Source organism: Mytilus californianus, unplaced genomic scaffold, assembly GCF_021869535.1.
Source record: "Mytilus californianus isolate M0D057914Y unplaced genomic scaffold, xbMytCali1.0.p SCAF_4, whole genome shotgun sequence".
Taxonomy (NCBI): domain Eukaryota; kingdom Metazoa; phylum Mollusca; class Bivalvia; order Mytilida; family Mytilidae; genus Mytilus; species Mytilus californianus.
The window spans coordinates 110,271,563-110,559,920 of NW_026262690.1; the positions used below are offsets into that span (position 1 = coordinate 110,271,563).

General features: G+C 32.4%; 8 protein-coding genes and 4 long non-coding RNA genes across 15 annotated transcripts; 8 read left to right on the forward strand and 4 right to left on the reverse strand.

The window, feature by feature from the left end:
- Positions 1-313: 313 nt before the first annotated feature.
- On the reverse strand, positions 314-7,359 carry LOC127739120 (uncharacterized). Of its 2 annotated transcripts, XM_052250705.1 has the most exons (7): positions 7,238-7,359; positions 6,087-6,245; positions 5,386-5,419; positions 5,146-5,230; positions 3,778-3,793; positions 2,818-2,989; positions 314-1,920 (listed from the first exon to the last, which is right to left on the reverse strand). In XM_052250705.1, exons 1-7 carry the CDS (start codon positions 7,319-7,321, stop codon positions 1,634-1,636), a joined length of 837 nt encoding a protein of 278 aa, XP_052106665.1. In that variant the 5' UTR covers positions 7,322-7,359; the 3' UTR covers positions 314-1,633. The 2 variants fall into 2 exon arrangements, with proteins under 2 accessions (XP_052106665.1, XP_052106666.1); XM_052250706.1 differs by lacking the exon at positions 5,386-5,419 and having other exon boundaries at positions 5,146-5,264.
- A 1,001-nt stretch (positions 7,360-8,360) lies between these two features.
- On the reverse strand, positions 8,361-18,734 carry LOC127739121 (uncharacterized). Its single transcript, XR_008000300.1, has 4 exons — positions 18,662-18,734; positions 11,679-11,912; positions 10,256-10,335; positions 8,361-8,470 (listed from the first exon to the last, which is right to left on the reverse strand). It is a non-coding gene; the product is annotated as an uncharacterized LOC127739121 (long non-coding RNA).
- A 44-nt stretch (positions 18,735-18,778) lies between these two features.
- On the reverse strand, positions 18,779-71,481 carry LOC127737183 (uncharacterized). Its single transcript, XM_052247715.1, has 15 exons — positions 71,383-71,481; positions 65,017-65,181; positions 64,048-64,177; positions 61,812-61,943; positions 25,436-25,614; positions 22,899-22,902; positions 21,979-21,990; positions 21,466-21,477; positions 21,067-21,078; positions 20,668-20,679; positions 20,269-20,280; positions 19,870-19,881; positions 19,471-19,482; positions 19,186-19,197; positions 18,779-18,798 (listed from the first exon to the last, which is right to left on the reverse strand). The coding sequence occupies exons 1-15, from the start codon at positions 71,470-71,472 to the stop codon at positions 18,779-18,781; spliced, it is 816 nt and encodes a 271-aa protein (XP_052103675.1). The 5' UTR covers positions 71,473-71,481.
- Positions 40,497-44,064, forward strand: LOC127739122 (uncharacterized). Its single transcript, XR_008000301.1, has 3 exons — positions 40,497-40,599; positions 42,506-42,599; positions 43,488-44,064. It is a non-coding gene; the product is annotated as an uncharacterized LOC127739122 (long non-coding RNA).
- On the forward strand, positions 44,078-47,672 carry LOC127739119 (uncharacterized). Its single transcript, XM_052250703.1, has one exon. It carries the CDS (start codon positions 44,593-44,595, stop codon positions 46,516-46,518), a length of 1,926 nt encoding a protein of 641 aa, XP_052106663.1. The 5' UTR covers positions 44,078-44,592; the 3' UTR covers positions 46,519-47,672.
- Positions 71,482-73,831: 2,350 nt separating the features above from the next.
- Positions 73,832-131,255, reverse strand: LOC127739123 (melanoma inhibitory activity protein 2-like). 2 transcript variants are annotated; one of them, XM_052250708.1, is made up of 27 exons: positions 131,073-131,255; positions 127,547-127,680; positions 120,381-120,470; positions 116,386-116,497; positions 114,367-114,395; positions 112,996-113,275; positions 109,787-112,476; positions 109,202-109,330; positions 106,856-106,889; positions 105,310-105,398; positions 103,999-104,076; positions 103,108-103,218; positions 101,451-101,522; positions 100,462-100,566; positions 99,535-99,566; positions 98,666-98,756; positions 97,685-97,804; positions 95,508-95,598; positions 94,601-94,739; positions 93,039-93,140; positions 89,580-89,640; positions 88,806-88,841; positions 88,132-88,199; positions 87,068-87,150; positions 86,290-86,368; positions 85,457-85,642; positions 73,832-80,708 (listed from the first exon to the last, which is right to left on the reverse strand). In XM_052250708.1, the coding sequence occupies exons 1-27, from the start codon at positions 131,197-131,199 to the stop codon at positions 80,636-80,638; spliced, it is 5,241 nt and encodes a 1,746-aa protein (XP_052106668.1). In that variant the 5' UTR covers positions 131,200-131,255; the 3' UTR covers positions 73,832-80,635. The 2 variants fall into 2 exon arrangements, with proteins under 2 accessions (XP_052106668.1, XP_052106667.1); XM_052250707.1 differs by having other exon boundaries at positions 85,323-85,642.
- Positions 131,256-142,055: 10,800 nt separating this feature from the next.
- On the forward strand, positions 142,056-165,756 carry LOC127739124 (serine/threonine-protein phosphatase 4 regulatory subunit 3A-like). Of its 2 annotated transcripts, none has more exons than XM_052250709.1 (17): positions 142,056-142,112; positions 142,244-142,508; positions 143,933-143,988; positions 144,233-144,331; positions 144,893-145,546; positions 145,886-146,035; positions 146,994-147,038; positions 148,760-148,876; positions 150,737-150,791; positions 151,492-151,595; positions 154,827-154,929; positions 155,804-155,962; positions 156,426-156,595; positions 157,821-157,963; positions 158,892-159,079; positions 160,382-160,587; positions 161,596-165,756. In XM_052250709.1, the coding sequence occupies exons 2-17, from the start codon at positions 142,358-142,360 to the stop codon at positions 161,695-161,697; spliced, it is 2,502 nt and encodes an 833-aa protein (XP_052106669.1). In that variant the 5' UTR covers positions 142,056-142,112; positions 142,244-142,357; the 3' UTR covers positions 161,698-165,756. The 2 variants fall into 2 exon arrangements, with proteins under 2 accessions (XP_052106669.1, XP_052106670.1); XM_052250710.1 differs by having other exon boundaries at positions 151,492-151,568.
- A 31,698-nt stretch (positions 165,757-197,454) lies between these two features.
- Positions 197,455-198,590, forward strand: LOC127737035 (uncharacterized). Its single transcript, XR_007999272.1, has 3 exons — positions 197,455-197,524; positions 197,832-197,895; positions 198,536-198,590. It is a non-coding gene; the product is annotated as an uncharacterized LOC127737035 (long non-coding RNA).
- Positions 198,591-200,495: 1,905 nt separating this feature from the next.
- Positions 200,496-203,900, forward strand: LOC127737036 (uncharacterized). Its single transcript, XR_007999273.1, has 3 exons — positions 200,496-200,535; positions 202,877-202,940; positions 203,833-203,900. It is a non-coding gene; the product is annotated as an uncharacterized LOC127737036 (long non-coding RNA).
- Positions 203,901-224,440: 20,540 nt separating this feature from the next.
- On the forward strand, positions 224,441-253,439 carry LOC127739127 (mitochondrial amidoxime-reducing component 1-like). Its single transcript, XM_052250713.1, has 7 exons — positions 224,441-224,698; positions 245,312-245,491; positions 245,926-246,097; positions 248,520-248,660; positions 249,555-249,616; positions 250,205-250,279; positions 251,371-253,439. Exons 1-7 carry the CDS (start codon positions 224,499-224,501, stop codon positions 251,483-251,485), a joined length of 945 nt encoding a protein of 314 aa, XP_052106673.1. The 5' UTR covers positions 224,441-224,498; the 3' UTR covers positions 251,486-253,439.
- LOC127739131 (uncharacterized) lies at positions 227,524-231,080 on the forward strand. The gene is made up of 2 exons (XM_052250718.1): positions 227,524-228,284; positions 229,899-231,080. The coding sequence occupies exons 1-2, from the start codon at positions 228,200-228,202 to the stop codon at positions 230,411-230,413; spliced, it is 600 nt and encodes a 199-aa protein (XP_052106678.1). The 5' UTR covers positions 227,524-228,199; the 3' UTR covers positions 230,414-231,080.
- A 17,677-nt stretch (positions 253,440-271,116) lies between the features above and the next one.
- On the forward strand, positions 271,117-273,889 carry LOC127739130 (transcription factor ces-2-like). The gene is made up of 2 exons (XM_052250717.1): positions 271,117-271,200; positions 271,479-273,889. The coding sequence occupies exon 2, from the start codon at positions 271,481-271,483 to the stop codon at positions 272,117-272,119; it is 639 nt and encodes a 212-aa protein (XP_052106677.1). The 5' UTR covers positions 271,117-271,200; positions 271,479-271,480; the 3' UTR covers positions 272,120-273,889.
- The last annotated feature ends 14,469 nt before the right edge of the window (positions 273,890-288,358 follow it).

Genomic DNA, 288,358 nt, shown 5'->3' on the forward strand with positions numbered 1-288,358 from the left:
GTCTTTCATCTTAATCCTCAGTGTGCTTAGTGGAGAAGCAGCAAATACCAATTCCGTAATCTTTGGTTTGAACCCACGACCCCTGACACACAAGAAGAGCACCCTACCACCAGGTCACCAAGGTGGTTAACTGAAAACAGACATCTGCCATACAATGGAAACGTAAACCTGATCTAGATAAATTGTAAATGAAGTCAACAGAAATCTGACCAAAATTTCAGTGTATTCTAACTTGTTTGAGATGGTAGGTCAACAATATTCTGACACATATGGGGAAAACTTGAAAAAGTAAAATAAAAAAGAGAAAATGGTGAACAGAATCATGAGTTGTAATTAAAAACTAACAAATAGTATGTTAGATAACATATTGCTTATCTCAAGATCAAAAATTTGTTTTCACTTTCCCATTAATATTACACATGACAATATTAACATATATGTAAGATAGTATAATCCAAAACTATGTTCAGGACCTTTTCTATTGTATAACCGTTTGGTTCATACAAATATCAAAAATTTGTTTGCGGTATTCAAAACCATTTATAAAGTGTGTATTACAGTTTGTTTCACAATACCCCGTTCAGGACCATTTCTGTGTATTATATAAAATAAGGAGATGTGGTATGATTGCCAATGAGATAGTTTGGTTCATATGGAATATCATAATTGATATGCTGTGTTAAAAATAGTATGGTTTGTACTGAATATCATAATTCATATGTGTTCAGGAATTTTTCTGTTGAACAACAGTTTGGTTGGTATGTAATAATAAACATTTATTTCCCGTGCCAGAAGGCGATATGAAGATTTGTTCACCCAAGAAAATTTATATTTCACATGGCAGTGCCCGAGGGAAATATGACTTTTCAAGAGTTAACAAATCTTCATATCTCCCTAAGCCAAGGAAAATGAATGTTTTATTCCACAGCCTATATTTTTTTTATATCCTGAACATAAGTTATTTAATTACCGTGATATTTTTTTTCTTATCCACTTGTTTTTATAACTAAACACGACATAATCAAATGGAGGAAGTCCCGACATTCAGAGGGGAATATGAAGTTCTGTTCAATATCACATGGGATAATCTCAACCAATCAAATCACTATCAATATCAACATGCAATGGAATAACATAATTCATATGCTGTGCTCAGGACCATTTCTGTTGAATCATTGATGAATTGATTGCTATTTGCTGTATGTCCAGTGGCAAATATGTCATGCATGTTCAGAACGAGAACCACAATTAATACAATATGTGAGTTCTGTAAGGTAGGGGTTGACCCAGATGAAGGGCAGGAAAATTCGGACTGCCTCTGGAACATGAGGGTATGTCACATAGGGACAGCAATTTTTCTCTTGCAACAGGCCACCAGCAGACCCTCAGAGAGGTGTTACAAGTGTTCTTTAATGATAGACAGTGTGGCACTCTCTATACATGATTCATTAAATTAAACTTCCCCATTTTGACCAGACAAAGCTGGGAATTTTTACATCCCACATAGAAAAAGGGATGTCCCACTTTTGCCAGGGTTTTACTACCGACTGGTTCCATTCATGTGGAATTTCACAATTTATATGTTATATTCAGAATAATTTCTGTTGAATAACAGTTTGGTTCATACAAAATATCATAATTTGTATGCTGTGTTCAGGACTATTTCTGTTGAATTACAGTTTGGTTTATAAGCATCGATGACAAGAAGAAATTTTTGTCCTCTACACTGTTTTGCTGACTGAATTATTTCCATGACTTCATAATTGTTCCGTGTTTGTTTAAACGTATGATTACTATAGTGTAATAATGTTGTTAAGTCTGTTGATGCTGTTCCACACATCCACATGGTTGGTATTAAGATTTTACTGTTTAATCCTGACCAATAAATCATAAAACATCCTTTACTTTCATCTGATTCTTCTGAAATATAAAATATAAAACATGCAGTGTTAAATCTAAGATTTCAGAGAATTAAGCATATCAGAAGGAGGGCTATAGGATTGTCATTTTTCCTACCAAAGGTCAGTGGTTCTCACTGGGCACTCAACTTCCTCCATCAATAAAAACTGAACGCCATGAACTAGCACAATAGTGCTGAAAGTGGCGTAAACACCAATCAATCAATACATTTCAGAAAACGGGCCTTACCATTATTTCATATTGGCTAAATAATGCAAAAATTATTTTTTAGATCATGAGTTCTAAGAAAATTAACAATCATTTGATTCTATAACAGCTAATCCAATGGCAAAGCCTGTGACTGAAATTCAGTTTTTTGAATCAATGGAGTCTTCATATGTATATTTTCAATATAATAAAAAAAAGAGTCTTTTTTAAATAATCTCTCTATATGTTTAAAGAACCTTCCATGAATAGAAAATGTATTAAATATAAACATATCACATTATCTATATTCTGCATGTGGACTAAATAACACATTAATTCACAAATGCAACATGCACAAAAGTTAATTATCAGTGTTGTTGGGTCACAAGCTGAATATTTTTCGATATTTGAAATCTTGGATTATTTCTTCTTTTTATTACATTGCCCGTGGACTTTTCGTGGAAACAAAGCCGAAAATGCAAAGAACTTTACCTCTTTTTTTTTACACATTCTCAATTCTTTTTGATGCAACCTCATCGACAATGTCTTGACAATACCCATTGTTGTATGATGTCAGAGTAGTGAAATATTGATTTTTATTTTACAGGGAAATCACATTATTTCATTGCAACCCCTGTAATAAATAAAATTTATCCAAATATAACAATTATTGTTACGTGCAAAAAATCTGTATTGTACATATAAATTTACCTAAATCTGATGAATCAACTGCTCTGTTAAAGACAGATGGGAACTGTAGCAGACTGCTTATTAAATCTCTGTCAAACTTGTAGGAGAAAGGTGGTATTATCACTGTAGAGGATATCTCTTGTTTAAAGTGATGATATAGATCCTCATTCACAATAACTTCCATTCTGCTGTCCTAAAATTCAAATAAAGTTTCATGATGATGGATGGCTGCTTAACGTCCAGCGGCAAATTAAATGTATATTCAGGACAAGAACATGCTAATGTTAAATGAATATTAACCATGCTTCGTACAAGACCGACACGCTGAACCTGATTTTTTAACATGCTAGTTCACAAGGTAACAGTCCACAGGAAGACATGTCTGACACCCTACCCGGACACATCTTTCGTACTAAGAGCCGACCATTCTTTGCTCTTACTCTTTAATACTATGTGCTTAGCGGAGAAGCAGCAAATACTTATTTTGAAGTCTTTGGTTTGACACGGCCAGGGTTCTAACCAAGGACTTCCCTCAATTGAGGCGAACATGCTACCTCAAAACCAATGATGTGGTTAAAAAAATAGAAGTTTGAACAGTGGTACAAAACTGAGGGTAGGAATGCTCTATACCGTCAGGCGTCAAACGGTCATTTTCAGCTATTGTTAACGTCAAATTGGTTAATATGTTATTGTGATTCCTCAAAATATCCTTATTGTGATTCATCAGAGGTCTCAAATAATTATCCGATATTGTTATTTTTGGAAAAAAATTAACGTGATTCGTCAAAATCAGGTTCTAGATCAGCACACTAAGTAAGATTTTTAGCAAGTAAGCTCAGAAGGTAACAATCTGCAAGAAGTTATGCCATTCTGCCACGAAAGATTATTCAGACATATTTTTTCTCCTTTGATTGTATGCCTTTTGTTGCTACTTTAAAGATTTAATAACTAATGGAGTTTGAATAAATAAAACAAACTTACCTCCTTCTTTTTTGTCCTGAAATATAAAAGATGGTTGAACACATTATTAATGTAAACAAAAGCCTGTTGTGTAGGTGTAATACCACCAAATCATAGTACTTCACAAACCATTTCATACGAAAAAGGGTAAAAAAAAAAATATTCCCTTGAATTTGACAGTTGTAGGAAGTTAACCCTGCATTTCATTGCAGAAAAAACAATTCTGAGTCATAAACATATAGCTTGGGTGCTTCACAGTACCATTAATTGTTTATTTGGTGTTTCTATAAAATATTTTGGAAACTTGAGGTTACATGGTTACTAAAGCTTGTACACAGGAAAAAAAGGGGTGAAAATCTGATTGGTCAACTTGCAGTGATGGTTATTATATTATATGCAATGAAATGTTATGCGAAATTTTGTCTGTAGTACTGGACAGGATAAAACTTTACTCATGCAAAGTATATCTCTATTGGAAACAAAGACAAATTCTGCACAATTTATTGAGTCATACCTGCCAACTTTTCAAAATCTCCATGGGGGATTTTAAGCGCAAGAGGATATATGCTCCTCTTATATTGTCACAAGTGTTTTTAACCTACTACTAAATACCCTTCCTACTCATTTAAATGCCTGTTTTGAGGTGTTCAGTTTATAAAATAAAGAATTTCAAAATTCAGGTCAACACCTCTCATGGGGGATATCCCCCATAAAGCGGGATAGTTGGCAGGTCTGAAAAGTGCCAATTTAACAGACTAATAGGGGGAAATCAATGGTGGTATTATTCCTGTAATAATCATTCATTAGATTTATATTCATATCAACTGACAGCAAAGGCAATATAAATATCAATTTTTTCAGCAATATCATGAATTCGAAATTTGGGGATTATTCTATTTAATCATTCCCCACTAGAATGTAATGAGTTGTATTGAAATCAATGGTGCTGAGACCTTGCAATTGTTTACACTGATTCTATGAGTTTTCAGATGGCAGGTACTTGCTAAACATTGATACTATAAGTATAAAATATCAAACATTCCATCTTGTTATCATTCAACATAATCACAACCTAATAGAATTAAAATGTCATTTTATCATGTACACTAACAAAATTAAAATTAATGAATTCTAGGGGTTTTTTTTATTACATGCATAACAATAAAAAAAATATGAAACAGAACATTCTTGTAGTAAAGGTGCTAAACTCCTTTTTGATGCAAAACTATATTTGTTTTTGTTGGTTAAATGGTAACCTGTAATTCAAAACCGAAATATTGTGTAAAAACCTTTCTAATTTGTTGTTCTACTGTTTATTATCAAACTACATGCATCAAAATTATGATATCTGTGAAGGGTAAATGTGCATTTGACAGCAATTCTACAAACCTGGATAAACTTTTAGTCTGATATTTTACAGCAATCATCTGACCTTGTATAAATAATCTTTTATGTTCCCTGTAACTCAGTTTACCTAATTCTAACCTCAATTCTTCACTTGTTGTTATCTGTAAATATAAATAATGTTTTAAGTTCCCTGTAACTCAGTTTACCCAGTTCTAACCTAAATTCTTCACTTGTTATCTATAAATATAAATAATCTTTTATGTTCCCTGTAACTCAGTTTACCCAATTCTAACCTCAATTCTTCACTTGTTGTTATCTATAAATATAAATAATCTTTTATGTTCGCTGTTAAAAACTCATCAAAAATACCAGGCTAATAATTTGGTACACCAGATGCCTATTTTATACTGCAACTAGTTGTGTTTATTTCCTAAATATAGTAACAAAGCTATATCTTGTGCAATGTCAATTTCATCAAGGAACACTTTTTCCACAACCAGGGGTTCGTTAAGGGATGAAAATAAGTTTGAAATTTGTGTTTCAATTTAAATAGCTATCAAAGTATTAATCTAAGTTGCAGTATAAAAACAATATTAAGTCAATATCAGAAAAAATAAACTTTTTTGTATTCAGCACAAAACTGGGGAAGGGCTCGGTACAACCTCGCCCTTCCCGTTTCTCAGCCTTATACAAAAAAGTTTATACTTTTCTGACATTGACCTAATATTGTATATTTGTCTATATATGACTCATCTGTGGCAAGACACAAAACATATAAAAGGCCGAATCAAATACAAAATTGAAGAGCATTTAAAACCAAAAATTCCAAAAAGTTGTGCAAAATAGTGAAATACAGCTCATTCAATCAAAACAAGTTAGAAAGATAAGTACTGCTGATCCACATATAAGTTACACAGTATTATTAAGTTTGAGCTTAATTTTTTTTTAGCACTTTGATCAGGTGAACTAAAATGAAAACTAACCTTTAAATCCTCAGAGTAGTTTTTCATATCAGCCAATGTAGTGGGTATGGGAGGATATGAATAATAGCCACCCATGGTATAATCCTCGTTGTATGACTGAGACCATGTCACAACATCATTAACATGTGAAAGTACACAATTACCAGTCACAATCTCAATCTGTTTAATAAAAAGATTAACTTCATCAAGTACAATGTAACTCTCAAAATTATTTATTTTTAAAATAAAATGTCTTAAATTAACAAAGGCAGAAGTATTGAGTTCACTGTCTGATGTGAGATTGAAAAATAAAATTGTCAAATCTTTGCAAGATGTCAAATCCTTATGGTTGCACTTTGAATCACAAATAAAAGCAAATGAGTCCCTGATTTTATGATTTATCAGTGATACATGGATTATGTTCATTGAAATCTAAAATGCCTTTTCATATACATTGTTTTTTTCGATTGCATTAATTTTATTTTATTTTTAATTATAACTGAAATACAGAAAACAAAGCATTTTTTGTGCTAAAGGTTAACATATCTCATCACTGACTTCGGAAATTTTAAGTAATTTTATTTGAAAATTGTTCATTTGTCAGTGACTTATTAGGCAACAATGGATTCACACTTAAAGAGACTTTTCAAATTTGAGTATATATAGAAAGTATTCACTAATATAAATTTCTATGTATGTCACTGGTGAATTTTTTACATATTTACAAAATTGTGTGCTTTGTATTTTTACAGAGGTCAAATAAAATAGAGGACAGCTTCCAGTCATTTACGAAAAAATTTATCAAAAAAGAAGAAAAAATTCAGTAAATATTTGATGTGAAAGTGATTATTATTGATTAATCTTTCTATATGAAATTTGCTATATTTTCCCTGAATGCAAAGTACATTTGATATCAAAACATCAACTAATAGGTCTTTTTCAATATACAAAATTGATGAAGGGAAGCTCACTTGCAAAGTTTTGCACCTAGAACCTAAGCAGTAGTCCCATCTCTGAAATAAATCTATATCTGCTACTAAATTGAGGACTTTTAGCTAACATAATTAGAAATGTCCTTAAATATACAAGTCTTATATTTTAGTTTTCCAAACACACCTTATGTCTACATAAAGCCAATCAGTGGAACTGGAATAAAAACAGTTGGAACTTACATAAGTGGAACCAGTAGATGTCAAATACATATTCCTGTCATCTTTAGATGCATGTATATAGCTTATATTACTGACAATTCTCATATGACGACATATTAAAACTGTGCCTGGTATAACATCCTTATAGATAGATATCTAAAATAGAGATATCAAACAATTATCATATGACGACATACTAAAACTGTGCTTGGCATAACATCCTTATAGATAGATATCTAAAATAGCAATATCAACAATTTACATATGACGACATACAATGTATTAAAACTGTGCCTGGCATAACATTGTTAAAAGACATCTATCTAAAATAGATAAATCAATAATTCTCATATGACGACATATTAAGACTGTGCCTGGCATAACATCATTATAGATATCTATCTAAACTGAAATATCAACAATTCTTATCTGCCGACATATTAAAATTGAGCCTGGCACAACATCATTATAGATATCTGTCTAAAATGAAATATCAACAATTCTTTTATGACAACATATCAAAACTGTGCCAGGAACAACATCGTTATAGATATCCATCTAAAATAGAAATATCAACAATTCTTATATGATGACATATTAAATCTGTGCCTGGTATAACATCCCTATAGAAAACAATCTAAAATAGAAATATTATCAATTCTCATATGACGACATATTAAAACTGTGCCTGACATAACATTGTTATATACATATCTGTCTAAAATAAAAATATCAACAATTCTTATATGAAGATGTATTAAAACTGTGCCTGGCATAACATCGTTATAGATATCTATCTAAAATAAAAATATAAACAATTCTTGTTGACGACATAATAAAACTGTACTTGGAATAACATCATTATAGATATCTATCTCAAATAGAAATATTAACAATTCTCATATGACGCCAAATTTAAAACTGTGCCTGGCGTAACATCGTTATAGACATCTATCTTAGATAGATATAACAACCATTCTCATATGACGACTTATTAAAACTGTGATGGAAGTAAGAAATAGTATAGACTCCTGTAAATTCAGAAATTAACGTGTTAACTTATTTTTGCAGATAGATACCTCAGCTGGTCTATCTATATATACTGACTTTAAAAGTCTTCTTTATTAGGATTACTATTGATAAATACCGCAGCTGGTCTGTATATAAGGACTTTAAAAGTTTTCTGACTGCTATGGTCTTTCAGTTCTAACCATCTACTGATCCAGAAGCCACCAGTGTCTAAATCAGTTTTACCTAAAAATAAAATATAAATACTAAAAACTTTAAATAAGGTAATAATAACATAGATATACAAAATATCAGCCATGAAGAGGTTTTTTTTGTAGGAAAGCTCATCATACTAGCAAGCAAAAACTGATTATATCATGCCCAGCCCCTGATCTATTACAATATAACAATTAGAAGATGTGGCATAATTGAGACAACTTTCCACAAGAGAGCAACTGAGGAAGAAGTTAGCAACTATCGGTCATCATACAACCTTCAACAATTAATAAAACTAATACCCCATAACAAGCTATGAAATGTCTATATGCTGAAAGCCTGATGATCTATTAACTGTCCATTTCAACTTTTACTCGTTACATAAGAAAAGTTGTTCAAGTCTGAACTTTGCTTTGATAAAATCTTGCTGGTCAGGAAATGTTATCATTAAGGCAAAACATAATGACCATATAACTGAGGTATAAAATTTGTGGAAGAGCTGAAAAGAAAAAATCTGCAAACATATGTCATAATAAAACCTGTGATATCACATACCAATCATCCTTTCTCTAAAGAATCGACCAACACATGTCACTAAACCTGTGTTGTTACTTACATGTCATCCTCTCTCTAAAGAATCAGTCAACATATGTCACTAAACCTGTGATATCACATACCTGTCATCCTCTCTTATGAATCGGCCAACATATGTCACTAAACCTGTGATGTCACATACCTGTCATTCTTCCTCTTAAGAACTGGCCAACATATGTCACTAAACCTGTGATGTCACATACCTGTCATCCTCTCTCTAAAGAATTAACCAACATATGTCACTAAACCTGTGATGTTACATATCTGTCATTCACTCTCTAATGAATCAGCCAACATATGTCACTAAACCTGTGATATCACATACCTGTCATCCTCTCTCTAAAGAATCTGCCATCATATGTCACTAAACCTGTGATGTCACACACCTGTCATCCTGTGTCTAAAGAATCAATCAACATATGTCACTAAACCTGTGATGTCAAATACCTGTCATCCTCTCTCTAAAGAATCAGTCAACATATGACACTAAACCTGTGATGTCACATACCAGTCATCCTCTCTCTAAAGAATCAGTCAACATATGTCACTAAACCTGTGATGTCACATACCTGTCATCCTCTCTCTAAAGAATCAGTCAACATATGTCACTAAACCTGTGATGTCACATACCTGTCATCCTCTCTCTAAAGAATCAGCCAACATATGACACTAAACCTGTGATATCACACACCTGTCATCCTCTCTCTAAAGAATCAGTCAACATATGTCACTAAACCTGTGATGTCACATACCTGTCCTCCTCTCTCTAAAGAATCAGTCAACATATGTCACTAAACCTGTGATATCACATACCTGTCATCCTCTCTTATGAATCGGCCAACATATGACACTTAACCTGTGATGTCACACACCTGTCATCCTCTGTCTAAAGAATCAGTCAACATATGTCACTAAACCTGTGATGTCACATACCTGTCATCCTCTCTCTAAAGAATCAGTCAACATATGACACTAAACCTGTGATGTCACATACCTGTCATCCTCTCTCTAAAGAATCGACCAACATATGTCACATACCTGTCATTCTCTCTCTAAAGAATCGGCCAACATATGTCACTAAACCTGTAATGTCACATACCTGTCATCCTCTCTCTAAAGAATCAGACAACATATGTCACTAAACCTGTGTTGTCACATACCTGTCATCCTTTCTCTAAAGAATTGTCTGACATATGTCACTAAACCTGTGATGTCACATACCTGTCATCCTCTCTCTAAAGAATCGGCCAACATATATCACTAAACCTGTGATGTCACATACATAATCACTGGGAAAGCATCTGCTCTTAAAATAATACAAAACATAAGAATTATACCTTTAGATAAAATAAAAACTTTAAATAAATAGAGATTTCAATATGATCCAGCAGTACCATCCTTTTGAGATACTTTACAAAATTTCACCTGAGGTTTTGTAAAGTAAAATATTGTCATCTCATTCATACAATCATATGGAGAGAGTTTCTAGTAATTATAATGTGAAAAAATTATTGAACCAATACATGCATATATACTAAACTAAGTCCTCTGTGCAGATATTTTACATGTATTACGAATCCATAACTTATTATCGACAAAAAATATTTCATTTAGTGATTGTTGATTGAAAACTTTGGCTGCTAATTAACTTCCTGGTTTAAGTACCAAAGTTTACCAACTGTGACCTTGATAAACAAAAAATTAATGGAGCATGTGTATATTAAGTGATTTGCTTAAGAGATTTTACTTGTTGTTTTTTATATTTTCCATGCGTTCCCATCAGTTGATAAAATTTGTCATACCATTTATTAAATGATTTGGTGTATTATATTTTTCTTTAAGAATCGGTTAATATTATCTTCTTTCCATGTTTGTTTACTTTTTTTCCATCATGGTATCACCCTTTGCACTTGAGCTTTGCAATAGATGAATTTCTAACAGGATTGTGCTTAAGGTTACTTCCTACCAAAACGTTTTGTTGAAATTAGAGTATGTAAAGACAATAATTCAATAGCAGTACATTTATGGAGATTTAGATGTAATAAAGGATTTATTTTGAAGAAAGTTTATGTACACATGTGAAATAGTAAAACTTAGCCATTCAAGTATATAAAACATATTCAACTTCTTGTTAAATTTGAAGAATCATATGACTTTAAGGACTAAGATGATGAAGGATGGCTATTTAATGTCCAGCGGCAAATATATGAAAATTCAGGATGAGAAAATGTTAATGTGATAAAATTATTAACCCTGCTTTGTACTAGGCTGACAAGCTGAGCCAGATTTTTAACGTGCTAGTTCACAAGGTAACAGTCAGCAGGAAGACATGTCACCCTACCCAGACACATTATTCTGACTCCGAGCCAACCAGTCTTTGCTCTTACTCCTTAATGCTTAGTGCTTAGCGGAGAAGCAGCAAATACCAATTTTAAAGTCTTTGGTTTGAACCAGCAGGGGTTCAAACCCATGATCTCCAGCACTCGAGACAAACAAGCAATCATGAGACAACCGATTTGTCAAATAGGAAGTCTCAAATGACTTTCAGGACTTAGAGGAAATAATTATCAATGACCAATACTACCAGTTGATAAACATTTGAAAACATTTTTGCTGTTAGTAAGATGTGATGAATTTAACTTACCCCAAATCTTTTCTCTGTATAATGTTGTATTGTTTTGCAGGCAGATTTAGACAGCTTGGTATTGTAACAAGTGAGATAACTCTTACTATTCCTACAGGATGGTGACTGTTAACATTAATATCTATATCGTACATGGTCAAGCCATCAGGCAATGGTGGTCTGTAGTGGTCAACATGATGAAAACTTTTCTTTACAGTATATTTCTGTATAAGTAGAACATGTCCTTCTTGTACCCTGTGTCGTAAAACATGAAATCTTAGAAAGATTATCAAAATAATTATCAGAATCATAAGCTCCCACAAATCTCCCTTTTTACGTTAGTCATCTATTTTGTTACCTTTGTAATATGTTCAGTATTATCTACTTAATCTCCCTCTCAATTGAACACAATTGTCAAAAAGATATATGCTTTGATAAAGTCACAAATTTGTCGATTAATAAATAAGGCAGTAACTGTACCATGATTTCAGTGTTTTCTTCTTTTTTGAGAACACATATAAAAAACGAGTTTAAAAGAGATCCCCATCAATTTTTCTTCTTTTTTTTTTTGAGATTTTAAATTGATAGGACCCCTTTGTCACTAATCCATGAAATAAGATTAAGGTCAGGTGAACCATGTCTGACCAATATGTACACCTTGCAAGAATCAAATTTACCATATACAATTATCCTATTACCAGGTACTCATAATAAGTTAAAAATTCACATGACAAAAAACCTAGCATTTTTAAGCAGTTGCTGAACCATGAAAATGAGGTCAAGGACAATGGACATATGACAAACCTGTCTATAGTTCAAGTCAGTTAATCTCTAGATGTCTTTTCAATATTTGTGTAACTGGGTTCATTTTGATATCTCTCACAAAAGGTCAATTTCCCAATGCAGAAGGATTGGCCTGTTAATTCAGAAATTATTGCGTGCATTTATTATTGCGATTTGAATATGACAGACCAAAATATGAGAGTTATTAATTGCGATTATAGAAAAAGGGGCAAACAAATATATGTGTCAAACCTCAGAATGCAAGTTCTTAATGTTGCGATACTCAACCAGTCGCATTATTCGCAATAACAAAAACCTGTCAAGAATTTATGAATTGACAGTAAGGCCAATTAAAATTAATTGATAGATTTTCATCCCCGCCCGGCCCTCTGAAATCGGCCCGCCCCAATTTTTGATTTATGAAAATTTACGATTTCCGGATTTTGTTTATTACTGGTAACTATCGATAGTTTAGTTTCATTAAAAACTTCCTTCTGTAAATTTCGGTTTTCGTATTTCTTAGTAATTTAACCAAAATAATTGAGTCGACATATTCTGCTGCTCTATGATGACAACAGTATCTTCTGAGAATAGAGATTGATTACGGGAAGAACATGAAATACTCGGGTTACGAGAAATAGGCGGTGTCCAAGAACGCAAATCGCGGTATCGCAAAAATTTCAGTGATTTGAAAACCGTGATTTCTTTATGTAAACAATGACTTTGTGCCAGGAAATTTGTACTGTGAATGACATCCAAACGCAAGAATCGTGGAACACATTGGTACAAAAAACATGACTGGAATGAAGAAATTGACATAAGCACGAACTTGTGCAATTTATAACTGTATATATTTTTGAGTACAAAAAGTCGGGCAACGTACAAAATTTATTAAAGCAAGGATTAGCTCTTAGATTTACCCCCATGCTGTCGTTATTTTGTTGACAAACATCAAACACTTTCTGTCCCTAGCCCCTCAACAGAGTCATCAAACAACTTCTTCCTTTTGGTTAAGTTCATGTTTTACATTGTAATTTAATAAAATAAAAACAATTTGCACTAAGCATTTCTCCTTGTTTTTGCTATTTACTTTAATGGGAAACTCCGCAAAAAAATGAAAAATTGATATTTTGTTCTTTAAGCATAAAAAACCACATTTTCATAAATAAAAAACTTTTATTCTCTATGAAAAGAGATCAAAATCGATTTTTGAAATTCACTATCAGTTCTCGACATATCGCCATCTTGTCGGCATGTTCGATCTAAAAAGTCACGTGATGTCTATAAACCACAAAGACCAAAATGAATCAGGGATTTACCGACCGTGCGTTAAAAACTCCCATCATCAATCGGGGATTACCGTAGATGATCACCCATTGTGAAAATGTCTTATCACGCGTACGGTTGTTCTGTTAGACAAGGTTATGACAAAAGTCTAAATAGTTTTCCCAAACCCACAAAAAAAGAAAATAGTTATGATCTATAGCAAGCACAAGTTGATGTGTGAAGACCATTTTGAACAATCTTGTTTCGAGGGAGATTTGATGGTAATTATACTTTTTTTTAATAACAAAATAACCTAGCAGTTCTGATAGCTATAGTTATCAAATCCTTATATGATAAGATCTCGTTGATTCAATAAAATATAGATTTGATGAGGAAGAAAAGTTTCAATTAAAAGAAAGACAAATGCAGTGTTTTTGTAACAATCACTGATTTACAAAAAGATTCATTAGTATGCCTCTTTTATATAAAGTGCATTGGTTTATATAAAGAATAGTTCCGTACTTAGTCAAGATAATTTTTTAAATTAATAAAGTTTTACGATAAATAACATTTTTAAATTATGATATTTAACGGATATTGACGGGGAGCAATGTTAGGAAGAGGTTTTAGCTAAGACAAAATATGTTGATATAGTATAATATTCCCAGGTTATAGAAATGTAAATATCGAAATATTGGACATCTCAATTTTTTATCAAAAAAGTTTTTTAACTAATCTTTTAACTATATCAAATTGATACGGGATCAATTCGGAACAGTCACTTATAAAGACACTTTACAGTTAAATGTGTGACCCTATCTGGTATGTTTGGAAAAAAATGTATATTTTTTTTTTTTCTTTTTAAATTTTATTTACCTTATCTTATTATATATATATATATATATTTTGGCTTCCTCCCGAATTGATAATAGGTATGTCAGAATTATTGATAGATGTCGTGTCAGAGCGACACATTCAGTTAGTTATCCCAAGGACGTATATTAGATACACATCCTTGGTTATTCCAGTGACATCCTGTCGACTAAAAATTCCTATTACACAATATATTATACAGGTTCATGCATGGCTTCTTAATTGAGGTACCCGACGTGCACAGGTAACATTAATTGAACCACATATATTTGTGTTCGACGTTATTTATCTTGTGCGTGTTTGAAATTATAATTCCACCTGTTAATGAATGATGTTCTGATAATAATATTATCCAATATTTTTGCTGATAATAAGTTTAAAAATTTTATAAATATGATCTTTAAAAAAATTTGTGAAATACATATACTGTTTTGTCATGATTCTGGACCCTTCTTTTGAAAAAAAAATTCTTCACGGAAATGCAAGCTTTTGACGATTGGCAAACATGCAGTATAAAGTAATGCAGCACTTATAGTTAGTATCAAATATTTATTTATTGACGATAAGAGAGCTCCTTCTATGTCTAATGTCCCTATCTTTATACGGATTAGAACGACAGGGGAAACAGACACTGTAAAGGAACGGAGATAGAGTGGCATAGTGAAAAAAAATAACCGATTAGAGAAAATTATACTACATAGAGAATGATCGACGAAAAGGGTAATAGTTATTGTAAAGGAAAAGAGATAAAGAGAGGCATAGTAAAAAAATATTTGCTAGACAAAGTTACTGCTCGCTTTGATATTTTTATACAAAATCACACATCGTGTTCCAAATTGGTATTCACGTGCCCTAACTTGATGTGTTAAGTTTCTGCATAGCATGGTTAAAAATAATTAAGTATCCCATTTGTTATATCGTAGTGTCACTGTGTTTCTTTGTTCAATGATTTATTTAGTTTGTTAATGATTATGTTAATAAGAATAAATCTGTATAAAACTTCATACCCGTTTAGTTATTGCCTGTAGGCGTTTCATTATTGTTACATTTAATATATATATAGAATCTTTCATACATCTTAAAGTAAAAGATGTGTGTCTGAGTCAAACGGCGACATGAGAAGCCTGTATACTAGTACGACTCGAGTATAGCAGGTAAAAATCCTACTCAATATGGTTGTATTGGAAATCTTTTCATACAGATAGATAACTCATAGTCCGACATTTCTGTAATATTTGCCACATGACGCTCATATTTCTTTCTACTATCATCATCTTATTCATTAAATATTGCTGTAAACATCGATGGTTCACACCCAAACCAAATGGGAGTAGTACCTTTAGAGCTTCTCCGTTGTATATATATACACTTGTCACAAATATATAGACTAAATTCGTTATTGAAGTGAATCTACATCTCACAAACACAATTTTTGAATTACGATTTTGAGTGAACACCCACCAAACCAATACAAAATGGCAAGATATAAGCATGCAGGAATTTAGTTTTCGTCAGACACAAGATAAATAATACGCTCATATTGCTTTCTACTATCATCATCTGCTTCATCAAATATTGCTGTTAACAACGATGGTCCACACAAAAAAAAGGAATAATATACAATCAGAGCTTCTCAGTGGTATACGCTTGTGAAATATATAGACGAAATTCGGTATTGAGAAATGAAATTACATCTCACAAACATTATCTTTGAATTACGATTTTGAGTGAACACACACCAAACCAATAAAAACGTATAGCAAGATACATAACCATGCAGGCATTAAGTTTTCGTCAGGTACAAGATAAATAATCGCTCTCATAAACGTACATGCATGCAGTTTATGATATCAAGAATAAGAGGTCGATGTCTGTAGATCATTGTTCAGTTCGTTTACTGACTGTTCAGAGTCAGACATGTCACTTATTCATTCTTGGAAGCATTCGTGTATCCATCCGACGATAGGAACTCTTTTCCGATAGTGTTGACAACTATGCTTGTATGGTGATCCTGTTTTTCTGGGCAAGTGGTTGGCCTCCCCTGACCCAACAAACAAACGGATGATACGCTATTAGTCTGCTTTGTCCTTTAGAAAGAACATCTGGAGCTCGTCTTCAACGGCGCTTATACCTCAGGAAAAATATACTGTAAATTCAGAAATTATTGCGATGTTTTTATTATTGCGAAAAATGCGACAGGGTTATAATCGCAATAATTTAAACTCGCATTTTGAAATTTTTTATATGAAATAAACAGGACTTTTCTCAATATCGCAAAAATTAAAATCGCATTTTAGTCTAAAATGACAAAATCGCAATAATAAATGCACGCAATAATTTCTGAATTTACAGTACTAGTACAGCTTGTTTCAAGGAGAAGAACTGTTCTACCCTGTAGAGTATTACACTAAATTATGATATAATATAAAAATGATTATATTTAATTTTCATATGTTCAAACCGTGAAAGACAATTAAAACACCTCATACAAAAAACAGATCAAAAGAAAAAAAAAGAAAATAAAAATTTCCAGACGGAATAAACAATTATTTAAATAGCTTAGATTTATAATGAATGAAATAAATGATAATTGGCATTCTTTTCACAAATAATTATTCTAAGAGATTGTTAGTTGAATTTATTATGTAGGAATGAAATTTTAAAAAGAAGATAAAAAATCATGCATGTTGTACTATTGTATTTTTTCAATAAAAACTTTTAAATTGCGATAGTTTTTCGATTGTTAGCATTTAAACATCGCCAGATTTAAATACAAGTTAAAGAATTCCGGTAAAGTAAATTAAACAGATGTGCAATTATTAATTGGGAAATGTTAAATTAATTTTCTTTTAACTTCATATTTTAATTTTATGCTAATTGCATAGAGCGTAATCGAAAATTGTTCCATTTCAAAATACACTTCCGGAATTAAAAAAATTGAATGTTTATTTTCAATTAATTTATACATTTTAATTATTGTTTCTCTATATTCATCGGGTATTTCAGCTTGGTGTATTAAACACGCTATACTCTTTCTGTTAATCCATTCAAAATGACAACATTCACACCTGTGTACGCTTGAATTCACACCTGTGTACGCCTGAGGCTAAATTGCTGCAAGGTAAAGTTCAAACGAATTCTCCATAAATCGATGAATAAACAATGAATTTACAAAATAATATACACACTCTGTTCACAAATATTTTGCCTTGAAATGGTTACCAAAGTTATAACGGTAAATAAAACGTAAAATATTTTCAGTTTAATATCAGTCAAAGTGTTCAACAGATATTTTATGAAAAAATCTCAACAATAATTTATGAAATTAATTCGAAAATATTTAAATTTAGATAACTTCATATAGAAAGTTTTATTCAATCAATACAAAACGGTACACACATATTCATTTTCTTTCATTCTTATATTGTGGTTATTAACTACGACCAACGGTCATCTGTGCGCTTTTAATTACGTAAAATTCTGATAAGCAATTAAGACTTTAACAGATTTTATTTTTTCCCATGATTCAACAAATCGGGTTAAAACGTCACAACCCAGTGACGTAGGTCAACCAAAAAAGTCACAAATACTTGATTTTCTCCGTTATTAGAAAGAATATAAATTTAAAACTTTGTGAATGTGTTTTTTATGTAAAGATGAACATATTTAGATGATAAGTTAAAAATCGCGGACTTTCCCTTTAAATAGGTTTCTAAAGCGGCAATTACATGCAGAACAATCGTTGCCAATCAGAAACATTCATTTAAGAATTTGAAAAATTATGTAGAATTCCTTACATAAACATGACATAAGCTTATTATTACCCTTGCTTATGAAGAACTTATTGTAAAGGAGTTTCGAGAAATAAAAAATTAAAAAATTAAATCCACCCACCCGCCCCATTATTAAAAAATTTGGATGAAAATCTACATATTAATTTTAATTAGCCTTATCTTTAAAAAAAAATTATACATTGTGAACAACTGTCCTCACTGCTGTTTATCATCTTCATGTAATTTTTTCTTTAGAAAGACAAAATAGAAATATATAAAAATTTTGCTAATGTAATATAAAACACTAACCTATGATAAAACTCTGGACACAAAGAGTTCCACAATACTAGTGTAGCACAACCTGATCTGTCACATACTGTCAAATGTGCCTGAAAACACAATACTAGTGTAGCACAACCTGATCTGTCACATACTGTCAAATGTGCCTGTAAACAGAATACTAGTGTAGCACAGCCTGATCTGTCACATACTGTCAAATGTGCCTGTAAACAGAATACTAGTGTAGCACAGCCTGATCTGTCACATACTGTCAAATGTGCCTGTAAACACAATACTAGTGTAGCACAACCTGATCTGTCACATACTGTCAAATGTGCCTGAAAACACAATACTAGTGTAGCACAACCTGATCTGTCACATACTGTCAAATGTGCCTGTAAACAGAATACTAGTGTAGCACAGCCTGATCTGTCACATACTGTCAAATGTGCCTGTAAACAGAATACTAGTGTAGCACAACCTGATCTGTCACATACTGTCAAATGTGCCTGAAAACAGAATACTAGTGTAGCACAACCTGATCTGTCACATACTGTCAAATGTGCCTGAAAACAGAATACTAGTGTAGCACAGCCTGATCTGTCACATACTGTCAAATGTGCCTGTAAACAGAATACTAGTGTAGCACAGCCTGATCTGTCACATACTGTCAAATGTGCCTGTAAACACAATACTAGTGTAGCACAGCCTGATCTGTCACATACTGTCAAATGTGCCTGAAAACACAATACTAGTGTAGCACAACCTGATCTGTCACATACTGTCAAATGTGCCTGTAAACAGAATACTAGTGTAGCACAACCTGATCTGTCACATACTGTCAAATGTGCCTGTAAACAGAATACTAGTGTAGCACAGCCTGATCTGTCACATACTGTCAAATGTGCCTGTAAACAGAATACTAGTGTAGCACAGCCTGATCTGTCACATACTGTCAAATGTGCCTGTAAACAGAATACTAGTGTAACACAGCCTGATCTGTCACATACTGTCAAATGTGCCTGAAAACACAATACTAGTGTAGCACAACCTGATCTGTCACATACTGTCAAATGTGCCTGAAAACACAATACTAGTGTAGCACAACCTGATCTGTCACATACTGTCAAATGTGCCTGTAAACAGAATACTAGTGTAACACAGCCTGATCTGTCACATACTGTCAAATGTGCCTGAAAACACAATACTAGTGTAGCACAGCCTGATCTGTCACATACTGTCAAATGTGCCTGTAAACAGAATACTAGTGTAGCACAGCCTGATCTGTCACATACTGTCAAATGTGCCTGTAAACAGAATACTAGTGTAACACAGCCTGATCTGTCACATACTGTCAAATGTGCCTGAAAACACAATACTAGTGTAGCACAGCCTGATCTGTCACATACTGTCAAATGTGCCTGTAAACAGAATACTAGTGTAACACAGCCTGATCTGTCACATACTGTCAAATGTGCCTGAAAACACAATACTAGTGTAGCACAGCCTGATCTGTCACATACTGTCAAATGTGCCTGTAAACAGAATACTAGTGTAACACAGCCTGATCTGTCACATACTGTCAAATGTGCCTGAAAACACAATACTAGTGTAGCACATCGTGATCTGTCACATACTGTCAAATGTGCCTGTAAACAGAATACTAGTGTAGCACAGCCTGATCTGTCACATACTGTCAAATGTGCCTGTAAACAGAATACTAGTGTAGCACAGCCTGATCTGTCACATACTGTCAAATGTGCCTGTAAACAGAATACTAGTGTAGCACAGCCTGATCTGTCACATACTGTCAAATGTGCCTGTAAACACAATACTAGTGTAGCACAGCCTGATCTGTCACATACTGTCAAATGTGCCTGAAAACACAATACTAGTGTAGCACAGCCTGATCTGTCACATACTGTCAAATGTGCCTGTAAACAGAATACTAGTGTAACACAACCTGATCTGTCACATACTGTCAAATGTGCCTGAAAACACAATACTAGTGTAGCACAACCTGATCTGTCACATACTGTCAAATGTGCCTGTAAACAGAATACTAGTGTAGCACAGCCTGATCTGTCACATACTGTCAAATGTGCCTGTAAACAGAATACTAGTGTAGCACAACCTGATCTGTCACATACTGTCAAATGTGCCTGAAAACACAATACTAGTGTAGCACAACCTGATCTGTCGCATACTGTCAAATGTGCCTGTAAACAGAATACTAGTGTAGCACATCGTGATCTGTCGCATACTGTCAAATGTGCCTGAAAACACAATACTAGTGTAGCACAACCTGATCTGTCACATACTGTCAAATGTGCCTGTAAACAGAATACTAGTGTAGCACAACCTGATCTGTCACATACTGTCAAACGTGCCTGAAAACAGAATACTAGTGTAGCACAACCTGATCTGTCACATACTGTCAAATGTGCCTGAAAACAGAATACTAGTGTAGCACAACCTGATCTGTCACATACTGTCAAATGTGCCTGAAAACACAATACTAGTGTAGCACAACCTGATCTGTCACATACTGTCAAATGTGCCTGAAAACACAATACTAGTGTAGCACAACCTGATCTGTCACATACTGTCAAATGTGCCTGTAAACAGAATACTAGTGTAGCACATCGTGATCTGTCGCATACTGTCAAATGTGCCTGAAAACACAATACTAGTGTAGCACAGCCTGATCTGTCACATACTGTCAAACGTGCCTGTAAACAGAATACTAGTGTAGCACAACCTGATCTGTCACATACTGTCAAACGTGCCTGAAAACAGAATACTAGTGTAGCACAACCTGATCTGTCACATACTGTCAAATGTGCCTGTAAACAGAATACTATTGTAGCACAACCTGATCTGTCACATACTGTCAAATGTGCCTGTAAACAGAATACTAGTGTAGCACAACCTGATCTGTCACATACTGTCAAATGTGCCTGTAAACAGAATACTAGTGTAGCACAACCTGATCTGTCACATACTGTCAAATGTGCCTGTAAACACAATACTAGTGTAGCACAGCCTGATCTGTCACATACTGTCAAACGTGCCTGAAAACAGAATACTAGTGTAGCACAACCTGATCTGTCACATACTGTCAAATGTGCCTGTAAACAGAATACTAGTGTAGCACAACCTGATCTGTCACATACTGTCAAATGTGCCTGTAAACAGAATACTAGTGTAGCACAACCTGATCTGTCACATACTGTCAAATGTGCCTGTAAACAGAATACTAGTGTAGCACAACCTGATCTGTCACATACTGTCAAATGTGCCTGTAAACACAATACTAGTGTAGCACAACCTGATCTGTCACATACTGTCAAATGTGCCTGTAAACAGAATACTAGTGTAGCACAGCCTGATCTGTCACATACTGTCAAACGTGCCTGTAAACAGAATACTAGTGTAGCACAACCTGATCTGTCACATACTGTCAAATGTGCCTGTAAACAGAATACTAGTGTAGCACAACCTGATCTGTCACATACTGTCAAATGTGCCTGTAAACACAATACTAGTGTAGCACAACCTGATCTGTCACATACTGTCAAATGTGCCTGTAAACAGAATACTAGTGTAGCACAACCTGATCTGTCACATACTGTCAAATGTGCCTGTAAACAGAATACTAGTGTAGCACAACCTGATCTGTCACATACTGTCAAATGTGCCTGTAAACAGAATACTAGTGTAGCACAGCCTGATCTGTCACATACTGTCAAACGTGCCTGTAAACAGAATACTAGTGTAGCACAGCCTGATCTGTCACATACTGTCAAATGTGCCTGAAAACAGAATACTAGTGTAGCACAACCTGATCTGTCACATACTGTCAAATGTGCCTGTAAACAGAATACTAGTGTAGCACAACCTGATCTGTCACATACTGTCAAATGTGCCTGAAAACACAATACTAGTGTAGCACAACCTGATCTGTCACATACTGTCAAATGTGCCTGTAAACAGAATACTTGTGCAGCACAACCTGATCTGTCACATACTGTCAAATGTGCCTGTAAACAGAATACTTGTGCAGCACAACCTGATCTGTCACATACTGTCAAATGTGCCTGAAAACACAATACTAGTGTAGCACAACCTGATCTGTCACATACTGTCAAATGTGCCTGTAAACAGAATACTTGTGCAGCACAACCTGATCTGTCACATACTGTCAAATGTGCCTGAAAACAGAATACTAGTGTAGCACAGCCTGATCTGTCACATACTGTCAAACGTGCCTGAAAACAGAATACTAGTGTAGCAGAACCTGATCTGTCACATACTGTCAAATGTGCCTGAAAAAATAACGCTTATATTATTGCAACCTGTTATATACTGTCTCCTCTTTTTTTTTCAACCTATTTTAGTCCCATAACTGCAATCCCAAAGGGACTATAGCTATGCACTCTGTCTGTAAGTCCATCAGTTATCCAACTCCTCTTTGCTTTTTTTTTTAATTCAAACTGGGTTTAAAGATAAAAAGGGAGCCTAGAATTTTGGGGGGAACCCTGCCAATTGGATTTTTGTTATATAGTTTTTGCTTCTTTAGTCCCATACCTTCAAAGTCATTGGGGACTATACCTCCATATGTATGACATTTAAATCTAGTCAATAAAGATTGAAAACATTTTATTTTTATTCTCTCTTTTCAGTTGTAAAATTCTGTTGACCCCAAAAAAACTTTAACCTTACTCAGTGTTCCAGCTTGAATCTCAGGGCAGAAGGGTGCTAGTTGTCTGAAAGGGCACTTTAGCGTTATAACCCAGATTTTAAGGGCACTGTTGGACAGTGTATAAAGTAACCTTGAATATTGCTAGGCTCAGCTGGAGAACATTAGTTGTATTTAAACCATATTCAGAAATTAACGAGTGCAACTATTATCTGTTACATTCAAACACTTAATAGGTAATAACATAAAAAAGTCGGTGATTTCCTGTCAATTTGATAAACAAATCAAATCCCGGAAATGAATCCGGAATTATTCGTACTTTAACTTTATTGCAAAATTCCGATTTTAACTTTTGTGAAATCGAAAACGTAAGGTAAGCAATGACTGAGGGATTTACCATTTTGAGTCATTAAAGTAATTTCAATTTTAAACTATTGCCTTCCCTAAACTGTTCTTCATGGTAATGGTAAGACATTTACTTAGTAAATGCAATGAAACAGCAATACAAGTTCGTTGATGCTATGAATCTAGTCAAGTTGACATCAACAATTTGGAAAGGGGCACCAACTTTTCAATCATCTCAAAATGACCGAAATTGTGTGGAAAAATTTCCAGATCCTTGCACCAAACTATAAATTACCTATAGTCAAAATATCTCCCAACTATACAGCAAGCTCTAAATCACCCATAGTCAAATTATCTCCCAACTATACAGCAAGCTCTAAATCAGCTATAGTAAAAATATCTCCCAACTATACAGCAAGCTCTAAATCAGCCATAGTCAAAATATCTCCCAACTATACACCAAACTCTAAATCAGCCATAGTCAAAATATCTCCCAACTATACACCAAACTCTAAATCACCGATAGTCAAAATATCTCCCAACTATACACCAAACTCTAAATCACCCATAGTCAAAATATCTCCCAACTATACACCAAACTCTAAATCACCCATAGTCAAAATATCTCCCAACTATACACCAAACTCTAAGTCAAAACATGTCCAAACCAAATGGGAAGCTCTTAATCACCCATAGTTAAAATAAGGCAAGATTTAAATCAGCCATAGTTAAAACATGACCAAACCTTATGGCAAGCTTTAAATCACCCATAGTTAACACATGTCTAAATGATAAAGAAAGCTCTAAATCACCCATAGTCAAAACATGGCTAGCTATGAATCACCCATAGTTAAACATGACCAAACCAAATAGGAAGCTCTAAATCACCCATTGTCAAAACATGGCAAGCTTTAAATCACCCATAGTCAAAACATGTCCTAACGATATAAAAAGCTCTAAATCACCCATAGTCAAAACATTGTCCAAACGATATAAAAAGCTCTAAATCATCCATAATCTAAATCTGTCCAAACCACATTACAAGCTCTAAATCACCAATAGTCTAAACATGTCCAAACGATATAAAAAGCTCTAAATCATCCATAATCTAAATCTGTCCAAACCACATTACAAGCTCTAAATCACCTATAGTCTAAACATGTCCAAACCATGTAAAAGCTCTAAATCACCCATAATCAAAATCTGTCCAAACCATATAAAAAGCTCTAAATCACACATGTCCAACTATATGGCAAGCTTTAAATCACTGATAGTCTAGCAAGTTGTAAATCACCCATAATCTAAATATGTCCAAACCCTAAAAAATAGTTCCATGTTACCCATAATAAAAAAAAAATGTATAAACCATAAAGCAAGTTCTAAATCGTCAACATTCTAACCCATTTAGCAAGCTCTAATTTATTGTTATTGTTATTCAGTCGTCAATCAATATTTGGTGTAATCAGGCATTATTACTGTCAAGTTATCTAACATATATCTTGATGTGCCCTCTAGTTGTCTTTAAGTCTTAATGTTTGTATTGTTTCTGTATTTTGCTGTGAGATTGTTGGGAAATTGATGATAGCATTTGCTTGAACTTGCAGCAAGGTGTTTGCTCAATGTTGTAGTTCTCCCCATAACTTTGAGATGAAGAACACCAATAAAAGCCCTATTCCTTTGTTTTTTTTTGCTATTTCAAGTGTATATAGTAATTTTTTGTCATGAAATTATGCACTATATAATTTTCTTTTAATTACCTGCAAGGGCCACTTGTCATTCTTAAATGGTTTGGCATAATGTAGAATTCTTTTTTTACTTAATACTTTGACGACAACAGGTGGTCCTTTGAGTACACGCCAGTTCTTAGATAATTCCTTGAGTGAGTATACATCTACAGGAGACACATCACCTAAACCATTCAATTTATCTATATTCCCTGAAATTGAAAGATAATACTCATTCTTTTGATGTAGTCATTTGTTATGGAAACAAGAGTGCACATGCTGAAATGTTTCGGCTGCTTTAGGGATCATGATTGATTTTATGTCTTTTAGACAAAAATCACATAAACTTATCATTACCATGATCCATGTAAATCAGGTCAAGGCATGTACAACTTAAAATCATTCTATACATCAAATATAATTGGCCTTTAATTGATTGATTCTGAGAAACAAACTTAATCAGGAAAACTTAACATTTGACCAATGAACCATGAAAATAACGTCAAGGTGAGATGAACCTTGCCAGACAGATGTGCTCACCATACAATCATTCCATACACAAAACATAGTTGCCCTATTGCATATAGTATCTGATATAAGGACCAAACTTAAAAAAAACTTAAGGTAGATGGGGGGGTCTAAATTACAATCCATAGAATTTTTTAATAATTTATCAAAATGTAGTTTATATCATGCATTTTCAAAAATACAGTAAAAAGTATGGGTCACTGGGCTTATTTTCATGCTACAGGTTGTGCAAAATTGTCAGATTTTGTATAGATTATTCATGGAAAACCAAATTTTGTGTGATAAAAAGAAAACTACACCATAGAATTTAAAGATAAAATATGAGAAGATAGCTGTAAAAATATGCTTTCAGATGAGAAAAAGAAAAAATGGGGTCACTGGACTCGTTTTCTTGCTACATAATATATAGGTAAATTCACAACACATTCTATTATAAAAGTTACTTTCTCTGAGTTACCTCCCCTTATATCTGAGTTATCTACCCTTATGTGGCAAAGTTGAAAAAAAATGAATCAAGCAAAACTATAGTTTTTTTGTAAAATACAGCCGTAAATATGATAAAACTCATAATTTTCTATATAAACATGAAAAGTCTTACACATGAATTACATACTACTCTCGAAATTTGCTCATTTCATTAAAGATCTAGACCAATTGTTATCTGCCATTTCAAAATACAAGATGGAGGAAGACACCCTAGCTACTTTAACCAACCGTGCGAGGGATGTACATCCAGTCAAGATCGTTAAACACTTCCAGTAAGTTAGCTACTTTAGCATTATCAATGGTGCTCCAGAAAGGTCTATACATGTTTAAGGAAAAGGAAAACTATCCGTTGCACTAGAAAGGTTTATACATGTTTTAAGAAAAGGGAAACTATCAGGTGCTCCATAAAGGTTTATACATGTTTTAAGAAAAGGGAAACTATCCAGTGCTCTAGAAAGGTCTATACATGTTTTAAGAAAAGGGAATCTAGCAGGTGCTCCATGAAGATCTATACATGTTTTAAGAAAAGAGAAACTATCCGGTGCTCTAGAAAGGTTTATACATGTTTTAGGAAAAAGGAAACTATCCAGAGCTCTAGAAAGGTTTATACATGTTTTAAGAAAAAGGAAACTATCTGGTGCTCCAGAAAGGTTTATACATGTTTTAAGAAAAGGGAAACTATCCAGTGCTCCAGAAAGGTTTATACATGTTTTAAGAAAAGGGAAACTATCCAGTGCTCCAGAAAGGTTTATACATGTTTTAAGAAAAGGGAAACTATCTGGTGCTCCATGAAGGTCTATACATGTTTTAGGAAAAAAGGAAACTATCAGGTGCTCCAGAAAGGTCTATACATGTTTTAGGAAAAGGGAAACTATCTGGTGCTCTAGAAAGGTTTATACATGTTTTAAGAAAAAGGAAACTATCTGGTACTCCATAAAGGTTTATACATGTTTTAAGAAAAGGGAAACTATCCAGTGCTCCATAAAGGTTTATACATGTTTTAAGAAAAGGGAAATTATCAAGTGCTCTAGAAAGGTTTATACATGTTTTAGGAAAAGGGAAACTATCCAGTGCTCTTGAAAGGTTTATACATGTTTTAAGAAAAGGGAAACTATCTGGTGCTCCAGAAAGGTCTATACATGTTTTAAGAAAAGGGAAACTATCCAGTGCTCTAGAAAGGTTTATACATGTTTTAGGAAAAAGGAAACTATCAGGTGCTCCATAAAGGTTTATACATGTTTTAAGAAAAGGGAAACTATCTGGTGCTCCAGAAAGGTCTATACATGTTTTAAGAAAAGGGAAAGTAGCAGGTGCTCTAGAAAGGTTTATACATGTTTTAAGAAAAGGGAAACTACCCAGTGCTCTAGAAAGGTTTATACATGTTTTAGGAAAAGGGAAACTATCCAGAGCTCTAGAAAGGTTTATACATAATTTAGGAAAAGGGAAACTACCCAGTGCTCTAGAAAGGTCTATACATAATTTAGGAAAAGGGAAACTATCTGGTGCTCTAGAAAGGTTTATACATGTTTTAAGAAAAGGGAAACTACCCAGTGCTCTAGAAAGGTCTATACATAATTTAGGAAAAGGGAAACTATCTGGTGCTCTAGAAAGGTTTATACATGTTTTACGAAAAAGGAAACTATCTGGTGCTCCAGAAAGGTCCATACATGTTTTATGAAAAGGGAAACTATCTGGTGCTGCAAAAAGGTCTATACATGTTTTAGGAAAAGGAAAACTATCCAGTGTCTCCATAAAGGTTTATACATTGTTTTAAGAAAAGGGAAACTATCCAGTGCTCCAGAAAGGTTTATACATGTTTTAAGAAAAGGGAAAGTAGCAGGTGCTCCAGAAAAGTCTATACATGTTTTAATAAAAGGGAAACTATCTGTGGCGCCAGAAAGGTCTATACATGTTTTAAGAAAAGGGAAACTATCTGGTGCTCCAGAAAGGTCTATACATGTTTTAAGAAAAGGGAAACTATCCAGTGCTCCAGAAAGGTTTATACATGTTTTAGGAAAAAGGAAATTATCCACAGCTCTAGAAAGGTTTATACATGTTTTAGGAAAAGAGAAACTATCTGGTGCTCTAGAAAGGTCTATACATGTTTTAAGAAAAGGGAAACTATCTAGTGCTCTAGAAAGGTTTATACATGATTTAGAAAAAAGGAAACTATCCAGAGATCTAGAAAGGTTTATACATGTTTTAGGAAAAAGGAAACTATCAGGTGCTCTATAAAGGTTTATACATGTTTTAAGAAAAGGGAAACTATCCGGTGCTCTAGAAAGGTTTATACATGTTTTAGGAAAGGGAAAACTAGCAGGTGCTCCAGAAAGGTTTGTACATGTTTAAGAAAAGGGAAACTAGCAGGTGCTCCAGAAAGGTTTATACATTTTTTAAGAAATGGGAAACTAGCAGGTGCTCCAGAAAGATCTATACATGTTTTAAGAAAAGGGAAACTATCAGGGGTTTCAGATAGGTCTATACATGTTTTAAGAAAAGGGAGCCTATCTGGTGCTCCAGAAAGTTCAGCATCTCATGCTCCCTTGATTTGCCTCTTCTCTAAATTTACAATTTTAGGAAAAACCTAAGAAAAGAGTAAATTTTATCAATTAAAGTGATTTGGTTTTATATTATTGTGTCTAGCATTCTTCAACAGTTTTTATAAAATAGTTAGGTCTCATATGATCAGTCTATCAAAAACTGAATTGCACTCTGACTGGCCAATATTATTGAATCGGCCATTGTTATAAAGGAAAAATACAGGGTATACTTAAAACAAGTGATTTAAATGATATTATCAGTGCTGAAAGTGAGGCTAGATTCTGTATTTTTCAATGTTTTCAATTTTCACTTTTAACTTTTAACAAGCTTTACTTGCCCGAGAATGACTTTCAAGTATGAGGTTTAGCTAGCTATAAAACCAGGTTTAATCCACCATTTTCTACATAAAGAAATGCTTGTACCAAGTCAGGAATATGACAATTGTTTTCCATTTGTTTGATGTGTTTGAGCTTTTAATTTTGCCATTTGATAAAGGACTTTCCGTTTTAGATTTTCCTTGGAGTTTGGTATTTTTGTTATTTTACTTTTCAGCTATAACTTAAATATCCAACCCTGATATGATATCCTTTTATTAACAAAGTAAGCAATATCAAATGAAACGAACTCAGGTGGATAGTTTTCTAATTGGCAATCATATAACATCTCCCTATTTTCAAATATAAATATGTCATGTACTAATGAACAATTAAACATTCAAAGAATACCCAAACCCTAAACTTTGAAAACCAGGGATGATAAATACACGTTAGTAGACAAAAGCAGACTGAAAAAGGAAAGCCAAATCAATCTAAGGTCAATTTTGTCTGAAGGAGTTGTAACCTAATAATTTCTAAATAATTTCTAAACTGAGAATTTAATAAAAGTATGTTATATTAAATCATGTCAAAACAGAAGCACCAACTATTGATATATATTGAAGATGTATTACTTAAACAAAACTATGTTCTTTTTCAGTTTCAGTAATGAGAAAACTTTTCCAAGATATTACTTCTGTTAGAGGAAATTTCCTCACGTAATTTGCCCTTAATGAAAAAGTTTGGAAAATCCATCTAAGTAGAACCTCTTTCACCTCGACAAAAGCATAAATTTCTTATAAAAAATTTCCTCATTTCAAATAGTTCTTAATATATCATTTTATTAAAAAAAAATTAAAATAATAAATCAAATATATTGAACAAGGAACAAAGGAAAGGAAATAATTCTTTAACTAGATTAAATTCATTACATGTGTTTTCTAGTCTATAATTGTTGAGTTATTTCCCTTACTATATATATATATGTACCACAAAACACTAAAAACTCTGCCAGATTCAGTAGATATGCTAATAAAAAAAAACAGACTGTGCCAACCCCATCAGAAAGCGCATCACAATGTTTAGCATGCTCATATAAAGATTTGTTCTAAATTTCAGAATTCTACAATTATAATTAGATTGGTTAATTAACAGTTGAATCATATACAAATATTTTGGGTTTCCCTCATTTTTATCATTTTTCACTGGAATTTCTGGAAAAAAAGCACTTTTTATTAAAATACGTCATTGATATTTTTAGAGAGTATGATAAGTGACTGCTTATCCCTGTTCTTAAAGTTTTTCTTGTTTTCTTATTTAGAATAAATTATCTGCAAAACTGCTCTCATTTTGAAAAATAAGTTATTCTCCCACCTTGACCTTTGATTTTGTTTCAACAAAAATTTCACCATGAATATCTGACGACCGGGCAAAAAAGATAGTACAGATGATATGCTTTCGAATGGTATATAATTGAGCTGTATGTTAGGTGGGTGCATTAAAAATGAACTTTTATGGTTAATGTCACTCTCCTATAAAGCCCTCAGGCTTGATAGTGTAGACTCAGGCTGATACCAGGCCCAGTATAGAATATGAAATGTCATAATAATATAGAGTCTGACAAACTCTTCCTCACTGTACTTCTATATAGATAAACAAATTAAAAACTAACAGTCAAATTTACAACTTCCTTAGGAAATGTTTCCTTGTAAATTTCATTCATTGAATTTCAATTTTTACTTTAGTTGCCTGACTTCTAAGAAAAGTATTACTAATACAAATATATGGTGGGATCAAATGATTATTACTACTTTTCTGAAACAACTTATATCAACAATGAAAAAGCTGAATGTACATTCTAATGGGGAATTATATAATTTGGTCCACATTAGCTCATTTCAGAGAATTTTGAAAATATTTCATTTTCAAATATCACCCAGACACTTTAAGCAATGCAATACTTCTTTTCCACACAGAATAATGGTCTCATGGTAGCATGTTCGCTAGGTGTGCGGGAGGTCATGGGTTCTAACCCCAGCCGGGTTAAACCAAAGACTTTAAAATTGGTATTTGCTGCTTCTCCGCTAAGCAAGTGCCATTAAGGAGTAAGAGCAAAGACTGGTCAGCTCAGAGTCAGAATAATGTGTCTGGGTAAGGTGACATGTATTCCTGAGGACTGTTTACCTTGTGAACTAGCACGTTAAAAATCCGCTCAGCATGTACAAGTACAAAGCAGGGTAAAAATTCATATTACAATAACATGTTCTAGTCCTGAATATGCATATTAATTTGCTCCTGGACGTTAAGCAGCCATCCATCATCATCATCAGATGACAATACGAATACTAAAATCCAGGCTAAAGTAAGGCGTATGTACCGTATTCAGTCGTGTATAGTTCACAATTGTGTATAGTACGCACCCCCTTTTCATCCCCCCCCAAAATCGTGAAAAAAGTCTTGTTAAAAAAAAGTTAAAAAGAAAAGATAAATAAAAACCTTTGATAGGGAACTATTAAACCATGTATTTTATCTTCATTCAATTCTATTGGAAGATAAATAAAATAAAGAAGATTGTTTGTTCAATCAAATCCTTTTTTTGTTTAATTAAATAATTTAAAGTCATAAACAATGAAATGGTAGAGCTTTTATCATGTAATTACATTTATTAATTTTATAAAAGTAAAGTTATTGATTAAAGATCCCTTTTAAAATCAACATTTGTCTAAGCTTGTCCAAGCTGATGCACTGTTCAAATATTATAAAAGAAATCATTGGAAAATTATGGAACAAAAGAAAATAGAGATCAAACAATCATCTTAATTGATTAGCAGTAATTAAAATTTTAAAACTCTTTAATCCTTAATTTTCTTTTCATTGATCATGTTGATTTGAAGCCCGAGGTTATTATATTGAACACCTGTCAAAAGTTGACATGATTATTTAATTGCTACACACCCATACTTAATCCTTAATTACCCCTTTAGATTACTCATGCAGGATGTCACACCTGTACTTTCAATAAAAAAGTAAAAAAGTTATTAAAAAAATAAAAATAAAAAACCGTCTCGAATATACAATAATGAAGAAAAAACAATATTTAAAAAAAATATTTTTTTTTAATAAAAATAGAAAACTGTCTACAGTTGTGTATAGTCCGCACCCCGTGTACCAACAATATATTTTGGGTAAAAAAGTGCCTACTATACAAGACCAAATACGGTACTTTAATTCAGTCACGGACCCGCTATATCGCGGGTGTTCTAGTTTCACTGAATATTACACGTTTAAATACAAATTGATGTCTGTTTCCTACAAATAAAGAAGATATTTAACTAAGAAGGAATACTAGTATGAACACTTGGGACTTGACAATTATATTTAATAATTCAAACTGACTACTTTATCTTTCATATGACTTTACAATAGGTACATACATGCATTACATATTATCTTACCTCCTATACATTTCTAAGAATATGATTGGTTAAAAGCAACTGCGTGGATATGACTTAAAAGTGAGAGGTTTAGCTATAAAACCAGGTTTAATCCACTATTTTCTACATAAAGAAATGCCTGTACCAAGTCAGGAATATGACAATTGTTTTCCATTTGTTTGATGTGTTTGAGCTTTTGATTTTGCCATTTGATAAAGGACTTTCGGTTTTAGATTTTCCTTGGAGTTTGGTATTTTTGTTATTTTACTTTTCAGCTATAACTTAAATGTCCAACCCTGATATGATATCCTTTTATTAACAAAGTAAGCAATATCAAATGAAACGAACTCAGGTGGATAGTTTTCTAATTGGCAATCATATAACATCTCCCTATTTTCAAATATAAATATTTCATGTACTAATCAGTCTAATGAACAATTAAACATTCAAAGAACACCCTAACCCTAAACTTTGAAAACCAGGGATGATAAATACACGCTAGTAGACAAAAGCAGACTGAAAAAGGGAAGACAAATCCATCTAAGGTCAATTTTGTCTGAAGGAGTTGTAACCTAATAATTTCTAAATAATTTCTAAAATGAGAATTTAATAAAAGTATGTTATATTAAATCATGTCTAAACAGAAGCACCAACTACTGATATATATTGAAAATGTGTTACTGAAACAAAACTATGTTCTTTTTCAGTTTCAGTAATGAGAAAACTTTTCCAAGATTGTACTTCTGTAAGAGGAAATTTCCTCACTCAATTTGCACTTAATGACAAAGTTTGGAAAATCCATCTAAGTAGAACCTCTTTCACCTCGACAAAAGCATAAATGTCTTATAAAAAGTTTCCTCATTTTAAATAATTCTAAATATATCATTTTATTAAAAAAAAAAAAAAAAATTAATAATTAATCAAATATATTGAACAAGGAACAAAAAGGAAAGGAAATAATTCTTTAACTAGATTAACTTCATTACATTTTGTTGTGAATTTCAGAAAGACACAATTTTAATTAGATTGGGTAATTAACAGTTGAATCATATACAAATATTTTGGTTTCACTCGTTTTTATCATTTTCACTGGAATTTCTGGAAAAAAGCACTTTTTGTTAAAAATACGTCATTGATATTTTAAAGAGCGTATGATAAGTGACTGCTTATCCCTGTTCTTAAAGTTTTTCTTGTTTTCTTATTTAGAATAAATTATCTGCAAAACTGCTCTCATTTTGAAAAATAAGTTATTCTCCCACCTTGACCTTTGATTTTGTTTCAGGCTTGAGAGGGGAGACTCAGGCTGACACCAGGACCTGCATGTGTAAGCTGATACCAGGGTCAGTATAGAATATGAAACGTCATAATAATATAGAGTCTGACAAACTCTACCTCACTGTAGTTCTATAAAGATAAACAAATTAAAAACTAACAGTCAAATTTACAACTTCCTTAAGAAATGTTTCCTTGTAAATTTCATTCATTGGATTTTTATTTTTATTTTTGTTGCCTGACTTCTAAGAAAAGTATTACTAACACAAATATATGGTGGGATTAAATAATTATTACAACATATATCATGTATATCAACAATGAAAAAGCTGAATGTACACTCTAATGGGGAATTATATAATTTGGACACTCATTTCAGAGAATTTTGAAAATATTTCATTTCATTTTTAAATATCACCCAGGCACTTAAAGCAATGCAATATTTCTTTTCCACAAAGTTCTTAAAGCGATGATAATTGAAAACAGGATTATTTAATAGGACCTTGATATTCTGTATACTGCAGACATCATGACTTATCAGACAAACATCAAGAAACTTTTGAAACACTAGTCTTCAGTAAATTTTTTGAAGGATTAATACAGGTGTTAACAGTTTATGCATGGGAATTTTACTTTCGTCAAAAAATAAGTTAAAAGTAACACACTTAATGTGGTAATGGAATACCCTGCATTATGATTAACTAAAAGTTTTTTTCTTAAACATAAAGTTGACAGTAAATTATCCAATTTTAGTCTACTTTAATGTCATTTTTCTTCACATTACTTAGTTCTCTTTCAATTAAATCTAAAATACTCTGTGAAAGGGAGTTAAGACAGTCAAATCTTTTTTTATATGAAAAGGGGGTGAAAGATATTAGATTATCTCCAGGGAAACTTATTAACAACAAATTGTAACTTCACATATATCTATACTACTAAAATAACGAGGTCCAATTAGTTAGCCGGCATGATGTAAAACGACAAATCAAAGAATTCAACTTTATATATAACTAATATAGGACAAGGGTGTTGATTAAAAATTACACCATTCCATGCCTTTTGTTTTCCACATAATTAATAATACCAATAATTAACAAGTTCCAGGTCAAATCAGATACCGATACCAATAGTATATGTCACATGTAATTTCCGGTTGTAGTAAGAAAACCAGGAAGGGTTCAAACAGAAAGATTTTGAAAGCAGAGAAAGCTGTGCACCTTATAATCAGCATGAATTTACCAGATGACAATATGAATACTAAAATCCAGGCTAAAAATATGGCGTGTATATATATATATATACACAAGTCTAAATTGAAAACAAGGTTCAAACCTATGATTGCGTTGGATAAAAACCGCAATTTTTATACGTGTGCATGCAAAACAAATTTCTTGGTAGAGGGGTCTAAATACAGCAGAAACAACATTTCCCAAAAGACCAAAAAAGTGAAAAAGTATATTTTAACAAAACGAATTTGACTAGCAGGTCAAACAACGGATGTTCTTAAACCCTGCTGATATATATATAAAGTGACTAGAAAATCAACCTAATAATGTTAGAGTAAATCTGATTCTTTACCTCCTCCCCGACCATATGTATAGGTACTTTAATTCAGTCACGGACCTGCGATGTCACGGGTGTGTTCTAGTTCCACTGAATATTACATGCTTAAATTCAAATTGATGTCTGTAAATAAAGAAGATATTTAACTAAGAAGGAATACCAGTCATGCCAGTAGTGTGAAAACTTGGGACTTGACAATTACTTTCAATAATTCAAACTGACTACTTTATCTTTCATATGACTTAACAATAGGTACATACATGCATTACATATTACACACGCTGTCAGTGACCTAATATGGTATATAAACGGTCAATAAATTTTATATGGAATGAGAGAATAGGTCACTGAAGGACTGCGTAATATTTATCCCCTATCAATTTTTCTATCTGATACTTGGAAAATTATTACTAATTTTTGAATATCTAACAGATGCCGTTTTATATATCAGGCTATGTAAATAACTCTTGTTCACACTGTGTATTAGATATACATGGTCAGCATGTGACATGGTACAACCAATTAAGTTCCCTAAAGTCTATTGAAGGTAGGATATAAAGAAATACACCTGTACAGTTGTATTGCTGAAGATGATGATAGATTGGTGTTTAATGTCCAGTGGCAACTATTAGATGCATATCAGGAAGATAACATGTTATGAATAGGAATCCTGCTTTGTACATGCTGAGCTGGATACTTAATCTGGCCTTTGTTAGTTTTGTATGTTTTTTAATTTTAGTTCACTTATATGTTTTGGAGTTTAGTGTGACGTTATTTTCATTGAACTAGTACACATTTTTGTTTAGGGGCCAGCTGAAGCCCGCCTCCGGGTGTGGGATTTTCTCGCTGTGTTGAAGACCCATTGGTGGCATTCTGCTGTTTTCTGCTCTTTGGTCGGGTTGTTGTCTCTTTGACACATTCCCCATTTCCATTCTCAATTTTATTTTATAGTTCATAAGATAACAGTCTGTAGGAAAACATGTCACCCTACCCGGACACATTATCTGAGCCAACCAGTATTTGTTCTTACTCCTAGATGTGGCATGCTTAGCAGAGAAGCAACAAAATGGTCCTTTGCAATAAATGGAGAATGTGTCCCCATGGACACATATGATGCCCCCGCTTGCTGTTGCATACAACATTATAAAGGGACATAACTCAAGAACATTAAAGGTGACGCTACCCAAATTTGTACTTGATCTGAGTTTTGTGGTAATAAGTATTGTGTAAAGGTGTAACACCACTAATTTGGCCTGGCCAGAAAGCACATACCAGAAAGTAGTACATATTTAACACAAAATAGTTCCTACGCATGAGTGTAACTTTCAAAATATGTAGAATATTTAGGTATTGTTGGTATCAAATGAAAGCTGAATGACTGGTGATCATTGTAGAACACTTTTTGACTTATAATTTTGAATGTTAAAAAAACTGCACCAAATTTTATAAAGAGGGTACTTTTTGCCTGTATGTCAGATCTGAAGTACCTGTTTTGGTACATTCGAAGTTCCGGGAACCAGTTCTTTCTTATATGCCATTAAAAGTATGTTGATTTTTCCAGTACAAGACACCATAAAGTGTTGCTTTGACATGCAATGATTGTCACTTTATTTGAACTTGAAACAAAAGAGCTGTGTCTGCTTGAAATTGAGGAATTTAACATAGAAAGCAATGGGGCCATGAATTAGTGGTGAACTTCCTATTACAGAGAATCATCAGAAATTCAATTTTTAGAAGTTGTACCTATTCCAATGAAAATAAGTCATATTTGATGTAAGTAAACATGTTTAATCATCTTTTTTGGATGAACAATTCTGTTTATGGGAAATTTCAGCTCTTAAATTGACATAATCAGGTATTTTAGCCTTTTATGGTCACACAACATGCATGCAGTTAAGACATGACTCCAAATTCTTATGTTTGCATTATTTGGGATTGCAATCAATAAAACATGTATATAATGACTTGTTTATGGTAAAAAAATAGCTCTTGGTCAAATAATCCTATGATTTTTCAAGTTTTATTGGTTTTCTTATGATAGCCTTTTACAATCTAGGCAATTGGTATATACTCATATAAGAATTCCAAAATCTCACTGTACATGCAATTTTGAACCAGTTTAGCAAGTTATCCAGCTGAAATATATATAAATTGCTCTTTATAATCTATGTTGTACCACAGAAGTATGGTTTATACCAAAAATGTCCCTTTTCCAATTTGAAGAAAAAAGGGGGGACAATTTTCTCAATTATGTCTTAGGTTTGGTCTAATATATTTTTATTAAATGAACAAACTCTGGTGAAATATGACTATTGGTAAGCACATTGATTTCCTAACAGAAATTATTAAATACAACAATGATATTGAGAATAAAATAAGTATATTGGCCATTTATAATATCCATATGCAGTTTTCTTTGAATAACCTATATGTTACTACCAGTCCAATTTGAGCTTAAAATTAGTAAAATAGTTTTTGGACTTAAGCTTTATGTGTTTTTTATTGCTTGAAATAGATCATAGAATTAAATAAAGTAATGCTGAAGTCAATATAGCAAGTTTGGTTCTGTTATATTACAGAGAATCATCAGAAATTCAATTTTTAGAAGTTGTACCTATTCCAATGAAAATAAGTCATATTTGATGTAAGTAAACATGTTTAATCATCTTTTTTGGATGAACAATTCTGTTTATGGGAAATTTCAGCTCTTAAATTGACATAATCAGGTATTTTAGCCTTTTATGGTCACACAACATGCATGCAGTTAAGACTTGACTCCAAATTCTTATGTTTGCATTATTTGGGATTGCAATCAATAAAACATGTATATAATGACTTGTTTATGGTAAAAAAATAGCTCTTGGTCAAATAATCCTATGATTTTCAAGTTTTATTGGTTTTCTTATGATAGCCTTTTACAATCTAGGCAATTGGTATATACTCATATAAGACTTCCAAAATCTCACTGTACATACAATTTTGAACCAGTTTAGCAAGTTATCCAGCTGAAATATATATAAATTGCTCTTTATAATCTATGTTGTACCACAGAAGTATGGTTTATACCAAAAATGTCCCTTTTCCAATTTGAAGAAAAAAGGGGGGACAACTTTCTCAATTATGTCTTAGGTTTGGTCTAATATATTTTTATTAAATGAACAAACTCTGGTGAAATATGACTATTGGTAAGCACATTGATTTCCTAACAGAAATTATTAAATACAACAATGATATTGAGAATAAAATAAGTATATTGGCCATTTATAATATCCATATGCAGTTTTCTTTGAATAACCTATATGTTACTACCAGTCCAATTTGAGCTTAAAATTAGTAAAATAGATTTTGGACTTAAGCTTTATGTGTTTTTTATTGCTTGAAATAGATCATAGAATTAAATAAAGTAATGCTGAAGTCAATATAGCAAGTTTGGTTCTGTTATAGGTGTAACACCACTAATTCGGCCCGGCCAGAAAGCACATACCAGAAAGTAGTATATATTTAACACAAAATAGTTCCTACGCATGAGTGTAACTTTCAAAATATGTAGAATATTTAGGTATTGTTGGTATCAAATGAAAGCTGAATGACTGGTGATCATTGTAGAACACTTTTTGACTTATAATTTTGAATATTAAAAAAACTGCACCAAATTTTATAAAGAGGGTACTTTTTGCCTGTATGTCAGATCTGAAGTACCTGTTTTGGTACATCCGAAGTTCCAGGAACCAGTTCTTTCTTATATGCCATTAAAGGTATGTTGATTTTTCCAGTACAAGACACCATAAAGTGTTGCTTTGACATGCAATGATTGTCACTTTATTTGAACTTGAAACAAAAGAGCTGTGTCTGCTTGAAATTGAGGAATTTAACATAGAAAGCAACGGGGTCATGAATTAGTGGTGTACCTCCTAAAGGTTTCATAATGTTTGGTAAGGGCAAACTTAAGTTAGAGAACGGAAACTAAAATTTTTGCAATTTTTCGATTTATAAAGGGGCATAACTCGATAATGATTAAAGTGACGCCACCAAAATTCAACTTGATCTGTGTTTTGTGGTAAAAAGCATTGTGTATAGTGTCATAACATTTGGTTGAAGCAAACTTAAGTTAGAGAATGGAAACTAAAAATTTTGCAATTTTTCCATTTATAAAGGGGCATAACTCTAGAACAGTTAGAGTGACGCTACCAAAATTCAAACTTGATCTGTATTTTGTTGTAATAAGCATTGTGTATAAGTTTCATAACATTTGGTTGAGGCAAACTCAAGTTAGAGAACGGAAACCAATTTTGGGACGTACGGACGTATGTAAGTATGTAGACGGACAAGGGTAAAACTTAATGCCCCCTACGCTACGGCGGGGGCATAAAAATAACAACTTTCAACACTTTGGTTTGACTGGACCAGGGATCAAACCTCAAGGAGAGCTTGCTTCCATAAGACAACTGTCAGATTATTAAATGCGAAAAAAGTGGAATTCAAATCTGAAAGGCTTGTTATTATGCTTTGTTTTTTTTTTTGACTTTGCTTTAACATTGATGACTTGACTGTGGTTCTTCTAAATCTAAAATTTGGTAAAATTTCTGACCAGGAGACCAGTTTGACTTGATTAAACAAATTGCAATTGAGTCAGATTTGTGAATAACTTTCAATTAGTGGAGAGAAATACAAATAGTAATTTTTTAAGCCCTCAGATCTAGGTTTTGCAAACAAAATTTTGCATTTTATAAGTATTTGATGTTTTAAATGATTTGTGAAGTGAAAGTTTTGATGGAAAGAAAACTAAGAATCCTTTTAATTTTATTAGTTTTTTTTTAATTATCTATCATCAATCTCAATGGGGATTTTGATATTATCTTTTCATCGATCTAACACTATACTTGGAAACTGAGTTTGTCTGCCTATATATAAGTAAGTTCTCATTTCACAAAGCACTTATATATATATATATACAAAGATTTCATCATTCAAGAATCATTTTCTATGTGAGACCTGGAAAGATCCTGAAAGTTTATGTACTTAGAAAAAAATGAGTAAATGCCTGCAGTTTAATTAGAAGGTAGGTAAAGTAAACATGTTATGAGTTATTTAGACAACAAATGAATTAAATGGCTCAAAGAAATACTAATAATTTTGGGCAGCTTTGATGTGGGCAAATGATAAAATTGGACCTTACTTGGTTTGTTTTTATAATGCTGATATCCCTTAAATTGAAAATGTCATGCCATTAGGCTCCAACCATTCATCTTTAATAAAAAAAAAAAAAAAGATCGATTTTTTTTTCCAATAAAATACAGGAAACAGAAATTTATTTTTGAAACCTTATAAATAAATGTTGTATTTATTTTTTTCCAAAATTTCAATGGAAACAAACCATTTTTTTCACTGCCCTTCTGAAACTCTTTTAAGAAAATCAGAATAAAAAAATTTCATCCCAAAAAACAACCATGCCCTTAAAAATAACTATGAATAGTCGGTTCTTAAGGGAATCAGTTTAAAGGAAAAAATCAAGAAAAAGTATGAAGCTACATGTACCAATGGGGCAATAAAAACTGTAAGTCACAGTTATAGTTTATATCAGATCGAGGTATACATTTTTCTGTATTGTATATGACAAGCAAGATTCCAGCTATCTTCAAATAAATTTGTATTGCATAACTGCGTAGATAGATGAATATTGAGCAGAAATAACCAGAACTGTATTTAATAACCACACCTATCAAAGTTGTATCTCTGCTGCTCACTATAGCAGTGGCTAAAGGTATATATTTACACATTTCTTCGATAAAGTCTCACAAATTATGTGATTTCTACAGGTTTTTACAAATCATGTGAATTCTATAGGTTTTTACAAATCATGTGATTTCTACAGGTTTTTACAAATCATGTGATTTCTACAGGTTTTTACAAAACATGTGATTTCTACAGGTTTTTACAAATCATATGATTTCTATAGGTTTTTACAAATCATGTGATTTCTATAGGTTTTTACAAGTTATGTGATTTCTACAGGTATTTACAAATTTAAATGAGCAGACACATAGACAACAAAAATATTTCAGCAGAAATTTGAAGTATATTGCTATACTTATAAAAATAAGATCTGGTATAATTGCCAATGAGACAACTCTCCACCAGAGACCAAATGACATAGAAGTTTACAACTATAGGTCACCATACGACCTTCAACAATGAGCTAAACCCATACTGCATAGTCAGCTATAAAATGCCCCAAAATGACAAATGTAAAACAATTCAAAGGAGAAAACTAACTACTACAAAATACTTTTGTCAGGGTTTGACATTAACATTTTTGGGTTTGACATAAACGTTAAACACAAACTTTTGTCTGATAGCCCATGACAAGTGAAAGTCATTCTTGAGCATGTAAAAGCTGCACTTTACCTGAAAAATGGGCAAGTAAAAATAAAAGTTTAAAAACTGGAACAATACCAAATCAAGCCTCAATTATTTCACTTTTTATCCATAAATCATCATATTAATTTCTCCCGACAATATTGACAATTTTTTTTTTGTAGACCACATATTTTCTTTTTCTTATTTTTTTGACAGGTGGAGGGGCAGATGGAAAGGGGGTGTAATCTTTGGGCTTTATTTACAATGCCAATATATAAACATTAATGGAACATTATTATAAACAGAATTTATGAATTTAAAAAAACGAGAAAAAATTTATCTCAGCAAATATAAAATGTTTTTCTACATTCAGTTTTCTAATACAAAGAAACAAATCACTATTACACAAAAATATTACATAGTATACTGTCTTGCATTTATTTATGTGAATATGTAATTCTGGACATTAACAAAGTAAACAATATGAAATGAAATGGTGAATAGTTTTCTCATTGGCATCACCTTATTTTCAAATATAATTTTTTCATATTTATAATGAACAATTCAATATATTTATGATGTGTTACTGAAACTGTGTTATCTTTCAGTTTCAGTAAAGAGAAACTTTTCCTAGTTCGTACTTCTGTTCGAGGAAATTCCATCACGTCATTTGTACTTAATGACAAAGAATGAAAAATCCCTGTAAGTAGAACCTCCCTCACTTCTACAAAATTATAAATGTTATAAAATATTTCCTCATTTCAAATAATTCTAAATATATATTATTCTATGAAAAAAAAACACATATACCAAAATTAATCAAATGATTCTACAACCAGATTTAATAAGTTCATTAAATAATTAATTCATTTATAAAGTCATTTCCCTTAATATATATATATATATATATGTACAACGAGTAGATGTGTTATCAATAAAAAAAGCTTTGCCAGCCCCAACATATATAAAAAATAAGGATGTTGTGGTATCATTACCAATGAGACAACTATCCACCAGAGACCAAATGCAGAGATGTATAAACTTTGGCACATCTCATTTCCATGGAGATTATTTGGCCCTGCCCCCTCAGTCATGGTCTATTGACTTTGAAACTTTTGCATTGATTACATGTTAAAAGTTTGTGATCAGTTAGTTTAGGGGGAACTGCTTATGATAAGTCAATGATTTTTGGTATGCAGTTGTATCAGCTTTGGTACATTTCATTTCCATGGAGATAATTTGGCCCAGCCCCCCAGTCATGGTCTATTGACTTAGAAACTTTTGCATAGTTTACATGTATAAGTCTGTGATCAGGTCAGTTTAAGGGGAACCATGTATGAAAATTAGTCAGTGGTATCTAGTATGCAGTTGTATTATCATTGGCATATCTTATATCTCAGATATCATTTGGCCCTGTTCCATTAGTCATGGTTCATTGACTTTTGAGTATTTTGCATAAATTACATGTTATAGTATTGCTATTTTTAATTTCAATATTTGCATTTTACTATAAAAATTATAAGCAGGCGAGACACATATCTGTGTTAACAGTTTACTTTTCAACAGACACTTCTATTGTTTATTTCACAGGAAAATCAAGAGAAAATCATCAATAAAAAAATACTATTTAGACAATAACAAAGTACCATCCACCAGAAACCATCACAAAGATAAAAGACTAGACAATATTACAGTATCATCCAGAAACCATTCCAAGGATAGAGAGAATATCTAGACAATAATACAGATTCATCAACCAGAAACAATTACAAGAGAGAAAGATCATCAAGACAATACAGTACCATAAACCAGAAAACATTATAAGGATGAAGAAGATCTACATATCTATACAGTAACATCAACCAGAACCCATAACTAGGAGAGAAAGAATACAGTACCATCCAGAAATCATAACGAGAATAAAAGACTATCTAGACAATAATATAGTACCATCCTGAAACCATAACAAGAATAAAAGACTATCTAGAAAATAATATAGTACCATCCTGAAACCATAACAAGAATAAAAGACTATCTAGAAAATAATATAGTACCATCCTGAAACCATAACAAGAATAAAAGACTATCTAGACAATAATATAGTACCATCCTGAAACCATAACAAGAATAAAAGAATATCTAGACAATAATATAGTACCATCCAGAAATCTTAACGAGAATAAAAGACTATCTAGACAATAATATAGTCCCATCCAGAAACCTTCCCAAGGATAAAAGAATATCTAGACAATAATATAGTACCATCCAGAAACCTTCCCAAGGATAAAAGAATATCTAGACAATAATATAGTACCATCCAGAAACCTTCCCAAGGATAAAAGAATATCTAGACAATAATATAGTACCATCCAGAAACCTTACCAGGGATAAAAGAATATCTAGACAATAATATAGTACCATCCAGAAACCTTACCAGGGATAAAAGAATATCTAGACAATAATATAGTACCATCCAGAAATCATAACGAGAATAAAAGACTATCTAGACAATAATATAGTACCATCCAGAAAACATAACAACGATAAAAGGCTATCTAGATAATAATACAGTACCTGATCTAGAAACCAGAGCAAGGATAAAAGACTATCTATATAGTAATACAGTGCTATCTACCAGAAACCAAATTCAGGAAAAAATAGAAAATATTTAGAATCTCTCCAAAATTAAAAAACTATGTGTCACAGTAAAACAGAATCCTTGCATTTTTATAAATATCTATGTCAGAAGATTGGATCGGTGGAAGTAGTAAGAGCTAGACGACTGTTATATATATATAGAGACTTGAAATCTGGCAGATTATGGCCTCCTTTTACTCAAATAACCAGTGGAAGTAAGGGAGAAGGACTACATCTAAAAGGTAGTGATCTTGATGTGATGTATGTTAATTATGCCTTTGTAGTATATGAATCTGAAAAAGATGCTGTTCAGGATTGTTCTTGGATTCCCCCAATTGTGTTAGTCATGGATAATGAGGACACACAGCCATGTTTTACACATCTACAAGTGTATACTGATTATGAAAATATACCATATTTTATTAAACAAATGCTACAACAACACAGAGGAGAGAACCTACTTTCAAGTCAGCTTTTCATGTTAAACAATTTAGGACTATCAAAAGGTCTTACTGATCCACGGATAAACAAAATTCATGGTCCATGCTTATCAGACAGTAATGATAATATTGATAATGCATACTGTTTAAAATGTGATCAGTGGGTATCTTTAGCACAACCATGGATCTCTAGATCACGTTTAATATGGCCTACCCCTGAGCTTATTTCTAAAATTACTTCATGCGGTGTTTTATTTGTACCAATCGGCTACAAGGGATCTATAAATGAGAATCTTCAGTGGCGAATATCATTTTCTGTAGCAGAAAAAGTACTGATATTTTCCTTTAATCATACCCAGTTACTATGCTATGCTTTGCTAAAAATTTCATTGAAAGAAATAGTAAATAGAAATGAAGATTTAAAAGGTTTATTGTGCTCATACTTTTTGAAGACTCTAATGTTTTGGATTTTAGAGGAAACCGAAACATCAGTCTGGAGACCATACAATATTATACCCTGTTTTATGGCCTGTTTACAAAAGTTATTATACTGTATAGAATATTCCACATTGTTACATTATTTCATTCCTGATAACAACTTGTTCTATCTAAGATTTAACAGTAAACAAAGAAACACATTAATCAACACCCTTAAGAATTCATATCAAATAGGAATTCATATTTTTTTATCATCTGAGACTTTGCAGGATTACAGGTTTCCATGTGAAATTACAAAATCAGTTTGTGACAATACCACATTGATGAAAACAATATTAGAGTATGATTTTATTCCATTTGAGGCAGTTTTTATAAACATCCCAAGTATGCACAAAACTTTGCTGTATCATTGTAAAACAGAATTATCTAAATGTTTATTAGCACTGTCAATTGCAAATACTTATCAAAGAATACCTCTTGCACTACCACATAAAAATAACCCAAACAATAAACAACAATACAAAAACTACAAACATGATCTCAGTCAGTTGTTAGTTGGTTTACAATCAGATGCAGTGTCAGGGTGGCTGAAATTGGCCTCTTTCTTCTATGTACATAAGAATTATTCAACATCAATAGACATAATAAATTACACTTTGTCCAAATGTACAGATGATTCAGCAGTTCCAAATATAACATTGAAACAGAGACAGAAAATGAAGCTTATATCACTGTTGAAGACATTACCAAATCCATGTGTCACATTTGAAAAACAATCATCAGTCATCCCTATGGAACTAAAGTTTGATGTCAGGAAATATCCTATTTTCTTAAAATCCACACAATGTGCACATTTCCTTCGTTTTCTGTGTTGTTACCATCTCCAGGACTTGAAATCATGTTGGTATAGTAAAAATCAGCTATTTAAAACAACTCATGAATACGCTTTAAAAGGAGAACTAGATGTTATTGGACTGGTTTCACTTGGAGTAGTTCTTCAGATGTTAGGTTACAGGTATAGAGCAAGAATTCTTTTTTATTTCGCTACACAGCTAGATGAGACTTACCGAACAAGTGCTGCATACAGACTGCAACAACTCAGCTGATGCCTGACTCAAGAAGAAAACACAGTAATTGTTAACACTAGTTGCCACATAGAATTGAGTAGAGCCACAATTTCAATTTGGATTTTTTAAAGGAAATAATTAAAGATCACATTGACATTGTCATACAAGCTTTTTTATATTATGCTTTATAATAAAATTCATTGGACAAATAACTTCACTAGAATAAAAGTTATCATATGGAAACTCTGAAATGACACAAAAGCCATTGCTGTTCACAAGAGACTCCTAGTACATGTAGTTAAAACCTCTAACCTGGTATTCCTAATAATGAAGCCATGAATTGTTCAAGTCAAATTAATCTTCAACTGATAAAATACTTATCAGGACAAGCTAGTTTACAGTAATTTTCTATGTGGTATTTGAATTTACCCATTTAATACTGCTGAGAAATAAACTTGCAGTGAAGTGAGAGTTTTTTATTTATTCATTTTTTTTTTGCTCCGTGTTGAAGGCCTCACTGTGACTTTGAGATGAAGAACACCAATAAAAGTGCTGTTCTTTGCTTTTTGTGTGTTTTTTGTTGTGCATGTACTGATTTTGAGTCACTGATTGATACCCCATATCCTTTGTTTTTCTATTGTAGCATACATGTATATGTTTTTGCATCCACTGCAGAACACCTAAATGCAGCAGATATTCCATTGGATACATATTCCATTGGATAAATAGTGATAATAAATGTATGGATTATTTAGTGAATTTACCATTAATAGACATTTGGTTAGATCTCCTTAGTTTCAAGTATATATTTTAATGCAACTGCATTGTTTCAATTTATTGATTTAAGTTTGCTTAAATTTGTAATTAAAAACAAAAAATGTAACAAAATAGTTTACAATTTTTAACTTTTAATTGATAGGATGATTTGTTTTCCTTTTTAATTTTGTTTCTTTATATATATGCAAATTTGCTAGATATTTAGTTGGTAGTTTCCGACAAGTGGAAACATTAAATTGTGTAACTATTAAAGACAATTTAGGACATAAAATGAGACAGCTACAATTGTTACTGTAATATGCCTGTAATAACATTTTTCACAATTTTTTGTTGTTTTACATCAAATTTTGTTATAATTGAAATAAGCATATACATTGTTATATACTTTTATAGAGTCAATAAATCATTGCACTTCACCATGTTCACAGCATTTTCACTTTGCCTATAAATATTGCAATATCTTAATCACTGAATGAGTAAGTTTTAGTGTGTGTGTGTTTAAGTAAAGCTTTAAGCATAAAATATTTATAGCAGAAAGGTTAACACAATTGATCACTAATTGTTTGTTTCCAAAATCATGTTATTGGATCCAAAAATTATGTGTCCTATGGATTTCGACTTGCCAAAGAATTAAAGGTATGCCTGGCAGTTAATGGTTGTTTTTTTTTGTCACAAGGTTGATGGCGTGAAAATAGGTCTGAGAAAGGAATGTCAAAATTTGCCTATGCATCACCAAAAAATCCTTAGTAAAAATAAATTCAACAGCAGTATCTCTTGCGACAAAATGAGACTACTATCCACTAGAGACCAAATGACTTAGACGTTCACTACTATAGGTCACCGTACGGCCTTCAACCATGAGCAAAACCTATACTGCATAGTCAGCTATAAAAGGCCTGAAATGACAAATGTAAAACAATTCAAAGAAGAAAACTTAAATGGCCCCATATATGTAAAAAAAAACAATGAACGAAAAACAAATATGATATACAGCAACAAACAACAACCACTGAATTACAGGCGCCTGACTTGGGAAAGGCACATACAAAATGTGGCGGGGTTAAACTAGTTTGTTGTCGCTAAATCCACCCCCCCCCCCTAACCTGGGACAGTGGTGTAAGAGTATATATATACAACATGAAACAAGCTATGAAAATCAGTTGAAAAGGGCTTAACTCATCAGATCCATACAAAGCAGAAAAACATCTAACAAAAACACAGACCGGACATGGCAGGATATTTATACACCCCAACAACAAAAAAGACACTAAGTACAGATCTAAGAGTACTCACAATTACTGACAGCTAGTTCAAAGCCAATAACAACTAATGAAAAAATCATGCATCAAAGACTAAAATATCAATCAGTACACATCCAACATCCAATGGATTTAGTGAAAAGGTGTCATTAACAGTCAGAGAATAAATGGGGAATGTGTCCATGTGACACAGATGATGCTCCCGCTTGAATATAATGTTATAAAGGGATATAACTCAAGAACAGTAAAAGTACTTGATCTGAGTTTTGTGGTAATAAGCATTGTGTATTGGAAACGAAAAATTCAGCAATTTTTCCATTGGTAAAGGGGCATAACTCTAGAACTGTAAAAGTGACACCACCAATATTCAAACTTGATCTGTGATTTGTGGTAATAAGCATTGTGTATAAGATTTATAACATTTGGTTCAGGCAAACTTAAGTAAGAGAATGGAAACAAAAATTCAGCAATTTTTCCATTTGTAAAGGGCATAACTCTAGAAAGGTAAAAGTGACGCCAACCAAATTCAAATCTGATCTGTGTTTTGTGGTAATAAGCATTGTGTATAAGTTTCATAACATTTGGTTGAGGCAGATGAAAGTTACAGAACGGAAACCAATTTTGGGACATACAGACGGATGTACAAACGGACAAGGATAAAACTTAATGCCCCCTCCATTACGGTGGGGGCATAAGTAACGGAGGGGGCATAAAAACATAACCTTGTGCAATGCCAAGATACAGGTATCGACAGATTGTAGATGGATCAATATCCCTAATGCGTCTCAAAGTGAGGTACACAACTATAAATAGAAATAAACAAGAGTGCACACGCTGAAATGTCTCGCCTTCTTTACTGACCATCGATTTTATGTTGATAGTCCTAAATATAAAGCTTTACTAAAAGTATCACATAAACTTAACATGATCCAAGAAAATGAGGTCAAGGTCAGATAAACCAAACCGGAAATACATTTTCACCTTACAATCATTCAATACACCAAATATAGTTGACCTATTGCCTATAGTTTCTAAGAAACAGACTTAAACAGGAAAACTAAACATTGACCAATGAACCATGAAAATAAGGTCAAGGTCAGATGAACTATGCCAGACAGACATGTACACCTTACAATCAATCTTTGCATTAAATATAGTTGACCTATTGCTTATAGTATCTAAAAAACAAACTTAACCATGAAAACTTAACATTGACCAATGAACCATGAAAATGAGGTCAACGTCAGATGATACCTGCCAGACAGACATATACACCTTACAATCATTCCATACAACAAATATAGTTGTCCTTTTGGTTATACTGTTATAGTTTAAGAAAAACCGACCAAAACACAAAAACTAAACACTGAGCAATTCAATGAACCGTGAAAATGAGGTCAAGGTCAAATAAAACCTGCCAGTCTGACATGTACATTGAATGTAAAATATTTCCATACACCAAATATAGTTGACCTATTGCATATAGTATTAGAAAAAAAAGACCAAAACACAAAACTTAACTTTAACCACTGAACCATGAAAATGAGGTCAAGGTCAGATGACACCTGCCAGTTGGACATGTACACCTTACAATCATTCCATACACCAAATATAGAAGACCTATTGCTTATAGTATCTGATATTTGAACTTGATCACGAAAACTTAACCTTGTTCCCTGATCCATGAAATGAGGTCGAGGTCAGATGAAAACTGTCTGACAGGCATGAGGACCTTGCAAGGTATGCACATCTTAAATATAGTTATCCTATTTATTACTCATAATAAGAGAGAATTTAACATTACAAAAAAATCTTCCCTTTTTTTTCAAGTAGTCACTGAACCATGAAAATGAGGTCAAAGACAATGGACATATGACAGACAGAAACTTCATAACATAAGGCATCTATATACAAAGTATGAAGCATCCAGGTCTTCCACCTTGGAAAATATAAACCTTTTAAGAAGTTAGCTAACGCCCCCGCCGGATCACTATCCCTATGTTGAGCTTTCTGCGACAAAAGTCGCAGGCTCGACAAAAACCTGTATGCAATGCTATTGGACATAATGTTATTTTCAGTAAATGACTGAGCTTAACCATTTGTGCTTTTTTGAAGAGCAGACAACTGTACAATAAAGATGTAAAAACTTTGGAGTTATTAAATGATTGTAAAGAACTGAATTTCAAGAGAATGTAACTGTGTGAAAATAGGGACTTTTCACTTGCTGAAGAGGCATCACATGGGCCTTTAGTTCACCAATTTGAGAAAAGTCTAATTTCACTTCGTAACCCAAAAATTTAACCACATCTGTGAAATGTCTCAGCTTAGAAACAAGCCATCATACATATCCAAGTTTAAGATATGGGCAGAGGAATTGAGGAAAAGGCTACCAATACCGCCTACCTGAAATAAATTGCACATCTTTACGCAGATAAGGTCAACTACTGTGAGATCTCATACAAATAAGCTTAAGATTTCCAGTCACTAGTGAGGCCTCTACAACCAAAACCATGAGAGGATAACCAATCTGAGAGATTGTGAGATCTCATACAAACAAGCTTAAGATTTCCAGTCACTAGTGAGGCCTCTATAACCAAAACCATGAGAGGATAACCAATCTGAGAGATTGTGAGATCTCATACAAACAAGCTTAAGATTTCCAGTCACTAGTGAGGCCTCTACAACCAAAACCATGAGAGGATAACCAATCTGAGAGATTGTGAGATCTCATACAAACAAGCTTAAGATTTCCAGTCACTAGTGAGGCCTCTACAACCAAAACCATGAGAGGATAACCAATCTGAGAGATTGTGAGATCTCATACAAACAAGCTTAAGATTTCCAGTCACTAGTGAGGCCTCTATAACCAAAACCATGATGGGATATCCTATCTGAGGGACTGTGAGGTCTCATACAAACTAAACATAAGATTTCCAGTCACTAGTGAGGCCTCAACAACCGAAACCATGAGAGGATATCCTATCTGAGGGACTGCGAGATCTCATACAAACAAGCTTAAGATTTTCAGTCACTAGTGAGGCTTCTACAACCAAAAACGTGAGAGGATATCCTATCTGAGGGACTGTGAGATCTCACACAAACAAGCTTAAGATTTCCAGTCACTAGTGAGGCCTCTGCAACCAAAACCATGAGAGGATATCCTATGTGAGATCTCATACATACAAGCTTAAGATTTTTAGTCTCTAGTGAGGCAGTCAAACAAAAACAAGACAGGAAATCATATCTGAGGGACTATGAGTTCTCATAAAACAAACTTAAGATTTCCAGTCACTAGTAAGGTCCATCCATCACCAAAAACATGAGATGAAATCCTATCAAAGGGGTTGTGAGATCTCATACCAAGAGCTTAACATTTCCAGTCACTTGTTACCCATGTCAAACCAAAAACATGACAAGGATATGTATTCTACTTGAGTGTCTGTCAGAGATAGGTCTGATTACTTTCAATGTAATTGATTAAAGTACAATTACTTTGTCAGTTGTACAATTAAATTAAATTAATGATTACACCATTTCTCAAAGTAACTTATCAAATTAATGATTACACCATTTCTCAAAGTAACTATTAAATTAATGATAACATTGGCAAGTAATCATGATTACATCTGATTACAATGAATTTCAAAATAACCAAGTTGAATGATGTTATTGGATAAAGGTTAAATAAATGGAGAATGTGTCTATAGGCCACAGATGCCCCCGCTTGTAAATATGCATGAGTCAACTTCCACATACAAATGCAGTATACACGTAATTAATACCCTTTAGTGATTATAAGCATTGTGTATAAGTTTCATAATATTTGGTTGAGGCAAACTAAAGTTAGAGAACGGAAACGACAGATTTAACAATTTTTCAATTTATAATAATAAAGGGGCATAACTCAAGAAAGGTAAAAGTGACACCACTGAATTTCAAACTTGATCTGTGTTTTGTGGTAATAAGCATTGTGTAAAAGTTTCATAACATTTGGTTGAGGCAAACTTAAGTTAGAGAACAGAAACGAAAAATTCAGCAATTTTTATGTTTATAATGGGCAGAACTCATGAACGGTAAAAGTGACGTCACCCAATTTCGAACTTGATCTGTGTTTTGTCGTAATTAGCATTGTGTGTAAGTTTTATAACATTTGGTTGAGGCAAATTAAAGTTAGAGAACGGAAACAAAAAATTCAGCAATTTTTATGTTGATAAAGGGGCATTACTCATGAACGGTAAAAGTGACGCCTCCCAATTTCGAACTTGATCTGTGTTTTGTGGTAATAAGCATTGTGTAAAAGTTTCATAACATTTGGTTGAGGCAAACTTAAGTTAGAGAACGGAAACGAAAATTTAGCAATTTTTATGTTAATAAAGGGGCATTACTCATGAACGGTAAAACGGACGCCTCCAAATTTCGAACTTGATCTGTGTTTTGTGGTAATAAGCATTGTGTATAAGTTTTATAACATTTGGTTGAAGCAAACTTAAGTTAGAGAATAGAAACCAATTTTGGGACGTACGTACGGGATGGACAGGACAAGGGTAACACTTAATGCCCCTTCCGCTACGGCAGGGGCATTAAAATCATTAAAATAACATTTTGTTGGTATCAAATTACATGTATATCCATATTGCACAATATCTTGACATGTTTAAAGTAAACAAAACTATTTTAATAAGTTATATATTTATCAAATATGAATAATAAAAATGTTCATTTAAGACATGATATATTGACCATAAACACAATTTAAGAATTTTTTTCATTTTAATAAGCATGTAATAAAAAAGTAATAAGAATTACAAGGTATTCTGAAAAGTAATTGATTAAATTAAATTACATGTGATTAGATTTTTGGCTGATTAATGATTACAATGATTACTTGAAAAATTGTAATCGATTACAGCTGATTAATGATTACAATTACAAGTACCCCAAGCCTGGTGATTGTGATATCTCATACAAACAAGCTTAATATTTTTAGTCTCATAACAGGAAATCTGAGGGTGTATTAGATTTTCAGGTCTTGCACACTAGCTGAAAGGTATATGATTCTTTTAATCATTCATTAAATGTTTTTACAGATTTGAATTTTTTTTTAAATGAATTCTATAGTTAACCATGGAGGATGAGTAAAAACTCATAAAATATACCAGGCTTATAATTCATTACCCTAGATGTGTGTTTCGTATATACATAAGACTCATTATCATCGGCCCTCGATTAATAACAAAAGTTGGAAGGCCAAATCAAACATAAAGTCGAAGAGCATTGCAAGCCATGTATTTCGAAAATTTGTGCCAAAACAGTTAAGTACATCAATGCCTGGAAAAAACCTTTAAGTTCAAAAATTTAAGACAGGAATACATGTGCTTATAACTATGAGCAGGCTGTGAAATATCATAGTTTTTTGGTTGTTGTTTGATTGCTGTCTCATTAATATATACATGTACCTTTTATTAAAATTATTATAATTGTTTTGAAGAGCAGCTTTTTATGTATATAAAAAAACCTGACTTTTGATAAAAATTTCTTTACTTTACTTTGCTTTACCCAACATCTTTATTTATGGAAAATTACAACAAGAGGCTCATGAGAGCCTGATATCGCTCACCTGCAATTTCAGTTTCAGGCATTTGACTTATTTGTAGATCTTACTTTGCTGAACAATTTTGTCATTTACACTTTCTCTCTTTCTATAATAATATTAAAGATAATGCATAACCCAAAACTGTAGAATTTCCTAAAAATTAACTATTTCTGGACAGTAACCCAACAATAAGTTGTCTTATTGGTCTGAAGATTACTTGACAGGTAGATCTAAACCTGTTGAACACTTTCACCTATGTCAGTTTTGCTCTTACTGCTTTAGTTTTTGAGATGAAAGCCAAAAACTTCATTTGACCCCTTTGTTCTATTTTTAGAAACTGCCGCCATGTTTTTGAATGGATCAAACCCAGAATACAATCTATAAACTAGATACCCTAAGGAACATTCAATTAAAGTTTTAAGAATTTGGCCAAGTAGTTTCAGAGAAGAAGATTTTTGAAAAAGTAATTAGACTTTCACAAAAAATGTTAAAAAAAAAAACGTTTTTTAAGGGCAATAACTCCTTAAGGGGTCAATTGACTATTTTGATCATGTTGACTTATTTGTAGATCTTACTTAGCTGAACATTTATTGCCATTTATACTTTCTCTCTATCTATTATAATATTAAAGAAAATAACCAAAAACAGTAAAATTTAATAAAAATAAACTATCTCCAACAGTAACCCAACAATGGGTTGTTGAACATGTCTGAAAATTTCATAACAGATAGATCAAGACTCATTTATCGCTTTAACTCCCGTTCACTTTTGCTCTAACTGCTGTATTTTTTTAGATTGATTGATTGTTGGTTGCTTAACGTCCAGTGGCAAATATTTCATGCATATTCAGGACGATATTTTTTGAGATATAAGCCAAAAACTGCTTTTGTCCCCTATGCCCTATTTTTAGCCATGGTGGCCATGTTTGTTGATGGATCAAAACTTCGGATACAATTTACAAACTAGATACCCTAAGGAACATTTAGTTAAAGTTTAGAAGTATTTGACTCAGTAGTTTCAGAGAAGAAGATTTTTGAAAAAGTAATAGACTTACACGAAAAAATGTAAAAAATAAATGTTTCAAGAGTAATAACTCCTTAAGGAGTCAATTGACTATTTTGATCATTTGACTTATTTGTAGATCCTACTTAGCTGAACATTTTTGCTATTTACACTTTCTCTCTATCCATTATAATATTAAAGATAATAACCAAAAACAGTAAAATTTCATAAAAATAAACTATTTCGGACAGTAACCCTACAATGGGTGGTCCAATTGGTCTGAAAATATCATAGCAGATAGATTTTGACTTATTCATCACTTTAACACTTGTTTCTTTTGCTCTAACTGCTCTAGTTTTTGAGATAAAAGCCAAAAACTGCATTTGACACCTATGTTATATTTTTAGCCATGGCAGCCATGTTTGTTAATGGATCAAAACTTCAGATACGATTTATAAACCAGTTACCCTAAGGAACATTCAGTTAAAGTTTAGAAGTATAAGGCCCAGTAGTTTCAGAGGAGAAGATTTTTAAATGTTAGCTAACATAATGAACAAATTGTGTAAAATTGTCTTTAAAGGGCAATAATTCCTTAAGGGGTCAATTGACAATTTTGGTCATATTAACTTTTTTGTAGATCTTACTTTGTTGAACATTTCTGCTGTTTACAGTTTATCTTTATCTTCAATAATATTCAAAATAACCAAAAACTGCAAAATTTCTTTAAAATTACCAATTTAGTCATGTTAGTAGCAGCAACCCAACAATGGGTTGTTCGGTTTGTCTGAAAATTTCAGGGCTGATTGATCTTGACCTAATGAACATGTTAACCCCTTACAGATTTGCTCTAAATGCTTTAGTTTTTGAGATATAAGGCAAAAACTGCATTTGATCCCTATGTTCTATTTTTAGCCAACGGTGGCCATGTTTGTTGATGGATCAAAACTTTGGATACAATTTTTTAAACAAGATACCGTAAGTAACATTCAGTTAAAGTTTGAAGGTATTTGGCCCAGTAGTTTCAGAGAAGATTCTTGAAATAGTTTATGACTACAACGACGATGACAACGACGGACGCCAAGTGATGGCATAAGCTCACATGTGGCCCTTCGAGCCCCGGTGAGCTAAAAAAGGCCATATTTGATCAACATCATCTGGAGTCATAGATTCTGTCTTTTTTCATTGACAATTTTTAATCTGGTCATTATCAATTTTGCCAGTATTTTGGTAAAACAAATTCCATTAACTAAAGACTCTAAAGAGCATGTGTTGCTCATCTAGGTCTATATACATCTTCAACAATGGACACTCTCCAACATTGTAGACTAGAATATAATTCATGACAAAAAACCTCTTTTTTTATTGATCTTGTATTGCTGATCATTTATTCTGTTTACAGTTTCTTTCTATCTTTTTTAGTGTTTGCCCAAAACACAAAAAGGATAAAAAAAAATCATCATTTAAGGGCAATAACTCCTATAAAGAATCTACTAACGATTTCTACAAAATTTGACTTATTCCTAAATCTTGTCTTGCTGATCATTTTAGCTATTTAAAGTGTCTTTTTGTCTTTTATAGTTTTTCAAGATAATAGGCAGAAATGGAGAAAAAAAATGGTACAAATCGTCATTAAAGAGCAACTACTCCAGCAAGGAGTCAACTGACAATTTCAGCCAACTGAGCCAAGAGGACTTCTTTGAAGATCTTGTCTTGCTGATCATTTTTGCTATTTAAAGTGTCTATCTATCTATTATAGTTTTCACGATGATAGGAAAAAACACAAAAAAATAATATAAACCAGCAAACAAGACCAATACTAGGTCTAGACCTGCGTAGCTGTATGCAATTGATTGACGTAACATGAATACCGGAGCATAACTGATCATTACCAGACCAAATTTTAAAATCATTCACTTCAATTGGAGCCAAGAAAAATTTGACGACAAATTTTCCTTGTACAGTATGTGTTGTAAAATTTCAAACTATCAGCAAACAGGAAGTGGTTACAAGGCAGATGATAAAACTGCTAACTCGCTACAACTCAAAATTATCAAGCTACAGACCAAATATTAAATTATTCTCTTTCATAGAAGTCGAGAAAACTTTGACAAAAATGTTCCTTGTATGATGAGTTTTATAAAGTTTCAAACTATCTGCAAACAGGAAGTGACTACAAGGCAGATGTAAAAACTGCTAACTCGCTACAACTCAACATTACCAAGCTACAGACCAAATATTAAATTATTCTCTTTCATAGAAGTCGAGAAAACTTTAACAAAAATGTTCCTTGTATGATGAGTTTTATAAAGTTTCAAACTATCTGCAAACAGGAAGTGGCTACAAGCAGATGTAAAAACTGCTAACTCGCTACAACTCAAAATTATCAAGCTACGGACCAAATATTAAATCATTCCCTTTCATAGAAACTGAGAAAACTTTGACAAAAATGTTCCTTGCATGGTGAGTGTTGTAAAGTTTCAAACTATCAGCATACAGGAAGTGGCTACACGGCAGGTGTAAAATTTGCTTACTCCTTACACCTCAACATTATAAAGCTGAAGACCAAATATTAAAATCATTCCCGAATATTGGGTGTTGTAAAATTTCAAACTATCAGCAAACAGGAAGTGGCTACCAGCAGGTGTAAAAATTGCTTACTTGCTACAACTAAACATTATAAAGCAGCAGACCAAAAATTAAATCATTCAATTTCATAGAAGCCAAGAAAACTTTCACTAAAGTTTTCTCTCAGACCGAAGGAAGGATGGACAGAGTAGAGAGGTTATTAGACCTGCTTCTGACTTCGGCGACAAAGGTAAAAATTTGTAAGGGATTCCGCGGAACCCTGTGTCTCACCTGCAATTGCTGCTGTCAGTGTAAGAGTAATGTTGACTTAAAAAGTGAGTCCATTTATCAGTAAAATACTTTTCTTTATGTGCTATTTCTTGGTCTTGAAGATTAGCTTCTGTCCAAGTTTCATAACAATCGATGAAGGTTTACAAATTTATCATGGGAACAAAATTAAATCCCGGAATGTCTGTAAATGTTAACTGTAAAAAAACTAAGTCTTTGATAAAAAAAATACTAAAAAATGAAAAATATATTTTTAAAGTTTGCTTCAGACCATTAAATAGCTTCTGCCAAAGTTTCATAGAAGGTTTGACAAAGTAATTGATGTGTAACAAACTTGTACCCCAGACTATATCTAATTGTTAACTGTAAAGTAAAACTAAGTTTATTTGTCAGTAAAATACGAAAAAAATGAAATAAATATTTTCAAAATTTTTCTCTGGATACTGTCTTTATGTCATAAACAAGCTTCAGTCGAAATTTCATTAAACTCCATGTAGGTTTTACAAAGTTTTTGATGTCTAAAAAACCTTTAACCACAGACTGAACCTAAATGTCTCGCTTTTGCCAAATAAGAAATAATAAATCCAATAAGGAGTGGACTGACGATTTCAGCCATTAGACTTATTTGTAGATCTTGTCTTGCTAATCATTTATACTGTTTAAAGTTTCTATTATAGTTATAAAGATATTATGCAAAAACTGTGAAAAAAAATGGTAAATTTGTCATTTCAAGGCAATCACTCCTATAAGAAGTTGCAGTTTTGATGTAAATAGGCAGGTAAATCTAAACATTTTGAACATTTTTGCCCCTGTCGGATTTTCTCTATTTACAGCAGCCTTCAAGATAATAGACACAACTCACATTTTATCCCTATGTTCTATTTTTAACCATGTCAGCCATGTTGGTTGGCAGGCAGGGTCATCGGACACTTTTATAAAACTAGATGCTCCAATGATGATTGTGACCAAGTTTGGTAAATTTGGCTCAATAGTTTCAGATGAGAAGATTCTTGTAATAGTTAACGGACAACGGATCCCAAATGATGTGAAATGCTTACTTGGCCATGGTGAACTAAAATTTATAGTTTTTTTTTTTAAAGTAGTCACTGAACCATGAAAATGAGGTCAAGGACATTGGTCATATGACAGACAAAAACTTCTTAACATAAAGCATCTATATACAAGGTATGAAACATCCAGGTCTCCTACCTTCTGAAATATAAAGCTTTATACAAATAGTTTATGCTGCCGCTGCCAGATTGTAATCCCTATGTTTCCCATACTGTGACTTATTCCCAGCAGAGACAAAAACATCAGTTATATGGCAGATTCCAAATAAGAAAGTTGAAAAATTCCCCAAATTATGTTTAACAAAATCAACACCAATGAAGTTCTGTTTTGGAATACATGTTATACTTATACAAGTAAAAACTTTTTGACAAAAAATAAATCTATTCACATTATATTTTTTAAATAAAGGACACCATAAAAATATGTTGCTATCATAAGAAAAATAACCGACTTTGATGGAAAATTCTTATGTTAGCAACACAAACAATCCTGATATCTTCAGTATTTTCAAGATTTGGATGCATATCTTGCTTAAATATGAAAGGCAAATTGGAATAAAATATTTCTTAACATCTGCACCAATAAAAAAGGAATTGTAATAACTTTAAAAAAGGATTATCTTGGAATTGCTAACATAAGATTTGACAGACATGAACAATGCTGCTAACATAAGATTTGACAGAAATGAAGTTGTAGCTAACATAAGAATTGACAGACTTTATTGTTGCTAACATAATATTTGACGGACTTTTTTGTTGCTAACATAAGATTTGACGGACATTATTGTTGCTAACATAAGATTTGACAGACTAAATAGTATTGCTAACATAAGATATTGACGGACTTGTTGTTAAAATAAGATTGTGCTAACATAAATAAATTTGACAGACAATATATATTTGAGATTTTTAACTAACATTGGAGATCTTATCCTAGATGAAAGTCATATTAAGAACTCCTGCAAAATAACGCAGCCTGACATTTAACAAGATGTCAACCCAGGACAGATAACTCTAATTTGTAGCACATCCAAATGTTGCTAACATAAGATGACAAGTTTGACAGAACTTATGTTAGCAACAGATTTGATCAAACTATTGATTAAATAAAGTAAATTGAAAGATCCAAAATGTGTTTGGTTAATGTACATTATGAAATACAATTTTAACAGGCTTATATAAGTACCTACAATGATGTGGCAAGATTTTATGAACATGTTGCTATCATAACATTTATTGACAGACGAGCATCTAATAAGCAAGGTATTTGAAATTGAAAAAAATATATATCACAGATGTTTTTAACAAAAGAAAAGCAAAAGATTTGGAAACAGGGATGTTTGAATAATTAGACTACACTAATAAAAACCATTATACCAGTGTCAACTTAAAGCATTGTAACACATAAACCTTGTGTCAAAAAATGGGAAGTAATTTCCGTCAAACATTTCACATTTTTCAACTTGTTTTTATCATTTCTACTTTTAATGGAAACAATCATATCCAATAATTGGTTTTCTTGCTTTATTTAACATTACTATTCAATAAAACATTCACATATTATCATTCAAATAACAGTTAGTATTATTTTTATTAATTTGTTCTTTTTGACGGAAATTTTCTTTTCTTTATGGAATCTGCCATTGTTATTTCTTGTAAAATGTTTTCAGTCTTATATGTACTGTTTGTATTTTTAGTTTTTTTCTTTGTGCTATTAACTTGTCTGCCCTTCTTGACCTATGACAATTTACCCCATCCTGAAAGGATGTAATCCTATATTTTTTTAAAATAAAATCAAAATCTTCTGACCATAATTCATAATACTTCTGGGTTTTTTTTGCCAATCAAGTTTCAAAAGGGTTTGGGAAATATCTTTTTCTTTTTTTTTTGTCATGTCATAACTGGAAAAAATACATACATTTGTTTACCTGAATATTTCAATCAGTTTTAATGTAAAAGTGAAACCCTGAAATAATTTTAGAAATGTTTAGCAGCATGTATCCTCCCCATGTGTATTGACTATATATACCTGTCTGGGACATTACTTAAATAAATAACGTTTTTTAAATTACCTATACAACATGTACAAGTTATGTTGACAATGAGGCTCTTTTGAATATGACTATTTTAAGTTACTTTTGTAAAAATCATTTACAGAGGTGTCCATTCATGCAGATTTTACTAGCTTAAATAAATTTTCTCGTATATATGGTTATTATCCCCATTAAGTCTACAAACTACTTCCCGTGAAACACTAGTCGCATTCCAGACACACTTTCATTTAATATTGACACTGATTGGTCTTTTGGGAATTCAAAATATCTTTTGCCTTCAAAATCTTGAAGATAGACTGCTATAAAAAGATGTTACATGAGATTTAGTTGAGACTTGAAGTTATTTATCATTTGTAACCCAAAATAATTAAATATTTTCCGTATCAAACATTTGTAACCCAAAATAATTAAATATGTTCCGTATCAAATTGTAATTATCAATTATTCTAAATATGTTTAAAATAACTTACAGAAGTAATATTTTTGTCCTTTTCAAAAGTAACGTTTAATCTGTATACTTCTCTCAATTTTAATTAATTAATTTTATATAATAAAATAATGTAAAAATTTATAAAAACTTCATGTAGTCCATGTTTCTATTGAAATTTGAAATAACTCTATTGAGTAGTTTTTTCTTCAAAATTACCTACATAGATAACTTTTTAATTACTTGTTTAAGTAACGCCCATCACTGTATGCCATGTCTAATTTATCCAATGCTTACCTTTCTTCCATACCTCTCCTTCTAATTCTACACTGGACCATGTGTTTATATAGTAACCTCTGGATGAGGTCAAGGGTGTAGCTGTTTTCTCTATCTCATCACAATCATCACACCAGGGTATAATAACAATATCTATAAACACATGAACAACATTCAATTAATGTGATATCAGTTATGTCTATCAACAAATTAACAATCATCACACCAGGGTATATCAATGATATCTACAAACAGGTATACTTGGTCAGGTTGTTATCTCTTTGACACATTCCCCGTTTCCATTCTCAATTTTATACTGTCATCACACCAGGGTATATTACTGATATATATTAACACATAAACAACATTCATATTATGGGATATCAGTGATATCAACAACAAACAATCATCCTACCAGGGTATATTATTGATAATTATTACCGATACCATCATGTCATATTTCTGATATTATCAAAGCTGAGTAGATACTCCTCAAGTGGTCAATACTCCTCAATCTGATGGATTAAAATTCCACTTTTACTTTTTGTGCATCTGTTTTTGTTAGATATATGTTTTATAATTTTATTATTTTTTCACCATGTCAAGGAATGTTTTTGTGCGAAATATTTACCATGTGAGAGTTAGATATTTTTGTGTGATATGGTTTATCATGTGGCAGTGTGATGATTTTGTGTGATATGTTTTACCATGTCAAACTGAATGTTGTTTTTGTGCGATATGTTTTACTTATAAGAAAGTGTTAAGTTAATCTGCAATATGTTTTACCAAGTGAGAGTGTTATGTTTTACCATATGAAAGTGTAATGTTTTGTGTGATATATTTTATCATGTGAAATTGTAATGTTTTGTGTGATATATTTTATCATGTGAAAGTGTAACTTTTTGTGTGATATATCTTATAATGTGAGAGTGTAATTTTTAAGGGTTATGTTTTACCATGTCAAAATACTGTTTTTATGGTATATGTATTACCATGTCAAAATGCTGTTTTTGTGGTATATGTATTACCATGTCAAAATACTGTTTTTATGGTATATGTATTACCATGTCAAAATACTGTTTTTATGGTATATGTATTACCATGTCAAAATACTGTTTTTGTGGTATATGTATTACCATGTCAAAATGCTGTTTTTGTGGTATATGTATTACCATGTCAAAATACTGTTTTTATGGTATATGTATTACCATGTCAAAATACTGTTTTTATGGTATATGTATTACCATGTCAAAATGCTGTTTTTGTGGTATATGTATTACCATGTCAAAATACTGTTTTTATGGTATATGTATTACCATGTCAAAATACTGTTTTTATGGTATATGTATTACCATGTCAAAATGCTGTTTTTGTGGTATATGTATTACCATGTCAAAATACTGTTTTTATGGTATATGTATTACCATGTCAAAATACTGTTTTTGTGGTATATGTATTACCATGTCAAAATACTGTTTTTGTGGTATATGTATTACCATGTCAAAATGCTGTTTTTGTGGTATATGTATTACCATGTCAAAATACTGTTTTTATGGTATATGTATTACCATGTCAAAATACTGTTTATGTGGTATATGTATTACCATGTCAAAATGCTGTTTTTGTGGTATATGTATTACCATGTCAAAATACTGTTTTTATGGTATATGTATTACCATGTCAAAATACTGTTTTTATAGTATATGTATTACCATGTCAAAATGCTGTTTTTGTGGTATATGTATTACCATGTCAAAATACTGTTTTTATGGTATATGTATTACCATGTCAAAATACTGTTTTTATAGTATATGTATTACCATGTCAAAATACTGTTTTTGTGGTATATGTATTACCATGTCAAAATACTGTTTTTATGGTATATGTATTACCATGTCAAAATACTGTTTTTATGGTATATGTTTTACCATGTCAAAATACTGTTTTTGTGGTATATGTTTTACCATGTCAAAATACTGTTTTTGTGGTAAATGTATTACCATGTCAAAATGTTATGCTTTTGTGTGATATGTTTAACCATGTGAGAGCATCATGTTTTTGTATGATATGTTTTACCATGTCAAGTGTTATGTTTTTGTGTTATGTTTTATCATGTGAGAGTGTCACATAGTGTCATATAGTTTACCATGTCAAATTTTTATGTTTCTGTGTGACATGTTTTCAAATGAGTGTGTGCTTTTAAGTGTTATGTTTTACCATGTCAGAATGTACTGTTTTTGTAATATATATGTTTTACCTGATAGTGCTATGTGTCTTTCAAATTCCACTGTCAATTGATGTACCACAAGGAAACTTCTCTGCTGTAAATCTGTTTCATCATACTTCACACTGCATTCTGTAAACTTTACACAACTACCTTCTGTAACCTATAAATAGAAGAATACCTCCCACTGCATTATGTAAACTTTATAAAACTACCATCTGTAACCTATAAGTAGAAACATACTTCACACTGCATTATGTAAACTTTTCACAACTACCTTCTGCAAGCTATAAATAGAATCATAGATCACACTGCATTCTGTAAATTTTCTACTACATTAAGAGATAACATATCAATGCAACCTCTTCTATAACTTTAACACAGTGTAAGCTTTATAGTACCGTACTTAATTTTTACACAGCTTATCACTGTAATAACATAAATGATACCAATTTTTATGCACCAGATGATGCTCGAGGCCAAAATATTTGAATATCCAAAATCTAATACAAATGTTAAGGAGCGGATCAACCAAAAAGGACCTAAACTTCTGTAAGATACAAATAGAAATAAATTTAACTTTGCACTCAATAAATTGTGTACACACAATCCTGTCATGGCTGTAAATGCTAAAAATAAAAACAAACTTCACATTAGTTTGTAACTTAAAAACAGCTATAACAATTTTCTTTTTGCAAAACTCCTTTCAAATATAAAATGCATTTAATTACAACTGATCATGTCACCTAAAATAAGTTTCATCTGCTTTTGAGTATCATGTTATTAAAATCTATTACAGCATATTTTTATTTAAAGTATACCACACCATATCATTTATTGGATTACAATAAATTCTGAATGAAAGCATATATATATATTAGGGGTCAAGGTCAAATAAACTAAAAAGAGAGTGAAAATAATTGCATTTGTTGTGAAACCATTTATTTCTAAGCATCAGTTATTGATTTTTTCATCATATTTATTAGGACATGGTTAACTTACTTGGCCACTTTGTATATATATGGATAAACTGGAATCTAACACAACTTTTCTTTTTGTAACTCTGTCTGTTACTAACAGCTCATAAACATCTACTGTAGCTGCACTCCCAAGGCCAAGTTGTGATAGGTGTAATGGGTCAGACAGATATCTATGTATGTGTAAAACCTGTTGGAAAAAAAGGTCATTATATAGTTCAACCATTAGTACATATATTTGTATTTGTACTCTCTAGCTATGGTTAGTGTAATATGTTGGTCAGTTATCAGTGTACATGTATGTGTAAACAAATTGTCAGAAAGATTCAAATGTGACACTGTTCTCAGTCTTCAGTAATCAAAGCTTTGAAATTTGTATGTAACATTTTGTAGTGTGTATTTAACATTAATAATTGGTTAACTGTCAATACACACGTATTTGTAGTCTTCTTTTCGTGTGAATACATGTACCACTGTCACTCTAATTTAATTATTGTCAGTTTATTGTCTCAATTGTTCTATACTGTATGCCATAACAATTTAATGTATATGTGTTTGTGCAAATAAATATTGTCTTTTGTATAAATGTATGTATAAATAATCAAATGTACATGTAACTACCAGACTACATGTATTCAGAGAAACCAAAAGCTGACACTCTTTTACTTAAAAAACGCAAAAAAGCTTGAAAAGATATTTCAATTGATAACAGATCATGTGTAGAACAGATTATCGTGAAAAGAAATTAACTGTAAATTCATTCTGATGAAAAAATTTGGAATATAATTTAAAATGTAGTTTTTTCTCACAAACACATAGACAGACAGAGTTGGGTGGTTATTCATGTTATAATTTAGACCTGCTTCCTAAAAATAATTTTTCAACAGACAAACAGATGGATGGACAGACAAAGGGATGGATAAGTGATTGCAAGGTTTAATAAAAATAATGTATTGCTGTATTACTACATTTACTTGTATTGTTCTTGTATGGTAGGGCCTTGGTGACCAAGTGGTCTAAGTAGTTTTACTACTGTAATCACCGGTAGGTCTTTTCACCACCGAACACCACGGCACACCGTCGAACACCACCGAACACATTAAAATACCATCTAACACACCTAAATATATTGTTTTCATCTTTATTTATATATTTGACTTACCTTCTGAACGAGGATGAATATGTTTATACATATATACTGTATACACAAATTAATAAGAAATGATAACAAGAGAACCAAAAAGAACAGTCTTGCAGGGCTGTTGTCAGCATGGTCAGAACAGTACACTTTCAAGTCTAACATTTTTTTAAATATAATTATTGTGATAATTTCACATTAAATAAAATGTTTTTTTTAAGCTTATTTGAACAATTTATTTCTAATAATTGAAAAGTAAAGACCATAAGATAATACACAATACAATGAAATACAGACAATGTAAATCTGGAAAAAATATTGCTGGAACCGGAAGCGATTCTCAACTTAAACATGTCTAATGCACATAAAAATGTGAAGAAACATGACAATAGGATTAAATTTTACGTAATTTAATTGATTTTATTGTTTTATTGTGTAAAATTATTGTTTGTCTTAAGGGTTGGTGGTCTTTTTGGGTGTTCGGTGGTGTGCGGTGGTGTTCGGTGGTGAAAAGACCGACCCCTGTAATCACTAGCCAGTCAACACTGAGGTTGTGAGTTCGAACCCCGCTCGTGCGGGTGCACTCAACTCCAATCTTAATTGACTGTGCGTACTGTTGTGCGTTTGTTTTTTCTACATTGGCTAGAGGTATAAGTGGAGGGTTGAGATCTCAAAAAACACATGTTTAACCCCGCCGCATTTTTGCGCCTGTCCCAAGTCAGGAGCCTCTGGCCTTTGTTAGTCTTGTATCATTTTTAATTTTAGTTTCCTGTGTATTATTTGGAGTTTAGTAAGACGTCCATTATCACTGAACTAGTATATACATATTTGTTTAGGGACCACCTCCGGGTGCGGGAGTTTCTCGCTGCATTGAAGACCTATTGGTGGTCTTCAGCTGTTGTCTGCTCTATGGTCAGGTTGTTGTCTCTTTGACTCATTCCCCATTTCCATTCTCAATTTTATTAGGATTGTCAGTTTTCCTATCGACGGTCAGTGGTTTTCTCCAGGTTTTCTCCGGCTTCCTCAACCTATAAAAACTGACCGCCACGAAATAGCCCAAATGTGGCGCTTAAAGTGGCGTTAAAACACCAACAATCAATCAATCAATCTTGTATGGTGTAAAAAAAATCCCATTTTATGATTTATAAATTATTTATCCTTCCCTTTTGACTTTTCATAATATGCCAGCTTTAGCTGGCACTTATGGTAGAAGCATCGAATTGGAATAAAGAACGATAACTCTCTCTACATGATCAATCTAAAAAGTTTCGTCACTCTCGTTAAATCTCGTACGATTTTTTTTTTTTAATTTCGAAGTTGATCAAGTCAAGTTATCTAACTCTAAAAAATATTTTTTTTCTTTTTTTTCCTTATATTTATTAAACAAATATTGTATTCTTGCTTGGCTCCAAATATAAAGTCAATTCTTTAAATAATGAAAACGAAATTAGCATTGGAATATCCGTCAGGACATGGTCAGGACATTAGTTTAACCCTTATATTTTTAATGGCTGCCAGATTCTCGTTTAATCGCGATCTTGAAAAAACGGGACAAAACGGAATACATTCGATGTTAAATACGACATGAATTTTTATTTGTTTACAAAAACAAGAATTTAGAAATTTTAGTAACTTGTGTAGTTTATTTAAATTTTGTTGTACCACGGAAATAACCGAAGTTTGGACAACATCTTACGCCATGTTTCGTCATCTGCTTCATCTTTCCATTATCAGTGACAAATAACCACAGGTACTTCATTTAAAAGTTACAATATCATAATTTATGATAACATTTGTAGTGTAAAAGTTCCGTCCAGCCATGGGAACACAGAAAAACCCTCTGCAAGCAATAAATTTCGGGAGAAATGTAGCCGGAGGTAGTAAAATCCGCTGCTCTGCCTCTGGTTGACCATGACTACTAGCTATTATAATTATCTGCTACAGAATTTCCCATATCAAGTTACAGTGATAATGAAGTTGGTTATACTGTTGAATGTGGTCACGGTTATTCCTGTAGCTCACAGACAAATGCAGGTGAAATTCAAAACTTAACAAAAGTTTTAAACAAAAAAAATATATTCAAATTCACTATTCAGACACTATCTGTAGACTGTACTTCCTTTGACAAACTCTCAACAGATCTTGTCATTAATTATGACACATATCTACCTTAAACAGTCCCAGGAGATGGAGACTGGTTTTTTTTCACTCTCTAAGTTTAATCATAAAACAGCTGTAAAAGGAGACTTGAGTCTGAGTGATACATTTATAATATAGGTACATATATATTGTATGCACCCATATTGTCAAAAATAGGATTTTATGGGAAGATGGATTATGATAATCCATGATAATACCATGACTTTTGATAGGTATAGAGCATGTTACTTGGAAGTATGTGGGCTACATCCTTTGAAATTCAAGCTGCCGACACATTATTTGGATGCAATATAAATAATTCCCTCCCGCAGTCGCCTGTATATTTTATGCGTCAGTTTAAACCTGATCAAAACATTTTCCCTCTACTGAATACTTTTATCAGGTGCACATTTCAACCTATTAAAGCAATAAACACAGTACACTTATGGCTATAACATCACAGTTCCCAAATTGCACCGAGTACCCAATTTGCACCTATTCAACAAAAATAACTGCAGAAATCTTACAAGTTTTCTTTGAGACTAAACAATTTGTATTATAATGATTTGACATTATACATGTCTTTCAACATCGGTTAATATATTTAAATATACACAAATCGTTCACAATGAGAATATATCAACAGATGAAGCATTCCCGGGAAAAAGTAAATCTACGAAAACGTCAGTGTTGTCACCATGCGAAGTTATCTAATTATCATCTTTTAAAAATGTAAGCAACTTCACAACTACAAGTTAATTTTCATGACCAAAATAAAATAAAGTACAAACAAAAAAGCAATAAAATGCTTCGCCAAGCACAGCCTAATACAACCACAGATGTACATTTAGCATATAAAAAAACACCAAAAATTTTATGGCAGTTGAAATCAAACATATTTTAATTTTGGACCCTTCAAACTTTAATATGGACTAATTTGAAAACAGATATCAGGTGAGCCCGAACATTTCTATTCAGCAGCAGTCTCCAACTACATATCTCCTTAATTTTATATGATAGTCCCACAAAAATGTTGAAAAATTATGTGTACATTTAATTTTTTTTTCTAGATTCTCTCATGTCATACATGTAAAAGCGGTACCTTTTTGGTCACTATTTATGTGTTGCATCTAAATATGAATTGTAACACTTTATAGTGACTGACCAGGTCAAACAAATACTTCTCAAGAAACATGCAGAGAAAGAAGACAACTTGGAACAGCACCAGCCATGCCAGACTATGTATGACTAAAAACTCAGATCGGAATAGCATGGACGATATGTTAGTTATATGTCCTTGTGAATAGTAAGGAAAGCTATCAATAATTCTGCAGATAACGCAATTTTATCATGTTTATCGTACATTTTCTGTTCAAATTTTCACACAATCAGTGAATCGTTCAAAAAGGCTAAACTAACTTTTTATTACTGAAAGTTTCAAACAATTACAATGTTTCATTCATGAAATAACTTGTGCGTTTCTGCGAAAAAAATCATGTGCAATTTTGTGAATTAAAGGGAAAGAAGATCCTTTTGCGGTGCACTCGCGCATGTCAATTGCGAACTGACCCAATATATTTTCTTTATCATGACCAGTTCACTGATACTGACGTCGACATTATCAAGAAGTACACATCAAAGGAAAAATGCACAAATTACCGATAAAATAATTTACACACCCTGTTACATATGTATCTCCTACCATATCAGTATTTGTTGCATTTATATATAAATGCGAAATAATCAATATAAAAATGGTAAATTTTTGGAGAAAAAACCCAAAAATTATGGAAAAAACAACCAAAAAAAGTTGTTTTTGACCACTGACTCCTAAACTGTTGGTACCATATGATAAGTTAACCCCCAAAATCAATTCTAACCTTCCTTTTGTGTATTGAAGTTGAACCTTCTGGTACAATTTCATAAATTGTCATAGAGATCCATTTACTTAAACTAAAGTTATTGTCCGGAAACCAAATGTGTCTTCGGACAACAGTGACATGATTGCATTACTCGAAAGCAAATTTTTGACATATTCCCCATTTCCATTCTGAATTTTATTTTGCCATCATATAAAAAATTGAAAAGTAAGCTTATAAAACAAAATGCAAAAATGACATAAAACTGACTCTGAATTAGTACATGAAATTGATGTAGAAACCCACAAACAGAAGATGATCAGGAATACATTTATACTGCTGAGCAGTGTTCTCCCCTCAAATTTTAAATAGCATCCTAGAAAATAGCAAAATCTTTAGATTATCAACTTAACAATCCTATTTATGGTTCCTTATGCTTAGATCAAAATGAAAAACCTGATAAAAACATTATTTTAAACAGGCTCACTGTAAATTCAAACTCTTCTTTTAACAATCAGAATGATCCTCTTGCTGATCACATATATATGAGATGCAGGAAACTGGGAATACAATATGAACATCCAGCTAATTTACAAAATAAAAATAATTCAACAAACAGAAAGCATTGTTTGCAATACTAAATAAAAAAAACAGCTTCAACTTTTAGATATTGATGAAAAAGATATTCCAATTTATTTTCAGCAGAAAACAATATGGACAATAAGGGTGCAACCATTTAGCTTCAAAAGGGTAGGGGGGAGGTATGGTTTTTTATTTGAGTTAGATAAATTTCATGCAAAGGGGTGCTATCAATCAAAATTATTTGGTCAAAAATTAACACTAGAAGGTATGGGGATAATCTGGATTCAGAATATTTTTTGTCCTCTGCTTGATTAGAATATTTTTTTTTCATCAATTTGGGAATCAGAATATTTTTGAAGAAAAAAAAACATACTCCATCCTGCCTTTTGAAGTTCAATGATCGTTCCCTTAACATTTTCCATCTGAACTTATTATTTTATTTTAGACAAAAACTATATGTAGAACATTCGTCCTGAACAGGCATGAAATATTTGCCACTGGACGTTAAGCAAACCAACAATCAATCAATATGTAGGACATAGTCTTGGTATTAAAGCTGGCATTCAAGGTAGCGCCTTCCTCATATTATTTAGAATTGCCATATTTTGTTCCTCATTAGGATTTACAACGTTGGAGCATGAAGTTGGTACTTCTGTTATTTTCATAATCTTACATAAGCAGTGAATTCTAAGAATTCTGTTCCTGTCAACTCGCAATGTTCAACAACGTTTTTTAGAGATTGCAAGTTTGTTTTTTCCGCCATTAACCTATATCTGGTACCTGGATGTAATATAAGTTATCTACGTTCATATCCGTAGATATGGATATTTTAACACCCTGAAGTATCCAAGTACACCCTGAGGCGAAGCCGAAGAGTGTACAGGGTACTGAAGGGTGTTAAAATATCCATATCTACGGATATGAACGTAGATAACGAATTTATCCCCGGTCTTAGTCCAAATCTTGCGATTTTTAGAGAAATTCAACCACAAAATGTAACGTGAAAGCAACGTTTTTTTTTCATTTTTAAAATCTTTTATTGAAATTTGAGAATTTGACATATTTTTAATGGGGTGTAGGGTACTACCTTTGGTAGAACCCTACAGGTAGTCAAATATAAGACGTTTTTAATCCAGATACAGAGAAACGGGAATGGGTCGAATTTGGCGCTCAATGTTGTGAGTGTTACATTATAGACGATGTGACGTCAACGTGGGTCATTTGCATAGCTAGGTCAGTAGTCCCATTCATTGACAATGTGGCAGCCAAGTAATGCATTTACTAAAATGAGTGCAAATGATCGACATAATAAGATAAAATCGTTAGTTGATTAAATATTTAATTACAGACATCATGGGTAATCTACAGAATTCGATATTTCACAAGGAACAACCATGGAATAAAGGAAAACGCGCGTGATGTTCCCCGTTATAATGGGTAGCAACGTCCGGGTATATGGGTTAGCAACACCCAGGGGCTATGGGTTTTGTAACGACGTCCGTTAACCAATCAAAATCCTAGAAATATACTAAGCCGGGGATAATTTCCTTTACTCCTTCACAATCATACACAGCTGAAGAACCAGTACCAATATGTTCTGGCCAGTTTGATTCTCATTAGAATCATTCTAGGTAAATCTAAAGTACCAAATTTAAGTTAAAACAACAACAAACAACATAACTTTGGAAAAAATTCCTTCAATGACATACCAATGAAAGGTGGAAAGATTTTACCTACTTCTTGAGTGCACACACACACTGGCTGAGTTATACACATTACCTGAGTTCAATATAGGTATTCTCTTTAGTTTCATTACATCACAATGCATCATTTGTCTTGTAATAAAGGTATATGGGTAAAAAAAAAATTAGGAGACAAGTGCCTGTGCATCACAAATATGAAATGACCAATCAGGTTACAGCATAAAATATTACAAAACATGATCAAACATTAGTCCCTAGGCCTATTTTGATAAGATATAACTTTGAATAGGAACCGCAAAAGGTTTGTTTATCATTTCATGGAAATTAAATATCTAAAGCTGAAATAAAGCCATATCCAATGCTCTTCTATGAAACTAGTAAATGTGAATAAATCTAATAATCATCCAATAGGGGTTTTCTGGGAACAATTTTTTTTCTATCTTTAATCAAAAACAAACTATATTTTTTTAAATAGCATACAGGTACAAAAATTTTTTTTTGAAACTCAAAGTTGAATTTATTTTTCACAAGGTTACAGTCTGCAGGAAGACATAACACCTTACCCTTACACATTATTCTGACTCCGAGCCAACCAGTCTTTGCTCTTACTCCTTAATGCCACATGCTTAGCAGAGAAGCAGCAAATACCATTTTTAAAGTCTTTGGTTTATATAGGTTTATATAGGTCTCATGTAATTAGTGTAAACATCCTTACCACATAAAAGTAGAGATTATTTGATTAGGTGTAAAATTTGATCTATGCATTCTATCCAAAATCTGAGACACCTTTTTTGTAGATAATGGCTCTAGGAACAACATATTATAAAATCAACCCTCTCTGGGTATCCATGGAGAAGCTAATTTCAATTGAAAGTGGAAATTTCTTGTAAAATTTTGTAGACACAGTTAAAATTATAACTAATTACATAATTGTTGTATAATACTAACATTGCATTAATTTGAAAGAGTAATCTGTTAGCTTTCCATAATTACCACTTTTATAAATTTTCAAGCATTATAAAGAAAGTTATAGCATTTTAAAACTGGGGAGTTGGAGGTATAAAATCTTTGTATTGTGCTACCTTAAGTATATGACCCTCAACACAAAACCACAAATGGAGAGTGGAAACTAAGAACAGTAGATGTTTGCAAATTATATACAGGATGATAAAATGTTTAGGAAATACCCTAGGAAGATTTGTCTCCCCTACATGGACAAATAATTTTGACTCCAGGCCATCTAGTCTTTGCTCTTACCTCTGAAAGCAAGGTGCTAGACAGAGAAGCAACAAGTCTTTGGTTTACCCAGACACCCATCTAACCCATGGCCTTCTACACTTTAGGAGAGCAGGCTACCATGAGACCACTGAGGCATTTAAATTCCCATGTCTGGACAAGGCATAAAAATATCAATGCAAATTCAAAAACACTAATTTATTTTCATTTTATTTGTATTTTCATCTTTGATGTCAAATGACAAATGTAATTCTCACATAATTCACATATAAATAAACATTCATTTACTTTTAATAATTTACATCTCATTTACATGTAATTCATTCACATTCTATTCAAACAAACAAAGTTAAACCACTAACAAATATTATTAAGACTAATTTCATTTCTCAGATATTCTTTTTTTTTTTTTTTTAGAATAAAACATGCCCCAAAAATAAAACAATCAGCAAAAAAGACTAAATAAATTTTTTTAAAAAGTCTGTACGGTGACCTATAGTTGTTAATTTGAATTTTGGTGGATAGTTGTCTCATTAGCAATCATACCACATCTCCTTATTTTCATAATGATTGATGCTGTGAAACTAATATATAATGAATAAATAAAAGAAGAATGTGTCTGAGGACATGAATGCCCCCTTTCAAGCTTCAAACAAACAAAGATGGGACGGACAAAAAGACTAATGGTCAAGAGTAGCATAAAAACAGCATCATAAAGTAACGCATTTATCTTATTCTAAAATTATCAAATGACCTTGACCTTAGACCTATGACTTTCATAAATAGGATCGTCTTGCAGAACTACTGAACCCATTTTGGTTGAAAATTTCAACGTGTTACAGACTGGATAATAACATCAGACATATAGCTTGATTAAATGGTATATTTATAGGTTTCTTCACGAGAGAGAACTATATAATGCTGGATATCAACTCCAGTCATTAATTTCAATATGAAAAAAATGAACAAGCATGTAGATAATGCTTGATATCAACTCCTGTTATTTAATTTCAATATTATAATAAACCAGCAGCTGAGCATTAGGCAAGTTTATTATTATTATTAAGATTGAAGAACGAGAGATGGTCACAACCATAAGAAAACCTTGACAAACTTCATTTTTTTTACAGTGAAATTAGATACATTTCATATTTCTGTAATATACAAAGATGTGTTTGCTTGCAAGAGAGTATTAAATCAATACTTATAGTTAGATTTTGATTTCAGAGAAAATACATCAATATTTGTTTGATTAATTATAGAACAATAGGATAAAATCAATACAATTAATTATCATGTAAAAGATACTATAAATTCAGTCAAAAAGTTTTTTTTAGTACAATTTTCTGATTTTTGACTTATTTTCATGTGGGCCCCTCACTCCTTACTGAAAGTCCTGGATTTCCCATTGAATGTATGTACATATTGTGTAAATCTTATTAATATATGTTTTGCACATAATATTCAACCATTTATAAAATTTTATTCAATGTCTTAATATATTGACCCTTTAGTAAAAATTTATGGCACAACATACAGGTAACAATGTTTTTGTCTGAGTATTACAACAGATTGTTTATCAAAATGAAAAAACTTACTTAATATCGTTATCAGGATTTCTATTTCAAATATAGCATACAACTAAAGATAAATAAGAAAAGACAATTTATTTTTTAATTATAATTTAATATATTACTTTAGATAAAATAATCATTAATAATTGTTTACTTTGATGTTTGATCTGCTATAATTACATTAAATTTTAGGTTGAAAAAAAAGTAACTGTTTTAAATATAATAGATAGGTTTCGATTGAAACAATTTGAGAAAGAGTTACTTCCCTTTTGTCATCATGTTAGAGATCTAGGTGCACAAATTCTTTCATAAGTCAGCCGAATTCAACTTGTGAAACTGACCGCTAGACTTTAGAAAAAGTTGTTTTCTGAACAATTTTAATTTCTTTGAGCCTTGCTAGATTCATCACTATGATCTAGTAAGTATGTTTTATCAGACTTGTTTGTATCGCATTTCAATTTGGTGAGTTTACTCCTCAAAAATGGAGCCAAGGGAAATAGCTCGAACTCAAATTGTGTCATATTGAAACCTATCTTTTGTAAACAAATTTAAAACATATATATTCAATCCTGCTTCCAATTTATCACTTCCAAACATCTAATTATTATTTCATTATTTTGAAACATTATTTCGTTATCTTAGATATGATAAATCATGCACTATTTCCAAAAACTGAAAAAACTAAGAAACGAAATAGTACTTGAAATAATGAAATAATAAAACATCGAAAAAACAGAATAGTTGTTAAAGAAATATTTCATTTTCTTACCTAATATAAAATAAATAACATTTCAAAATAATTAAAAAAGAATAATTTCCTCGGAAAAAATAAGCCAGGTTCCAGTAATATACTGACTGACCTTACTGCTGCTTAAAATAGTAAAGGTGTAATACCACCATTGATTTTCCCCTATTAGTCTTTGTTAAATTTGCACTTTTCAAAAAATTGTGCAGAATTTATCTTTGTTTCAAATAAAGAAATACTTGGCATGAGTAAAGTTTTATCCTGTCCAGTACTATAGAAAAAATTTCATATAACATTTCATTGCATATAAGAAAATAACCATCACTGGAAGTTAACCAATCAAATTTTCCCCCTTTTTTAACCTGTGTACAAGCTTTAGTAACCATGTAACCTCAAGTTTCCAAAATATTCTATAGAAACCCCAAATAAAGAAATAATGGTGCTTTGAAATACCCAAGATATATGTTTATGACTCAGAAATGTTTTACTGCAATGAAATGTAGGATCAATTACCTACAACTGTCAAATTCAAGGGAATATTTTTTTTCGACCTATTTTCGTATGCAACCGGATGTGACGTACTATGATTTGGTGGTATTACACCTAAAGAAGACTTTTTTGTTGAATAAACTGAATGTGACTTTTTTCCTTTGTAATACTGGTTATTTCAAGCATTCCTGTCAAGTTTTGTCATAATCAGTTCAATATTTTGAGAAAAATCTAGTATAATGTAAGACGACATCTACAGCGATTCGAGCAAAATTTCTTCGAAAAATTCAAACCAAGCCGCATCATGATAGAATATAGTGTGGACCAATAAATGATCAAATATTTATCTCATCTGCCTACAAACAGTTGAATATGATACAAAAGATGACTTTAGGATGATAAATACTACTAATGGACCTCTTATTCTTCCTTATAAAGTCTCTTTTGGTCCATTTATACCTCTCATTTCCTCAAAATTTCTACTTTTTAGGCCAATAAATAAAAATTTGGGGTAACTTTCACTCATTTATGATAGAAATGTTATTATAAATGATTAATTGAAGTATTCAAGCTGCTTGAACTATCCGTATAAAAGTTTACTGTCTCCAAGGAGGTTTCAATAAGTCCTTGCGTAAAACTTAAATTTACGCCGCGTTCCAGAGAGGGACATAAAAAACTTCTCTTTTGGTGAATAATTTGTTGTTACTGCTTTAAAATTAATTTCATTTACTTAAAACTATATATTTATTAAAGTATTTCTTAGGAAAAATTTTCTAGTATAGCAGAATATAAGAAATAAGGAGAAAAAGCTCCCCAAGACTCTAAGTATGGCTTGTTCTGTCAACTAATATTCATGGTAAAGTCCTATTTCAAGGAAATTTTCTCATAAAATGTATTTTGGAGACTCAATCCACTCAGAATATTTCATTATTTGTAATATTTCACTTAAATAGCAAGAAATTTTAACACATGAGAGTACTCACAAGGTCAAAGGTGCATGTACAGCTTCCCATATTAGGTGTAATACCACCATTGATTTTCCCCTATTAGTCTTTGTTAAATTTGCACTTTTCAAAAAATTGTGCAGAATTTATCTTTGTTTCAAATAAAGAAATACTTGGCATGAGTAATGTTTTATCCTGTCCAGTACTATAGAAAAAATTTCATATAACATTTCATTGCATATAAGAAAATAACCATCACTGGAAGTTAACCAATCAAATTTTCCCCCTTTTTTAACCTGTGTACAAGCTTTAGTAACCATGTAACCTCAAGTTTCCAAAATATTCTATAGAAACCCCAAATAAAGAAATAATGGTGCTTTGAAATACCCAAGATATATGTTTATGACTCAGAAATGTTTTACTGCAATGAAATGTAGGATCAATTACCTACAACTGTCAAATTCAAGGGAATATTTTTTTTCGACCTATTTTCGTATGCAACCGGATGTGACGTACTATGATTTGGTGGTATTACACCTAAACATAAAAATGCCACCAAAAAATGAACTGGTTCTGTCAGGAAAAAAAACCAGCGGATGCCTTTATTAATTGAGCACAAAAATACAAAACTCTAACCAATTATTAATAAATGTAAACAACTCTATTTAAAATCCCCTAACTCAGATGGAAAGCTTTATAGTCTAACAATAGGCTATAACATGACCTTGACAATTTCAAGGATAACTGTCATTTTTTTTTTTTAACAATTAATACAGTATTAATGTTGAAAGAATTGAATATTTTTCAGGAATTTTTACCCTTGATTATCATTAATATCAACATTAATATCAACTAAATGATAAAATCACTAGGTTATTTGAATCACATCTTAAAATTATTTTAAGAAGGCCATAATAAAGAATTACTCATATAAGACATTTAATAATTCAATCTTGATCAGCATCACAGGAGACAGTTTACTTTAGACACACCTCTTTTATTTTATTTATTACTACTCTCATTCTCTCAATTATCACACCACTCATACTTTGTACAAAGATCATTAAGCTAATCCAATAAACTACTGTGTATTCATTATAATTCATGGGATACCAATTTTCGTGGATTTCATGGGTCAAGGTGAACCACGAATATAAATGTTCAACGAACTACAAATTTTCTTTATTCTTGTATGCAGACTTTGACTTAACCACGAAATCAAATATACACAAAAATGTAAGTTTTCCTAAATCCACGAAAATCTGTACCCACAAAATGAATGAATCAACAGTAACTGTTATAATTCATCTTTAACAATCACTGAAATATTTTCAACATATTGTAGTGATAATATTTACACCATGAATACCAAAATATGACAGACACACAGAAAAGGTGGAAGAACTTTTACCCTTAACATTTCATTCTAACATTCAGGCATACTTGATTAAAAACTAAACAAAACAAAAGCTTTGAAGATAAAGACAATGGTAATAAAAACCACTGTGTGTCCCAAGGTGATGTTGAAAAGTAAGCACTTAGTACAGTTGATTCATTATTTTTCATAGGATATCAATTTTTGTGGATTTCAAGTATTTACGTGAACCACAAAATTAAATGTTTAACAAAGTTAAAATTTTCTATAAGCATTGTATGCAGACTTTGGCAAATCATGAAATCAAATATCCATAAAAATACAAATATTCCTTAATCCACAAAAATTGGTAACCACAAAAATAACTGAATCCACAGTATGTGGCTGATTGAAGTTTAGGAAAAAGGCATTCGTGCGTTGACATTATCTTTATTTTTGCTGACATCGTTTGTCTTTAAGAAGAAAACACCAAAATTACACGCAGAGAAAGAAAAAAAGTTTAAAAAATATTGGAGACAGTTTAAAACTATGTAAGTGGATAAATATTTACCACATAGGGAATATAATAGGTATGGCACAAAATTTTATCTCCTGTCTGATGTTAGCACAGAAATTTTAAAGTAAAAAATATTCAGATGGAATCTTGGGACACACAGTAAATAGTTGCCATAAAATACCACTAACTACTACCACAAAACAATCAGAAACATGATAATTAAATTGCACTATAGGAAAAAATTACAACTCTGTGACTCAATTTGCACTCAAATCTACCAATTAAAATTGATAATAAGTTATGCAGAAATGTTCACGACTTGATTTTTTGTGACATGAACCACAGACTGGTAAATTGCGTTGGTTCTGTATGTCCATGGATTAAAAGGATATAACAAGGTGAACAAAATGCAAAAACAATTTCATTTTATTGTTTTGTCACAATCTTCCCAAAACTAAAAAGTCTGCAATTCTACTTTAACTATACTTCTTATATTATCACCATGCACCCAATTGTAAAATATGAAGCAAGGTCACTTTAATAATATCTATCACAAACAAAGGTTGATTTTTGTGACATAACATAACATTCTAGAGACAGATATACACCTTATGAAATTTAAAATATTGAACTTATATGATTAATACATTAACTACTTCAATGCCATTGTGTTTCAGCATCAATTTCGACGAAATATGCTAATTTTGCCAGTACCAAGAAGTGTGGGCCACCAGTTGGTTAACTTTTACTAAGCAATTGTCCTACATTCAAATGCATATGATATATGTGTTAACTTTCTTTGATGTCTGGCACTACTCAGATAATCAATCTTGTTTGGATTGTTCTGTAAATCTCAGACCACATTATTTATTCTTTCCAACTGTGTATTTTTCAGTGAAAAGCTTCCTTGAATATCAATCTATATGTTCAGTCATCTTATAAAATGATTTACATTCATAAAGGCACGTTCATTTAAAAATTAACAGTATTATGATAAATGTAAATACAAATGTATCCAAATCACCTATGACCTATTAACTATACTGAAAAAAAAACATTATAATTATGATGGCATGAGTCAAAAGTTACAAACACTGTAATATATTACATTGTCAGAAGGTTATATCTATTCTGAAGAGATCAAATATAATTGAACAGAAGTATTTTGACTAGAAGTAAAATTATGGCCCAACTGAACTCCTGATAACTTTGGTTAATCCTGTTAGTAATACAATTTTATTGAGCTTCTTGTCCGCACCAACTATGATGTAAATGTAACATGATCAGATATGTAATATCACATGATCATATTTGTTAAATCACATGATCAGATTGTCTATGATGTCATATAATCACATGATTATCTATATCAGACTTGACTTGACTGTCTTTGGGTGTTGTCTTGATCTTGTTCTCTGTGTCGAGGTGTCCCCGCCCCTGAAAATACATTTCACAAAATAATTATCTCATTGTTTCTAATAAATAAAATGTTACATCTGTTTCAAACAGCTTCCTTACATAATTATTCCATTCTGGTGGTCATCTTGAATTTTAATTAGTTTTTCAAGGAGGTCTTTCATTTCTAGCTTAGCACCAACACCTTTAGAATTGTTCATTCAATATCATAAAATTTTAAATTGTTTTTTTTTTTAACTCAGCATTGTATGATAAGTATATTACATTTGCACTTGCATCAAATCTTTTGAAAACATTAGATATAAAGTATATTCCATGCAAAATAAAAAGAATTAATTTTCAGAATCACGAGATAGTACAAAAAAAGAAAATCTGTCTGATACAAGTATTTTAAATATACCATTCATAGTATAATCTAAGTAGAGTGTACTATTTGTCACTCATCTACCCTTGGTCTCTCATTTTCTAATTCAATAAGTTTCGAATGTCTGGACTTGTTTAACAGGTGATTCATGTGAAATCACACACCAGAGATTATTTGTCCAAAATATATGAACCAAGACAAGTTTGTTCAAATTAACCTTTAAAATGAATGGAGAAATGTACAACAACATGTGTTGATCTCTTATTCTATAAGAAATTTTCAATGAAGGTTTCAAACAGAGTGTAGTATGATAGTAGAAAAGCTGCATATAAACCCTGCATGATACAGAATTAAAAAATGACTTCTCCCTAAAAAATAATTCATGCATAAATTATAATTATATAAGGAGGAGGTATGATACAGGCAATTATATACTGAAATTACAAAATTACAAAATTCTTCAATCTTTTCCAAATAATGTAAATTGTATTGATTTATATATAGGATGCTATATTCTAGACACATTAGTGCAGAAATTTCAATGTCACTGTCAACAATATGTAAGAATTAACATATTAGTCATGAAATGGCCATTTTACACATAGTTTTCAGTAAAATTAGATATGCACCACTGCCTTACTAAAAATGAGGCTATTTTTGACAGTTTAGGCAGGTTTAACTTAAATGCAAGAAGTTTGAAGCCAGAAAGCAAATATACAATTACGCAAGACATAGTTCAAAATATAAATACTAAAATTCAAGGGGCCAACAAAATGACCTTATCATACCCTCTCCTTAGTTAAGAAAATTAAAGTCATAAAATATGTTACTACCATAACACTCTGTAAAACATTTAGCAATGATGATTTTAATTTCATTAAAACAATGATATCATATCAACTAAAAAGATTTAAATATTTTAGTTTACCACAATTGTTTCAAAGATCATAAACTGAGTTAACATTTACAAAATACCAGACTATCATGCAATTCCAGTTTCATATAAATATGTTTTATAAGACTTTTTTAGTTATTCCAGAGAAATAAACCTAAAATATAGTCATCGAAACTAGTGCAAAATATGTGAATTTTGACAGGGATGAAATTGGTCTCCAACAAAAAAAGTGGAAATGGCGTTCCCGGAAGTCAAAATACGGTAAAAAAGAAAATGAGGGAAAAATATGAACTCAAAAAGCGGAAATCTGCGGAAAACTTATATCACTGATTTTGATGTTCAAACCCAAAAAATAAACTAGAGGCTCTCAAGAGCCTGTGACGCTCACCTGTATTTACTGATGCTTTGGAAATCATGTAAAATAAGGTTAAAACCATAATTAATAGTATTAGATATTACATATTATAATGATATCTAAGATAATAACAAAAAGCTGCAAAATTTCTGTAAAATTACTAACTCAGGGGCAGCAACCCAACAACGGGATGTCGGATTCGTCTGAAAATTTCAGGGCAGATAAATCTAAATCTGATGAACATTTTTGCCACCTGTCAGATTTGCTCTAAATGCTTTAGTTTCAGAGATATAAACCAAAAACTGCATTTTACCCCTATGTTCTATTTTTAACCAAGTCGGCCATGATGCTTGGAAGGCGGGGTTATCGGACAAATTTTTTAAACTAGATACCCTGATAATGATTATGGCCAAGTATGGTTAAATTTGTCTCAGTAGTTTTAGAGAAGAAGATTTTTTTAAAAGATTACAAAAATTTACGAAAAATTGTTAAAAATTGACTATAAAGGGCAATAACTCCTAAAGGGGTCGACTGACAATTTTGGTCATGACAACTTATTTGTAGATCTTACTTTGCTGAACATTTTTGCTGTTTACAGTTATTCTCTATCTATAATAATATTCAAGATAATAACCAATAAAATGCTCCGCTGGGCACAGCTTGATACGCACGCAGAGGTCGAACCCTGAACAGTTGGGGCAAGTATGGACACAACATTCAAGCTTGATACAGCACTGAATTTGGATTGTGATTAAATAGTTGACACAGCATAGGTTTCTGACACAGAATGAATGTGGTCTAAGAACTCAAAAATTTTTAATTTACCTATTCAAACCATATCTTTATTATTTGCTTTTATATATAAATCAGAAATAACCAATTTAAAATGGAAAATTTTAAAGAAAAAAAAAGGAACAAAAATCCCCCCCCCCCAATTTTTTGAACCCCCTTATGATTCATCACCCCAAACTCAATCCCAGCCTTCCTTTTGTGGTATGGTACCTTGCAGTACAATTTCAGAGCGATCCATACACTTGAACACAAGTTATTGTCTGGAAATTAGAAAAATGCTTGTTTTTTGGCCCCTTTTTGGCCCCAAATTCCTAAACATTTAGGGCAATTACCCCCAAACTCAATTCCAGCTTTCCCTTTGTGATATGGTACCTTGTAGTACAATTTCATAAAGATCCATACACTTCCACATAAGTTATTGTCCTGAAACTAGAAAAATGCTTGTTTTTTGCCTTTTTTTGGCCCCTAATTCCTAAAATTTTGAGGCAATTACCCCCAAAATCAATCCCAGTCTTCCCTTTGTGATATGGAACCTTGTAGTACAATTTCAGAAAGATCCATACACTAACACACAAGTAATTGTCATGAAACTAGAAAAATGCTTGTTTTTTGCCCCTTTTTTGGCCCCTAATTCCTAAAACTTTGAGGCAATTACCCCGAAAATCAATCCAAGCATTTCCTTTGTGATATGCAACCTTGCATTTCAATTTCAGAGAGATCCATACACTTGAACACAAGTTATTGTCTGGAAACTAGAAAAATGCTTATTTTTTGGCCCCTTTTTGGCCCCTTATTCCTTAAAGTTTTGGGCAATTACCCCTAAACTCAATTCCAGCTTTCCCTTTGTGAAATGGAACCTTGTAGTTCAATTTCAGAAAGATCCATAGACTTACACACAAGTTATTGTCATGAAACTAGAAAAATGCTTGTTTTTTGCCTTTTTTTGGCCCCTAATTCCTAAAATTTTGAGGCAATTACCCCCAAAATCAATCCCAGTCTTCCCTTTGTGATATGGAACCTTGTAGTACAATTTCAGAAAGATCCATACACTAACACACAAGTAATTGTCATGAAACTAGAAAAATGCTTGTTTTTTGCCCCTTTTTTGGCCCCTAATTCCTAAAATTTTGAGGCAATTACCCCGAAAATCAATCCAAGCATTTCCTTTGTGATATGCAACCTTGCATTTCAATTTCAGAGAGATCCATACACTTGAACACAAGTTATTGTCTGGAAACTAGAAAAATGCTTATTTTTTGGCCCCTTTTTGGCCCCTTATTCCTTAAAGTTTTGGGCAATTACCCCTAAACTCAATTCCAGCTTTCCCTTTGTGAAATGGAACCTTGTAGTTCAATTTCAGAAAGATCCATAGACTTACACACAAGTTATTGTCATGAAACTAGAAAAATGCTTGTTTTTTGCCCCTTTTTTTGTCCCTAATTCATAAAATTTTTAGGCAAATACCCCTAAAATTAATCCAAGCATTTCCTTTGTGATATGGAACCTTGTGGTACAATGTCAGAGAGATCCATACACTAACACACAAGTTATGTCTGGAAGTTACAAAAATGCTTATCTTTGGCCCCTTTTTGGCCCCTAATTCCTTAACTGTTGGTACCATAACCCCCAAAATCAATCCCTGCCTTCCTTTTGTGGTATTGAACCTTAAATTTCATAGAGATCCATTCATTTAAACTAAAGTTAGAGTGTGAAAACCAATGTGTCTTCGGACGACACCAACGTCATACCAATATACGACCGCAAAATTTCCTTAACATTACCAATTCAGGGGCAGCAACCCAACAACAGGTTGTCAGATTTGTCTGTAAATTTCAGGGCAGATAGATCTTGACCTGATAATCAGTTTTACCCTATGTCAGATTTACTCTAAATGCTTTGGTTTCAGAGATATAAGCCAAAATCTACATTTTACCCCTATGTTCTATTTTAAGCCATGGCGGCCATCTTGGTTGGTTGGCGGGGTCAACTGACACATTTTTTTAAACTAGATACCCTAATGATGATTGTGGCCAAGTTTGGTTAAATTTGTCCTAGTGGTTTCAGAGGAGAAGATTTTTGTAAAAAGCTAACGACAACGGACGAGGACAACGATGACGAACGACGATCGCCAAGTGATGAGAAAAGCTCACCTGGCCCGAAAAAAAAAAATAAAGTGTAACAAGTTTATGGTAGTAACTTTTAACAAAAGACCTCTGCCACTCCTACTACCTGATGGATCTATTCTAGGGGGTGAGGAAGAACGAGGTGGTGGTGGCCCTCGTAAATGAGGAGGAAGCATATCATGAGGCGGAGGCATTCTATAACCAGGTGGCCCTCTTAATCTGTCGTAAGGTGGTGGTGACCTTCTGTCCATTGGAGGAGGTGGTCCTCTGCCAAATGGTGGCGGTGATCGAAGATCTGGAGGTGGCATTCTTGGTCCTCCATGCCTATCCAGAGGAGGAGATCGCAATTCTGGTGGTGGCATCCGTGGACCTCCACGTCGGTCGGGGGGAGGTAATCTAACTGGAGATCCTCTCATGTCTTCATCCCTGCAATAAATAACCTTAATTATAACTTAAATGTGACATACATCTGTCATATTTGGGGAAGCTATCTATTATCCTATATATCTTTAAATCCTTACTACTATTTACATCTTTTTTTTTAATTGATTTGTTCAATGTAAAAAAATAACATTGACTTACCTCATTCCTGGAGGTAGATGGAATGGTCCACTCCTTGATCCTGCCCTGATGGAGGACTTACCTCATTCCTGGAGTCGGAGGGAATGTCCCGCTTCTTGATCCTGGTCTGATGGAGGACTTACCTCAGTCCTGGAGGTGGAGGGAATGTCCCACTCCTTGATCCTGGTCTGATGTGGACTTACCTCATTCCTGGAGGTGGAGGGAATGGCCCACTACTTGATCCTGGTCAAATGGAAGGCTGTCTTGCGGTCATAAAAATTTGGAGCATGATTATTGTACTCAACCTCAGAATTCAGCCTACCAAAGTGCTGGATTTGATGTATCGAGGACAAATTGTGTTCTCAAAGTACTGAGAGAAGTTTAATGACCATAAGCGCTGGAGGTGGAGGGAATGGACAACTCCTTGATCCTGGTCTGATGGGGGACTTACCTCATTCCTATAGGTGGAAGGAATGGCCAGCTTCTTGATCCTGGTCGGATGGAGGACTTACCTCATTCCTGGAGGTGGAGGGAATGGCCCACTCCGTGATCCTGGTCTGTCTGATGGATGTAATGGTCCATTGATCATCCCTGTCAAAAGATGTATTGAAAATGATTTAACATTTAGAACAGATCTTATTTACCACTTTCAGATGAAAATAGATAAAAATAATGTGTTAGATTTAACTTTTTCTAAAACTCAGGCATTTATTAGATAATTGCCACACTGAAAAATGGGATGTGGTTTAGATTTTCACAAGATAACACAACAAAATAATGACTGTTGGGTTGTTGTTTCTAATGCTTTTTGTAACAGTAATTTTTAAATATTTATCTGTTATTTTCCACTTAAAATAGTTTTATCAATGGGTAGTTTGTTCACACAACTTCACACACATATGCAAAATACTGACAATATTTCATATTGAAGTACATAATATAACTATGCCATGTTTTAATGTATACTTGATATTATTCAATAATTCTTTAATTATGATAAATTATTGTTAGAAAGCTTTATTTTACATATCTAAGGGATTTAATTAAATCATCATGTGTCTTTATATTTTGTTTTGGTATTTTGGTAAAGATAAAATTTCATATCGAACAAATCTCATAAAAAGTATTGGAATTTATAAGTATTGTTCTAGTTTGTCCAGTACAATGTAAGGCTACCATATGGTCAGACTTGACCCAAATCATATAGACAGACCTATATAATCAGACCTGACTCATATGAACAGACCTATATAACCTGACTTTTGTGTTCTATAACTATTCATAATTTACCTGGAGGAGGCATGCCTCGTGTTGGTAGCGGTCGTATCAAACCACTGGGGCCCTGCATTAGTCTTCTCTCTAAATCTGTTAATCTATTCAATGATGAAAAATTAAGACTTATTAACAGAAGACAAAACTTTGATCAGAAATGCTAAAATAAAAAGTTGAATTTAAATATCATCTATTAAACTTTCTTCACAAAACTTAATTCCTTCTGAAAACAAAACAAAATTTGAACAAATAAATACAACACACTGATAACTTACTTGATTATCTAACTGATCTGTAAAAATACACCAAATTGTGGAAGTACGATCACTTGGGAAAACTATTTTTGGATTATTCAATCATATAAAATATTAGCTGTTGAGTAAATGTTGAAGAATAAAAAGGGAGCATAATGATGTTCAAGTATCTCTTCAGTCATTTATAAAGCAGATACTGGTATATATGGAAGTGAAAATAAATAGAGTTGTATAACTCCAAAAGGAGTCAGAGTCAATATGTAAACATCTCCTAGAGAGAGTGTCAAGGTCAGGAACACGACAAAGGCCAGAAATAATGTCAGATAGACATAGTGGACAACAACCCAACAACACAAGTTAACACAAATGACCAAATTGTCTTGGTTTCATTTTTAAGGGGTTTTTTTTCCTGTCAAATTTATTTCCCAGTTGTCTAGACTATGCCATATAGAGATTGTCCACTCTTATGTTAACCTATGTCTTTCTAGGTTTAAATAAGTTGATGGGTTTCTGTCTAAATGATGCTTACCACACAATTCCTTTATTCCGACCTAAACATTATCATACTGTGGATTCATATATTTTCGTGTGTATCAATTTTCGTTGATTTAGGGAAAAATCGTATTTTTGTGGATGCCTGATTTTGTGTTTTTTTCAAAAGTCACAAGCCTTTAGAAAATTTGTACTTTGTTGAACATTTAAATTTGGTTAATCTATAAAAATTGGTATCCCACGAATAATAATAAATTTCCCCAGGAAGTGAGAATCCCAATTAATGTAATGCTGACATTTTAATCTGTTTCAACATTAAATACTGATATAACTTACTTTTGTCTTAATACTGAACATTCATGTCGTGATTCTTTTAGTTCTCTCTCGGCTGCCCTCGCTGATAACTAATAAAACAATCAAAATAACAAATATTAATTTCATTAATAATTATCCTATTGCAATTAAAATGATAGAATGACAAATTCTATAATCCTTATTCAAATTAATCAAGTCAATATTATTAGTTGAATGGAGTGTTGTCAGATCCTTGTAAGAAGTCAAAATTCCAGACTTTTGAAATATTTGTTCTATTTTTAACTGTATTGAGAGATGCAACCAGAGGAAGTTATTACAGAGGCATATATTTATTGAAATAAAACTCCTTCAAATTTAAGTAATTTTTGGAAGTTGGAAATTTGCCTTTTTTCTATTTTTTTTTTTTTTTTTCCTTTTCGAACTTTAATTTTGATTTATACTTCATCTTAAATCTTCAAAACTTCCAAATGAATTTTATCAGGTTAAAAGAACATGCTTAAATGCTGTTATCACTACTAAACAGCTAACCTCTGAAACAATTGTAGCAAAGAAAACTATGATTTTGGGACAGAGTCTGTAATATGACAAACACCACACTTAGGGTTGTCTTTGTTTTAGTGATATAAGTTGGATCACCAAAAAGGTGCTAAAATGTGTTTTTTGGATCAAGAGGGAGGAGTGTAATTATAACCTACCCAGTTATCATGGGCTTTCTTTTCATTGGCTGCTATCTGTAAAATACAAATATATCATGAATTACAATATACCAAATCAATTTAATGTTTTACATGAAGATAATCTACTCTAGTGTACTTTTCTCTGAAAAAGAAATCAGAAGGTATCACTACATGTAACAGTCTTGTGTAGAGGGGTGTTCAATTTTCCATAATTCAATTTTTCAAATTGAACATCATTAAAATAGTTTAAATATTCCATTCCCAAAACAATTAAAGTTATCATGTGTCCATGAAAAAGAAATGTCACAAAAATAATGAGTACAAATCTCATTTCTATTTAATAAAAGGACTAAGTATTTTATATCTTTATTAGATCTAAACAAGTCTAAACTAAAGGTTGGCAGCTTAAATGATGCAGAAAAGATCAGTATTTGTTTGGTACAATGACCTTTACATCAAATGGTTACGCACATACATGTATATAATTATATTTTCAGATTATTCCTTCATAAATATTAGAGGCTTACATTGACAGAAAGTAACTGACTATAATGTACAGATGTACAGGTAGTATTGTACAGATATACTGTGAAATGTGTTATTATTGTACAGTGGAGCGACTACAATTAAAATTCTTTGACTAAAATGTGTGAAAGTAAATAAGTAGCAAAACTCAAAAATAAAGAAACAAGAAAATCTAAATGTTGTGAAATATAGAGAAAAATATATATAGATACCTGAAATATGGAAAATATTGGAAAACTTTTATCTATACAGTGTGTTAAACATTACCTGAGATCTGAAATCTCTTTCTGCAGATAAAATTTCTTTTTTCAGGTCGTCTGTTTGTGATCTGTTAATAAATGTTTTGTGTAAGTAGAAAAATGCAAAAACATCATCATACATTAAATAAATATAATATCAAACTTGTAAAAAGTAAATAACAAAAATACCGAACTCCAAGGGAAATTCAAAAAGGAAAGTCCTTTACAAAATGGCAAAACCAAAAGCTTAATCACACCTAACGAATGGAAAACAACTGTCATATTCCTGACTTGGAACTTTTGACTTGTTATTTTGCTTTTGGCAGTATTTTTTTTACTTCAGTATCTTGCTTGTGTTGATTCACTTCTATAACTAGTCAAATAAAATGCTCCGCTGGGCGCAGCTTGATACGACCGCAGAGGTCGAACCCTGAACAGTTGGGGCAAGTATGGACACAACATTCAAGTTTGATACAGCTCTGAATTTGGATTGTGATGAAATATTTGACACAGTATAGGTTTCTGACACAGAATGAATGTGGTCTAAGAACTTAAAATTTTTTTATTTACCTATTATAGTCCAATATCCAAAATCTAAATACATGGTTAGATTCAGCATATCAAAGAATCCAAAGAATTCAATTTTTGATGAAATCAAACAAAGTTTAATTTTGGACCCTTTTGACCTCAATGTGGACCAATTTGATAACGGGGCCCAAAAATCAAAATACATGGTTAGATTCAGCATATCAAAGAACCCAATATATTCAATTTTTGTTGAAATCAAACAAAGTTTAATTTTGGACCCCAACTTGGATCAACTTGAAAACTGGGCCCATAATCAAAAATCTAAACACATGTATAGATTCAGCATATCAAAGAACCCCAAGAATTCAATTTTTGTTAAAATCAAACTAAGTTTAATTTTGGATCCTTTGGACCTTAATGTAGACCAATTTAAAAAACGGGACCCAAAATTAAAAATCTAAATACATGGTTAGATTTGGCATATCAAAGAACCCCAATAATTCAATTTTTGATGAAATAAAACAAAGTTTAATTTTGGACCCTTTTGACCTCAATATGAACCAATTTGATAGCGGGGCCCACAAATAAAAAATCTAAATACATGGTTAGTTTCAGCATATCAAAGAACCCCATATATTCAATTTTTGTTGAAATCAAACAAAATTTAATTTTGGACCCAAATTTGGACCAACTTGAAAACTGGGCCCAAAATCAAAAATCTAAATACATGTTTAGATTAAGCATATCTAAGAACCCCATTTATTCATTTTTTTGTTAAAATCAAACTAAGTTTTATTTTGGACCCTTTGGACCTTAATGTAGACCAATTTGAAAACTGGACCCAAAATTGAAAATCTAAATACATGGTTAGATTTGGCATATCAAAGAACCCCAATAATTCAATTTTTGATGAAATAAAACAAAGTTTAATTTTGGACCCTTTTGACCTCAATATGAACCAATTTGATAGCGGGGCCCACAAATAAAAAATCTAAATACATGGTTAGATTCAGCATATCAAAGAACCCCATATATTCAATTTTTGTTGAAATCAAACAAAATTTAATTTTGGACCCAAATTTGGACCAACTTGAAAACTGGGCCCAAAATCAAAAATCTAAATACATGTTTAGATTAAGCATATCAAAGAACCCCATTTATTCATTTTTTGTTAAAATCAAACTAAGTTTTATTTTGGACCCTTTGGACCTTAATGTAGACCAATTTGAAAACTGGACCCAAAATTGAAAATCTAAATACATGGTTAGATTTGGCATATCAAAGAACCCCAATAATTCAATTTTTGATGAAATAAAACAAAGTTTAATTTTGGACCCTTTTGACCTCAATATGAACCAATTTGATAGCGGGGCCCACAAATAAAAAATCTAAATACATGGTTAGATTCAGCATATCAAAGAACCCCATATATTCAATTTTTGTTGAAATCAAACAAAGTTTAATTTTGGACCCCAATTTGGACCAACTTGAAAACTGGGCCCAAAATCAAAAATCTAAATACATGTTTAGATTAAGCATATCAAAGAAACCCATATATTCAATTTTTGTTAAAATCAAACTAAGTTTAATTTTGGACCCTTTGGACCTTAATGTAGACCAATTTGAAAACTGGACCCAAAATTAAAAATCTAAATACACGGTCAGATTTGGCATAACAAATAAATAAATGTGGTCAAAGATTTTACAAATCTAATGCGTCATACTGTGCAATTAAAGATTACTTCTTGAAATTTTTCAATATTTGAAATTTGAAAAAAAAATAATATTGGAAGAATAATTCTTTTTAATTTCTGAAATCTGAAATGAGAAAAAATTGACCCCCCACAATTTCTTTTTACCCCCCCCCCCCCCCCCCCCCCCCTTTTCCCCAAAAAAATTCTTTCCCTCAAGATATGGTCATAATCTCAATTCAAATTTCCAATGGAATTTGCAACCATAATTACCCATTTAAATTTACCATAGTGCTAACTTAATCTATTTTATAATAGAATTTAAAATATGGTGTCAAATCTTTCATATGGATTTTTTTGTAAAAAAAAAAAGATGCAACATTTGCAGATATTTTTACTGGTCTTCCTTTATAAATATGCATTTCTTTAAACATAATTTAAAAGCAGTGTAAGGGAAGTAATCAAAACGTTGTATGTGGATTACCTCCCTTACACTGTTTTAAATTGTCTTAATTGTTCATTAACCATTACTTTATACATACTTTAAAAGCAGTGTAAGGGAGGTAATTCAAATGATGTATTTGATTTATCTCCCTTACACTGCTTTAAATTATGTTTTGTACTAAAGTATTTGTTCATATAAAAATGCTTATTTCTTGCCCCTTTTTTGGCCCCTAATGCCTTAAATTTTGAGGCAATTACTCCCAAAATCAATCCCAGCATTCCCTTTGTGATATGGAACCTTGTGGTACAATGTCAGAGAGATCCATACACTAACACACAAGTTATGTCTGGAAGTTACAAAAATGCTTATTTTTGGCCCCTTTTGGCCCCTAATTCCTTAACTGTTGGTACCATAACCCCCAAAATCTATCCCAACCTTCCTTTTGTGGTATTGAACCTTATGGTAAAATTTCATAGAGATCCATTCACTTAAACTAAAGTTAGAGTGCGAAAACCAATGTGTCTTCGGACTACGACGACGACGAGGCCAACGTCATACCAATATACGATCGCAAAATTTTTTTGCAGTCGTATAAAAAGTTCTACTACTTCTAAAATCTATCAATTGTATTTTTCAAGTCTAACATCTTCATTGTGTTGGTTACTCAATATTTTGTTTTTGTTTTTTTGTTTTTGTTTACTAAAGCCCATACAGCTCAAACCATATCATAACTTTTGAGTTAATTCTTAGTTCTACTGTTAAAACAGATGAATTTTCATTTCAAATCCTCCTAGGATAAAATTGTGTTACTATGGTGACTTACTTGTAACTTTCTAATTCTTCTTTTACCATTTTGGCAGTTTCATCTGCATTTTCTAATCTATTTTTGTTTTGTTTCTTTAAAGCTTCTTGTTCACCTAGTTCTCTGAAAATTTTATATTAAATTCATCACTAGATTTATACAGCTAAAATCATACATTTGGAGAGAAAAACAAAATCAAAGTGCGTGTAATTACTGAAGGTTAAAGATTGCTTTAATTTATCTGTGGGAAGTAACATTAAACATTGCATTGTATAAAGCTTTGGTTGAATTTGATTCAACTAAAACTATGAACAAAGGAAGATAACTCCATTTTTAAAGATTACTTTAAAATGACATAATTGATATTTTTAGAACAGATTTTAGATTACTGCATGTAATTTTCTAGACAAGTATAACATCATTTTGTAACTTGAATATCTGATTATATATTTCATTGATAAATTTCTGGAAATGTTCATGGATGGGATGTATAGAATGATATGATCAATGCACTATATTTTGTGTATCTCAAAAGTAGTGATAAACCTTGGAAGATTTAGATATCAAGTCAGTACCATAGGGTTTTTATTGCATTTCATGCAATCTTTACCCAAAAATTGTTTCCAAACTGTCTGTTCAAAATTCAGATTAAGTTTGTAGTTCTTCAAATGCACATATTCATACTATAAGTATATGGTGTTCAATCATGTAGATAAGATATCTCATGAATATACAATGAACAGGACCTATATATTATATGAGCTGCGTCGGATAGAAATCGACCTTATGCAAATACATATCAATACATCTTCTTTTAACCTATTTCGGGTTAAAAAAAACTCTATGCAAAGTCTGTAGCTGTTTGAAATTTGAGTTGTTATAAGAACCCTACAAAACGGACCAACATTTGTCTTTTATTTTGTATTTGAATGTTCCAAAATCATTCAAAGTCTTATACATATACATGTATACGTGCGCTTGCATAAGGTCTATTTCTTTCCGACACAGCTCATCTGATTTGAGTAGCTAGGAAATTAATTTTTCAAATAGTGGTTGATGTTACTAAGACATTGTGTAAAATACTGTCCTTAAACTTCTATGAGTTCATAACAAGAATGGCACTTTTTTATTTAAAAATATACTGGACATCCTGTATGTAATTCTGTTAGAGGTCAACCAGAACAAAATTCAAACTCAATTTATAAGTCAAAATTTTATACTAATGTAATAACAAAAATCTGATCAGTTTCTGTAAGCATCATAAGTATGCAAGTGCAGACAACTGTTACAGAATGACAGAATGATTGACATGTGTAAAGGAATATGAGGGTCTGGACGGGGTTTACAGAATAGAGACTAATGGGCCAATACAACAGAAAATAGGCCAAAAAAAAAGAATAAAGTATAATGGGGTGCTAAAATATAAAGAATGGAGAATAATGGGCAAAATTTATAAAGAATAGAGAAAAATGGCTTAAAAAATTAAAAGAATACAGAATCAAAGGACCCCCATCCAGGCCACTTAATGTTGGGGGCATCAAATTGTCTATCATAGGAAAAGGAACTTGAACAAATAAAATTACCTTTGTAATTGAGCTTCTTTTTCTTTGAAATAATTAGTAAGAACATTTAATTTGGTTGTAGCTTCATTACTTTGTCTCTCTGCTTTCATTTTATCTGTTTTTAAACCCTCCATTTTTCTTTCTAATTCTGCTATTTGTTCTACAATTAGTAAACATAAAAATTAAATCATCAATGGATATCTAAGGATATGGAGAAACATAAAAAAATAGAGGTGGGTGTATTTAAATGAGAGAGTACTGAAAAAAGCAAGATATAAAAATAAAAGCCAACATAAGTTTTCAGCAATATACAAGTGTCTATATTAAACATATGCCTTTGGTTTCAACTAATAATGTTTTGACTTCATTCTTATATGTTCTATCTCATTTGGATTTTCCTTTAACAATTCATTTGACCTTTAACCCTACATTCCTTCTTTTTTAAATTTAACTTAGAAAAGAGTAAATGTATATGCATATTTTTTGAAAAATGATGAAAAGACAATTTAAGGGAATAATTCTTTTATAAATTATAGAAATTAATAGCTTTTTAATTGTTAATGACATCCATTTATTTTGGTCACATTTGTGACAAAGTTATCTGCCCCTTGCCAAGTCACAGATTCTTTTAATTCATGAATAAATCTAGAACTGTTCATGAATTTATCTTTAAGAATAAGACAAATTCTTTACCAGATAGAAATAAATTTTGTGGTTTTTCTCAATGGTTGAAAATTAAAAAACATATACATGAATTAACTTAAAATTCTTCTCATTTTTAATATATTTTTTTCGTACAGTTTAGCATTTTTTCTTTCTAATACATTTCTTATGAAGCTCAAAACCAAGCAATCAGATCTATTTTTAATTTTCCATAATTTTGATTATAGTGGGGCAAACGCTGTGTGTTATCAGGGTGGCATCATACCTTCCATATCTATTCTACTCTGAACTTCTATATCAATTCTATTCTGTACTATATTTCTTTCATCTTCTACTGTTTTTAACCTAGCATTAACCTGAAATCATAATAAACAAAATATTATTACCATCATAAAATGAGACATCTAGAATATAGATAAATTCAGAAATAATTGCCTGGTTTTTATTATTGCACATATGCGACTGGGAGAGTATTGCAATGATAAGAACACACATTCTTATATCTGTATGCAGATTTTTATGAACTAGCAATAACCACTCTTGCATTTTTGTCCATTCTTCGCAATAATAAATACATGCAATAATTTCTTAATTTACAGTGTACACATTATATTATTTATTTTTACCACGTGAATGTCTTTGCCAACTCCATGTTTACAAAGTTATTTTGAACAGGCATGTCCTTATAAAATCGTGAAAATAAATGTACTAACACTGAAAGGGAGCAAGACCTATAAGTAAAACTATTAGAAAATGTGAGAAAATAACTATCATAGCTAGGCATATACTGCATGTTAGATAAATACATTATATTATAAATTCTGTTCATAACAGGGCTTCCAAAATTATTTTTAGCCAGCCGGACATTTTATATATTATCCCGATTTTAATCCCTTAAGACTAAATAAACAAAAGGCAATTATGGTAATCAGTTGCCGAGTTGGCCATCCCAATGATTGACATAAAAAAAAACGATATTAAACTTTCTTTGATTCAAATTCGAAGTTCTGACGTAAACTGTTAAATTGGCAGTGCATCATTCGAAGTGTGCAACATCAGCGTACTTATATCTGCCTTAGACTCTTTATTTGTGCAAAATAACGTTGTCAAAAACTTTACTTTCGTTTTTATACCGGATGTTATCTTGACAATGGTAAAACATGGACCAGAGACGGATACATAAATTCCGTGTACGTTTGCAAAGCGTGAATGAGTGGAAGTAGCTCTTTCTACGTTATTTCTTCAAGAAAATATTCGAAATAAACGTGAGATAAAGGTATTAATGACAATTTAAGCATTTTTTGAAGAAATTAGGATGCATAATTAAATTTCACACCTGCGCACACGTGTACTAGTTCAAACAGAGACATGTCTCTAGGTTCAAAGAACGTGGTTATGACGATTTTTCATTTTCACCTTTTTAATTTTTTCATCAAATCATATTTGTAAACGTATTTCTGATAATTTAAACCTTTTTGACTAAATTAATTAGATGCAAACCGCTGAAATGTAAGAAAATAACTTTGAATAGACCGATCAATGTCCAGTTCAAAATAGTTACCTGTCACCTGAACAGGTAAATTTCAGCTGTTTGACAACTAATTAGCCTTGATTAAAATGAGAAGGTATTAAAGTAGGGGTTGTTTTGATAGTACTTAATGATCATGTCACTTTTATGACCGGAAATGTGTGGCTGTTAAAGGCAAAACGTTGGGTCAAAAAGATCGCGAATTATGTTAAAATGACCGTCTCTTAAAGCCTTGAAAACTAAAAAGTAGATGACCGTTTCATGCTTTGCCCAGCCGGACTTTTACCGGACATTATACAAATGTCTGGCATATATGACCGTTTTGGAAGCCTTGGTTCATAAGTTGATATTTATCATTTGACTATATTTCTTAATTTGTTGAATAAGTGCTACTATTCATTATTCATTATTATTTGTAAGATACCAATTTTTGTGTGGTTTAATGAAAACCAATTAAAATGTTCAATAAAGAATATATTTCTATAGGCATGTATGCAAACTTTGGTAAAATCATGAAATCAAATATCCACAAAAATACTTTTTCTTCAATCCACGAAAAATGGTACACATGAAAAATAAATGAATCCATAGGACACTATGGTTGCAAAACCCAAAAGGCAAAGTTGACGTAAGAACTTTTAACGGTTCTATTTTTAAAAGTCCTTCAGGTTTTTGGCACTCAATCTTTCAATTTTTTGTTTTTTCTTCAGCATACATGACAAAGGTTGTTCCAGAAACATGTGCTGAGCACAGGTTAATTACATCATGTGCTTTTTTAATGCTTTTGAATTTAATCAAAGAAAGTCACATGATACTCATGATATGGATTGAATTTAAAAACATACTTTATTGAGGTCGTCTGTTTGTGATCTGTTAATAAATGTTTTGTGTAATCATAATTCATTAACACTTACACCTGATACATCCATCATAGACTTTAATTTATCTTGTATACTTGTACTATCTGTTTCATCTTGGTCTTCAGAATCTTCACTCTCAAAAGCTTTCATTTGCAAGAAACAATCTCGTAAAACCTTAAAAACATAATCAGAATCTTCATTGTTAAATAGCTTCAGTTATAAGAAACATTTTTTTAAAACCTCAAATACAAACAGAATTTTCAATATTGTTGTTTTCTCTTTTTATACATGAACAACATCTTTTATTTCAAATCACCTGGAATACATAAACCCTAGAAATCCAGGGCAGCTGACAGAAGGGGTCTCTGGTTTTTTTACATATCGCATTCGCCAGGAAAATTACAAATTAGTGGAAAAAATACTCCCTGCATTTTATATATTACATAAAAACTTACTCTTATTTCAAATTAATATTCTACACACCTTGACCCTTGTGTTTTCTTATAATTTTACCCTTTTACATAAACATACATCAAGGTTTTTTTCTCTCTTTTCTTTTTAATTATTTCCTCTGTTTAAAGTTCAAATCTTATCTAATGTGAGCAAAAAAGACAATGTGCAGATTCTTTTGTTATTTATATGATGTTCCCTGTTAAATTAGATCGATACGACACATGCTCCAAACATACAATTTTCTTAGAAGGACTTAAAAGACTTTAATTCCTAGAACCAATGACACAAATCCTATTTAATAAGACAGACAAATCTTTAATTATTATTCATACTTTTGCTCAGATTTTCCAGCAAATCTTTAATTACTATTCTTAATTTTTCCTCAGATTTTCCAGCAAATCTTGAATAACTATTCTTACTTTTGCTCAGATTTTCCAGCAAATCTTTCATTATTATTCTTATGTTTGCTCAGATTTTCTAGCAGTTTTCAGACTTGGTCTTTCCCTTAAAAAGATCTTGTACATCCATTTAGATAGTTTGGTATTTTAAACTTAACTATCCAAACAGATATTGATATTATACCTCTAATTCATTTTCTTTGAAAGCCAAATCTTCCTGAACTTGGGTTTGACCTTTCTGTAATGTCTCATATCTCTCTGTTAAATCTTGAACTCTGAAAAACAACCTTATTTACAATTTCTGTGCTTGGTAAAATTCTACTTACAATGTTATGTTTATTCTAATCTGTTTTAGATAAAAGTTTTGTGGAAACAAAATTCATAGTGCTGGTGAACATCAAATCATACATCATAAAAATGTATTATTGGCCATCAAATGTTGTTTTGATCTTATTATGTGGTTGGGTTACTGTCTCACTGACATTTATCAACAAATCTACTTTTATTCATATTCAAAATTTTTCATATATTTTTCGGCATATTAACCATGTGCAAACAGTTAAATTTGTATGTTATAGGAAACTAAAACACATTTAAAAAAATACTGAAAACTTCTAATTTTTGCCTCGATTTTTCATCACTAAAATGTATTTTAAAAAAAAATTGTTATAAAAATCTTATTGTCAAAACCCCTACATTGATCCCATGGTGTTCTATGATCTGTTTCTTACCTATAATCTTTACTATTATTCAAAGCAAATATAGATGAGATGGATAACTTGTGATAAATTGGTTTTTGTTATGCAGTATGCAGCTCCATTTATTAAAAAGTCCTGGCCACTGAGGAGAGTGGATTCAACAACTGCATGATATGTACATATATGAATTCATGTCTTTTTTTTATTATTTTTGTGATGTATTATGTAATGTGTTATTTTGTTTTCATGTTTTCATTGGGGTATAATAGTGCATTATTTTCAATTAAACTATTATTCAAAGCAAATTAAATCTCCATTCCCTTGACAACCAAACAGTTTTACAATAGCAACTTACTTTTCATTCCAATCTTCTGCTTCTTGTAATAACTGGAAAAAAGAAAAATTTAACCTTTAAAATCTACATAACTCAATGCAATTACCTTTTCATTTGGAGTAGTGGCTTTAACAAAAATAGAACAGAAGCAAAAAAATGTCTACCTGTCCATCCCACTGAGGGTAACTTTACTGAAAACCTAGGGCCACTCAAAATTCACCATAATGTGTTTTTCAAACCAAAATTTGGAACCAGCATGCTCTTAAATGTAGAGGATATATTTAAGGTGCTTCCATACCTGTTGTTTACTAACTTCTAACCGTTCTATCTGTTTAGTCAATTTAAGATGAAACAATTCCATACCTGTTGTTTACTAACTTCTAACCGTTCTATCTGTTTAGTCAATTTAAGGTGAAACAATTCCATACCTGTTGTTTACTAACTTCTAACTGTTCTATCTCTTTAGTCAATTTAAGATGAAACAATTCCATACCTGTTGTGTACTAACTTCTAACCGTTCTATCTGTTTAGTCAATTTAAGATGAAACAATTCCATACCTGTTGTGAACTAACTTCTAACCGTTCTATCTCTTTAGTCAATTTAAGGTGAAACAATTCCATACCTGCTGTTTACTAACTTCTAACCGTTCTATCTCTTTAGTCAATTTAAGGTGAAACAATTCCATACCTGTTGTTTACTAACTTCTAACCGTTCTATCTGTTTAGTCAATTTAAGATGAAACAATTCCATACCTGTTGTGTACTAACTTCTAACCGTTCTATCTCTTTAGTCAATTTAAGGTGAAACAATTCCACACCTGATTTTTACTAACTTCTAACCGTTCTATCTGTTTAGTCAATTTAAGATGAAACCATTCCATACCTGTTGTTTACTAACTTCTAACCATTCTATCTGTTTAGTCAATTTAAGGTGAAACAATTCCATACCTGTTGTTTACTAACTTCTAACCGTTCTATCTGTTTAGTCAGAGAACTGTTCTGATTCTTCTCAGACTTCAGGTCAGTCCTTACACTATCTAATTCTTTATTAGCCTGAGGAAATAGTTACATGTATGAATGTCATTGTGCAACAAAGATCAGTATTTATTCAGTAAACATGTACACCAATACAATGCCTGGATGGGAAAACAGGTGACTAGTCTTAAGTCTTGTAGCTGTTCCCTTGTGACAATTGAATTGGATTGTCTTAGCAAATAAAATAAAAAAATACAAATTGATTATACATGTATTGGAATTACATATAAACTCCTCATGGTCAAAATAATAATAAGACAATTATATTGCCTGTATAAACATTTCAAATAAAGCATCAGAAAAAAAAATGCCTTGAATTGATACTTTTTCCTTTAGTTTCTGTATAAAATGATAGAAAGGATCAGGTGTGAATGTAAATGTGATAAAGATTTCTTTGAATACTATCAAATAATTTAAAATCCACTTAATTTTTATTTCCAGTAAGTGATTAAGATATTGACTATTTTCTTAAAATGAACACATAAAGATTTTTTAAGATTTCTTCTAGTTTTCAATCTTATACAAAGATGTACAATGCAGGAACCTTATAAATGGTTTTCTTTTACCATATCCTAATGTATCTATTAATTGGAGAATTTGGCATCAATAGCAAATCTTTCAGACAGTGTGTCTAATTATTCTCAATTTTTAGTAACCCTGGTAAATTTTTAGCTTGACATACCGTATAGAGTCATTTTTTTTTTTTAATATGGTATGTTGACTTTTTAAAGCCTTTTGACTGTTTATGTTGTAAGGTTGCTGTCACGCATCTGATATACAATCAGAATACATAAGAGAATTACTTTATCCCAAATCATAAGATTTTATTGATCGGCAGGTAGGGAATGGATCATACAATCCTTTTACTCTGAAATGACACTTATAACATTTTGTTTACTTACATTTTTCAGTTTCTCTGAAATTGATTCAACTGCTTGTTCTTTCTTCTTTAGCTGTTTCTGTGTTTCCTCAAACTAGAAAAAAAAATCATGTATTGAGTTGCATGTATCCTTGTTGTAAAAGACGGACTTGTTTTTCTATTTCTTGCACCAGTGAAAGAAAATTTATTGAACTTAAAATTAAACATTTGCATGATTTCCAATGAAGATAATGCTGTAAAATATTAACATTTAAATATAAAACCAAACAAACGTCCAAAACAAAACCTTTTTTTCCATGTTGCAATATATAGGCAACACCATCAAAACAAGCAACTCAAAGTTAAAGAAACATGGAGGGTGTGTAAGTTAAGTTGGAATCCAAATTTAATATAAATATAAAATTCAAACATAAAGAGTTTTAAAAAAAGTCATTTCGAAGAAAAAGTTGTAGTCTGTTCATATGCTTCAAAAAACAGCATTTGGAAACCAAAATTTTGCTTCCTCTTCAAAACTCAGTCTATTAACAACTGTTTGAACCTTTACTTTTTTATTCTAAATTAGATAGGTGTCTTCCCAACCATATGATAGCTTATTTACTAAAGTTTAGTACACATTGGGCATATTGATCAATTGATAACAAAAATGTAAAACCCAAAATATACCCATATTTCAGACTATCCATAGTTATTGTGACCTTTCCCTTTGACCTAATTACCCCAAAATCAATAGGGGACTTCCTCACCCAATGAGGCATTCTCAGACCAAATAAGTTGCAAGTTGGACATATGGTTCAAAGATAACATCCAGAAACATTCAAATTCAATCTATCAATAGCTATTGCAATCTATTGCAACCTTGAACTACTGACCCAATTTCAATAGGGGTCCATATTGGACTATTAAAGTACATTTTATACAGTAAGACATATGGTTCTAGTATAACATCTGAAAACAAATCTTTTGCCTAAATTTGAATAAATCAATATCTGCTGTGACATTGACTTTTTAACTTATGACCCAATTATCAATAAGCATTTTCCCATCCCAGGGGGCATTATCAAACCAAATTTGGTACAAGTTGAACATACGATTCAAAGGATAACATCAAGAAACCAAAATTATGTCTAAAGGAGGAGGTACCATTATCTAGCCCCTGAAATTACATAAGTAGTAAAATTAAGCTTATCTTATTGATAAATTAACAAGTTGATGTAAACTGGATATTACTTTGATGTCATAAAAATGTTGAAATTGAAATTTTATACCTAAATTTGACATTTAACTCACAATTTTTTTGATAAAATAGATATTCCCTGCAATCACTCACCCAGAAGTCTCTCATTAAGGCTCGTGGCTGATATTTTACAATATCAATGTGCAATAAACCTGATCATCCACACTTCTAAATTTCATTTAAGAATTGAATGCTTTTTTTTTGTAAATTTATTGGGGTGTAAAAGCGTTGAACGAAGTACAAGTTTTTCTTTTATTTACCTGTGCACTTAATTGCAGAAGCTCGTGTCATCATGAATGTTACATTTCATTTTGAAATGAAGGTTAATTTCAGAATGACGCGAGATTGCTGTTAGCCAATCAAAATAACATATTATAATGAAACATACATGTAATGTAATTATTGGTAAACAGAGACTGCATTTTTATATCTATATGTTACTTACTTTATGTGACTTGGTCTGTGTCTCTTTCTTTTTCTGTGACAATTCTGTATTTAATTTATCAATCTCATTTTGTTGGGATGACACTGAACTCTCATACTCTTTTATCAAGGTCTGTTCAAATATAAAACTGATTTAAATGATATAAACAGGATTGTCCAAAAAAAAAATATATAAACAGGACTGTCCAAGATTCAAATAATATAAACAGGATTGTCCAAAAAAAAAACATGAAACTTTTCCTTAAGAAATACGGCCTACCTAATCATTCTCACAATATTTTTTTTAGAAATCAATGATATTCTGAAAAATACATTGACTCATAATACATAACTATAAGTCACAAAAACTTATGGAAACATTTTATTTTCATTGTTAGTCCAATAACTTTAATAACAATATTTGCACTTGCATCAAAGAGTGAATGATAACTAAGGGAGACAATGGAAGGCTCATGACCTACATTTCATTTTCAGAGGTTGACAGTGTAGGACTAAGAAAACGGCATCAAAATGACAACTTGATTATAAATTGAGAAATGGATGCATGCTTTGATAAATGTTCGTTTCTATTGAGTAGTGAAAACACAAGATTTTATCAGTGCATTAAAAGAACTATTTAAGGGAAGAAACTGTATCAAAAGAAATTTTCATTAAACAAGACCTTGTGACACAATAGATAAATGTAATAGTAGAATAAATCAATATCTTACATTATAAAAAAAAAGGGAACAGACAAAAACTTTTGAAAGAAACAAATATCTGGTGTCAGTATATCAAACTTTTTGTCTTAAGCTGTTACTTTAAAATTTGACCAACTTTCTTTTCTTTTCTTTTCTTTTACACATTTTACCAATTTTATCAATGCTACTAAAGTTTTTGAGCATTTACTGACCTTGTACTTGTTGATTTCTGTTGCTACATCACCAGATGATAAAGTCAGCAATTTTGTTTCCTCTTCTAGCTCTTTAACCTATGAAATATAAATTGTAATTAAGGGTGAATTAAAACTGATCATGGTTGGGGGATGGGCAGCACTCAAATTTGAGTGGTTGCATTTTCCTTAAAATTATGAAAGAATTATAGAGTAATATGAAAATTGTATATATTGTTGTGATAAAAAACTAAGTTTAGCATTTTTCTTTGTGAAGCAAAAATATGCATGTTTTTTTTTTCAAACTTAAAATGTGCTTTAAATTTCCTTAACTGCTATGATATTCGCCAAAATCTGTCATTTCGGAAAATGTTATTGTCTCACAACAGGTATTATTGTTAAATACCCCTCCATTACATTATTGTCTGCAAATTGTGTTTACTTCAATTACTTTCCTTTGCAAAAAGCATGTGATTAAAACACAATTAATGCTCTATTCAGAAATTGTTCATATATTTATGCTTAAATAAATGGGGAATGTGTTCATGGGACACAGATGATGCCCCCACTTGCATATAACGTTATAAAGGGACATAACTCAAGAATGGTAAAAGTGACGCCACTCAAATTCAAACTTGATTACGTGGTAATATAAGCATTGTGTATATGTTTCATAACATTTGGTTGAGGCAAACTAAAGTTAGAGAACGGAAACCAATTTCGGGACGTTCAGACAGACAAGGTTAAAACTTAATGCCTCCTCCGCTACGGGGGCATAAAAAAAGATGTTGACTAGAGTATCACAAAGAATATCATTAGTGGAGCAGAAAATGTGGTGACCCTTTTGAAACACCTATTGTTTGGTGGGGTCTGTGTTACGCAACCTTTGATTTTCTGTGTAATTTTTTCTGTTCGTATCTTCTTCTTTTGGCAATGATGTTGTCCAATTTCTTGGACTTCAGGTTTTGTTATTGACCACTATATATCTTCTCCTCTGTTTTAAACTACACTACCCTTATTTTTCTCCAGAGAAGAAGAACACCATCTTCACATTATATACTAACATTGAATTCATTAAACTACAACTAAGACAAGTTTACTGATTCCTCTTTCCAGCGATTAAGTGAAAAAATATCTAAAAGGACGTAAGTTAACTAGATTTCCAATACATAACATCATGTACCTCCAGAAGGTGTTGATTCACTTGACTTATTTATAAATAGTTTTGGTTGATTGATGGGAACACCATTCAAACTAGAAACCTTATTGACTGTAGGACTAAAGATAAAAAAGTTAATATATCAAAATAGTTAAAAACAAATTAAAACTTACTCTTTTCTGTGATATTTCAAGTTCATCTTCAACATTTTCTCTTTCTTTTGTGGCTATGAATAACTTTTCTTCAAGACCTCTAACCACAACTGTAAAAAAATATATATATAAAGAACACCAATGTATATCTATTATTCATGCCTACTCAAGGTTGGGCGGTATTTACCGCCCCCGGTATTTACCAGTGGTATTTACCGGTATTTACCGCCCCGGACAATACTCCTCAAGTGGTCAATATTGGCAAATACTGGTCAATTGAAAATTTCATGCTTCTTTTGACTGACTTATCTATCAATACTAGTAAAAAATTGGTTGATGAGGTAAAACTTTATTCCTTTGGCATGATTCAGTCTTATAAAAATGAATGATGTTGGTATGTTATTAACTATTAAAACATTAAGAATTACTACTTTAGTTCTTAGGGGTAATGATATTGCATATACTTTTGGTATACATATGAAATTGCTATTTCAGTTACTTTGACATGTATAAATCAAGATATTTTTTTCTTGAAAAGGTTTGAATTTTACAGGTAAATAGAATTACAAGTGATTAGCAATATAGATTATCAGCTGAGTATTACCTATTATCATGATTATATGGCTAACAGGTGTCAAAAGTTTAATTACTATAACAACTGTCCCCTAATAAATGTTGACATAACAGGAAAAAGGTCATAAAAGTGATTTCTGAAGATTGTTTTAAACAATGAATTAATTCCTGACTATTCAACAGCATGATAAAAATCTTCTTAATTCAGGAAATGTTTATTTTTTCATTGCATCTTTCAAAATAACTGTTTAGAAAACCAGATGTTATATAGTCTCTTTTAAGTGACTGACTTCATGGTGTTAATGACTATATCTGTTGTATGATTAAATTAATATTTGATAAATCTTCTTTAAACCATGTTCATGAACTAATTAATTGTGACTTTTTGTCCTAGTACAATTAAGTAAATAAGTGACTTTCTGCCTTGTGACTATATATATCTATCTATCCATTTAACAAGTAATTAACCTGTGGTAGGGACTAGTTTTTATAGTAAAGTCCTATCAAAATTTCAATTGACCAGTATTTGCCAGTATTGACCAGTATTTGCCAGTATTTCCCGGTATTTACCGGTATTTACCACTGGCATGGTCAATACTAGTATTGACCGCTTTTTTGCCAACCTTGTGCCTACTTCCTGTTCTGTCACAAAATACTTTTCTTCTGTATAAATAAGGGGTAATTATATGTTAGATAACAAGATAACCTTAACAGATATCTAGAAGTCACAAGTGTGCATTTCATTGAAATTGTATAAAAAAATGAGTAATTTTTCTTTGAATTTCACTTGAAATAAGGTCATATCTGAAATACATTTTAATTTTATAATGAAAAATGTTGCATGTTATTTTTCATTGGAAGGTGATGTGTCAAGCAAAATTTAACAACATTTTATAATTTTTATTTGCTCATCTTCCCTGGCATTACAATGCCCTGCTCAATATTTGGCTTACAATTGAAAACATCTAAAATATTTGACCTTATATATACATACCTACTGGATCTGTTTTCTTTGGTTTCTTTTTTCCCTATAACAAATAAAATGGTGTAAGATATTATAATCACTGTATGTTTTACCTAATATATTTTCCTGTTTTCTAATATTTGTATCCTACTTTGTTATGTTTTTCACTGAAAACGTACCATTGAGGTGTTTTGTCTGGAATTTGCAGAGTGACGTTGAAATGCAATGCGATAACGTTACGGAAAGGCATGCAATAATACCCGGAAGCAGTTGATAAATTTTTCATATCAGCCCACTAAGCACCATTTCACAAAATATGGAATTCACGTAAATTTAATGCTATTATTATACTGTAAATATTGTAAGTTATTTACTCTAAGTATATGATACCAACCGTGATTTCCCACTAAAATAAAAACTGAGAAATAAATCTAATAATTCATTCTACTTACATACAATAATGGGTGTTGTCAATACCTATTTGATAACTTTCCATCAAAATCAATTGAGAATACATAAATGAAAAATAACTTTGCATTTCTTACTTAATTTCAAGTAAAGGTCAATGTAAAAATTCGAAAGGGTTCCGCGGAACCCAGTGTCTCGCCTACTTTTGCTGTTAATCGCAGGCTCAACAAAAATGAGGAAAAAAATTAATAAAAATATTCCTCTCTATACTATCTTTTAATTGTAAGTAGCTTCTGTCCAAGTTTGGTAAAAATCCAGGATAGTTTATGAATCTAATAAATGTTTTAAAAACTTAAACTGGAGACTGTATGTAATGTTAACTGGAAGAAAAACTAAGTCCATTTATAAGTAAAATACGGAAAAACAGGAACAAAATTTCCTTCTAGATACTAGCTTTTGATAATAAACAAGCTTCTGTCCAAGTTTGGTACAAATCCAGGATAGTTTAAGAAAGTTATTAAAATTTAAAAAAACTTTAACCACAGAGTGAATGTAATGTTTCCTAGCAGAAAAACTAAGTTCATTTATAAGTAAAATACGGAAAAAATGGAATTTTTTTTTTACAAAATTTACTTCTGGATACTGTCTTATGATCATAAACAAGCTTCTGTCCTAGTTAGGTAGAAATGCAGGATAGCTTAAGAAAGTTATTAAAATTTTAAAAAATTTAACCACAGAGTGAATGTTATGTTTCCTGGCAGAAAAACTAAGTCCATTTAGAGGTAAATTACGGAAAAAATGGAATTTTTTTAAAAAAAAATTAACTTTTGGATACTATCTTATGATCATAAACAAGCTCGTGTCCTAGTTTGGTAGAAATCCAGGTTAGTTTAAGAAAGCTATTAAAATTTTAAAAACTTTAACTACAGAGTGAATATTTGTGGACGCAGCCGACGATGAAGACGACGGAATGTAGGATCGCTATGTCTCGCTTTTTCGACAAAAGTCGAAGGCTCGACAATAAAATGAATCACTAATCAAAGAATTCAAATTTCCAAAGTTATTCAACTCGCGACAGAACAACACTGATAATTAACTCATATGCTACAACCTTGTTGAATATTTTCTTTATTATATACTTAGTAGTAACTAGTAAATACAGATAAATTGTTTGTGTAATACAATCATTGGCAAGCATGCTGTATCAGTCACCCGTGATGATATCGATATCAGCACGGGTGCAAAGGCTTTATCACACCTTTAATCTGTATGACGTCACGTCATCGATTGCAGTCACTGTTGCAAAGGCTTTATCAAACCCCTAATCTGTATGACGTCATGTCAAACCTATAATCTGTATGACGTCATGTCAAACCTATAATCTGTATGACGTCATTTCAAACCTCCTTATCTGAATGACGTCATGTCAAACCCCTAATCTGTATGACGTCATTTCAAACCTCCTTATCTGTATGACGTCATGTCACATAAAAAACATCTACGTGAGGTATATGTATATAATAAAGTGTATATGATATGGCTTTTTCAATATCACACACGGTATCAACCCTCAACCAATATAATCCTTCTAGCAGAGCTCTCATGATTATATTGGTGTCTCAGGTTGATACAGATGTGATATTGAAAAAGCCATATGATATTCTCTATATACTTGAATTCTTCCATTAGTTATTATATAAATATCTCTCATTGAGTGTGCCTGATCACCCAAGTGGTTTTTTGTTGGATACCAATTTTTCGTGGATTTCATGGATATATTAGGTTAACCTTGAATTTAGATATTCAACAAAGCACAAATTTTCTAAAGCCTTGTATGCATACTTTGGCAAATCCACGAAATAAAATATCCACCAAATTGCATTTTTTTATCAATCCACGAAAATTTGTATCCACGAAAAAATAGTTGAATCCATAGTATCTAAAATCCTCAAACTACTAAGTACTTACTCCACATAAACAGGACAGACAGGAAATGGTCATTAACATTGTAATTGTTACTATGACAACAAGGACTGTCATCTGTGGTGTCAGACCTAATGGTTCCTGTTCTAACAGAGACTGAATTGAGGGTGGAAGCTGAAAAAAAAACAAGAACAGATGCCTTTGTAACAAAGTTAGTCTTTTAGATGGCTGTAACATGTGTAATTAATCTTAGGTTGATCAAATTCTACAAAAAGGTAACAAAATGAAGGAACAGTATATGTTTAGCTAAGTTTTGATTATAACTAACACAAAGTTTATTGGCAATACCGCAGGTTCATTATTATTTGTGTGATACCAAACTCCATCTGTCCATTATCTAACCTTATAATCCATATAAACTATGTCTTAGACCCAAGTGATATTTAACCTTCTTTGACCATATTTAGCCTTTCAATCTGTAGACTGGCTGATAATATAAAGCCTTTTAATAAAAATTCTAAACTTAGCCTACAATCTCATATCCTAATGATATATACCCATTTACAGCCCAGTCTTGTCTTACCTTTCCTAGATTACAACTCTAGAGCATTATCTAAACAAACAGCTTACCTTTTCTACAACCAGTTTAAGTTTAGCTTCCAATCCTCTGAATCCAACCCTCCATGCTTGTTGTTCCTGGTATTCCTTATTCTCCTCTTCCTCAAGGGTGTCATCAGTAATCTTCCGAGTAAGGACCGTATCTTGTGGGTCAGGTGTCACATTTTGCTGTGATGGTGGCGGTGGTATCTCATCTTGTATAGGTGGTGGTGTTATCTCCTTTTGTGGTAAAGGTGTAATAGTCTGTGGTTTCTCTTCAGTTTTAATATCAGGTTGAACACTCTGTATCCCACCCACATTTGCATCCGTATTGTGTGATAATGGCTTCCTAGTCAAGAAGTCAGCAGTTTTATAAACATCATGTACTTGTGGCTCTGTATTGGCAGGTGGCACATTAGTGTCAGTGGCATTCGCTGTTCCGAACTTGATATCAGTATTATCCTGTAGAACCATTGTTGCCTGATGCTGCTGTTGTTTGGCTGGAATGTCCATGTTCATAGAAGACATAAGTTGTTCAGCTACTGACAGGGAACTTCTAATGTCATTCTGCAATACCTGGGGCTGGGTCTTACCACCTTCTGTTAATGGCTTTATCTCTTTAACATCAGCTGGTGATGGTGCTTGGGTACCAGTTTGCTGTTGCAAAGAACTATGCTGATGCTGTACTGGTTTATCACTCACCAATGGGGAAACAGTTTGTTGTTCTGGTGGTGGTGATGGTTGCTGGGGTAAAGAACCAGCTTGTTGTTGTGCTTGTGTTAAAGAGCCAGTTTGTTCTTGTTGTTTCAGTGGTGAATTCTGGTGAGCATCACCTTGTTGATCTGGTTTATCACTTATAACTGGGGAACCAGTCTGAACAGAACTGGATTGCTGTTCAACAGCAGGTTTTTCTTCATTTGATTCTTTCTTCTCCTCATCTAAAAAGTCTAAAAATTCAACATCAGGATGAGAGACATAAGCCTTTTTAACAGCCTCACTCAAAATGTTTTTGTCTTCTTTTGTTTTCTGATCTTGGATCTCCTGTTCCTTTGGCATTTGACCTGTCTGAAACTCCTTCTTATTTGGAATCTGATCTTCACTTAGCTGTTCAGTCTGAACTGACTGAGTTGGTTCAAATTTTTCTGGTTGCATTTTTTCCTGATCTGTTAGGCTTGCTGGTTCCTGTTGTCTCACTTGTTCAACTGTTTGCTCTTGCTGACCTTGTTGTTCTTGTGGTACCTGTTGACCTTGCTGTATTTGTTGACCTTGCTGTATTTGCTGACCTTGCTGTATTTGCTGACCTTGCTGCATTTGTTGACCTTGCTGTATTTGTTGACCTTGCTGTATTTGTTCACCTTGCTGTTTTTGTTGATGTTGCTGGTCAAATTCTCGAGTTATATCCTGATCCTGTCTCTGATTTGTCTGCCCAGTTACCTGAGGTGAAGTCAATTTCTGTTGGTCTTGACCTGTCTGTTGTGGTTGTTGTTGACCTTGTTCTGTTTGACCAGTTTGTGGAGGTTCTTGAGGGGAACTCTCTTTCTGTTGTGTTTGGATTTCTATTGATTTATCTTTTTGTCCTATTGGACCAGTTTCTTGAGGCACCTGAGGTGGACTCTCTTTCTGTTGAGTTTGACCCTGTAAACTTTCCACTGGTCTTTCTTGTCCTGTCTGACCTGACTGCTTGGTCACCTCCTGTTCTTGGGTCTGAGATTTCTGCTCAAATGTCTGCTTTTGTTCCATTTCTACAACATTTCTACCTTCTTCTACTGGTGTTTTTTGACTAGCAACAACATCTTGTGTAACAGTAGCCTGTATTACTGGTGTTGAACTTTCCACTTTAAGGGCTGTTTTCAATGGTTCAGAATCTTCAAACATATCTAAAGGGAAAGGTGTGCCATCAATGATTGTATATCCTTCCATTACTGATGGTTGTGAAGATTCCAATACATGTGTGGGCTTCACTTGATCAGCAGAGGTCTCCTTAAATTCTACAGGTATGTCAACAGCAGGAGTGGGCTTGACCTCCTCAGATGGGATCACTTCAACAGAAGGTGGGGTCATCTCTTTAGCAGGGACCTCTTCTACAGGTTTTTCTATGTTATGTGATTGTTGCGTTGCCTGGACCTCTTCTACAGGTTTTTCTATGTTAGGTGATTGTGTTGCCTGGACCTCTTCTACAGGCTTTTCTTTGTTAGGCAATTCTGGTTCCTGGGCCATTTCTAAAGGTTTTTCTATGTTAGGTGATTGTGTTGCCTGAACCTCTTCTACAGGCTTTTCTATGTTAAGTGATTCTGGTGTCTGGGTCTCTTTTAAAGGTTTTTCTGTATTAGGTGATGGTGTTGCCTCAACTAAGTCAGGTGAAGTTTTCCTGTCTTCAACAGCTTTTCTTTCCTCTTTCTCATCTACTTCAACTTTCCCCTCACTTTCATTTTCTTTGCTTTCACTTTCCTCCTCCTTTTTTTCATCCAATAGATTTTCATCACTTATTTGCAATCCTTCATCCGATTCAACAATCTGTAAATCAGGTTTCTCACCATCTGTTATTTTCTGTTCTTGACCCTTTAACAAGGGTTGACCTTTGACATCTGGAGTATCAGTACTTTTTTCCACTGGTTTTAGACTATCAGATTCATCTGCCTTTACATCTTTTATATCCTCTTTGTTATCATCTGTCTCCATTTCATCTCCCCCTACTTCTGTTTCATCTACCTCTGTACTATCATCTGAAATTGAACACAAGAATTTTAATTTTTTTCAACAATTTAAAATTTTAAATACATTCTGTAAAAATATATAATGATATGGTATAATAATCCATAAATGCATCTGACAATACATTGAACAAGTTTAAGCTAAAATATGTCCATGTGCAAGATATTGTTCAATGAACAAAAATCTTTAGGAATTACATTAAACTATATAATATTTTAACAGGTATCAAATTATTTATTCTAAGAAATTAAGAACTCATAGTGGGGAAATGGTTGTACATATTAGTTTAAATACCTAGCATATTTATGATTAAAACTCAGAATAAATTAAAATCAGGTTATACAGATAAAAATCTATTTATCAATAAGCTTTTTGGCTAAGGAAAAAATGTTGCCGTTTAAATCTCAAAACTGAAAACAATTAAATAAAAGATAAATTTGTGGGGGGTCAATTTTTTCTCATTTCAGATTTCAGAAATTAAAAAGAAAAAGGGGGGGTAAATTTTTTATTTTTTTTTGTTGGGAAAAAACCTTTAATCTCCTCTGGTTTGGTATCATCTCCTGTGGTCTTTTCTGTCTTTTCATCTCCATCTTGTTCCTCTGTTTCATCACTTCCAGTTTTATGTTGGTCTTGTTTTATCTTGTCATCCTTCCCTACATCTTGTTGGCCTTCACCTCTGACCTCATTCTGTTGTGCTTCATTTTTGACCTCATCTGGCTTTCCAATATCTTCCTGGACTTTGATCTCATTGTCTTCTGTTTCAATTTCTGTTCCATCATCGTCTGATAACTCTGTCCCATCTTTGTTATCCTTCCAATTAAAAAAAAACTTTACATTGTGAATCAATACGGAATAGATATTATACCTATGTTTTATTTTTCCTTGAAATCCTAGCACAAAAAGATGGGTTTTTCCAAAATTTGTGATTGGTTAACGAAAAATAAGTTTTTACCACAATCAGACCCCCTTCCCCCCCCTTTTCCAATTTTCACAGACAAAAAATCTGACACCAGGAATCAATTAGGAATTGCATATATTATACCATTATATCAGTTCTCATTGAAATCTGAACACAAAAAGATGTTTCTCTAAATTTGTGATTTATAACAACAAAAAAACTACAACAGACTCATCAGTGATGCTCGAATAAAAAAAGGCTAAATAAAGTACATAGGTGAAGAGCTCAATGGTCACAAGACCCTAAATTCCAAAAAGGTTTTGACACCTACAGCTAAGGTTATCTATTTTTGGGGTAAAAAATTCTTAGTATTTCACCAAAAAATTGTGCATTTCTAAATATAATGCACAACAACTGTGCAAAATTTCATCTGTATCCCAACCATACATTTTGAAGTTTTTGCATTTTCCAAAGCTATTTCTCAAAATTTGTGATTTATTAACAAAAACTAAGTATTTTCCAATATTTACTTACCAATTTTTGCAAAAAAATAATATGCACAACAATTGTGACTAATTTCATTGACCTCCTACCCTTACTTCTGGAGTTTTTACGCCTAAAAAAATTGTTGACAAAGTAAAAACTATAGAGTTCCTGCATCCTCGATGTGTGGCCCTAACTATACGACTACAATGTGCTGTAAGATGCTTAACTTTAAAAGGAAGAAATCTAATATCATTTTTGTGAAATGTAACATGTTTACTGGACAACTTATTTGATAGCTACAACACTGTATTAAGAGACTCCCTTCTAAATATATACAAACAAACTGATGAAGTTTTAGCAGCTACTATAATTTGAATCTAATTTTAATCCTGGTATCTATGATGAGTTAATTTATCTAAAGCCTGATATTTTGATATACTTGTACTATAAAATCATGATGGTAATAGAACTTACACCCCTAAGTTGCTGTAGTTTTATATTTAATGTTGTTGATTACCTTTTTTTCTGTTTCCTCTGGGTTCTCATCTACAATACAAATGAGAGTTGAGAAAAGTTATGCAAGAATTTCTAATCTGAGTTCAATAGTGCTTCTTAACTTTTAACGTCATTCAGTTCAGAAATACAAGATATAACATACTGCATCCTGATGGTAGCTGGACTATGCAGGATTTTTATTATGTAACCCAGTACTTATAAAGCTGATTTACAAATAATGTGTCCTCTTTTATTACCTTGTTCAAGTTAGTGGTCATCTGCTGGTAGCTGGACTGTGCTGATTTATAAATAATGTGTCCTCTCTATTACCTTGTTCAAGTTAGCCGTCATTCTGTTGGCAGCTGGACTTCCTTTTTTTATCGTGTGCTTTACTTATACATTTGTACAACATATGTTGATTGTTTTTATTTGTATGTGTTCTTTGAGGAGTCTTTTATTGATTGTCTTTGCTTGTATGTGTCCTCAGAGGAGTCAGTTGTTGATTGTAATTTCTCAAATGTGTCCTGAGAGGAGTCAGTTGTTGATTGTGTTTGTTTGTAGGTGTTCTTTGGGGAGTCTTTTATTGATTGTCTTTGCTTGTATGTGTCCTCAGAGGAGTCAGTTGTTGATTGTGATTGTTTGTATGTGTTCTCAGAGGAGTCAGTTGTTGATTGTCTTTGTTTGCATGTGTTCTCAGAGGAGTCAGTTGTTGATTGTCTTTGTTTGTATGTGTTCTCAGAGGAGCCAGTTGTTGATTGTCTTTGTTTGTATGTGTCCTCAGAGGAGTCAGTTGTTGATTGTCTTTGTTTGTATGTGTCCTCAGAGGAGTCAGTTATTGATTGTCTTTGTTTGTATGTGTCCTGAGAGGAGTCAGTTGTTGATTGTCTTTGTTTGTATGTGTCCTCAGAGGAGTCAGTTGTTGATTGTCTTTGTTTGTATGTGTCCTCAGAGGAGTCAGCTGTTGATGTTGATTGTCTTTGTTTGTATGTGTCCTCAGAGGAGTCAGCTGTTGATTGTCTTTGTTTGTATGTGTCCTCAGAGGAGTCAGTTGTTGATTGTCTTTGTTTGTATGTGTCCTCAGAGGAGTCAGTTGTTGATTGTCTTTGTTTGTATGTGTCCTCAGAGGAGTCAGTTGTTGATTGTCTTTGTTTGTATGTGTCCTCAGAGGAGTCAGCTGTTGATGTTGATTGTCTTTGTTTGTATGTGTCCTCAGAGGAGTCAGTTGTTGGTTGTCTTTGTTTGCATGTGTTCTCAGAGGAGTCAGTTGTTGATTGTCTTTGTTTGTATGTGTCCTCAGAGGAGTCAGTTGTTGATTGTCTTTGTTTGTATGTGTCCTCAGAGGAGTCAGCTGTTGATGTTGATTGTCTTTGTTTGTATGTGTCCTCAGAGGAGTCAGTTGTTGGTTGTCTTTGTTTGTATGTGTCCTCAGAGGAGTCAGTTGTTGATTGTCTTTGTTTGTATGTGTCCTCAGAGGAGTCAGTTGTTGATTGTCTTTGTTTGTATGTGTCCTCAGAGGAGTCAGTTGTTGGTTGTCTTTGTTTGTATGTGTCATCAGAGGAGTCAGTTATTGGTGGTTGATGTAGTCTGTTGGTAAATTTCTGTTATTATTTTTGTGTATCATTCGTTATAATAAAACAAAGAAATTTAAAACGATCAAGAATGATGTCAGATTTATGATCAGAAATAACCGTTTGCCACAAATTTCTTATTGGATATCTTTCAGTTGAATACTCAATTTATTGTTGGTATATAAAAAGCAACCTTGAGAACAAATTAATTTGTGTATCATGAAATGAGTTGTTCAAGAAGATCTGTGCCATTCATTAAAAAGTGGTTTGCACAGAGGAGAGTGGACACCAAACCTGCATATTAGGTATCATTACTTTTTTTACTACCAGTTTTAATATTTTATAATTTTTTGCAATGTGTATATCTTTGTATTGTCCATATGTCTTCAACCCCTAGGGGCATAAATGTGTATTTCTATAATAAATAAATATCATAAATAAATAAATAAATAAATAAATAAATAATAATTTACCACTTTGGTATCCTTCGTCATCTTCTTTAATATCAGTCTCATCGTCATCTTCAAGTTCCGTATCATCCTTTTCACCTTCTGATTGTGTCAATGGTGGCTTTGGTTCATTACCCTAAAAAATATAACAGCAAGATTAATAACCTTATTGGAAATGGAAACACATATTTTTTCTCATATTCAGCCATTTTATAACCATTAGTTTTCTTTTTTTACAAAAATCAAATCCATACCATACAGATAGTTTACAATAGTATTGTCACATAACCCTTATTATTACATCAAAATTTAACCATTTTAACCCTGTTCATGAAAAATTTAGTTATAATAACTTAAACATAGCCACATTCAACACAGCTATATCCAGTTTTCTCTAATTCTTCGTCAATTTATCCCTTTCTGCACCCATTGTATAAAAAAATTTAATCAACGTGTGGTTCGTTTGATCTCAGTTGTTCATTGGTTAAAATCCGATTATGACATCGAATTTTCTTGCTTTCCTCTGAATTTCCTATTGTGACGGCATGAAAAAAGGCAACCATGCCTGATGACGTCACAAAGAAAAAACACATCTTTTTGCAGATCATTGAAAAGAAGGAATAAGTTAGCCTGCGTATTGTTTGAAAATCATTAGAGAAACAGATTCCACCACCAAATCTCGTGTTATGCGATATTTATCCATTCTCGACAGTTAAATTTTAAATATCTAAAACTCTCGGCGAGCCTCGCGTTTTAAATTTGAAAATTTAACTGTCTCGAGTGTCTCGAGTGGATAAATATCGTATCACACTTGATGCAGTGGTAGAATCTATATGTCTCTATTTACTTTAAAAGGTCATTGTTACAAAGTCATAAATTAGTAGATTTTTTATCAAATTATCAGAGAGACTACTCCTAATTCACCATAAACACTCATATTCCATTCTTAATTCTAATATTCGTATTTTCATTACACATCTCAGTCAAATAACAGATATCAACAATACAACATAATCATGATTATTACTAAAAATATAACAATAATAATTGTTGAATGTTCAAGAACAGAAGAATGAGATTCAATCTACAAAAGGTTCATATCATAAATTCATTAACTTAATGTTGTTTTTTTTGTCAAGGTAAGATATTTGTTCTCAGATACATTTGTATTTTGCCCTTTTTATTTCAGATAAAGAATTCAGATATAAATTGTATGTCACCTTTCAACATAATCCAAATCAATCATGTACAGTATACTACAGATAGTTGTAGTACAGTTCACACTCATTGTCTCGAAATCGGTTGACTCAAATTTCAATTAAGTTGAAGTTTTCCTGTGGTCCCGATTTTATTTCATATAAATATATGTATTTCGACTCCAAATGAGTCAAAATTGGCTTAGTCGAAATTTCGGTTGACTCGAACCAAATTTATGGTCCCAAGATTAGCAAAAGCATTCAAATTGCATCATGTGCATTATTAATCTCGAACTAATACACACATGTCAAAACCTGACCTCAAGGATTTAAATGGTTCATCTGACAATAATTTTATTTTGGATATAACACGTCTTCTGATTGGCTGACGTTGTTTTGTTTATCAGCTCATAGACATAATTTTGTCATGTGACCGTGACATCATCAATGTTTTTTCATGGTTAACTCCGGTTTAAAATGGAATTTAGAATTAAATTATAAGAAATGACTGTAATATTTTTTCTGTCTATTAGAAATAACATAAAAAATGTGGTGCACACTTTAAAATAAACCGCTACGCGGGTTATTCAGTGTGCACCACATTTTTGATGTTATTTCTTCATAGACAGAAAAAATATTACAGTCATTCCTTAAATAAATGTGTAAATAAATTTCCGGTCACTGACCACTGTATTGATTAACATTCTTTTTCCATGAAAAATAATAAAAGACCATAACATACAGATATATCGATCGTAGAACAGAATATTGATCCCCTACCCATATTTGTCTGGATTTATTTTAGCCTTATCAAGCTAAGCAAGAGTTGTGTTCCTTGGTCTGTCAAACTTCAGGTAGTGTTCTCCCCAGGTCCTTTTAGCATCATGGTAATGTCATGCTATATTGCTTGAATGTGATGCTATCTGAATTGAGTTTTCTTATAGATTAAGTTATGGATGTGATGCTATAATTTCTAGAAACAAGATGGTATTTCAAATTTCCCTGTTTACAAGCTTAAGTATGCTTAATGAAATGTCTGGGGAGAACACTGTCAGGTTTTCGTTTGTGTTGAACTATGGGTATCTCGATATATTTCTCTGGTCCGACTGACTTGGAGATAATGTGAGTCTACTTTAAATTTTACATTTTTTAATTCTAATCCCTGATTTGATGGTTGAAGATTAACTTTACTAATGAAATATCTCTGTATTTGTTATTACCATCAAACATAGATTTACGACAGCAAAATGCGAAACTGTTATCTACATTCTAATACAACCGTAATATTTTTATTTTTTATCATAAAATCTGCATCTACCTTCTGCAGATAAATCCAAAAACATCAATTTGGGAAATTACATCACAAATCTAAAGATTGTCCCATCAGAATTATTATTACCGTCTTTTGGTATGTATAGTGCGCACATTTATACCCTGGGTCATGTTTCTTGTAAGAGGGGTGCGCGTTATACATGCCTACAGACATTTTCTTAGTCGTTTTACAGGTCCAAACTCCGACAAAGAAATTTCCAGGAGAAGTGAAGGGTACGGAATATTTTTACTTAAACCTCGATTGTTTTTATGTTTTACATGTTATATTTGTAATATGTATCTTATTGTTTTGATTTGTCATGTTTTATTCAAATAAAATACATTTTATATCTCTGTAGTTACGTTTATCGTGTAAATTTGTCCATCTGTTTGCAATCTGGAAATTTGCCATGTCTTAATAAAGACACAATAAAGCTTTTGTTGTCGGTTAAATTAGCCTCTGTGTTCCTTGTTGTCATAACTTACTGTTTTTGTATGTGTTCATCATGGAGAGTAGAAGAAAAGTGTATGAAAATTGAATAAACCACGCTCGTTTTGAAAAGATAAACCACCATTTTTTCTAATGTATCAGGTGATCGCCAGTCATGTGGGTCAGTCATGTGACTTGATATTGTAAAGTGACGATTTAGTCTATGAGAAGTTTATTTTTATAAATACGTTTCTACTTTGTAACATTTAAACAACTATTTAAAACTGTTCAAGAAGAAATCATGATTGAAATCATGATAATCTCATAATTGTAACCTGAACGAATTTAATTAGGAACAAGGTGAACCTGTCACTGATTTGTTTTGACATCGATTAGACCCGTTGTTTGAGGTGTGATAATCCAGATTAACAGCTAGAATCAACAAACAAAAAATAAAAATTATGAGATTTTAACAATTTATAACAGCACTAATGATGTTAATGATAATCATTTGACTGATTCGTAATTATGCTATTGTTTCAATCAGAACATTAATTTGGATATTTTATCTTGTCCATGATACTCAAACAATTTATTAAATTTGGTTTGAAAAAAACAAACTTAAATGTAGATTTATCTCAATCTAATAAAATTCTTATTCATTTGTCAGAATATTTTCAATTTCATATTAATAACGTATTCCGTACGGAATTCTCCGACATCGGTGTCCATTTAAAAAACTTCCTGTTTACCGATAGACTTCCTGTTTGCCGATTTTGGAGCTGTAACTTTTCCGAAAATGTCTATGAGTCTTATACGAACAATAAACTTTTTTTCTCACCTTTCTTGGACCATAAAGGGGGTGCGCACTATACACAAATGCGCACTATACATCCCAAAAGACGGTATAAATAAATTATCACTAACCAAAAAAACAACAGCTTGTATAGTAGTCAAAAGGTAGCTTTATTCTGCTATATTTTTGCATATGCAGTGACTTATTCTAATCAAATCATAGATGGTAACTTTCTAGCTAGGTTGGATGATTTCAAATTAATATTTCCTAACAATAATGCACTGACCTCTGTGGGAACAATCTTTCCTGGGTTGGGGATTTCCACTTTATATTCCCTCACAAATGATCTTGGAAAGTAACCTTTTCTATCTCCAATCTGAAAACCATAGTAAAGAATAAAGATTTATTATAGATTATGTATAGTACATTTACACTGAGAGAAAAGCATTAATTAAATATATATTGTTCATAGTAGCTACATGTGTCAATATCATTTTAACAGGGTTGTGATCTAAAAAAAAAATAGTTTAAAATCACCACATGATTATCATGATTATGTGCTTGTTCAAAGTCAGGCAAATCATTGTGTACATGGTCAGTACTTGTCTGCACTTGCCTCAAAAAGTGGTTGCCACAACAATCACCTGCATAAATTATTGTTCCCAGCCTCATGAAAATTGTACCAAGCACCTCCTTTTTAAAGACGAATGCTTTATATTTTGTTCTACCTTAGTTTAAAGTAAGTTCATGAATATATTAGATCAATAATAGATACAAGAGTGCACACGCTGAAATGTCTCGCCTGTTTTACTGACCATTGATTTTATGTTGAAAGTCTTAAAGGTAAAGGTTTTACTAAAAGCATTACAGAAACTTACCATTTTTTAAAATCTATGACAATGAGGTCAAGGTCAGATAAATTGTGTCAGACAGACATATACACCTTACAATTTTTGTATACACCAAATATACTTGACCTATTGAGTATGCCAATTGAAAAACAGACCTAAACACAAAAACTTATCATTGAAATGAACCATAAATATGAGGTCAAGGTCAGATGATACCTACCAGATATACATGTGCACCTTACAATTATTCCATACACCAAATATAGCTGATCTATTGCTATTAGTATTTGAAAAACATACCAAAACACAAAAGCTTAACATTGACCATTTAACCATAAAAATGAGGTCAAGGACAGATGATACCTTCCAGCGCCAGTTAGGATGAAACTACACAAGGGCATTAAGTCATTACTTAACTGCAATTGAATGTTACTTGCTTAATACTGATTTAGTCTAACACATGTACACAGTGATGTTTGTTTACAATGGAGAGCGAAGAGAGAGAGCGGGCTAAAACATAGCTAACAGTTCCGGACAATAGAGCCTATTATGGCGTTACCAGTTTTTCTTTTTTTTTCATTTTGAAAATTAAAGTTACTTATAAGACTCTGCTTACATGTTACAAGAACAAACATATTAATTGTTGGAAAAAAACACTTTCATAGGGTAGACTGCCCTCAAGTGATATCAGGGATTATTCTGCCCCATTTATACATAATAATAATCTAACAAATAATAGTTCTAATTTGCTATTACAACGCAAAATCTTTTGTGCTTATGGTCCACACTGGTTATATTAGTACACAATGTTTGTTTCTCTCACTTAAATAGAACATAATTGTCTTGAAGAAATTTAGGAGGATGGCGTTCCCGTGTGGATCGTCGAATTACATCGGTGTTTACTTGATCATCAGGTTCGTGTTGTAATTCATTTTCGCCTATTGGTAAGCTTAAGTCACTTGGTTCGTTTTCGAAACGTTCCGGATCAAACTCCTGTAAATGAGGAATGGATATTACATTTGGAATGTCAGGAGGTTTAGGCGGGCTATGTGTTTTCACTGTATTATCGTCCTCATCCGAAGATGTACAATTGTCGTGATTATAAGTATCCTGTTGGCTTAAAGTGTTCAATAGTGACGGAACTTTATAACAATCACTCCTTTTTACACGGTATGATGTATTGCGTAACTGAGAACCAACAAATTTTCTTATGTTGCACCAAGAATTGTCTGTAGAAACAACTAGATATCGGTCACGAGCACAAGTTTTGTTTCGGTCATTATATAAGTAAACTAGATCACCAACTTCTAAATGCGGAGATTCGGGTAGAGCTCTAGAGGGAGCTTTAGAAATTTCGCTGTAACTGTGGTTTGACTTTCATAACTCATGTTGACGCTGAATAAGATTATGGTCTGTCAATGGTATTTGGTTGTTTGAGAATTGATCACGTTGAGTCCACATTTCTCTTGCAGATAACCCGCGGTTTCGAATTCGAGAGTTTAAACGGGCAATAGATAACGTGAGTGACAGAGGTGATATACATCGTGTATTCAGGTCTTGTCGCAAAATTTCGTCTTCTAACTCTTGAATTGCCTTGTCGGCTACAGGGTTTTTGTTTTTGTTCTTGACACGACCAACTTCTATGGTCATTCTATGTCGACGCAAAAGTTCATCCTTGACAAGGGCTTGGAATCCTGGAGCAGGGTCGGTACCAACGACAGCAAATGGTCTATCGAGTGGACATAGTTCAACACAAAGGCACAATAAAGATTCACGTAAAGTTTCTTGGCGCTCGTCTGTGATCAAGCGAGCAGCTGTGTATGACGTAACATATTCGCGCATAACAAGGATAAGCTGTCGTTCACGCTTCATCACATCTGCAGCAAATGCAGACCCTATTGTCTCTGGTGGGTCACCTGTAGATTGTACATTTAACTTGTGAGGAATTTTTTGAAGAGCGGCACATTGATGACATCCATTACTGACAGTTTCAATTGCTTTATCCATATCCAGTGCGAAAAAGTAACGGTGTACGACAGATTTAAGTTGATAGGTTGAAGGATGGTCGAGTTTAATGTGTAAGGATGTAAGCAGTCCATCTAAAACCTGACGAGGAACAACAATACAATCGCGCGTAGGAGCCATTGGCTCGTTTCGCTTGACAACAAGTAAACCGTCTTTCGCAATACACACATTGTTCAGATAGCGTTTAATATCCTTTACATTAGTAAGTTTTTTTTATGGTCGGTTCCCTTGGCGCAAGTGAGCATGTGTTCGCCGTAAATCCGAGCATTCTGTTTGGATTGATATCCAGGCATTCCTGCTTGTAAACGGAAGTTTTTGAATCCCTTCAAGAATGTCTTTTGTAGAGATATGTCTAACAACTGAATTTTCAGTAAATTGCACAAATATACAGATTTGACAGGCTGAATCCTCACAGTCTGGTGCATTGGGACTTGCAAAATTGGACGGAAGTATAGTAGCTCCTGCTACATGTCTTACTGTTACTTGATATCTACAGGCTGTTGAAAGAAATGTCGAAACACGTGGGCTTGCTGAAAATTCTCCCCTACACAGCTTCTCGAATGCCTGAACACAGGGTTTACTATCGGTCAGTATGCAAGTGTTGTGTTTTGATTGTATGATATACGGACTAAAGTGCTTAATCGCTGAGGCAATAGACAGTGCTTCGATTTCACAAGGCAGCCACGTTAATTGGCGTTTTCGCAGTTTTGCACTAAAAAACCCAGCTACATGTATTTTATCATCACGTGTTATATAAAGGGTAGCACCTAAGCCATGTTTTTTTACAGAACCATCGGTAACGATCCATAGTTGATCATTTGGTTGAGGTAAAAATATTGAACGATTTGTTGAAAGAGCTTTCTGAGCCTGTGAAAATATATCAGTAAGTTCGTCTGACCATTGTATAGTTTCTTTAGATTCTAGACCGGCTACAACATCATCAAGTTTACCCAGTAATGAAGCACAATCTGGTATTACTCGTGCTAGTACTTTATACGCTCCAATAAAAGACCGCAAACCACATACTTTGGCTGGTGGTGGACAAACTGATAAGGTAGAAATACGATGTGGGTTAGCTCTGATAGTTCCTAATTGCCAAATCCATCCAAGAATAGTTGTACTTTTGGGTGCGATAATCGTTTTAGTAGCAGACAAATTTAGACTGCTCTTTTGCAGAGCCTGTAGAACCCTTGTCCAGTTTTGTAGTAATTCGTGTAGGGTATTTCCACCGCAATAAAAGATCATCGGCTATTTTAGCTACAACGCCTTCTTCTACAAGATCACCTAAAACACGGCACATAAGCTCCTCTAGTGCTGTTTCTGAGCCTGGCATGCCCATTGCAGAGCGCACATACACACGTACACCTTTAAAGGGGGTTACTACACCACAGTATTTCATAGAATCACTCGAAAGTGGAATTTGGTAGAACGATTTAGTAAGGTCAGTAGCTATTATGTATTTCCACTGTGCTATTTGACGTAAGGTTGAGTCAACATCTGGCATGAGTGACGGTTGGGGTTTACTATATCGACCTACGTCTGCAAAAGCGGTAACTAAACGGAAACTGCCATTTGGTTTCTTAACTAAAAAAGACGGGTTAATGTACTCTACAGATACACCAATATCTTCTGGGCGTTTGAAAACGCCAATTGCTTCAAGTTCATCAAATTTTTGTTGTAGTTCTACTAAACAAGGAATTATTTGAATCTGGAATAATTTTGAATTCTGGAAAATTGATTAGAAATGTATGATGAAAACTAACCCAACTAAATAGGGTTAGCCATGCGTGCATGGCTAAGGTTAATTTTACTTTCACTATCATTTCAGTATGAACTAACTAACCCACCTTAGCCATGCGCGCATGGCTAACCCTATTTAGTTGGGTTAGTTTTCATCATATATTTCTCATCAATTTTCCAGAATTCAAAATTATTCCAGATTCAAATAATTCCTTGTTTACTAGTTGATTACAGGAATATTGCGGAACACGGCCTTTGCGTTGCGGGGGTTGGACTGGTCCCATGTTTACTCTAGCTTGAAATGGACCGGCGGCGCCATTATATCCCTTAAATTATGGATCAAAAACATCATCATAGTCTTTTAATGTATCCCGGAATTTTATTTTTATCTCTTGAGATAACAAATTATCTGGGTCAATTTTGACTGATTCTGAATAATTTGTCAATCTTGGGTGACTAATTTTATCATTTTTTTCAGTAGATTCGAAAGCATCACTTTTACACTCTGGAATATATGTTGATCGTATTTGACAAAAGTGTTCGTTGCGTCTTAAACTATGGGGTTCCTGTGTCAAATTTGGGATACGAATTCTGCCAGCAACACTTGTAATCAAATTTGGCAGGGGCCACAGGTTAGAATCCTTTCCAACATGTATTGATGAAATATGCGACTCGAATCTTGGTTCAATGGCGAATGTATCATCAGTTAAGCAAATATCAGATGGTAATTGCATTTCAAGAAAATCGTCTGGCCAAATAGTTGTAAATTGAGATGGAGCGCGTAAAACGTGTGCCCGACGGACTGTATGATGTTCGGACGTGTTTTGAACAGAGCCATAAGTATAAACGGTATTGTTACCCAGTATTACTTGACGTTTAGCAGGACGGATAGAAATGTCATTTTTTTCCATAAAAGGAATACCAGCCAAGATGTCAACATCCAAAGTTTCGACGACTAAACCCTCAAAATGTAGTTCACGTCCATCACGTGTGAAATTAGTGTGTACTTCCCCAATGACTTTGAGGGGTGAAGATCCATCGGCCAGATGTGCAGATTGAGAGCTAGATTTTATTTCAATACCCATTCGTTTAGCTGCGGATGCACGTAACATATTGCCGGTCGCACCACTATCAATAGTTAAACGAGTGTTATAATGTGTATGGAACACGTCAAGATACGGAGACTGACGGACTTGGACTCGGTTTACTGAATGAGTAGGTTTAGAAACAGTGTCGACTTCTACGTCTGATGATTCGTCATCTGAATTATCAAATATTCCGGCAATTTGTCGGGCTTTTACCATGTATTTTCGATCGCTGTTCGGTAAGAATGAGCACTTGCTGAGGAAGTGGCGGTCGGGTCTGCCTGCAGCTTTACATAACGGACAGCTTTTAATAGAGCGTGGATAAGATAATTTTAGTTTTTCTTCATGAACAAACTTAGATTTTGTGGGAAAGTTAGAAGTAGCTGCTCGCATAACTTTTGCGTCCTCAGAATTCCGGAGTTCCTCAAGTAATGAATCTAGCGCTTGCGAAACTTCCGGTTTTATTGACGACAATGTTCTCGATCTTAATTCTGTTCCATATCTTTGTTTGACCAGTTTAGGTAGGTCTGTATGTATTAGTCTTAACCATGTTAGCACGACAAAGTTTTCAAGTGAAGGTGTCATTTCTTCATCTTCCTCGATTGCGCCCCCGTGATGCGTTATTTGGGTATCGCGTTGGAGCAGGTTGTCTTCAACAAAAGCCATTATTCGTTGATAAAGGTCTTCTGGGCGTTCGTTCGGTTCAAAATGTATTGCGGCAAAGTCTATAAAATGAGCACCCGTGGATTGGAATCCATAATGTAAACGGATGGTTTGCCATATATTTTCAATCGAAGTAGAATTTTTCACTATTGTGTTTCTAGAGATAACGGGGCAATAATTGGCTATTTGACCTAGCATTAATTCTAACATGCTGACTTTTTGTTCACGTGTATGCCTATTTGCCTCGGCTACATCTTCACCATCATGTAAAAAGCCACGATTGGGAGCATTCCTAGTTTTCTTTTCCCAATGTACGCCGTCTCCTAAGAATGGTGCAAAATGTGGGTCTAATGATAACGTGTATATTATGTTTTGTCTCCAGTTTTCAAATGAATTTACAGTTTCAATTTTAGTAAGGCACCACTGTTTAGGTGCTCTGTGTGTATTAGCCATTGTGTTAAATGTTCTTGGTTATTTGCAGTTTAAGTTTCACGGTAAATATTTATCTACGGATGACCTAGACAGGTTTTAGTCAGTCCCGATGTTTGTCTCAACAATGTGATGAATAATAACCTTTCTTGTAGGCGTAAATTCGAATCACGCTGCCACCACGCCAGTTAGGATGAAACTACACAAGGGCATTAAGTCATTACTTAACTGCAATTGAATGTTACTTGTTTAATACTGATTTAGTCTAACACATGTACACAGTGATGTTTGTTTACAATGGAGAGCGAAGAGAGAGAGCGGGCTAAAACATAGTTAACAGTTCCGGACAATAGAGCCTATTATGGCGCAGACAGACATGTACACCTTACAATCATTCCAATTGAAATATAAAGTACAGTGCAACCGCAACAGATAGAGACATTTTTTTTCTAATTGTTCATATATTATTGAAATCTGTTTAGATATCAAATACTGGTTGCAATTTGACGTTAAGCAACCAACAATCAATCAATCAATCAATCAAACACCAGTACCCGCTTACAAAATAACGGCAAATCCAGCATCACGCTTACACCCCAATGAGACTCACTTAATTATTAATTATCTTTTTCATTAATATTTTGTATTGATTTAATTACCTGTCCACCCCAAAGATCTGGTCTGTTTCCTGCAGATTTACTTAACACTTCTACAACTTCTCCCCGGCTGAATGTAAGGAAAATAGGGTCATTGTGATGATGTCTGGCTAATGTCTTAGCTAATGATAACATAGCTGAAAAATAAAACATACTGAACACCATGCTAACATGGAAATTTAGTCTTTTGTTTTGAAACATACATTTGTTCACTTCAAATATCCAAGACTAAATAAAGTTTATAAACTAGAGGCTCTAAAGAGCCTGTGTCTCTCACCTGGATCTATGTGTATGGGTATCCAAGGGAAACTCATTAAAAATATTTGATCGGCACTTATTATTGAAATTGTCTGAGACATTGCTGTTATATACCTTTTGATATGAATTTGATAAAAATCTGGCAAAAATTGTACATGCGAGAGCACTTACAATGCAATTTTCCATATAATCAATGTTTCCAAGGAGCATAACTCTTTTAAAACTAATTGATCAGCACTGATTTTCAAACTCCTTAAAAACATTGCTGATATAAACCTATGACATAAGTTTCATAAAAATCTGGCAAGAATTGTACACATGAGAGCACTAACAGTGCAATTTTCCAAATTATTAATGTTTCCAAAGGGCATTTCTTTTTTTAAAATAATTGATCAGCACTGATTTTTTAACTCTCACAGACATTGCTGATATAAACCTATGATATATGTTTCATAAAAATATGACAAGAATTGTACACATGAGAGCACTAACTGTACCATTACAATTTTCCAAATTATTAATGTTTCCAAGGGCATAACTCTTTTAAAAATAATTGATGGGCACTGATTTTCTAACTCGTCCAAGATATTGCTATTATTGACCTATGATATAAATGTTTCATAAAAATCTGGCAAGAATTGTACAAATGAGAGCGCTAACAATGCAATTTTCCATATAACTGATGTTTCCAAGAGGCATAACTCTTTTTAAAAAATAATTCGTCTGCACTGATTTTTGAACTCCTCAAAGACATTGCTGATATTAATCTATGATATAAGTTTCATGGAAATCTGGCAAGAATTGTACAGATGAAAGAGCTAACGATGCAATTTCCCATAAAATTAATGCTTTCAAGGGGCATTACTCTTTTAAACAATTGATCAGCACTGATTTTCCAAATCGCCCAAGACATTGCTGATATAAACCTATGATATGAGTTTCATAAAAATCTGGCCAGGTTTGTACATGTGTACACGTGAGAAAGCTAACAAGACCGGATGGACGGACAATCGGACGCCCGTTATTTCTATGTCCCCTGCAACATGTTGCGCAGGGGACAACAATGGTCCCTCTCAAACATTTAAGACTAGAATATAATTCATGACCAAGAACTCTTTTTTGTTGATATTGTATTGCTACATCATTTTTTGGTTCTCAGTTTCTATCTATCTACTAAGTTTTGTCCCCCCCCCCCTTTAAAAAAGGGCTTAAAATTGCTATCCAAGCGCAATAACTTTTATAAAGAGTGTACTTAAAATTTCAGCTTTGTTGACCTTTGAGTAGATCATGTTTTACTGATCATTTTTGCTGTTTACAGTTTCTCTTTATCTTAAACAATTTTTGCCCAAAAAAGGGTAAAAAATCATCATTCAACTGACAATTTCCACAATGATTACTCATTTGTAAATATTGTCCCACTAACCATTTTTTGTGATTTACAGTTTGTCATCTATAATAGTTAAATTTGGTATAAATCATCATGATCATCATGAATGGGCAAAACATGTTCCCAAATAGATTTATTTCAAAAGGCTTAATGCTTGGTAAAGCAAATCTCTTCATAATACATGTAGTACATTATAGGCTCTAAAGCATGTTTTGGAGACAGAAGCACTAACACAGTTGATGTTATTTGAGGCAGAATGGGATCTGGTGGAATGTACAAATGTTTTTCTTCTCTTATATCAACAAACCTAAAATGTGAAGGTACGGTCTGCAGTACAATTTTTTTGTTACATGTAACAAGGCAGAAAAAAGATAAGTTTGTGTCTGCATCAAATACCCTTTCATATATTATACGTTTTGGATTATAATCATTCAGTGAACAAACATTTATGACAATTACATGGCTTTAATCAATTCTGTTGTAATTTTTTTATAAAAAAATAAAGTCAGCAGTAACAACAACTGATATATATGTTTGGGAAAAGATTTAGAAGAAATCCTAATTACAAAACTAAAGGGACAGTCTTGAAACCATATCCACACACATTCTTTTTTAATCAAATTACAAGTTTCCCTGACAAAAAGGATCACCTTCAATGGAAAAATTACTGTTTTGACACAAACTTTACCAGACTGATGTCAGTGGAAAGACTTATCCTGCATTTATGTAAAGGTTATATATGGAATGGCACATCCAGGAAATACGTCTGAACAAAAAACCCTGGACATCTGAATGTGGTAAACTGATATATATATACACATTAAGTCATTGAGATATGACATGCTATACATGATATAAACGAAGCCCTTATATTGCTGGCATTTTTTACTTATTTCCATATTTCTCCCATTTACATATGTTTGGCTTCTATTAAAGATCTGTATTTTTTAATAAGAATATATTTTAAATAACTCTCGAATAATATTTAGAATTCTTATTAGGTATTCTTATTGTATGCTTGATCGCCATGCTTGATGCTAAGAGTTGTGAAAATAAGATCCATGTCCATTAAAAGTTACATTAAGATTACATTGTTTTTGTTTTATGTTTAAACTTGTAATTCTCGACTGTTTTGTTAATAGTTATATTCTGTGTTACATTGCGCTATATTTTGTGGTTTTTTTGCTTGAACCATATGGGTGGAATTTGCAAACAAAATTATTTAATTAAGACATAGCTTTGTTTAATTACATGTATGAACATGATGAAAGTTACAACTTTGTAAATTAAATTAGTACGCTTGGTATTATGATGAGTAAAATTTGTGATTGTGTGAATTGTAGAACAAAAATACTAAATCTTATTTCACTTCATTTTTACTTGGCTCCTTAATTAGATCTCATATCAAAGTGAAACCTAGGAGATTTCTGTAAGTTATAACAGATAATGTTTACTTACATGACAAACATCATTTAAAGAACAAAGGACAATTAATGATGTCCCGAAGTTTACATGTTTACATTTTCACATTATCCTTTCAATACATTTAATTTCAACAATTAATCATGAATATAGGCGAACAGACATGGGGAAAACAGGTTTTATTATATGGCCAGATCGAACTGTATTAGGCCTAGTACTAGTACTGGCAGTAGCAGAAACAATCATGATTCATATTTTAAACTGATATTTTGTTTTGATTTGAGATCTAATTAAGGAGCCAAAATGTGGGAAATTGGGAATAAATAACTCTGGAGGGAGGGAAATTGAAACAAACAGTATTTTGCGTAAAACTACCACCTTCGAATAATAACTGACTGTTAAATTACAAGTTGAAGGTAGTGCTGCCTTAAAAGGCCGCATGTTATGTTATTGTTGACTTACTTTTACAATCATCGTCTGCACAAAGTCGCAAATCTGAAATTTTTGACCCTGAACATTGAATGGTATAAAGCAATACAATAAACACTTTTGAAATCATCTGAAAACGACAAACAAGCCGTGGTTTCATTTCAATTTGTTTTCAATGGCTTGTACACGTAAGAAAATCAGCTGCAATATTTTGAACATCCGGTAGACTGTTTCTAGATATGTGTAATGTTGAATGTACTATGAAAAGAATACAGGGACCAGTTCATCTGGAACCAGACCAACTCGGACCAAAGAAAACTCGGAACAAGACAACTCCGACCAATTTTTAGACAAATCGGACCAACACGAAAGACAACTTCGACCAGCTTTAACAACTGGTCAGACCCAATTAAGGTCACCTTTACTTATCATGTTCAAAGGCAACTCAGACCACTCGAAAAGACGACTCTTAAAAATATGACAAATATATTTTTTTTTCAAATAAAGAATTTTTTTGTTATTCATTTATTTTACTTTTTATTTTACGTAGAGGGTGCATGTACGGAGCGGACCCCCATACCATTGACACAGTAATCGAATAACACGGGAAAATACTAATGTCACAGCAATCAAATAACACGGTTGAATGCTAATGTCACAGCAATCTGATTATGAATATCATGGGTAAATACTAATGTCACAGCAATCCAATAACACAGGTAAATGGTAATATCACATCAATCCAATATCACTGGTAAATGCTAATGTCACAGCAATAAATTCAATAACACGGGTAACTGCTATTGACAACAACTTCATTAACACAGTGAAACTACCACAGAACTGCACGAAACACAACAACTTGAAAAATAGGCAAAAACACACCAAAACAAAAAGTACCGAATTAAGTGTACTGGAAGCTATTAAAATAAAGTTTAAATCTAATTTCAACCAATGAATAAACCATGTTTTCCCAGTTTAAAATATGAATCACTGCACATCCCATGAATTTAACATTACATATTTATTTATATTTATACTGTTTCTTTATTTTTATTGGTCTTTGTATGTTTGATCTGTCTATACCAGTGCACGGGGGGGGGGGGGGGGGGTCTCTTCCTATATGAAGGTATATACATATGTGCCGCTGGAATGGGTCCCTTTTTTGATACGTCAAATATATCAATGGGGTGCAATTTTACTGAGGAAATATATCAATAGGTAGTAATTGACCAATTGTGATATATCAATGGGTCATAATTTTTCAGTTTGTTGTACAACGATCTTCACTGAATTTCCCAAACTCTTTGTCATTAAATTTTTTTAATATATAATAAGATTGTATATGCATATAGGTACTATTTGAGCTGATAAATATATGAATGGGTTATGATTTCGCTGTGAAATATATGTATAGGTAGGGATTTCACAATTATTCAATATATGAATGGTGGTGTTTTTTAAATCCCAGCTGCACAACTGTACCCAAAATCCCATGTTGAGACCCCCCCCCCCCCCCCCCGTGTACCCCACCATTTTTTTTGACGATCAATGCATTTGAATGGGGACATATAGTTGGAACCCCCCCCCCCCCCTTTATAAATGGCTGGATCCGCCCCTGTATACCTAGTTATCACATAAAGTACTATTTACGCTCAATACAACAAAATGGATTTTTAGAGTTGGAGAATTGACCTCATGATTCATTTTATAAATACGATAAGGAAAATATATAAAACGATTGCAATTCAGCCATCATATCACCCATTACCAATCTTTATACTCGGCCTAAGCTTGATCAGCTGTGTTTGTCATTGTTGTGAGTCATCATCAGTTGATTCGGCATCATCGATCGTATTCAATCGTTACGATCTTTTAAGGGGTGGTCAATTTAATCAACTGTATCATATATGGTTTTCGAGGGTCACGATCGTATTAATCGTATTCAATCGTTACGATCGTTTACGAATTGATCAATCCAAATAACTGTCTCTTCTCGGTTTCAAGGGTCACGATCATACCGATAATATTCAATCGTTACGACTGTTTAAGAGTTTATCAATTCCATCAACTCTCTCATCTGGATTTCAAAGGTCGCGATCGTACAAGTCATATTCAATCGTTACGATCATTTAAAAGTCGATCAATTCAATTCCTCTTCTAGATTCCCGATTATATCGATCTTCTCTAATCGTTCCGTTCAGTTAAGATTTGATTGATTTAATCAAGTGTCTCTTCTTATGTTCAAGGCACACGATCGTATCGATTGTATTCATTCGTTACGATCGTTTAAGAGTTAATCAATTCATCAACTGTCTCATGTGGTTTTCAAATGTCACGATCTTATCAATTGCATTCAATCGTTATGATCGTTAAAGAGTCGATAAATTCAGCAACGATCTCTTCTTGCGCTCAATATTCACGATTGTATCGATCGTATTCAATCGTTACGATCTTTTACCGGTTGAACAATTCAATCAGATGTCATATATATATATATATATATATAATATAAATATACAACTCGTCTAAACATCAGCCCAACAATGTTAGATCTGTAAATTTTGTTCTTCCCTCGCCGGGATTCGAACTCATGCTATATATATATATATATGGTTGTTTTCAAGACTCACGATCGTATCGATCGTATTTAAGCGTTACGAATGTAATCCAATCCAATCGACTGTCTCATGTGATTTTCAAGGGTCACTGTCGCATCAATCGTTACGATCATTAATGAGTTGATCAGTTAAACTGTATCATATGATGTTTTGAAGGGTCAAGATCTTATCAATTGTATTCAAGCGTTATGATCGTATTAGAGTTGATCAATTCAACTGTATCATATGATGTTTTGAAGGGTCACGATCTTATTAACCGTATTCAATCGTTATGATCGTTCAAGAGTTGATCAATGAAATCGTCAGGTTTTTCAGGGGTCATGATCGTATCAATCTTATTCAGTTGTTACTATCGTTTAAGAGTTGATCAATTTGATTTATTGTCTCGTCCTGCTTGAAATATTATAATAACACCTTTTCTTCAGACGGTTCTAACAAAGCCGGATGAGTTTTCAAATAAACTGAATAGGTTGAACTTATAACCTGTTAACTAATCGGTTATAAAATAATATGATAGCTGTCAAGATTCACAATCGTAAAAATCGTCATCCATCGTTAAAATCGTGTAAGAATTTATCAATCAATCAATTATTCCTTCTGGTGTTCAAGGGTCACGATTGTATCAACCTTTATCGATCGTTACGATCTTTCAATTGTTAATCGATTTAATCAACTGCCACTTCTGGTGTTCAAGGATAGACGATCGTATTCAACACTTACAACAGTATTAAAACATTTGACTTTTCTACACTTTACACAAGTATTCCCCATTCCAAACTAAAAGACAAATTGAAAGAGTTGGTATTACTTTGTTTCATTAAAAAGAATGGCGAACGTAGATACAAGTATCTTGTCCTGGGGAGGGATAAATCCTACTTTGTAAAGAATCATTCTGATTCAAACAAAAAAAATCTCTGAAACTGACATTATCAAGATGCTTGATTTCTTGATTGACAACATATTTGTTACGTTTGGAGGACGTGTTTTTCAACAGACTGTCGGAATTCCAATGGGAACCAATTGTGCCCCTCTTCTTGCCGACTTGTTTCTTTATTATTATGAGGCTGACTTCATACAGGAACTTGCTAGGAAGAAAGATAAGAAGTTAGCAATATCCTTTAACTTTACGTTCCGCTATATAGACGATGTTCTCTCACTAAATAATACAAAAATTGGTGACTATGTTGAACGAATCTATCCCATCGAACTAGAGATAAAGGATACTACAGATACAGTTAAGTCTGCCTCATACCTTGACTTACATCTAGAAAATGACAATGAGGGTCGGTTGAAAACAAAACTTTACGACAAAAGAGATGATTTCAGCTTCCCAATTGTGAACTTTCCATTTCTATGTAGCAACATTCCAGCAGCGCCTGCATACGGAGTATATATCTCCCAGTTGAAACGATATTCCCGGGCTTTTATTTCCTTTCATGATTTCCTTGATAGAGGATTGCTGCTCCGGCACAAGGAAGCTATTAAACCAAGAGTTCCAAATGGTGAAGTTGAAATCATCCCTTCGTAAAATTTACGGACGCCATCACGAGTTGGTTGACCGTTATGGAATAACCGTTTCACAGATGATATCGGATATGTTCCTTATGTCGTAACTACAATACTCTTCCCTTTTCACGAATGTGACCTACCGAATTAGACTATTTACCGGATTTGTAATAACATAAGCAACACGACGGGTGCCACATATGGAGCAGGATCTGCTTACCCTTCCAGAGCACCTGAGATCACCCCCATTTTTTGGTGGGGTTCGTGTTGCTTAGTCTTTAGTTTTCTATGTTGTGTCATCTGTACTATTATTTGTCTGTTTGTCTTTTTATTTTTGGCCATGGCGTTGTCAGTTTGTTTTCGATCTATGAATTTGACTGTCCCTCTGGTATCTTTCGTCCCTCTTTTACAATCGTTTAAGAGTTCATCGTGTTTGCAATTTTTATGGAGATGATTAAGTTGATATATGGTCATTAATCGAGATCAATCGTATCTATCGTAAGGTCGAGGGTTTGCAATTTTCATCGACATTCGATTGAATCGTCTTTTTACAGTCTTTAATATCTATTGTTCAATTAAATGCTGTTGTTGGATTTTCACTATCATAATAAATTCGCTTAAAGTTATATGATACGAGTTTCTCGGTATTTTAATGTTCAAGAAATAATTGAACCAATGCATGCATATATAATTACCAAACTAAGTCATCTAAGCACGTTTTTTGTTAAATCTATTCCGAATCTACAACGTATTATCGACAAACAATATTTCATTCAGTGATTGTTGATAACAAGCTAGTTAATTTTCAAGTTTGTTGCTGAAGTTTATCGGATCGTGACATTGATAAACAATCAACATAGAATCGTGGACCACGTGAAAAATAAGAGACTTGATAGAGCTATGTAAACTTTTTTATAAATACATTGTCCATGCGTTCCGATATGTTAATTAAACTTATCCATAACAGTTTTAAAAAGATTTTTTGTATACAATTTGTTTTTTAAGAACAAATTATTGCTATATACCTTCCAGTGAACGTTTGCTTTCATTCTTTCATGACTTTGCTATGCGGTGGCCAAATTTCTAACGAGAGGTCTCGTATTTAAGGTCACTGCATACAGAAAAATATCGTAAAATTAGAGTACGGGAAGACAATAATTCAGTAACAGTACATTTCTAAATATTTTGATGAGATAAAGGATTTTCTTTTCACAAGTTGTTTTATAGTAAAACTTAGCCATTCAAAATATATAAAACATATTCAACATTTTTCTAATTTAATGCATCATATGATTTTAATCTTTTCAGTCAATCCTTTATTCTTAAAGATGAGTAAGTTGCGATCGTTTAAGAATTTATCAATGCAATCGTCAGGTTTTCAGGGGTCACGATCGCATCAATCTTATTTAGTTTTTATGATCGTTTAAGAGTTGACCAATTCGAAAAACTGTCTCTTCTCGTTTTCAAGACTCACGAACATATCGATCGTATTTAATCAACTATCTTTTCGTTTTCAAAACTCACGATCGTATCGATCGTATTCAATAGTTACAATCATTTAAGAGTTGATCAATTCGATAAACTGTCTCTTCTCGTTTTCAAGAATCACGATCGTATCAATTGTATTTAATCAAATCTTTTATACGGTTTTCATGACTCCGGATTGTACCGATAGTATTCAATTGTTATTATCGTTCTTTTTACCACAGACAAAACATGCAGCGGATCTGATTTTACCATGGTATTGTCTGTTATTCTTCCACTTATGATCTTTGATTGTCCCTTAGATGCTTCGTTCCTCTTTTTTTATCAGCACAGAAAAAAAACCAGCGATAAACCATCTTATTATCATCTTTTAACTGTAAACCGGCAAATAGTATTTATGTTCTAAAACTTGTAATATACAATGTGCATGGGAAACGGAAACAAAATTTGACATAAGATATTAAACAATCATCGTATTATACAAAAGATAGTGTCCATTCTCCAAGCAGGACATTCCGTTTGAAAATAACTGCTTGTAAGATAGTCTGCAAAAACTTATATGATCAGCCCCCGATAATCATATTTTTTAAAGTTCATATGGGGGTGAATGAAATAATTATTTTCTCATATAGCACATTAAAAATCATCGGCCAAGTCAACGTGTCGGTCAAGTACAAAGCAGGTTATATTCTCCGGACATCGGCAAGTTATTTTCAAGTTATAGTCCATGATATCGCGGCAATCAAAAAGTATAAACTCCAAGTTACCAAGACAAACATGACATTACTAACAAACTAGCAAAATGCATATTATATAAGTAATTTTTGTACTCAGTTTATTTTCAAATTTGCAAAAGTATCATACTCGTTAAAAGTAAACAACAACACATATCGTTTTCTTGGTGATCTTTGTTCGTTAAATAATCAATAATTTTCTAAATATACTGCCGAAATTTACCAAAAGGAACACTTATTTTAAATAAATCAAATATAAACGGCAATAACTGTCCATTCCTAGATTTAGATATTTCAGTTTTACATAAGAAACTCTACAAAAAAATTTACGACAAAAGGGACGATTTTTCTTTCCCTATTGTTATTTTTTTCTTTTTGGATGGTGATGTTCTTTATGCACCATCTTACGGTGTTTATATATCACAACTCATTCGATATGCCCGTGTCTATTGTGACGTTTTGGATTTCAATGAACGTAATCTTCGTAATTACTGATACGTTATTAAGTCTGGGGTTTCGTTACAACCAATTACTTAAAATTTTTGCTAAATTTATCCATATAGATACAAAGATTTGGTTTGGAGGTTTGGCTGTACCTGTAGAAAACTTATTTCAAACAGAATGTCACATCCTTATTTTTACGGTGATGTTGTTTACCGAGCACGGAAATTTAGATACGATCCAGGTAAACATATCGATCCTTTAAATAAACCTATTCTAAAAGATTACCAATTCAGCACTGTAATTAGATCTTCGAATATTGTTTTATTGGTAAAAATATCAATTTTCTTATCAGTAAATTAAAACCAATCTAAATATCATTGTTGTATATATATGCACATTCACAATCTGTCGATACCCGTAATTTGACATTGCACAAGGTCATGTCTCTACACTTAATCTATTGGATAATGGACATCTTGGATGTGTACTGATTGATATTTTACTCTTAGATACATGATTTTTTGTATTAGTTGTTATTAGCTTTGGACTAGCTGTCAGTAACTGCGAGTACTCTCATACCTGTACTTGGTGTCTTTTTTTGTGTGTGGATGTATAAATACCCTGCCACGTCCGGTCTGTGTTTTTGTTATTTGTTTTCTGCTTTGTATCGATCTAATGAGTTATTAAATCCCTTTTCAACTGATTTTTATAGTTTGTTCATATGTTGTGCTGTTACACTACACTGTCCCAGGTTAGTGGAGGGTTGGGCGCGAGCATAAATGTTTAACCCTGTCATATTTTGTATGTGTCTGTCCCAAGTCGGGAGCCTTTAATTCAGTGGTTGTCGTTTCTTGCTGTATATCATATTTGTTTTTCGTTCATTGTTTTGTACATAGATAAGGCCATTAGTTTTCTCGTTTGATTTGTTTTACATTTGTCATTTCGGGACATGTATGGAATTGCTCATTGTTGAAGGCCGTACGGTGACCTATTGTTGTTAATTTCTATGCCATTTGGTCTCTGATGGAGTATTGTCTCATATATAGGCAATTATACCACATCTTCTTATTTTTATATAATTTAATTTTGATGTAACACGTCTTCTGATTGGCTGAAGGATTTTGTCTATCAGCTCATTGACATAATTTTGTCATATGACCGTTACGTCATCAACGTTTTTTTTTCATAATTTACTCCTTAAAAATTAAATTTAGAATTAAATTATAAGGAATGACTGTAATATTTTTTCTTTCTATTCGAAATAACATAAAAAAATGTGTTGCACACTTTTGAATAACCGCTATGCAGGTTTTTTCAGTGTGCACCACATTTTTTAGGTTATTTCTGCAGACAGAAAAAATATTATAGTCATTCCTTAAACAAATTATTTTTTCCCCTCATCGAACATTTTGTTGATAGATGGGACAATACACAAAAAAGTTTTTGCCTGTACGTTATTTCAAGAAATTTGACATTTTAAAGCAAAATGAATGATCTTCACCCCCTTTTATACAGAGGGAACATAATCTTTTTTTCAAGTGTTGGCCCGGTGTTTACTCTTTTCAATATTTAGATTACTATTAATTAATGTGTTTTTAAATTTTCTGTACGTTCTAATTATAAATAAGAAGGTGTGGTATGAGTGCCAATGAGACAACTCTCCATCCAAGTCAAAATGTGTAAAAGTAAACAATTATAGGTCAAAGTACGGCCTTCAACACGGAGCCTTGACTCGTGCACTGAACAGCAAGCTATAAAGGGCCCCATAATGACTAGTGTAAAACAATTCAAACAGGAAAACCAACGGTCTAATCTATATAAAATAAAATGCTTCGCTGAGCGCAGCTGTATACGACCGCAGAGGTCCAACCCTGAACAGTTGGGGCAAAAATGGACACAATATTCGCGCTTGATACCGGTCTGAATTTGGATTGTAATTAGATATTTGACACATAATAGGTTTCTGACACCGAATAACTGTAGTCAAAGAACTTAGAATTGGTTATATGATTTGAATTTATATTCATTTTTTTGCTTTTGTGCAATACACTATGCTGTTGCGAAATTGACCCCCCCCCCCAAAAAAAAGAAATAATATTTGAAGAAATTTTCTTTTTAATTTCTGAAATCTGAAATGAAAAAAAAATTGCCCCTATAATTTCTTTTTTACCCCCCCCCCCCCCCCCCCCCCTAAATTTTTTTTCACCTCCCCCCCTTTTCCAAAAAAAAATTCTTTCCCTCAAGATATGGATATGGTCATAATCTCAATTCAAATTTCCAATGGAGTTTGCAACCATAATTACCAATTTAAATACATCATAAAAGTTTTAAAATAGAAAAAAAAATCCACCCCAAATTTTTTGAACCCCCTTATGATCCATCACCTCCAAACTCAATCCCAGCCTTCCCTTTGTGGTATGGTACCTTGCAGTACAATTTCAGAGAGATCCATACACTTGAACACAAATTATTGTCTGGAAACTAGAAAAATGCTTGTTTTTGGCCCCAAATTCCTAAACGTTCAGGGCAATTACCCCCAAACTCAAATCCAGCTTTCCCTTTGTGATATGGAACCTTGTAGTACAATTTCATAAAGATCCATACACTTACACACAAGTTATTGTCCTGAAACTAGAAAAATGCTTGTTTTTTGCCCCTTTTTTGCCCCTAATTCCTAAAATTTTGAGGCAATTACCCCCAAAATCCATCACAGCCTTCCCTATGTAGGATGGTACCTTGCAGTACAATTTCAGAGAGATCCATACACTTGAACACAAGTTATTGTCTGGAAACTAGAAAAATGCTTATTTTTGGCCCCTTATTCCTAAACATTTTGGGGCAATTAACCCCAAACTCAATTCCAGCTTTCCCTTTGTGATATGGAACCTTGTAGTACAATTTAAGACAGATCCATACACTTACACAAAAGTTATTGTCATGAAACTAGAAAAATGCTTGTTTTTTGCCCCATTTTTGGCCCCTAATTCCTAAAATTTTGAGGCAATTACCCCAAAAATCAATCCCAGCATTTCCTTTGTGATATGGAACCTTGTGGTACAATGTCAGAGAGATCCATACACTAACACACAAGTTATTGTCTGGAAGTTACAAAAATGCTTATTTCTGGCCCCTTTTTGGACCCTAATTCCTTAACTGTTGGTACCATAACTCCCAAAATCAATCTCAACCTTCCTTTTGTGGTATTGAACCTTATCATGGGTAAAATTTCATAGAGATCCATTCACTTAAACTAAAGTTAGAGTGCGAAAACCAATGTGTCTTCGCCGGACGACGACGAGACGACGACGACGACGCCAACGTCATACCAATATACGACCGCAAAATTTGTTTGCGGTCGTATAAAAACGAGAAACGAGAAACACTTAAGAACCACATTCAACAAGCGACAACCACTGACACAGGTTCATGACTTAGGACAGGTGCAAGTCAATATAATTAAAATATAATTGAATTGGTTCTAAGTTTGTTTCCTATAGGGTTATTTGGTTATTAAAAAAGACTGTTTTCGAGAAATTTATATATCTTTCGGCTAATTTCTCTGCATAGATTTAATCATTTTGTTTTTTTGAAAATATTTTAATTTTCCCATACATGATTCAACCCTATTTTTCAAAGAGCATTTTTGTATTTTGCAGCAAAACCAATATGTAAATTCAAACTCATTTATAGGCATTTGAAGCATATTAACTTTCTCCTTTTGCATTATTCAAATATTTGCCGCTGGACATTGATCAACAATCAGTCAACTTATCAATTGCCATTTGTTCGATTGATCATTATTGTTTTTTCAACAATCTATCGCTTATTTATTGATTGGTTAGTTAATTGAATGATTGATTGATTGATTGATTTATATTCAACATACTGTAGAATAGAATAGAATAGAATAGGCTATTTTTTTTTTAAATGTTTTTTAGTTTACCATATCCCTTGAAGAGAATGAAAGCATTTTTGTTTCAATTTAAAAATGGGGTAAAATAATTAGCCGTTCAAATGAAAATATACTATATGGTATGGGTTTTTTAACATTGTTGAAAGCCATACGGTGATGTGTGGTTGTTTATATCTTTGTCCTTAGGTTTTTCGTGGATAGTTTTCAGTTATACAGAAATTCCGGTATATAAAACCGCATCCTATACCGATATTGAGTTTGAAAAAAATTACGAAAAACCGTGTAACAAATTTTGGAAACCCCAATTTGACTACCTAAACACATTCAAGATGGCGGACCAATTGATTGCTCGACATTATGTTTACCAAATGTAAATTTACAATATTAATGTTATTTTAAAATAATCACTTATTGGTATTTTGCGATAATAATTTTCCGGCAGTTCTTAATGAACTGTCGATCTTTGAAATGCAATACTAATTCGCTCATCGATAATTTCAGGTGATGTGAGTACGCGGTCCAGATTGCCTTCGTGTGGAATCGAATAGTACAAAGGATTTCAGCATAAATTAAACTATACTAATAAGTTTAATCGACAAGTAATAGTTTAAAGAAATGGCGGACACAACAAGCACACGTAGACGGGTGAAATTGTACATGTTAAACGAAGAACGTCAATGGGATGACCAAGGCACCGGGCATGTGTCGTCCATTTTTGTTGAAAGATTGAAAGGAATGTCACTTCAAGTCCGATCTGAAACGGATGGTTAGTTACTCATTCTTCATCATTAGATCACTGTAAACTTGTATTCATTGACATTTCTATACACTATATCGTTTATTCCAATTAAGCCACCTCAGGGGTCAATGACATTAAGATACAATCATCATGATCATAGTACAGTTTCATCAACATGCACAAATTTTAATCTATTTAACAAAATTAAAAATCAACATGTATGATATGACGCAGGTACTTGATAGTCCAAATAATTGTCAACTTCAAAGGCTGTTTTTTTTATTCTGGATTTGACACCTTCCTGTGTTACAGGGAAAAAAATATACCAAACTCCATTAAAACTGTCAATATCAACCAATGGAACAAATGGCAGGCATCTAGCAAAAAATAAAAAAAAAAACAATGTACAAGTCATATTATTTTGACTTTAAACTTTTATTATTTAGCCCCTGAGGGTTGATGATATTTGACAAAAGAATGTTTAGTGTTTGTTTTACTTACCATCATGAATTTCTAAAAACTTTTTTGGCAGATAAACCAATCTGTTAGAAATGGTATGCTCCTTTGTGATGTAAACAGATCCTTTTCATGTTTGGGAAGATCCTCATAAATTGGTATTATTCCCATTTAATATAGTATTATACCCCAAAACTGGTATCAATTTTCAGTGATAACAGTCTGCACCAAACTGCTAGTCTGAAGACCAATATTCCTTCATTTTTCTAATGTGTCCCAAAAAAGTTTTGAAAATACTTCACTGACTAGTCTGGATAAAATTGAGAAGTCTTGGGCATCTAACTAGTGGCTAACGGTGCAGACTGTGATATTGATAATAATAAAAACTTTTGATTTCAAGATATTTACTGTCATGTCACAAACGTTCAGGTAAATGCATGACAACATTTTGCATAAAGATGACTGAAAGTTATTAGCCTTGAAAAAGTTGGATTTTTGCATTGAAGGCCATAATAACCTTTGTATTCAGGTCTCATTTGAAGTATGGTCTTAATTTGAGAAAATGTTGCCATTTATATAAATATTTGCGCGATGACAGCCATTATGCTGAAATACAAAATTCGATTTTCTATCATTGTAAACTGATACCTGATTTTTGGTATAAAACCCATAAATCGAAAAGTACCCATTATATGAGGATCTTCCCCTACCTGTTTTTGTCAATAAGACTTCAGTTAAAATTGTTGATCTTGTGAAATTATGACGATTTTCACAAAGCCTGAATAATATGGATTAGTGTTTTAACTCCACTGTGTGGTGAAATTAGAAGGTTTATATATTTTACATCCCTATTTCATGAAATTTGTAAAAGTTTTTTCCATGTACCATCAATTGCAGACTCTTTATTTTAATAATCCTAAAGGGCTACTTTAGAGTATTACTAGCCCCAAGACTAAAATTTTCAGTAACAATGGAACTTGTTTTATTTATTACAGGAACTGTTCTTTTGGAGTCGAAGATTCAGCCTGATACCATGTACCAGAAACAACAGGTAATGTCACATTTTGTGACAGGTTGTTGTTGGAAAATTGCTATCACCTTCTTTCTTTCATCAAACATTAAAATAAAACAGAGAAGAGCTCATGCATGATGGTTATATAATATGCTGGTTTAAAGTGGCTAAGACCATAACATTTAATATATAAAATTTGAAATTTCTCAGTAGGATGTATAACTGACAGCATGTGAAGTTGTTGTTTTACACACCATGACTGACATATTTATATACATTTTAGGAAACCTTGATAGTATGGTCAGAAGCAGCTAATTATGACTTGGCTTTAAGTTTCCAGGAACAAGCTGGTTGCCTTGAGATTTGGAGGAAAATTTGTCAGGTAAATCATCTCTCATTTCAGTTTTAAATATGCAGTCTCTAAATGAGAGTTATATAGCTTGTTACATATATTTGGCTTAATACAAATTCTAACTAGTTAAGTTTACCTGTCTAAAAATCTCTGAACACTTTTGTAAATAACTTTTCTTTTCCTTCACAAGTTCAAAATAGTGCAAGTTAAGCAAACATTTTTATTCCATTGCCATAGGCAATGGGGGCATTAAGTGTTGCCCTTGACCTTCCATCCGTCTTTCCTTCCCATTTTTGTTTCTGCACTTTTAACAAGTTTTCCTCGTCCAAATTTTATGAAACTCAATGTTAAGAACCACAACACTCAGACTAAGTTCGGTCAGTGAGTCATTTACCGTTCTAGAGTTATGCCCCTTTTTAACTTGAAAAATTGTGAAGCTTAAGCAGAGGCATTCATCAAAATTCTAAAAAAAAACAACAGAAATATTACATGAAGTGTGAAAATTTCACAGTCACTAATTTTGTAGTAGAAACGAATTTTAATAAAGCAGCTCAAAGAAAGCTTTTATGGTGTTAATTATAAATTTTTCAGGTACAAGGAAAAGATCCATCAGTGGACATTACACAAGATTGTTTAATTGACCATGGTGAACATGATGAAGAATTTCAGGAAGATAGCACTATAGAAGATGCCCCAGACGCTGCTCAGGAGATTGAGTTACCTCCCTGTGAACTAAGCAAACTAGAGGAGATATGGAACATATTTACTGAGTCGTCGATTCAATCTGCACCCATACGCAAAGAAAAACTCTCAATGGCCATTGAAAACAGCGGCTATATCAAAAAATTATTGGATCTGTTTCACATGTGTGAAGATTTAGATAACATGGAAGGACTTCATCATTTGTATGAAATATTTAAGAATATATTTTTATTGAACAGAAATGAATTATTTGAGATCATGTTTTCAGAGGAAACAATATTCGATGTGATAGGAGTGTTAGAACATCAGCCATCATCACCACAGCCAGCACAACACAGAACATATTTAAAGGAGACGGCTAAATTTAAACAAGTTGTGCCGATGACAAACAAGGAACTTTTAAATAAGATCCACCAGACATATCGTGTACAGTACATACAAGATGTCATCTTACCGACACCCTCAGTGTTCGAGGAGAATCATTTATCTTCATTAACTTCATTTATATTCTTTAACAAAGTGGAGATTGTCAGTATGATACAGGTTAGTATTATTGCAAAATATTTTTAAGGAGGGGGCATATAAGCTTCATCTATGGAAATTCCTTTTATTATACACCTTAATCTTACCCCAACTCTAGGAGTTGAGACTATTGCATTCACCTTATCTGTCCGACAAATATTTTGATCATCTTTTCGTCAGAATCACCATATTTAGTGAGCAGCTTGACCGTGATGAGTTGTCATGTGTGACCATTTCTTGGATTTGTCAGACACTTTATTCATTTTTGCTGATATTTGGATTTTGAAGTGAAAGAGGTATAACAATTGTTATTTGTAGACTGATATGTGAAGTTTATTAAATTTTGTCTTGATTTTGCAGGAAGATGAGAAGTTTTTATCATCACTGTTTACACAATTGACAAATGACGACACAGAGGAAGCTGTCAGAAGAGATTTAGTGCTATTTTTGAAAGAATTTTGTACATTTTCACAAACACTGCAACAAGATAGCAGAGAATCATTTTTCAAGGTATAGCACCCACCATGTGATTCAGTTAAAAATCTCTCTTGTTGGACGGTGTTGAGCATGTTGAGTGAATCACTGTAAAAACTAATGCTTTGATTCTGATTTATAACCCTGTCATATAATATCTATTATTAAATCATATATTAAGAGGAGATTTTTAGAGTAATTGCCCACAATCACCAGCATAAAAAGTCCTAACTGAGAGTTTTTTTTTTCCGGCAAAATCAATCGCCTTCTGTGCTCTGAAGTTTCAATATTACAGATTCTGATTGATTGCACTTGTCTTCAAATGGATAACTTATTTTACCATTTTTATGTCCCTGTTAACTGAATTGATTAAAAGTCTTGACATTGAAAAAGGAAGAGTGCACTTAAATGATATTATTCCAGTTTCTAACGGATGTCAATGACACGGCAATATAACAACACGAAAAAAAACAGCAAAAAAGACTTCTATTTAATTCGTTACATTCACCCTTCTTGTACAGTAGATGGACTTGTTTTCCTATTTCTGGCACCAGTGATAGAAAATTTATCAAACATAAAATTAAACATTTGTATGATTTCCAATGAAGATAGAGCTGTTACAATGTAAATACCAACATATAAATATAAAATAAAACAAACGTATAAAGCAATTGTAAAAAGAATACCAATAAAACCATTCTCCTTTTTGATTGTGTAATTGTTGTACAAGTTTTTTTTTTAATGAAAGTTGCTTTGATAATACTTCATGGTAAGCTGCAAATATGGCTAAGAAAATAAGAAAAATCTCTGAGTAGGTTATTCATGTTTTACAAAAAAAGACGGTTGGATACATCCTGCTGAAAATGAAGTGAGAGTACTTCGTCGTTTTTCATTGAACCCCCATATATAATCAGGAACTTTAAATTATCTGACCATTGAAATATAAATACAAGAAGTTTATTTTTGTTTCATTTTCTGTTTCTTTTCATTTCAGACATTGTCATCTTTTGGTGTTTTATCTGCTATAGAAGTCATATTAGTAAGTATCTGACTATCCATGTGTATATACATTGTACCACACACACATTTTCATAAAAGGTTTCTCCTTTAATACATTATGTAATATACATCAAAATTTGTAGTAATTAATGATAGGTTTGTGAACACTTCAATATTTGAAAAATATCATGGTTTTACAATGTTCAGCATTTATGTAAAATAATTTAGTTCATAAATTCACTGTGAATGGCTGTAATGGACTTTCTAATGGTAGGTGCTCACCCGGAGCGCAGAAGTTCGTCACCCCAATCCCAGGCCTGATCAAGCCAAAGATTTAAAAATTAGTATTTGCTGTTTCTCCAGCAAGGTTGTTGCATTTTAGAGCATTGGAAATGTGTCTGGGCAGGGTAGACCATGGTGACATGTCTTTCTTTGGCCTGTTACCTTGTGAATAAGCATACTAAAAATCTGGCTTAGCATTGTCTGTCTAGCGCAAAGCAGATCTCATATTCATATCTAATTTACATGTTATAATCCTGTATGCAGGTTATATTTGTCACCGGACTTTAAACACCAATCTATCACCATCACACCATAAAATCACTGCACCATTATCATTAGTTGACCATGACCTCATTTTCATGGTTCAAAGATGAGGAGTTTTTGTTTTGGTCAGTTTTTCAGTTACTATAGAAAGTAATTATAGTATTAACACATATAGTCAGAGATATGTAATAAATTGTATATTTTTATAATTTTTATACGCTCGTTTACGGGACGTATTATGGTATACCGTTGTCCGTCTGTCCGTCCGTCATCAACATGTTGGACATTAACTCAAAAACGCTTTAACCAATTTGCATAAAACTTTAGTGAATTGTTTATATCTATTGATGTGAGCTCCCTTTCGTTTTTTATAAATTTTAGATTTTACGTTTCCGAGTTATGGGGTTTTATTCTTTAAAAATAGGGGGATTTTCCAGTTTTTGGACATAACTCAAGAATGCTTTCACCAACTTGCAAGAAATTGTGGTGAATTGTTTACATCTATTGACATGAGCTCTCTTTCGATTTTTATATATTTTAGAATTTACGTTTCCGAGTTACAGGGTTTTATTCATAAAAAAGGGGGATTTTCCAGTTTTCGGACAAAAAATAAAAAATGCTTTCAGCAGTTCATATAAAACTTTGGTGAATTGTTTATATCTATTGATGTAAGCTCCGTTTAGAATTTTATAAATTTTACATTTTACATTTCTGAGTTATGAGGTTTTATTCATTAAAAAAGGGGGGATTTTCCAGTTTTTTTACAATAACTCCAAAATGCTGTCAGCAATTCTCATTAAACTTTGGTGAATTGTTTATCCATTGATGTAAGCTCCCTTTACATTTTCATAAATTTCTAATATGACATTGAGAATTAATTGAACTTTAATTGCTTATAGTCTGACAACAGATTTACTAAGTATTGCGCAACAGCACAGTGTATTGCACAACAGCAAGAAATCTTTAATTGAATATAAATTCAATTCATATAACCATTTTCAAGTTCTTTGACTACATTTATTCAGAAACCTATAATATGTCAAATATATAATACAATCCAAATTCAGACCTGTATCAAGCTTGTATATTGGTTCCATTTTTGCCCCAACTGTTCAGGGTTGGACCTCTGTGGGCATATCCAGCTGCGCTCAGCGAAGCAGTTTATTAAGGACTTGATGAGATATGTAATAATGTGTAAATTTCTTTCAATTTTAGGGACTGGACGATCCACAAATTAAATCAGCTGCAATAGATATATTTTCATACATTGTGGAGTTCAGTCCATCCACTGTCAGAGAATTCATAATGAAGGAAGGCCAAAAACAGGATGATGTAAGTTTGAATGACATGCTTTCTTTATAAAGGGTCAATTAAGAACAGGACGATGCAAGTTGGAGTGACAGACTTCCTTTATCAAGGGTCACTTAAAAACAAGAAGATTTAGTTTGAGTGTCAGACTTCCTATATAAAGGGTCACTTATAAACAGGACAATTTAGTTTTAGTGACAGACTTCCTTTATAAAGGGTAAATTTAAAAACAGGACAATTTGAGTTTGAATGATAGGCTTCCTTTACACAGGGTCAAATTTGATAGGGATCACAAAAGCAAGACCATGAACATTTATTCCAAAATCATTTCCTCCCTTTGAATTAAAGTTGTGATTGTTTTCTGCCAGAATTGGACAAATTTTAGGTTGATCTGATCTTAGTCCAATGTATATGACAATGGTGAGTTCATAGTGACAAAGAATTAAAGTTGTAGAAAGTGTAAGTTGTCTTTTAAGGGAAAGTAAAAAAACAAAAGCTTTAGCCATTTATGAAGGGACAGTCTTCTATATTAGATAGAACTGTTAGGCACTCGTCAATCATGTAAAGGAACAGTCTTCAACATTAGATGGGACTGTTAGGTACTCATCAATCATGTAAAGGGACAGTCTTCAACATTAGATGGAACTGTTAGGTACTCGTCAGTCATGTAAAGGGACAGTCTTCAACATTAGATGGAACTGTTAGGTACTTGTCAGTCATGTAAAGGGACAGTATTCAACATTTAGGTAAAACTGTTAGGTCCTAACAATGCCATGTGGGGAGGGGATTTTGTAGTCAGCTTCAATAAAACAAGAATGAGGACCATTTTTGGTTCTTAAACCTTAGTGAGATGTAAGCTCTTACCTAAATTTAAACCTTAGTGAGATGTAAGCTCTTACCTAGATTTAAACCTTTGTGAGATGTAAGCTCTTACCTAAATTTAAACCTTTGTGAGATGTAAGTTCTTACCTGAATTTAAACCTTTGTGAGATGTAAGCTCTTACCTGAATTTAAACCTTTGTGAGATGTAAGCTCTTACCTAAATTTAAACCTTTGTGAGATGTAAGCTCTTACCTTAACCCTTTCGCCGATGAGTCCCGGTTTACCGGGATTCACGCTTCAGATAGCTGACGATGAGTCCCGTTTTACCGGGATCGGAATACCTCTTTTATATGTCCCGCTCAAAACAGTGCAAACACAAGTTATCTTTCTTTGTTGAATACCCGGATGAAAGTGTAAACATGGCGCTTCCGTTTGTTGAAAACCGTGTCAAAATCAGAGGAAATTTACGGAATTTACGAGAATTTGAAATGAGGGAACATTTTTTTTGAAAGAATATGGAAGAATTGAAGCCAAACTAGTATACTTTTTTGACATAAAATGTTGTTTTATGTACAAAACACTTGGAATGGACATCGTTCAGTGTAAGGAATTTGTACAGCCTCATTAAATTTTTCAAAATTTTGCCGTTTTGGGTTAAAAGATTACGATTTTGGGTCAAAGAGCAGAATTTTGAGAATTCACCTACATAATGCCGAAAATTTGAAAATTTGAATATTTTATGAAGAAAAAATTATCAAAACATGAACAAAACTGTGAACATGGTGTAAGTGAATGAAATAAAGACACAAATAACTACAGACAAGTTTTTATTGACATTTATTATGAAGATCTCCCACTTGAGTAATAGTAGCCAGGGAAGCCATCGTCTCAGAGTAGCTTCTGTCTGGGCAGCTATCGGTGAAAGGGTTAATTTAAACATTTGTGAGATGTAATCTCTTACCTGAATTTAAAACTTTGTGAGATGTAAGCTCTTACCTAAATTTAAACCTTTGTGAGATGTAAGCTCTTACTTAGATTAAATGATGTTGTTTTGTATTGTAGGATGATTTACTGGTTAATCTGGTGATCGATCAGATGATCAATGATCCGGATCCAGGTAAGTTGACGCCAAAAATCATTCATCATAACACATTGTCATTTTGGGCTATCTTAGTGCCCAGTTCTGTTTGTAAATATTTTAGCCAGTGAAATCAAAATTGTTTGTAACAACTTGACTGCACCACTAGATAATCTTCGTAAGGTTTTCTTGTGACCAAAAGCCAAATAGATCAAACATTTGGGAGGTAGTACAATTATATAATTTATAAATTTTGTTAATTTAATGTGATACTGTAATTAAAGGAAGAGTCTATGTTTCTTTAGAGAGAGTTCATATTTTCTTATCACACATCCCTTTTTATCCAAGATAATGTGATTTTATTTGTTGTAAATCTGAATTTCAAATTCTCAACAAATTCTAAATTTTCTGGGAAATCTCAAAAATCAAAGGTCTCTGTGATTTATCAAAACCATTACTGAAACTCACAATCCATTTCACCCAATATCATTGAAAGTTTCCCTACAATACAGGTTATTTATTTATATTTACATAAAATTATGTTGGTATAACTAATTAGAAGTTTAAAGAAGGGTGAAATGTAACAAAAATTATTTTCAAACTAGCTTTACCTGTCCAGTAATAAAGTAGACTTTTTACTTTCTGATCTTGAATTTCTTTTATGGAGAAGTTTTTCAGAGATTTTGTTTATTTCCAGAATTGTACTTGTTGTTTTAAATGCTAATGCTTTATGTTGTAGAACTGGGAGGTGCATTACAGTTGATGGGTGTTCTAAAACTACTGATAGACCCAGAAAACATGATAGCTACATCAAATGTAAGCCTAAATGCTTACTACTTCAATGTATGTTTGTCTTCATTCTAAGTCATTCTAGAATAACTGAACAAAGCTAGGTGAAAATTCTCTCTTTATCTACTTGAAGTAAAATATTCATGTAGGTAAGACTAAAGAGATATCACACAAAGCCGTATAAACTTCTTTTTATATTTTTTAATTGCCATAAATTTTGTTGCTATTGACAAAGATGAAATACCACAGTTACAAGGCTGATTTAATCATATCTGCTCCAGTTATAATTAAATGGCTACAATGTACATGTATAAAGTTTTGCCATTTTGGAGCCAGAAATTTGTTTATTAGCATAGTGTGGTTGTTTTAAATGTTTTTGATGAAAGTCTGATTCATTTTATAGCCTTTTCAACCCTACAAATGTCCAGAAAGGTGGATTATTTAACATTGAAAAGTTACATGAATTTCCAGACAAAATCCTTATTTAAGTAAATATTTTACAAGCAAGGCATCTGCTCAGTTATTCTAGAAAAATTCTTGTCACTAAAATATTTTGTGTAACATCATCAAAAAGTTCTTACAGTATCATGTCTTATCATCATAACATTCTTATATTGTTGATTTATTTAAATATGTGGAATACCTATAACTCGGAAGGGGGGTTACGTCTACCATTAATTATATACTGAAGGAAAGAAAAATTTTTATTTACTTTTTGTGGGAGGAAATGATAAAAGAAAATTAGAACCCTGGAAATCGCATCTCCCAACCAAAATGAATAATTAATGAAAATTAATTAATCCAGTTTTGTCATTTTCCGCAAAAAGAAAAAAATCTGATTTAAGAGGGGGCAAAGTTATTTCTCACTAATCTGAGTGAATTTGATAATTGCATTAATCATTACTTTAAGGGCTGTTTCATTAAAATTTACATGGTACCCAGGGAAGGCACTTTAAAAAATGGGGTAACCACCTATAGAGGTATATTAAAATTTCACTTACATTTCCATTATACAAAAAAAAACATAGATGACACCCACCCATAGTTGAGATTTGGAAGTGCCTTACCTGGGTCCCATGTATGTTTTTATGGAACAGCCCTTAATATTATCCACATATACTAAAATAAATTTCAACTCAACAAATAGAAGGGTTTATTTGTGTTGAAAGTAAAAAAATCTTGTTTTAACTGCTTTTAAAAATGTATCAACCAGTAGACCAAACTTTGAACCAATCATTCATACGGGTTTATCTGATAATTATGCTCGCCAACAAACATGGCTGTCAAAACTATTTAGAGAACAAACATGAACAATTTTATATGTGAACAATGTCAAATGGGAAATTTTACTTAATTGTACCTCTGACAGCTAATTCAAAACAGAATAATGAATTTTTTATTCAAGAGTCTGCAGTCAATACGTTTCTTTGTTGTATTTGTAAACTACCACATGTTTTTATCTCCAGTTTGTACATTTCCCTTTGATCTTACTGCCTAATATTTTTTATATCATGGACAGGACTTGATACTCGAAAAAGGCAATGACGTCATGTATCAGTGGAGCAACGTGCTCAAGTCCACCCGTGTCAATTTATCAATGAAATGCATGAGACTTCATTCATGCAATTGAACAACTATCCCAATGTTTTGTACACGTAAAAGTAGTTATCATACTAACTAGTTCATTTTCCTTCATATTCTCAACCAATAAAACATACAGTTAAGACAAATTGCTGATAAAAAGAATAATGTCATGTTATTTTTTGATAGTGACTTCATCAGCTCACATATCAGCTTCCCTTGCGGGCTTGCTTGATATTCTTGCTGATAAAGTCCGTATCAAAATAAAAAATGCCATTATTTTATATGTCTTGCATTGAAAGGGTTTATGATTATCTGAATGTTTGTTTTTGGTTGGGTTGCATGAAAAATTGCACACCTATTGAAGTGGTGCAAATTCCCATCATGGAATTATATAAATTTATCTATATTACCATATACTTTAAATTCAGAAATTATTGTGAGGTTTTTATCAATGCGAGTGGATGAAGATCACAATAATAAGAACTCGCATTCTGATATCTGCTACTTATATCTGTATGCAGATTTTCCTGAAATCGCAATGATTAATGTCGCATTTTAGTCCATTCTTCAAAAATAGCAATTATAAATGCACACAATAATTTCTGAATTTACAGTATTTATGAATTCATTATAGGCTATTTTCCATTGTTTAAGAACAATTATGTGCAACCCGGCCATTTGAATCTTTGGTCCATTTTTAAAAAGAAACATGAATTAAAGGAGTCATAAAGGGTGTGGGATATGCTGTGTTTTTATACGCCCGTTTACAGGACGTATTATGGTATTCCGTTGTCTGTCTGTCATCAACATGTTGGACAATAACTCAAAAACGCTTTAACCAATTTGCATGAAACTTTAGTGAATTGTTTATATCTATTGATGTGAGCTCCCTTTCGTTTTTTATAAATTTCAGATTTTAAGTTTCCGAGTTATGGGGTTTTATTCGTTAAAAAAGGAGTATTTTCCTGTTTTCGGACAACAACTCAAAATCACTTTCACCAATTTGTAAGAAACTTTGGTGAATTGTTTATATTGATTGAAATGAGCTCCCTTACGATTTTTATAAATTTTAGATTTTACTTTGCTGAGTTGTGGGGTTTTATTCATTAAAAAAAGGGGGATTTTCCAGTTTTCGGACAATAACTCAAAAATGCTTTCAGCAGTTTTCATGAAACGGTGGTGAATTGTTTATATCTATTGACGTAAGCTCCCTTTCGATTTTTATAAATTTTAGATTTTACGTTTCCGAGTTATGGGATTTTATTCATAAAAAAGGGGTGATTTTCCAGTTTACGTACAATATCTTTAAAGTGCTTTGAGCAGTTTTCATGAAACTTTGGTGACTGGTTTATATCTATTAAGACAAACCTCCCTTTAGTTTTTCATAAATTTCTGATATGACATTGAGAAGTTATTGAACTTTATTCTTTGAAAAAGCAACGGCGTATCATGCACTCATGGTGCAGCTGTTTATTGTAAAATTTTATGATCAACGCATTGCCACAAAAAAAGAAAAAAGAAAAAAAAGACTTCTACTCATTATCATATGGCTTTTCGACAATATACAAGTGTCAATACAATATGTCAAACTCTTATTTGCCAAGAGTTGATTGGTTGATATTTTTTTTTGTCTGTTACAAACATGCTTGTTACCTACAGAAGGACACAAAGAGATTTACTAGTGTTCTTCTTTATTTACAGAAAACCGAGAAGTCTGAATTCTTAGTGTTCTTCTACAAACACAGCATGCATGTGTTAACGGCACCATTGTATGCCAACACATCAGAGGGACGCTTAAGCAAAGGTATGTAAATTGTGTATGTGGTGATAAATCTCAGAACAATGCCAATTATATATATAAATTCCAACTAAAATAATTTTTCCATAATTGTAATGAATTTAGAATGTATTTTACTTCTTGTCTCAACAGTGCTTAAAATTTCCGATGCAGTTAGAAACATTGAACAGGCTAGTTCTTTACCTTAAAAAAAACAGAAACTGTTGTGTTTATATTTCTGTTTATTATGTGTTCAAAACTACATTTTTAGGAATAGATTGTTTTAAAAAAATCTTTGGCTGCTGGATGGGAAGTAAACAAGACTAAATCATTCAACAAACTTACATGTGACTTATTTAAAAGAAATTTGTTATGCCCCCGCCGTATCGGTGGGGGCATTAAGTTTTACCCTTGTCTGTCTGTACGTACGTACGTACGTCCAAAATTGGTTTCCGTTCTCTAACATGAATTGCCTCAACCAAATGTTATGAAACTTATACACAATGCTTATTACCACAAAACACAGATCAAGTTTGAATTTTGGTGGCGTCACTCTAACCGTTCTAGAGTTATGCTCCTTTTTAAATGGAAAAATTGCAAAATTTTTAGTTTCCGTTCTCTAACTTTAGTTAGCCTCAACCAAATGTTATGAGACTTACACACAATGCTTATTACCACAAAACTCAGATCAAGTTCAAATTTGGGTAGCGTCGCTTTACCGTTCTTTAGTTATGTCCCTTTATAACTAAATGATATGCAAGCGGGGGCATCATCTGTGTCCACATGTGGACACTATCCACATTTATTTTTGTATAATTTAAAAAGTGTTCGTTTTTTAATTGATTCTTTGCAGTTATTTCCATGGGCAAGATAAAAAACTATTAAAAATGTTGTTTTGTAGATGACTTCCAGTCAGCACAGCTACAATCTCTGATCTTAGAGCTGTTAACATTTTGTATAGAGCACCATACATTCCACATCAAAAACTACATTATAAGTAAAGATTTATTAAGAAGAGTTTTACTGTTGTTAAAGTCACGTCACAGGTTTCTGGCATTATGTAAGTAAATCATTTATAAAGAATAGTTTTTTCTGTTGTTCAAGTTGTAGCACAGGTTACTGGCATTATTAATTTAAAAATAGATTTATTAATTGATTTATTTATCTGATAATGGACTGGTTTTTGAAGGCATTGAATTAGACATGTGTTCACCCATATCAAATATTCTTTTATGCAATTGTAATATTTGTTTTAAACGCCACCTGTCATAGAAAAGTATTTGTTGAGGTACTTTTAGCTGGAACTGTGCTACATTTATAGATCATGGGTGTAGGAAATAGATTGCAATGAATTCATGAAAAAGATGTAGTAAAGAAAATGTAAACAAAATAATAAGTAATTAATTGCAAAATAAACTTTAAAAGCTAATTGGTACTTTAAAGGCATTCTGATCACTAATTAAAAGCTATTTTTCATAAACCTTTCAGAAAATATTATTGAAAGTGACAATGTTTATTTTCAGGTGCATTAAGATTTATGCGTAAAATTGTTGGTATTAAAGACGATTTTTACTACAGATATATCATCAAAGGAAGTTTATTTAAACCAATCGTAGAAGCTTTTCTAGATAATGGCACAAGATATAATCTCTTTAACTCTGCAATCATTGAATTATTTGAATTCATTAAAATGGTAAGACATTTTATTGATATATCGGTAAAGAAGTGATCATTTTATTGCATAAAATAATTTCATGGATTAACTTGAATTTTATGGACATGACTTTTTGCTTGATTTTACTAAGTGCAAAATCTTGCTAATAGTGTTATAAAGGCTGAATATTTTTCATTTCTGTGTGAATAATTAGTTTCAAACCGCACAGTCCAAATATTAAAGAACATGGAAGTACAAAATTTCAGAAATTTTCTATTAGAATTGAAATAATTCTATAATGCCATGCTTTATGTTTAGTCTAACATGGGTAGGCATTACTGTAAATTCAGAAATTATTGCAATTTCTGAAGAATGGACAAAAATGCAAGATTAATTATTGCCTTTTCAGGAAAATCTGCATATATATATGTATGAATCAGATATTAGAATGCAAGTTCTTATTATTGCGATAATCACCAAGTCGCATTATTTCCATAAATAATAAATAAAAACCTCGCAATAATTTCTGAATTTACAGTATATTTGTCAACATTTTACATATCACTAACTCTGTATACAGATATTGATAAATATAATGGAAACCTAGATGTTAAAATGAGCATAGAGCATGACATGATAGAATTATATCTTTATGATGAAAAAAAAGATATGGGCGAATTTACATGAATTCTGGTAAATCCATATAAATTGACCTGCTCTCCTTCATTTGGCAGTGAATAAAAGTGTCTTGAGAAGTAAAATCAGCAAGATGAAGATAATTCATGTTAAGATTATCTGGTATAAAGTCATTTCTAGTTTTCAGAGGGACCTCAGTGGCAGAGTGGTCTAAGTATTCGAACTTCTGTATCACTAGCCTGTCAACACCGAGGTTGTTAGTTCAAATCCTGCATGTGTCAGGTGCGCTCGACTCCAATCTTAATTAATTATCAGTTTCCTAACCAAAGGTCTTGGTTCTCTCCAGGCACTCCAGCTTCCTCCACCAATAAAAAATACCGCCACGAAATAGCACAACAGTGCCGAAAGTGGCGTTAAACACCAATCAATCAATCTAGTAGTCAGAATTACATGGTCCCTTATCTTAAAAAGAGCATGTAAACTATATTAATGATAGTATCTATACATTTGTTTGTTTTTTATAAGGATATCAAGTAATTTTATGTTCATAAAGTTTAATGGGTATGGTGTAATATTTAAGATATTAATTGATGATGTTAACTATACATATTTGTTTTTTTTTTTTCAGGAGGATATCAAGTCTCTCTGTGCTCACATAGTAGAAACACATATGAAAGAATTAGAGAGTGTTAATTATGTTAGCACATTTAATTCCCTCAAGATGAGATACGAACAACAACAAGATGGCCTCAAGGACAAATTATTTGATAGGTATGTTCACAAAGCACAGTATTCCAAAAGAGATTTTAAGGATGTACTTAGGTGAAATTAAAAAAATCTAGAATTTAAAATTGATACTATAAGTCAGAAGAGCACTAGTTAAGGAACAAAATAAACTAAAAATATTGATAGGTTATGGAGCTCCTTTTTGAGATATTTATTTTTTTTTTAAATGGCAGGAAAAGGCTGACTCAGACTTTTACCTTATTATTTGGGTCTCAAATCGAAAGAAAAGAAATCTAGAATATGCTTGAATTTTGGTAAATGACTTTTTATGAGCTATTGAAGTATTATATGAAAAGAAAAATTGGTGTTATGGGGCAAAATATTTTTCCCTGAATCGTAGGAAAAAAAACAAGGAGAGCGAACATCTGACAAAAATTCCTAATCCTGACCTAAGTACATCCTTAAAAAGAGCCTGTCATTTAATTGAAATAATTAAGGCTTGGGGAATAGGGCAAAGCAATAAGCCAGACTCTTTCCACAAAAATACATCAGAAGTCCGTGAAGAAGACCTTGAAAAAAATCTGGTTAGAAATAAGGAATTTGTCCAAAAATTCCCTAGAAGCCTTAGAATCATGATTTGAAATGAAAGATTTGTAATAATAAATGTTGTTGAGAAGGGTCATACAGAGTTCTAATGTAACCAACTTTAACTATCATTAACATGTATTATGGCTATGTATTTCTTTCATAAATCTATTGTTTTGAGCATTATATACATTCATAATATATAACAGAATCCTTGATTGGTGATTGGTTGATTGATATTCAGTGATAACTATTACATGTGTATTCTGCAAAGTCAAATTATCTATATTGCCAAATAAATTATCTGAAATTCCATTGTATTGCATTGGTATTATTGAATTGTGATTGTTGTACTAGCTCACTAAACATAATGTTTGTTAACCTTCAGTACATCAGTGTTACGGAATCATCGATATCGAAGAGATGCTAGGACACTAGAAGAGGAGGAAGAAATGTGGTTTGATGAAGACGATGAAACAGAGGACTTAGATTCCATGGTTCCTGTTTCTGATGTATTAAGATCTAGCTTAGATGCAGATTTTGACCAAATAAACAGATATATAGGCAATAGAAAAGGTAATGTCAGTATCACCTTTCAAAATAAACAGATATATAGGCAATAGAAAAGGTAATGTCAGTATCACCTTACCAAATAAACAGATATATAGGCAATAGAAAAGGTAATGTCAGTATCACCTTACCAAATAAACAGATATATAGGCAATAGAAAAGGTAATGTCAGTATCACCTTACCAAATAAACAGATATATAGGCAATAGAAAAGGTAATGTCAGTATCACCTTACCAAATAAACAGATATATAGGCAATAGAAAAGGTAATGTCAGTATCACCTTACCAAATAAACAGATATATAGGCAATAGAAAAGGTAATGTCAGTATCACCTTACCAAATAAACAGATATATAGGCAATAGAAAAGGTAATGTCAGTATCACCTTACCAAATAAACAGATATATAGGCAATAGAAAAGGTAATGTCAGTATCACCTTACAAAATAAACAGATATATAGGCAATAGAAAAGGTAATGTCAGTATCACCTTACCAAATAAACAGATATATAGGCGAACCGTTAAAAGTTCAGAACATATCCCTATAATGCTAATATAAAAAAAAATCTTAAATTAAATCAATTTACCTACCTACCTACCTACCTTACCCAACTTACCTAACTTACATAAATTGACAGTAAGGAAAATCTTATTCTAACGCCCATGTTCTTGAAACATGAAAACTGGAATGGAAGCTGTGATGTAGAAAAGTACATAATCTTCAATATGGAAGAGATCAACAAAATGTTCCACCCAACAATATGGCAGTAAATCAAAATTAAAAATGTATTCCGTTTGTACAATCTTTTCTATGTGATTTATATAAAAAAGAAATACACTAATCTATACAAATCACTATATTTAACAAAAAAAATATTTTGAGCTTCTTTCTCCTTTTACCATGAAATTAACTGATTTCCTATTTAAATTTGGAGGGAAAATGTTTGTTCAACCCTTTTAATGATAATTTTAATTGATCATAATGTTAATCTATACCAGCTGATTAAAATATAGATCCTGAGTCATCCTTTATAATGATCTGACAAATGACAACGCTCCATTCTACTTTCTTTTTTTAAAGACCTTTTGGGATCCTCTGGTTTTGTTGTAATGATCCACACCTTCAAAAATTTGCAGGCAGAAATTTCATTGGCTGATGTAATTATGACCAGATCAGAAAGTGTTAAAGCCTTGGCATTGGATCTGTATTTAAATAAGATTGGATGATATGAATATGTGGTTGTGCCAGTAGATATTTTACGGTCAATTAAGGCCTCTCAAGAGAATACATGTTAAATATTTTTCAGTTAATAAAGACCAGTCGAGAGAATCACCACCAAGGTTATTTAATAACAGATCAACATGTATAAACATTAACCTCAGAAACAACAGTCCAAACACGAGTCCAGTTGGTAGTCCTGCTACATCACCGACTGGTAGTCCTACGATACCATGTCCTACACCAAACACATCACCTATTACACCTTCAGAAAAGGCATTAGCTGCCAAAAGGGTGAGTTATGATCTAAGAAACAAATGCACATAAAAAAAGAGCATCAAATGACAAACGTGAAAAACAATTTAATAGCAGAAAAGGCACTAGTTGTGAATGGTTTGATTTAAAACTTCAATGAAACGTCAGAAAGAATGATAAGGAAAGAACATTGTTGAATCAAAATTATTCCAGGCAAAAATATATGTTAAAAACACATAATATAAAAATAGCTTTTATTGCTGTTCATCATCTGACAGTGAGCTAAAAGACCTGGACTTCTCAGCAAGTTCAACATACATTAAGACAATTACAGCACAGTGTCAATGTTGCAATATTACAGAGTTTAGCTTTGAATGTATATTCTTGGTATTTCACAAATCAAGATTAAAAGGGGTGGCTTGTGACATTTTGGTGTGTTTTTCTTAAGTCAGGAACCACATCAATAATTGTCTTTCATTATATCTTAAAATTAAATGTCCTGGAGGGATGGTAGGATTTTGATAGCCTCTTCTGAATTTAAGAAAACTTTGTGGATTTGTGGCATAGATATTTTGTCTATTGATGACAACTGTTTGAACTGTAGATTTCTTTTGTTTCTTTGTTGTTGTTTTGTAGCTGTCTTTTTTATGTAAACCCCTACATCTCTTTTAAAAAATTTTGGCACTCCGAATTAATAATGGGGGACAGAAATTTGTAAAAAAAAAAAACATGAATGCTGTTTGAAGAAGTATAACCATTAGGTATTTCTCTCATGAACAGCCCTTTATAATGCTAAAAAATGGCTGGATATAATACTTGCATATTTTGTATTAATGAAATTAAAATCTTGCTTGGATATTGTAGTATTTTATTGAAGAAGAGTTGCAGACTAATAAAAAATTAATAGTTAGATTGGATAAATGTACATGAAACAGTATCTCAAAGTGACTAAAGTTGTCAATGTTATTACTAATAAATGAAATTCTCTGAAGAGCTTAGTCACAAACTCATTGTCCTCAATTTAAATTATTTATTTTGTGTCAACAGGCAGGTTTAGTAGGACTAGTGGACTATCCTGATGAGGACTCTGATGAAGAAGAAGAGGATTCAGAAACTCCAACAGCTAAACGTCCACGACTGGCAACGTAGTGATATAACATAGTGATAGAAAGACTTCCACGACTTAGCTAGCCGAGACTGTGTCTCTGAGAATGGTGCTAGATTACCTGTGATTTAAGGGTCCAGAGAAAAGCCCCCGAATGATGGCTGTGCCAATAAAGGACTGCCTTTGAAGTGACGTCTGACCCTTGATGGGTAAACGGCTGGGATCATCATTTCATGTTTTATCAGAATGAAGTTTAATATCTGATCTCAATACTTTCATTATCATATTACTCTCCGGTAACTAGCTTATGAGGATGTTAACTCAATACGGCCCTCATAAGTAGTGGACCACTTCTTTTTCAGTTGTCAATGGAATAAGAATGAATTGGAAAGAATAGATTAAAAATCAAAAAATATCTTCCCCTTTATGGGTAAATTAAGATAAGTGATTAGTATGGCCTCTCGCTGTAATTATTTATGTATTTATTTATTATATCATTCAGTTGATATCCGTCCTATTTTAAGAGTTCTCTTATTTCACATTATGCCAAAATTGCTACCATGAATTAATTCTTCGTATCAAACTCAAAACTTATCATTGCATTTGTACAATTATTAGCATTTAAGTGTTTCTGTAAACCATGTTTCATTTATATGTACAAAGCACACATTAAGCAAAGTATTGTAAAGGTTGAGTAACACCCAATAGGAGAAATTTGACATGTACTTGCGTTCTGAAATGAGAGTAAGACCAAAAGTATTTAATTTATGTACCGTACATGAATAATTGTTTAAGTCCCCTTAAAGTAATTAATTACAATTGGGTTAATATTGTACTAAAATACTTAAAATGGCTCTGATCATATTTTTTTATGACTTCATTCTGAAATGGCATACTTGGACCATTGAAGGATATAATTTGTCAAACGTAGGAAAATCCCTTCATAGATCTGAAAAATTATCTACTTCTTTGTGCATGTTATATTTTTGAAGTTGTAAGAATTTTAAAGTATTTTTGTTTAAATGCTGATATCATTTTACAAATGTTCATGACAGTGTCACACTATTGCAAATATTCTGACCATAAAAGAAAGTATTATGTCATATTCTACATGCAAATTTTTTTTTAAAACATAACATATCCGTGTTGAAAACAGATTATTTTTATGCCACACCTACGATAGTAGTATGGCATTATGTTTTCTGGTCTGTGCATCCGTTCGTTCGTCCATCTGTCCGTTCGTCCGTCTGTCCCGCTTCAGGTTAAAGATTTTGGTCAAGGTAGTTTTTGATGAAGTTGAAGTCCAATCCACTTGAAACTTAGTACACATGTTCCCTATGATATGATCTAGACCCCAATTTCACGGTCCACTGAACATAGAAAATGATAGTGCGAGTGTTGAATCCGTGTACTATGGACTCCTTCTTGTTTTCCTATTATATAATGTTAAGTAAGGTCTCTGTAATTTAAAATTCTTTTTAGACTGAAATTTCCTAGACTAAATTTAGAGATAAAATAAAGAACAAAAATAATTCTAGCAAAACTCTACTAGTTACAACTTGTAGATATCAAGAGAGAAATGCAGAACTCTTCTTTAGGGAGATAATTGTAGCAATCTGAATGAAAACATGTGTTCAAACCTATAAATATGTACTGATATGTTTCATGATGATCTGTAGACAAACTTCAGTATATTGATTGCAGAGATAATACTGTTTGATTATCTGTGGATGTTTTGGGTGTGTTGTATTTCTTTCTATTGTCAGTATATGTTTCCATGTTTTATTAAAAAAGGTATTGCCAACTTTCCCTTTTTAAGCAGAGTCAATTTTGAGAAGTTAAAGCGATATTCCTGGAATTTTAGTATTGAAGAGTCTCTAAAATACACACAAAATACTTTAAAATATCTATATATGATCCTATTCAGCCCTATGCATTGGTGGTATAATTTTGATAGTAAAGATGTTAAAATTTTCATATGAATGTAAAATGTTTTGAAACCAAGAATCAATTTGTATCTGAAATACAATACAAAACTTTATATTTGATAGAATTTTGATTTAATTGAATGTCTTTCCTATTTATTTTTAGAAAGTAATGCATTTTAATCTCCTGGAAGCAGTTAGTCCAATAAAGAAATTAAAACTGAAATGTGAATTTTACTTTTAAGTTTCAAGAACTTTTATGGGAAAGCTCTGCTTGTGACGTGAATACATGGGAAATTGGTTCTATTATAGACCATCTAGTAGACTTTTCACTGTTAATTGGCAAATATTCAGATAAGCATGGAATATTCTGACACTATTTTGTCTATAAAATATTATTTTACAGTTAGAGAAAAGTTATTTTAATTTCATACTTGACTTTATAATGAAGGATAGTGAAATGAAGTAGCATAGATGTGCTTCAGTTTTATGTCAGGTTATTTTTCTATGAAAGTTGTTGCTGAGCTAGAAGGTATTAAAATCATGAAAATTTAAGAAATTTTTTTTGTAATTTGATTGTTGACTTAACTTTTATTAAGTGTTAAAAGAATGAATAAGCTACAGGGGAAAAAATTGAGATCACTAATACTCCTACAACACACTGAAAGGGTAACAGTATTAATGTTATAATTGTGGGACATTTTCTAGTGATAACTATTAACATCAATATTTTTACCAGTGGTTAATGTTTGAGTAAGGGTTGAATCTGGTTGTACAGTTATACCACTGCTTTATTGTAAACTAGTACTAGTTAAATGATTTGAAATTGCAGCTCTTTTCATAATGCTAGCAAGACAAAGGTTTGTTTGGTTTGCTTGCTTTGTTTGTATCAATGTTTGCTCAAGCATTGTAATTAAGATTGACATCTGAAAACAACATAAAAAGGCGGATTTAAACTTGTATACATTATATTTAAATTTGATTGGACATTATCAAATAATCAAATTTACCTATACACAGGTTTAACTCTGCCTACTTATATTGTTTTCAGATGTCAATCTTAATTACAATGCTTGAGCAAACATTGATACAAACAAAGCAAGCAAGTCAAACAAACCTTTGTCTTGCTAGCATTATGAAAAGAGCTGTAACATTTCTTAGTTAAGGTCGATTGGTAGCATGAGATATGAAAGGTTGTGAAATTCTCTTTACGCCATTTAGTAAATGATATACAAAAACAATTGACAATTTACAATTCAAGTCAAACATTTGAACAGAGAAGGTAAAATGTGGAATAAATTCAGATGCAATTTCATTTCAAAGTAAACCAGAAAACATTCCTGTATTGAAACTTCAAAAAAACAATGTTAATACTATTCAGCAGTTTACATTAACAACTGGCATCAGTGTTAATAATGAGTCTTCTTAAAGGTTAAACAAAACAGTTGTTAATTTGATGAAGAAACACCATAAAATTGTCAGTATCTAGTGCTGTATTCTGTCCATCTAATGTCAAGGTCAAACTAACTGGGATATTTCAAATAAGAAAGAATTGACTTTCAAAAGGAATTTTTCTATCCTAGACATTTCATCTACCCTATCTATAATGGTGTTTCAGTTTTACAGTTCTTAACACAAGTCACTGAATGATAGAAGAACTGAATTTGTTCATTATAGTAAACATATTCGATTTGAAGCCCTTAGTACTTACAAGTTTCAGTATTTGATTTGAATTAGTTCTGAACATCATGGGATTGTATTAACTCCCTCTCCCCCTAATTGGGATTATATCATCATTATTACTAAGTATTTAGTCTTTCTAAGTATAATAAGACAGTACTTAAACCCTCTGGCCAGTATTGAAATTTATTACACAAGATCTGAATACCGAGTATTTTTTAAAGAAAAAAAATGGCTACTGAACAAGTTTAATACTTGACTTTACTTAATTACAGATATCAATGGGAAGTATAAAGTATTTTAGTATTGAGAACACCATTGTAGAACTTCAGGCAGCATGAAAAGGAATTATTTTTGGCATGAAATGGTGCATGCTCTGTTTTATTGTACATAACCATACACATAAAGTCAGCATTTTATCAAATGAAATTTTTATTATAATGTAAAACATGTTGAATTATATGAAAAAACAAAAAAAATAAATGCAACATGAAACAGTTTTTGATTTATTTCTAGTTATTGCCTACAAAATATCATCGAGAGTTAGAAGAGAGATGTCATGAATTATTTCTTGTTACTGTAAATTCAGAAATTATTGCTATATGAAAATAAGATGTGGTATGATTGCATATGAGACAACTCTCTACCAGAGACCAATTGACATAAAAGTTAACTATAAGTCACTGTACAGCCTTTAACAATGATCAAAATCCATACCGTAAAGTCAGCTTTTAAAGGACCCGAAATGACAAATGTAAAACAATTCAAACAATAGAAAAACTAAGGATATAAGTACCCATCCATGACACGAAATCAGTACATGCACAGAAAAAAAAAACACAAAATTTTGATCAAGGATTTGCAATAATAAATGCACAACAATAATTTCTGATTTCCAGTATTGCTTTCAAAATATCATGGTGAATCCGGGAGATGTCATGATTTATTTTATGCCCATTGTAGAATATACAAGTTTTACAAAAGCAAAGAGAATGCTTTGATAAAATTTCATGAAATGTTAGATGTCACTCGTCTTTGTCTGCATTAAATAAATTCTGTCATAAGTTATCTAATAGGCCCATTTGATTATAAGACTAATGTGACCAAAAGGGAAAAAAAGGTACATTTCAATGAGAACAACATTACAATACACAGAAAAAAGGCATTGAATGATAGACCATGCATGTCTGTTCTTTTCATGAGGTTCCTCTTTTAGTCCTTAACCATATTGAATTTTTTTGCAGAGTTGCATCATAGTCAAATTATTGTATGATGAATGCTGTCGAGGTCTTAAACAGTATCTTGATGATGTCCCATAGGATAAAGATTCAATTTATTTTGAGAACACTGGGTCAAAGATCACACAACAATTATAAGACTAAAATTGGGACAGAAATGTCTTTTGAAGCAAGTCCAACATTCACTAAACTTGCTGTGAAAATGCCCCTTGGAAAGAACAAGACCCCTACTGATTTTGGGGTCTGTAGTTTAAGGGTCAAGTTCACCTATAAATCTGAAGTTTTGGGAAAGTTTTCAAAGAATATGTTCTGAGCCATGAATCGAAGATTTAGAAATCTGGTTGACCATGCGGATTGGTTTGGAAAAGATTCCTATTGATTTTTGGGTGAAAGTGCAGAAGAAATTGATAGACTGAAGTTTTGGCAAATACATAGTTTCCGGACGATGTCTCGAATGGTATGTACAACCTTCACCACACTTAGCTTGAAAATGACCTTTGGAAAGAACAAAACAACTTGATTCTCCGGTCAATTGTCATGGTCATTTTGATCATGAATAGAATGAAATTATGGCACAAGTTTCCTTTCTCGATGATATTTTTTGAGACATAAATCATGGTATGATGGAGAAAGACCAACTCGGCACACATACACACACACACACAAGAAGGAAAACAGTTCGGCTTTAGGGGTAATTCATAGCACAGTGTAAGGATTTCATATTAGATGTATAAGTTTAATATTTCCCGCTTCCACTCACCACTTTCCCACCTTACGAGCAATATACCAACTTCACCTGCATATGTGATATACATTTCCCAACTCATTCGGTATTCAAGAGATTGCAGCTGCTAATCAGACCTTATAAATCATCACCAGTGTCTGGGCAGAAAGTTGATGAACAAGGGTTATGTCAAAGAACGTCTCGTTCTTTTTCTTTAAAAGTTCATCAGGAGATACCAAGACCTTGTTGATAAATATTCCGTATCAACTTCTCTAAATATACATGATGGTCTTGAAGTATAGATTCTAGGTACTGAAATTGTTTATCATCTTAATTACGTGTTAAAGTGTTCTTTTTACTTGTCTTTGTATATTTTTAACCTTTACTGTTTAGTCCATTTTTATGCCCCCGCCGTAGCAGAGGGGCATTAAGTTTTACCCTTGTCCGTCTACGTCCGTCCGTACGTCCCAAAGTTTGTTTCCGTTCTCTAACTTTAGTTTGCCTCAACCAAATGTTATGAAACTTATACAAAATGCTTATTACCACTAAATAAAGATCAGGTTTGAATTTTGGTGGCATCACTTTTACCATTCTAGAGTTATTCTCCTTTACAAATGGAAATATTGCTAAACTTTTTGTTTCTGTTCTCTAACTTAAGTTTGCCTCAACCAAATGTTATGAAACTTATACACAATGCTTATTACCACAATATACAGATCAAGTTTTGAATTTTGGTGCCGTCACTTTTACTGTTCTAGAGTTGTGCCCTTTACAAATGGAAAAATTGTTAAATTTTTCTTTTTTTTTTCTATATATCAAGTCATTTTTATACGACCGCAAATTTTTTTGCGGTCGTATATTGGTATGGCGTCGTCGTCCGAAGACACATTAGTTTTCGCACTCTAACTTTAGTTTAAGTGGATTGATCTCTATGAAATTTTACCATAAGGTTCAATACCACAAAAGGAAGGTTGGGATTGATTTTGGGGGTTATGGTACCAACAGTTAAGGAATTAGGGGCCAAAAAGGGGCCAAAAATAAGCATTTTTATACGACCGCAAAAAAATTTTTGTGGTCGTATATTGGTATGACGGCGTCGTCGTCGTCGTCGTCGTCATCGTCGTCGTCTGGCGTCGTCCGACGTCGTCCGAAGACACATTGGTTTTCGCACTCTAACTTTAGTTTAAGTGCATGGATCTCTATGAAATTTTACCACAAGGTTCAATACCACAAAAGGAAGGTTGGGATTGATTTTGGGGGTTATGGTACCAACAGTAAAGGAATTAGGGGCCAAAAATAAGCATTTTTGTAACTTCCAGACATAACTTGTGTGTTAGTGTATGGATCTCTCTGACATTGTACCACAAGGTTCCATATCACAAAAGGAATGCTGGGATTGATTTTGGGGGTAATTGCCTCAAAATTTTAGGAATTAGGGGCCAAAAAAGGGGCAAAAAACAAGCATTTTTCTAGTTTCATGACAATAACTTGTGTGTAAGTGTATGGATCTTTCTGAAATTGTACTACAAGGTTCCATATCACAAAGGGAAAGCTGGAATTGAGTTTGGGGGTAATTGCCGAAACGTTTAGGAATTGGGGGCCAAAAAGGGGCCAAAAATAAGCATTTTTTTAGTTTCCAGACAATTACTTGTGTTCAAGTGTATGGATCTCTCTGAAATTGTACTGCAAGGTACCATACCACAAAGGGAAAGCTGGAATTGATGATGGGGGTAATTGCCAAAAATTTTAGGAATTAGGGGCCAAAAAGGGGCAAAAAACAAGTATTTTTCTAGTTTCAGGACAATAACTTGTGTGTAAGTGTATGGATCTCTCTGAAATTGTACTGCAAGGTACCATACCACAAAGGGAAGGCTGGGATTGATGATGGGGGTAATTGCCTCAATATTTTAGGAATTTGGGGCCAAAAAGGGGCCAAAAAACAACTTTTTTTAGTTTCCAGACAATAACTTGTGTTCAAGTGTATGGATCTCTCTGAAATTGTACTGCAAGGTACCATACCACAAAGGGAAGGCTTGGATTGAGTTTGGAGGTGATGAATCATAAGGGGGTTCAAAAAATTTGGGGGGGGGATTTTTTTTTTTTTCCTTTTTTTTTCTTTTTTTCCTTTTTTTTTCTTTTAAAATTTTCCATTTTAAGTTGGTTATTTCTGATTTATATTTAAAAGCAAATAATAATGATATGGTAGGAGATACACACCAAACAGGATGTGTAAATTATTATATAAAAAGTATTGTGCAATAGCAAGAAATTTTCAATTGCACAGTATTGCACAATAGCAAGAAATCTTCAATTGCACAGTATTGCGCAATAGCAAGAAATCTTCAATTGCACAGTATTGCGCAATAGCAAGAAATATCCAATAGCACAATATTGCGCAATCGCAAGAAATTGTCAATTGTACAGTATGGCGCAATAGCAAGAAATATTTAATTGCACAGTATTGTGCAAAAGAAGATACTTTGTATAAATTGCTTATTTCTTGACCAATTTCAATGGGGTTTTATTCTTGAATTCTTGGGGTTCTTTAATATGCTGAATCTAACCGTGTATTTAGTTTTTGGATTTTGGGCCCTGTTTTTAAATTGGTCCACATTGAGGTCCAAAGGGTCCAAAATTAAACTTTGTTTGATTTCATCAAAAATTGAATTATTAGGGTTCTTTGATATGCCGAATCTAACTGTGTATTTAGATTCTTAATTTTTGGTTCCGTTTTCAAATTGGTCTACATTAAGGTCCAAAGGGTCCAAAATTAAACTTAGTTTGATTTTAACAAAAATTGAATTCTAAGGGTTCTTTGATATGCTGAATCTAAACATGTATTTAGATTTTTGATTATGGGCCCAGTTTTCAAGTTGGTCCAAATCTGGGTCCAAAATTAAACTTTGTTTGATTTCAACAAAAATTAAATATATGGGGTTCTTTGATATGCTGAATCTAACCATGTATTTAGATTTTTGATTTTTGGGCCCCGTTATCAACTTTGTCCACATTGAGGTCAAAAGGGTCCAAAATTAAACTTTGTTTGATTTCATCAAAAATTGAATTCTTGGGGTTCTTTGATATGCTGAATCTAACCATGTATTTAGATTTTGGATATTGGACCATAATAGGTGAATGTCCAATTTAAAATTTTTAAGTTCTTAGACTACATTCATTCTGTGTCAGAAATTTATGCTGTGTCAAATATTTAATCACAATCCAAATGCAAAGCTGTATCAAGCTTGAATGTTGTGTCCATACTTGCCCCAACTGTTCAGGGTTCGACCTCTGCGGTCGTATCAAGCTGCGCCCTGCGGAGCATTTTATTGTAACTTCCAGACATAACTTGTGTGTAAGTGTATGGATCTCTCTGACATTGTACCACAAGGTTCCATATCACAAAGGGAATGCTGGGATTGATTTTGGGGGTAATTGCCTCCAAATTTTAGGAATTAGGGGCCAAAAAAGGGGCAAAAAACAAGCATTTTTCTAGTTTCATGACAATAGCTTGTGTGTAAGTGTATGGATCTTTCTGAAATTGTACTACAAGGTTCCATATCACAAAGGGAAAGCTGGAATTTAGTTTGGGTGTAATTGCCCAAAACATTTAGGAATAAGGGGCCAAAAATAAGCATTTTTGTCGAGCCTTCGACTTTTGTCGAAAAAGCGAGACATAGCGATCCTACATTCCGTCGGCGTCGTCGTTGTCGTCGGCGGCGTCCACAAATATTCACTCTGTGGTTAAAGTTTTTGAAATTTTAATAACTTTCTTAAACTATCCTGGATTTCTACCAAACTTGGACAGAAGCTTGTTTATGATCATAAGATAGTATCCAGAAGTAAATTTAAAAAAAAAAATAAATCCATTTTTTCCGTATTTTACTTATAAATGGACTTAGTTTTTCTGCCAGGAAACATTACATTCACTCTGTGGTAAAAGTTTTTGAAATTTTAATAACTTTCTTAAACTATCCTGGATTTCTACCAAACTTGGAAAGAAGCTTGTTTATGATCATAAGATAGTATCTAGAAGTAAATTTTGTGAAAAAAAAATTCCATTTTTTCCGTATTTTACTTATAAATGGACTTAGTTTTTCTGCCAGTTTACATTACATTCACTCTGAACTTTCTTAAACTATCTTGGATTTGTACCAAACTTAGACAGAAGCTTGTTTATGATTAAAAGCTAGTATCTAGAAGGAAAATTTGTTAAAATTTTGTTCCATTTTTTCCGTTTTTTACTTATAAATGGACTTTGTTTTTCTTCCAGTTAACATTACATACAGTCTGCAGTTTAAGTTTTTAAAACATTTATTAGATTCATAAACTATCCTGGATTTTTACCAAACTTGGACAGAAGCTACTTACAATCAAAAGATATTATAGAGAGGAATATTTTTATTAATTTTTTTCCTCATTTTTGTTGAGCCTGCGATTAACAGCAAAAGTAGGCGAGACACTGGGTTCCGCGGAACCCTTACAAATTTTTCTATTTTCCAGACAATAACTTGTGTTCAAGTGTATGGATCTCTCTGAAATTGTACTGCACGGTACCATACCACAAAGGGAAGGCTGGGATTGATTTTGGGGGTAATTGCCTCAAAATTTTAGGAATTAGGGGCAAAAAAGGGGCAAAAAAACAAGCATTTTTCTAGTTTCAGGACAATAACTTGTGTGTAAGTGTATGGATCTTTATGAAATTGTACTACAAGGTTCCATATCATAAAGGGAAAGCTAGGTTTGAGTTTGGGGGTAATTGCCCTAAACGTTTAGGAATTTGGGGGCAAAAAGGGGCCAAAAAACAAGCATTTATCTAGTTTCCAGACAATAACTTGTGTTCAAGTGTAGGGATCTCTCTGAAATTGTACTGCAAGGTACCATACCACAAAGGGAAGGCTGGGATTGAGTTTGGGGTGATGAATCATAAGGGGGTTCAAAAAATTTTGGGGGGGGATTTTTATTCCCTGTTTTTTCTTTAAAATTTTTCATTTTAAATTGGTTATTTCTGATTTATATATAAAAGCAAATAATAATGATATGGTTTGAATAGGTAAATTAAATTTTTTTTAGTTCTTAGACCACATTCATTCTGTGTCAGAAACCTATGCTGTGTCAAATATTTAATCACAATCCAAATTCAGTGCTGTATCAAGCTTGAATGTTGTGTCCATACTTGCCCCAACTGTTCAGGGTTCAACCTCTGCGGTCGTATCAAGCTGCGCCCAGAGGAGCGTTTTATTGATTTTTATGTGCTTTGTCTATAGAGTGTCTACATGCTATTTTGTCTTTCTTTGTTTTTATAGCGATTAAGATTATATTACACAATATTGCTGCTGTACCCCTGACATTTTTGCTCACACACGGTTGTCAATATAATGGAATTTTATGCAACTGTCATACAAATGAGAGGTTTAGCTAGCTATAAAACCAGTTTTAGTCCACCAATTTCTACATAAGGAAATGCATGTTCCAAGCCAGGAATATGACAGTTGTTTTCCATTCGTATGATTTGTTTGAGCTTTTGATTTTGCCATTTGTTAAGGGACTTTCCGTTTATGTCTCGCCTTGACAGAGTCAAAAAGTGAGACAAAGGTATGCTGTTTCCGGTGTCGGCGGCGTCAACAATGTATTAGTTTGTGATTAGGTCCAGTTCATGGTGAACCACAAGTGGTAGGTCAATGATATTTGGTATGCAGTTGTATTAGCATTGGCACATCTCATTACCATAGAGATTATTTGGCCCTGCCCCCTCAGTCAAGGTCTATTGACTTTGAAACTTTTCATAGTTTACATGTTTTAGTTTGTGATTAGGTCAATTTATGGGGAACCACTAGTGGTAGGTCAATGATATTTGGTATGCAGTTGTATAAGCATTGGCATATCTCATTTCGATGGAGATTATTTGGCTCTGCCCACTTAGTCATGGTCTATAGACTTTGAAAATTTTGCTAAGTTAACATGTATTAGTTTGTGATTAGGTAAGTTCAAGGGGAACCATTAGTGGTAGGCCAATGTTAATTGGTGTTCACTTGTATAAGCATTAGCACATCTCATTTCCATGGATAATATTTGGCCCCACCCCCTCAGTCATGTTCTATTTACTCTGAAACTTTTGCTTAGTTTACATGTATTAGTTTGTGATTAGATCAGTTTAAGATGAACTGCTAATGTTAAGTCAATGATATTTGGTATGCAAATTTATTGGCATTTGCATGTATCGTTTTCATGGAGATTATATAGCCCCACCCCTGATCATGGTTCATTGACTTTGAAACTTTTACATAGTTTACAAGTTAATGTTTGTGTTTAGGTTTGTTTAAAGGGAACGACTTATAATAAGTCAATGGTATTTGGTATGCAGTTGTATTAGCATTGGCACATCTCATTCCATGGAGATTGTTTAGCCATGTACCTTCAGTCATGGTTCATCGACTTTGAATATTTGCATAACTTACATGTTAAAGTATTGCTATTTTAATTTCAACATTTGCATTATCAAAATTACAAAAAGGCCAGACATATCTCTGTGATAAAAGTTAATTTTGTTAAGTAACTGTACTGAAGTAATTTTTTTTTTTATAATAATTATCTATTATAAACTGTTGTTTAAAACTACAAATACATATTGTCTGTCGTTACTTTTTCATTGAAACTTGTTAGATTTTTGTCTTTGTTGTACATAGACAAAACAAACAAAATTTTTTTTTAATTTATTTAAGGAATGACTGTAATATTTTTTCTGTCTATGAAGAAATAACATCAAATATGTGGTGCACACTGAATAACCCCCGTACAGTCATTCCTTATAATTTAATTCTTAATTCCATTTTAAATATGAAATAAACATGAACAAATAATAATATTTACATATTTTTTATTTTGCACATATTAGGTACAACTGAGGTATCATCAAACATAGAATATGATATTTAAGCCATAAAATAGCACATATCAAGCACGTATCAATTCTGTATAAATATATAATAAAAAGAGTTACAAATATAAATCAATTGTTTTAAAAACAATTGTTAATGGTCTTTCCCCTCCGAAACATGATTGATTGGTTGGTTGATTGATTGATTGATTGATTGATTAATTGATTGATTGATTATTAAGTTGATTGGTTGGTTGACAGAATAAACAAATTGGACCTAGCCTCTAGGAACAAGCGAAAAACAAACAGCCTGAAATGATGAAGCACACATAATAAACAACTTAGTTCATTAAAGCACACATATGACAAGGAGAGCAGATACTATTAATGCATACAACACAGAATGTATAACAATTATATAGTACATATAATACATAAGTTCTACAATTTGCAACAAATTTAGTCCAAGTGTAACAAATAACAGGCAATGCTAGCATACTGTAGTAACTTCACCATTCTGAAGATAATTTTTGGGTTCCCGTAGGCATTGTTTGAGCTGTGTATAAAAAAAAGGAAGATGTGGTATAATTGCGAACGAGACAACTCTCCGCAAGAGACCAAATGACACAGAAATTAACAACTATAGGTCACCATACAGCCCCGAAATGACAAATGTAAAACAATTCAAACGAGAAAACTAACGGCCTAATTATTTACAAAATAATGAACGAAAAAAAAATATGATACACAGAAACAAACGACAACCACTGAATTACAGGCTCCTGACTTGGGACAGGCACATACAGAATGTGGCGGGGTTGAACATGCTTGGCGGGCGCCCAACCCTCCCCTAACCTGGGACAGTGGTGCAACAACACAACATAAAAACAAACTGTACAAAACAATAAACGAACGAAAAAACAACCACTGAATTACAGGTTCCTGACTTGGGACAGGCACATTCAGAAAGTGGCGGGGTTAAACATGTTAGCAGGAGCCCAACCCTCCCCTAACCTGGGACAATGGTGTTACAGAACAACATAAGAACAAACTATAAAAATCAGTTGAACTCAGATGGATACAAACAGAAATACATATAACAAAAAAACATAGTGGACGTGGCAGGGTACCTATACATCCTGTGTATTTTCTTCTATTTGTTGTTCGTAATACCCCGGTTTGGTACTGGATGATGGTCACTTCGTTTGCTGCCTGCTTTTCTATAAGGGAGTTTCCATTTGATTTTTATGGGGGGGCTAGGATGAAATTTGAAAAAAATAGGCAGGACAGGAGTTTTGAGTAAAAAAAAAGGCAGGATGAGACACTTTGCAAAAAAAAAGGCAGGATGACAATTTATGTAAAAAAAGTCAGGATAAATTAAAAAAAAAAAGGCAGGACCGAATAGAGTGAAAAATAAAAAGGCAGGACAGAGATTACAACTAAAAAAAAATGCAGGACAAAATTTTTCATCCTAGCCCCCCCATAAAAATCAAATGGCAGCTCCCTAAGGTATAGTTAAGTAGCTTGTATATATGTTTGTGTGTGGTACTTAGATCATATTCTTCAAACTGCTGTGCCATCCTTCGAGGTTGTTTGTCGTCCTTGGTCCTTCTGTTTGGTAATGGTTCCATAGATGCCTGTTGTTTTCAACCCAGTATGTTGTGATGTAGTCCGTAAACGAATTGGTATTTGCTGTTGAGTCCGAATAATCCAGGTCTTCAAGTGCATGGAACCAGACGTCTTCTATTTCTGCCTGTGGTACCAGAGGAAAAACTGCTGCCCTAGGTATAAGTTCATAAAATAATATGGGACAATCAGAATTTTTCATGTGGGACAATCAGAACTCTTAAATTTAAAAAAGTGGGACAATCGGGAATAAACCGTGTTTTATGTATTACCTGATATTGTCAATAAAAAAATCCCCCCCCCCCATTCCAACCTTCTCAAAGATCAATTTATGGGGTCTTCATCAGGACATCTTTATGTCTAGGTATATTGAAACTTAGGTTAATTTGAAAATTTTCATATTGTATCTGTTTCATTTCTTAACTAAGCTAACCAGTGGTTATGCTAATTTAAATGCTTTAGCCAATATCATACACTAGTTTACAAGAGTAATGCAGGTTCTTGGAGCCTCATGTTTTAAGGTTTATTGTTCTTAGATTAAAACTTTTCCCTTTAGGAGAATGCTTTATTATCTGAACAAAATTCAGTTACATAAAAGGGGAAATACCTTCGTCAGGTTAAAATATTTCTACACAGCCAGTTACTCAAGTGTGAAGTGAGTAGATGTGAGTGAAAAGATTTTATTACCTGTATGATCATGTGATTTTAAACAGGTTAGAATTTGGCTTCAAATTAGTTTGATCTTTACTTGGACAAAGACTTGCATTTTTTTCTTTGAAGATTTTGGGAAAATGAAATATGTTTAAAGGTTTATGAGGAATTTAAGGTATTATTTAGTAATAATAGTTTACTTTAATTGAAGTGGTTTTGTTTTGGATTAAAACTTTTAATTCTGAAAATAAGTTTTGAAGAATTGAATGATTTTTCAAATTTTTCATACATAATTAGGTTGGATGTGAAACAAAATGATGTCTAGGTGTCTATAAGTTTTACAAAAGTAGCAGTAATAAACCTGTAACCATGTAATTTGATATGGAATAACATCTAAGTAATCTCTACAACATATTGAGGAATGGAGGTTACATTCGTGTTTTTGTCTAAGGGACTAAACAGTTTCAAAAATTGAATTTGATTCAGTTTTTTAACTAGTTTGGCATGACCTACCAGATGGGTTTATGTCAAACACCTTGTATTGCAAGGTTATTCAACTAGATGAATATTGAAATATATTGAGGTGAGATTGACATCTTTCCCTCAGTAAGTAGATTTTTGTGCTGCGACGAAGGGGGCATTGAGTTTTACCCTTGTCCATCCTTACAATCCAAAATTAGATTCAGTTCTCTTACTTAAGTTTGCCTTATGTTATGTTATGTCCCTTTATTTTTTGGAAAAATTGGCAAATTTGCAGTTTCTGCCATCAACCATATGCTATGAAACTTACACACAATGATTATTTACCACCAAACTCAGATCAATTTGAATTTGGGTGGTGTCACTTTCACTGTTCATGAGTTATGTTCCTTTATAAATGGAAAAATTGCTAAATTTGTGGTTTCTGCACTATACTTTAGTTTGCCTCAACCAAATGTTCTGAAACTTATACATAATGCTTATTACCACCAAACACAAATCAAGTTTGAATCTTGGTGGCATCACTTTTGTCATTCTTGAGTTGTGTCCCTTTGTTAATTGAAAAATTGCAGAATTTGCCTTATATTTACAAGCAAGGGCATATGTGTCCATGGGACACCTTCTTCATCTATTTTGAACCTATATTACATTTTTCATTGACTTGTTTTAATATTAAATGTTTCATTTCAGTTTTTCAGAATTTACAGCCATCTAAATTGGTATTCAGATGCATTTAGGAATGCAAACAGTATAACAACTCCATTATATTGATTTTTCTAGTGATAGACCATGCAGTGTATGCAGGTATAGTCAATAATTTTTTTAAAAAACTTATTCAAACTCTGTTTTTAGCTCACCTGGCCCAAAGGGCCAAGTGTATTTTCCTCATCACTTGGTGTCCGTCGGTAATTAACTTATACAAAAATCTTCTCCTCTGAAACTACTTGACCAAATTTGACTAAACTTAGCCATAATCATCATTAGGATATCTAATTAAAAAATGTGTCTGATGACCCGCCTGTCATCCAACATGGCAGACACTGCTAAAAAATTGAACATATGGGTAAAATGTAAGTTTTGTCTATTATCTTGAAAACCTCTATAAATAGAGAATATCTGAAAGGACAGAAATGATCAGAATGATGAGATCTACCTATTGTTTGTTACATCAAAACTGTCTGATGACTTCTTATACAAGTTATTGCCCTTTAATGATAAATTTTACCATATTTTTTATTTCTTCCTTTATTCTTGAAGATTATAATAGATAGAGAGATATTTTATACCGCAAAAATTTTCAACAAGATCTACAAATAAGTCATATTTAGAATTAAATTATAAGGAATGACTGTAATATTTTTTCTGTCTATTCGAAATAACCTAAAAAATGTGTTGCACACTTTTAAATAACCCGCTACGCGGGTTATTCAGTGCGCACCACATTTTTGATGTTATTTCTTCATAGACAGAAAAAATATTAGTCATTCCTTACTTAATGACAATTTTTAACAATTTTTTGTGTTTTTGCCTAAAATCTGATAAACTATTATAGATAGATAGAAACTTAAATAAGCAAAAATTAACAAGATCTACAGTAAGTGAACATGGTTGAAATCATTTGACAACTCCTTACTGGAGTAAGTTACCCTTTAATGGTAATTTATTGTGTTTTTGTCTAATATCAGAAATACTATAATTAAGGAATGACTGTAATATATTTTCTGTCTATGAAGAAATAACATCAAAAATGTGGTGCACACTGAATAACACGCGTAGCGGGTTATTTTAAAGTGTGCACCACATTTTTTATGTTATTTCGAAATAGACAGAAACAATATTACAGTCATTTCTTATAATTTAATTCTAAATTCTATTTTAAACCGGAGTAAACCATGAAAAAATGTTGATGACGTCACGGTCACATGAAAAAATTATGTCTATGAGCTGATAAACAAAACAAAGTCAGCCAATCAGAAGACGCGTTACATCCAAAATTAAATTATTATATAGATAGATAGAATAGACACCAAATGTAATTGATCACCAAAAAAACCTATGCAACTGAAAAAGTTTAAAGGCGTAGTCGAAACTAGACATATAAAAGTAAATTGCATTTTGTATTTCAGAGAATTTACCTGTCTGTATCCACAACATTCTCACTTAGAAGAATTTTTAAACCACAGAAACTTAAAGAAGACCTAACACCTAGGCTATATAATATCTACAACAAATATTAAAGAATCAGCCAGTGTGTTCATCAGTCAATTAGTGCTTAAGCTTTACAGCATTTGAAATGATTTATAAGGTATGTATTGGTTGAAATTTACTTTTGATAAGTTTTTTGCCCTCACCATTTTTCAACATTAAAAGGGGTGTCTTTTTCAAAGTATAAGATAAATTACTTTGTTTATTCAAAAGGCATTGTCCTTTCACAATACCTATTGCTAAAATATTTTACCCAATTGCATTTTGAACTGATCAAGCTTTTGAGCTCATTTACTGTATTAATTTAAAGGTTGTTAGTGTGAAGAAAGGGTAGTGTAATCAAAAAATATTCTACCATCCAATTCCAGTAATTTACTATGTGTGTCATGAAATTGAAAAAAATTGAACACCTACTTTAAAGGGAAACTTCGCAAAAAAATGAAAAATTGATATTATGTCCATTCTGTATAAAAAAGCTCAAATTCATAAATATTAAAGTTTTATTCTGCTAGATAAGAGATCACCATCGATTTTAAATTAAGAGTATCAATTCTCTGCGTGCGGCCATTTTGACATCTTCTCGGTTTAGATACCACGATATATCTATAAACCACAAAGGACCAAAACCAACAGTAACCTAATGTAGTCGTAATTGCGTGTCGATATCTTGTCAATCGTACGGTTGTTTTATCCGGCTAACAAACTTGATACGGAAAATGTAATTATTTTTTAAATAACCATGGTCTGTCGTTTTTAAACTGTTTATATGGGAATTAGTTAAAAAGTCAAAGTTCAAAGTCATAAATAAGTGTTCCGTGTAAAATTGTTTTCGAAAATCTAATTTGTTCATAATTTTTTTATGTAATAAACTTATTTAAATAAAGTTTGAACCTTCCCTTATCTGATCACCAGCATGGCTAAAGGTATTACTCCCAAAGGTATTGTGAGGTGACACGTCCAGGTATTCAAGCGATTTCCTGTCGGGCTTGCAAGTTCATGCATCATTTCACTTCTGAGGGTATTGATCAGTGTACACGGCTGATAACTTGTAACTTTCCATTTTGAACTATCAGGTGTATAATATACATCTCTGTCTTGCGTGTCCGATAGTGATATACTAGTCATTACTAGACTCATACGCTTATTTATAAATAACATTTCTGGTGTAAAGAATATTATTTATGAAAATCTAAATAATTCCAAAAAAAGATTTGATAAAATAAAAATCTATTTACATATTTTTTCCAAGGGTAAATTGGGGAAAATGTAAGTGTATACTCGTTGTCAATAATGAAGGACATTTTGAAACATACAAGAAATATTGATTTAACAAAAATGTACGCACTTGTCGATCATTGGTTTATACGCCTGGATAGAAAGTTACGGAACTATAGATAGTCGCAATTTAAAATATATACATGTATATTGAATATAAGAAAGAAACATACATTTTGTTTAAATTGGGGTAAACAATTTGTAAATAGTCCACGTATGCGAACAGTATGTAATCATCGGATGTCGATGGAATATTGTATACCAAAAGAAGAAGAAGAAGAATCAATTAGATTGTTCTCGAACAGTTGAAGAAATTCGTCATCATCACAATTGTTGGGTATAATGTATAATAATGTGAACATGGTTCTGAAAGTACCTTATGCCAAATTTCCTGTTCCGACATGCATGTAATATATATGCCACTGGACGTGCACTAATGATCCCCAAAAAGTCTATTTGAAGAAATAAAGAAACTTCACTTCGGATAGACTGATAGTAGTTGTACAAAAATGTATTAACGAATATCGTTTTAACGTCTGATCAGCTAGAGGGTTGATTAATTTATTACGTTAGATTGTTGGTGAATAAGCCATTCCCAATATTGCACTTATACATAAAATATTAAATAAGAGTTACATGAGAAAAAATATAAATACGAAAAGTCGCATATCTGGTAAAAAAAAGTCTCACTATCTATAGGATTTCACGTACAATTGTCATTCTTATTGAAATAACGGACAGTCATTATAATACATGAATGACGGTACGCTTTGATAAAAAGGGGTGCCGCATATTATTCATCATCAATCTATTTTTTTCAAGTTTATACTTTCCTGTTATTCTTATCAGTTAACGCAGAGACATGTCACTATGCATCTCTCGTTAACAACATCAACTATATAAATATCTGAATCTGATGTGACTTACCGTTCATCTCTTGCTTTTTTTTTTCCTTTTTTTTTTTTGATTTGGGCATGCAGGAACATTAACATCGTTAGCTATAATTATGGTTCCCGGGTTGTTGTTGTTTTTTTTTTTTTTTTGGGTGGGGGGGGGGGGGGGGGGGGGGAGGTGGCGTGTTGGAGGTCAAGTCTATCGAAAGTTACAAAATAAGAGCGTTTTATTTATAAGAATTTACAAGACGAATTATGTTCTTTGACGTAGGTTTTTTTTTTTAGTTCAGTGATTTAAATTGAGAAAATATCTAGTCAGAATTTAAATCGTTCCGGCAATCCACCATGTAAGACTCCTCTAAAATCGTGAATTGTCATGCTTCACAATCATCAGAATTTTCTTTGCATTGGTACATTCTGTATCGGTAGTGATTAACCATGACATTTCCGGTTATAACAGAGCTACTTGTATATTACCTGTATGAGGTTAGGTGTCGTCCTTTGAGGTCTTACGTATACAGTTTCACATTTATAGTGGTTTCTGATATAACAAGGTTTTATGACATTAATTCACACTTCTGCATGTTCAGTATACCACATTTTTATCTTATTTTCAGACCGAAAGGGGATGTGAATATTTTTCTGGAAAAATATTCAGTATCAAAGTATCAAATTAATTTCGGGATTTTTTTCTTTCTTGGTATTAAATAACAGAAATTTAAAGAATAAACTGCTTGTCCGCTTTAGGGGTATTCTTGCCAGTTAAAACAGACTAATAATTATATGTGTATATATGTCTCTGGTATAGACATGGTTTATGAATGAATTATAAGTCTTGCAAAGGTACAAGATATAAAGCACATTGAAAATTTATTCCGTCGGTCTGTCTCCATTCAAAAATAGGGAAAGTTGTTCTGTCTTTTTTTTTTAAACATCGTTGGTCAAATAGCTAAAGTATTATACGTTGTGAGACTTTTAATAAGGACATTCTCGATTATGTATAAATTTTTTTTATGTTTTTCACACCTGAAAAGAATATTTGTTCGTAATTATTCGATTCCATTCCAAGAAGGACCTTAAATTTCCTGTCAAATTTTTAAACATCTTTTTTTCAAATAGCTGAAGTATTTATGAGTTGTGAGATTTAAAATATTTTGATGAGAACATTAATTCCTGAATATGTAAATAAAGATCGCTTTGGATGGACCAAATTATATAATTGCAATTGGTAATGATCTATTTCAAATATTCAAGGTTACCGATTCTACTTTGAAATAGTACAATTTTTAGTTCATACACTCGTGTTTAGAAGGCTATTATTATTTATAAATTTATTCAATTAAATTAATTCAGTATTTCATGGTTACAAAAATAGTCAGCGGTCATAATTCATTTAAAACTGAGCTTACGCAAAATATAAAAATATACAACGGCTATCCAGTTATTGTGCCACCTTATTACTCCCCTAAATTAATTTTAATTCTTTTTTATATTTTCTGTGTCTAAAAACATCACTCCCGTTTATCATTCATACGAAATGTTGTTCACACCTGGAACGGTGAATTGTGACGGCTAAAATTCACTGAGTGAAGATCAAAAGATTAGAATTCCAGAATGCTAATCTTTTAATTACCTTGAGTTTAACCACGCATTCAACATTCACTAAGTGTCACAGAACAATACACATAGTATTTACACAGTACAAGCAGGAAATGTTTGCTAGACTGAAGCAAAAAGGTCAGAATACAAACATGTATTTTTAATACACTATCAATCATGTCAGTTTCATATGTTTGTTTAAGGTATTTGTCGGAAAAAAAATCATAAAAATTTTCTATTGTATGATTTACTTTTATTACTAAAATTCGTATCAAAAATCCTTAAAACATAAATCCTACAATTTAATTTTTAAAGTTGCACGGCTATCACTTTACTTTCTTTATTTTTAGTTGGTTAATAGCTACACCAAAAGTCGTCGATGCGCTTTAAATCGCGTTATTAGATGGTTAACGAACAAGACTTAAATGAGATTAATTCAACTCCCGGCATGCAAAAAGACTTAAACTACGTCACAGAAGTCAGGAAGTTCGAATAGATAAAATTAATAATTCCCAATTTTCTTCTTTATTAGTTTTCATATCCAAATACAACTTGGTGAATATGTTTTTTATGGTATTATGAACATAATAAGATGATAAGTGAAAAATCGCGAATTTTCCCTTTAATATAAGGGAGCTACCATTTGATTGTTATGGGGGGGGGGGGGGGGGGGGGGCTAGGATGAAATTTGAAAAAAAAATAGGCAGGACAGGAGTTTTGAGTAAAAAAAAGGCAGGATGAGACACTTGCAAAAAAAAAAGTCAGGATGACAATTTAGGTAAAAAAAAGTCAGGATAAACTTTAAAAAAAAATGCAGGACCGAATAGAGTGAAAAATAAAAAGGTAGGACAGAGATTACAACTAAAAAAAAATGCAGGACAAAATTTTTCATCCTAGCCCCCCCCCCCCCCCCCCCATAAAAATCAAATGGTAGCTCCCTAAGTAACACTGGTTTAAAAACATTTGACTTCTATCTTGACATTTTGTAGTAATAAGGTTGAAAGATTGTTTTGTTGGCCTTTACATATTGGGTTTGTTTTCTAACAGGAAGTTATTGTGTACTCATTATTTGGATAGGTTTTGTAAAGTTATTACTGATCTGCTAATATTAAAGGGAAATAATTTACATTGTCATTGTATATAATTTGCAGCAGAAGTTTTATGTTGTGAACAACTTTAATTATGTCCTTTTAATATGCTTTCAACATTTTTGTCTTGGCTTGAAAAAGTCATTGCAGCAAGACTTAGGCATGTTGTTTCCAGCCGTGTCAATAAGTGTAAGAGGAACAACCAGAAGTTGGTCTATGATAATTTGGTAGGCAGTTGTGTTAGCATTGGAAATTCTCATATTCATGGAGATTATACAGCTCTACTTCCTCAGTCATGGTCTATTGACTGAAACTTTTGCATAGTTTTGAAACTGTCTCGTGAAAGAATGTCTGAATCTTTGTTTATTTATCCTTAACATAAGTTGCTGTGAAAAGTTGTATGTCTGTATAAAGATGCATTCTTGATAAATAGTAAAGATGATGTATTCCATCATGCATTGCCAGAAGCGGATTTAGGGGGGAGGGGCCCGAGCCCCCCCCCCCCCTTCTTGGGAAAAAATTGGTTGATTATTTAGAGAATCACTGAAGCATGACTGGAGTGGGCCCCCTCTTAGGCAGTCTGTGGGCCCCACTTATGAAAATGTCTGGATCCGCCACTGATTGCAACTCATTCACTGCATTAATGACCCAGGTAAAAAAGCTTGTGTTTTATGTTAACAAACATTTAATTGGGTTGGAATATTAGTATGTTAAATTATGCATCCCCTTTCAAGGTGATGTAACTGCATTACTAGTTGATTAGTTTGAAGACGTATATTCAAACTGCAGTTTGGTAAAACATTTTTGCAATTGATATTGTGATAGGACAAAGCCTTTAAAAGGGGCACTAGCTACGAGATATATAAAAAATCTAATATATGATTTTTTTTTTGTTCAATCATTAATGAAAGTGAAATAGTGAAATAATTATTCGCTTTTAGCCGCCAGTATGGTTCAATTTTGTCAAAATAAGCTAAGAAACATTGATGATGAATTGTTCACTTGCAAGTGATTAATTCGACCTCATTGAATCCGTATTCATGTGAACTTCAATTTAACCCCTTAGCTAGAGATGGTTAACACGTGAATTGTATGTGTAAAGTTATCTAAAGGAAAAGAATGTCAACATTGAAAGTGAAACAAAGGTAAATCATTTGATTGACTGATCCGATCCTCAAAAAATCATTCTTATACAGGTAAAAGCAATGATAAACATATATTTTTAATCTATAATATGAAATTAAACAGACCTAGAAAAATTCAATAGCACCAATATCGCTTAATCTATTTATATCTTTATTTATGTTTACATCGCATATATGGTCATCGGATGACTTTGGAGGTCAACTCGATAGTTAATTAGATGGCGTCTAGACTAAAATACACACGAAACGAAGCTACGTGTTATCATGCCCATGTCCTGTTAACTGTTTATTTTAGACTTTTAATAGTTTGGATAAATGTTTTACATTGTTATAAATCAAATATGAGAATTTGAGTCAAATCGGTGAACATGAATTTGACAGCTAGTGCCCCTTTAAGTAGGCACATAAATATGAAGGAAAAAATATGTTGTTCATAAGAGAAAGAGTGGACAAATATTGAATTACAGTCAAGCCTTCTTAAGAGACCGCCTGTATTAAGCAAAAACCTGTGATATAAACTGATAAGACCATTAATTTTAGGCCCCTCTGTAGTGCATTTCATGTAGATTTAACCTATATTAAAAGAACACCTGTCTAATGAGAGCACATTTTGCTCTCCCTTAAGTAGTCTTTTAAACACAAGTTTCAATGTAGAAGGTCTCTCTAAGAATAGTTGTTTTGAATTCTTTTAGCTAAATCTGAACAGAAAGAAAGAAAAGATGACTCGTTTTGACAGTATAAATAATATCTGTATTAATAATGAGATGTGGTATAATTGCTATTGAGAGAAATGTCCATTGCAAGACCAAAACATAGGTTATAAACAGCCATAGATCAGGGAACAATAACCTTAATCAAACTTTATTTTAAAATGATATTTATATGCAAAGAAATGCTTTACATGTAAATTTTACAGGATAATATTAATATTTGGTTGGATATTTGTATTCTTGTTGAGATAAATATATTAGAAATTAGATAAAATATGACATTGATTAAAAGAGATGTACTAAAGAAAACACATGACTTTTGCCTGTCTTTGATTGAATAAACATTTTAATAGAACTATTAATAATATAGTTTTAAGTTTCCATCCTTTCAAATATTTTTTACAAAACTGATATTTCAGAGGACCCAAAAAATGAGCAGAGAGCAGAACAGTATTCAATGACCTTGAAGAGAAAGCAATGTGTACAGTATGACAGCTATCTCTATAGTTACCAAAGAGTATGGTAAGAACCTCATCTATAATTATACTTGGTGAGTATTGTTTTGTTGGTTATGAATGTGTCAGGATACTATAATTTTTGTCTTAGATCCTCATTATGCAGGGTTTTCAATAATGAGGCAGCAACCCAATGAAAAAAAATAACCAAAGACATCTAGAGGTCCAACTATAGACTGATGTTTCTACAATAAGTGAAGTTGTAAATTGTTTCAAGTCTAAAAGAGTTGTGAATAGAATGAACAGAGACTAATAAAGAACTTATATGAACACCAAATTCTGACAGGCACATGAGCATGTGGCAGAGTTAAACAAGTTTTTTTTATATCTCAAAGCTCACCCTTAGTAAAGAATTCTTTCATTTACTGAAAACAAGCTCAAAGTTTTTGACCTGTTGATATGAGATCTTGTGCAATGCCTTAATAAACCAAACTATACAAAGTTTCATGCAGAAATTTGTTTTTTAATGGCTTCAAACTTTAAATTATCTAATTTATGTTCATTCCAAAAAATACCAAATACCAAATGCAACTATTGAACAACAAAAATGTTGAAAAATCCATGTGTTAACTCCCAAGAAAAAAATGTCACACTTAATATTTTATTTAACACTATCGCATTGGCCTTTAAGATGATTTCAGTTGCTCTGGTAATTTTCAAATTTTTACAAGTGAATGGAAGTTCCTATGATGAATTTTACCATTAATCAATGGGAGATAACTTTGACCACATGGATTGAAATTTGGAAAACTCAGTGGCTACTTATATCTGTGATAAACATTAAGATTATCATTTCATTCTGACTAGTAAACTTTTATCTCAATTTGTTATTGACATAGAAAATATGCTTTTCTTACAGTTAAGCAATTATTGCTTTTTATAAATTTTTAATCTAATTTTTACTAAGTTGTGTCAAACATATCTATTATAAAATATTCTCCACCATTTTAATGTATATCAGGGAAACAAATTTTTATTTTTATTTTACTTATTTTATCAATTGTATTTCAATACTTGATAAAAATTTATTCAAGTGAGTTATTTCACAAATATGCTTTTTCTAATTCTGGGTTTTTGATTGAAACAAAATTTTATTTTCACAAGAAACCATACATCTTTTCTCAAATGTTCCTTTTGTTATTGTCTTTGATATTCATAATTGATAACTAAGATAAAGAAATATAGAAATTGACAATATAACATTACCCTTTGTCATGCTTTCATCAACAAAAGATTATTTTTTTTCTTTCATTTTCCACAAAAATAAGGTTATGATGTAGGATACCATTATTCTAACAAAGCATCACAGCATGGAGATCCACATGAGCACACTTACATGTCAAATGTGTATCCCACATCATAAAACAAATATGATTTTATAAATGTTCAAATTAAAAAAAAAAAGAAAAACTTTCATTAAACGATTTTTACTCATTTTTACTCTGACGAGACTAATTCACTAACACTGCACATTGACTGATACACAAAGACTTCCGACAAACATAACATTTATTGAACATGAATGGCACTTAAGCGAGGACTCGCAACAAAACCATATGTTCGTTAGTTGCATTGAAATGTTCAGTGAATTATAACTACTAAATACCTGATTGACTTTGACTGTAGACTTTTCTTTAGTTTCTTCAGAGTATAAATGAGTTTGATCAAAACACAACTTAACCTATTCTAAGTGTTAAGGGTATTTAATTTCAATATTTTATAAAGTTTTCACCATTTTTTACTATTGATAGCAAGGCTTAGGGTTTGTGCACTAGATTATACTTTTTTCACAAGGAGATGGTCACTGTTCCTCAACATACATGAAAGAATCCGAAAAATTTGTAAAGCTAAGCTTGAGGTTGATATGTTAGACACACTTAGGACCAATACCATTTTTCTTTGAGAATTTTACAAAAATTAATTATATTGTGTATTTTAGCTAGCTTCCACTTGCTTTTTTAAAAGTTTGAAAAGATACATTTAGAATATTTATCGTTAAAAGGGGCATACGCTATGATTTAGACAAAAAAATAACAGTATTTTTTTTATAAACAGTAATTACAGAGGAGTAATGAAGTAATAATTTGCTATCAGCAGCTAGTTTGGTTAAATTTGTAAAAATTGTCTCAAAAACATTGCGGATATATTAGTGTTTTCAAAGACAATAATTCAACCTGATTTTGGTCTGTATGTATGCAACATTTAAATTGACCCATAGTAGTAGATGGTTGCACATATGCTCAACATGGTCAGATATTAAAAGGAAAAGAATGTCAAAATACAAAAATGAAACACAGGAGCCACCATGAGGAACACAAAATAAAAAAAATGAAACACAGGAGCCACCACGAGGAACACAAAATAAAAAAATGAAACACGGAAGCCACCATGAGGAACACAAAATAAAAAAAATGAAACACGGAAGCCACCATGAGGAACACAAAATAAAAAAATTAAACACAGAAGCCACCATGAGGAACACGAAATAAAAAAAATGAAACACAGGAGCCACCATGAGGAACACAAAATAAAAAAATGAAACACGGAAGCCACCATGAGGAACACAAAATAAAAAAATGAAACATGGAAGCCACCATGAGGAACACAAAATAAAAAAATGAAACAGGGAAGCCACCATGAGGAACACAAAATAAAAAAATGAAACAGGGAAGCCACCATGAGGAACACAAAATAAAAAAATTAAACACAGAAGCCACCAATGAGAAACAGTTCAGGTTGCCAACTGATTTGGCTCACAGGTAAAACTCAAATTTTTATGCTTCCACTTTTGACCAGTTTGAGAGAAACTTTCTTTGAAAAGTATAAACCTTATATTTTATTTTTTTGACAGCAGTCATATCGCTTGAAAGTTTCATGGAAAAGTGAAGTAAAAAACTAATAATTTTTTTTAATATGTTAAGATTTTTTAAAGGTTTAAAAGTTTCTTCAAAGAATCAAAAACAAGGTTGATTGATCCATTTTATTTTATATATTTTCATGTGTAATGTTGTTTATATATATATTTCATTTCAGAGTTCTCCCACAGATGTTTAATTTATAATTTTGATTTTTGCAGATGCAGCGAAGAGGATGTTTCAGTTATAGACCTTGAATATGGCTCCGTTGTAGCAGACCAGGAAGAGTGGCATATAGTTTCCGTAACTCTATACAATAGTAACAAGATCACTCTACTCTGAGCTTGTTAAAGGGCCTGTTTGATGAAAGTGACACCAACGTTCTCCGACACACTACTAATTTATGAATTTTATATTTGTTACAGATGCCGACCAGAGGATGTTTCAGTCATAGACCTTGAATAAAGCTCCGTTGTAGCAGACCAGGAAGAGTGGCATATAGTTTCCGTATACAATAGTAACAAGATCACTCTACTCTGAACTTGTTAAAGGGCCTGTTTGATGGAAGTGACACCAACCTTCTCCAACCCACTACTAATTTATAAATTTATTTTTGTTACAGATATAACAGCACAGATATTTACTAGTCCGTACGATGGTAACAAGGTTAATCTACTCTAAGCTTGGTAGAGAGCCTGCTTTGATTGAAGTGACAAGAATTTTCTCAAATAAATCACTAATCTTTATTGTTTGTTTCCATTACAGAGTTCTTACAGAGACGTATAGGTATAGGGTATTGTATTATTTATGAATGTCTTTATATGTCATATGTGTGTAAATGCTTGTCTTGAAGAAATATCATGTGGTATTAATGTCAATGAGATAAAACACAGAAGAGATAAACTTAAATACCTTTATAAAGTATGAACACCATTCTAAAGATTTTATAAATTCTACAAAGACTATGGTACAATATCAAACACCATTACATGTATAGGCTGGTTGAACTTATAAAGATAATTCAAAAATAACCATGTTGGACATGAGGGCAATCGAAAGCCATGGGGTGAAGAATGACAGACAAGCCAATAGTCAAAAGAAATGACAGACAAAAGTCTACAAAACACAACTCTGAAAACTAAAACTGGTCCAAACCAACACAACCAAAGACCAGGGATGATCTCAGACACGGAGCACAAACCCAATCAAAGACCAGGGATGATCTCAGACACGGAGCACAAACCCAATCAAAGACCAGGGATGATCTCAGGCACGGAGCACAAACCCAATCAAAGACCAGGGATGATCTGAGACACGGAGCACAAACCCAACCAAAGACCAGGGATGATCTCAGACACGGAGCACAAACCCAACCAAAGACCAGGGATGATCTCAGACACGGAGCACAAACCCAATCAAAGACCAGGGATGATCTCAGACACGGAGCACAAACCCATCCAAAGACAAGGGATGATCTCAGACACGGAGAACAAACCCATCCAAAGACAAGGGATGATCTCAGGCACGGAGCACAAACCCAATCAAAGACCAGGGATGATCTCAGGCACGGAGCACAAACCCAATCAAAGACCAGGGATGATCTCAGGCACGGAGCACAAACCCAATCAAAGACCAGGGATGATCTCAGACACGGAGCACAAACCCAATCAAAGACCAGGGATGATCTCAGACACGGAGCACAAACCCATCCAAAGACAAGGGATGATCTCAGGTGCTGCAGAAGGGTAATTATTTGATATGTTAACAAATTTACAAATTGACCAAGTTAAATGCTTTTTTTCATTCATTGCCTTAAGAATTTCTTCAATTTCAAATGTTAATACCTTTGTGACACAATAAAGATGTTGCATAATTTTCAAATATATTTTTCAATTTAAAGGTTAAATTATAGTTGACAAATGATCAATCTAATTAAAATTAAATCTCCGCACTTGCTCCTCGTTGTTTATATGTCGCGCGACATATAAACAACGAGGAGCAAGTGCGGAGATTTAATTTTAATTAGATTGACAAATGATAAATCTCTATTTTTCAAGTGTTATTAGAAAAGTTTGCCTAAATGAATTTTTACATTTAAACTTTCCCAAAATTTAGTTAATGGACCTTTTTTTACAGAAAGTATTGTTTATTTTTTGTAACTGTCATATTAGTCAAGTTAAAAAATGACTGATGACGACTCAGTCTTACTTCATGAAAACACTGGTATCTTGCAACGATGTTAAAGAAAAAAAAACTCAATGAAGGGGAGGTAACTCATTTAAATTCTGATACCAGTCTGAAGCAGTATTCAACTAATTGAGCCAATTGTTCTACAATATCCCTACACCAATCCCTGATAAGTCATTCATGTATATCTAACATGCACAAATTGATTTTGAATTACAGCAAATAGTCTACATTGTTGATTAAAATTGAAAGTTTTAAAATAATCAATGGCCAAATATTCTCAGAAAACATTTTGACAATATTTTATGGTTAAAAGTTTCTGCTTGTAACTTTAGATATTTATGTGAAGTATTTAGTAGTTGGAAAAGATATGACCAGGTTCAGATTAATTGAATTTCATAATTCTATTCAAATATATATTTAGATCAAAATTTTAATCCAGTAATTTTAATGTCTATCAACTTTTGATGATTTGAAAATGCACACATTAATTTCTGAATTACTAGTAGTTATTATTATATGAAAAAGTCTTCATTTATGATTATGATAAATATTCACCATCAAAATTTTTAATGATGTTTCTGAAATATGATGATGAGCATTTTTTAATTGTAAAAGTTTTCATTTTATTTATTAATTACAACAGTAGCCAAATAATCATTTGATACATGATTGTCAAGGACATAAGCACCTATTAAAAGGAGTTCTTTTTTATGTATAACACGTTATAAATTAACAGTTCTCTTCAAAAATATTTTTTACCATTATTCTGATAATTAAAAAAATATCAAGATGAATATATGTTTGAATATATATACAAGTAGTAGTTCCTACATAGTACATTCTTGTCAGGGGGTTCTTGAATAAGTTTCATTTTATTTTAAAACATACCAAAATGTATTTCCTTATAATACCAATCAAGTTTTATTTTTTTTGTGTAGAACAACAATTTTTAGCGCACAGTTCATGAGTACAATGTAGTTTAGTATTTGGACAAAAAAAGAAACTAATCATGAATTTTATAGTGGTGTATAAAATAAAATTATTTTGTGACTTTAAAACCTGGAAATTTAATGAATTTAAAATCAAGAAGATTGGTTTAATTTGATTTCAACATACAGAAAGTATTCCCTTACAAATTTACAATTGGACTAAATTTTCTTTTTGAACGCATTTAAAAGATTTGTATATTTTATAGTTAAATTAGGTATGTGTTAATATGCAAAAAACTTGGAAGCAAAAATGGAGGTTGAAGATTAACCCAGGGCGGAATGCCCACTTATTTAATTTGTTAATTTATTATCAAAAGTGATTTATGCAGAGATGGTGAAAGTTGCAGTGACTTTGGATGTGGTTTATCAGGTTGTAATACATTTCTCTATATTTACTCCACAACCGACTCTCATTTGATCCCATCATGATCAACAGATATTTTTAAAACAGTTTTGAACATAGTCTTGTTAGCTCTATGAGTGCTTTTTCAAGGTGAAAATGGGGTTTTCAGGATATGCATTTTTGTTTGTTGTACTATAGTAAAAAAAAGTATCATTAAAATTAAAATTTCGGAATTTTTAATGAAACAATTTTCTTCAGAATTTTCTATTTTCAATACATCGTGATTGTCAGATTATTAAATTACATAGTACTTGACAATAATTTAAATTCATGGTTAAGGTGGTACCTAACACTACAGGGAGATTACTCTGTAAAAATCAGCTAAACGTTTTAATTACGTTGTTAAGGAAATATTAAGCTTCTCAATGATCAAAATTAGTGTTTGTCAAACTGCTATATAACCAATGAAATTTTTCTGATAAAGTGGTTGGTTCAAATTTTTTGAAATTTTTATATTTTTGTCAAAGGGTCAAAGTAAACATTTTGTCAAAATTTTATGAAAATTTAAACGAGCCAAATTAATATTAGTCAAGGTGTTGGGTACCACCTTAAGTGCATTCAAAGTTTTGCAGCAGAATATTTATCTTTTATCTTGAAAGTTTTTTTTTGTAGACTAAGCAAATATCAAATTATCATTTCAGAAATACATTGTGCTTTGAGCGCTGCGTCTTTACTAACATGTAACATAGTTACTGCAGTAATTCCTTTTGGTGTCAAAGCTTGCAGTAGGGTCTGGTTGTATCTTCCGTTTGTTTCATTTGTTCTTTGGATGGTTCTATGGTTTTTCGGTATTCTGTATATGGTGTGTATCATTCAAAGGATTCTTTATATGTAATTCTGAAATGAAACATTTGATATTTTTATAGTCATTAAGATTAAAAAAAAAGCAATGTTAGAGTATACATCTGCTTTGAACTTTGAATCTGTACAATAGTCATTCCTTTACTCATTTTCAAAATTATGTTTATAGCAAATATTTTAAATTCAAATCTAAAATGTATTTGACATATTATGAAGCATTGGAAGTGAAAAAAAAAAGAGAAAACATATTTTCGTATACTAAATTAAATTCAAGTATAGTGAAAAATTATCAAAAAAGTTATATTTACTCAGGGTTCTCACTAAGAATTTTTGAAGGCGAATCCTGGCAGGGACTCGTCATTTTTGGCCATGGTGAGTCCACCAGTAAGAAGAAGATATTTATTGCAATATAATATATCATTTTAGTCTCCATGACCTAATAGAGCAATGAAATTACATTAAATTCAGATTACTTTTAAACTTTTGCTATAAAATGATATGTGTGTTCAGTTTATACAAAATTTCACAATCTTGATGCATCTTTGGACTCACCAGTTTTAAAAATGGTGAGTCCAGACAGACTTTCATGAGTCCAGGACTCATGGACTCACCTTAGTGAGGACCCTGATTTACTTTAGATTCTTAAAATTTGTTTCTGGGTAATTGCTTTTTCAAAGCACTGATTGCTAACAAGATAATCATGGAGTAAAAGTAACATTCAATTACAGTCCAATGTGTTTTTCTTATTTACATATTATCACTCAATGTTTTGACCAAAATGGAAGAATATAAATATATATTATATTAATAATTTCAAATGTCCAAACAAACTTTCATTCTGGGTCATCTGAAACTATCATCATCTCCCAGTGTTATTTCAAGTTATCAATCCTGATATCATGCAGTAGTAGTATCTTTTTGCTTCAAATATGTCAACTTTGGGTTAATTTTTAACCTTCACCTCAAACACTAGGCTTTCATTCATACATAAGATGATTACTTTAATTAGCTGAATTCATGATTTTGACCAAATCTCAATTCACAGCCTTTAGAAATTTATTTTGTCAAAAACTTAAATTTGTGGTTCACCTGAATCCACAAAAAATTAGTAACCCGGGAATAATAATGAATCCACATTACTCTCTTTTTTCTAACAACATACTTGTAATCAAATTTCATCATCAAGATACAAATGTTTCAATTTTTTTTATTTATTTCTTTACACAGCTGTAAACCAGTACTATGTAGTAAGGGAGATGACTTGCTTCAATTTTGATACTATTATCAAATTCAATTTTCTAAAAAACGATTTTTGGGAACAGGCTAATTTTTTTTATGTCTTTGTCCATCTGGCATCAGATTTTAGTAAAATCATTGTAATTTTATTCTATTTAAAAATTTATAGTAACTATTTCGTTTAAAATTATCGGAACATAATTAATTGACAACTTGTTTTAATTTGACTTTTTTCATCACATTTAACAATTGCTCATCATGATTTGTAGACAAGATTTGTAAACTTTGGACTTTGATCCTTTTTGAAACTATATTTCAAAAAAATGTTTCCTGGTCAATCCAACATGAATCTGAGTGCTTTACTTTTAATGGGGATCCTGATTTAACCTCATTAGTTCAAAGTAGTTTCCCATTAGTTCATAGTAGTCCTTGAATTGCTTTCATTAAACAGGGATCCTATCCAAGACTCCCAACAATTTTCAAGAATTGCATACAATCAATTGTATTAACCAAGCAGTTTAAATTAAAATCGGACCTTGTTCCAGACTATGGGGGTTTCAATAATAGCTTTTTTTTATCATTTAATGATGTTAAAGAAAACCTATTTTAGTTTTTACTTTGGTTTTGTTTCCTCTCCCAATAGCCAAAAAGAGCTGTTTCTTGTAAGTCTGTATATTGACTGCAGCTGGTTCTCTTTTGACTGTAAAAAAAAGTGTTATCCAGTAAAGGAACCAGTGGTTACAGAGAGTTACATCATGTCAGTCCATCTCTATTAATGTCAAGATATCAGTGATTTTCTTTCTTTTCCAAAAGAAATCATTTGAAACAGTCTTAATGAAAAACAAATTTTGATACCACAAACCAATATGCTATCAAACTTAATTTGGGGAAAAAAAATTACTTTTTGAATTGGAAATTTTGGAACTATTTTTCTTCAAGTATTATAGTTTCAAAAACAAAATTATTAAAGTATCACATGTTATTTGAATTTTGACAACTATTTTTTATTATAAAGAATCAGTATTTATATCATTTCTTTGGGTTTACAATTTTTCTTACTAAATTTAAAGATTTCATACTACATACTGGTAGTACCATTTTGCATCATTTTTGTATGTTTTTATTTCAGTGTTTTTTGTACCACTTAACTTCACAGAAAGATTGCACACATGTTGAAGTTGTGTACCTGCTAGTATGGAATTGCTTGAGGAATTTTCCCCCATTTTTCCAAATTTGTGAAAATTTTTACCAAAATTCACAAAGACGGCAACAATTTTGTGTAATCAACTCCTGCAGTTTTAAATCTAGATCTTTGAAACTTCACACAATGATTGCACGAATATTTAAGTTGTGCACTAGGTACTATGGAATTTTTCGATAATTTTTTCCCCCGTTTTTCTTGGAAACTCTTTTTCAACTAAAATGATGGTACCAATTTTTGTTTTTTACCCATATCTTTGGAACTTCAGAGAGTCTGCAAATCGATTGAGGTTGAGCATTAGCCCCCATTTTTACATTTTATATTTCCATATATTTAAATTTCATTAAAGACCATTCTCTATTGTTTAGGAAAAATTTGCACAACTCAGCTATTTGAGGCTTTGATAATTTTTTGGAATATACATGACTACTATGTGCATGATGAGTAAACCTTAAAAGAAGGTATTCTATTAAACTATGCTTCAAAATATTTAAAAAAATGGTGTTAGTCAATTACTATACTGTAATTTTTTATTACATTTTTTTCATTGTACTGTCTTTTTTTAATACATTTGTTTAAAGTATTTACATATCAGATGTCTGCTAACTAATATAAAAGCTGTTATTTAGAGCTCTGTAAATAAAAAAAAATATAAACATAGTTCTAAATAATACTTTTAATGGGAAGAAGAAATTGTGGGGTACCAAAAACATTTGGTAAATTTTCAAAATACAAGTTACCTGTTTAAAAGCACATCCGGTATTTTTACAGTTTTTTATGTATTAATTTAATAAATTACTTGTATTTTACATCGAGAATTACTCCAGTAGCCATGAATAGAAAAAGAATATGTTGTGAGATGCTTTGGAACAATCTTGTGAAAATTGTATATTTGATTGGATACAATGGAAAGAACATTTCATTAATTGGATAAATGGATTCAGTGAACTGATTAGCATACAAATCTATGATGAAAAACATTTCAAAGCAGCCAGGATAGCAGCTCCAAGGAAGGTGGTCAATTGAATCTTCAACAAAGTCTGAGGCTTTACCACGAAAAAAATAAGGCAAGTTTAATTAAGCCAAACATTTTGTATACATTCTGTAGAAATATTTCATAAAAAGTGAATAGTAAGACAACACCATTGACAAAATTATTTTATCAGTTTAATACTTAAAGTTGCCAAGTACATGAACAAGAAAGCAAAAGTAAGTCCAGAAATAGGAATTAAAATTTCAAGAGGATACTAGTTCATTTAACAGCAACATTTGTTTATTCAATGGGAGATAACTCTGTAAAATATGCAGATGATTTTTGTGCAGTTGAAATTCAAATCATAAAACTTTGACTTATTTTTTGTTTTCCATCTTTTATATTCATTTTACAAACTGGTGTTAAGTTTATACTACTGTGTACAATATATAGAAAATGTTAGGTTCAATTGTTGCCAGAAAAATGAATTTGAAAAATATGTAATGTCAATTTTAATTTCTTTTTAGGTTATTTCTGTGACATATTTTCATGGTGTGGGAATAAGACTTGGTGGTCTTATACAGCTAACATGTAGGTAGGTACCAGTATGTTATTCCTGTTTAAAAAAAATGTATTATAAAATTTCTTTGGAAATTAACTCTTAGGCTTGAAGTCTTATAAGAAATTGGTCAGAAGTCTACTCTTTCATTTATCAGTACCATTATATAAGTAAATTTAATCTGATAAAATTATGTAAAAGTTTGCTGGGTTGCTGGATAGCGATCTAATCCATAGGTTCTCAACATCTTTTGCAAGTTTATAGACTATTTCTATTAAATATACATACCTTTTACCAACAATGATCCTTTTAAACAATTTTTAATAAATGTTTAATATTTCAGGTTAGCATCACAGCTTGTCCGTAAGGATTGAGGCTGAGAATGGCCATTGGAGCTGACTTTTATGGTAAGAACTAATAGAGAGATTAATGAACTAGTCATCCATGAGTATATAAATACCCTAGATTTTTATTATGCACAGATGTAGATCATACATTTTAATGTTTATAACTGTATATATAATCTCAAAGGAGGAATCAAGATAAATTATGCAAGTCAAAAATTGTTATGAGGAAATCTTGTCACCACTGTCTTTTTGGTTTTCTAAAATTATTATCATATATAAAAATAAGGTGATGTGGTATGATTGCCATGTGCCAATGAGACAACTATCAACCAGAGACCAAATGATGTGATGTAAACAACTAAGGTCACTGTACTGTCTTCATCAATGAGCAAAAAGTATACTGTAGAGTAAGCTATAAAAAGCCCTAACATGACAAAATGTGAAACAATTCAAACAAGAAAACCAACTGCCTGATATATGATAAATCAAATGAAAAACAAATATGTCAAACATAAAAAAAAACAACTTGTTTTTCATACTTTTTTTCTGATAAAGAATGGTAGTTTTAAATTGATTCCAACACTTTTAAACAAAGTAAAAGAAATGTTATATGTATGATCCCCAGTTAATTATTCTTTTGCATTGAATATTGTTTCAATTTTTTAACAAATATATTTAAGAACGACTATTTCTTTTTCAGGGGACTTTTTTCTGTGGCTGCATAAAATGTTTGTGTGGTATAACTGCAGAGAATGTAATTCACACAATTTTTGTGTATATTTGAGGAAATGTTTATAATTTTTTACCAAAAAAAAAATGTGTAAAGGTTCTCCATTTTCAACAGTATTGGAAGTTCTAGCTTAACTTGTATTTGAAATTTCAAAATTTCTTATTCTTTTTTTCATTAAAACCCATGGCTGTATTCTGGTATTTCTACACATGTCCATTATTGCCTTGACATTTTTTTTTGTTATGCTTATAAGCTTATATTGATATTGAACTAGTTTTTGGTATGCTAGTTTTGTAATAATGAAATTAAAGTTCATATCGTATTCATTTTTTTCCCCCATCTGTCAAGATTTAATTCTTACTTTGAAAATGAAGTGAAATGGACCAATTTTACTTGAAGATCTACTTTAGATACCAGTATATGAGGTCCATGAGTCAAATAACTTCAGTAGGTTAAGAATAGAGAATCTAAAAAGAAAAAAAAAGAAAAAAAAAAAAAATTTATGCAATGTAATTTTTGGGTTTCCGAATTGTTAGATATATATTTTTTGAACCTTTTTGTTATTTTCATCTGAATTAAACTAAGTTGTTAAATATAGATTGATGATTGATTTTTGGTGTTTAACATCACTTTTAGCACGATTGGCTATATCTTGGCAGCCAGTTATTAATGGCTGAAACTGGAGTGCCTTGAGAGAACCACAGACTTTTGGCAAGAAAACAAGCAATCTTGGTCAATTAAGATTGATTAAATGCCCATACAACATGCAGGGTTTGAATTCACAACCTCAGTGTTGACAGGCTAGTGATTGAGTAGAACTACTTGGACCACTCTGCCACCAAGGTCCTAGGTGAAATTTTAGTAAAAAATGTACTTAATATTTATTTGAATAGTGTTGGATTTTTGGTATTAAATTATTTTTTAATTTTCATTATACTGTTTTTTGTATTTTTGTTAAATACAGCAAGGATGTGGAGTCCTAACAGGGTGAAATTTGGATCAGAGGGAGGTAATTTATTATAACCCCTGTTAAACTCCACATACTTGAAATTCCCTCAGTGTTGGCTTTTTATTTTCTTGAATATTCACTTTTGTATAACTTTTTTCAATATCAGATGTATACTACCTAATATTGACTATTATTTAGAGCTCTGTAATAAAAAAAAAAGATGTAAACAGAGCTCTAGATAATAGATATGTAGGGTGGGGAAACTCATGGGTCATAAAAAATGATTTGGTGAAATTTTTGAAAAAGGTTACCGGTATTAGTTGAAAGTGCATCTGATATTTTTTATATATATAACTTTTAAAAAGAAATGCAGAAAAAAAATAGATTGACCATAATATGAGGACAGCCACCTTGCCAGCCAGGAGAGCAGCTCCATGGAAGATGGTTAAATAAATCTTCAGCCAAGTCTGAGGCTCTACCTAGAAAATAAGAAGGCAAGTTTATTTGAGCCAAACAATTTCTATACATTCTCTAGAAATATTTGATAAAAAAGAGCATATCAAGACGAACTGCATCCTGATTTTCTGCTTGCAAAACACCATTGACAACTTACCAGTGTAATATTTTCAATTTGCCAGGTGCATGAACAAGATTTTCTATTAGAATAGCAATAGAAAATTTAACTTCAAGGGGAGACTAGTACACTTAGCATCAAGATTTTCTTATTTAATGGGAGATAACTTTTTTGTTAAATATGCAGATTTTGCACAGTTGAAATTTAAATCCTAAAACTTTGACTGTTTTTCCATCTTTAAAATTAATTTTACAAACTGGTGTTGATGCTATATTATTGTGTAAATGTAGTTAGAAATCAGAAAAGAATTAAGTAAATTTTAGGTTGACAGAATTGATTTGTAAAATTATGTAATGTGTCAATTTTTATTTCATTTTAGGTTCTTTCTGTGACATGTTTTCATGATGTGGGAATAAGATTTGGTGGTCTAATACAGCTAATATGTAGGTAGGTACCAGTACCAGTATGTTATTCCATGTTAAAAAAGTAACAAATGTATAATATAGTGTTATTGAATGGTTGTTTTCATATTAATCATATATTATGTTCAAGTAGTCGTATTGGGTCGAGGTTAGCTGTATTGGCTCGAGGTGTAGCTGAGGGTCAATACAGCTGATGAGACCCAAAACGACTGTACAAGGACATTATACAGGATTAATATGAAAACACCCATTTTATGACACCTTATTTACCAATGACTTGGAATAGCCACCAGAAGCTGATCAAGGACAAATTCGACGATAGAAAAACTCCTACATGAACAATATAAACTAATTGGGTTTTTTCTTTTAAATGCAAGGAGAGTTGAATAGCCCTAAAAATTTATATACATTCATCAGTAAATAACTCTGAGCCTCGATTTTAACACAAGCTATCTCCTATCAAAATGATGTCATTGACGTTTGTAAACAAAATGGAAATGGCTAGGTTAGAAGTACGTGGTGAGATGAAGAAAAAAGTATGTGAAATCTATCTGGTGCCGAGGATAGCATTCACAAACGACCCTTTTCAGGGCCATCATTATTTTACAGAAAGAGTCTTCTTTTGTTGTATATATGAGGCATTTTAAGACACAAAATGATTCTCTGATTAGTGTTTTGACATTTTGTTACGGTACTACAGTATACTGGGTTAACCCCATTAAGGTGGTCAAAATATTAATACGCGTAGAAGAGCTTCTTAAACATGCACTTTAAATAGTTCATGAAAGGCCCATCTATTGTTAGTTTGGTATAATTAAACAAATGTTGCCCCTTCCAAGCGGTGCATATCCAAGATTGTCAACCCTACTGCACCCGCAGAGAAATAGTCTTTTACGGTTGACAATTCTGGCTATTCACCCTTTCAACGGTCTTTAATTCATATATACCGGTGCTAAAAGAAAAAATTATATCATATGAAAAATAACTTTAACATCAAATTTGTTGAAATCTAATATTTCAAGTAATACACACATCCATTTTCTGACACCTTTTTGAACCAAAAACCGTAAGTTAAAATCCTGTATTAAGACCAGTAAAAATTCTGTATGAACTGGTTTTTCTGTATCAGACCTGTATTAACGACCAGTTCTAAAACACATAGAATTGTATTAACTGGAAAGTTTATAATGTGTTTTATGTCATTGGTTAATAATAGAGAAATTTTAATATTATTTGCTCTAGGCTTGAAAGTTTATACTAGTTTGGTCAGAAATCTACTATTTTTGTTTAGCGGTATTATTATATGAGAAGATTTAATAAGGATCTGAACCGGCGCGGGACGTTTGCGCTTTTTCATAGGACATTTGCGCTTTTTTAATGGACATTTGCACTTCAATTTATAGGACATTTGCGCTTTTTAAAAAAGGTCGTTTGCGCTTTTTACATAGGACATTTGCGCTTTTTACATAGGACATTTGCGCTTTTACAATATTTGCTTCTTATGAATTCCATCCTATTTAATCCGGGCTTAGGACCGGTAGGTTTGACCTGGCAAAGTTAAAGTCATAAATGTCATTATTGTTAAAAGTTTGATAGTCATTAATTCCTAGCACAATCGTGTTTAAAAGTTACTTTATAACACAAAAATATTGTTATCTATAGCTAAAAGTTAACCTTCTAAAGACATAAAGACGTGTATAGTCATCACAAGTCATTTTTCGCTTGATATCTGAAGCTCAGGGAATGAACAAATTTAGCTCTTGTAATCTGTCCTCCTGGTATTTCGCCCACATTTCAAATAAATATTCTAGTTTCTCTTTCTCAGCTATTTAAATGAGCTCCCTGTTCATCAATATCACAAATTTTATTGTAATTAACTGACTGTTATTCAATGATAAAAATCCATCGTGACATAAAACAAAAATTTCCTTTACTAGTCTATAACTTTAAACTCTATGTTCAAGACTATGTCAATGTGAAGTATCTAAGCACATATATAAGTTGAATTTATTTATGTAATTATTACAATTCATTAAATCACAGGTAGGCGTCTATAGGTAAAAAGCGAAAATGTCCGGTCAATTTAATACAGGTGTATCAAAATTTAAAGCGCAAATGTCCATAGTGTTTGGAGCGCAAATGTCCTATCGTGTTACAGGTAAAAAAGCGCAAATGTCCTGTGCCCATCTAAAGTGATTATGTAAAGTTTGTTCGGTTGTTGGATTGCTGTCTAATTGATATGTTCTCAACATCTGTAACACATAAATATAACCCATTTATGTATAATATAGATACAGTATACCAACACAATATACCAACAGTGATCCTTTTAAACAATTTTGAAAACTAAGCATTTTATATTTCAGGTTAGCTTCACAGCTTGTCTGTAAGGATTGAGGCTGGGAATGGTCATTGGAGCTGAAATTTATGGTAAGAACCAATACATAGATTTATGACCTATTCATCCAAGAGCATATAAATGGGATAGATTTTTATTATGCACAAATGTATATCTTACATTTTAATGTTTCTTAAGTTATAATTGTATATATGATCTGGAAGAAGGTAAATAAAGAAGTAAAAAACTATAATTTAGGAAAATATTATGTTTTTTGTTATCTTAAATATTCCCATATATAAAAATTAAGAGATGTGGTATAATTGCAAATGAGACCAAATGATGTGGATACATACGCAGCTAAAGGTCACATTACAGCTTTTAACAATGAGTAAAATCTAGACTGTTTAGTAAGCTATAAAAGGCCCCAACATGACAAAATGTGAAACAATTCAAACAAGATCTCCAACTGCCTGATATATGATAAAACAATGAACGAAAAACAAATATGTCGGACATCAACCATACTTTTTTTGTTTTTTGGTAGTTTAAATTTATGGCAACAAATCACTTAAAAACTAATGAAAGAAATGTATGCATCATTATTTAACCCGAATAATTCAGTCCCTCCCCGTGATCGACTCTCCCACTCGCGAGGGCCTGAACTCTTTATACGATAAAAACGCGTCACGAATCCAGGATTTTGATTGGTGCTCTCTGTGTGAGAGGGCCAATCAGCTAATAGCTAAATGTTATCGAGATAGGTAAGTCCCGAGCTAATTCCAAATGATTTTTTGACGATTTTTCATTGACTAGGCCTTCAGGCGTTAATGTAGCCATTGTAGAGCAGTGGAATATATAACGACTGATTTATTCTGGTTAATCATTATTGTAATGTCCAGTTAATGATTCCTTTGCATGAATAATGTTTCAATTTTCATATAGTTTGACAGATATGCTTCAGAATGTCTATTTCTTTTTCAGGTAACTTTTACTGTGGCTGCATAAAATGACTGTGTGATATCACTGTAACAGTGAAGAATGTAATTAAGACAATTTTTGTGTATGCTTGAAAAAATTTTTTATAATTTTTTTACAAAAAAAAAAAAAAAAAAAAAAAAATTTGTGTAAAGATTCTCCATTTTCAACAAGATTGGAAGTTGTAGGTTAACTTGTATTTGAAATTCAAAATTTCATTTTCTTTTTTCCATTAAAGCCCTATGGCAATATTTTGATAGCTCTTCTCATGTCAATTATTGCCATGACATATTATTTTTTATTCTTTTTTTTTTAAATGAAGTGAAACGGACTAATTTTACTTGAAAACCTACTTAAGAAATATTAATAATGGTCCGTGTCTAGTCAAAACACTTTCAGTAGGTTCAGAATGGAGAATCTGAAAAAAAAAAAAAGAAAGAAAAAAGAAAGAAAAAAAAAAAGAAAAGAAAAAGAAACAAATGTCATTTTATTGAAATGTAGGTTTTGGTTAGATATATGTCTGTTCCAACTTTTTTTTATTTTTAGCTTAATTGCTAACAACTTTTAAGAATATCTTACAAGTAGCATAGTTGAAGAACATCTTGATGAAAATAGATTGATCTTAGTGTTTAACTCCACTTTCATCATGATTGGTTGCCAGTTTTTATAAGTGAAGGAAGCCAGAGTGCATAAAGAAAACAGGACAGAAAAATGGGAAATCCTAGTCAATTAAGATTGGAGTTGAACGCAAAGTGAAAATTAATATATACTAAATGTTTTGAAATGTGTTTGGATTTTTGTTATTAAATTTCTAATTTTAGTGATACTATATTTTGTATTTTTGTTAAATATAGCAAGAATGTGGAGTCCCAACAAGGTGAAATTTATAGTAAAGGGAGGTAATACCCCTGCTTGAAATTCCCTCAATGATAGGGAATATGAATTTTTATTTACTTAAATATTCATATTTGTAAAAGTTTTTTTTTTTTAAATATCAGATGTTTACTAGCTAAGATTAACTATTATTTAGAGCTCTGTAAATAAAAAAAAAAATGTAAGCAAAGCTCTAGATAATAGATACATAGGGTGGATGAAATTATAGGTCACTAAAGTGATTTGGTAAAATTTTCAAAAAAGGGGATTGTTTGAAAGTGCATCTGACATTTTTGATATGTATAACTTTATTTTTGTAAATACAAACGGAAAAAAAAAAGATTGACAATAAGATAATGAGGACAGCCACCTTCAAGTTGGCAGCCAGGAGAGCAGCTCCATGGAAGATGGTCAATTAAAATCTTCAACCAAGTCTGAGGCTTTAGCAAGAAAAATATGTGGTAAGACTAAATACTGTTAACCTGGTCCTTAATTAGCATTTATGAACACAATCTAAATTCGCACCATTTTGAATTTGTGACTTCCCTGTGGCCTATATAAATATTTTCACAAAGGATATAGAAAGTAAACAGCTTTACATGTATAGTAAATCAAGTGATAAAATCAATCAAAAATCTTTTGTTTTCAGTTCATTAATGTTGAGATTAAAAGTTGTCATGTTTGCTTGTAAAAACACATACACAATAACAGAAAAGAAGATCTAAATAAAGAGTGAATTAAAATAAAATGCTGTCAGTATTAATGCTAATTAATCGATCTTTTGATCTTTTGATCTGATTAATCTGTGTAGCAGATTCAACAGGTAATACTTTATAACTGATTGACAGGTGTCATTTACATATTTGTAACGAGTGTTGTTTACATAAAAATATCTGTAATGTCCGCTTGCTTGAGATGTCTTCAAATTCCATGTTAATGAGATTAACTTGAGTTAAAGTCATGATTTCTAACATTGCTTTTCATTTAGAAATACAGTTGTGATTTGAGGTATCGATCTGTCTGTAAAATCCGTGTTATACAGTGGTCCTCTACATATCCTATTCATATACGTACATGTATGGTTTTCATCTTATGAATAGAGTTTCCTTGAAATTTTCCGGTAGTTTTATTTTCGCGTTTCAATTCTTACCGCCAAAATAAAACTGCCGCGAAAATTTTCCTGTTTACAGTATCCCACAAAATGTATGGTAACAATATGATGAACGTTATAGGCATTTAAATATTTTTTCTCTTATGACTTGAGGGTTCTTTTTTATAAGTGTTTGATTTTGAGGATATCTACATCATTACAAAACATTTTTGTTTTTAACATAACTATGATCCTTTGTATTTCCTGTATTTATTTGGTTTCTACATGTGGTATCACGTTTACATATTGAAGATGGTAATATACAATTTTCAAAAAAAAAAAAAAAAACAGCATGATTTCGTTGGTCTTTTTAGGCATAATTGATTGGTAAAACAACTTTATTTTCTTTTTTTGTTTCTATTGAAGGTGGTTGTAATGACAAAGGTTTTCATGGTGTTGGGAGTAAGACTTGGATATCTGACACTGTTAACATATTGGTACGTATTCAAGCTTTTTTGGAATAATTTTTATAGTATTTGGCATCAATTTTATAAAAGTACCAAAAAATTAATTATACAGTATGATGAAACACAAGTTGATTTTTTTATTGCAAATTTTAAATGAGCGATTCAGAATACCAAATATTTTTTTTTCATGACATTTATTTGTTTATCAAAGTTCTATTTTAAATTTATTACGATGATATAGAGATTTTTTTGGAAAAAATTAGAATAACAGACCATCTTTGTTTTCCAGGTTAGCATCATCAGCATTTCCATAGGGTTACTTGCTGGGATAGCAATTAGAGCTGTTTTAAGGTGAGAATTTATCCTGAACTTACAACTTGGATTTATTTATGTTATGTTATGGACCAAATGCCCCTATTTATACAGTGAACTCTGTTTTAAGAGAAAAATTCAGTGAGAGCAAAGAAGTGGCTTGTACCAAATGCCCCTATTTATACAGTGAACTCTGTTTTAAGAGAAAAATTCAGTGTGAGCAAAAAAGTGGCTTGTACCAAATGCCCCTATTTATACAGTGAACTCTGTTTTAAGAGAAAAATTCAGTGAGAGCAAAGAAGTGGCTTGTACCAAATGCCCCTATTTATACAGTGAACTCTGTTTTAAGAGAAAAATTCAGTGTGAGCAAAAAAGTGGCTTGTACCAAATGCCCCTATTTATACAGTGAACTCTGTTTTAAGAGAAAAATTCAGTGTGAGTAAAGAAGTGGCTTGTACCAAATGCCCCTATTTATTCAGTGAACTCTGTTTTAAGAGAAAAATTCAGTGAGAGCAAAGAAGTGGCTTGTACTAAATGCCCCTATTTATACAGTGAACTCTGTTTTAAGAGAAAAATTCAGTGAGAGCAAAGAAGTGGCTTGTACCAAATGCCCCTATTTATACAGTGAACTCTGTTTTAAGAGAAAAATTCAGTGAGAGCAAAGAAGTGGCTTGTAAGACAGGTAATCTCTTAATACAGGTTCAGTTTTTATCAAATACACTACAGAGGGACATAAAGTTAATGGTCTTATAGCACATATTTTTGTTGAATACAGGTGGTCTCTTAAGCAGGTTTGATTGTATATCAATCCTAAATAGATTTCAATATGAAATGTTTTACCCTTACTTAAAGGAGCTACCATTTGATTTTTATGGGGGGGCTAGGATGAAATTTGGAAAAAAAATCAGGACAGGAGTTTTGATTAAAAAAAAAACGTAGGATGAGTAACTTGGCAAAAAAAAAAAGGGCAGGATGACAATTTATGTAAAAAAAAGTCAGGATAAACTAATAAAAAAAAAGGCAGGACCGAGTAGAGTGAATATTAAAAAAGGCAGGACAGAGATTACATCTAAAAAAAAAAAAAAATGCAGGACAAAATTTTTCATCCTAGCCCCCCCCATAAAAATCAAATGGTAGCTCCCTTAGAAGTGAATCAGTATTCAATAATATGTATTGTCTCACCTGTCATTTAATAAATGTCATACCCTATCAGCAGGTCCTGAATAAGAGATATGAAGGGGAGATAACCTGATATTATGTTACGGTAACACCAGTGCTGGTATAAAAATGATGTATAATAACTACCTTTCATTCAGTCTTGCATATTTTCAATACAAATTTCAAAAGAATTTATTCCTACATTTTATTGGGAAATTTTTTTTGTGGGGAGTAAACATCAATAAAACAACCAAACAACAAAATAGACATTTAATTTTGTGTTTGTATTTTGTGAGTACCTGTATATGGATGGTAGAGTTTATCAATTTATCAGCAGTTTCTGCATTTGTTAATTTCAAATTATTGTTCAGGTATTTGAGGTCAAGTGGTGGTAAAGTCCAAAAAATTTACTTTGGTGTATTGAGATTTTCGTTTTTACAAAAGCTGTTCATTTTTAATATTATATATTTTGGAGGAATCAACAATTATAAAAAAAAACAAACATAGACTGATTATTTTAATATTAAGATTTAAAAATTAGATCTTTACTTTATTTCTTTTACAGTTGATATTGTTACTGTTGCTGCCTTGTATGGTAAAATCCTCAGACAATGAATCCTGAAACCATTGGATGAACAATTGCAATATTTTTTAGTAGAATCTGTGATGGGGGGGGGTCGGACCTTTATCGGGACACTGGGATCGGGTGTTTTTAAGCTCTGGATTTCGGGATTGATCCTTTCGGGATCTGGGAATTCTTTTTTTCGAATTTCAGGATGTCGGGATTTAAATTTCTTTAAATTCGGGACCTCGGGATTTCATGTTTTTAAGCACAGGATTTCGGGATCAGGACCCCTCTAACCCCCCCTCATCTGTAGACAGTAGTCTTGTAAGCAGAAGAATGAATTGTTAACAAATTTAGTTTTTAATGCTGTATCAATTTATCTAAAATCCAAATTATAAATATTTTTTTCCTTATTTTTACTTGCATTCCATTATTGTATAGTGATTGATGAAAAATAAAGCTGTGAAATTATTGTTATTTGAGGGGACTCAAAAGTATGCCATATGGTTTCACGAAATATCCTTAAGACTCATCAGTTTACATATATTTTTTTTAAGTTATGTACGTGTAAGTCTTACAAGTTCTTTGTGAAATGAATTTTGCCGTTTAGAAACCAATAAAGTAGGACTTGGATGGACAAACACTATAGGGAGTATATAAAAAAAATTCCCCTGTTAAACAATTTAAGTACGCAGTTTTTGATGCAATATAAATTTGGTTACTGCAAATAAAAATGTTAGGTTTGGTTTGACTCCACTTTCTGTACATTTATACAAATTAATGGCTGTCAGTTTTATTTATTGGTTTTGTTTATATATTATAAATGCATTATTCAGCATCTGAGGCAACTCGAGTGAAAATAATTATACAGTTTTTGCAGTTTTTTTTATTTTTTCATTTTCATATGATTGAGTTTTATGTTTTTCGTCATTCATCATTATTTATATTTTAAGGACATTATAATTATAAGGTTTGTTTTTTGAGGATTGTACTCAACTTCTTAAGAATTATTTACCCCTCCTAAGATTAATCAGGAAACTGTAAAATAAGTTTTTCTTTGATTTTTATGGATAGATGGCTGTTTAATGTCCAGTCTCAAATTAAATGCATAAATGCTTTGTACTAGACCAGCATGCTGAGCTGGATTTTTTAATGTGCTAGTTCACAATGTAACAGTCCACAGGAAGACATTCCACCTTAACTAATATCAAATACCAATTTTTAATTCTTTGGTTTGACCCAGCAGGGGATCCAAGTCCCATGACCTTCTTCACTCGAGGTGAGCATATAATGATTTGTCTGTTTGTCCATCATCATCTCTCATCCACAGCTTATATTCTGTTGGAAGGTTTTCATTGAAATTTTCAGATTATCTTCTGTAACTAATGGCAATATGTATTGTATTTTATTATAATGAAATTTTGGGATTCCCAATTGAAATGAATGGACCTTTTAAATATTTTGATTAACTTCAGAAGGAAGTATCTTGTACAACAATTTTGTCATGTGAAGGATAGGTTGTTTTGAATATTTTTTGTTTTGTTTTTAGTCTTGTTTTTGATAGCTGGATCTCATTATGACAAAATTTTCATAGCATTAACAAGAATTCAGAATAAATTCTACTTTAAGACACTAATATATTACCATTTTATAAGGCTTTGCTATAACAAGATTTGTGTTTTATCTGGTTTTATATTATTTTAGTGGTTTTTATGTGATTTTATTTGATTTTAGTGGTTTTTATGTGATTTTATTTTCAAATCTTGTTGTATCAAGCCTTAATATGATTGAGTTTGTGGGGAAAATTGATAGATTTTGCTTATACATGCAATACAAAATATTTTTTTACATGATGAGATCTGACATTTTATGCTTTTAACTCTTTCTTATTAAGGATAAAATAGAAAATGAATTAAACTATTGATGTAGTCCTTAAAGATTGACCAAATTACAAGATTTATGGATGCAAGTTCAAAATCTGCTCTAACTAAATCTATGTTAACATCAGCTGAACCATCCTATCCTTCGATATGAAATATAAAATGTAAGAAATGTTAAAATCCATTCTTCAATTGGAGAACCTTAAGAAATTTTAAAAATGGTACACACTGTCAACAGATACTGAAGATTGTTTGAAAGTTTAGGAAAAGTCTTGTTTAAATTCTTCAATTGTTGGTTAAATTTGTAGATGGATATATAGCAAACAGATGATACACATGCTCACCACAGCACATCTAATGGATAAATAACGAAATAATAACTGTTTACTAGTTATCTCCGTTAATATAAAAAAAATAAAGGTCCTTGAAAAATATAAATATACTTTTTCAATACAAAAAACTAACTTTGCATAGAAAAGAACATTTATATAATAAAACAGCTTGGGGTTAAAATTAGCACATACTTACAACTTCTCGTCCAATCAAATTGCTTATATTTGTCTTCTAATTTTCATAGTACATACTTTTCCTGTGTACTAAGTAACTACGCATGAATGACCACAAGGGTAAGATTTCATTGTATCGTAATCAAGATATTTAAAACAAAAATTGCCACTGGCTATTTTGAAATAAAATGCTGTGTTCCAAATTAAATTAAATAGTTTGTAATTAGTTTTCATGTTGATTTTTAAATATCCTGCTATTAAAATCTTTGGATCTAAAAAATGTTTTTGACAATTGCAAATTTTATCATTTAAATAAAGGGTAATACATATGGTTCTTTATACCTTGATTAGAGTACAACGATATCTTAAAATTATGATAATGTATCATCCATGCAATTACTTTGTACACAGAAAAGTGTGTACTATGAAACCTTGTGAAGGAAAATTAAAGCAACTTGGTGATAATTTTTAAAACATTCTTAAGGAAGGTGATCTATTTCGTCATGAATTGATTGATTTATTGATTATTGGTTGCTTAATGTCCAGTGGCAAATATTTCATGCATGTTTGGGACGATGTCATGAATTGAAAAACTGTGATTATGTCTGAAGATAATGTGCCACCTATATATATATATATAAACATATTCTGATAAATCTTTTAGTTTTTACTTTGAAATAATAAAAAAAAAAAACACAAAACACAAAACCTATAATCTCTGATCTATTGGTAGTTGCTTTTTAATGCCTATCTGCTAGACTATATCTATGGGGACAAACTATCTAATGTTTCAAATTTATTATAGCTTTAGTTTTACTGTGAAATTAAAAAATGTTTTCAAAACATGTAAAGCTTCCACTGCAATTTAATTATTGCCTGCTTTTGGTCAAATTATTATGTCATCTTACCATGTAAGAAGAACATGTATAGTAAAACACCGCTTTATATCAGTATACATACTTACACCAGTAGCAGTACCATCTTTTTATTCTGGAGTGAAGGGCCTTTTGAAATCACATATTTTACAATGATTCTAGTTAGTAGATTTACAAAACTTCGTTAATGAGCTCCGTTTTACAAACACCTGTGATACAAGTAGTCAGCCAAAATAAACTATCAATAGACCAATTAAAAGATTACTCGAGTTGAAAATATGTGCTAAATTGGATAGTCTATGAAAAGGTATATACTATGAAATTAAGAGCTCGGGGCAAGCCCCTCGCTCTAAATTTCATAGTATATACCTTTCCATAGACTAACCTAGACATAAGAAATTAAATACAGTTAACTATTTCCTTGGTGATCTAATAATTTTTGCACAGGTCAAGATATTTAGATTATTTTAATTACCCAGTAAATAAATTGAGTACACCTCAAAAATGAATTTGATTCATGTATTTTAAAACCTTTTTTATTGTAGTTTTTACCTTGTATTCCTATTGCATAAGAATTGTAATGTTTTTGAATGTCCTTTTCAGAAGTTGAGACAAACTGATGATTCTTTTTTTTATGACATTCTATCCTTTTTTATAAGTTTGGTAAGCAATTGAAAACCTCAAGTTTATATATTAAACAAAGAAACGCTACTTTAATAGGAAGTAATAATAACAAAATTTGGTTCATGTATCTCAAAACCAGTCTTTCTCCAGTTTGAGAACTGGTATCCATGAAATTAGAAAGAATCATCAGTAATGTCAGATATTTTGTATAATTGTAATGTCTTCCTAATGATACCTAACCCATGATGCAGATCCTTTTCCTCCTTTTCATTGTAAAGTTGATAACCGTGACCAAAGGCTTATTACTGTAAATTCAGAAATTATTGCGTGCATTTATTATTGCGATTTTGTCATTTTAGACTAAAATGCGATTTTATTTTTTGCGATATTGAGAAAAATCCTGTTTAATTCATAAAAAAAAATTCAAAGTGCGAGTTTAAATAATTGCGATTATTACTCTGTCGCATTTTTCGCAATAATAAAAACATCGTAATAATTTCTGAATTTACAGTACTAGTTATTTCTATTTCTTTTGATGTTTATACACAGCTGATGAAGCAGAATGTGTCTTGTACATTTGGGTATTGTGTATCATGATGCATAATAATAGTACAATTAATTGATAAATAAAATGTATTGAAGAAAACACATCTTATACATGTTATGTTTTATGTGAGTCTGAATTACTAATAAAGGGGGAAGAGGTTACTGTGGTCTAGGGTATGAGGCAGATGTCACTTTGTGTCTATGATATCGATCTTTAAACTTTTAGAAATGTTCATGAAACTTCTTTGCTGGTTTGAACAAGACAAATGATGCTTTAGGCATTACCGGTACCTTACAGAATTGTTCATTAGATTTGATGATTACCTGATTAGCTGCCAATGCTTTAAATAGATCAAGAATGCTTAAATGATCTAATTTTATATTGTCTTATAAAAATAAGGAAATGTGGTATGATTGCCAATGAGACAAATCTCCACCAAAGACCAAATGACATACAATTAACAACTATAGGTCACTGTACGGCCTTCAGCAATGAGCAAATTGCCTGTCACATACAAAACACAGGGATGCTGATCTGGTGTTGGAGTTGTCTGTATAAAACTTCATTATCCAGACGCTGGAAGAGCTGAATAATACAATCTGGTATGCAGATGCCTTATGGTCTGAGGTATTCATCTGGCATATGATCCATCATTGTTGTCTTTATCCAATTTTTGAGGTCCAATGACCACTTAAAAATTGTATAGTTTTTTTTTTGTTACATGAATTTGACTGTTTTTATGTGTAATAAGGACAACTATATTTGGTATATAAATCTTTGCAAGGTATGCATGTCCTTCCGACAGGGTTCACCTGACAGTGCCCCAATGTCATGGTTTAGTCATTAATGATCAGTTTTGTGGATTAGGAATTAGTTCCTCCAACACTTTTAATAATTCATCAATATATTCAATGGATAGAACAAATGTAAGGTGTATATGTCTGTCCAACTTAGTTCATCTGACCTGGACCTAATTTTCATGGTTTTTGGTCAACATTTAGTTTTCATGATTAGGTCTGTCCTCAGTCTGTTTCTCAGATACAATAAGTAATAGGTAAACTATGTTTTGAGTACAGAATGATTTAAAGGTGAACCTGATTATCCAATTGTGACCTAGGATGAAATTTGAAAAAAATAGGCAGGACAGAGGTTTTGATTAAAAAAAAAGGCAGGATGAGACACTTTGCAAAAAAAAAAAGGCAGGATGACAATTTATGTAAAAAAAGTCAGGATAAACTAAAAAAAAAAAGGCAGGACCAAATAGAGTGAAAAATAAAAATGCAGGACAGAGATTACAAATGAAAAAAAAATGCAGGACAAAATTTTTCATCCTAGCACCCCCATAAAAATCAAATGGTAGCTCCCTGAGTCTTAAAAGACTTTCAACATAGAATTCAATTACCATCAGTTACACAGGCAGGACAATTCAGTAAGTGCATTCATAAATGCAATTGGGACATGTTTTTGATCACATAGTTCTTGCTTGAACACCTATTAAACTTTCGGCAAATGACAACTGGAATATGATCTACACATGGCTGTAACTGCAAAAAGTGTATCAATTTGTCCCCCTTGCAATTCAAATGGAGTTATTCTTAAAGGTTCGTTAGATATTTTTGTCGATCTTCAGCATTTTGTAGTGGAAGCTGAAGTGTCGTTAACAGTTATGTTCAGTCTGAGGTTCAATTTGTTTCTACATAACTTGCTCAAACCTTCTCAAATTGTATTAAACGTTAGCAGAAGCTTTTTTATGATAAGGGTAGATAAGGGATCTAAATTGAAATTAATAGAATTTTTTAATAATTTGCCAAAATGTAATTTATATGTTGCTTTTTTTCTAAAATATGATAAAAAGTATGAGTAACAGAGCCTTTTTTTCAAGCTTCAGGTTATGTAAAATTGTAGATTTTGTATAAATTATAAATGGAAAAACCAATTTGATAATTATCATAATGTGCTAACAGAAAAAAATGGGTTTATGGGACTTGTTTTCTTGCTGTAAAACAAATTAGGTAAATTCCCTAAGCAATCATGTACAAAAGTAAAGTTATTTGATTTATCTCCCCTTATATTGCAAAGTTGAAAAAAAATGAATCATACAATATATGTTTTCTTCTCTTCATTTTACAGCATTTAACAAATAGATGGACTTAGTTCTCTGAGGTTAACATTTACATACAGTATGGGAATACATTTTTAGACATCAACTTCGTTGCTAAACCCCCATGGAATGTTATGAAACTTTGACAGAAGATTGTTCAAAATAAAAAAAAAAGCAACTGTGGGGGAGGGGGATGGCATTGAGGATTTTTTCTAAAGGAATATTCATTTGATTAGAATTTTTGCAGTTAATTAGATTGGTTAAGATGCCAATACCATGGGCTGGGGTATCATTTTGTGTTCTTTATTTATTTTGTATTTGCATTGTATCATAGATCAAATTTATTTGTTCAGTGTATGTTCACTGGTGTTACTATGTCTTTTGACTGAGTTAAGCCATTTCAAATTTATTCGTTCATTGTGTGTTAATTTAATTTACGTTTTTTTGATTGAGTTAAGCCTTCCAATTGATATTTTATAGTGTGTTTTTCTATGTTGTGATGTTACACTATTGATTCAGATAAGGGCGAAGGTTTGGTACCATTAAAACGTTTAAACCCGCTGCAATTGTTTGCACCTGTCCTTAGTCAGGAATCTGATGTTCAGTAGTTGTCGTTTGTTGATGTGGTTCAGAAGTGTTTCTCGTTTCTCGTTTTTTATATAGATTAGACCGTTGGTTTTCCCGTTTAAATGGTTTTACACTAGTAATTTTTTGGGCCCTTTATAGCTTGCTATTCGGTGTGAGCCAAGGCTCCGTGTTGAAGACCGTACTTTGACCTATAATGGTTTACTTTGATAAATTTTAACTTGGATGGAGAGTTGTCTCATTGGCACTCATACCACATCTTCTTATATCTATTTGCTTGCTGTTACCTCTGGTATGAAGTTTGTGTTTATGAGTTTTTCATAGCTTTATGTTTTGATGGTAGATGTAGCTAATAACAGATTTTTTTTTTTATTTTACGACAACGGATAACAACTACAGACACCAAGTGATGATGATAGGTCACATGGTCCAAATTTTCCATGTCAAAATGTAAACAAACTCAATCTGAATGTTCCTTCTGGAATTGAGATTAGAATTGTATCCTTGAATATTAATCCAATATTTGAGCAAACTTGACTAGCTAAAAGGATCAGCAAGTCATGTTCTATCTACCATGGAATTTTTTATAAAATTGGACAACCCAATTCAGAGTAATTGTTCCTGAAATGTCCTTTTATTGCAATAAACGGCCATGTAAAGGTGTAATTTTTTTTTACTTCAATTTCTTCATATTGATAAATGTTAAAGCTTGAAATAGGTATAGATTTCATTTAAGTCCATTTTTCTATGAATTTGTTACTTTTTCTTCCTTTTTTCCTGATTCATATGTGGCACCATCCCTTGTCCATTAAAATTTAGGGTGAAAAGTAAAAAATATGGTATATGTATATAAAGAATATTTCAACAAAAATATTTGTGGGCAAGGGTACATCACTAATGACGCAATTTGTGAAAATCTTTTTTAACTGAAACAATTGGACATATTAACATTTGTTTTCATGAAATTTTTACAACATAATGGCACTACACTTGTAATAATTTTTCAGATTTTTAGAGCCAAAATTTTGAGATTGTGAACCAACTCCTTTCACAGTTTTTGTCTCGCCTGCGACGTAAGTTGCAGTAAGCGAGACATAGGTATTACTATCCGGCGGCGGCGGTGTAAACTATTTGTATAAAGCTTTATATTTCAGAAGGTAGAAGACCTGGATGCTTCATACATTGTATGCAGATACCTTATGTTACGAAGTTTCTGTCTGTCATATGCCCATTGCCCTTGACCTCATTTTCATGGTTCAGTGACTGCTTGAAAAAAAAATTACAGTTTTTTCGTCATGTGAATTTCTCACTTATTATGAGTAATGGGATAACTATATTTGGTATATGGTTCCTTGCAACGTCTACATGTCCGTCAGACAGGGTTAACCTGACCTCGACCTCAATTCATGGATCAGTGATCAAGGTTAAAGTTACGTGATTAGGTCCGTTTCTCAGAAACTACAAGCAGCAGGTCAACTATATTTGATAGATATAAGGAGATGTGGTATGAGTGCCAATGAGACAACTCTCCATCCAAGTCAAAATTTATAAAAATAAACCATTTTTGGTCAAAGTACGGTCTTCAACACCGATGTATGGAATGATTGTAAGGGGTACATGTCAGACTGGCAGGTTCATCTGACCTTGACCTCATTTTCATGGTTCATTGGTCATTGTTAATTTTTTGTGTTTTGGTCTGTTTTTCAAGTACTGTAAGCAATAGGTCAACTTTATTTGGTGTATGGAATGATTGAAAGGTGTACATGTCTGTTTAGCTGGTGTCATCAGACCTTGACCTCATTTTAATGGTTCATTGGTCAATGTTAAGTTTTTGTCTCGCCTTAACGGAGTCAAAAAGCGAGACATAGGTATGCAGTTTCCGGAAGCGGCGGCGTCAACAATGTATTAGTTTGTGATTAGGTCTAGTTTATGGTGAACCACAAGTGGTAGGTCAATGGTATTTGGTATGCAGTTGTATTAGCATTGGCACATCTCATTTCCATGGAGATTATTTGGCCCTGCCCCCTCAGTCATGGTCTATTGACTTTGAAACTTTTGCTTAGTTAACATGTATAAGTTTGTGATTAGGTCAGTTTATGGGGAACCACTAGTGGTAGGTCAATGATATTTGGTATGCAATTGTATAAGCATTGGCATATCATTTCCATGGAGATAATTTGGCCGTGCCCCCTCAGTCATGGTCTATTGACTTTGAAACTTTTGCTTAGTTTACATGTATTAGTTTGTGATTAGATCAGTTTAAGATGAACTGCTAATGTCAAGTCAATGATATTTGGTATGCGAATTTATTGGCATTTGCAAGTATCGTTTCCATGGAGATTATATAGCCCCACCCCCTCATCGTGGTTCATTGACTTTGAAACTTTTACATAGTTTACAAGTTAATGTTTGTTTAGGTTAGTTTAAAGGGAACGACTTATAATAAGTCAATGGTATTTGGTATGCAGTTGTATAATAATTGGCACCTTGACCTCATTGTCATGGATCTTTAAGAATGTTAAGTTTATGTGATACTTGTAGCAAAACCTTTATCTTTAAGACTTTCAACATAAAATCAATGGTCATTACAGGCGAGACATTTCAGCGTGTGCACTCTTGTGAATTTTCCTTGGCGTTCGATATTTTTTTTATTTTACTTTTTCCATTGGAAACTGATTGAACAAAGTTAAGTCTTGTACAGTAAATCGCCCACTAGTATTACTCCAATGACGATCATTTGAAGTGGTTAATTTTTGTCTCGCCTTGACGGAGTCAAAAACGAGACATAGGTATGCTGTTTCCGGCGTCGGCGTCAACAATGTATTAGTTTGTGATTAGGTCTAGTTTATGGTGAACCAGTAGTGGTAGGTCAATGATATTTGATATGCAGTTGTATTTGCATTGGCACATCTTATAACCACGGAGATTATTTGGCCCCACTCCCTCATTCATGGTCTATTGACTTTGAATCTTTGCTTAGTTTACATGTATTAGTTTGTGATTAGGTCAGTTTCAGGGGAACCACTAGTGGTATTCAATGATGTCTGGTATGCAGTTGTATAAGCATTAGCGTATCTCATCTCCATGGAGATTATTTGGACCCACCCCCTCATTCATAGTCTGTTGACTTTTAAACTTTTGCTTAGTTTACATGTATAAGTGTGTGATTAGGTTAGTCAATGGGGAACCACTAGTGGAAGTTCAATGATATTTAGTATGTAGTTGTATAAGCATTGGCACATCTCATTTCCATTGGAGATTTTTTGACCCCACCCCCTCAGTCATGGTCTATTGACTTTTAAACTTTTGTTTGGTTTACATGTATTAGTTTGTGATTAGGTCAGTTTCTGGGGAACCACTAGTGGTAGGTCAATGATATTTGGCATGCAGTTGTATAGGCATTGGCACTTCTCATTCCATAGAAATTATTTGGCCCCGCCCCCTCAGTCATGGTTCATTGACTTTGAATATTTTTCATAACTTGCATGTTAAAGAATTGCTATTTTAATTTCAACACTTGAATTTTACTTCCAAAATAACAAAAAGGCGAGACATATCTCTGTGTTAACAGTTTATTGTTCAAAAGTTGCAATACACATACACATTGTTTAAGGCTGATCTGAACCATAATAAAACAAAATTAAAATCGTAACCTATGGGTATGTAGGTGTGACGTTTGAGGGTGAAGGGTGTTCTTTTATCTTCAAGCCAATATGTCCAGCGGTGGTTAAAATAGAACGAACGGGTAAAAGACAAGTTACAACATGTACTATATGAATATTTTGGAAACATAAAAAGACAGAGAAAATATGACAGCATTGAAAATGTGTATGTCAAGATCTACATACTTTAAATTTCTACTAAAAAGAAGAGTTATTGTCCCTTATTGAAGATTTTGACTAATATCATTTCTGTTTATTTCCTTGAAAACTGTAAATATGGATGAAAAAATTGTAACCAGGAAAAATTATCAGCAATACAAGATCTAAAAAAATGCCATATGGTTAAAACCAGCAATTAATCCTTGTAGCAGCTGAAGACGATGTGTGCCTATTATATATATATACACATTACAATACATAGACATAACCGTTAACAGCATCTTACCTTGACCTTGACCTTATTTTGTGGATTTTATAAGGAGTCAACTGTTTGTCCTTTTTGTCGAGCCAGCGACATTTATGTCGCGAAAGCGAGACATGATAGCGATCCTAGATTCCGTAGTCGGCGGCGTCATTATTTAGGTTCAGTCTGTGGTTAAAGTTTTTTTCAGTCATCAATAAATTTGTCAAACCTTCATGGAGTTTAATGAAATTTGGACAGAAGCTTGTTTGTGACCAAAATACAGTATCCAGAGAAAAAATTTGAAATTATTTATTTTCATTTTTTCGCATTTTATACTGATAAATGGACTTAGTTTTTTTCACACTTAACATTCATATTCAGTCTGAGATTAAAGTTTTTCAGTCATCAATTACTTTGTCAAACCTTCATGAAATTTGGACAGAAGCTTGTTAATGACCAAAATACAGTATCCAGAGCAAAATTTTGAAAATATTTTACTGATAAATGGACTTAGTTTTTTTTACATTTAATAAGTAGATACAGACTGGGGGTAAAGTTTTTTCAATCTAATTAAAATATAGTTCTCTGATTTCGCTATATCGAGTATGAAGTGTAGCGAAATCAGAGAACTATATTTTAATTAGATTGAAGTTTGTGACACATCAAATACTTTGTCAAACCGTCACAGAATTTTATGAAACTTTTTTATGATTAAGAGATTATGTCTGAAGCAAACTTTAGAAAATATATTTTCACTTTCAGTATTTTTTTGATAGATGGACTTTAGTGTTTTTACAGTGAACATTTACAGACAGTTTGGGATTAAATTTTTTTGACATGATCAGTTTGTTTACCTTCATGGATTATTATGAAACTTGGACAGAAGCTAATCTTCAAGACCAAGAAATAGCATCTAAAGAGAAAGTTTGAATTTTCTTTTTAATTCTGTATTTTTTACTGATAAATGGACTCCCTTTTTAAGTCAACATTGCACGTTTACACTGACAGCAGCAATCGTAGGCGAAACACAGCGTTCCGCGGAACCCCTAACGAAATTTTGTGGTAATTCCTGTTTTCTCCTTATGTATTAGAAATTCATGTTCTTAATTTCTAGTGCCAATAGAACCGAAAAAGGTTTGTAGTTGGCAGGAGATTGAACTAATTTATTAAAATTTACACTGTAGGGTCGTTTTCAATTAGAGTAGCTTTATCCTTTGTGTGTGCGTTGAGATTATAACAAAGGTGAGTCCTATTACTGAACATTGAAAACAAACAATAAATGAATAAAGATTGCCCAAAACTACATGTAACACAAAGATTTTTTCGAGTAATTGTTTTCCGACATAAAAATTACAAAACCATGCAAAATTTGCAGCCGTTTTGTATAAAATCAACCTAAATAAAATATATAGATCTCTGATTTCGAGTTCCTATAGATCTAAATTTTAATTAGATTGGTATAACAACTGCCTTTGACGTCATTAAAAGCTATTAAAACATTTTAGTTTAAACAATATTTTATTTTATTTTTCAGAAGTGTACAAATGCCTAACATACAACAGAAATATAGGGATTCGGAAAAATGAAAAAAATAATATATAAATCCGATATATTTAGAACTTTTAAAAAGAGGTTATGGCGTACTTTCACTTTAGTTTTCGATGCTTAATTGTTTTTGTCCTTTTCTAACTAGAAGAATTTATATTTCTTTGAATATCTTTAAGTTTTCCTTTCATGAAAAAAATAATGGAAAAATATAAAATCACATTAGCATTGACCTCCATACAAAACTTGACAAACCAAACGTTACTGCTATCTACTTTCAAATTGAAATTGAAGCTATTGATTTTAGGGACCACCTGATTATTACGTACATGGGGGGGGGGGGGGGGGGAGGGACATATACTTGCCTCCCCATGCCGCTAAAGTTATATTTGCTTAAGAGCAACAAAAACACATCTATTTCCATAGCAAGTTTATCTCAAAGAGACAGATAACATCACATGACAAATATGTATCATTATACAAAGGGACACAACTCTCACGACTTTACCATAAAACACATACGACCATTCATATACATAACATCCCCGCCCCAAAAAGAAAATTTCCCAAATTTTATCCAAAAGGTGTATGTGTTTTATCCATATACAATTTCAAGAAGAAGAAAAATTGCACTATAAATTCAAACTATATAATCAATTCCGTGTAGGACAAAAATCTGTTTCCAAATAATCTTTGTAAATTATACATTAATAAAAACTGAACTGTTGGTGGCTGACCAGTTCTCACATCTAGTATCCATTGGCATACACACAAGTATCAACTATGCAGAAAAATCCGAACGTCTGGCATCTCGATCTCCCCCTTAGGACCTTATGCACGCATTTCGTTCATTCAACTACATGAACTTAAAAAAATATGCATTTGATACATTTACTCAATCTACTAAATGGAAAATACTAGAATTTTGTCATAAATGTAGCTGTATACAACAAATTGATAGATAATCATCAAAGACCTTTAACTTTTAACAATGGTTAATATTACATCAATGAAACACTTCATAAGTTACATATGTCAGTAAAAGAAAATACGACTAATTCTCCCTCTCCAACATGGCCAATCTTTCATACTGCACACTCACAAAATAAAATAAATATGAAACAAATGAAAAGCTCCAGAAATGTCAATATCAACCTAGGTTCTATTTATGACTATTATCCTATCGCTACTGACAATCCGCTGTCCAATCAGTTTACAGAAATTTGATGTATAAACCTGGATACACACATACCAGATAATTCATTAAAAAAAAACTTGAGACAAAATTGAATTCAGTATTAATGTTTGAAAAAATTCCGTGTTTTCATTGTACAATGTTGTAAATTGGGAGTGTACGACGAGATAAATCTCACACGTACCGTCTGGCATCTTTGTAGTAGAATCTAAATCGTTCAAAACTGTTACATATTTTCCCTGCTAAATCCTAAATACACATATAGGTCAAGCCGATTAGTTACTAAAGATAATGCCAATTACTAAGCAATTATTTTCGAAGTACTGTAAGAAAATAAGAATAAGTAATAGTTATCTAAATATTGAACAGGGTAGACACCGTAAATTACCTTTGGAAAAAAGATTATGTCCTCTCTGTAAAAAGGAGGTAGAAGATGAATATCATTTTGCTTTAAAATGTCAAATTTTAGAAGAATGTAGGCAAAAACTTTTTCAGGAAGTAGAGAGTATAGTTCCAGATTTCACCAAAATGTCTGATGAGGAAAAGTTTGCATTTATGTTTAATGAGTATGACTAACTAAAATTATTGTCAAGGGAGTTAATGATTTATATGTTTTAAGAAATAGCCTAGCTGATCAGAAGAACTAGTCGATGTAACAAAGTTGTGACTATTCTATATTTTTCTTATAGTATTTGTTATGATATATTTTATAACAATTGCATAATAATTTTTGTACTTGCACTTTCAAATTTGCAAAAGTATCACCTCCTCCAAAACATCTAAATATAGTCTTATAGAATATGAATGTTGTTTAAATTTAAACATTGTATGTTTGTAATGATTGTCATGTTTGTCTTGGTAACAATCCAATATTTGGATTTTACACCAATAAAATGATTTGATTTGATTTGATTTGATTTGTAAGATGATAGGCCGGGACATCACATGACACATGCTACAGTTTTCTGCACACATAAACATACACAGCTGTATTTCTTGATGTCCAACTCCAATGCGGTTAAAAGTTTTTTGTGTAGAAATTTCTACAGAGTCCAAATGAAACATTAAAGAGTCTTTAACGACCAGATGACAAATAATGAACAATTGCGAAAAGCTTTCGATATTAATATGCATGTAGTTTAATAACAGTTCTTAGAATTTTACAAAAAAAAAATGTACAGTTTTCTTTTGTTGACGAAAAACTCCCATGTTGACTTCTGAATATTGGCTAAATCCAAATTAACATCCAAATTTTACATAAAATCCTACAATCGGTTCCGGCCAGTGTGAAATGCATGGTACTGCTATACTCTACTGAAGGAAAATTCCAAGATTTTAACGTAGTCAAAATTTAATAAATTATGGCGCCGCCAGCCTCGTGTTCTAGACTTTTAGAAAGTTGATTCATCATCTTTGGGATAGCTCACATAAAATACACTTAAAGGGGTCGTTTTGAAGTCCTCCACCATATTACGTACATGGGGGACATATACTTGCCTCCCCATGCCGCTAAAGTTATATTTGCTTAAGAGCAACAAAAACACATCTATTTCCACAGCAAGTTTATCTCAGAGACAGATAACATCACATGACAAATATGTATCATTATACAAAGGGACACAACTCTCACGACTTTACCATAAAACACATACGACCATTCATATACATAACATGATGATGTTTCACCAGATACCAATCCTATATAGACACTGTATTGCATACATACATATATATAAATACAGTGCAGGCGGTGTTGCCACGATGTCACAGAAGCAAGGGTTCGAATCTCGCTGAGGGAAGAACAAAAATTTGCTAACGCAAATTTGCATATCTAACATTGTTGGGCTAAATTTGAGACGAATTATATATATAAATATAAAAATTATCATACATACAATGTATATAAAGGGCACACAATCAGTTACAATTGATTGACATTATTGATAATCACAATATTGTAAATATATCAGTCATAATAAGGAATCATTTATTACTTATATTCCAAATGTAAACTTATAAGACTTTTTTTTTCATGTATTTTATTTGTTATAGATGTAATTGTTAACTAACGTTATATATAAATGAGAAGATGTGGTATGAGTGTATCTGTATTTGGATCACGCCTCTATAGTGTGCTCTTTCCAATAAAATATTGAAAAAAAATATCGAATTGAAATTCGATTATTTCCCCTTTATAGGTATAAAACTGTCTAGAGTTATCTTTTACTGAATTTTATTACGGGTAAAACGTAAACATTCCTTTTATCACACGTCAAGACTAAGCATGGACAATATACTTTTAGCACTGGCTGGCACATCTTTTTTCAAGTATGCTGCATATATTTATATGTCCAAACGATCATATCAATGTGTTGGGACAGTCTCAGAACTCTATCTATATCCCGTGAAGTCTTGCAAGGGCCTCAAAGTAAACAGTTTACGATGTACCCGTCTCGGTGTGGAGTATGACGGCATGTTTGACAGGTGAGCTACACATGTTTTATTAAGGTTAAACTTTATCTACAATTATCTATTTTAAAACCATTCATAAACTCTCTAAATCAATATGTTTAATTGTTTTCCTTAAAGTGCAATAGACCGTAATAGGTCGTAACAGTAAAGGTATGCTATAGGATGGTTGAATGACCACATTGACACGACAAATATGTTAATATACAAAGAAAGAAAATAGTTTTATGAGAGGATACATGATATAAATATATGTAATACTTGTAACTATAATATTGTTTGTTAATCCGACTTTCTGTGGATGTCATTTTCTTTGAAGTTCCCGCACCAATTTCTAAAAGAAAATATGTTTTTAAATAACTGGACATTATATTTGAACTGTTAACCATGTGACTAAGTATAAACTTATACAAGTTTATCATTCATTGAACTAAAAACCGTTAATTTTCCCCATTCAGAATATATCATAGTATGATGCGTGTTAAACATGGTGTGCCGCGTTGTGGCTGTAATTTCAACGAGAATTTCAAGTCACCTCTTCAGAAATTCAAACGCTTTGTACACATAACTAAGTATGCTCTCCAAGGAAGTTTCAAGTCATCTTTTAATGAGTAAATACAAAAGAATTGTGCATACATGAAGGTCTGGATAGGGGGAGTCTTCATTTCTGTATTTTTTAATATTTCCTTCCCGAGAATTATGAGGCGCCGTTTTACTATTTATTCCTTATTTTCTGATATCAAAAAATATTTCTTGATATCAAAAAAATGTAATTCCTGATATCAAAAAATGATTTTTTTGATATCAGGAAATATTTCTTGATATCAAAAAATATTTCTTGATATCAGGAATTCAATTTTTTGATATCAAAAATTGCCTTTTTTGATATCAAGAAATCGATTTTCTGATATCAAAAAATAGAATTTTTGATATCAGAAAATCATTTTTTGATATCAGAAAATAGGTAATAAATAGTAAAACGGCGCCTCATAGAGAATATCACCAGCCTAGTATAGTCAGAACTTCCGTGTTGACATGAAATATCATTGATATGTTCGTATTTATTAATTAACTGTTTACAAAACTTTCATATGTTCGAAAAACTAAGGATTTTCTACCCCAAGAATAGATTACCTATGCTGTATTTTTCGGAATTTTGGGTCCTCAATGCTCTTCAACTTCGCGCTTGATTTGGCCTTTTAACTTGTTTGATTCGAGCTTCACTGATAAAGTCTTTTGTAGACGAAACACGCGTCTGGCGTACAAAATTATATGGCCGGTATCTTGAGCTTTTAAACAATCACTTGGTCGATGTTTCCTCCCCGAGTTTATCACCAACCCTTTAGTTGGCACTTCTGTGTTGACATGAAGTATCATTGATATGGTTACATTTATAAATAAACTGTTTACAAAACTTCGAATTGTTCGAAAAACTAAAGATTTCTACCACAGCCTGTGGTAGAAAGGAATAGATTATCTTAGCTGTATTTGGCAAAACCTTTCGGAAATTTGGATCCTCAATGTTCTTCAACTTCGCACTTGATTTGGCTTTTTAACTTATTTATTCGAGCGTCAATAATGAGTCCTTTGTAGACGAAACTCGGGTCTGGCGTACAAAACAATATAAGCTAGATTGGTATCATTGATGAGTTTTTTTTCACATGTGTTGTGACTAAGTATCATTTAACATGTAACGTGACTGATTATCTTTTTACAAGTAATGTGACTAAGTATCATTTTACAAGTATTGTGACTAAATATCATTTTACATGTGTTGTGGCTAAGTATCAGTTTATATGTAATGTGACTAACTATCATTTTACAAGTAATGTGACTGATTATCATTTTACATGTAATGTGACTGATTATCATTTTACATGTGTTGTGGCTAAGTATCATTTTACATGTAATGTGACTAAATATCATTTTACATGTGTTGTGGCTAAGTATCATTTTACAAGTAATGTGACTGATTATCATTTTACATGTAATGTGACTGGTTATCATTTTACATGTGTTGTGGCTAAGTATCATTTTACATGTAATGTGACTAAATATCATTTTACATGTGTTGTGGCTAAGTATCATTTTACAAGTAATGTGACTGATTATCATTTTACATGTAATGTGACCAAGTATCATTTTACAAGTAATGTGACTAAATATCATTTTACATGTAATGTGACCAAGTATCATTTTACACGTATATGACTACCAGTACTTATCATTTAACAATTGATGTGACTAAATATCGTATCATTTAATGATGCTTCAAATAACACGTGAATAATAAGTTAACCGTTGCTTTCGTCGTTGATGCTTCAAATTAAATGATACAACACGCCATCTCTATCGTCTATTCTACATGTGTAATGTATAATTATATGTATTTTTATGCCCCCGCCGTAGCGGCATTAAGTTTTACCCTTGTCCGTCCGTCCGTACGTACGTGCGTACGTCCCAAAATTGGTTTCCGTTCTCTAACTTGAGTTTGCCTCAACCAAATGTTATGAAACTTATACACAATGCTTATTACCACAAAACAGAGATCAAGTTTGAATTTTGGTGGCGTCACTTTAACCGTTCTAGAGTTATGCCCCTTTATAAATGGAAAAATTGCAAAATTTTTAGTTTCCGTTCTCTAACTTAAGTTTGCCTCAACCAAATGTTATGAAACTTATACACACTGCTTATTACCACAGAACACAGATCAAGTTTGAATTTTGGTGGCGTCACTTTAACCGTTCTAGAGTTATGCCCCTTTATAAATGGAAAAATTGCAAAATTTTTATTTTCTTCTAAATATCAAGTAATTTTTAAAGGCAGTTCTTTAATGCCTTTCTAGTTGCCGGGTTAATCCTTCCTTCCGCGATATCCAACTTATCTACGTGGGGGGTCGTTAGGCTCCAAGTAGATCCGGAAATGTTGAATTCTCTCCTCTTCTTATTGTGATATAAAATGTTTTTTGTTTCATTTCATTTACATTGGGAAATAGAGAAACGATCATTGTGTTTTGTTAGTTTTAAAAACTTTTGATATATTTGTATTTTGCATTATAAGCAGTCAACCGATTGACAAACTAGAATTATTTGAATTCCGTGTGGAAAGAGCTCGGGTTAATTTCGAGTGTTATCTGCAATCTATATGTTTATAAATCATTTCAGTCGTTGATATAATAATTAAAGGTCGACTGAACATGAATTATATTGTACAATTTAAAGCGCATTTCTGTTTATGCACGTGAACCCGTCTAACGTTATTGTTATTTCGCAGTTATATAAAGTAGCAAATTATCGTTCCTGAATAGGTGGCGCCGTGGTAGCCGATCCTGTTCCTCAACTTCCGGTTTCTGCACTGTGCAACTATTTCAGTTACATTTTTAATTAACGATGCCAAGTACTTGTTGTTGTGTACCTGGATGTCATTTAAGAGGAGGACATGCATTTCCAAATGACTTAAAAAGAAGGAAAAGTTGGAACAACGCCATGGCCCATACGCAGATTGGACGAGAACACGATGAAATCGTGGAGTCCATCTCAATCAGCTGTTGTTTGCAAGGCACATTTTACTGAAAAAGACTACGTGCAGGAAACTATTCATGGTAAAACTCTATTTTCTTTTTGAAATATATAGTTATATATGTAATCGCCATGCGAATAAACCAAAGTCTGTTTACAACCGCAATTATCGTTTTAGAATAAAAGGGGGTGGTTAATTCAAGACGTCATAATTTTTTGGATTACGATTCAATGTGATCTGTTTGAGATTTTTTGGTGATTGCTACAATTATAATGATTTCTTACAAGAGGTATATCATACTGAGAATTATTTTAGCAGTAATTATGCTAATGTAGTAATGACAGGAATGCATAAGGAAGCAAGTTAACTCGTACCATTGTAAACTCGTACCACGTAAACTCGTACCAAAAAAGTTAACTCGTACCAACGTAAACTCATACCACTGGGAAGTCGTACCAATCAGAACTCGTACCACTGCAAACTCGTACCATTAAAAATATATTCAAAAATACGAATGTTTTATGATTTTTTTTTTTGGTAAACTAAATAAAAAAAGTTGAATTACTTGAATTTTATACTAGATTTTAATGAAAACTTAGACAAAAATACGAATGTTTTATGATTATTTTTTTTTAAAGCTTTATACAAAAAATTAAAATATCTTTGAAATTTATACCAGATTTTAATGAAAACTTAGACAAAAATACGAATGTAATTTCTTAATTACCATGCTAATAAATATATTAAATTCCTTTGATTGTGTGATTATTGGTTGATTATTAACTAATCAACTTGTTTTTTTTTATCTTTAACTAATCAACTTGTATAATCATATAAGCATGGTCATATTCTGCTGAAATGTGCTGAATATTGTATAAAAATAAATTTCATACTTTCTAACTGTTGGTCATAAACAATTTTAAACCTTTAAAACACAATCAATAAATTCTTTCATTAAATAAAATTCCTTTTAGAAACAATAGAAAAATACCCAAATCTATTCAATGTTACTGATTTGGAATGATTAAAAATTAAATCAAATAGTTGTCAGTAAAAGTTTAAAAAAGAGTCTATTCAAGGGAGACAACAAAGCCAATCTGCCACGGTTTTCTCTATCCAATTAGAAAAGGAAAATTAGCTACAAATTGGTTATTGTAATTTCAAATTATATACATTTTACAGACTTAAGAGGTATTGAGTGAAATTAAAGTATATATTCATCATTAAACACCATTTTAATGCATTTAAATAAGTTGGTACGAGTTTACAATGGTATGAATTTACCGTGGTACGAGTTAGCAGTGGTACGAGTTTGCATTGGTACGAGTTTTTGTTTAGTGGTACGAGTTGACATTGGTACGAGTTTACAATGGTACGAGATAACTATAATTCATGCATAAGCTATGCCTCATAGACTGTCTTGGATAATATCAATAATGTTAACAGGAACAAAACAATGACATGCTCTCATCTATATTATAGTTATTTAGGTACAAACAATGTACGTTTGTTGCATAAGTCTCTCATTGTTTGTCCTTTGGATTTACATAACAATACATTGAATCAGGCAAACATAGTTTTATCCAGATTGTAATGAATAAATCTAGTTAATATTTCGCCAGGTAATACAAAGTATACATTGCTAATGGAAGTTCATTTAATTATCAAAAAACTAATGTTTTATAACCTTTTTCAGGGCGCAAACCCACCATTCAGAGACTTAAGTCTACTGCCATTCCCAGCCTATTTTCCTGGACCAAGCAAGAGACTGAATCGTCCGCAAAAAGAAAAATCAGGGCAGTTTCCTGTGAAAACAAAAGAACTAAACTTGATGAATATTGTAGTAGAAATCTAGAGGAAAGTTTTGATTGTAAAGTTGGTTTTCCTGAAGAAGTCATTCATACTGCAGAAAGGATTTATGACTGTCCACCACCAACTGCCGAGCTAATGTTGAGCTTCACAGATGGAATTATGCAAACACCATCAATGCCTATGTTTTCAGCAGAGAATTTTGAAATGAAGACACGTGACACAGCCATGCATTTTTATACCGGTTTAGAGTTGTATACTAAATTTTTATTTGTTTTGACCACACTTGGTCCAGCAGCACATTGTTTGAGATACATATATTTTCAAATTGATAGGGTGTCAGTTGAAAATCAGTTTTTTTATGACTTTGATGAAATTGAGGCATTATACAACCAACTTTGAACTTTCTAGATTCTAGATTGAATCTAGTGTTAAGAATATTGTGTATACATGGATTGTTTTTATGTCTAAACAGTGGTGTGAGGCTAACACTTGGCCATCTAGTGGTTTAGTCAGGTATTTTTCACAATCCAACTTCAAATTAAAGTTTCCTACGACTTGGATTATTATTGACAGCACAGAATATCCCATGATAAAACCTAAAGCTCCTAGAGCTCAGGCAACCTTTTCATCATATAAAAACAGAAACACTGAAAGTACTTGTATGTTCGACACCTGGTGGTTTAGTCAACTATGTCTCTAATGCATATGTTGGTTCTACCAGTGACTATGAAATAGTTGAAAGATGTAGAATAGTTCAATTATGTGATCCAGGTGACAGTGTGATGGCAGACAAAGGTTTAAATGTGCAAGATTTGTTTGCTAACTTTTTTCAAAAAAAGAAACCGAATTAGTTCCAAAACTCTTATACGGGATAGAAAAGTCTCCAATTAACATGTGCACATAGAGCGAATTATTGGACTTGGCAAAACATACAAAATTCTAATAAATCCTATGAATGGAACTGAAACAAAACTTTCATCTGAAATAACATTTAGTTGTACTATGTTGTGTAATTTTAGAACTTGTATTGTGCCAAAGGATGCATAAATAAAAGTAACGCAATGAATTTTGTTCTGATATATATATATTTATAATTACATGCACATGTTAATTGTAATGCATATAAAATAAGGAGATGTGGTATGATATTCAGTGAGTTTATCGAACTAAAGTGCATAAGAAATGGGTTTAAGCAGTTACAGGTGTTACTGTCACCGTACAATCTCCAACAATGAGAAAAACTTGTACCGTGTAAAACATTTCAGAGATTTTACCACTAAGTTTTGTTGTCTCACCTTGACTTTGGTGAATTGTTTATATCTGTTGATGTAAATATAAAAAAGAAGATGTGGTATGATTGACAATGAGACAACTCTCCACAAGAGACCAAATTACACAGAAATTAACAGCTATAGTTCACAGTACGGCCTTCAACAAAGCCCATACCGCAATATCAGAGCTCTATAAAAGGCCCCGAAATGACAATGTAAAACAATTTAAACAAGAAAACTAACGGCCTAATTTATGTACAAAAAATGAACGAATATAACAAATATGCAACACATAAACAAACAACAACCACTGAATTACAGGCTCCTGACTTGGGACAGGCACATACATGTACATACAGAATGTGTCAGGGTTAAACATGTTAGCGGGATCCCAAACCTCCCCCTAACCTGGGACAGTGGTGTAACAGTACAATATAAGAAAGAACTATAAAAATCAGTTGAAAGAGGCTTAACTCATCAGATGGATAAATACAAGTGGACGTGGTCGGGAAGTTGTACATCCAAACAACAAAAAGACACTTAAGTACAGATCTGAGAGTACTCAAAGTTACTGACAGCTAGTTCAAAGCCACTAACAACTGATAAAAAAATCTTGCATCTAAGACTAAATTATCAATCCGTAAGCTCCCTTTAGAATTTTATAAATTTTAGATTTTACATTTCTGAGTTATGGGGTTTTATGCATTAAAAAAGGGGTGATTTTCCAGTTTTTTTCGAGCCTGCGACTTTTGTCGCAGAAAGCTCGACATAGGGATAGGGATGTGGCGACGGCGTTAGCTAACTTCTTAAAAGCTTTATATTTTAGAAGGTGGAAGACCTGGATGCTTCATACTTTGTATATGGATACTTCATGTTACGAAGTTTCCGTCAGCCACATGTCCAATGTCCTTGACCTCATTTTCATGGTTCAGTGACTACTTGAAAAAAAAGTTAACATTTTTTGTAATGTTAAATTCTCTCTTATTATAAGTAGTAGGATAAGTATATTTGGTATGTGCGTACCTTGCAAGGTCCTCATGCCCGTTAGACAGTTTTCACTTGACCTCGACCTCATTTCATGGATCAGTGAACAAGGTTAAGTTTTGGTGGTCAAGTCCATATCTCAGATACTATAAGCAATAGGTCAAGTATATTCGGTGTATGGAAGGACTGTAAGGCGTACACGTCCAACTGGCAGGTGTCATCTGACCTTGACCTCATTTTCATGGTTCAGTGGTTATAGTTAAGTTTTTGTGTTTTGGTCTGTTTTTCTTATACTGTATGCAATAGGTCTACTATATTTGGTGTATGGAATGATTGTAAGGTGTACATGTCTAGCTGGCAGGTCTCATTTGACCTTGACCTCATTTTCATGGTTCAGTGGTCAAAGTTAAGATTTTGAGTTTTGGTCTTTTTTTCTAATACTATATGCAATAGGTCTACTATATTTGGTGTATGGTAATATTTTATGATCTATATGTCAGTTGCGCAGGTTTTATTTGACCTTGACCTCATTTTCACAGTTCATTGCTCAGTGTTAAGTTTTTGTGTTTTGGTCTGTTTTTCTTAAACTATAAGCAATAGGTCAACTATATTTGTTGTATGGAAGAATTGTTAGCTGTACATGCCTGCCTGGCATGGTTCATCTGACCTTGACCTCATTTTCATGGTTCATTGGTCAATGTTTAGTTTTCTTGGTTAATGTTAAGTTTATGTGACAGTTGTAATAAAGCTTTATATTAAGGACTATCAACATAATATCAGTGATTAGTAAAGAAGGCGAGACATTTCAGCGTGTGCACTCTTGTTGGACAACAACTCAAAAAAGCTTTAAGCAGTTCGCATGAAACTTTGGTGAATTATTTATAGCTATTGATGTAATCTCCCTATAGATTTTCATAAATTTCAAATATGACATCGAGAAGAAATTGAACTTTATTTGTTTATAGTCTGGCAACAGATTTATTAAGTATTGCGCAACAGCACAGTGTATTGCACAACAGCAAGAAATCTTTAATTGAATATAAATTCAATTCATATAACCGATTTCAAGTTCTTTGACTACATTTATTCAGAAACTATAATATGTCAAATATTTAATTACAATCCAAATTCAGACCTGTATCAAGCTTGAATATTGTGTCCATTTTTGCCCCAACTGTTCAGGGTTGGACCTCTGCGGGTGTATCCAGCTGCGCTCGGCGAATCAGTTTATTTCTTAATTAAGAACTCCTTTATTCATTCATAAATTACTTTAAACTTGGAAATATAATTTTGCTTGGAGTTATAGTTTCTTAAAAAAGTATTGTCATTGAAAGAGTTGACATGTTGCAATGTACATTTATTCTACATAGTTCTATGGTACCAAATCAAAAGTTTATATAAAAGAAAGAAGTCAAAGGTTTCCCATCATAGTTAAGTTACATACATTTTTTTGTACCTGAGGTCGTTGAATATAGATCATTATATAAATAAGGAGATGTGTTATGATTGCCAATGAAACAACTATCATCCATACTTAACAGTAACAAACCACATTTGCAGAGTTGAATAAAATACAGTTGATAACATTTACTTATTACTAAAAAGAAAATGCCTAACTATTTTAAACAGTATTTGAATATCAATTATATGGTCATTTTTATAAATTTCCTGTTACAAAACTTTGAATTTTTCGAAAAACTAAGGATTTTCTTATCCAAGGAATAGATTACCTTAGCCGTATTTGGCACAACTTATTGGAATTTTGGGTCCTCAATGCTCTTCAACTTTGTACTTGTTTAGCTTTATAACTATTTTGATCTGAGCGTCACTGATGAGTCTTATGTAGACGAAATGCGCGTCTGGCGTATTAAATTATAATCCTGATAACTAATTTGACTATAAACATAGATAAAAAAGGTACAAACTGGACATAATGCACTAGTTCATAAACAAGTGAGAACAATCACCTTCATATAGTGCTCAGAATATGACATTCATATAACTTGTTCAATATCATTAGAGAACTCTAAATCTTAAATACTGAAAGCCACCTCTGATAAGTACACTGTACTATGCAAGATAATGATATAACTGGACTAAAAATACACACAACCTGTAATTAACTGCCTTTACAGCGCTTTCGCGCTTTGATTAAAATTGGAGTTGTCTTCCTTTTTCCATCATTATAGTTGAATCAACTACAATCAATGCTTTATACAATGCGATGTTTAATTTTGACTTCCACTGATAAAACACAGATCAAGTTGAATTTGGGTAGTGTCACTTTAACCATTATTGAGTTATGCCCCTTTATAAATCGAAAGATTGCAAAATTTTTAGTTTCCAGTCTGTAACTTAAGTTTGCCCCAACCAAACATTTTGAAACCTATACACAATATTCATTACCACAAAACTAAGATCAAGTACAAATTTTTTGTTTCCGTATTCTAACTTTAGTTTGCCTCAACCAAATGTTATGAAACTTATACACAATGCTTAGTATTACATAATACAGATTAAGTACGAAATTTGGTGGCGACACTTTTACCATTCTTGTCCCTTTATAAACATAAAAATTGCTGAATTTTTCGTTTCCGTTCTCTAACTTGTCTCAACCAAATGTTATAAAACTTATACACAACCATTCTAGAGTTATGCGTGTTTACAAATAGAAAATTTGTTTTAGTTTCTGTTCTCTTCTTAAGTTAGCCTCAACCAAATGTTATGAGACTTACACACAATGCTTATTACCACAAAACTCAGATCAAGTTCAAATTTGGGTAGCGTCACTTTTACCGTTCTTCAGTTATAACATTTGGTTGATAACTATATGATATGCTATTATGACACTATCCACATTTATTTATTTTTTATTTTGTTTTCTTCATCGAAAATGTGTTGTCTTACATCTACAAACATTTCTTTTTTCTTGTATTGACTTTATTTCGTTGTCGAAGATTCTTCTAATTACTTTTGACCAGTTTTTAGATCAATTGAAACCACTTTAAATGGAAGATGCTGAAATAAATCCATATACAGAAGATCAAAAACATGTATGTCTTGAATCAAGAAAAAATGCACTCAAATCAAATCAATTATAATAGATAACTAGGCTATAACAAAAACATAAGGCCAAATATAACCCATTTGACACAAATCCGGGCTCACTCGCCAAATCTCATATTGCGCATGGCTATACCCAGAAATCATGATAATCTATACCTTTCCGAAAAGAGAAGTTGTTCAAGATAGTTTATTCAATACGTTTGGAGATCTAATGACATTTAAGGAATGACTGTAATATTTTTTCTGTCTATGAAGAAATAACATCAAAAATGTGGTGCACACTGAATAACCCGCGTAGCGGGTTATTTTAAAGTGTGCACCACATTTTTTATGTTATTTCGAATAGACAGAAAAATATTACAGTCATTTCTTATAATTTAATTCTAAATTCCATTGTAAACCGGAGTAAACCATGAAAAAACGTTGATGACGTCAAGGTCACATGACAAAATTATGTCAATGAGCTGATAAACAAAACAACGTCAGCCAATCAGAAGACGCGTTACATACAAAATTAAATTATATCAGAATAACCCAAAAGCTAAATGAATAAATTCCTACATAAACTGTATTGTCAGGCCACAGGCTAATCAACAAGTTTATGGTCTTTTAATATACATTTGTACTGAATTTTATAATATTGTACTTCAAATTGAATTTATACATAAAATGGAAGATATGTGTTTAACGTCAAGACAACAAACTGAGACCATTGAAGTCCTGGTGGAATTTAATTGAAAGCAGGGTGAGCTAGGACCCAAAAATTGACAGAAAAAGGTCACGATTATTACCTTAAGGTGGTACCAAACACCTTGACTAAAGTTAATTTGGCTCGTTTAATTTTCATAAAATTTTTACAAAATATTTACTTTGACCCTTTGACAAAAATATAATAATTTCCAAAAAATTGAACCACACACTTTATCGGAAAAATTTCATTGGATATATAGCAGTTTGTCAAACACTAATTTTGATCATTGCGAACCTTAATATTACGTGATTAAAACGTTCAACTGATTTTTACAGAGTTATCTCCCTGTAGTGTTATGTACCACCTTAATTGAATAGTTTTGCCTGCGAAGAAGTCCTTTGATTGTGCGTATTCTATTAAATCCTTGAACTTAAAAAGGAATCCACATTAGATTTACACGACCTCATTTCACAGTTGTTCTGAATCCCAGCCGCTTTTCATTGATGATTGATTATATTTTAGAAGTTTGGAAAGAGCTTTTGCGGAATACTTGGCCTATACTTGACAATAAAATGCCGTCTGTAAAGACACTTACATGATAAGGACACTGTGGGAAAGAGTTAGAATTAAAATGGCTGCTATTGGACTATATATCAATCCCCGAAAGTATCATCAGCTCAGTAGGCTGACATGATTTATAACAAATCTTTCTAAAATTGTCCGTTTATCATTTCTCTATTATTAGAAGAAACTAAGGTTTCAACTCCCTCAGGCAAAGTTGATGTATTATTTCAAATATTCGGCTTTAAGCATTCCAGGAGAAGGTAAATCCAGAAAAGCGCTTCGGGTGGGTCTCATTGGGGTCTAAGCGTGACCCGGGATTGCCGATTTTTTGTAAGCGTGACACGTGAAAGTCAAATTATTGTGCCGTGAAAACGGGAAATGAAGTCTAGCGGGACACGGGAAATTACAAAAAAATGAGAATTGCTTACGTACATAGCGTAAGCGGGATACGGGAATCTGACAAAACAGTAAGCGGGATCCGGGATCAGAACCCCCCCCCCCCCCCCCCCCCCAATGAGACCCCCCTTCGGGCGCTTGAATTTTAAACTCCCGATGAACATATAAGAGACTTATATGCTTGTCCAGGATGTTCTCTTTAGGAAGTGTATAGAATAAATAAACTCATCATATAGACACAGTTGGATTGTATATAAAACAGGAGCTGTGGTATGATTGCCAATTAGACAATTATCCATCAGAATCCAAGTGGCGTGGATTTAAGCAACTTTAGGTCATCGTACGACCTTCAGTAATGAGCCAAAAACCATACAATGTCAGCCAGCTATAAAAGACACCGACATGTATTTTTAATGATCTTGCCGACTTTAAATAAGCTTATTTTATTGAAAAAATGTGAAATAATTTAATGTGGCATGTTTGTGAGCGCTCAACCCTCATAACCTGGGACAGTGGTGTAACAGCACAACATAAGAACAAACTGTAAATCAGTTGGAAGTGACTTGGCTCGTCAGATTGGCATGAAGCATAAAATACAACTGACATTTTACAGACAAAATACAACTATCATAAAGAAAAAATACATTAAGTACCGATCTAAGAGCACTCTCACTACTGAAAGCTATAGTTAAAACTCAATATTAAACAACTAATAAATAAATAATGTTCTCATAGACTAAGGTATTAATCAGTGCACATTCAACGGATTTAGTGTAAAGACATCATAAGCAGACTAAGAAAAGAATGTATGTTTGGTTATTTACATTGAACTCATGAAGTTTATTTTAAGTGATTTACACACATAAAAGATATTGTTTGACACCTCGTCAATGGATTACAACATACCTATCATAAATATTTTTTGAAGCCACGATTAAATTACTCAACTGAAGTCTTACCTTCATACAGTGTTATATTGGTCCCTATATACTATATGTACAGTTAGATTTCTTACATTGACCGCATTAATAGTGCAAGGCAAATTTAAAGACGGATGGTCATGTTGGCCCTACTATTACTGTTTTACCTGATACTCTATAATTTTACCTTTAAGAAGACATATTGAATTTGAAAGTTTCGTTTTCATTTTCAGTGTAATTCACGTATATTACAGCTTTTAAATTTCATTATTGATATTTTACTTCTCATATTCAGATTTAATGTAAGTATCACAAAAATATTAAAAAAAAAACATGTTATTTTTAGGCTATCCCCCATTCTTTTTACACAGACTTTCAACACAGAAAATAAAAATAAATGAAACATTTAAGTAAGCAATATTCTGAGTACTTTATCTATGGCTATTATATCTATGGTAATATCAAACTAAGAATTTACCAGTAGTGCAAACATAACATATGCACTTATCATTTAGTATACTTTAATTACTTCTAAAAGAAGAAAAAAAATACGAAAGTTTATCCTGTCGGAGCACATGAGATCACCCCTGGTTTTTGGTGGGGTTCGTGTTGCTCAGTCTTTAGTTTTCTAAGTAGTGTTATGTATGCTACTGCTTGTTTTTTCTTCCGTTTTCGTTTTTTTTTTTTTTGCCAATGTATTATCAGTCTCTCTTCCACTTATAAATTATGCTTTCGCCTCTTTTTTCCAATATCACGGTACGCTTGCATGGATATAAAGATTGTCACATATTTTTTTTTTCTGATATGCAGGAATGTTTTTTATAGCTTGTTGGTGTATGGTTATCTGTTTGAAAACTTTTTTTTTTAATTGTTCAAGTGAAAACTAAAAAAAAGGATCGATCAAGTTCACTGATCTGTCTTTGATTGAAAAAAATATTCGTAAAATAAAGAGTTAAAATATCCGTAAATGTTCAAGAATTTTTCATTATTTACTTCAATACACTTTAATAGGTAGTGTATCACCCTTAATTATTTAAGTTGTTGGTACTTGATAACATAAATTGTCAAGGTACAATTTCAAGCGATCATTAATTATGTAGCGCCTCCTTTAAAATTGATCGAGTTAACCTCCAGCTAGAGAGACTATTGCAGCTCAAAATTCAATCAAACGTCTTTTACGTTTATATTCGACTTAATACAATTTTAAAAATAATTTGTGATACATTGTAATACAAAATAACATTTGTCTAAAAACCGCGCTATATAGTTCGTGCAGTTGCCTCACTGATTTAACATTCCACTTTTTCGACAAAATCAACACGTGGTATTTCACGCCTGCTGTGATCTGCTGTAATTCAGAATCTGACAAGTGTAGTTTAAACTGAAGTTGGACTCTTTGCAGAGGTGAGTTCATTTTTACGATCAATATTTAGAATGTTGGCATTATATAATGAGATTAATTTATCTTTTTATATAATATTAAACACGATAAATATTGCATACTGCATACTGATGGATGTCATGATACAACGACTGGACAATAATTTTATTTCCATATGGTCAAATCAGATCCCCAGGAGACCGCGCACACACAATTTCACATGTTATGCAAATTTTATCTTCCAAAATCAGATGTATACACAGAAGGCCGCGCGCACACAATTACACAATGTGACATGGCATGCAAATTTTACCTACAAAAATCAGAACCGGGTACACATTTTTATGTTTGTCAACAATGAACTTGAGGTACCTTTTGGGAATTTCATAGTGCAAAAATGTTACTATTCGTATAAACATGTATGTGTTTGTAGGTTTATGTATAGCCAATGTTTTTTTTTGTCAAATTTGGTAACAATCCTGTAATTTCGGATTTTAAACTTATAAAATATCTTTATAATTATAAAAGAATGTAGGTTGAATTTGGTATTGGATCTTTTCGAAAAGCGTATACACTTCTTAATTTTTTTATTTTAATTTTCTCTTGCCTCATACTTCTATTAAATATTTTTTAAAACTTTAGTCGAATCAATTTTCCCTTTTTAATTTATTTTCCATCAGTCATTCAGGGCTGCCAAGTCTCACGCATTTACTCGCGCATTTTCATGCTTATTTGGCGGCATTTTCCTTTGATCTATTGTTTTTCTCTTTGATCTTTACGATTTTGGCCAAATCTCACGCATTTGCATTATTAAAAGTTGGCAGAACTGGGCATTTTAAAACTCTTTCATTCACAGTATAAATAATGCATGTGTGTACTTTCCACGGGGCACTTTTGGGTTTTAACAATATTGTGACGTGACATTCTTAAGTACAATGTACGTGTGTAAAAAGTAAGTAACGACGGTAAACGGCACAGCTATGTTTCTGCATGGATTTTGAATTTTTAGTATTCGTCCACACCATAGTGGTCCATACACATGAATAAAAAGTTTTAAAAATAAAATCAAATATAAAGTTACATCGGAAGTAAAGCTTTATTTTGTGTTGATGATGATAGTACTTTTTTGTTGAAAATTTTTACACTAGAATTTTTTACCGCATGGTTTCTAGATAGAAAAAGTTTATTTTTCAAAATTAGGATACAAAACTGTGTCATATATATCGCAATCAACTTCTGAATCAGCTCATAAAAATTTCTCAAATCTTTTATTATTAAATTGTAATAATTTTGCAGCAATACCGTTTCTTATAATTCATGTAAATCCACAACAGAAGTTAACCCTATAGTCTTTCGTATAGCATATGGAATCATGAACTAGTTCTCCTGGGAATATTAATTTATGTGACTTTTATCACGAGAACAATGCATACTGAAAGAAGAAATTTAAAAAAAATCTGGAACCAAAATTTTTTATCATCTTAGTTATGTTATTATACCCCACGCAACGAGTTGCGGAGAGTATAATGTTTTGACCCGTCCGTCCGTCCGTCTGTCTGTCCGTCCGTCAGTCCGTCAGTCTTGTTTCTTGTCATCGCAACTCCTCTCAAACCACACAACAGAATTTCACGAAACCTTTTTAGATAATAAGGACATACTATGTAGTTGTGCATATCGACAGGAAATTACGATTCAATTCTTTTTTCTAGGAGTTACGCCCCTTTGAACTTATTTACTTTAATGTACTACTGCAACAGTTTGTCATCGCTATTCCTCTCAAACCACACAACAAAATTTCATGAAACCTTTTCAGATAATAAGGACATACTACGTAGATGTGCATATCGACAGGAAATTACGATTCAATTTTTTTCCAGGAGTTACGCCCCTTTGAACTTATTTGCCCAATATACTACTGCAACCTTTTGTCATCGCAACTCCTCTCAAACCACACAACAGAATTTCATGAAACCTTTTCAGATAATAAGGACATACTACGTAGATGTGCATATCGACAGGAAATTACGATTCAATTTTTTTCCCAGGAGTTACGCCCCTTTGAACTTATTTGCCCAATATACTACTGCAACCTTTTGTCATCGCAACTCCTCTCAAACCACACAACAGAATTTCATGAAACCTTTTCAGATAATAAGGACATACTACGTAGATGTGCATATCGACAAGCCTTGAAATTACGATTCAATTTTTTTCCAGGAGTTACGCCCCTTTGAACTTATTTGACCAATATACTACTGCAACCTTTTGTCATCGCAACTCCTCTCAAACCACACAACAGAATTTCATGAAACCTTTTCAGATAATAAGGACATACTACGTAGATGTGCATATCGTCAGAAAATAACGATTCAATTTTTTTTCCAGGAGTTACGCCCCTTTGAACTTATTTGCTCAATATACTACTGCAACCTTTTGTCATCGCAACTCCTCTCAAACCACACAACAGAATTTCATGAAACTGTGTAGATAATAAGGACATACTATGAAGATGTGCATATTGACAGGAAATTATGATTCAATTTTTTTTTCTGATACATTTTTTTTTCCCTTGCACTTATTTTATTTCTCCAATGACAATGTGGGGACATGGGGTATGTGAGCGCGCTCACTAAGGTTCTTTAATATTAGACCTGTATTGAATTAACTGAGCTTGGTGTGACGTAATGGTTTCTGTATATATTCAACAATGGTGACAATTTTGGGTCAAAAATTTTCCATTTTTGTGTTTTTTTTTCCAGGAATTACATATCCATTAATAGCAATGAAAACCCTGGTTTTGGCGCCATCTGATATTATGTACTCGCAGAGATCAATTCGTCCTGCCTTCAAAAATGGTGACCTGCTCGGAGACATTCGTGATTGGATTATGACTGGTCAAATGGACGTGGAAGACCTTCCAATGATTTCGGTGAAATGCCTCCCTGGTGACAGATTTTTGACCACAGACAACAGAAGATTATGGATATTCAAAGAGTTGGAAATACTTGGTGAAGTCAATCTGATTAGAGTGAGAAAGATTTATTGGATCCCTCACAGCAAATGGGGGTATCGAAGTTACGATGTAGAAATACGAGGTGATCCGGGTGGGTTTCTCGACTACCACGACGATAGCACAGTTGTTGAGTATGAATCTGTTAGTGAATGTAAATGCAACGGATATTACTCATCGGATTCTAACTCGGACGACGATGACGATTACTATTATTATATCTACTGAATTAAACTTTAATTTCGTATCATCATCATCCATTATAGTATACAAGAAACATAAATAAAGATGCGTTTTCATGTTATGTTTGTAAATAGCTTACACATTCTCCGTTTTGGTGACATATGCAACGTTTATCATAACTGCCTTTTAAGATTATGACGTTTTGAAGTATTTGGATAAACTTTATCGTTTGTGTTTTGAAATGATGATAAGCCGCATGTTAGGAATCATTATTTTTTGTATATAAAATTTAAATACTGAAGTTGAATGTTAACATAATGTTGTTTTTTTTTTTTATATTATATTGAGATTAATTATTTCTAATAGAGTACTTTATAGTGTACTATGTTACATTGAATTCTGGTTTCGAATAAAAATTCTGATTTATTAGCATTATGATTCCGTCGACTATTATTTTTTTTAAACTATTAATATCAGAAACCACTCGTCCAATTATAAGCCAATTTGATTTGAACATCAAATCGTCAATGTAATATTGAAATAAGGAGATATAGTATGTGGTATGATTGCCAAATGAGACAAATAAGCTTTAAGAATGAAGAATAAAGATGTTCAACAATGAGCAAAATCACCATACCGTTTAGCGGTAGAATACCTTATATTATACCAGGAGTGAAACATTTCAAAACAGAAAATCAACGACCTGTTTTATATAAATTATAAAGTTTAAACAAAGAGGATGAGAACATACAAAGCCGGGGATCAGTTAAAAACTATAAATAAAAGAAAAAAACAGATGACACTATGACCGAAAGAAAAACTATGAAAATTCAAACAGAAGTCCACAACACTAAATAGGGAATTGAAGATTCAGCGACACGAATCCAACCAAAAACCAAGGTCAGTAATTCCTGTTCCATTCCGTTAACACCTGCTCCGTGACTCCTGTTAAAATGCACAGAGTTACACCAGATGATAACGCATTACGTTTTGACTTTTCTATTTAGGTACTTCTGGGTCATATAACCCTAGGTATTTATACATGCACGGCTTTAAAGTTTTTGGTTTATTGCGTTCGCGATGTTGGAAAATCTAGGAAAAGCGCTCTATACGCACCAAATTTCTTGCTATTTTCAGCAGATTTGTGAATATGTATCTTGTCTAACCCTGATACATTACCAAATTCTATAATAAAAAAAACCAAGTTTTACCAATCAGACAGTGACGTAATACAAGGCATAGGTACTTGGGGACAGGACAATTTTTTTAGCCCTCCCCCTTTTTTCCAAAATCCGTTATTTTTTTGTTTTCCATTAATTTCAATTATTTTCGTGTTTTACTGTATAATATGAAAATATACTAGAAATAATTATAGAGAGAGCTCTCTATATAATATATCGGTGACCGCTGTGGATAGTAAACTTGGAATTGATAGTAAATAGCAAATACAAGTTATTTCTAGTATATTTATGTTCATATTATACAGTAAAACACGAAAATAATTGAAATTAATGGAAAACAAAAAAAAATAACAAATTTTGGAAAAAAGGGGGAGGGCTAAAAAAAAATTGGTTTGTCCCCAAGTACCTATGATACAAGGTGGTCACTTCCATTTAAACAGATTTAAACCCTTACATAGAGGAGGAGCATGAAGCTTTGTTTTCTGTTTACTATTTGTTCAGACTCAGTATAAAAATAACAAAATGTGGTATGATTGCGAATGATACAATAACGACCAAAGACCAAAGGAAAGTGATGTGAACACAACTACAGATCCAGGATTTGTTTTAGTGCGAGCGCAACTCTTAACGGCTAGCAGATCAAGGCAAACATTTTTTTACGTGTTATATGCCAAAATTTTATTCCGATTCGAGCACGCACAGGGTTTGCTCCACTTGCATCCCCCACTAACTGGCCTATGTGAGCGTTATAATTGCAGACTGTTAATATCTTGTTTCTTCCAATAACATTTCTTTCACAAGAATGTTATCGTCATTTTCTCGGATTCTTGTCAAAACTTATTTTCAACAAGGATTATACGTCTCACTTTTTGACTCTTTGAACTTGAAGCAATAATTTTATATACGATCAATGCACAAACCACGTGTGATAACAGAATTAATGATCGGCATTAAAACACTTCGCGTATTGACAAAAACTGAAAAAAAATTCTCGTGTGTCAGTTTGAGTTATGGAACTTTGATTGTGAAACTTATAAATGGATTTTAATGCTAGGTTTGATAGGGTCGCCGACTTCATTTTTACGGTATACATCATTCAAAGTGGTGTTCTATGTGGAAAAAAAATACCATAAAACGTCGAAATAATCGTAAAGCCATGGCGTTGCAGGCCGTAAAATGTTTTTTTTTTACGTTTTCACAACTAACTAGGTAACAGATTCGTTATAAGGCAAAAAAACCAAGTCGGTACCCTTATGACTATTTTATATCATTTAAACGGAAATTTTTATATCAGCAACATTTAGTTTTTAAGAAAAATCTTTGTCTTAGAAATTAGAGATTTGATGATTTTAGGACAAATTTAAGAAGGTTTTTCGCCGATTTTATGTGCTTTCTATACAAATGTTCACATATTTTGAAAGAATTCAATCAGAACAATTTTAGATATTAAAAGAGATAAATGCATTATTTTTTTTCGATTTGCAGTTATAGTTATTTGAGACAAGGTTGTATGCAAAATTTTAGCAAAATCTGTGACATAGCACATTCACTGTTCCTTGACCTTAAATGCTTTTAAAAAAGTGCTGTTTTTGACTGAAAATATTAGGTCTCCGGAAAAGTCATGCTTATTTATCCAATGTTTTATCCTAGACACTGGGTTTTTGCAACAGAAAAAGATGGTCAGTGGATTACACAGAGACAAGAGCCGCGCATGGCTCTAATATCAATTTCTTTACATGGAGATGAAATACACTTTGATGCACCAGGAATGACAACGCTCAAGTTACCAAAAGACCCGAAGAAGGACCAATGTAAAGTAAAAAAAGTCCAGTAAGTAGTAATACCTAAATAAAGTTAACATCACATGAGCGAAATTATTTTCAAGAGCTTTCAAAGGTCATGCATCGCCCGACTGATTGTTTTACTTAACGTCAAGAATAGCCAGAAAAGCCTAATCGACGTTACATAGTTTGCGTAGATTGCAATAGGAGTGCGGAAAGAATTGCTCGTTTTCTCTTAGGATTATTGGCATCTAGCTTCCATATTGTCTCTGAAAACGAAAATCTATGTAGAGTTACCCAAATCAAAATCATTATAAATATTGAAAAGATTCTGTAATTTATAGTTTAAGAGATATGAGAAATTTTAAATTATTTTAATTTAAAGAGTTTAGAAAAATATATCCACGTGCAGAGTTCACTCAAAACAATCTTCATATTCTTGACTGTACATCATTAGAAGTGTCCGTCTGTATCCTTCTACAGGGTCAAGATGGATATTATAGATTCTCTTGATTGTGGAAGTGAGGCTGCCGCGTGGATCAGTAAATACCTTGGTAGAAAGATGTGTCTTCACTACTCACCGAGTGATATGGAGAAACGTGATTCTGTTAATGCTCAAAAGCTCTGGAGCCATGATGCCAAACAGGGGGATCTGGTAATTATTTCACTACAATATGTGTTTATGTATAATGTAAAACCTGAGTAGATTCATGTGTAAAAATAAGCATTATTTACGTCCCGACAAAGCACTTGAACTATCTCGACGTTCCAGTTTGTAATATTGTCTTAGAAATCTCAGAAACTTAAAAGAAAATTTACATTAAATGGTAAAATGCATGCATGCAATTCTTATTCTTTAACGACATTTACTGTGTGCAGAAGAAACCATCTGTAATTAAGTAAAGCTAGGACATTGAGTGAGGATATATGGTCATATATTAGTCAAAATCGAAAGGATTTCTATAAAGGATGGGTGGTTTTAATCCTCTCTCCGTCCTAACAGCCGTGGGAGCTATTACTAAATTCAAAATTTTAAGACAGTCCCAAATCCCAAATCTCGACTTGTGATACTGTTTGAAACCCGTTAAATGTCGTTTGAAGGAACACATAACTTAGTTTGCATGAGATTCTAACAAATTGAAAACTTCTTCGTAAAACGGGCACGGTATGACTATACAAGTTCTCTTTATAATTATGACAACTCCAAAGAGACGAAAACTTTAGATTAAATTGAATTGAATAATTGATTGTTGTTTGGTAAACGTTCAGTGGCAAATATTTCATACATAGTGTGAACGTGGTCCAGTTAGTAATAACGTTAATATGTGGATTCTGTAAGGTATGTTTACCTGCAGTGGCGGATGCAGGGGGTCCGTGGGTTGGACCCCCTTTTTTGACGATCAATGTATTTGAATGGGGACATATAGTTGGAACCCCTCCCTTTTATCCTGGGTTGGAAACCCCCCTTTTAAAAATGGCTGGATCCGCCCCTGACCTGCATGGATGAAGGGCGGGGAATTGGGACTGCCACTTGAAAATAAGTTAATGTTAAATAAGGATAGATTTGTTGTCTTTCAACAGGTCATCTATATACCTGCAAAAAGCTGTTGCAAGAATGCAAGTGTTCTTCAACGTGCGGAGAGCAGACATCGGTTATAAGTTGCCCATTCCAATCGGACATGTCTGCGTATTTATACATCCCACACAGCTTAATGGATGCACCTATCAAGCATGGGTTAAATTCAGAAATTCTCAAGTATTAATTTAAAGCTTTTATAATATTTCTAACAATTTCAAATATTTTAACAAAATCACTACAACTCATAGTAATTTAATTTAACTCTGAATGCTTTATATAAATTTTACTTAAAAACTTATTTTTCAGATTAACTGTAACTTAAAACACACATTTTGATTTTTTTAAACGACAGAATTAATATGTCATTATTGTAGGAACCGATTATTGTTTACGAGAATGTTACACATACATGTATTATTCTTATACAGACATTGCATTACGCCAGTACAGTGAAAACAATTACAGATGTTTATGTATGTTCATGTCTATCGTGATCCTTTAATTGGACAATAAACGATTAATCTTAGACATTGCTTTCTATTGTCGTGTTTAAAATAAGATATGCGATGTGATCGCCAATGAGACAACATTCCAACAAAGTCCGAATTACGTATATGTAAGCAGTTACAGGTCACCTTACCGTGGCAGGTTTCGAAAATGAGCAAAACCCATACCGTCCATATAGTGAACTATGCCTTTTATAGCCGACCATACGGTATGGGTTTTTCTCATTTTCGAAGGCCGTACGGTTGCTTTTTATTGCTTACATCCACTTCATTTGAACTTTGGTGGATAGTTCAGTTGTCTCATTGGCAATTATACCACATCGCCTTATTTTTTATATAAAAGGCACCTCCATGACAAAATGTGAAACAATTCAAACAACAACAAAAAACAAAAAACAGCCCGAATAATTTAAAAGAAACATACATTAAGCGATTAACAGATGTCACAAACAGCAACTAATGACAACCATCGAATTTCAAGCTCCTGACTTGGGACAGACACGGTGATACACGATGTGGTTAAATCCCCGTGAGCGCTCAACCAACACCTTGCCCTGGGGCAATGGTGTTACAGCACAGCACTAGAACAAACTGTAAAAAAGGTTGAAAAATACCATTATTCCCTATCAAGGCCAACCGCCTTTTACTTTTAGTTGACGTAAAATAAAATGTTCTCTTAATTTCAGTTGATACAAGTTTTCGCTTTAAATTAGTTGATATTTCTCAGTTTCAGTTAATGTTTATTTTCTCTGTATTTTAAGCTAAAATAAAATCTGTTGATATACCGTTTCCATTTAATTTCAGCTTATTTTCACTTTTTCTGAAATTTAAGTTGATACAAATTTTCCTTGCAATTTAAATTTATATAAACTATCTCTTGAGTTTTAGCTTATATAGATCGCCTGGTATACTACCAATTTTTTTCTCATTGATTTAAGCCGATATGAACTGTCTCCTGTAATTCAAACTGATATAAATTTTTTTTATTTCAGTTGGCATTTTCTGACTATTGTGCTTACATGATGTTGTCTCAGTCGGGTCTCGATGAACTTAATAATCGTCTTGCCGAACCAGTCACGTGTCTTAACTTCAGGTCTAACATCATCGTTAAAGGATGTCCACCATATGACGAGGTAATCAGAATATACTATTTATAGCAATATCAAATTTTAATTCGTAATGCAGTATTCGGTGTTTAATGAAGAAAATAAGAATTAAAAGATGTGAAGATGGAAGATGTGACTTTAAAACACAGATATGCAGAAAATAATGTATTGTATTTTTTATGACGTTCCTGAATAAAATTTACTCTGAGCTGCAGCCACCGATATAAGAGTATTAGACGACATATTTCAGGTAGAGTTTCTGTCATTGTTTGTGACTTAACTTTTCAGAAGAAATCAGTTATTGTATTAATTTCCGGAGTATATCAAGATTTGTATGGTAAAAATGTATGTTTCCTAGACCTTAGAGAAATTCAAATTAGGGAAATATCATTATGCGCACAATATTTTGAGTGAGAAATATTTTTTGCTCTGTTTCGCATCTGACAATCTTAACAAATCAAACACCTCTTATCTATGGTATGTTACAGACATAGGGATAATAACATGCAATTTGTGTATTTACTGACTGAACGTGCGAGACCCTCATGGGTAGACCATGTCGTGTAAAAACCCCGAAGTAGTATACATTTAGATAACTTTTCATTTATATATCCAAGATTTTCATATTTTACCTTTACCTTCTGTACTTGTTATTCAATTTGTTAAAAAGTGAAAATAGAAACTAAATAATAGTAAACATAACACATATATATTTATTGGCACTGGCTACGATTACCCGCAAAAAGTATAACAATAAGAAAAAAATAATGTTAATTCCGAGACTATTAAATTGCCGAATTGTATTTCCGGACAGCGAACCGATTTCATACGGAAATTGCAGGTAATTTTATTGTTACCTGCAGTTATTGTTACGCGGAATTGATTACTAGTATTCTTGATGTTGTACCATATTTGTTTCAGGACAACTGGGACGTTATAAAGATAAGAAATGCTAAATTCAGAAATATAGATGCATGTACAAGGTAGGCATTTCTATATATTTGTATTAGTTTGGTCGGATTTTTTCTTGCAATTTGTCCTTTGTAGTTTTAATTTAAATATTTCTTTCTTTGTAATGTTTGTGTTACTTTCGTTTCATTTCTCTTTTAGCATATATATATATAGGTACATCATCTACTTGTCACTATACATCATGTAATGTGTTACAACCTTAGATAAGGCCGACGAGGAAAGGCATTACATCGACCACCGAAAGCTATTTTTTATGTAGCCTAGGTGGTCGAGTGGTCTAGTGCGCTGGACACGACGGTGCAGGCGGTGTTGCCACGATTTCATAGAAGCAAATGTTCGATTCCTTCTGAGGGAAGATCTAACATTATTTGGCTTAATTTGAGACGAATTATATATATATAGGATGTGGTCCAGTGGTCTAGAGCGCTGGACATGACTGATGAGGCTAAGCGATTGGTGCTGCAGTGTATCAAAGGTGCGAGTTCAAATCCCGTTGAGGGACAACAATTTGTCAGCAAACAATCTAATTCTAACACTGTTGGGTTTAATTTTCATGCTTATATATGATACTATTTTTTTTCCTCTTTAAATTATTGCAGATGCATTCTGACGACAGTTGATCCATTCAAAGGAGAAAAGTCCAAAGACGAAGAACCGTTAAAGACCTTGCAAACGTGAGAATTGCCAAGTTAGGAAATTGAGTTATTTCCCTTCCGCTGTTATGTATTTCGATGTTGTGGATTAGCCTGATAAAAAACAGTCGTGCCAATTTTTAGGAATATAAATTACTTTATTTTGAAAGATAATACATATATACAGATATCGCCAAAGTATCTGATCTCATGAATCACGAACACCCCAACCGACCTCTCTGTAATAATCGACATACAGGTCGACCTATAATGGTTTACTTTTATAAATTTTGACTTGGATGGAGAGTTGTCTCATTGGCACTCAGACCACATCTTCTTATATCTATATACAAACAAAGACACCATCATCCAGATAGCCTGACTTGGAAAAGGCACACAATTTGTTGGAGGTTAAAACAAATTTACGTATACACAAATCCCTACTTTGCTTGTCTAGACCATATATCGTGAAGAAAAAAAGCACAGTACTGCTACCAACAAATGCAATGCTTTTGCTTAAAAATATGTATCACACGCAACGTCTGCACATCTACTAACTCTGATTTTCTTATAATACGTTGAATATAGATCAAGTAAAACCTCAACCCGTATGAAGACACAACATGTAAATACGTCTTCAATGAATGTGGTAAAAAGAATGAGCAATTTAGAACAAGTCTACATTTCTTCTATGGTTTTTGCTAGTGTTCAGGTCAAGCATAGGTATGGAAAGTGAAACACATTTTCTGAGATGTATTAAATAAAGCTTAACAGTAAAGAATCTTTCCACAAAAAAAACAATTCTTTAAGTAATAAGGCAATTATGTTTGCTTCTGCAATAAAATATTCATTCAATGACAACATCATCATATTAGAAGACACGATTGAATTGTTGGGGATTCTAAAAAAAAAACCTAAAAAATGAAGGTGGAAAACTTAAATCAAAGTTCGGATACCCTCTATCTGTTTCAAACACACCTTTCAGGATGATAAATAATGGTCGATCAAAAATTTATGTTTTTGTTTGGAATCATAGTTGTTTTTCGACATGTGTAATATGTCTCTGAGTACCAAACTTCTCCAAGCAAGTAACGTAACATCTCAATAAAATGCGTTTTTTTTTTTATTTTCAGGTACAGAGCCTTTGAACCTTATCCTCCAAGTAAACCATTATTTGGAATCCATCTTGCCAATGACATAGAAGATGTCATCCATGTTGGAGACCCGATCTACGCCATAAGGAAATAGACTTTAATACATAAGTTCTCTATTAGTTAGGGCTATAAAGCAGATTCAGTACACATTGAAGTTGGTCATCTGATTATAAGTCACAGAGAAAACACAGTTCAATGTGTTACTATAAGCTCTATATAAGAATGAAAGTGTCTCTAATGGCCATATAGAGTGACAGATTTTCTGTTTCTCGCATGGCCGTATAGATTGATAGATTTATGTGTTTCTACTGGCCGTATAGATTGTGACAAATTTTCAACAAAAATAATAAATAATTCAAACCTGAAAATGATCGATTTACATAGTTCAGTTAAACATCAGATCTATCTTGATTGATTCACCGGGTTCACTTAAACATCAAATTTGTCTTGATTAATTCACGGCGCTCACTTAAACATCAGATATGTCTTGATTGATTCACCGGGCCAAATTAACCATCAAATCTGTCTTGATTGATTCACCAAGTTCAATTATCAATCAGATCTGTCTTGATTGAATCGCCAGGCCAACTTTACGTCACTTAATCATCATAGTTGATTGATTCACCGGGTCCTAGTAACAATCATATCTGTCTTGATTGATTCACCAAGCCCAATTAACCATCAAGTCTGTCTTGATTGATTCACCGGGCTCTAGTAACCATCATATCTGTCTAGATTGATTCCGGGCTATTAACCACAAATTCTGGCTTGATTGATTCACCTGGCTCAATCAACCATCAGATCCGTATTGATTGAATCACCAGGCTCGTTTTAAGTCACTTAATCATCAGATCGGTCTTGATTGATTCACCGGGCTCAATTAACCATCATATCGATCTTGATTGATTCACCGGGCTCAATTAACCATCATATCGGTCTTGATTGTTCACCGGGCTCAATTAACCGTCATATCGGTCTAGATTGATTCACCAGGCTCTATTAACCATCACACCCGTCTCTATTGATTCAATTCTTTATTACTTTGAACAATACAGTTCATCAGTATAGTATGCATAAATATTCAATTTACAAGTTGTATATGCGTTAACAAACACGTATATAAACGTCAGAAATATCAGTCACATATTATACAGTTTGTAAGATTCAGACTACATATAATATAAATATGTCTTAAATATTGTTTCTGCACTTAAATGCATAGAGTAAGTACTTTCCAAGATTACAAAGTTCCTTAGTGTTTTCAACAGAAAGTAATTGTACTAATTTATAAGTTGAAGGTCTAGTCCATTAATATTTCTTGATAAACTTCTTACGTATATCACTATAATTTGTACATTGTAAAATAAAATGAAATTCATCCTCTACGACATTTATATCACACATAATACACATCCTACTATTTTTACTTATTCCATAAAAACGACCAGTTTCAATACATAGGTTGTGTGAGGACAGACGAATTTTCGTTATCCTTTTCGAGACATTAATGGAATACATTTTCGCAAATAAAATTGTAATTCTACATTTGACACAATATACTTATATATATTGATGTTTCAAGCGTAAAATGATCTGTCATGATTGGTCCACAAGGCTTTATTTAACATCAGATCTGTATTGATTGATTCACAAGGCTCAGTTAAACATCAGACCTTCAGGCTTGCACGAATATTTCACCAGACTCAGTAAAACTTAAGAACTGTCTTGATTGGTTCCCCAAGGCTCAGTAAAACACCTGATCTGTAAGTCAACTACAAAGATAGAAAACAATTGTGATCGCTAATCAGAGGAGCAACTGTCAATGATGTACTTTACTGTGTAGATAATATATAAAGAAGATAGAGTCTTTCAAATTTCTTAGAGCATTAAAGCAAAAGTGGTGATACACCGTCCATAATAGTCAGTCATATGAAGTTTATGGTGCAAATATTTATAGTTTCAGGAGTTATATGATTTATTTGAATTTTTATTTATTTTTTAGATTTTTATGTTTTTTTGATAACATTAATAAATATCCATATATATTATTACATATCATTCAAATTCTATAGCACTTGGATCAATTAAGCAAAGCTATATATATAATAGTTACCCCCCACAATGATGGCATATTCTTTTTTTATATTAATAAGAGTGAGAACTCTGACCTCTGATAAATTGAATGACAATTAGATGGCAAACAAATTTTATGACGTACATCATTCTGGTGCCATTTGTTATACATGATTGGGTTTTAAAAAGGAGTTTGGAAAGAACTACAACAATATGTGACCCTGCCTGGGTCTATTAGGAAAATAATGTGTCTTTCATGGCAGTAAGTTACAAAAAGAGAGCGGATGCAGTTATCAGATCCAACTTTTCATACAAAAAATTAAAAACATAGCTCAGCTAATTTAAATAAAGGGGGGTTTCCCAATCAACAATACCGATCAGTAGAAGATACGAAAGACCAATCAAATACTATAAATCGACGAATAACAGACCAATGAAATACTTTGAATCGGAGAATAACAGACCAATCAAATACTGTGAATCGAAGAATAACAGACCAATTAAATACTTTGAATCGGATAATAACAGACCAATCAAATACTGTAAATCGGAGAATAACAGACCAATTAAATACTTTGAATCGGAGAATAACAGACCAATCAAATACTGTGAATCGAAGAATAACAGACCAATCAAATACTGTGAATCGAAGAATAACAGACCAATCAAATACTGTAAATCGATGAATAACAGACCAATCAAAAAATGTAAATTGATGAATAACAGACCAATCAAACACTAAATAAAAGATTAACAGACCAATCAAATACTGTAAATCGACGAATAACAGACCAATCAAGTACTGTAAATTGATTAATAACAGACCAATCAAAAAATGTAAATTGATGAATAACAGACCAATCAAACACTAAATAAATGAATAACAAACCAATTAAATACTGTAAATCGACGAATAACAGACCAATCAAGTACTGTAAATCGACGAATAACAGACCAATCAAAAAATGTAAATTGATGAATAACAGACCAATCAAACACTAAATAAAAGAATAACAGACCAATCAAATACTGTAAATCGACGAATAACAGACCAATCAAATACTGAAAATTGATTAATAACAGACCAATCAAAAAATGTAAATTGATGAATAACAGACCAATCAAACACTAAATAAAAGAATAACAGACCAATTAAATACTGTAAATCGAAGAATAACAGACCAATCAAATACTGTAAATCGACGAATAACAGACCAATCAAATACTGTAAATCGACGAATAACAGACCAATCAAATACTGTAAATCGACGAATAACAGACCAATCAAACACTAAATAAAAGAATAACAGACCAATTAAATACTGTAAATCGATGAATAACAGACAAATCAAATACTGTAAATCGAAGAATAACATACCAATCTAATACTTTAAATCGACGAAAAACAGACCAATCAAATACTGTAAATCGACGAATAACAGACCAATCAAGTACTGTAAATTGATGAATAACAGACCAATCAAAAAATGTAAATTGATGAATAACAGACCAATCAAAGAATAAATAAAAGAATAACAGACCAATCAAATACTGAAAATCGACGAATAACAAACAGCACCATGGCTTAAAAAATGACTTAAAAGACAAACATTTATAAAATAATACAAAGAAATCTCCAATCGCCTAAAACATCGGGGCTACAAAAGAAAAGACATTGATAAAGGTTTTTCTCGTGCTAACAACATCAGCCGAGATGAACTTTTACAATATAAAGTCAAAAAGGTCAACAGGAGGGTGCCTTTTGTGTTGACTTACCATCCAAAATTTGACAACTTATCTCACCTAATCCGCGAAAATTGGAAAGAAATCGAAAAACATCCTAAACTATCCAAGATCTTTCCCGAGCCACCTGTACTGGCTTTCCGTAGGCCCAAAAGCCTTAAAGACTTGCTGGTGAGAGCTGATTTATCCTCTCAAGCAGGCTCTTCGTCTGTGGGCTCTTGCAAGGGTTGCGGAAACAAACGATGTCTGACTTGCAAACAAATACTGGTTACCCGGACTTTTAACAGTCACTCCACTGGTACAGAATACACCATACTTTGCAATGTTAATTGCAAGACTACAAATGTTGTGTATCTCCTACAGTGTAAATGTGGTAAACAGTATGTGGGCGAGTCAGAACAGCCGTTTCACAAACGAATGAACGGTCATCGTAGCGACTACCAATTCAAGCCAGACCTCCCTCTCAGTCGACATTTGAGATCCCCTGGCCACACTAAGGCAGATCTCAATCGACTGACCATTACAATCATTGACCACAACTCTGCTTGGTCTAGGGAGGATAGACTCACTCGGGAAAGATTTTGGATAAGAAAATTAACAACTTTGGCACCAAATGGGATAAATGAAAAGATGTAGTTCGACTCCATGCAGTGCTTCACATTTGGGTTATATTACTTATTATTACAGTCTCTGTTTCTATTTCTTTACTTTACTCATCTCTAAAATCTGTTGAATATACCAATTTAAATTGCTTAATTTTTTGAGGGATGTAAAAGTGCCAAGCCACGTTCAACTAGTTAACCTTAGTCAAAATTTATTATCATATTTTAACGGCCGTTTGTTTACGATGTTTAAACACGCAGACTCTGTTGTAACTACTCTACCGTTGTCAAATTTGAAATATTTACAAATTTAGATCGTTCAGTGCTGTTTATTTGAAATTCTTATTGACGCAATCGTTCTTGTAACATCATAACTGTCGTCACCGTTAAAGCTTTAGAATTGTGCTAGTTCATATCGCACATTATTATTTTTATTTAAAGCATATATTTGAACTCTCTGCTGTAATTAGTCATATAACCTATGTCGTGTTTAACACATATTTAGAATTGTGCAAGCGTCTTACCTGATGTTCGGTTTGACTTTTTTATTGTATAAATTTCAAGATTGTTATAGTTTAATTTAAGTAGACTGATATATGATTCATTCAACATCACAATCATATTTACTGATGAAGGATATCTGTTATCCGAAATATTTATAAATAATTACATTTATAGTTCCTTTTTTTGTTATTGGTGTTGTTGTGTACACTTTTTAGGCGTTTATATATATAGAGTCTATAAGAATCTACCAACCAGTAAACTTAATAGGTATTGGATCATCAAAATTGACAATACTACACAAACAGTCTAAATTGAAATAACGTTCAAACCTATAATTGCGTTGGATAAAAACCGCAATTTTTATACGTGCGCATGCAAAACAAATTTCTTGGTAGAGGGGTCTAAATACAGCACAAACAACATTTTCCAAAAGACCAAAATGAGTGAAAAAGTATATTTTAACAAAACGCATTTGACTAGCAGGTCGAACAACTGATGTTCTTAAACCCTGCTGACTGCCATTGGCGATTGCCAAATAAACGGATCACAAGATGTAACAAAACATATCTTATTATTAAATTATTACCAAACAGAAAACAATAAACTTGCGGAAAAGATGGTATACCGCAAACATGAGGTGCAAAAATTTGTACACCATATCCGGATTTCGACAATTAATGTATCTTCAGTGATGTTAGGAATCGACACGGTATTTGGAAGGCTATATAATTTACCTCAATTTAGGATAGACTCTTGAATTTTGCAAGAGTCAAAATAGGATGAACGGATCATATAAACCCGAAGGCAAATATAATACAAGCCCAAACGCAAAAATATAAACAAGTCTAAATTGAAAACAACGTTCAAACCTATAATTGCGTTGGATAAAAACCGCAATTTTTATACGTGTGCATGCAAAACAAATTTCTTGGTAGAGGGGTCTAAATACAGCACAAACAACATTTTCCAAAAGACCAAAATGAGTGAAAAAGTATATTTTAACAAAACGCATTTGACTAGCAGGTCGAACAACTGATGTTCTTAAACCTATATATATATATATATATTTGGCAATCGCCAACGACAGTCAGCAGGGTTTAAGAACATCCGTTGTTCGACCTGTTATAGTCAAATGCGTTTTGTTTAAATATACTTTTTCACGTTTTTGGTCTTTTGGAAAATGTTGTTTGTGCTGTATTTAGACCCCTCTACCAAGAAATTTGTTTTGGATGCACACGTATAAAAATTGCGGTTTTTATCCAACGGAATCATAGGTTTGAACGTTGTTTTCAATTTAGACTTGTTTATATATATATAACATATATACCCCAAGGATAGACTGTGATATAATAATATGGTCATCCGAACTTTTCCCACTAGCAGTTCAACCCATGTTAAAAAGGGCGTATGTTTGGGCGTTCGGAACGTATGAGGTTACACTCCACAGTGAAGTGTGTAGTTTCGCATTTTGGCTCTGGTTGATTTTTCAAACATGAAAGCTAGTGTGCAATAAAATTCATTTTTGAATAGCTGAAGATTAATATACCCGTTAAAGTGGGTTTACATGAAAATCAAGAGTGAGTAATGTATGTATTATGCGCTGTGTTCTGTATAGCTGCAGTATTTTCATATCCATACCAGACATTAGTCCAGAAATTATTGTAATGTTATTAGCACGAACTTTGCGAATTCAATTTTACGAAAATAATTAGGCGAAAGACACCCAATTTTTATTTAATCATTTGTAGATTAATGTCAACAGTTTCAGAAAAGGTATCACTCAAAGACATTGAAATTCTAGTTTGAACCAAATTTTTGGGGAATATGTGACATTTTCATGCCCCTTTTGTAATATTTTATTGTAAATAAATGCAGAATGTTGCCATGGATACACATAATAAAATGAATTATATTTCACCATTTTAACTGTTGAAAATCAAATCTATGGAAGATACTGATTACATAGATATGCACATGTATGACACAAACAGTTAGCTTAATGTATTATTTAGAAAGCCAGGAATACATTCCGGTAGGAATGCATAGGGACGTTACAACCAATGCCTTCCGTAAAGAGAGTCCCGCCAAGCTTTGTACACATTATACTCCCATAATGGCAACAACTCTCTGAAGTCGGTTGCCTAGTTCGTAAAAATGTCTATCCCTATAGAAATTGATTGAGTGTTGTTTACTCAACGGTCAGTGGCCAACATTTCATGCATTTTTAGGCGAGATTAAAGTAATCAGAGGATCAAATAGGTACTTCAAAGTGGGACGGTCGTGATTGAGGGCGGAAAACTTGAAACAGGACGCCAACACACCACCGAAAGAGTTCTTATGTGTGTAGGAAACGTGGCATTAACACATTTTGGAAAACAATCAGCTGTTAAAAATATATTTAATTGACAACAAAATGTTGGACTTGATTCTTTATGCATAGTTCTCGATCACCGCCCTTTTGACCACGGGTATACCTATGACCCAATTACCCCTAGCTGACACATTTTTATTTGTTTATGTAATAACTATGTAACAACATAATGACCGAGACTTAATCAAACAATATTCGCCATTTATAACCTAAAGTTTATTTTACGGATTATTACATATTGATTGAACGAAAAGCAAACAACGGAGATATGTCTGAACATTTGTATAACTGCCATATTATTTCTATTTATTCACTGATTTTTCATGACAAGAAGTTTATAGCTAACGGTAAAAATTAAAATCCTGAAACAATATGCATGTCTATAGTACCATATGAAACCAACATTGAAGTACCCAATTACGCCGTTATTGTTTCTGATAATATACTGCAAAATGAGTACTGACTAGGAACGGTGGACTTATATTTGACTGCAGTAGTACCGGGATTTAGTCAAGTTTGAATTAAAGGGGAGTGGTTATGCCTAAAACAATGTATTTTCTGATAAAAAGTCAGTCTACTCCAGCTGTATTAGAAAATATGAAAGAAATGTTAATGTTGTCAAATTTAGGTAATTAACTCTAACTATACTAGGTGTTCAACACTGTCAGAAGAAGTCCTGATCTTTCAACAGAATTTTCAAAAGGAGATTGCGCATCCAGAAATTTTTACACTAACAGTTATTTGAAATGGGGGAATGACTGTCAAAGACGGGGCTGTATAAACCTGTTAGTTACTTGACTGTGCTGGTTCTTTATTGTGTTTTTTACGTTTACGGTATATGGTCTTATGCTTTCTTACGTCGCCTTCATGCGTATAGAAACTACCTGACAGCTGTCTTTCACCTTTCTTACTTTACTCTTGACATTCACATATATAAGCTAGTTCTCGACTGACTACTACACTTTGTTTGAGTGTAGCGTAATACAAGCGGATTCCAGTTTATCACATATGTCAACATGCTTTCTCTCCTATTATAATGCATAAGGGGTAATAGGAATCAGCAGAAATATTAGACAGTAAACCAGATCACACCAACAAACAACAACCGTTCAAAGACATACTACAACGAACAACAAATATAGGCAAGATAATTTCTGGAGTCACGGAATGTGGGTGGGTTTAACCAGTTTTACATGCACACAAACATATCCGTTTGCCTATATGTAGACCATATACCGTAAACGTAAAAAACACAATAAAGAACCAGCACAGTCAAGTAACTAACAGGATGGACACTAACTTGTGTATCTTCAATCCTGCTGTTTACGTTACATATCTAAAAATTGACTCTTGAAAATAAGGTCACATTTGCCGTAACTATTACTTGGTGTTCAACATTGCTAGAGCTGGTCCTTGGATTTTCAACAGAATTTTCAAAAGGGTGGGGGCAGAGTTATTTGTTTATGTTTTAGTTTTAACAATATTGATTTGAATAAATTAATATATTATACTTTCCTTGTAAGCACCAACCCTCTATCAAGGAAATCATGATAGGAAATGCAAGCTCTGGAATATCTTTCAGTGCTTTTAACTTGTTCCTTAACAACTATCAAAGAACTTATCATTAACGTTTGTAATAAAATATATGAAAACAGTGGAATTAACTATTTTTGGAATGTAAAAAAATCTTTTGGATGTTTTAGATAAATTACGTTTTTTTTATGGTCCTTTTGATTCTGTTGACAGTTTTGACTTTTCAACTCTTTACACTACACTTTCACACAATCTTATCAAGCAAATGATTTCTTATTAAATCAAATAGTCGTTTGAAAAATCTGACTGCAAATATATTTGCTGCAACTCATTTAAAGCCTTCTTCTATAACGAGAAAGGTAAATTTGCTAGATATATACTTACTGAAGGTATGATGAGATGATTGAAGCTGTTTATTTTCTCCTTGACAACATTTAAGTATACGTTTCGGCAATAAAGTTTATCGACAGGTTGTAGGTATTTCTATGGGAACCAATTGCGCCCCTTTAATATCAGACTTGTACTTGTTCTTGTACTGTTATGGATGTTTTAGATAAATTACGTTTTTTTTATGGTCCTTTTGATTCTGTTGACAGTTTTGACTTTTCAACTCTTTACACTACACTTTCACACAATCTTATCAAGCAAATGATTTCTTATTAAATCAAATAGTCGTTTGAAAAATCTGACTGCAAATATATTTGCTGCAACTCATTTAAAGCCTTCTTCTATAACGAGAAAGGTAAATTTGCTAGATATATACTTACTGAAGGTATGATGAGATGATTGAAGCTGTTTATTTTCTCCTTGACAACATTTAAGTATACGTTTCGGCAATAAAGTTTATCGACAGGTTGTAGGTATTTCTATGGGAACCAATTGCGCCCCTTTAATATCAGACTTGTACTTGTTCTTGTACTGTTATGAATCACAGTTATGTCCAATTCAGTAAAGACCCGTCTAAATTTAATTGATAAATTCAACAACGCTTATCGTTATCTTGATGATATTCTTTTCGTTAAATAATCAAGAGTTTTCTAAATATACTGCCGGAGATTACACAAAGGAACTTACTTTAAATATAAACCAAATGTAAACGGTAATAACTGTCCTTTCCTAAATTAAGATATTTCAGTTTTACATGGGAAATAACACAAAGATTTACGACAAAAGGGACGATTTTTCTTTCCCTATTTGTTAATTTTTCTTTTTTTGGATGGTGATGTTCCTTAGGCACCATGTTAATGTGTTTATATATCACAACTCGTTCTCTATGCCCGTGTCTGTAGTGGCGTTTTGGATTTCAATGAACGTAATCTATGTATTACTGGTAAATTATTAAGTCAGGGATTTCGTTACCACAAATCACTTAAATTTTTTACTAATTTCTTCCATAGATACAAATTAAGATTTGGTTTACAAGTTTGGCTGTTCCTGTAGAAAACGTATTTCTAACGGGATAGCACTTGATAGGCGTTTTTCAAAAAATTACAACTTTTTCTGTCCAGGACTTAAGATGTAATAAAATCATATAATTTTTAATTTTTTGTTGTCTCAGTCTATAAATTGTACTTATTAAAGATAACGGAAACACTTTTTGTCTGCTTTGTGGTAAGGACTCTCTGAAAATATCCGACCAAAGGGCTCAAAAACAGCAAAAACGCTCTGTCCACATTTGAAAGTTTATTAAAATCTATCAATTCTTTAAATACACTTATTCTAAAAGGTTACCAATTCAACAATGTAATTAGATCTTTGAATATTGTTTTATTACTATAAATGTTGATTTTGTTATCAGTAAATTATAACCAAACTAAATATTATTGTTACAAACATATGCACACTGCACATTCACGGCGGTTCTACAATTTGTCGGTATACCTGTAATTTGGCAATGCACAAGGTCATGTTTTTCTCTAATTGTTAATGACGTCTTTACGCTAAATCTATTGGATGTTGGATGTGTGCTGATTGATATTTTTTAGTCTTAGATTTTGTATTTGAACTAGCTGCTAGTAACTGCGAGTACTCTCAAATCTGTACTTAGTGCCTTTTTTGTTGAGGGGGTGTATAAATACCCTGACACGTCCGGTCTGAGTTTTTGTTACTTGTTCTTTTGCTTTGTATTGATCTGAAAAGTTAATATATAAATAAGAAGATGTGGCATGATTGCCAATGAGACAACTCTCCACAAATGAACAAATGACACTGAAATTAACTATAGGTCACCGTTAAGCCCTTTTCAATTGATTTTTATAGATTATTCATATTTTGTGCTGTTACACCATTGTCCAAGGTTTGGGAGTTTGGGCCCCCGCACACATGTCAAACACCGCCACATTCTATATTTGCCTGTCCTCAGTCTGGAGCCTGTAACTGAGTGGTTGCCGTTTATTGCTGTTTTTCATATTTAATTTTGGTTTATTGTTTTGTAGTTTGTTCTTGTGTTTTGCAGTTACACCACTGTCCCAGGTTATATGGAGGGTTAGCGCCTTCAAACATGTTTAACCCCGCCACATTCTGTATGTGCCTGTCCCAAGTCAGGAGCCTGTAATTCAATGGTTGTCGTTTGTTGCTGTATATCATATTTGTATTTTGTTCATTGTTTTGTACATAAATCAGGCCGTTAGTTTTCTCGTTTGAATTGTTTTACATTTGTCATTTCGGGGTCTTTTATATATCTGACTATGCTGTATGGGTTTTGCTCATCGTTGAAGGCCGTACGGTGACCTTTAGTTGTTAACTTCTATGTCATTCGGTCTTTGGTGGAATGTTGTCAAATTGGCAATTTTACACTTGGGAAGCTGATATCATCTATTTTGTCGTAAAGTTTTATTCTCAACCAACCCTTATTGTTATTTTTTAGATGATAGTCTAGATATGATGCAGAATTAACTGTATCTGTTGTATCCATTATAAGTTCGATGGGATAGATGCGTTCAACATAGTCATGGAACTTTGAATTATTTAGTGAGAGGACATCATCTATATAGCGGAACGTGCAGTTAAGGGATAATGCTAGCTTCTTTTTATTTCCTAAAACGGTCTTGTATGAAATCTGCCGAATATGAATACAGGAACTAAGTCTGTAAAAGAGGGACGAAAGATACCAGAGGGACAGTCAAACTCATAGATTGAAAATAAACTGACAACGCCATGGCTAAAAATAAAAAGACAAGCAGACAAATAATAGTACAAAAGACACAACATAGAAAACTAAAGACTAAGCAACACGAACCCCACCAAAAACTGGGGGTGATCTCAGGTGCTCCGGAAGGGTAAGCAGATCCTGCTCCACATGTGGCACCCGTCGTAAGAAGAGAGGATCTGGATAGGGTTTACATAATAGAGAATAATGGACAAAACGAACAGAATACAGGGCCAAAAATATATAGACTAGAGAAAAATAGGCCAAAAAGTATTAAGAATAGAGAATACCAGGATAAATTTATAAAGAATAGAGAAACATGGCTAAAATAAATTAAGGAATACAGAATTGAATGACCCCGTCCAAACCCTCAGAAGAGGGGCACAGTTGGTTTCCATGGGAATGTTGATTTTTTTGTTGAAAAACACGTCCTCTATAAACATGCATAACAATTATCTTGTCAATGCTTATTCTTTTGACGGTAATAAACTATCGTTGTATATAGGCATCATTTTCCCTCATGTTGAGATTGTCAATTTTCCTGGCAAAGGTCGGTGGTTTTCTCCTGGCACTCTGGTTTCCTCCACCAATTAAATCATGGTCAACAATATGTAGCCTAGTATTTAAAACTATGTTATGATATATATAATTATAAGTTTAATTAATTAGACCACATCTTCTTATATCTATTCTTTCTTCTTGTCATTTGTAAATGTTTGTGATTTTGCCACTAATCACCGAATACGGTGATTTGTACATCAATAAAATTTTGAATTGAATTTGAATTAATAGAAGTATTAGATTATCATGTTATGTTTATAATGTATCCTAGTTTAATAGAAAAAAGGATATTCGGTTATCAGTGGCAAATATTTCATTCATATTCAGGACGATTTTGTTTCATGGAATGATAGAATAAATAATTTAGATTCGAAGAATATTTGCTGTTGGGTAAACACGCCATAATGGCTGTATATAATTGCAATGTAATTCAGTCTTCTTGCAGTCTAATATCCGCGGCTGACTTCTAAATAACTCTATACTATATACAGTCGTCGTACTTTGTACAGCTTATAATCCGTATAAGACCCAAGGGGCAATGTTATATAAAAGCTACTTCGGTGAACAAAAGATTGTATATAATGATAAAGTGTTGCCATGTGGTCAGATTAAGTATATTAACACTTAGATCATCCATATTTAAATGTCCTTACAAGGTCAAAGAAGTTAGGCAATAAATGTGTAATATTTTATGATCGACCATAAACCAATATGATCTAATCTAAACATGTAGGTCAACATTTTTATCAACAGCCTGTCGTCGGCTTGATTTATTATAATTATCTACTCATGCTATTTATGGACAAGAGCATGTACGTTATTATTCAATTTTATGATGGACACTGCAACTATATATATATATTACTATACACTTACTTTAGTACAAGCAATATTGATGTACCTTTATTCAGATGCATGTAAACTGTACTTTTGATTAATGTATATGTACTGTAAATTTGTGGAGATGAATAAAAACTTTTTATTTGCAAAGATGCATATATACTGCACATTTGTAAAGATGCATATAAAACTATCTGTTTATCTATTACTGAGATGTATATAATATGTACATCTGTAACGATGCATGTAAACTGTACATTTGTAAAAAATATATGAACTGTTTATATACATCTTGTCAGATATACAACTTATATACATCTATAGTTTTGTGTGCATCTCAACTGAAGTACATTTTTTATACAGTTTTATATACAATATATGTACATATTGTTGGTAAATATTTAAATTCTATTTGTATGAACTTTAGGAACAAGACGAAATGCGAGGCTCGCCGAGCTTTTCTCATATTTCGTAGCGAGTACAAATTGATTTTATATTTCCTACAAATAGCATATTAATTGCTTTCATCCTGCAATTTACACCCGGCACTCTAAGGTTTAGTTGTTTAAATCCAAATAGTTGTCTCTGATTTTCAAAGAAATCGACATAGTTTAAACGCGGACCGCGAAGAGAACCCCAAAATGAACTGTTATTCAAAAAGAAATATTCATATTACCGTTTGCTCAACATGGAAGCTGAGTAACATTAGACTTTATTTGTACACGTACAAATAAAGCAAATAGTTCTTTGTGAACATGCTATTGGTGCAATAGCTGGTGATTGCCGGATAAACAGATGTACAGTTTATATATCCCACTTAACTGAAATACAGTTTATATACAGTTTTACAGATGTACAGTCTATATGCATCTCAACTGATGTACATTTTATATACAGTTTTACAAATGTACAGTCTATATGCCACAATTTAACTGGTTAACAGGTTATATCATTCTTTTCAGATATACAGTTTATATGCATCTTACTAAATGCATTTCAAGACTGATTGTACTAAAGTAGCTGTGTATTCTAAAGTGTTGCCGTCTGACGTTTAAAAGACTATAATGTATTAAAGAATGCACATTTACAAGACTTGAAAAAAACAATATATGTGTTATAAAATTAGCGAACGAATACTTCAGTAGTTACATCAGATAATTTTCGAATGATTCAACTCTAAATACAATGTTTGGAATGAAATACAGAGCCTTACATGATGAAAGTTCATGAAATGCAGCTGCGTCAAGAACCTGCTATGGATGCAAATATAGCACTTTATAAACTCTGTACGTCTGAATTGCTTTTCTGGGTTTTACCTTCACCGGGAACGCTCAAGCAGCTAGGGTGTATAAAAACGCAGAATAGTTAGAAACTATATGACCAAAAGGAACCTAAAAAGAACAGCCAAATACATCTAAATGAAAAGAACAGCCAAATACATCTAAATGAAAAGAACAGCCAAATACATCTAAATGAAAAGAACAGCCAAATACATCTAAGGTCAACCTTGACTGAGGGCGCTGGTTCTTTTAGCTTTTTTAAAATAATTTCTTAGTTTATCAACGGGGAATTTTGGACAAATATGGTGTACATCATATCAGTATCATGTCAGTATCGAAGCACTGACTACTGAGCTGACAAATGTTCTGTATATCCTTCATTTCTGTATTCAGTTTTGAATTACCTAATTCTTTTATTTTCCACAGTTATTCTTTATACTTTTGAACCCTATTATTCTCTATCCCTTATTTTTTGGGGCTCATTTTTCTCATATTCATTATATTATTTGGCGATCATTGAATTCTCCATCATGTCAACCCCATCCAGACCCATATCTATATATGGCGTTACATTTTATAAAAAAAAACTTTAGCTCTTTATTCTCTTGCCGTTTGAAAAATCATTGTCACTTTATCGATATTTTACAATTACTTTTTTTCTAGTACATTACATTATTATAAAATCAAATCCTAGAATCAAACGACGGATCTACATAAATACTCGCTGTAAATCACTTACCAATATACAATCACTTTCTTTATTTTTCATTAATTAATAACAGAGCTAAAAACAACATTAGAACAAAAAAAAAACTAATTGTAGTAATTAATGTACTTCAGGTCAACACTTAATATATTTTATTGTTGATGTAAGAATTCCTCAGTAGTACACTACATATCTTATGACATGCTAATTAGTATGTGTTTTGTTATGTCAGAGCCTCGCTTATAAACCAGATATACAAATTAATGCAATAGTAATTAATATATGTTATGTCAGTCTATCGCCTATGTCACATCACAATTAATATAAAGTAAGTAAGTTATTGTGTCAGCTACTTTCTTGGCACACGTTAATACTAAAACACATAATAAACCAACAATAAAATGTCTATGTTAATTAGTATTACCTTTGGGTTACGTACAAATTTTATTACTGATCATACACATCCTTCCATCAATGATTTACACAGCTAACACGATGTTACTTCCGTACTTCCGACGCAAAACAAATAGGTATATAGTTGGCCTCTGATGTACCAGAGGTTATTACTGGTCTCTGACACAAAACAAATAGGTATACAGTTGGACTGTGATGGACCAGTGGCTATTACTGGTCCCTGACACAAAACAAATAGGTATACAGTTGGCATATGATGTACCAGAGGTTATTACTGGTCTCTGACACAAAACAAATAGGTATATAGTTGGCCTATGATGTACCAGAGGTTATAACTGGTCTCGGACACAAAACAAATAGGTATACAGTTGGCCTGTGATGGACCAGTGTCTATTACTGGTCTCTGACACAAAACAAATAGGTATACAGTTAACCAATGATGGACCAGTGGTTACTACTGGTCTCTGACACAAAACAAATAGGTAAACAGTTGAACTATGATGGACCAGTGGCTATTACTGGTCACTGACACAAAACAAACAGGTATACAGTTGACCCATGATTGACCAGTGGCTATTACTGGTCTCTGACACAAAACAAATAGGTGTACAGTTGGCCTATGATGGACCAATGGCTATTACTGGCCTCTGACACACAACAATTAGGTATGCAATTGGACTATGATGGACCAGTGGTTGTTACTGGTCTCTGATATAAAACTTAAGTATATAGTTGGCCTATGATTGACCATTGGATATTACCGGTCTCTGACACAAAACAAATAGGTATACAGTTGACCTATGATGGACCAGTGGCTATTACTGGTCTCTGACATAAAACAAATAGGTATGCAGTTAGCCTTTGATGATCCCTGCAGGACCAGTGGCTATAACTGGTGTTTGACACAAAACAAATACGTATACAGTTGACCTATGATGGGTCAATAGCTATTACTAGTCTCTGACACAAGACAAATAAGTATACAGTTGACCTATGATGGACCAGTGGCTATTGCTGGCCTCTGACACAAGACAAATAGATATACAGTTGGAATATGATGGACCAGTGGCTATTACTGGCCTCTGACACAAGACAAATAGGTATACAGTTGGAATATGATGGACCGGTGTTTATTACTGGCCTCTGACACACATCAATTAGGTATACAGTTGGACTATGATGGACCAGTGTCTATTACTGGTCTCTGACATAAAACTTAAGTATATATTTGGCCTATGATGAACTAGTGGCTATTACGGGCCTTTGACACAAAACAAATACGTATATAGTTGGCCTATGATGGACCAGTGACTATTGCCGGTCTCTGACACAAACCAAATGGGTATACAGTTGATCCATGATAGACCAGTGGCTATTACTGGCCTCTGACACGAAACAAACATGTATACAGTTGGCCTATGATGGACCAGTGGCTATTGCCGGTCTCTGACACAAACCAAATACGTATACAGTTGATCTATGACAGACCAGTGGCTATTACTGTCTCTGACACAAAACAAATAGGTATACAGTTGGAATAGAGTGGACCAGTGGTTTTTTCTGGCCTCTGACATAAACAATTTGGTATATAGTTGGACTATGATGGAGAAGTAGCTATTTCTGGTAACAGTTTATAGATATTGCAAAATAAAAAGAAAATCAAAAAGTCACTCCTCTTTCATTTAATCTGAGACTACTTTATTAATCTAAGATCTCAGTTTACTGCTGAATATCTATTTATGTTATTCAATTAGCTCCTTTTATAATCATAATCTTTATTGTCATATAAACAAATTGAAAATATAATAGAAAAGAAAGGATATAGGGTATCCATCCATGACACAATATCAGCTTATGCTCAACAAAAAAATACGAAAAGCAATGGAACAGTGCTTTAATTGCTGTTCTTCGTCTCAATGTCACAGTGAGGCCTTCAACACGGAGCAAAAACTCTCACCTCACTGTAAGTTTAAGACATCCCTAGCACCGGTTTTAGCGGAATTCAATGTTTAAGCTTTAAAGTTGTATCCCGAGGATTGTATATTCTTATAATTCATGCAAAATCCCCAAGATCCCATCCTTCGAAAGCCGTTTTCCTGTGGTAAGTTGTTGCATCCGAGATGTCATACATGGCATATCTTACTAAAGTTAATATGATGTACTTGTAGTATAAACACTAGTAAATAACAGAATGGTTCATTAAACTGAGATGAGATAATGATTTATTATGTAAGATTTAGAAGGACATGGTCAGTTTAATCAAGATAAACTTTGGTGATGTATTAGTAATAAATCCCTGGAGTCTTCCTGCTCATTAAACTTGCGTCATTCATTACAATTATCAGACAATTCTATCACTGATATATCTGGTTTATATTAAACTTAACATGTAATAATGAAGAGTTATACAGGTGTCGCTCGTCTTCATTAACCATACAAGTATACTCAACTTCTGGATCAATGGGTATTTTAATTGGGTACAAGGCGCGGATTCAGACCCCCTGAAAAATTAAAAAAATGTAATTTATAGGTAAAATTACAGCTAAAAAAAAAATAGTACTCTAACTCCTAATTCACAGGAGCGCCCCTCTAACATCAAATCCTGGACAATCGCATTGGTACAACACAGTATTCAACTGAAGACCAACCCGGGTATATTTTCACGGAGACCGATGTCGGTTTAGTTGATTTTACTGTCTGGCTGAAAGATTCTATATGTATATTTATATATGTTTAATCATATATATAGAAACAATAAAACAAGTTTCATATAAAATGTGTGTTTTAAAAGTGTTTAGCTTGTAAAGTAATTTATTTTGTTAAAAAAAATTTGTGTTGATTGTCGTTAATAATTTTTTTAATCCGTGTCATTTTTAATGTAACTTAATAAATTCATATTAACCTTTTATGTTTTACACATCTTTGCCCGTTTGAACTTGCGAACTTGTATTAATATAAGCTATTACTTAATTTTATAATTCCGGACGTATTTTAAGCTGCTGTTATCAAATAATGAAGAAAAATAATCAGATTTTCATAATAACAGGACATACTATGTCCGGGATGCTTGTCCACTGTCTTAGATCATTTTGTCTAAGACATCACTTAAGCTGAGACGCTTATACAATCACATGTAAGTTTACATGTAGTTCTCTTTTTTTTTTATTTGTTGGCCTTGTGTGAATTATAATCAGTGAGTGTTTATTGCGGAAAAATGAGTTTTAAAAATATTATCGATATTTGTCTCTTTTTGTTTTTATCTTTTAATTTCTAGTCAAAAATCAATATTTAAAAAAGGCATAATGCATTAAAAATCAGTTGACACTTTCAATGAAATCGTTTCGCTGAAATGAGAGATTTTTTCAATCCACATGTATTTAATATTGAGCTTTTAGTTAATTTTGAAATAATTAATTTCCTCGCGCATGTTTCTAATATTTTTGAATATGAAGTCAAGATGTATGTGATTATAGAGTTCGGGATTTAATAATCTCAATTCTTATATAATTGTTGCGGGCGGAATGAGGCTACACTGACCAGCAACCATCAAACGAGGAACAGCCTTGTAATAAATCAGACATGCTTTGTTTATGTTTCTCTTTAGATAATGAATCATAATTCAATCTGACTGTGAACTATGGCCAAACTATGCTGCTGGTCAAGACGACCTTTCTAAAATTACTTCCGGTAATTTTGTTTAACTGTAAATTTTCTTAGTTTACCTGTAGTTCTTTAGTTACGAATACACAATGTTAAATTTCTTACATAATACCTATATAAATAGCATTGTCCAGTATGATCTAATGATCTTTTTTTCCTTGAAGCAATTGGTAATATTAGATTATATAGGTCATACACGTCACATGCGCAGAAGTTTATGTAGTTATTGTGCAAGAGGGTCATTGCGAGTTCACCGATTGCAAACAACCGTATAAGCGTTGGTCATTGGTTGGTCAATTTCAATGGTCATCTGGCCTTAGCACATAACGGACATTCATTATACCATAACTTACACTAGGAAATCGCACGTTTTTGTAAGTTTTTGTCATTTTTTAAATATTTTTGAATTTTTAGTTTTTATTAAAATAACTTAAATATATTATATAAATTCTATAAATATATGTCAATATTAATTATATTATTTTATTCAGTGTTCGTTATGTGTAAACAATTTAAATGACTGAATCTTTATATAAACAGTGTATATTTATATACATATAGATATAAAGAATTTAACTTTTCATATAGATATACTTTCTTTTAATATATTATGGTTGTTATTTTGTATTAACTTGAAACTTCTTCTTTCCAGAAATGTGCGGTATGGCAGAAACTGCCTTAGATCTGTCTAAGCCTACATGTAGTGATGCTTACATCAAGGCTCCAAGTGACCAGGAGTCTCGAACATCATCTCCGGTGTCTTCAATCAAATCAGAGGAGAACAATTCTCAGGAAAATCTACAAAATAGCGCGTCAAGTGACAATAGTGAAACGTCAGAGAGAAATAAAATACATAGACCTTTCAAGATATATCCCATGGATCCATTCTCAACATTAAGTATGGGTACACCAATATCTCCTCTGTCACCGATGCCATCCGCTGCTGGTATGTCCTCTGTGTTCGATACAGCCGTACCAACCTTTCCGCTGACGCCATTAACATCACATTTGTTACATCGCAAGAGGCGCGCGGAAAGTCGATCTGACAGTCGTGACTGTAAAAAAGCGACAAATCCAGTGCCAGAAGAAAGGAAGGACGATTCTTATTGGGAAAGACGGAGGAAAAATAACGAAGCAGCTAAACGATCTCGAGATGCAAGAAGAGAGAAAGAAGAAGAAATAGCAATGCGAGCAGCTTTTCTGGAACAAGAAAACTTAAAACTTCGAGCGCAAGTGACAATACTCAAAAATGAAACTGCTAAATTACATTACATGTTGTATAATCGCTTATAAATTTTGGGATACTATTTGCGTGGAATTAAAAGTGAGATTTCTTCAGAAACTGAGTTAAAACTATATATCTGACTAAAGAAGAAAGGAACAGCTATATTACTTATATTCTAGGCTAAGCAACAAAACCTAGGCGATTTGAGACGAAATAGACAACTAGCAAGCGATGTGAAAAACTGAATGCTTTGATAAAAGGGACAATGAACTACCTCAGTTATCGAAAAACTATTTACATTATATATCAGGACAGCATCCTTTCATCTCCTACCCCCTGATCAAATGTTGGTATATATGTGCAGTGCTTGACTTTGTATTAGTGCTAAAGTTTGAATGTGTATTTATTATGTAACGCAAGGCGTGCGTATGTGTTCATTGTTTCATTTTAGGGATGTAATCTCTTTGTTTGTTTTTTTCTTTTTTTAATTTTACGTACTCCTGCCATTTTATGTTTTTGTATTTTGTCTGAAAAATGAATTTAATGGAATCATTTATATCTTTTGAAACCAAAATTGCGCGTGCTGATGATTTTTACAGTTATTTTTCTTTTCTTTTTTTGTTTTAAGTCCGTTTTAATTTTTTTCAAATTTAATAACCACTCCCACTTTTTTCAGTTGCTCGATTTAATTGCTCTTTCGTTCTTTTTCACAAATCATTATTCATCATTAAGCATAATTTTGTTATGTATGTTATTGTATGTGTGCATGTTTAGTAAAAGTAGAGAGAATTTAGATTTTTATAAATGTAACTTACTGATTTAAAAACTCAAAAAATTGGTGCAAATTTTATCATTGAACATATTGTTATGTTTTATATAGTAAAGTATTCTATATAAATTGTCTTAATGCTTATTATTTAGTCCACAAAGTCCTATCTAATTTGAACGACTATATCTAAATGTCCTCAACACAGATAATTGCAGAACTTGATTTTATTTTGTATTTTCAATATCTTGGCGATTGATGAAAAGCCGAATCTATATATATCGACATTGAATATCATATTCACGTTCGTCTTTAATTTATTTTATTCATTATTTTTTTTTTTTTTTTTGAAACATTTATTTATTTACGTACATGTTTATTGAAGTGATCAATAAAAGTTCTTTTTGGTTTTTAACAACAAAAATATCAGTAAAGGTTTTGGATGACATGAAGCAAACTGAAAACTTCAACTTTGTTTGGAATGCACGTGAAAACTAAATGAAACTTCAATCTTGCTTGGAATGCACGTGAAAACTAAATGAAACTTCAAACTTGTTTTGAATGCACGTGAAAACTAATCAAAACTTCAATCTTGTTAGGAATACATGTGAAAAATTAATGAAACAAACACGAAATTGTTTTTGTTTTAAATGTGTTTGAGAGGGAAACAATATTTGTAGTATTCTAATTTATATAAATTTTCACTGGGGAAAGCGTGTATTATATAACTTATTTCCCGGTTATATTCTAATTTTACATCAACATTTTAATTTCCAACTTTTTAACGTACAAATTTTTCCAAGAAACCCTGTTATATTTGAGGAAGGATGAATATGGTGTCACGGGATGTACTAAGGCTTAATATCAAGGAATTCTGAGAAAACGAAAAAGAATCAAAGGATATAACGGGTTAAAATGTTGTTTCTTTAATTTTGATAAAGATATCCCTACATGTAATGCTACTTATAGATTTTTTCTGAAGAGTTGTTAAAGTCTGACAGAGACTTTAAGAATTTACTTACAAGTGCCAATGTTTTGTATGAACTAATAGCGAATACACTTTAAAAATTGATATATCTATTTTTATACTGGTGTTTAAAATCATTTTATATTTCATTTCAAGTCCTGACATTTGTTGATTTTAATAATTCAACATTATATAAGGCGTGTAATTCTCTATCGACCCCAATCTCCCTTTATACTGGCCGAGGTCAAGTGACCGTCTTACGGAATACTTGCACAATTATCGGATCGGTCAAACGTAAGCCTTTATAAAATCTTGCATAACGACAGATTGAACTTTTAGCCTTAGTTTAAAATCTTACATAATCTTTCTCGTCTCAGGTAAAACCTATTTACTCATGATATCAATTGGTCTTTGTTTGACTGTACAGGTCGTGTAATAAAGTTACTTTAAACAACATTTCAATAAATAAATAATTATGGTGTGTTGTAAAGAAGAGGAATAACTATATGACTGTTTATAAAGTTATAGTTATGGTAAAATATTTCAATAAATAAAATAAATATCAGATATTGAATTAAGAATGCATATTAGAACAAATTACAGTTCGACATTTTTCTGTAGAAGGTTATAAATAATGTTTTGTTCGACGCCACTCAAACATAAGCAAAAATATTAATTCTCAAACCCACTTTAAAGTTTAAGGGGAAAATAACTTTCGTTTGAATTGTTTTACATTGTCATTTCGGGGCCTTTTATAGCTGACTGTGGTATGGGCTTTGCTCATTGTTGAAGGCCGTACGGTGACCTATAGTTGTTAATTTCTGTGTCATTTTGTCTCTTGTAGAGAGTTGTCTCATTGGCAATCATACCACATCTTCTTTTTTATATTTGGCGAAAAAACAGTAGTTAAGATTTGGGTGTGTGGTATACTGTGGATTAGTCTGCATGATAGGAATACTCAAGTCCTTCCAATAGGTTATCCTATAGTCATTCCTATTAGAAATGTTCTGCGGTTGCCTGTTCTATAGGATAATTCCTATAATATATATAGGTATACTGACTGTGGGAGGGTTTTTCCTGCAAGACTCCTGTGAAAATTCCTATGGAATTTCTTAAGGATTGTTATATTGTTGTCGTTAGATATGTCCTTCCAATTAAATGCGTATATTGTTGTCTCTGCTAAAGGAAAGACGAAGTGGTACCTCATTTACCATATCAATACTATGGTCATTCCTTTTATGAAAGCCATACTGTGATCCTTCCTAGCCTTACTTAACACATAGAAAACTCCGTCCCTCCGATGTCACAAGTGTTCACAGTTCTCCAGGATGGATATTTTATGTCCCTACTATATGATAAGTTTAGTGTTGAACGTCCTACAGTTTAGGTTACACAGGTTGTATCCCACACGATAGGCTAACAGTTGTCCGTCCTACAGGATAATATACCATGTCCCTACCGAGTGATAGGAATACTGTTGTCTGTCCAACATGAAAATGTACCATGTCCCTACCGTGTGATAGGTATACTGTTGTCTGTCCCACATGATGAATTTACCATGTCCCAGGACTCCCTACCGTGTAATAGGTATACTGTTATCTGTCCCACATGATAAATGTACCATGCCCCTACCGTATGGCAGGTATACTGTTGCCTGTCCCACATGATAAATGTACCATGTCCCTACCGTGTGTTAGGTATACTGTTGTCTGTTCCACATGATAACTGTACCATGTCCCTAACGTATGATATGAATACTGTTGTCTGTCCCACATGATAAATGTACCATGTACCTTCCGTATAATAGGTATACTGTTGTCTGTCCCACATGATAACTGTAACATGTCCCTTCCGTATGATGGGTATACTGTTGTCTATCATAGAGGACATGTATACCGTTGTCCGTCCTACAGGATAGGCTTACAGTTGTCCGTCCTATGGGACATGTATACAGTTGTCCGTCCTACAGGATAGGCTTACAGCTGTTCGTCATACAAGATAGGTATACTGTTATGCGTCCTACATGATCTGTGTACCATGCCTTCTTTTAATGCGGATACTGTTGTTCGTCCTATGGGATAGGTATTTAGTTGTCCATTTTACAAGATAGACTTAGTGTTGTCCGTCCTTTGGGACATGTATACTGTTGTCCGTCCTTTGGGACATGTATACTGTTGTCAGTCCTGCAAATTAAATAGGCTTACAGTTTTCGTCCTAAAAGATAGGCTGACTGTTGTCCGTCCTATGGGATATGTATAGACTGCTACCCGTCCTATATATGGGATAGGTATACAGTTGTCCGTCCTACATGATAGGTATACAGTTGTTCGTCCTACAAAATAGGCTTACAGTTTTCCGTCCTAGAAGATAGGCTTACTTTTGTCCGTCCAATGGAATATGTATACTTCTGTCCGTCTTATATATGGGATAGGTATACAGCTGTCCGTCCTACATGATAGGTATACAGTTGTCCGTCCTACATGATAGGTATATAGTTGTACGTCCAACAAGATAGGTATACAATTGTCCGTCCTGCATGATAGTTATAAAGTTGTACGTCCTACATGATAGGTATACAATTGTCCGTCTTACATGATAAGTATACAATTGTCCGTCCTACAGATAGGTATACAATTGTCCGTCCTACATGATAGGTATACAATTGTCCGTCCTATAAGTTAGGGTAACAGTCATCATTCCTATAGTCCTACATGATAGGTGTATATACTACATATGTCCCTATCGTATGATGGGGATACTGTTTTTCATTCTACACGATAGGTGTTTACTCCATATGTTCATATCGTATGATGGGGATACTGTTTTTCATTCTACACGATAGGTGTATACTACATATGTCCCTATCGTATGATGGGGATACTGTTTTTCATTTTACACGATAGGTGTATACTACATATGTCCCTACAGTATGATGGGGATACTGTTTTCATCCTACATGAAAGGTGTATACTACAGATGTCCTTATCGTATGATGGGGATACTGTTTTTCATTCTACACGATAGGTGTATACTACATATGTCCCTATCGTATGATGGGGATACTGTTTTCATCCTACATGAAAGGTGTATACTACAGATGTCCTTATCGTATGATGGGGATACTGTTTTTCATTCTACACGATAGGTGTATACTACCGTGATATGTCCCTATCGTATGATGGGGATACTGTTTTCATCCTACATGAAAGGTGTATACTACAGATGTCCTTATCGTATGATGGGGATACTGTTTTTCATTCTACACGATAGGTGTATACTACATATGTCCCTATCGTATGATGGGGATACTGTTTTCATCCTACATGAAAGGTGTATACTACAGATGTCCTTATCGTATGATGGGGATACTGTTTTTCATTCTACACGATAGGTGTATACTACATATATGTCCCTATCGTATGATGGGGATACTGTTTTCATCCTACATGAAAGGTGTATACTACAGATGTCCTTATCGTATGATGGGGATACTGTTTTTCATTCTACACGATAGGTGTATACTACACATGTCCCTATCGTATGATGGGGATACTGTTTTTCATTCTACATGATAGGTGTACTATGTCTATTTTGTAAGATAGGTATACTGTAGTTCATCCTACAGGATAGGTTTATTGTTGTCCGTCATACAATAAAAGTTTTACTTTCCCCCTAGTGTATAGTCCGTCGTACATGGTAGGTATGCTGTTTGTCCAAGATCAGGAGCATGTAGGCTAGGTATTCTTTTGAACATACTGAAGAATATGTATATTTCATGTGAGCTTTTATATAAGCTTGATATATTGTATCACCCCTCTAGGATAGGTTTAAATTGATCTGTTTGGATTATTGGTGTCTTTGTCAAATTTACTATCAACTACAACACCTTTTTTGTTGTCGTCTTTGTGAGATTCATTTGTATGTTTGTTTAAATTTTTAGTCAGTTGTGTTGTGTTTTGTCACATTAACCTTCTATGTCTGTTTGGGTTGCTCACCCAATTTTGTCAATATATCGGAACTATAAACAACTGTCATACAAGTGGGAGGCTTAGCTAGCTATAAAACCAGGTTTAACCCACCATTTTCTTCGGAAAATGTTTGTACTAAGTCAAGAATATGATAGTTGTTTTTCGCTCGTTCCGTAGGTTCATAATGTTTGATTTTGTCGGTTTTTATGGACTTCTCCTTTTTAAATTTATCTTAAATTTTGATATTTTTGTTATATCTTTTTGATCCATACGATAGAATCTGTATTCTGTGACCCTTTATAAAAGTTGGTATACTGTACCATCCTTGTAGGATAGGTAAACTTTGGTCCATACCATAGAATATGTAGTACGTGTCCCTTATATATAAAACAGGTACACTCTACCACCCTATTTAGATAGGAGTATCATAATTAGAATAGCTATAAAAATAAAAAGATAAAAATATGTGGTATTATTGCCAATGCATGAAACAACTCTCCAACAAAGACCAAATGACGAAGTAGTTAACAACTATATATATATATATAGGTCATTGTCAGACCTTTAATAATGAGCAAAGCCAATACCGCATAGTAAGCTACATCTGTTTATTATTAATTACAACAGTATCCGTCCTTTTGAATTTAGCCGTGATATAATATAGTTGTTGTACAGCATTCTTTTTCATCACAACATAGTAGAAAATGGATTTCGTCCTCTATATCGACTGTCACACTGCTGACATAAATATAAAAGATATACATGCAAAGGGGGGGGGTGGTACCTTGATATCTATATTATTTCTGTAAACGATAAAGTAGAGTTCAACGTCTACTGAAAATCTCTGCACCTAACTATCGATTATAACTGATTGCAAATATTTTTCTTCAAAACAAAGGTTAGTTTTGAACTTTGCAGTACAAAGGTTTTCTTCTGAATAATCTGTAAGTTTGATCGTCCGTCATTTTAGATATACTAGTACCTCTTTTAAAATACATAAAAGGGATACGTGGGTTACAGGCATAGTAGACAGTAAAACAGACCACACAAACCAGCAACAAGAGGCCCTCAGAGAAAAAATTAATTTTACTTTATCTTCTTTATTTTGATGGAGAGAGATGGTGCAAGTACAGAGAGATTTGGCGGGGATATACACGCACCTGGAGATGCTTTGATACTAAATTTGTCTGTGAAATGACTAGATTAATCGTTTTATGTATTTCAAATCATTTTCAGGAAGGAGGCTATTATTATTACATAATAATTATTTACAAGATTAGGATATTTCAGTAGTCGTGACAATTGATATTATAATATTGATAACAATAACGATACAGGATACTAATATCTTGTGTAATATTTGTATGGGTTAAAACAAGGACACTGGCGTATAAATATATAATATTAAGTCAATGTCAGAAAAATATAAACTTTTTTGTATGAAGCTGAGAAACTGGGGAAGGGCGAGGTTGTACCGAGCCCTTCTCCAGTTTTGTACCGAATACAAAAAAGTTTATATTTTTCTGACATTGACATAATATTGTTGTTATACTGCAACTTAAATTAATACTTTGATAGCTATTTAAATTTTAACACAAATTTCAAACTTATTTTCATCCGTAAACCCCTGATTGAGGAAAAAGTGTTCCATGATTAAAATTGACATTGCACAAAATATAGCTTTGTTACTATATTTAGGAAATAAACACAACTATAGTTGCAGTAAAAATCATGTTTTCCCGTTGTTACATCAACCTAATATATATAATATAAAAAATCTCCAAAAAAATAGTGGTTCATGTTTATAATTTTGTACGCCAGCGTTGGTTTCGTCTATAAAAGACTCACCAGGTGCGCTCGACTAAAAAAGGTAAATAAGGAAAATAAAGTACAAAGTTGAATAGCATGTTATTTGTTCGTTCTTTATCTGTATACTACACGTTCGGTTTTCTATCTTTATTTGTATTTCTCCTGTTATGTCACTTATTGGACCAACCTTGGATTGAACACAATGTGAATATGGATTTATACTCTTACACAGAAATCTCAAGTCTTATTTTTCTAAATCAGCTGCTATGGTTATTTAATAATTAATCTGCTTCTAAAAATAAGCTCCTACGGTTATCTAAGAAAGAGTTATTTATGACTTGTTACATTAAAATATTCGAAATAAATTTGTAATAGCAAGAAGAAATACACATATAGATTATGTTGATGCAAGACTGTTGTTTATATATACACCAATGGTTGAATAAAAGAAACATTTGTAATAGGTTGAAATTTTATGAAAACCTTTTCTATTTACAATTCATTATAACATAAAAAATAAAAAGATGTGGCATGATTGCCAATGAGATAACTTTCCACCAGAGACCAAATGACACAGAAGTTAACAAGTATAGCTAGGTCACCGCACAGCCTTTAACAATGAGCAAAATCCATACTGCATATGAAGTCTACTATAAAATGCCCTGAAATGAAATGTCATTATAAGTTTATTTGATAGATATAAACGTATCAGTTTATTTGGGATATACAGATGTTTAGGTTAAGTTAGCATTGAGAGTTTTTTGTTTGTTTTATTGTCTTCCTTACGGTTACTTTGACATATATTCAATCTATCCACGGTTTCATGCTATATGTATACATCAAAATATGTCATTGAATCGGTGTCCTCTAACTGTTAGCTAAAATGATAATTTAGTAAGTTCAATGCATTGAAAAAAAGAATTTGACAAAACCCTAATTGGGGTAGTTGCTGTGTTCCATTTATATTTTACAGAGTGCCATGCAAGAAATATGCCTAACAATTCTTATCGAAATTGTCACAGTAATTATTTTTCTTATATTATCCACTAAAATAAAACTGACGAAACCAAAAATTAAAAAAAATTATGTATTCTTTGCAATTATTTGTCACCAAATTTGAAGTGAACCTTTTTTGAAACCCAACTCAGAAAAAAATGGCATGTGTAATATCTATACTCAACGGATTCGTAAAGGGTTTATCCCTACAATTTCGCTGAAGAAAACTTGTAAATGCAATTTTACAACCATTTGCAATATCAAACAGAAAACCAAAATATAAATTTGATATTCTTACAGGAGGAACTAACCTGTGCTAATGACCATAGTAATGCTTACAAAATATCTGAAACTAGAAAAATGTTAGAGGGATAATATATATATCCAATTGTAAGATAGTCCCTGATTTAAAAAAAAGGGCCATAGAAATTAAAAAAAGGTTTTAGAGAATTACATGTGTTATAACAATTGATTAGTTGCCAAGTGAGATACGGTTCTTTTGGCATGTCTCTTGAGGGAACATCACTCCTTGTGATGGACAAGCTAAATTTATCTCACAATTCAAATTAAATTTCATGGTCATTTATAATTCTGCTAGTGACCCGTGCTATACAGAATCATACACCACCTTACAAATCCGCATAATTATATAATTAGTTTGTCAATTGTCTGCCGTGTCATGCGCTACCAAAAATAAAATGTCATCTCTTATAAACATCTGTTTGAAGAAGTTAAGACTTCTTCAAATTTCTGAGCACAGATCTGTCTTTAGAATTCCAATTCTATAAAATTAGTTAAAGCATAAAAACTAATTAACAAATCCAATCGCTTCAAATGTAAAATTATAATTTGATTAATTAAAAAGTTCTAATTATAGCAATACGATTCTAAATACTAATGCAGTTATATATAAAAAAAATATGCTATAAGGAACCAAGTGTTAATACTATGAAAATCTTTAAAAAAAAATTAAATAAAAAAATTATGTAATTGTGGTAATCGATAAAATGACTGTATATTTTTTATCACAAAACATTATCATCAGCATCTGCACGTCTCTAAAAACAATTATTAAAATTTTCAAACCATGCAGCTTTGAGTTACTCTTTTTTTTTCTCAAAGTAGGGAGGGTTGAAATTAAGAAAAGATCAGTTTAATTCCGCCACATGTTTGTATCCGTCTTAAACTCGGAACCTTTTTCGTGGTTGTCTTTAGTTACATGTTTGTTATCATTAAGGTTTTTTTTTATTGATAGCAGATCGTTGGCAGTCTGTAATGAATTCCTAAAGAACCGTCGTCACTATCAAAGTTTTCTTGTACAAGTTTTCTTGATCAAAATTGTTGATGGATTTTTTTTATAGTGACGACTGCAAAGAAAATTTTGTTCAAAACTTTTAGATAGAATCTCACCCTATTTTTCTTAAAACTTGGATGGACTTTGACGGGAATTATCCAATCACTGCGGTTTTTATCTTTAACCAAGTTTTTGATGAAAAATTTTGACAGTGACAACCGATGACTTGGACCAAGTTTACCTGGTCAAAGTGTTCTATGACCAAGTCTTTGATGAGAACAATTTATAGTGACAACAGATGACTTGGACCCAGTTAACTTTGATAGTGACAACCAGGCTTAACTTTTCTAGACTCTATGCGCTTGAGAACTTGGCATTATGTATGAATACAAGTTTCTATTATTGACCGCTTGATGTGTTTGGGTTTCTGTGTCGTCGGATTGCTGTCTCATTGACGTATATCATAAATCTTCTGTTATTAATATGTATACTATTGATGAATCTAATACTCATTGTATTAATATGTATATTTTTTATCAATCTATTAATTTTAATTAATACTATGTATACTATTGACTAATCTAATACAAATTTTATTAATAATATGTAAACTATTGATTAATATATTACCAAATTTACAATTTAGTAGGCTCTGATGTCGAAATTGTATCAAACTTTTATATTTGCACCAACAAATTTTCTGAACTAGTATTTGTTATTCTTTCCACCCTTATTTTTATTTTCAAATTTGTAATTATATGAAATCAAAAAAACACGCGTTGCCACGTGGACATGTGCATATCTAGTCCCTTTTTTAAATGATAGCGATGCGTCTTTAATTGAACATTTTAAAAAGACCTCATTGACTTGTCCTTCAGACATATCAAATAATCCTAAATCACATTATTATTTCTTTTAACACAATGGACAAGAATACATTTAACTAATTGTTAATAATAAAACATGCACAAAAATCTGTCCGAATGTTTTTTCATTCCTTGCCGTGAGGTCGGAGACAATAAAAGACACGCGCCCTAAAAGATGAGAACCTTTCGTTAATATTATAATCAGTTGTAGAAACGCTGCGTCAAAAACGTATAAATTACAGAAAAACCGACATCTGGCACGAGATCTGAATAAATACGTCTGATTGATGACAATGGTTAAAAAATGTCCCACTTCAATTAAAACAATCACAAACGAAATAAAATAAAAATATGATATTTGTGATAAATATTCATGATATCTTTGACCAGTAATGTGAAACTAATGGTGTTGTCGCCGATCTTAATTCTTTAAAATTTGTTTTATTTAAAAAAATCATTATCAATCAAATATGCAAAATATAAAAATGTAGCCCAATATTGACCGTTGATGACCGAGTGGTCATCTATTGTCCAAATTCCACCTGCATCGCTTTTTTGACCTAACAGTGACCAGAGTAGAGGCAATTATCGGTTAAGAAAGTTCAACTTCTTTATAAAGTTTCGTCATAAGAATACAATAACGGTTTGACCAAGTCTGACCTCCCAAAAAGGTCATACACTGTGTTCTGGGGCGTACCAATCGTTCCCTTTCATTTGCAAAAAATATCTGATCAAGTTTTATAATTATCTGATGACCAACTTCGCCAATATTTACCACTTTAATACAAACGATCGGATCATATTTACGGATATCACCACACGTCTAAAATAGTCAACTGTTAATATTTTTCATAAAAAAAAGTTTCGCTGTATGGAGTTTGAGGGGGTACAGGTAGAGTTATATTGTTGTGCCCTCCTTCAAATTAAACTCTGCCTTTCTATGAAAATGACCGGTTTGTTGCAGAACTTAATTTTCCTAAAGTTCTAAAATTGAAAAAAATGTGTTGTTACCTCAAAAAAAAAATATGTAAACAAATATATAACTATTTTGTCTAAAATAGACAATTGTCAATATTTGAAAAATAAAGATTCACTGTATGGAGATTGAGGGGGTACAGGTAGAGTTATATAGTTGTGTCCTCCATCAAATTAAAACTCTGCTATTCTATGAAAAAGACCGGATTGATGCAGAAACTAAAACTGAAAAACAAAATGTTGTGTTACCTCTTAGAAATAAATATGTAATAAAATATATAACTATTGTGTACTAAGTACATTAGTAACATTTATATTAATTGAATACTACATGACCTCAGTACTTGTAAAGTAGCCAAATGTTACCATGTATATTATTGATATATTACCTAAGAAATAATACGGTCAAACTTATAACTTATCTAATGTTATACAGTTTGTTATATAATCATTGATTGCTCAAACATTTGTTGCTAGGGTCAGCGAATCAAATTTGTCCTGGATTTAAGACAGCATCCAGGAACAAGCTTACTGGGAATTTAATTATAAAATTATTTAACTTCTAAAGAAAAGAAATAAGTTATTTCTAAAATGAGGTTTTAAGAACTTTAAAAAATTTAAGATTGTCACAGTATTTTAAAAAATACAGATATCATGCTTACTGAAATATTCTTTCAAAATCAACAGTTATAACTCCTTCCAAAATAAGTACTGCTGATACCCAAAAGTCATTTCCGATTTTGTCCGTGAAAAAGAAAAAGAAAACAAATGCAATGGTGAAAATATTTTCAGAGTAATACTAGAGAAGGTAAGAAATACTTGTAAAGCGATAGATACCTTAAAACTTTTAACCAAATTATTCAGTAACACCTAACAGGAAAAGATACTTTCTTTAAATGGCTACATGTATCCTATGTTGTGGAAGCCAAATAAACTACATGCACATGTAAATATTGCGGTAATACTTCACAAGTGAATCCTTCTCTAAATATACTAGTCAACAAAAGTAACGATACATAAGTTTGAACTCCAATTTATCATAAAATATAATAAATAAGAAAAACTGTTAAATTATCCAATGAAAAACATTCACTTGCAAAGCAAATGCATATGATTAAAAGAATCTGACCAAATTGGAAAGTGAGAACATATCGCGTTATTGAACACAAGGGTCAAATTTATTTTGCGGATAATGATGACAAAAGTCGGCACTTAATTTCGAAGATGAGAATTAAGTATTCAAATATCTGCAAAGGCATTCAAAATTTTAAGCAGACCATGTTTAGGTTTAAAGTTTTCAGTTCTAATATCGATTTTTGAATTTTTGGGTGAAAATACGATTTTTGAAATAACAAAAATTGCAACAACAAAAATTCACGTATTTGCCTTAAATCAATGGTTTTGATAAGAAAATAACACTCTGTAAATATTAGACCAATTGGGCAATTATTTACCTTGGTACAGTGTATCCAATTTCATTATATATGGAAAATACATTGCCTTGTATCGTTTCTTTTGTTGAATAGAATAGATGCTCTGTTGTGACAGCCAAGAGTAGAAAATTTGAAAATGAATGAAAAAAAAACCACTTTGCTCATTACAGGTGAATCAGTTTTTTTTCCATAAACAACATCACCCAAAATAACATGGACGGGTTGAATGAAGTATAGAAATATAGTCAATATAAAAATAAGAAGATGTGGTATGATTACCAATGAGACAACTATCCACCAAAGTTCACATGAAGTGGATTTCAGCAATCATAGGCAACCGTACAGCCTTCAAGCATGGACTTCTTTCTTTCAGTAAAACCGGCTTTCCATTACTAGTACTTACTTTGATCGGTCCGTAGGTAGTCTGTTGCAAGGCTAAATTCTTGCCTCTATCCAACATGCCCTCTTTTTAACGTTTAAAAAAATCGGCCCTTCATTCCGGTGGACCTATATACCTTGTAGAACCTACGTATTGTATTAATTGTTAAATTTTCAAATTATGCTAAAATATGACTGGAACATGGTGCAAAGTTATAGGAAAAGATTTACTGGAACATAATACAAGGTATGGTAAAATGATACGAATGACACATACATGTAATGCAAAGTTATGGTAAAAATACGATTGACACATACATGTAATGCAAAGTTATGGTAAAAACACGATTGACACATACATGTAATGCAAAGTTATGGTAAAAATACGATTGACACATACATGTAATGCAAAGTTATGGTAAAAATACGATTGACACATAATACAAAGTAATGATAAACATATGACCGGAATATAAAACAAAGTTATGGTAAAAATGCGATTGAAAACATAATGCAAACGATTAGGTGAAATTGATATAGGTAGATGAATACCGTAAATTCAGAAATTATTGCGAATAATGCGACTGGATGAGTATCGCAATTATAAGAACTCTCATTCTGATATCTGAAACATATATCTGTATGCAGATTTTCCTGAAATCGCAACAGAATTTATAAAGAAGCTCGTTAGTAATCTGCATTTCTTGGAAGCTGAATTTATTGCGTTGAAAATCAAGATAGGCAGGTCAACAAAATGTAACTTTGGGGGAAGGAGGCAGCCATAGGAAATAAAAAATGCTTAACAGGAGAACAAAACTGCTGAAGTCAACTTTGGTAATAGCTGAATAACTACAAAACCAAGACTTAGCTTTATGGAATCTTAAGTTTGAGATACACAGAATACTTTTGATAAACAATAGGCAGTTTGGAGTTATTTGAACTATGGGGTACATGAACAATACCAGATTGTAATGTTTGGATTGGTTTTATTATTAAACGAGATTTTTCAGTCCCGAAATTTTTGGTAACAGTGAATTAAAGTGTAAATTTTGCGGAGACAAGCTTGGTGATTATTTAAATGGTTAACTACTTTGAACACTAAGAGTATGTTAATGACACTTTATTATGTGTGCCTTTTGCAGTTTTATTGTACTATGCAGGTCAACTTTAAGTCATAACAGCTGACTGACCGCGGGTAACTCCCATATGCCACGTTAAATAATGACAGATGCAATAGTCCAGTAATGTCCTTCAATGGCTACTTTTAACTTTAATTGGACGCAAGCATGATACAATCATATAATTCATAGTCGTGGGAAAAAATTGTTGCTAGCCGAAATATGAAAGAACAAAGTAACTTCAAAGTTCAATACAAGTATTCTTTAAAGAATGCTACTACAATTTTGTCTATATTTATTTATTGTTTTTTCATTCATTTTGCTTATTTTTGTTTTTTCTTCTTCTAAAAGTCATGCTATTTGTTATATAATAATTTACATGTTACTTTGATAAAACACAAGTACTCATTTAGTTTATGTTAGGTTTTTTGTTGATTGATTCATACATTAATTTTTTAGTTGTTAGATCTTCAATATCTATTGATATAGTGATATATATTTGATCAGAACATAGTATATTAATTTCTATTTCTTGACACACACAAAAAATGTAAATGTTACAGACGAAAACAGAAAAAATGTGTTAAATAAATTGATTTTAACTTCAATAAAATAATTCAACTTAATTTCGTTCTAAATATGCCTGTAATATCGGTCGCTGAAAGTTGTGGAATTAACGATCAATAATACAAGGTTTTTATTAATTTAAGGGAATAGAAATAAAAGGCACAACAAACACCACTTTAATACATTTTTTATGAATTTTAGCTTTACATGCAAATGATACAGCATTCGAATGCAGTTATTCTGGTATCATAAAGGGAAGATTACATTTTGATAATATCATAAACGAAAGATTTCATTCTAAGAACTCCCCGTAAAGATCTGCAGGTTTTTCAAAGAATCGATATGAATTTTGATATGCGTAATTACAATGTATATTTAACAAATGCAGCTGGCAGGTCAAAAGTGTATGTATATATAAGCTTTACTCATATTGCGAAGTTAAAGTTGATGTTTATCTGAGAATGTCAAGATAAGCTTAGACCTGCCAACATTCGGTGGTCAGAAACATGTAACATGTACCACAATTAGCAAACTCTCCCAGATATCCAGATAAAGAAACCTCTGTACATAACTAAGTTATTATTATTATAAGATAAAATCGCTAATGCCAGTAATACCAGGGTAATTTTTGTTGATTTTTATTCAGAGGTCAAATGTCAATGAATAAACATAGCTAATCTCCATCTCTTTCTCTTCAAATATTCTAAAATTTCAAAACCCAATATTAAAATAAGGAGATGTGATATGGACCAAAAAAAAGGACCAAGATGTGAACAAGAATGACTGAGCTATTTGTGTGTATTTTATCTTTGGATATCACATTTTTAAATAACCATTTTTTTTTAATTCTGATAACTTATATTCCCCTTTTAATTTTCGAAATCGTAACTTCAGATTTATTGAGTTGGTTTAGAAAAATACTTGTTAACTAACTTTCATTAGTCAGTCTTTTAAGAATATTTGCTATAACCCAGAAAACAAATATCTGTGTAAATATATGTAAATTTCGTAAGGGTAGACTTACCCCCGCATTTTTTTCGCCTGTCCTAAGTCAGGAGCCTCTGGCCTTTGTTAGTCTTGTATGTTTTTTTAATTTTAGTTCATTTATATATTTTGGAGTTTAGTGTGATGTCCATTTTCATTGAACTAGTACACATATTTGTTTAGGGG

Excerpts from the sequence above, each read along its gene's own strand:
- LOC127739120 (XM_052250706.1), bottom strand. The coding sequence starts at position 7,321 with ATGAGAATTGTCAGTAATATAAGCTATATACATGCATCTAAAGATGAC. Across the intron at positions 6,246-7,237 it reads CATCTACTGGTTCCACTTAT|ATTGAGATTGTGACTGGTAA; the intron begins GTAAGTTCCAAC and ends TTTATTAAACAG. Across the intron at positions 5,265-6,086 it reads ACTACTCTGAGGATTTAAAG|ATAACAACAAGTGAAGAATT; the intron begins GTTAGTTTTCAT and ends TTATATTTACAG.
- LOC127739119 (XM_052250703.1), top strand. The coding sequence starts at position 44,593 with ATGTGTCACAGTAAAACAGAATCCTTGCATTTTTATAAATATCTATGT.
- LOC127737183 (XM_052247715.1), bottom strand. The coding sequence starts at position 71,472 with ATGGCGGAAAAAACAAACTTGCAATCTCTAAAAAACGTTGTTGAACAT. Across the intron at positions 65,182-71,382 it reads TCTTAGAATTCACTGCTTAT|GTTTTACACATACATAGATA; the intron begins GTAAGATTATGA and ends TTTTTCCAACAG. Across the intron at positions 61,944-64,047 it reads AAGACACATAGCACTATCAG|ATATTGTTATTATACCCTGG; the intron begins GTAAAACATATA and ends ATGTGTTTATAG.
- LOC127739123 (XM_052250707.1), bottom strand. The coding sequence starts at position 131,199 with ATGAAACCACGGCTTGTTTGTCGTTTTCAGATGATTTCAAAAGTGTTT. Across the intron at positions 114,396-116,385 it reads TGACGAAGGATACCAAAGTG|ATGAGAACCCAGAGGAAACA; the intron begins GTAAATTATTAT and ends TTTGTATTGTAG. Across the intron at positions 112,477-112,995 it reads CAAACCAGAGGAGATTAAAG|ATGATAGTACAGAGGTAGAT; the intron begins GTTTTTTCCCAA and ends GTTCAATTTCAG.
- LOC127739124 (XM_052250709.1), top strand. The coding sequence starts at position 142,358 with ATGGCGGACACAACAAGCACACGTAGACGGGTGAAATTGTACATGTTA. Across the intron at positions 142,509-143,932 it reads AGTCCGATCTGAAACGGATG|GAACTGTTCTTTTGGAGTCG; the intron begins GTTAGTTACTCA and ends TATTTATTACAG. Across the intron at positions 145,547-145,885 it reads AGATTGTCAGTATGATACAG|GAAGATGAGAAGTTTTTATC; the intron begins GTTAGTATTATT and ends TTGATTTTGCAG.
- LOC127739127 (XM_052250713.1), top strand. The coding sequence starts at position 224,499 with ATGGACAATATACTTTTAGCACTGGCTGGCACATCTTTTTTCAAGTAT. Across the intron at positions 245,492-245,925 it reads TGTAAAGTAAAAAAAGTCCA|GGTCAAGATGGATATTATAG; the intron begins GTAAGTAGTAAT and ends ATCCTTCTACAG. Across the intron at positions 248,661-249,554 it reads GATGTCCACCATATGACGAG|GACAACTGGGACGTTATAAA; the intron begins GTAATCAGAATA and ends TATTTGTTTCAG.
- LOC127739131 (XM_052250718.1), top strand. The coding sequence starts at position 228,200 with ATGAAATCGTGGAGTCCATCTCAATCAGCTGTTGTTTGCAAGGCACAT. Across the intron at positions 228,285-229,898 it reads CGTGCAGGAAACTATTCATG|GGCGCAAACCCACCATTCAG; the intron begins GTAAAACTCTAT and ends AACCTTTTTCAG.
- LOC127739130 (XM_052250717.1), top strand. The coding sequence starts at position 271,481 with ATGTGCGGTATGGCAGAAACTGCCTTAGATCTGTCTAAGCCTACATGT.